Genomic DNA, 281,116 nt, shown 5'->3' with positions numbered 1-281,116 from the left:
AAAAAAAAAAAAAAAAAAGATGTCCACGCTGTAACTTCTGGAGCCCGTGAGCACCATGTTATGCGGCAAGGGGAACGAAGGCTGTGAATCTTCTCATTTTGAGAGAAGGAGGCTGTCCTAGATGACCCAGGTGACCCTCATGTAATCACTGGGGCCTTTCCAAGCAGCTGGGGGCCTGCTGGGTGAGAAGAGGCAGCCCCACCCATGATGGTTCACAGCTGGGTGGCCAAGGCTGCACCCAGCCCCAGAATAACACCCCAGACCGACGAGACCCCTGGTCCTGGAGTGTGATGGGTCCTGAGTCCTGGGTCCTGGAGTGTGATGGGACCTGGAGTCCTGGGTCCTGGAGTGTGGTGTGCCCAAGCACCGCCCTTCAGAAGTTCCTCAGGCCCCACTGAGGGTGGTGGGAGGTCACATGGATGGTCATTCCCCAGGGAACTGGCCCCAGTGCTGGCCTTGGCCAGCAGCAGACCCAGCTGCATCGCAGGCAGTGAGTGTGTGTGTGTGTGTGTGTGTGTGTGTGTGTGCGTGCGCGCGCGCGCGCAGAGGTCAGCGGCAGGGCCTCCTGCACATGCAAGGAGGGTGGGGGTGAGCAGGGCCTCCCAGAGCCCTGAGGCCAGGGCTGGGGCCAGGCTTTCCCCGGAACACAGAGATGTAAAGGCGCAAGGCATTGAGGCTGGGACCATGCCAGCTCCGCTGTGGGCCACTGCACCTGGCTTTGTGCCCAAGCTCAGCCTGGGGCTGCTGCACCAGCCTGTCACTTTCTGGCCCAGCTCAGCTTCCCACACTTTGTGTGGGGAATGCCTTTTCTGGCTGCCTTCTTTAGGAATGTGTCCCCCGCCACCAGGTGACCATTGCCTCCTGTGGGAGCTGCTGCCACTTGTGGCTCCTGACTGGTCAATCACATTCTGCCCCTGGGCACCGTCCAGGAGTGAACACCTGACCAACGGGGGCCATTCACAGCCCCGCCCCAGCTCTCCTCTTGGCCTTTCCCAGGCACTTGCTGCACCAGAGGCCTGGGTGTGTTGGGAAGCTGGTCTGAGGGAGTGGCCCTGCTGACCAGGGAGTGGCCAAAAGGATGGTGGGGAGGCAGGTGCAGGTGTCCTGTAGGTCGCCGCAGACTGGCTCTGTTGACCCCTCAGTGGTCCCCTCTCCCAGCTGGCCTGAGTCCATTTCTGCCCCTTGCTACCCATGGTCGCGGGGCTGGAGCCTGCCTCCTGTGCACCCACCGGCCTGTTTTCAGTTTCTCCCAGCTGGGGAGCAAGAGCATTTTCTCTGAGTTTCCTAGTAAAACTCGCTTCCCTTCCCAACGTCTGTTCTCACTTCTGCTGAAGGCGGGTGGGGAAGGGAACTGAAGACTGAAGGGACACAGAGATCACTGGGGGAGCTGGCTGGCTGCCCAGGCCCCGGGCTGCTGGCAGCCTCTTGCCTGGAAACCAGGGAAACTCATTTCTCTCGCCATGTGCTGTTCAGGGGAACCTTGAGTTAAGGCAGCTCATGGGGCGCTCTTCCTCTTCGCAATCTGTGGGGAAGCTGAGGTCAGAGAGCAAAGGCAGAGTCCTGGGCCATTTTCCCCAGGCCTTGGGAAACCCAAACATCTCTCCTGCACTCCTTTGCCCCCAGAAACCACTTGTGCACCCGTCTGGTTGACCAGTTCTCTGGGCAGCGCTGCCCCCCCCCCCCCGCCCCGTCCAGACTGCAGCGTAGGCCAGGACACAGCAGCCACGCCTTCGAGGTCACCCCCAGGTCACCTTGCGTGGAGCTTGGGGGCCCCCCCAAAGCTCTCTAGCCACCCGCTTCAGGCTGTTTCGTGATTTTTGCCCAGAGACCACTGTCCTCAGTAACAAATGCTCTATCCCAGCATCTCCGTGTTTCCTCCCCCATACTGTGTTCCCGGAAGGGTCCTGCGGGTGGGAGTCTGCACTGAGCTGCCGTAGCCAGGATAAGACGGTTGCAGGGGCACAGAAAGACGGGGCAGTCGCTCAGGTCGGGACAGAAGAGGGCCCAAAAGTTCCCAGTCACTGGGGGCAGCCGGGACACCCCACCTAGTGTGTCCAGAATTGGTGGGTTCTTGGTCTCACTGACTTTAAGAATAAAGCCACAGACCCTTGTGGTGAGTGTTACACTTCTTAAAGGTGGTGTGTCCGGAGTTTGTTCCTTCTGATGTCTGGATATGTTCAGCGTTTCTTCCTTCTGGTGGGTTCATGGTCTCCCTAGCTCAGGAGTGAAGCTGCAGACCTTCAGACTGAGCGTTACAGCTTTTAAAGTGGCACGTCTGGAGTTGTTTATTTCTCTTGGTGGGTTCAGGGTCTACTCTTGCTTCAGGAGCGAAATTACAGACCTTCTCAGTGATTGTTACAGCTTATAAATTTATAAAGGCAGCATGGACCCAAACAGTGAACAGTAGCAAGATTTAATCACAAACAACAAAGCTTCCACAACCTAGAAAAAGAGCCCAGCAAGTTGCTACTGCTAGCTCAGGCAGCCTGCTTTTATTGTCGTATCTGGCCCCACCCACATCCTGCTGATTGGTCCACTTTACAGAGAGCCGATTGGTCTGTTTTACAGAGCGCTGATTGGTCCATTTTGACAGGGTGCTGATTGGTCCGTTTACAATCCCTGAGCTAGACACAAAAGCTCTCCACATCCCCACTAGATTAGCTAAATACAGAGTGTCGATTGGTGCATTCACAAACCCTGAGCTAGACACAAGGTGCTGATTGGTGTGTTTACAAACCCTGAGCTAGACACAGGGTGCTGATTGGTGTGTTTACAAACCTTGAGCTAGACACAGGGTGCTGATTGGTGTGTTTACAAACCTTGAGCTAGATACAGAGTGCTGATTGGTGTATTTACAATCCCTTAGCTAGACATAAAGGTTCTCCAAGTCCCACCAGACTCAGGAGCCCAGCTGGCTTCACCCAGTGGATCTCACAGAGGGCTTCAGGTGGAGCTGCCTGCCAGTTCCCCGCAGTGCGCCTGCACTCCTCAGCCCTTGGGTGGTTGATGGGACTGGGCGTCGTGGAGCAGGGGGTGGCGCTCGTCGGGGAGGCTCGGGCTGCGCAGGAGCCCATGGTGGGAGAGGGGAGGCTCAGGCATGGCGGGCTGCAGGTCCCGCGCCCTGCCCCGCGGGGAGGCAGCTAAGGCCCGGCGAGAAGTCGAGCACAGCAGTTACTGGCCCAGGTGCTAAGTCCCTCACTGCCTGGGCCGGCTAGGCCGGCTGGCCGCTCCGACTACGGGGCCCGCCGAGCCCACGCCCACCCGGAACTTGCGCTGGCCCGCAAGCGCCGCGCGCAGCCCCGGTTCCCGCCCGCGCCTCTCCCTCCACACCTCCCGGCAAGCTGAGGGAGCCGGCTCCGGCCTTGGCCAGCCCAGAAAGGGGCTTCCACTGTGCAGCGGCGGGCTGAAGGGCTCCTCAAGCGCCGCCAGAGTGGGCGCCAAGGCCAAGGAGGTGCCGAGAGCGAGCGAGGGCTGTGAGGGCTGCCAGCATGCTGTCACCTCTCACTAGGTGGGCTCTCCCGCCTGGTGAGACCTTTACTGCATCTACTGGAATAAGCCCCAGAGAGTCCCTCCCTGCCAGGCAGGACTTCTAAGCTCCTGGCAGAGCCCCTCGTTAGGTCATGGCCCCCAGCTCCGTCATCTACAGAAAGTCATCCCAGCCCATGGCACCCGCTGCTGGAGCACCGGTTCCGTCTTCACACTGGCTGTCCCCGTGTGCCCTGCATCCCAGTCTAAAGGCCTTAGATTTCCAGCTTCCCAGCCTCCACCGTGGCCCCTTTACCACATCTTTGCTCAGGCCCCCTCTCTGCCCTCAGCTCCTGTCCAAAGCCTCCCTTTCTCCAACGCCCTGCCTGTCACTGGCTCCAAGAACCCTTCTGCTGGAAGAAGCCCATCGCTCGAGGCCCCCTGGGCTGTCTTCCTGGGTGGTCCCGATCACAGGGGCCCCGGGTCCGCTCCCCATCATCTCCCATTTGGGTCCTTCAGGCCAGTGACCACATTGTAATAGGAGCCGCCACTGCACTTCTAGGTCCCCATGGGGACACTTCAAAAGTCACTGTATGGGCCGAGTTTGGTGGCTTACACCTGGAATCTTAGCACTTTGGGAGGACGAGGCAGGTGGATCACCTGAGGTCAGGAGTTAGAGACCAGCCTGGCCAACATGGTGAAACCCCATCTCTACTAAAAATACAAAAAATTAGCCGGGTGTGGTGTCGGGCACCTGTAGTCCCAGCTACTCGGGAGGCTGAGGCAGGAGGATGGCTTGAACCTGGGAGGCGGAGGTTGCAGTGAGCCAAGATCGTGCAATTGCTCTCCAGCCTGGGCAACAAGAGCAAAACTCTGTCTCAAAAACAAAAGAAAATTAGCCAGGCATGGTGGCAGGTGCCTGTAGTCCCAGTTACTCAGGAGGCTAAGGCAGGAGGATGGCTTGAACCTGGGAGGCAGAGGTTTCAGTGAGCCAAGATCCTGCCACTGCACTCCAGCCTGGGCAACAGAAAGAGACTCTGTCTCAAAAAAAAAAAAAAAAAGTCATTGCTCATTTAATCTTGGAGGCCACTTGGAGGAGCATGGCGTCTTTGTCTCACCCTGGGTGAGCACACCGAGGCCCAGAGTTTGATGATTCCTTCAAGGTCTCAAAGCTTGTCTTCTTCACAGCGCTTGGTGATGCACGTGGTTGGTTCTCAGTATGGTTTGCCAAAGGGATGCTCTGATTCAGGAGGCTGAGGTGGGGCCTGGGAATGTGCATTTCTAACCTTTTCCCAAGTGATGCTGAGGCCGCTGGTCCAGGGGCCATCTTTGGCCCTAAGCTGCTAATTAACAACATGAGTCACTTTCATCTGGTCCAGGCTTGTTGCCCCCTCGACGGAACACAGAGCTCCCTCTTTCCCTTTTCGCCTCATCGCCAGCCCCCAGAACAGGACGCAGCACTAGCAGCACTTAATCGTGTTTGTTGGTGAACTGATGGGTCATGTGATGCTGGGTGAGACAAGGACGGCCGCAGGAGAGGTGGAAATGGCCAAGTCTTCGATGACCATGTGAAGAAGCCCCCAGCCCTGAGGGCGAGAGGCCAGAGCCTCCTGGATGCTGAATCCAAACCAGGAGTCCGGCCAGGAGCTGGTCACTGGTGGAGCTAGAGGCTTTTCAAGTGCATCCTGGGACTTCTGACCTTCCCTCCTGACAGTTCTCATCCCCAGCTGCTGGTGAGTCACTTGGGAGCTTCAAAAAGTCCCGATGCCCTGGCTGCTGGCCACACCCAGACCAACCACATCAGAGTCGCTGGGCTGTGGCCAGCTTGTAGCAGCTACTCAGGTGTTCTCCAAGGCTGAGAACCACAGATTTAGAGTCACTGCGGCATGGCAGGGGTGAGGATGGGAGAACAGGAGGCTTGGAAAAGGAACCTTGAACAAGCTCAAGAATATCAGACACATCGGCCGGGCGCGGTGGCTCACGCCTGTAATCCCAGCACTTTGGGAGGCCGAGGCGGGCGGATCACGAGGTCAGGAGATCGAGACCATCCTGGCCAACACAGTGAAACCCCGTCTCTACTAAAAAAAAAAAATACAAAAAATTAGCCGGGCGTTGTGGTGGGCGCCTGTAGTCCCAGGTACTCGGGAAGCTGACGCAGGAGAATGGCTTGAACCCGGGAGGCGGAGCTTGCAGTGAGCCGAGATTGCGCCACTGCACTCCAGCCTGGGCGACAGAGCGAGACTCCATCTCAAAAAAAAAAAAAAAAAAAAAGAATATCAGACACAGCCTTGGGAGGGGGGCCCAGCCCTGCCCTTGTGACCAGCTGCCTCACCTGCCTGGGCCCCCGCCCACTGCTCACAATGCAGGCCCATACATACCACTAAGGCCCAGGCGGTGCGGGTACTTTCACCCCACGGATCCGCAAGCTTGGCTCAACCAGGGAGCCATGAAGAAGGCTGGGAGAACAGGGCTCTGCAGGAAGCCAGGGCTCTGCTAAGTTTCCCAAGGCAGCTCTGTGGACGTGAGGCTGCTAGGTTAGAAGACTGGACGGAGAGGATTCCCGCCAGGGAGAGACTGACCCAGCACGCTCTCACCAGGCTTCAGTCAGCCCCTCAGTCAGGGCCAGGAGCAGCCTCTAAGCCCCACACTGGGGCAGTGTGGCTCTGGAGCCCGAGTGCCTGGGTTCGAATCCCAGCTCTGGCCCTGGCTGATGCTGTGGACTCGACTGTCTCAGGTGAAGGAAGAGTAACAGGAATGGATGATGCAGGCAGTTTGCAGCTGGAACACAGAGCAGGCCCCCAGGCAGGCTTGCTCTAACTGTGGCCAGCTCTTTCCTTCCTTAGGAAGCGGTCCCCAGACTCTTCTGAAGGCACTTCCATCAGTAAACAACTTCCGAGCATTCCCAATAGATGTATGTGTATAAATTGCACTCATGGCTCTAAAAGAAATCAGCAGAACACACTCTAGAAAAAAATTGCATTCACGAGATACTATACTAATAGATTATGTATATTATAAAAAACACAATAAAAATAGACATTTTAAAGGGATGAGATTAAAATATACAGAGAAAATTCCCCTATGTTCTTCCTACTGCCCCTGGGGTTGTGTGTCCGTCTTTGGGGACCCCTGAGGGAGGCCCTGGAGCCACTGAGGGGGGCGGTGGTCGCCAGGGGCCTGGAAGATGGAGTAAGGAGGCCTGGAGGGGCCCCAGGGAGGCTTCCGGGAGGCAGGAGTCCGGGTTACAGCTCCGCGCCCCTGGGGAAGCGGAATCTGCGGGCGGAGGCCGGGGTACCGTGCTGTCCAGGGCAAGGGGAACGCAGTCCCGCGGCATCCACGACGGAGGGGCCCGGCCGCGGGGCCTGGGGGCCCGGGGAGCCAGGGCATGGGAATCCGGGGCAGAAGGACCGCGGGCGCGAAGCTGGGGAGGCAGGGGACTTGGGGCCCGGAGAGTCGCTCGGGCCTGGCTCCGGCAGCAGTCGCGACAGATCCTCCACCAGGTGCCACTTCTCCTGAACCTGCTGTGAGGAGAGCAAGTGGCGAGTTGCGACAGGCGCTGCTTCCCACGAGCGGGTGTGAGGACAGCAGCGGCAGCAGCTCTGCGGCCCATGGGCCAGCCCGCACCCAAAGTAGCCAGAGGCCACGCCCCGTCCGAGACTACACACCCTCCCAGGGTCACGCCCCACCAGGGTCCCGCCCTGATGCAGCCCTAAACCACGCCCTCAAGAGGCCCGCCCACAACGCAGCCAGATGCCACTCCCTGCACGTCCCCGCCCGAGACCACGTCCTCCAAGGGCCCCGCCCCCAACGCACCCTGAGACCACGCCCCACTAGGGTCCCACCCCATGCAGCTCTAGACCACGCCCTCTAAGAGTCGGTCCCCAAGCAGCCCAAGGCCACGCCCCCGTTAGAGGCCCCACCCTGAGGCCACTCCTTAGCCATGTGACTGTTCCGCCCTCAGCTCTATTAAGCCCCTGTCCCCAAGCCTAAAGTCGTATTTTTTTTTTTTTTTTTTTGGAAACTGGGTGTCGCCCTGTTGCCCAGGCAGGAGTGCAGTAGCAAGACCACAGCCCACTGCAGCCTGGACCTCTCAGGCTCAAGCGATCTTCCCACCTCAGCCTCCGGAATAGCTGCGACCACAGGCACGCGCCACCATGCCCAGCTCATTTATTTGATTTTTAGTAAGACGAGGTCTTGCTATGTTGCTCAGCCTGGTCTCAAACTCCTGAACTCAAGCACTCTTCACGCCTTGGCGTGAGCCACTGCACTCAGCCATATTATCCTTTTTTGAGATGGAGTTTTGCTCTTGTTGCCCAGGCTGGAGTGCAATGGGGCGATCTCGGCTCACTGCAACCTCCGCCCCTCCGCCTCCTGGGTTTAAACGATTCTGCTGCCTCAGCCTCCCTAGTAGCTGGGATTACAGGCGCCCACCATCACGCCCAGCTAATTTTTTGTATTTTTAGTACAGACGGGGTTTCACAGTACAGGCTGGTTTTGAACCCCTGACCTCAGGCAATCCACTCACCTCGGCCTCCCAAAGTGCTAGGCTTACAGGCATGAGCCACCGCGCCTGGCTTTTTTTTTTTTTTTCCCCACTCTTATTGCCCAGGCTGGAGTGCAATGGCTCGATCTTGGCTTACTGCAACCTCCGCCTCCTGGGTTCAAGCAATTCTCCTGCCTCAGCCTCCCAAGTAGCTGGGATTACAGGCGCATGCCACCACGCCCAGCTACTTTGTTTTTGTTTTTGTTTTAGTAGAGACAGGGTTTCGCTATTTTGGCCAGGCTGGTCTTGAACTCCTGACCTCAGGTGATCCACCGACCTCGGCCTCTGAAAGTGCTGGGATTACAGGCGTGAGTCACCACGCCCGGCCACATTCTCTTTTCAAAAAAATTAATTGCTTATTTTTGGTGAAGACCAGCGTCTTGCTTTGTTGCCCAGGCTGGTTTTGAACTCATGGCTTCAAGTGATCCGATCCTCCTGCCTGGGCCTCCAAAGCGCTAAGGTCATGTACTTACCAGGTCTGGCTCCGGTCTCAGGAGCCGGAGCTGTTCTCTTCCTCCCCTTTCCCGTCTTTACCCTCAGCCTGAGGCCACGCCCTCCGGTAGGAAGAACCCACCTGACCCCTTCAGACATGTTCTAGGCCCTTGGCCACACACAGGGAAGGGTTTCCACTGAAGCTGCTGTCCCCTCGCCAGCCCCGAGGACACTCACCCACACCAGCTGCTTCCGGAGCCTGTGGATGGCCCTGGCATTGGCCTGGGTCTGGGAGATGCACACCGTCAGGACAAGGCTTGGGTTGGAAGGGGATTCATGGTCAGCTGCCCCTGGGGCCACAGGCGCCTCTCCCTGACTTCCTCTCTCCCCACCTCAATCTCTACAATACTTGGTACTGGGGTCTTCTCACCGCACACTGCTGTATCTGAGGATGGGACCCTCCTCTCCTTCCTCGCAGAGCCCCTCATCCCCTCACCTCTGGCACAGCAATACCAATAGCTCAGCAGCTGCGGCCACCCAGACACGGTGCTTCCCCGGTGATCCTGCAATCCCCGCGGCTGCCCAGAGGGTGGGCCCAGGAGGTTCCTACTTTTCAGGGGCCCCTGCTTCCCTTGGCTTTCTGCATCTGGCTCCTGGCTGGGGGTGAACAGGCTCACCACCCCCATGGAAGGAAGGACCGCCCCCTCCAGGTGTCCCCTCCCATGGCCCCTGCTGCCCTGAGCACCTGAGCATGATGAGGAGGGGGAAGCTGAAGGCGTGGGAGCCCAGGTAGTGGAGGGCACGCTGGCCAATGGGCGGGAGCCCAAGGGCCACCAGCTCCGGAACCACTTGCCAGGGGGCTGAGTAGTTGGTGAAGAGGCCGCAGTCCCAGGAGGAGTGGATGCTGGAGAGAGATGGCCAAGAGGGGCTGGCATCAGGGTCCTGGGTGAGAAGCTGCCCCTACCAGCCTCTGGGTGCCCCCCTCCTCTTCCCCTCACCTGCTGACCACATAGCCCAGGGGCACTGCAGCCAGAAGCAGGCCCAGGAGGAGCACCAGCTGGAAGAAGAAGGTGGAGCTGGAGGCACGGAAGGGCCGCGAAGACGCCCTGGAGTTCTTCAGGAGGGTGTACTGGGGGCGCAAGCAATAGCAACCAGGAGTCAGTGAGTTATGCAGACCCCAGGGGGCTGACACCCAGGGAAGGGGGCAGGAGCAGGAGGCGAGCCCAGCCTCAAGGCATCCACCCAGAGGCACGAACCCCATACCCGCCAGCCATGAGCCGTCACCTTCTTGATGTAGAAGGTAAGGAAGAGGAAGACGCTATTCAGCAGGGGCAGCAGGGGGCAGTAAAAGAGGCCCATCCAGGTGACCGTCTGCCCCGCCACGATGTCCAGCACGTTCTTGGGGACCAGGAACTCCTCTCGTTCCAGCCAGGCCCAGAACCGGCCTGAGAATCGGTCCACCAGCAGCCTGCAGGGTTGGGAGGGTCCAGGTACTCACCACGCCAGACAGATGCGTGGGCCGTATCGGTCATGGCCACAGCCTGCCGCTCACTCCCGGGCTCCACACTGGACCCACTCACCCTTGGCTGTAGCCACTGGCCACCCCAACATGCCCGCGGCACCCCCACCCTTCCGGAGGTGTCACCCCAGGGCTCACCTCCGAGGCAGGGTGACCAGGAAGGCGAACGCCACGGTAAGGAGGAAGTTGAAGATACTCAGCTTGTACAGCTCCTCCCCGATGGAGTTCTCCCAGCACTGGGGTGCAGGGGAAGGGGACCTGTCACCACCACCCGGCCCTCCCTTCCCTTAGCCTTCTGTGAGGGTTTCTGTGGTACAGGTGCCTTGCCTGGTGTCTGATAGAATTGTTAGGTTGAAACCCAGGCCTTGAGGATGGGATTAGAGCAGGAAGCCCCACAGCCAGGGCAGCCACACTACACCATGTGGCAGCAGTGGCGCCCCCTGGAGGTGTGCCGCAGTGCAGGCGGCCCTGCTGACAGCGTCTCTCAAAGGTGACTAAAGGGGCAGGAACAGGGCTCTGCACAGTTTGAGGTGAGCTTTTGGGGAGAAGGAAGGGAGAGACAGGCCCCGCCGGGCTGCCAGCCACCTGATAGTCACAAGCGTTGTAGCCGTAGGACTCACAGCTGGTCTTGTCTCTGCCAATGCACAGTATGGTCTGACCCAGGGAGAGGGAGAACATCCCCAAGCTGGCCAGCTTCAGCACCACGCACCTGGGGGCAGGGACCTTGTCAGGCGGAGGGGCCCAGGCACATGGGCACCGGGCTCCACCCAGGCTGCCGGCGTGGCTGATGTCTGAGTGGGATCATGTTGTATCCTGGGCCCAGCCTCCTTCCAACCTGCTCTGTCTGTGGCAATGTGGTCCCAAGTGCGTTCTCAGAGTCTGAGCCTCCAGGTGATTCATGGGAAAAAAGGGTTCTGTGTTGTTTTTGTTTTGTTTCGAGACCGAGTCTCACTCTGTCACCGAGGCAGGAGTTCAGTGGTGTGACCTCGGCTCACTGCCACCTCTGCCTCCTGGGTTCAAGCGATTTCTGACTAAATTTTGTATTTTTAGAACAGACAGGGTTTCGCCATGTTGGCCAGGCTGGTCTCGAACTCCTGACCTCAGGCGATCCACCATCTTGGCCTTCCAAAGTGCTGGGATTACAGGCGTGAGCCACCGCGCCCGGCCAAGGGTTCTATTTTTAAATCAGTTTGAGAAACGCTGCACAGTCCAGCCACGTTCCCTCACGCCTGGTGTGGAGAGGCACGTGCAGCAAGCCCTGTGGTGGAGAAGCCTGTGGCCTTTTCAGGATCCTGACTGCAGGCGAGCTCCTCCTTTCCTCCGCCGCCTATGGACATTGAAGCCCACTGACACAAGCTTGCATGTCATAAACATGTGCCACACATATGTACTGCACAATGCATGACCAGACCAAATAGGTGTGATTGTCTAAATGAAACATCATCACATGCATGTTATCTGTTTTTGCTTTTTTTTTTGAGATAGGGTCTCACTCCATTGCTTAGGCTGGAGTGCAGTGATGCGATCACAGCTCCCTGTAGCCTTGACCTCCTGGGCTTAAGTGATCCTCCCACCTCAGCTTCTCTAGTAGCTAGGACTGTGTGCCACCATGCCCAGCTAATTTTTTTGTATTTTTTGTAGAGATGGGGTCTTGCCATGTAGCCCAGGCTGGTCTCAAACTCCTGGGATCAAGTGATTCTCCCATCTTGGCCTTCCAAAGTGTTGGCCTTACAGGCGTGAGTCACTGTGCCTGGTTGCGTGTTATCTCTAAGGGTGAACATTCCCACTGCTGATACGGGGCTAGAGAGTGGCTGGGAACAGTGGTTCTCCTGTTGAGGGAGCTAGGGGTAGGTGAGAGGTTTTGTTTTTTTGTTTTTTTTTGAGATGAAGTCATACTCTGTCACCCAGGCTGGAGTGTAGTGGCACAATCTCTGCTCACTGCAACCTCTGCCTCCCAGGTTCAAGTGATTCTCCTGCCTCAGCCTTCCGATTAGCTGGGATTACAGGTGCGCACCACCACACCTGGCTGATTTTTGTATTTTTAGTAAAGACGGGGTTTCACCACGTTGGCCAGGCTGGTCTCAAACTCCTGACCTCAGTTGATCCACCTTGGCCTCCCAAAGTTCTGGGATTACAGGTGTGAGCCACCATGCCCAGCCTCAAATAATAAAGTTTCAAAGCAAACCAAACACAGCTGACTTTGAGGAAGCAGAGGGAAAAGCAGTTAGGGCAAGTGGCGAGTGAGGGTGGCAGCAGGGAGAGAAGCCAGTGGGAGCTCAGGTGGGCTTTACACAAGAATTTCTGCAGCTGGATGAGGGGTGGAGAAGTAGGGGGTCTAGACAGGACCTAAGTGCTGAGAAAGAAGATGGCAGAGCCTGGGGGTGGTAGTCCCAGCTGCTCCGGCGGGAGGATCGCTTGAGCCCAGGAGGTCGAGGGCTTGCTTTTGAACTTGCACCTGGCAGGCACAATGAGCTTGACTTTGGCTGGGCACTTCACCCATGTGAACCTCAGTTTCCTCATCCCTCAAGGGGGATGAGGATGGTCTGGACTTCACGGGTCACGTGAGGGTTGTCCAGGTAAGGGGAGTAAACCCTCGGTGTGTAGAAGCTCTGCATGTCCCATGTTGCTGGTTTTCCTGTGTGCAAAGCCCATTCCCAGCACCCCTGGCCACAGTCCCTTGCTCCACTAAATGGCCGGAGCTTGGTCCAGACTGGCGGCTTCCTTTGGAGGTGGGGGATTGGAAAGCCTTAGACCTGGGGCCCTGAGGTCGTGTGCTGTGAGGTGTCTACCTGCCTTCCCTTGGGCCACTAGTGAATGAGGAAGCCTCTCAGCTGGGGACCCCAGGTGCCAGGTGACAAAACAGCAGCAGGATGCAGACTTGTTACGTGCCCACTTGTTCCCACCAAGGGTGGCACTCACCAGATCAGAGTGAGGTTGACCTCCGTGTTGGGAGGGTAGTTCTCCAGCTGGACCAGGAATGTGAACAGCAGAGGACCCAGGAAGTTGACCAGGGCGATGACCCCAGGGGGCAGGTACTGGAGCAGCAGAAACAGGGACTCCTGCGGGAAAAGGCAGGTCAGGGGAGCCCGCGTGCTGGGGGGCCCCTGTTGGCTCCCCGCCCCCCATAGTCCCCTAAAGTGTAACTCTGGAGCAGGCCCAGAATAGGGAAGCCTGTAAGCTATTCCCCTCGGCAGCCTGGCAGTTGGTGGGAATATCCAGTGGGAGCCCGCCTGTCTTGGCCATGACCTGTGGCCACGACCGATTGAACCTCTCTGAGCCTCGGTTTCCTCATCTGTGAAATGGGATCATCCCGTCTCCCCCCTGCAGTTCTGGCCAGGATTAAATGAATGCAGTTGCCTGGCACCTCCTTGTTGTCCTGTGAGTACTTGGTAGCCCAGAAGATGGCGCTGATGGCCCCAACCACCAGGAGCCCGATGAGTACATTGACCCGCAGGTAGGAGAGCAGGTGGCAGGCCCTCTGGGCCCGGGTCTGCCGCTGCATCAGCTGGAAGCGACGGCCCTCCTCCAGCTCCACCTGCCCAGAAGGGTGGAGACAGAGGCAGCTGCAGGTGGGGTGGGCGTGGGAGGAAAGGGTGCAGAAAACGCTCTCACACACAGTCACAACCATTCACACTCACATACACAGTCACGAACTCTCACACTGTCACACTCCCACAGACACTCAGATTCACACATTCACAGGAGTGCTCACCATCACCCATTCAGTCACATGTGCCCTCACACTTGGCCACACATGCACACACATTCACACGCTCTCCGTCGTGCTCCCACAGGCTCCCACACATGCTCACACACACTGGCACGGCTGCACTTGCTCACACACACCTGGAACACGTGAATCTCATGCACTCGCTCCCGTATATCTGGAGCTCATGGATCTCACGCGCTCGCTTGCACACACACACCTTGAACTCGTTGCTGATCTCATGCTTCTTGATGGTGGCTGCTTCCTGCACCCGGATGCAGAAGTCCCAAGAGGAGAAGACCTTGGCGCTGAGAGGTGCCTGATAGCCCTGACCCAGCAGAGTCTTCTGCGGCAGCCCCTTCACCATCCTGCGGGGAAGGAGACCAGGGGCTGCTGGGGGAGGGGCACCTCTACCATCCAGCCTCAGCCTTGGCTCGGCTCTGGATCTGGGGTGAGGAAGGCGCCTGCAGCCCCAGCTGCAGGTCCTGGTGAGTGAGGAGTCGTGGTAGGGGGCGGTGGCCCTGTTCCTAAGGTCTGCGACCAGAGCCTGGGCTGAGGAAGCACCCAGTAGCCTGCTGTGTGGGGCCATGGGCCTTCCTGCCAATGGGAGGGTACCCTGCCAAGGAAGGGGTGATCAGGGAAGGTTCCCCCGGGAAGGGGTGAAGGTGTGGGCTTCGCTCTCACCGCTGCAGAGTCCCACAGAAGCAGAGGAGCAGGCAGGCTAGCGGGCTGAGGAGGTAGGCCAGGCGGATGCTGTACACCGAGCTGCTCTCGGGCCCCACTCGGTATGCACCGTAGAAGAGATAGGTGTTGGTGAAGGCCTGGGGACAGCGACGAAGATACCCAGCCCGGGTGAGCACCAGGCTCTGCTCAAGTGCTTTCCATATGTGATCTCGTTAACCCCCGTGCAATCCCCGCATCAGGTAGGGAGTGTCCCGTCTTACAGAGGCCCACAGAGGTTCGGCAACTTGCCCAAGGTCACAGGGCTTTGAGGAATAGAGCCACGACTGGAACCCAGGAGCCCCCATCGGTGACCATTCATGGCTTCCCAGGATGAGGGTGGGGAAGTGCTTCTCCCAAAGGCCGGGGCACTTTTCCCCTTTTGTCCCTGGCACCCCCTACACCAGCTGGGCTCCGAGGACCAGGGGCATGTGTCCATGAGTCTATGTTGGGCACAGTGGCCTCAGCCTTTCTCTAACCCCACCACTGGCCAGGCCAGTCTGTCTAGGTAAGACCATCCCCTGAGGAGCGGAAACGTCCCTGGAGGAGTAGAGGTCCTCTTAGACTTGTGTCCCCTGAAGCCAGTTCCCTGGGTCTCCCAGACTCTGGACCATAGCCAGGACAGACCTCACTCACCCTGCCAGTTAAAACATGCCAAAGTTGATTGTGGAACCTCAAAACGCCAGGCTGGGACTGGCTGCTACCAGGGCACTGGAGGGCTGTTGAGGAGGAAGGGGGTCAATAGAGAGGGATCCCCAAGGCATAGGTGAGGCTCTGGGGCTACTGCTCTATAGCCCCCAACCCTGGGGAGGCCTGAGCAGGGGCCTGAGGATGTGCCAGAGGTGTATCCCACACAAGGCGACCAGGGAGAGAGAGCCCCGGGGCCGGCAGGGCACGACCACGCCCAGCGTTGTCCCCACGCTCTGGGCCCTGGGCCAGCCTCCCATGGCGCAGGTGGGCACTGGAGCACTTCCCCGGTGGGCCGCGCACTCACTCAAGTTCAGGACTGGGCCTGGGTCAGGGGGGCGCAGCCAGGCCAGGGGCAGCAGCACAAAGCTTGCGGTGAGCAGCAGGCTCAGCAGGTTGAGTAGCAGTAGAAAGCGGAGGAAGGTGAAGTAGGACCGGATTCCGGTGCCGAAGAGGCCTGCAGTGGGAGAGCAGGGTGGGTCAGGGAGGCCGGGGCAGGGGCTGGGGCCGAGCTGAGAGTCCAAGGGCGGACCCACCGGACGGGGTGGGGTGCCCGCCCGGCTCCCACCGGCCCGAGTCCGGAGGTACCGCTGACAGTCACCTGGGGGTGCTGCGTGGGCCCGAGGTTTGCGGCGCCTGCGGGCGGAAGGGGTGGGAGGGGGGAGGGGCCAATTGGTCGGGGGACCCGGGCGAAGGCAGGTGGGATGGTGCCACTCTCCTTTTTCCGATCTGGGCAGTGGGGCTCCAGAGAGGGCAAGGGGAGGTGCGGGTCGCGCGGGTCCTACCCCCGATCTCGTAGAGCGCCCCCTCCCAGAGCCCAAGGCCCCGGGCCAGCCGCTGCGCTGCCTCCCGCAGGCGCCTTTCCACCGTCTGCCGCCGGCGCTGCCACCGCTGCCAGCGCAAGGTCTGCACCCCCGCGGGCTCCCGCAGCTGCCTGGACGGGGGTGGTGACAGGGGCGCCCCTGAGTCACCCGCCCTGCCCACCCGGGCCAGGCAGACGGGGTGTTCCCACACCATCCCACAGGGCAGCCTCGCAGCACCCCCCCACCCACCGTCTGGCGCCCGCGTGGCACCCACCAGATGAGGCGCTTGTCCATCATGGCATAGGGCAGCCCGCGCACGGGCGCCCCGGAGCCGCGCAGCCGCTCCATCTCTGCCTCCCACAGCTCCTCCGGCTCCGGCACCCCAGGGGCCCGCTCCGATGGCACCGACCGCGGCAGCAGCATCTCGGCGGGCACGGGTGGAGGCTGGGGCGCCGGGCTGCCGGTGGGCGGGATATGAGGCTCCGGTTGGATGAGCCTCAAGGCCTTGGCCGTGGCCTCTGTGCCCACTGGGCTGGGGGCGGGCCCTTCCTTCCCCTCTGCGCCGGCGTCGGGGCCTGGGCTCCTGCAGCCCTAGGGTTCACTTGCCCGGGTCTGCCGCTTTGCCGCCTCCGGGGCTCAGAAATGAGAGAGAAGCCTGCTGGGGTCGAATTCGGGCCCAGTCCCGCTCCAACCCTCAGAGGGACACACAGCGACGGCCTCAGTCTCCCCATCTGTCAAATGGGGTGAAAGACCCAAAGGGCACGGAAAGTCTGGACTGTCACAGGCAAAGCCAAGACCTGTTGCACCCCGCACCCACCTGTGCCTGCGCCCACCTTCACCCTGAGGAGAGACAATTCCCGCTCTTCTCCACGTGCCAGTTTGCCCTTCGGGAAGAGCCTGTGTCCCAAACCCCACAGTTCCTGGGACTCGCATCTGCCGCATCTGACTCTGGATGTCGGGGACCCCCTTCTGTCTTCCTTCTTGTGGTCCAGCCTCCAGGCCCAGGTCTGCCCAGGTACCCTGCGAGTCCCCGATGAGGACCTGTGGCTACAGCCCCAGCCGTGGGGACAGGAGCAGGGACCCACTGCTACCCTTGCAGGGCTCTAGCTGGCCCTCCGCAGCCCCTCACCCTCTGCATTCTCCCTCCACTGGGCATCCAGCTCACCTGGGGACCTAGGGACCAAGTCCCTGGAGGAGTCCCCTTCTCAGACGACTCCTGCCAAGCCAGGCAGGGCAGTGAGGGAGCTCAGAGGAGGGGTCACGTGACAGGAAACCCAGCTTCCCTCTCCACTACCTCCCTCCTCCCCTCCCACCCCACGGTTTCCTCTGCTTTAAACTGAGGCCAAGCAGGCACTTCCTGCGGGCCCCTGAAATGCAGAGGTGAAGGTGACAGGCGTAAGCCACTTGGCCTCCCCAGGAGCTCTGTGCATGCTGGGGTGCGGGTGGCCTACCCTTCCCCTCTGCACAGGAGTCAGGGCCTGGTCTTCTGCGGCCCTAGGGTCCACTGGTCCGGGTCTGCTGCCTGGCTGCCTCCAGGGATGTCCAGCCTGCGGCTGAGGCCCTCTCCGTTCAACCCCTTCCAGCCTGGAAAGGCAGGACCTGACCTCCAGGCCTGAGCTGGGAGCCTGACATGGGTGGGGGTGGGGACAGCGGGGGCACAGGGGCCAAACTCTTTATCTGCCGGCCACAGAGCCCCTGGAGGGTGTGATAATGACAGGATGGGGGGCTCCCCCGAACCTGGCTGCTGGGTTTCCAGATACTCTTGGTGTTACTGCTAGACTTCCCGCCCCTGTCATTGGCGCTATCATTGTGCCAAGGCCCAGGCCTAGCACCTGGCCCATAGTAAGTGCTCAGGAATTGGCTCCATTCATGCTCTGCCAGGCTAGATGTTTAAGACATATCTTTGCCAATTCCCTGTCCTCAGGCCCCTGGGAAGCCCGCAGCCCTTCCTCTCTGCTCCCTCTCCACCTGCTATAGGGCCCAGTCATCTCAGGTCTGAATGTTCATAACTTTTCTGCCTCTCTGCCCACCTCCCTCCTGGTTTCCAGAGTCCTTTCTGTGTGTCAGGCCCAAGCTATGTGCTGGTGCTGGGCACACAGTGGGCTGGGGTAGGAGGGGGCACAGAACCACAAATGTACGTGTCAATAGGAAGTGGCAGGTGCTCCACCAGGGTTCAATCTGGGGAGGCTCCCCAGAGGAGGTGGCATTCATGCAAATTCAGTGTGGGTATGCAGGGAGGGGGAAGCAGTGGGAGGAGAGGCAGGGGCTGGGTCTCCATGCCAGGGTGCCACTTGCCAAGAGCCAGCTTGGGGTAGCCATCTGAGGACCACACTGGCAGCTCCAAAAGGCCCCAGCCTTGGCCCCTGCCTGGTCCTCGCTTTTGCCTGCCTGCTCTCCCCTGCAGCAGCGCCCTCTCCTGCCCTCCTGGGCCCCAGCTCACATTCACCCTGCCTGCTTCATGGCCTCTCTCCACCAGAGAGAGGCTCTCCCTTCCAAATGGGCTTGGGGTGGGGGGGTACCATCTCAAAGCCAGTTTCCTCCACAGAGTTCCCAGGTGGACCACTAAGTCTCCTGCTTTGGCTGGGGGCACCCTAAAGGGTGATTAACCTCTCTCAGCCTCAGTTTCCTCATCTGTGAAATGGGAATATCAGTGCATACCTTCCTGGCTCATGGGGAATAACAGAAAACAGGGCAACGGGTACAGCACCTGGGGACAGTCATGTTAAATGTCAGCGTGTCCTCCTTTTCATCCCCTCCTCTCCACACAGCACACAGGAAGTGAGCCAGAACTCTTGCTAGATAAACAGTGAACCCCGCCCAGGTGTCAGGAGTGAGAGATAACCAGGCTCCCCGAGCCGGGGTCGGGGAGAGTCAGCAGGAGGCTTGCGGTGGTGGGGGGCTGCCCAATCTGGCGTGAGATACTCTGTGTTCCTGGGGCTTTCAGCGGCATCTTACTTGGACGATACCTAAACATGGGAAGCAGATGGGTCTGGAAATATTGCCCATTTTTGGAACTTGGGGAAACTGAGCCTCAGAAAAATTGGGGACTTCAACCAGGGGCTGGAATGAATCCAGCCCAGCTCAGCCCTCAAGAGGAGGGGTCGGAAGTTGGCAGGGGAGGAAGGCATAGTAGCCGCGGGGCACCCGGAGGAGGGCGGGGGCGCCGCGGGCCGGGCCGGGTCACGTGATAGCCGAGGCCCGCCCCCCCTCCGCCCACCCCACGTGGGCCGGGAGGTGCAGCTACTCCCCCGGCCCAGCCAGACTGGCCCAGTCGCCCCCTGGGGCCCTTTGCCACTCCCTCGGGAAGGAGAGCCGAGACCTTAGTTCCCGGCGGCCCTCGCGGGGCACAGGTGAGCCCTGCCTGAGCACGCGGCCCCTCCTCCCCGGCGCCTTCCAGGTGAGCGGCCGCGATCCCGGTCCCGGGTCCTGCCAGCCCCGGCTGCTTCTCCCATGCGGGGACAGCGGCAACCCCCCCTGAATTCCTTTCGGCCTCTGGGGCCATTTGGCAGCCGAGTTGCCTCCCCGGGTGCTCCTGGAGCTCCCAGGGCTTGACCCTCCGGCTCAGACAGAGCCGGGAGCGGCAGGGGCGGGGAGGGCAGTGTGGGGAGCAAAATCCGCATCCCCCACCCAGATCCCCCAGCCGAGCCCCGGGGCACTGGGAGGGGAGGGGGTGTGGCCGGGATGGGAAGGGGCGGGGAGGCCACTGGCCGCGAGGGGCGAGGGACAGGGAGGCCGGCTGGGTGGGTTCGGTGGCCCCCGAGTTGCAGCCGCTCTGGACTCCGGGGCCAGGTTGCGGTTCTCCCTGGGTAGCAGCTGCTCCCGGGGGGCTCGCTACCGGCTATGGTGGGGGGTTCTTGGAAACGCGCGCCACCCAGCGCCTCCCCACCTGGCTCAGGAATGGTGCGCCTGGAAACTCCGCTGGACTTGCCTGGGCCTCGGGGCGGGGTGCTGGGGTGCTGGGTCCCCGGGTTCCCTGAGCTTAGAAGGGCCTGTCTGGAGGAAGAGATTCCAGCTTTAGGGACTGGGTGGGGCGTCCTCAGCCCCTCCTTCGGCAGCTGTCCCGTGTTAGGCTGGGTGGGGCCGCCTCGGACCAAGCTCTGGGCTGGTTTTCCCACGTCTTTGCTCCTGCTGGAGGGAGGGGGTGGTGTGGGGCCTGGGCCCGAAGATGGCACCCAGGACACTGAGGGAGGGCACCGTCTGGTCCTGTGACTGGCACCCCTGCAAGGAGCTGCTCTATCGGGGCACCCGGGGTTTGCCTGTCCGAGGAAGCGCCCTTCAACCCGGCCGACTTTGAGCCCTGAGTTCCTGAGGGTGAGCGCAGGAGGAGCCCAGCGCAGAGGCCGGCAGGACTTGCTGGTGGCTGGGAGCTGAGTCCTGGCTCCACTCACAGAGTGAACAGGCCCCGAGCCCAGGGCCCCAGGCAAGGCTGCTCTGGTTCCAGTTGTGCTGGGTGACAGCAGAGCCAGGACAAAGGAGGCCTGTTGAGGTCCTGGCCACTCCTCCCCAGTCGGCCGCTCTGGGATGATGGAATGCAGGGCAATGGGTCTTCTGAGAACATGAGGACCTTGGCGCCCTGACGGGGGTGGCATGGAGTGACCTCTGTGTGTGGGGGAGGAGCCTCCTGTGCTGCTTCCGCCTGGGGCTGGTGGGGGGTGAGGGCTCCAGCAGCTCATTTCCTGCTAGAGGAAGTGCTTTGGGGTCACAGGGCAGACGCAGAGAAGGCCTCCAGCCTGCTCTGACCTTTCTCTCCAAAAAGGAGGTGTCTCTGTGCCAGAACCCTGGGCATGGAGGTCCTGAAAGGGGCTGTGTCTACAGGCACCCTAGCTCTTCCCCATTTCCCAGGGACTGGCGACATCGAGGAAACACATGGGGAACTACAGACCCCACACCCTTCCTTCCTCTCTCCCCTCCCCAGACACTGGAGGGGGCCCCCCATTCCATTCTGGCATGAGGCTTATTCAGTGCCTGACCATGTGTTTACCTGAGGTGATAGGGGGGCGGGCAGGACTGTCTGGGCTGTGAGTGGCACCTCCCGTGGTCCCCCCGGGAATGGGTGGTGTGGACGCCTGCCAGGCATTGAAGGCCACCCCTGGCTCTGTGCCCCTCTCATCAGATGGGCAGCAGGAGGCTCCGGAGGTGGCGCCCAGGTTCTGAACTGCCCTAGGTCTGCAGACTAGCGGACATTGGCCAGAGACATGGCCCAGCCCCTGGCCTTCATCCTCGATGTCCCTGAGACCCCAGGGGACCAGGGGTAAGCGCTCTGGGACTGGGGGCTGGAGGCTGGAATGTTCCACCCCCCACGGAGAGGTCACCTGAGCAGGGGCTGCTGGAAGGAGAGAGGTGGCTGGAGCCTGACCGCCCCCCAACCCCCTCTGCAGCCAGGACCCCAGCCCGTATGATGAAAGCGAAGTGCATGACTCCTTCCAGCAGCTCATCCAGGAGCAGAGCCAGTGCGAGGCCCAGGAGGGGCTGGAGCTGCAGCAGAGAGAGCGGGAGGCCACAGGTGAGCTCAGGCCTGGATGTTGGGTGGTGTGGACTAAGACTGGGGTGCCCCAGCCCCTCAGGATGGGCCTCCCAGCTCTGCAGGCCTGGGATGGGGTGGGAGATACTGTGGCCAACGGCATCTCCAGGACCCCTGGTGAGTCTTTCCTGCTTTGTAGGAAGTGGCCAGCAGACACTCTGGCGGCCCGAGGGCACCCAGAACGCGGCCACACTCCGCATCCTGGCCAGCATGCCCAGCCGCACCATTGGTGAGTGGGACCCTCGGCCTCGGCCCCGAGTTGACCCCAGCCCCAGGGGCTGGGCTGGGGGGCTTCCTGCCAGGCATCTCCCTGGGTAGTGGCTGCTCCCGTAGCTCAGAGCCAGGCCGAGGGGGGGCTCCTACCCCATCCCGTCTGCTGCCTGGAGGCCCAGCACAGCCCCACGTGGCCCTCCCTGGGCTCCAAAAATGACTCCAGAGTTGTCACCGGGTAAAAATAGGCTTTCGGAACGCAGTGGTGCCTGGAATCTTTGTTGAAAGGATTTTCCTGGGTCCTGGGAAGGGGTGAGGGACGCCGAGGCCTGTGGTGAGCCCATCCTGAGGGGAGGGAGGCCTGGCCCTGCCCGGCCCGGCCCTGCCCAGCTGCCTCCATAGGCCGCAGCCGAGGTGCCATCATCTCGCAGTACTACAACCGCACGGTGCAGCTTCGGCGCAGGAGCAGCCGGCCCCTGCTTGGGAACTTTGTCCGCTCCGCCCGACCCAGCCTCCGCCTGTACGACCTGGAGCTGGACCCCATGGCCCGGGAGGAGGAGGGTGAGTGAGTGGGCACTGGAGCCCCAGTGGCGGACACCTGCCTGGGGTGGGGTGCAAGAGGCCAGCCTGGCCTAGGCGGTGGCTGGGGTGCCGCAGAGCCAGAGGCCCCTCTCCTATCCCTTAGCAGGCTGCCTGAAGGCTCCCCCGTCCCTCTGCAGGGACCCACGGGGACAGGGAAGTGGGGGTCTTACTTCACAAGCGCCTTGGAGTGCTTGGAGGGCTGTGGCCCTGGGCCCCGAGTTGGGGACTGTGCGTGGGAAACAGGCCCCTGTGCTCTGTGAGCTTCCTGCTTGTCGCGGCGGCTGACTGAAGCAAACATATGGCTGATCGGCGATTCAAGCTCAAATAAGGGCACCGAGGTGTCTCGGGACGGTGCCGCAGGGACGCACAGGCCTGTCCAGGGTCCTGGCTGCGGGCTGCAGGGAGGGGCACTTGGGGATGGGCAGGACCTCCCTCTCCCTCTCCCTCTCGCAGAGAAGCAGAGCCTCCTGGTGAAGGAGCTCCAGAGCCTGGCGGTGACACAGCGGGACCACATGCTTCGAGGGATGCCCTTAAGCCTGGCTGAGAAACGCAGCCTGCGGTGAGCAGTCCCGCCCCTGCCCCCGCCCCCGCTGCTGCGCCCCCAGACCCACTTCCTCAGCTGGGCTAGGTGGTGGGGGAGAAGGGGCTGAGCCCGTGGGTGGCTGGTCTCCAGGAAGGAGAGAGTCAGGCCCCTCATTGGTCCAGGCACCTATGGCTGCCTCTGTCCCCAGAGAGAAGAGCAGGACCCTGAGGGGGAAGTGGAGGGGCCAGCTGGGCAGCGGCGGGGTCTGCTCCTGCTGTGGTCGGCTCAGATATGCCTGCGTGCTGGTATGGGTCCCCCTGGTCTGCCCTGGGGCTGGGGTGGCTGGGTAGGGCTGGGGTGGCCTCGGTGCCTCCCCCAGCCTCACCCTCAGGGCCTCTCTGCCTGTGCCCGCAGGCCTTGCACAGCCTGGGGCTGGCGCTGCTCTCCGCCCTGCAGGCCCTGATGCCATGGCGCTACGCCCTGAAGCGCATCGGGGGCCAGTTTGGCTCCAGCGTGCTCTCCTACTTCCTCTTTCTCAAGACCCTGCTGGCTTTCAACGCCCTCCTGCTGCTGCTGCTGGTAGCCTTCATCATGGGCCCGCAGGTCGCCTTCCCACCCACCCTGCCGGGCCCTGCCCCCGTCTGTACAGGCCTGGAGCTCCTCACAGGCGCGGTGAGGAAGCCCTAGGACTGGGGGACAGGGGGTGCCTGTCTTCTGCTGCCCTGGTACCGTGTCCCCTTCTTGTCCCATCTCCTCTGGGGCCCCCAACCCTTGCCCCGCTGTGACTCCAGGTGGCCACAGCCAGCTCCCCGCCTCCCCCTCAATGCCCCTGGATGCCCATCGTGCTGGGGTTCCCATGGGGCTGGGAGGCCCAAGATTGCTGTGGCCATGACCCCTCCCTGTTTCCCTCGCTGCCCCTGCCTGGCCTCCTCCTGCTCTGCCCCTGTGGCTGTCAGGCCTGAGGGTCGGGGTGGGGCGTGGGGAGAGTCCCTGACTTGGCTGGATCTCCCTGCGGCAGGGTTGCTTCACCCACACCGTCATGTACTACGGCCACTACAGTAATGCCACGCTGAACCAGCCGTGTGGCAGCCCCCTGGATGGCAGCCAGTGCACACCCAGGGCGGGCGGCCTGCCCTACAACATGCCCCTGGCCTACCTCTCCACTGTGGGCGTGAGCTTCTTTATCACCTGCATCACCCTGGTGTACAGGTAACGCCTCCACCTCATGACCCAGGCTCCAAGCTCCACTCATCCATCCATTCATCTTTCGACCCATTTATTGATTCTTCCCTCTTCCTTTCTTCCTTCTGTCCATCTACTGTCTGCTCTCATCCACTCACCTATCCAACTGTCCACTTATCCACCCATCTACCCATCCATCTACCTACCCACCCATCCACCCATTCATCCATCCACCTACCTATCTACCCACTCACTTCACCCACCCATCCACCCATTCATCCATCTACCTACCTATCTACCCACTCAATTCACCCACCCATCTACCCATTCATCCATCCACCCACCCATCCACCCACTCAATTCACCCACCCATCCACCCACTCATTCACCTACCCATCTACCCATTCATCCATCCACCTACCATTCATCCACCCATCCGTTCATCCATCCACCCATCCACCCACACATTTATTCATCCATCCACCCACCCACCCACTTATTCATCCACCCACACATTTATTCATGCATGCATCCACCCACCCACCTACTTATTCTTCCACCCACCCACCCGTGCATCTACGTATTCCACAAACATTCTCTGTGCTCAGCTCAGGGCAGGATGGTAAATGTCCTAGGGGGGGCTTGCTGTCTCTGGGAGAAGATGGACCACTGAATGGGCTGGGACAATCCAGGAGGCTTAGTGGTGTTCCCCCGGTGTTATGGGAGCAATGGGGAAGGAGTCAGGCTGCTTCCCAGGGGAGGCGGCACTTGCCCTGAGAGGGGAAGGTTAGATAAGAGTGGGGATGGATAAGGAAGCAGGGAAGATGTTTTGGTTGTTGGGACCAGCAGTGCAAAGGCCCTGAGGTGAGCCCAGCATCTTCTGGTCCATGTCTCGCTGGGAGGCAGCCAGCCAAGTCCGTGGTGAATGCAGCCCTGCCCCCTCTTCTAGGCAGATGTGGCTGGTGGGTGCTATGTTGGATGAGACTGGTGTAGAGGGCTGGTGGTGGGGCAGGGGCGTGGCTGGAGGCCCGGTCAGGGCCCAGATGGCTCCCGAGTGGGTGGTGGGGTCTGGCTGCCGAGAGCATCCGGTCTGCCTTCTCCCGTTGGCCTCTGCCCGTCAGCTTGTCGGTTGCCACGTCTGTGTCTACTCCCCAGCATGGCTCACTCTTTCGGGGAGAGCTACCGGGTGGGCAGCACCTCTGGCATCCACGCCATCACCGTCTTCTGCTCCTGGGACTATAAGGTGACGCAGAAGCGGGCCTCCCGCCTCCAGCAGGACAATATTCGCACCCGGCTGAAGGTGAGTGGCCCCGGAGCACCAAGCTGGCCTGCCCAGCTCCCTGCAGGCCTGGCCCTGGGTCCACTTAGGACCATGTGGCCAGAACCATGGTCTAGAGGGAGGGCCATCTGTCCGTGAGCTGAACTCGGGGCGCTGGGCAGGCGTGGTCTTTTCTGCTTGCAGTGACGGGCAGGTCCTGAGTTTTTCTCTGGTACCCACCCCTCAGTTAGGGGCTGCCTCTGTTGTCTGCTAGCGGGTAGTAGTGCCATGGCCCAGTGAGCACCCGGGAGCCAGCCCTGAGGCCTCAGGCCCCAGCTGGCACATGCTCCCTGGCTGGCGTTAGCTTGGTTGGTGGCCACAGGAGCCCAGTGGGTGAGGACTGTCATCTTTTGTGTGCCTCAGTGAGGAGACTGAGGCATAGAGGCAGAGGCCCTTGTAGAGGTTGCAGGGCCGGGAGGCTGCAGAGCTGGGCCTCATGGAACATTCTCTGCCTTTCTAGGGTTCTGTGCTTCAGGGAGCTCAGAGCTGTGACCTGTCATGAGCCATTTCATGGGGGGGCTTCTGGTCACTGGGGGCCACCCACATCCACAGGGAACAGGAAAGGATCTCTGAGCAAGGTCCCTGCCCTAGCGGGCAGGGCTGGGGAGGCGGGTGGAGAGGGGTTGAGGCAGGCCTCGGGAGTGAACGCCAGCCCAGGCACAGGGGCCTCCTGGCAAGGGACTGGGTCCTCTCTGTACCTGGAGGGAGGGCCCTCAGCAGATGAAAGGGCAGGTGGGGCATGGGGGACTGGCCCTCTGTCCTGGTTCAAGCCTCCTGGTGTGTCTCATGTGTGTTGTGTGTGTTGTGCTGTGTCCGCACATCTGCACGTGTCCGTGCTCTGATGTGGGTGACGGGGACACGGTGCCGCCTGCAGGAGCTGCTGGCCGAGTGGCAGCTGCGGCAGAGCCCCAGGAGCGTGTGCGGGAGGCTGCGGCAGGCGGCTGTGCTGGGGCTTGTGTGGCTGCTGTGTCTGGGGACCGCGCTGGGCTGCGCTGTGGCCATCCACGTCTTCTCGGAGTTCATGATCCAGGTGCGGGGATGGGGGAACCTGTCCCCAGGGACTCTGGGCACCTGCTCCCCGGGGAGGCAGCCTTGTCTCTCCTCCTCCACCCGGCCAGCCCAGGGTGCCATGTACGCTGTGCCCCGTGCTGGGGCTCCCTCCCAGCCCCCCTTCTCACCCCTTGTCCTATCTCACGGTTTTATTTTTTGGTTTCTGGTTTCTTTTCCACTACTTGTGCCCCTCCCCGCTTCCTGTGTGGTTTGAACTTGAGGCCTGGGGAGGGCCGAATCTTGGAGGAGGGAGGTGCTACCTGCTAGTTCCACCTCGGGCCCTTCCCTGTAGCTGCCCCCTCCCACCATGGATTGAGGGGCTTCCATGACACCACTCCCTGCACCCCTGCAGAGTCCAGAGGCTGCTGGCCAGGAGGCTGCGCTGCTGGTCCTGCCCCTGGTGGTTGGCCTCCTCAACCTGGGGGCCCCATACCTGTGCCGTGTCCTGGCCGCCCTGGAGCCGCATGACTCCCCGGTACTGGAGGTGTACGTGGCCATCTGCAGGTGTGTGGCCGCACATGAAAACATCGTTTGGTGCTGGAGCTGATACTGGTTGTTTAGCTCTGGGTGTATCCAAACCTACTTAGGATGAGGCTGGTGTGACCAAGCCCCTGGTGGGGGCCCTGGGGTGCATCTTCTGTCCCCTGCACCCGCCCCTCAGCCTTTGCACCCCGCCTTCCGCAGGAACCTCATCCTCAAGCTGGCCATCTTGGGGACACTGTGCTACCACTGGCTGGGCCGCAGGGTGGGCGTCCTGCAGGGCCAGTGCTGGGAGGACTTCGTGGGCCAGGAGCTGTACCGGTTCCTGGTGATGGACTTCATCCTCATGTTGCTGGACACGCTTTTTGGGGAACTGGTGTGGAGGTGAGGGGGCCCTGGGCGGGCTGGGTGGGGGGCATTCTCCCCTTAGCGGCTGGGATGCGTGGCCGGGAGGTTCTCAGGCCTGGACCTTTCACATCAGGGCCCTGTGTCTCCACCCTTCAGAGGAAGACTCAGGAAATAGAAGCGAACTCATTTTTAGATTGGAAAGGAAAATAGGTTTCAAAGTGATGTGTATGGCCAGGCGTGCTGGCTCATGCCTGTAATCTCAGCACTTTGGGGGGCTGAGGTGAGTGGATCACCTGAGGTCAGGAGTTTGAGACCAGCCTGGCCAACATGGCAAAACCCCGTCTCTACTAAAAATACAAAAATTAGCAGGGCGTGGTGGCATGCACCAGTAGTCCCAGCTACTCGGGAGGCAGAGGCAGGAGAATCGCTTGAACCCGGGAAGCGGAGGTTGTAGTGAGCTGAGATCGCGCCTCTGCACTCCAGCCTGGGCGACAGAGCAAGACTGTATCTCCAAAAAAAAAAAAAAAGTGACGTGTGTATCATACAACCTCAGTCTAGGATACAAAGGAAAAACACACAGCAGGGGACAGACAGCGGAGGAATATTTTAAAAATGTTCCAGGTATTCCGCTGTGGGTTCTGGCACCTCAGCTGTTTTTTCTTCTTGGTGTTTTCTTCGAGAATATATGAATTTAATAATAATAAAAAATAAGATTAAAAAAATCAGTAGGAGGCCTGGTGTGGTGGCTCACGCCTGTAATCCCAGCACTTTGGGAGGCTGAGGTGGGAGGATCACTTCAGCCCAGGAGTTTGAGACCAGCCTCGGCGACAGAGTGAGACCTCGTCTCTAAAGAAATAAAAACAAAAATAAATAAAAATTAGCTGGGCCTGGTGGTGGGTGCCTGTAGTCCCAGCTACTCGGGAGGCTGAGGTGGGAGGATTGCTTGAGCCCAGGAGGTCAAGGCTGCAGTGAGCCACGGTTGCGCCACTGCGCTCCAGCCTGGACAGCAGAGCCAGACCCTTTCAAAAAAGAAAAAATCATTTGGTGCTGGAGCTGATACTGCTTGTTTCACTCTGGTGTATCCGAACCTACTTAGGATGAGGCTGGTGTGACCAAGCCCCTGGTGGGGGCCCTCAGGCTGGTGGCTGTCTCTCCTTGGCATTATCTGTGGAAGGGCCAGGATGTCCCCTGGCTGGGGGCGGGTGCCTCCGGGTGTGGGGACTCAGGCCGGCCTGCCTGGGCGTGTCTTTCCCATCTCATGACCCGGGGTCCTCCTCGGAGGCAGGATTATCTCTGAGAAGAAGCTGAAGAGGAGGCGGAAGCCGGAGTTTGACATTGCCCGGAACGTCCTGGAGCTGATTTATGGGCAGACTCTGACCTGGTGAGGGTCCTCTGCTTGCCTCCTGCTGTCTGGCCCCTCGGTCAGTGCCACTTTCCCCCGGGGGTCCTGCACCTGCCTCCCCCTGGGGCCACAGCCAGGCCCGGCCATGGACCCTGGAATGATGCAGACCTTAACCCCGGGGACTCAGTTTTGGCCACTCTCACATGCCCTGTCCATGGTCTGGAACCAGCCTGGTCTCGGGGAGGGGAGGGCACTGGAGCAGCCCCTGAACTGCCACCTCCTCCCCAGGCTGGGGGTGCTCTTCTCGCCCCTCCTCCCTGCCGTGCAGATCATCAAGCTGCTGCTTGTCTTCTATATCAAGAAGGTGAGGCTGTCAAGGCCTGGGGAGGGCTGGGCTGGCAGGGTGGCCGGCAGTGGGGGCAGGACTCAGCTGGGCAGAGCCTGGGACACTAGAACCCTCCCCACCCGAGTGGAGTGGGGCTGGCGGCCCGGGGCTGCCCTGGCCTGTCCCTCAGCCGAAGGGACGGATGACCCCTCTTGGCATCACTGTCTTTGGCAGGCCGGGAAGCATCGCTGGGTTCAGAGGTCGTCACCAGGTGCCTGTGTGCACCTGGCTAGGGGTAGGGCCAGGGCTCTGGGAGACACTAAGCCTTGGGATCTCTGGGTCCCTGGAAAAGTGACCCTGGTCCTCTCTCTGCAACTGGGTCATGCCCAGTGGCTGAGAACTGGGACCTTCCTTCCCATCCTGGCTCCTGTCTTTTTATTTTATTTTATTTTTTGAGACAGAGTCTTGCTTTGTCGCCCAGGCTGGAGTGTGGTGGCGCGCTCTCTGCTCACTGCAAGCTCTGCCTCCCAGGTTCGCGCCATTCTCCTGCTTCAGCTTCCTGAGTAGCTGGGACTACAGGCGCCCGCCACCACACCCGGCTAATTTTTTTGTATTTTTAGTAGAGACGGGGTTTCACTATGTTGGCCAGGATGGTCTCGATCTCCTGACCTCGTGATCCGCCCACCTGGGCCTCCCAAAGTGCTGGGATTACAGGCGTGAGCCACCGCACCCAACCATCCTGGCTCCTGTCTCGTCTGGCCTTTTGTTTCCTCATCCGTGCAATGGGGACCATGTTCCAGTAGGGACTGAGGGAGGTGGCGTGTACAGTGTTGTGTGCAGAGCCTGGCATGGCAGCGACCTTCAGCGGATGGAGGTGCTGTTGGCATCACCCCTTTGCGTGCGAGTGACCGGCAGGCTTCTGTCTTCCTCTGTAAATGAGGAGGCTGCAGGGAGCGGGGTCCAGGCTCTGCCTGGACGCACAGCCCAGGTCGCCCTTCCCTCTTGAGCTCCCCCAGGCCTTGGAGGGGTGCTGAGGGGTAGCAGGACGGTGGCAGAGCGCAGCCTTTCCCCGCAGACCAGCCTTCTGGCCAACTGCCAGGCGCCGCGCCGGCCCTGGCTGGCCTCACATATGAGCACCGTCTTCCTCACGCTGCTCTGCTTCCCCGCCTTCCTGGGCGCCGCTGTCTTCCTCTGCTACGCCGTCTGGCAGTGAGTAGGGGCGGGTGGAGGGAGACCCTTCTGTGTCATCTGGGGGTTGGGTGGTGGTGCCTGGGGGGCCCAAGGCTTAGGGGTGCAGAGGACGGACTGGGAGGGAGCCGGGTGGGCTATTGCCAGGGCTGAGGGTTCCTGGTCGGCCTCTTCCCCAGGGTGAAGCCCTCAAGCACTTGCGGCCCCTTCCGGACCCTGGACACCATGTACGAGGCCGGCAGGGTGTGGGTGCGCCACCTGGAGGCGGCAGGCCCCAGGGTCTCCTGGCTGCCCTGGGTGCACCGGTACCTTGTGGAAAACACCTTCTTTGTCTTCCTGGTGTCAGCCCTGCTGCTGTGAGTCCCACAGGTGGGGGCGGTCCTGGGGAGATGGCCCTCGCTGGGCCTGCACTGTGTGGGGACTGGCCGCTCCTGGGCTGTGGCCCTGGGCCCTGCCCGACAGCCCTTCTCCTGCAGGGCCGTGATCTACCTCAACATCCAGGTGGTGCGGGGCCAGCGGAAGGTCATCTGCCTGCTCAAGGAGCAGATCAGCAATGTGAGTGCCCCTCCTGGGCTCTCACCCCCCACCCTCTCAGGTCACCTGGGGGTGACACTCCCCTCCACTCCCCTGTACATCTTCTCCTGTGGGCCTTGGCGGGTGAAAGGGTTTGTTTGCCAAACAAGTGACCCTGATCTATACGTGCACTTCAGATCGAGTGACGAAGTAGCTGTGAGACAGAGCCAGGCTTCTGATCCCCAGGGCCCCGCAGGGCCCCACTGGGACCAGGGCTCCGGGGGGTGGGGTGTGATTTCAGCCCCTGGGTATGGCCCCGCTGAGGGTTCAGACAGTCTCTGTGAGGATTTTTGGGTCCCTATGGACTCTTCACTCATTTTACAAACAGGTGGATTAAGGTTGAGGGAGGGTCAGGACTTAAAACTTTTTTTTTTTTTTTTTTTTTGGAGATGGAGTCTCGCTCTGTCGCCCAGGCTGGAGTGTAGTGGCACAGTCTCGGCTGACTGCAACCTCTGCCTCCTGGGTTCAAGCAATTGTCCTGCCTCAGCCTCCTGAGTAGCTGGGACTACAGGGCCTGCCGCCACTCCGGCTAATTTTGTGTGTTTTTAGTAGAGATGCGGTTTCACTGTGTTGCCCAGGCTGGTCTCGAGCTCCCGAGGCAGTCTGCCCACCTCGGCCTCCCAAAGTGCTAGGATTATAGGCATGAGCCACCGCGCCTGGCCAAAACATTTTTATGAATAAAACAATGTTTGGCCGGGCACGGTGGCTCACGCCTATAGTCCCAACACTTTGGGAGGCCAAGGTGGGAGAATGGCTGGAGCCCAGGAGTTTGAGACCAGCTTGGGCAACAGAGCAAAACCTTGTCTCTACAAAAATTTTAAAAGTTAGCTGGGTGTGGTGGCGTGCACCTGTAGTCCCAGCTACTTGGGAGGCTGAGGTAGGAGATTGCTTGAGCCCAGGTTGAGGCTGTAGTGAGCTGTGATTGTGCCACTGCACTCCAGCCTGGGTGAAAGCGAAACTGTCTCATTAAAAAAAAAAAAAAAAAAAAAAAGCCCGGGCACGGTGGCTCAGGCCTCTAATCCCAGCACTTTGGGAGGCTGAGGTGAGCAGATCACTTGAGGTCAAGAGGTCGAGACCAGCCTGACCATCATGGCAAAGCCCTGTCTCTACTAAAAATACAAAAATTAGCTGGGCGTGGTGGCGTCCACCTATACCAGCTACTCAGGAGGCTGAGGCAGGAGAATCAGCTGAGATTGCACCACTGTACTCCAGCCTGGGTGACACAGCGAGTTGCCGAGGCCCTCATGCTGTGTCATGGGAGTGAGTTGCAGAAGGGGGTCAGACCCCATACCCCAGGGGCAGCTCCCAGGAGGACTGTCCACAGCAGCAGGCCCCCGTGCCCACTCCCTTCGCTCCTCTCTGCCCAGGAGGACCTCCTTGCCCACTGGGCAGCCACCAAGTTGGAGACAAGGCACTTCCCCCACCGGGCTACCCAGCCTGGCCTCCTCCCCGAGGCCTCTCCCCTGGGGAACGGGCCCCTGTGAAGCAGGTCCTGTGGCTTTTCCAGGCTTGCTTCCTGCTGCTGGGCTCTGCCCTCCCCCCAGGGCTCCCTGTCCCCTCCCATTGCCATTTGTCCTCCTGCAGGTTGTCACTCTGGGGCTGGTGAGTGCCAGTGTCCTTAGGCGTGCTCCACACCAAGGCTAGAGGGGAGCTTGTCGGGATCGGCGGCTGGTGTCTGCCAAGGCGAGGGCAGGGCGGGGTGCAGCCAGTGGGCCTCGGCAGCCATGTGACCCTGCTGCTGGCTAGTTGGTGCCAGGATCCAGGGCTCCAGGCAGCTCGTCCCAGTTCGTCCCAAGCACTCATGGGACGGCTCCCACATTGCTTGGGTTGTGAACACTGTAGTACACACTGTCCCATCTCCTGCCTTTCCTGTTTCACCACACAGAGCTGAAAGCCAGGCATCTCGGCGGCGGTGGTTGTCTGGCCATAGATATTGGGAGTGGGAAATGGCTCCTGCTCTACTGGGTGGCATTTCAGAGCCCCCAGGGGCCAGGTAGGGCCAGGTAGGGCCAGGTGGGTCCAGGCGGGGGATGCAGAGTGGTGCTGGGAGAATCCCAGCTCTACCGACTGTTGCTCTGGGATGGGAAGGACCTTTCTCCAGGGGGATGCTGGCTGTGGTGTCTACCCAAGGCCGAGCTCTGACCCATCTTTGAGGCTGTCGGTCTGAGCTTTCCCCGTGCAGGTCGGCATGGCTCAAGCGCACAGCCCCTCCATACTCATCAGCAACTCGGTAGAAGCAACTTAGGTTGTTGCTTAAGGGGCCCATGGTCTCTCCTTGAAAGTATTCTTTTTTTTTTTTTTTTTTGAGACGGAGTCTCGCTCTGTCGCCCAGGCTGGAGTGCAATGGCGTGATCTCGGCTCACTGCAAGCTCCGCCTCCCGGGTTCACGCCATTCTCCTGCCTCAGCCTCTCCGAGTAGCTGGGACTACAGGCGCCTGCTACCACGCCCGGCTAATTTTTTTTGTATTTTTAGTAGAGTCGAGATTTCACCGTGGTCTCGATCTCCTGACCTCGTGATCCGCCCGCCTCGGCCTCCCAAAGTGCTGGGATTACAAGCGTGAGCCACCGCGCCCGGCTCCTTGAACGTATTCTAAGTGGTCCTCCTAGACTGAGCCAGGTTGCCAGGTGCCCAGAGCCAATCCGCGTGTTCTCTTTGTGAAGGTTCCCGGCAGGGAGTCCCGGCCTGACCCAGGCATTGATGATCAGTGTTTCTGTGCACCAGGTCCTTTGCTAAGTGCCCCCTCTGCTTGTCACATTTCATTGTCGAAAGAGCCCTGGGTCAGTCCAGTACTGGCCCCAAAGATGTCCCCGTCCTAAGACTGGATGGAGCCTGTGAATATGTTATGTTGCGTGGCTGGGGGACTTAAGGTTGCAGGTAGAATTAAAGTTGCCAGTCAGCTGACTTTGGATAGGAGATGGCCCTAGATTATTGTGGTGGCCCAGCGTGATCTCAGGGTCCTTAGAGGTGAAAAACGGAGGCCGGAGTGTCAGGGTCAGAGTAGTGCCATGTGAGCAGGACTTGAGCAGCCACTGCTGGCTTTGAAGTGGAGGAAAGTGCTGAGAAGCCAAGGAGTCCAGGGGCCTCTAGAAGTTGGAAAAGGCGAGGAAGAGGATTCTCCCCCGGAGCCTCCGGGAGGAACGTAGCCCTGACGACGCTTGACTGGAGCCCGGTGAGACTCATTTTGGACTTCTCACTTCCAGAACTGAAAGTTGAGAAACTGGTGGTGTTTTAAGCCACGAAGTTGATGACAGTTCGTTACGACAGCAGCGGGAAACTAATGTAAACCCTGTGCCTTGTGTTATTATCCCCGTTTACAGATGCTGCCACTGAGGTCAGAGAGTTAGTAACCCAAGGCAGAGCCAGTAGGTGGCAGGGCTGGTTTTAAATTGAATCAGGCTGGCTCTGGGCTGCTGATTACATTTCCCTTTTCACTTTGGCCACTAGGAAGCTTAGGTCCACACACATGCCCACTTCCTCGCTCCTGGTTTTTCCTTGTCCTTGTTTGGTGGCCCTTTCACCTTTTCTTTTACGTTTTTGCTACTTGCAATGTTGAATACACCTCATGAGTTTTCCCTCAATTGCAGTTTGGAACAGGATGGCTCTGGATGGGCTGATGGATGATTTCTCCTCCCCTTTGTGTTCTGGCCTTTCTAGGAGGGGGAGGACAAAATCTTCTTAATCAACAAGCTTCACTCCATCTACGAGAGGAAGGAGAGGGAGGAAAGGAGCAGGTGAGGGTCCGTGGAGGGATTGGGGACACTCTGAGCCTGGAGGGGAGAGGGGCCGGGGCTGAACAGTAGGGCTGCCACTGGGGCTACACCATGATATTGCTGACACTTGACCACTTTTGACCTACAAAAATCCTCCCCGGCGCCCACCTTCACTCTCTCTAGAGCCTTCTCTGGCCTCCGGAGCCGGCCATTTTGACAGGGACTTAAAATACATCTCAGGAGAAAGGCTGTGGGGCGTCTGGCCTGTCCCTCGCCGGGCCTTGGCTGTGCCCAGCCAGGTTGCAGGGATGTTGATGTTTATGGGGTCCCCTTAGTGACATCTCTTTCTAGCAGGGTTGGGACAACCGAGGAGGCTGCTCACAGATGAACGGGATGCCTAGGGGGACGGCGATGGGCCTCACGGGCCCGCCCAGCACCCTGAGACCACACTGGTGCCTCCCAGTGACCCTGCTGGGACACCAGGACAAGGAAGACACTTTCGCCTCTCAAAAGCCGCAGCTGCGCCTAGGCTGGAGCTGGAAGGGTGGGTGAATCCGGCTTGGGCATCCCCAGTGAACTCTGCCCTGCCTGGGACTCTATTTATTCTGATTAAAGGGGTTTTGCAGATGGGCTTGTCCCTTGGGGCTCTGTGCCTGTGACCAGAGCCTGTGCCTGAGCACCAGACCCAGGGCCTGCTTCCCGCTGCCCTGGGGCCACCTCCAGGCGCAGGTCTGGGTCCTGGGAACCTCAGCTGGAGTGGGGGCGCCCTCTGCTGGCCAAGCCCCAGATGGCAGGGGCTGGACCGCACCAGGGCTTGATCCGCTCGCTGCCTTTGACCAGCCTGAACCTGCGCCCAGGAGGGGCTTACACCTGCAGAAGTGAGCCGAGCAGGCATGGATTGTGACCAGAGCGATGCGTCAACCATTGGGTGGATGCTGTAGCATCTACTGGAGCAGGAGGCAAATTTAGAGAGGGACTTGGAGGGGAGACATCAGTTGCAAATGAGTTGTGGGGACAGTTGCCTCCCAGGCATAGGTAACCAGCACCTGGGCTTGGAGGCGAACAGGGCTTGGTGAGGCGGGGCTGGCCCCCTGCTTCTGGCTGCCAGCAGCTGGCTGGGGGTTGGTGATCCTGGGTCTGACTGGGCTGAGTTTGAGGAGCCCGTGGGATACTGAAAACCGTAGGCTGTAGGGGGTGGGCACAGGGATTCAGGGACCAGCCTGTCATGACCCCAGTGCTCCAGGCTTGCAGGGACCAGCCCATCACGACCCCAGGGCTCCAGGCCTGAGGGGACCAGCCCGTCACGACCCAGGGCTCCAGGTCTGTGGGGACCAGCCCGTCACGGCCCAGGGCTCCAGGCCTGCAGGAGCTGCGCTTGGGACTGGGGGATTTAACCCGGGTGGGGAAATGGTCAAAGAGCGATGGGCCCAGAAAAGGGTCAGACCCAGGTGGAGATGCCACTGGCTGCTAGCAGACCCCCGCGCTGGGTCTAGCCCACCCAATCCCATGGGGATGCTCCTATGCTCTGCAGACATCCGGGTGCTGCCACCAGGGCCCGACAGAGTTGGCATCTGGGTGGATCTGAGCCAGGTGGTGCTTCTGGGCCTCAGCAAGTAGCTGGTGCTGATTCTGGGCAGCCAACTGTGGCAGCATCTTCAGGTGCGAGCGCTGCTGGGTGAAGCTGCGTGGGCAGTCCAGAAAGTGACTGACAGTCCACAGGGACAGACCTAGGGTTTCCGGCCCCTATCTGTGCAGACGCTGTCCTCCAAACCATCACGGTCCCTCTCTGGCTGGGGACGTACGCCTGCCACTGCTGGCTTGACAGCATGATCATTGGCTATGACCTGTTGAGCCCATCTTGCCAGCCTCACAAAGGACAGTACCAGCTGCTTATGACAGGAAAGTGGAAGAACTTGGCCTGGATATTTCTGGAGAATTACCTTGTGTGCTAGTCAGTCTTTTGTGTCAACCAGGCCAGGCTGTGGGGCCCAGTGATCTCATCAAGAGGAGCCAAGGTGTTGCTGTGATCACGTGCTGCTGGAATGTGGTGAACACCTACAGTCGATTTCACCTGAAGATCTTCCTTGAGAATGTGGGTGGGCCTCATCCTATCAGCTGAGAGCTTTAAGAGCAAAACCCGAGGTTTCCCAGAGAGGGAATTCTGCCTTGAGACGGCGGCTTCCACTCCTACTGGATGTCTAGCCTGTGGCCCCATGGCTGGGTGAGCCCGTCCTCTCCTCGTTTCTATCTCCTATTGGTTTTGTCTCCGGACCCACTGTGTGGCCCCAGACCCTCCAGCGAGGACCTCTTCAGAGCAGCCCTTGTGTGCTGGAGGCCTGGGCTTCAGCGTGTCCCTGGGTGCCCTGGGGCGTGTTCTGTGACCTCCCAGCTCCTTGCCTCATGGGGCCGTTGTATGAAGTGACACAGTTTGTGTGCTGCACACCATGCCTGGCACCCATCTGAGATGTTGCAAGGCCGCCATGTTTGCCCGATGAGAGCAGCCTAAGATCTGCAAACTGTTGTTTGAGTGAATGGGAACTTGATGCTATTTCAGGCTGAATGACAAGACTCCGCGATGCCGCTGCTTCTCGGCCTGGGCTGCACAACGGAATCTACCAGGGGGGTTTTAAAGACGTTGGTACTTGCTGGAAGTGGTGGCGCGTGTCTAATTGCAGCTGCTCCAGAGGCTGAGGCAGAGGATTGCTTGAGCCCAAGAGTTTCGGTTTATTTGCTTTTTGAGAGAGTCTTGCTCTGTTGCCCAGGCTGGAGTAAAGTTCCATGATCTCGGCCCACTGCCTCAGCCTCCCAGGTAGCTGGGATTACAGGTGCATGCAACCACGCCTGGCTGATCTTTGTATTTTTAGTAGAGATGGGGTTTCACCGTGATGGTCAGGCTGGCCTCGATCTCCTGACCTCAAGTGATCTGCCCGCCTCGGCCTCCCAAAGTGCTGGGATTACAGACATGAACCACCACACCTGCCGAGCCCAGGTGTTTTGAATCCAGCATGGGCAACAGCAAGACCCTGTCTCAAAAACAAACAAAAAAACACTGGTGCCTGAGGCCCACCCCGAGATTCTGATTGAGTTGATTTGGATGTGAATTATCTGCAAAATTTTGGACGTGAATTTTTTTTTTCCTTTTTTTGGGATGGAGTTTCACTCTTGTTCCCCAGGCTGGAGTGCAACGGGACAATCTTGGCTCACCGCAACCTCCGCCTACTGGGTTCAAGCGATTCTCCTGCCTCAGCTTCCCAAGTAGCTGGGATTACAGGCATGTGCTACCACGCCCAGCTAATTTTGTATTTTTAGTAGAGACAGGGTTTCTCCATGTTGGTCAGGCTGGTCTTGAACTCCTGACTTCAGGTGATCCGCCCGCCTCGGACTCCCAAAGTGCTGGGATTATAGGTGTGAGCCACCATGCCCGGCCGGATGTGAATTATCTTAAAAATTTTCAGATAATTCTAATGGACCAAGGTTGAGAACCCCTGCTCTGGGCCCATCCAAAGCACCAGGCTGTCACAAACGCACATGCACTCACGCCCGTGGGCTTGGGGGGCTTCCGAAATGTGCTTCTGCTTTTTTGAGATGGGGTCTTTCTGTTGCCCATCCTGGAGTGCAGTGGCACGATCACAGCTCACTGCAGCCTCAACCTCCTGGGCTCAGGTGATCCTCCCGCTTCAGCCTCCCGAGTCTGCTTCTGGTTTTCATGATGACCTGGGGCCCAGGCATACTACGCTTGCACTGTTTGGGAGCCAGTCCTGCACTAGGAGCCCATCAGCCACAACTCCGCCGAGAAGCACTGATGTGCAGAGCTATGCAGCTTTGTTTCCACATGGATCCTGCGTAGGTTCTCTTGGTCCATCTGTAGACACCGCACTCCTGCAGAGGATCTTCTCGGGATGCCCCACTGTCTCCGTTTTCCCTCTTCTCTGAACACTCAGTTGGGGCTCGCCATGATGCTTCTGTGTCTGCTGGCTTCTCCCCCATTGGAACAGCCTTCTTGGCATGCCAGACTGCTAGCCATTGGGCACCCTGCTTTCTGCCTTTACCGTTCTGCCGTGATGTTGCCAAAATAGTAACAAAACAAACAAACAAAAAAAATGAGGCTGGGCACAGTAGCTCATGCCTGTATTCCCAGCAGTTCGAGACCAGCCTGGGCAACATGGTGAGACCCCATCTCTATAAAAATAAAAACTGAAATGAGCTGGGTGGGGTGGTGCATGCACGCCTGTGGTGCCAGCTGCTTGGGAGGCTGAGGTGGGAAGATTGCTTGAGCTCAATCTTGAGGTCAAGATTGCGGTGAGCTGAGATTACATCACTGCACTCCAGCCTGGGAGACAGAGACCCTGTATTAACAAACACACAAACTACAAAGGGCAGGTCTGAACCTGTCGTTTAAAAAAAATTTTAATAAACTTAAAAAAAAAATATCCACAGATGCAGGTGAAGAACCTGTTGTCTCCCTCAAGCCTCCTTTTCACCCATGGATGGAAATGGTGCCCTGGACGCCCAGGCCCACGAGGTCTTTGCGTGGGTCCCTATGTGGGGCTTTAGCTTACACTGTGCTCCCCTCCTGTCCCCCGAGTTCCCAGTCTGTCAAAATCCAACCTGGTCTCCCAGGCCCAGGGCAAATGCCACCTCCTCCATGAAGCCTGCCACATCCTTTGCACACCCTTGGGCGCTGGCCTTGTTCTCCCAGCGCACAGGCACGGGTACAGTTTGCCCCTGTAGTAACTCAGGCACAAAATGAACTCTTGCTGAGGCTTGGCCGCGCAGAGCTGAGGGTTGCCGCTTCCAGGTTCAAGTGCATTTTGTTTCATTCCCAGCTTCCTTCTTTTTCTGGTCTTTAATTTCTTCTCCGGATTAGGTCCCACTCAATGCTTTCCTTCTCAATTTCCAAAAGAGGATGGTCAGAGCCAGCAGCACCCCACCTTCCCCATGGTTGGGGGGGGCCAGCCTGTGGCAGGGGTGCGGGCCCCATCTTTTTGAAGGAATTGACCCACAGTAGGCGGGTCCACCTTTGACCTTGCCCCAGGGAGTGCAGACAGAAAAAAGACCCTCGCTTAGTTTGAGTGAGGGGCCACCGGGGTGCTCGGTTTGTCTTCAGATGCCTGTCTGTAACACCAGTGCCACTCTGGTGGCACTGACTGGTCACCCTGAAGGCCACGGCCAGTGTCCTAGGAAGGGACTCAATTTCTAGCTGTGCCACCTGAGATTCTGGGGTTAGGCTGGTGCTGCTTCCGAAGTTCCAATGTGGTCAAAGTGCTTGGTGAAAGTTAGCGAAGGTGATTTTACAAAAATAAATGCATAAAATGTCTAGGAAACATAAAACATCCTCATTACTCTTCTCTCTGAATATTTTTTAGGCCCCAACTGGACCCTAGGCAAGAGTGAGTGGCACTCCTCTGCCAGGACTCCAGGCGAGCCCCGGCCTCTTCTTGTTGCCGTCCCAAACAACAGAAGTTACCAGATGAACAGACTTGGATGGGCCACGGGGGTGGAGAGCTAGAAAGCTTGGTTGTGCCTCTCAATGATTATTAAGATTTCAATATTTACAGCAAAACCACAAAGCAGATGATAGAATAAAACAAAACAATGGAAAGTCTGAGTTCACTCATGAGAGAGGTACGTATGTGAGCTCTGAGGAAATTATAGAGGGAACGCATGCAGCAGGACAGCTCTCCCAATTGCAGCATGCGAAGTAGACATCCATAGTATCTTTTGAAAAATGAAAAACACATTACTTTGAACAGCCAAGAAAAAAAATTGCAATTTATTAAGATTCAATAAAGCGTTGTACTTTCGAAAGCAACTTTCGATGCATGTTCTTCAAGAATCACATTCTATGAGGAAAACATTAAGAGCCACAAACTTGTTTTTTAATCTCAGAGTTACAGACATACTAAGTTCAAAATAAAAGGTAAAAACAAAAAAACAAACAAAACCTCAAACAAACCCAACAAAACCCAAAAACAAACAAACATATTCTTGACTTCCATCCCCAATTTTAAAACAACAGTTTTTCTACAACTCAATGCTCGCCGGCAGCACAGGAAGTGGTATGTCGGGCGCACATACGCACACGCACGCTCACACGCACACATATTGGATATACATACGCAGGTGTATGTCCATCGAATATATAGAACGCATGTAATGGCAATGAGATGCAGTCACTCTGAGGAAGGTTGGTTTTGCTAAATATCCTACTAAACTTGAGAAAAAAAGTCTTGAACCCAGTTTGTGCATAGTTCATGATCCTCTATAAAACCAGCTTTTGTGGATCTGCAATCTTGCAGGACTTTTTTTTTTTGTATTTTTTTTGTTTTGATAAAACCATTAAAAAGCTAATTAAAAAAAATGTAATGCACAAGTTTCCTGATCAAGCAGGCAGGGAGCACAATGTTCATATATATATATTTTTAAAACATACTTGAGGGTATGTTATTCCATTGTCTTTCTTCCTTGCAAAACAATCAAAACATTGATCATTTTTAAAACATAAAGCAATTTTTAATATATAAAGCACTCTTCAAACATCTATTTCTTTTGAGTCCATTATTTGGTAAATATGTAACTGCTACACATTAGAGATTAGGTATTTTTCTTCTTTGTGTTTTTTTTTCCTCTTTTTCTTTTTTTTTCATTTTTTTTGTTTTGTTTTGTTTTGTTTTAAATAACATCTTCAGTGCTAGGAGTTGGGTTTAAAAATACATGAAATGGTGTGGAGCTGCCCTCGGGAGCCCTGGCTTTCCTGAGAGCGCGTCCGGCTGTGCAAGACAGTGGCCACGACGCCTGTCACCTTGACGAAGGGGCGAAAGCAATCGACAGAGTCCACGACGATGGCTGAGGGAACAACACTGTCCCGTCCCAGAGCTCTGAAGGAGCGCATCTGCATTCTGAAAATAGGTTTCTTTACGACAGAAGTCTTTTTTTTCTTAATTCCTTTTTAAATTTTTAAAATTTTAAAGTCTGAAGGAGAAAAAAAGGTCTGTAAACAGGTGGGAGCCCAAACCCCAGGCTCCCCCAAAAGCAGTCACAACCCACGCCCAAGTGCTTGTTTCTGTTCCTTCCGCAGAACCATCCATTCTTTACAAGTATCTATGGCCACAGTTCAACAACAGTTTTTTTTTTTCTCTTTAACTTTATATTCCAAATGGAAAAATGGTGCAATACTCTGGTAATAATTTTCTTGCATTAGTCCACAATAAAAAGCTGCTAAAGGTAGGTATACATATTATTTCTCCAGAGATATACACTGTACTTTTTAAACGCAGTCACAGAGTCCTTGAGTAAACATTTACACATGAATTGTCGCCAGCCCTGTCCTAGGAATTCTCTGTAATGTATAGGATTAGCTAAAGGAAGGGCGAGGACACTCAGTGCAAAGTTAGAAGCTAATAATAACAAACGTTTGACCAATGCGCCAAAAAAAAAAGCATATACTGAATACAAGGGAAAACCCACAGTTAAATCCTCACACGCTTTCAAACACACAAACACAGAAAACTGCACGCCGTGCAGGAGCACGCGCCACACACGCACACACACACTTCTGTTTCAACACGCACACATACACACACACATAGGCTATGAACTTAGAAATTTTTCCTAGAGCCTGTTTCTGTGTACTGATGTCAACCTGGAAGTGTAGAATTAGAAAGTGTTCACATTTCACTATTGGCCTGCTGGATTCAAGTATTTGCATGTTTGATATGTCTTTTTTAACTTTTAAAAAATATTTTTTGGGATAAAAAAATGACATGAAAAAGTAATGAAACAAGGGTAATGTGCATAGGCGGATCCAGGGGAACAGAGAGCAGATCGCAGCCCGCGCCTTCCGCTCAGCTCCCGCTGTGGAGCCGCTCTGCGCCCGGCGGTCCACACCAGACTCTGCCCTGATTACCGGCCGCCTCTGGTAATGTGCATAATCGTCACAGGCTCATTTTAAATAGGCTTCACGTCTCCCTCCCTCCCCCACAGATAAAATAACCCTTTCCAGCCCACAATCTGAAAAGTGCCCTTCATGATAGAACTATTCTAAGCAGCTTTTATACTTTAAAAAAAAAAAAAATCAAAATGACAACACACTATACAAACATGACACACAAAATAAAAAGCTACGAGGAACATCCTGTCATTAGCATGTGACGCTGACCCACCGCAGCCCGCACTGCTTTGCGAACAGTTCGCAAGGACTGCGGCCAAGGTTCGTCTTCAGTCCTGGACAGAGGTACTCAAAAGGGCGGCCGCTGCTGGGTTCCAGCAGGTCTGTGGGGCCACCCAGCCGGGAGGGGTCGGCTCTCCTGGTGCTGATGATGGCAGCTCCTACAGGGACTCCCCGCTGAGCAGGTCCCCAGGCAGCAAGGTGGTCAGCGGGGTGGGGCTGCCGATCACCCTGCTGTCGTCGGCACTGGGTGGGCCCCACAGGCTGCTGGAGTACTGGGGCACCCCGCCCCACAGCAGTTCACTGCTCCCCTTGCCACCCAGGCACGGGGCGTTCCAGTGGCCAGCGTCGCTGCGCACCAGGCCATGGGAGCTGCTGGCTGCGCTGAGCCGCGGCTGGCTGGACGCGCTGCTGGACTGCCAGCTGGAAGTGGGTGGCAGCGCCTGGCCTTGGGCTAAGAAGCGATTCACTTCTTCTTCGCCAGCAAACTCAGCCAGGATGGTAGTGTTTCCCAGGACGCACCTGCAACAGCAAGATGGGGCACGTGAGCAGGGCCAACTCAAGTCCTGCTGAGTTTGTGGCACTGGCTTTCTCTGTATTGGGAAAGGCCACCTGGAAGCCATCCTGTGGCGTCTGTTTTGCCACTGCTATTTCCAAACCCAGACTGAATGTTTTGCTCAGTTCAGACTTCTAGCAGCAACATCGTACTGGTACAGAGAGTACATCTTCAAGTGCATGAACAGACCATTAAATGTGGGCTCATTTAGGGTCAGTGTCATTTGTATCCTGGGCTAAAAACAGGAATGACTAATTTCTAGGTTCCATGTCTCAAGTGATGTTACTGATCAGGTCTACTCATACTTCTATCAAAAGCAACCTTTCACTAGAGTGAAGGGTTGGCTGTAAGGACCACTGCTGGGCCCTGTGTAGGAATGTGTCACAGGGAGGGAGTAGACGCAGCAACTCAGCAGCAGAAAAAAACCAATAATAAGTCCCAAGATACCTGTGAGGAACTGACCGTGTCGCCTTTCCCCAATTCCTTTAAGTCCTAACGCCTAGTACTTCCCCATGTGACTGTGTTTGGAGATGGGGTCTTTAAAGCGGTAATTAAGTTAGTTAGATGAGGTCACATGGGTAGGCCCTAGTCCAACAGGATTAGTGTCCTTATAAGGAGAGATTACAGCACAGACATGTACAAAGAGACAACCATATAAGAACAGAGGGAGAAGGCAGCTGTCTACAGCCAAGGAGAGAGGCCTCAGGAGAAACCAGCCCTGCCCACACCTTCAACTTGGGTGTCAGACTTCCAGCCTCCAGAAGTGGGACGGTGGCCAGCCTGTGGGATTCTGCTATGGTGGCTCAGGACACCCCTGCAACACCCCTAACCTAATGCTCTAGGGGATGGGGAGCTACTTGGAGCGCCGAGGTGGCTGTGAGAAAACATACATGTGCAGAGACTTCTGGGCCTTGGCAGCCTCCTCCTTGGAGCTGTACCGGACCACGGCATTGCCTTGAGTCAGATTCAGGTGGAATGTGATAAGAGGCCCATGTTGCAAACATAATGTCCGCAGTGTAGAACCATCAATCTGATAGAGGAAGCACAGGGGCATGAATGAGCTTTCTTCTGATTTATTTCACTACAGCGTTCCAAAGAAAAAACATATGAAATTGGATACACTAAACACTAGGAAAATGTTTTTCTTTAAAAGGCCTCATAATATGTGGTTTTACAACATTAACATTTTATATCTCTGTGGCCAAACGTGTAACTAAAATCTTGGATGATTCAGTTATATTTTATAAGTTAGGCTAATCAGAGGAAGGAGAAAAACCCCATTTTGAATTCTGCTCTCCTTTCACCAGAGCACATCACACAGAGCCTCTGGTTTGCAAAAGGCACCTGGGTCCAGCTGCTGACAACAGACTTGAGAGACGTGCAGGTGGGTGTGGCCTGGGTCCTGGAAAGGGACTGGCTAACCCCACAGTCTGATGTGGCCAAACGACTCTTTTAAAAAATGTTATAAAAATACACACATGGGGTCTTGCTATGTTGTCCAGGCTGGTCTCCAACTCTTGGGCTCAGGTGATCCCTGACCTTGGCCTCCCAAAGTGCTGGGATTACAGGCATGAGCTACTGTGCCCAGCCAGGCCCAACCACTCTTGAATGGGTAGTTGTAGGATAAACAATTCTATTTACAGAGCACACTTTTCCAGCCTCTAGTGGGTAAACAAACAATTCACCAGGAACATGGTTAAAAGAGGCCCCTGGGCCCCATCTGCTGCCGCTGCTGGAGCCAATCCTGGCACTTGCTCATCTCCTCCCGTGCAGCGTCACCTCTGGACCCTGACCAAGAACCCCCAACTATCCTGCCCCACCAGACAGCCTCATCTGCATTGGCGGCCAAGCGGGAACCCTCCCTGGATCATGCTCAACGATGCAGAAGCACCATATTGCACCTGGGGAGTGAGGTTTCGAAGAACGAGCCAGCTGCTGGTTCTTCCTGAGGTGTCGGTGCTCCAGGCAGAACCTGCAACAAGAGGGGAGAACCCGGTTGACAAGGCCCCGTGCCAGTGGATAGTGTGGCCCTCCCCACTTCTTATTGTGCTGAAGTGTGGGATAGCACAGGCCATCACTGCGTGCTCTAGGAGAGACTTTCTCAGCCTGGGAGGCCCATGCTTTCTTTGGTAAACCAAAACCTCACAGTGCCTGCAGACCCCCTTCCCACTTCCCCGTGGTGACTCTGACTTCTTGGATCTTCTCACCAGCCCAGGAGGCCTGAGAATCTCCAGGGAAGCTCTGCTCTCCACCTCTGCCTGTCCCCAGACCCGGTGTGGAATCAGTGCTCCCAGGTTCTTCTGGTTAATACAACAGAGCAAATCCCTAAAGGCTGCTGCTAAATGGCAGAAACTGTTACTTTCAAACTATCTGATATGGTTTGGCTGTGTCCCCATCCAAATCTCATCTTGAATTGTAACTCCCATGATTCCCACGTTTTATGGGAGGAACATGGCGGGAGGTAATTGAATCATTGGGGCAGGTCTTTCCTGTGCTGTTCTCATGATAGTCTCACAAGATCTGATGGTTTAAAAAACGAGAGTTTCCCTGCACAAGCTCTCTTCTGTTCTCTTGTCTGCCACCACGTGAAATGTGCCTTTCATTTTCTGTCATGATTATGAGGCCTCCCCAGCCACGTGGAACTGTAAGTCCAATAAACCTCTTTCTTTTGTAAATTGCCTTGTCTTGGGTATGTTTTTACCAGCAGCATGAAAATGGACTAATAAAGTAAACTGGTACCAGTGGAGTGGGGTGCTGCTGAAAAGATACCCGAAAATGTGGAAGCAACTTTGGAACTGGGTAACAGGCAGAGGTTGGAACTCAAGCCTCAGAAAATGACAGGAATATGTGGGAAAGTTTGGAACTTTCTACAGACTTGTGAAATGGCTTTGACAAAAATGCTGATAGGGATACGCAGAACAGGCAGAGGTGCTGCACGATTCCTATGGAATCATTATTAATTGGTCCCCTAAGGGGATGATGTTTAGCTTGAATTGCACCTCTCAGTCTGCGTGCCATGGCCACACTATGTTCAGCTGATCTGAACAAAATGGTCAGATGGTAGAAATAAGAAGTATGGCAAAAGTTCCTATTATCTGGAACCATGGTGGTGTAGTGGCACCTCAACCTCAAATGATATGGCCTGTTGTAGGAGTTAAACATAAGGATCTGTGGAAACTATTAATAGCTCTTAATAAGATCAAAATTTGGGAAAGAATAAAAAAGCATCTAGAAGGACACTCTACAAACTTGTTTTTGGATATTGCAAAATTAAAAGAACAAATATTTAAAGTATCCCAGGCACACCTGACCTTAATGCCAGGAATTGGAGTGCTTGAAGGAGCTGCAGACAGATTAGCAGCTAGAAACCCCTTAAAATGGATAAAAACACTTGGAAGCTCTGAGATTTCAATGATGATTGTGCTTTTAATCTGTGTTGTCTTTGTATAGTCTGCAGATGCAGATCCTGACTCCTGTGAGAAGTAGCTCACTGTGACAAAGCTGCCCTTGCTTTTATCACTTTGGAAATCAAAGAAGGGGGACATGTTGGGAACAGGCCCCCCCCCACCCCAAAATCTGGCCATTAAACTGGCCCCAAAACCGGCCATAAAAAAACTCTCTGCAGCACTGTGACATGTTCATGATGGCCATAACGCCCACGCTGGAAGGCTGTGGGTTTACCGGAATGAGGGCAAGGAACACCTGGCCCACCGAGGGTGAAAACTGCTTAAAGGCATTCTTAAACCACAAACGATAGCATGAGCGATCGGTGCCTTAAAGATATGCTCCTGTTGTAGATAATAGCCCAACCCATCCCTTTATTTTGGCCCATCCCTTTGTTTCCCATAAGGGATACTTTTAGTTAATCTAATATCTATAGAAACAATGCTAATGACTGGCTTGCTGTTAATAAATACGTGGGTAAATCTCTGTTTGGGGCTCTCAGCTCTGAAGGCTGTGAGACCCCCGATTTCCCACTTCACACCTCTATATTTCTGTGTGTGTGTCCTTAATTCCTCTAGTGCCACTGGGTTAGGGTCTCCCCAATCAAGCTGGTCTTGGTACGGAAGCAACTTTGGAACTGGGTAACAGGCAGAGGTTGGAACTCAAGGCTCAGAAAAAGATGGGAAAATGTGGGAAAGTTTGGAACTTCCTAGAGACTTGTGAAATGGCTTTGACAAAAATGCTGATAGGGATATGGACAATAAAGTCCAAGCTGCAGCGGTCTCAGATGGAAATGAGCAACTTGTTGGGAACTGGGGCAAAGGTGACTCTTGTTGTTTTAGCAAACAGGCTGGTGACATTTTGCCCCTGCCCTAGAGATTTGTGGAACTTTCAACTTGAGAGAGATGATTCAGGGTATCTGGCAGAAGAAATTTCTAAGCAGCAAAGCATTCAAGAGGTGACTTGGGTGCTGTTAAAAGCATTCCGTTTTATAAGGGAAGTGGAACATAAAAGTTCAGAAAATTGGCCGGGCATGGTGGCTTATGCCTGTAATCCCAGCACTTTGGGAGGCTGAGATGGATGCATTACCTGACGTCAGGAGTTTGAGACCAGCCTGAGACCAACATGGGGAAACCCCATCTCTACTAAAAATGCAAATATTAGCTGGGCATGGTGGCAGGCACCTGTAATCCCAGCTACTCGGGAGGCTGAGACAGGAGAATCACTTGAACCCGGGAGGTAGAGGTTGCAGTGAGCCAAGATCACGCCACTGTACTCCAGCCTGGCTGACAAGAGTGATACTCCATCTCAAAAAAAAAAAAAAAAAAAGGAAATCCCATTTTCTGAGGAAAAATTCAAGCTGGGTGCAGAAATTTACGAATGTTAATCCCCAAGACAATGGAGAAAATGGACGAAAATGGACACTGTCTCTAGAGCATGTCAGAGGTCTTCAGAGAAGCCCCTCCCATCACAAGCCCAGAGGCCTACGAGGAAAAAATGGCTTCATGGGCCAGGCCCAGGGTCCACATGCTGTGTGCAGTTTAGGAATTTGGTGCCCTGTGTCCCAGCCGCTCTGGCTGTGACTAAAAGCGGCCAAGGTACAGTTTGGGCCATGGCTTCAGAGGGTGCAATCTCCAAGCCTTGGCAGCTTCCACATGGTGTCGAGACTCTGGGTGCACAGAAGTGAAGAACTGAGGTTTGGGAACCTCTACCTAGATTTCAGAGGATGTACGGAAATGCCTGGATGTTCAGACAATACTTTGCTGCGAGGCAGGGCTCTCATGGACAACCTCTGCTAGGACAGTGTGGAAGGGAAACGTAGGTTGGAGCTCCTACTGGGGCACCACCTAGTAGAGCTGTGAGAAGAAGGTCACCGTCCTCTAGAGCCCAGAATGGTAGATCCACTGACAGCTTGCACCGTGTGCCTGGAAAAGCCACAGACAATACCAGCCCGTGAAGGCAGCCAAGAGGGAGGCTGACCCTGCAGAGCTGCCCAAGACCATGGAAGCCAACCTCTTGCCTAAGCGTGACCCAGATGTGAGATATGGAGTCAAAAATCATTTTGGAGCTTTAAGATTTGACTGCCCTGCTGGATTTCGGTCTTGCATGGGGCCTGCAGCCCCTTTGTTTTGGCCAATTTCTCCCATTTGGAATGACTGTTTCTACCCAATGCCTGTACCCCCATTGTATCTAGGAAGTAACTAACTTGCTTTTGATTTTACAGGCTTGTAGGTGGAAGGGACTTGCCTTATCTCAGATAGACTTTGGACTGCAGACTTCTGAGTTAATGCTGAAATGAGTTAAGACTTTGGGGGACTGCTGGGAAGGCATGATTTGTTTTGAAATGTGAGGACATGAGATTTGGAAGGGGTCAGGGGCAGAATGATATGGTTTGGCTGTGTCCCCACCCAAATCTCATCTTGAATTGTAACTCCCACAATTCCCATGTTTCGTGGAGGGAACCCAGTGGGAGGTTAACTGAATCATGGGGGCAGGTCTTTTCCATGCTGTTCTCGTGATAGTGAGTAAGTCTCATGAGATCTGATGGTTTTAAAAATGGGAATTTCCCTGCACAAGCTCTCTCTCTTCTTGTCTGTCACCATGTGAGACATGCCTTTCACCTTCTGCCAGGATTGTGAGGCCTCCTCCCCAGCCATGTGGAACTGTAAGTCCAATAAATCTCTTTCTTTTGTAAATTGCCCAGTCTCGGGTATGTCTTCATCAGCAGTGTGAAAATGGACTAATACACTATCAGTAGCTGATTTTTAAAATTTTGTTATTTATTATTATTATTATTTTAGAGACAGGGTCTCACTCTGTCACCCAGACTGGAGTGCAGTGGCTCAAGCATAGCTCACTGTAGCCTCAATCTCCTGGACTTGAGCCATCCTCCTGTCTCAGCCTCCCCAGCAGTTGAGATCACAGGTATGTGCCACTATGCTTTTTTAATTTTTTGTGGAGATGGGGTCTCGCTTTGTTGCCCATGCTGGTTTAAATCTTCAGTTTCTTAAATTCCCAGTACATTTCTTTCATCTCTGAGGTTCGACATGCAGCACCTAAGACAAGCTGCAATATTATGAGAGTTGTGTTTTCAAACTGGTGGGGTTTGTTTTGTTTTGGGCCTGGAAAAGCCTTATGTCCCAGTGACATCTTGTGGAGAGGCAAATATAAAAAGCAGAAATCCAGATCCCTGTGTGAAGGGGAGTCATGGGGGCAGAGAGCCTAAAGGGCTGTGCAGGCCTCTGATGGCCCAGTGTGGGGCAGCCGCACTCCTGAGGATGGAGTTGGCCAGTGTGGGCCCTCAATGGGTGCTGGAACTGCCTGGGACCTCTTGGCCCAGAGCAAACCTGCTGCGTGCCAGCACACCTAGGCTGATGCTAAAAACACCAGGCTCACCCAGCTAATGCCCTGGACATCTAGGGAGGCCCTGGTGCCCTCCTAGGCCCTCCCAGGCTCCAGAGTTAGAGGCAGGGGTCCTTACAAAGGAGGTATAGGACAAAGTGGTAAGCACATCCCCTAAAGGGTAAGGCCCCCATTGGAACACGAGGAGCATGGAGCTTACCCGAGGAGTAGGAGCTGGTCCAGCCGAGGGGGCTGGCACCCCAGGTGGAGGAGGGCTTGGGATTGGTTAACCCTGGAGGTGGCCTCGTGGGTGCAGTAGTGTTTCTGGGCACCTTCCACAGTTCATGAGACAGAGAGGCTTGCGTGTGGGAGGCAGGGCCAGAGGACCACGTCGATTTAATGTCTGACAGTTTACCTAGAAAGGCAGAGAGATGGAGCATATGCAGTCTTGAGACGAAGAAAACTCACTGCTGTGTTTGGGGAGCCACACAGAGTGCTCTCAAACACAAGCAGACTGTGTGTGATAGGCAAAGAAACACCAAGTCAAGCCCCTGGCAAACGCCAGTAACCACAAATTCCCAGAAGTGTCTTGCCTCTAAGTTTTCAAAACCTTGCATAGCCCTTGTCTCGTGGCCATGGGGCAAAGGAAGATAGATGGCAGTGGGCCCACACACTTGTATGGAGAAAACGTTACCACTTCCATGTGCGTGCAAGCTGATGTGCCCAATGTGCCCACTGTGCCTGGGCAAGGCCCCCACCCATCCTCCATCATGCCACACGGCCTCCCAGCTCAGGGAGTGAGTAAAGAGCCAATAGGAAAAGCTGGGGCCTGTCAAAGTTTTGTTTGGGGAAAGAAAGAAAATGCTACCTGCAAGTCTAGAGGCCAGGCGCGTACCTGCAACACTAGGTGCGGATGCAATGCTGCTGAAAGAGCTACTGTAGCCGGAGGCACTGAGCGGCCAGGCACTCGAGGAAGGCAGCGTGGCATTCTGAGATGATGGCGGGGAGGACCCTGCAGAACCAAACACGGCACTGAGCAAGGTGGTGGCGGTGTCCGGGTTCGTGACTCTAACTGTGGGGTGTGAGAACCATCAAGAATCAACCTCTTCCTAGGCTGCCATTTTTAATAGAAGCCTGAACATGAAAGCGTCATGTGGGAAGGAAGAAACAGGGCATGCCTCCTACCTGGGTCCCTGTACCCACTCAGGGAGGCCTGGGGTGTTGCTGAAGGCGGAGCAATCAAAGGGCAAGAAGCAGCACGAGCTTCTCTGAGAATTCCCACCAGAATGCTTAAAATACCATGTCAGAGTTTTAAAGGACCACACTGATTTCCTCTCCCAAATAAGATAAAATAAAAATCCAGGGCAATCTACATCCTTTCACAGTTCAAACAATGGCCACAAAATAGAAGAACAAAACTCTAAGCCTTTTATTACAAAATTTGCCATAAAAATTTGAGTATTTCTTCTGACTGGGGTGTCCCATCAGCTTCCACTCATGTTTTGCTTTAAAAAAAAAATTTTTTTTTAAAGAGATGGGGCTGTTGCAATGTCACCCAGGCTGCAGCATAGTGGCTGTTCACAGGCGTGATCACAGTGCACAGCAGCCTCAACCTCCTGGGCTCAGTGATCCTCTTGCCTCAGCCTCCTGAGTCGCAGGGACCATAGGTGCATGCCACCACACCCGGCTCATGATTCCCTGTTTATTTTTATTTATTTATTTATTTGAGATGGAGTCTCGCCCTGTTGCCCAGGCTGGAGTGCAGTGGCGCAATCTCAGCTCACTGCAAGCTCTGTCTCCTGGGTTCACGCCATTCTCCTGCCTCAGCCTCCCATGTAGCTGGGACTACAGGTGCCCACCACCACGCTCAGCTAATTTTTCGTATTTTTAGTGGAGACGGGGTTTCACTGTGTTAGCCAGGATGGCCTCGATCTCCTGACCTCATGATCCGCCCATCTTGGCCTCCCAAAGTGCTGGGATTACAGGCATGAGCCACCGTGCCCGGCCATGATTCCCTTTTTAAATACAGGAATAATTAAGAGACATCTGTCCTAATAACTGTGTATATGGACTTGAGTTATTCTATCCCTAGGACTGTAATTTTTTGAGGAAAGCTTGTCCCTGTGCCTGAAAGGTAGACGTGGGATAAATGGGCCATCCTTAAGGGCCTCAATCCCTTGTGTAAAAGCTCAGCTCCTCGCTGCCTGGTTTTATTTTATATTTTCTAATGTGGCTCTCCCTTTCAATTCTGTGAAGAAAGCAAGAAGCTGGAGAAGAAGAGCGAGGATGGAATAATGGTGACAGTTGGGGTGAACGCAGGATGGAAAGAGCTCTAACTGGGACAATGACTCTGCCAGTGCATGGATCCTGGCTAGCAGAGGGAACATGAGCACAGTCTGGCTGCTAAACTGATGACCACAAACAGAATCGATGGTTTCTGAAAAGCCATGGCATCTCAGCTGTAGGCCCACATGGCGTTGTACAGTGAATGACCAGGTGTGTGGCACCTCCTGGACACGCGCAGTGTCCACCTGCACAGCTGTTTATAGCTGCCCTGCTGCAAGGGACCAGAGTTGAGGAAAGTTAACATTTATGGGTAATCTGCAGGTCTTCACTTTTATTTTTTCCGATTTTTATTTTGGGTTCAGGGAGTCCATGTGCAGGTTTGTCACACAGGTGAATTGTGTGTCGTGGGGGTGTGGTGTAGAGATCATTCCATCACCTAAGTAGTGAGCATAGTACCCAACAGGGAGTTTCTCAATCCTCTCCTTCCTCCCACCCTCTACCCTACAGGCCCCGGTGTCTGCTGCTCCCTTCTTTGTGTTATGTAAACTCAGTGTTTGGCTCCCATTTGTAAGTGGGAACATGAGCTGTCTGTCTTCTGTTCCTGTGTTAATTCACTCAAGAAAGTCTTTACTTTAAAAAGGCGTCAGCTTGGCCGGGCGCAGTGGCTCACGCATGTAATCCCAGCACTTTGGGAGGCCTTTCCTTTTTTTTTTTTTTTTTTTTTTGAGACAAAGTCTTGCTCTGTCACCCAGGCTAGAGGCCCAATCACAGCTCACTGCAGCCTTGACCTCCCAAGGTCAAGTGATTCTCCTGTCTCAGCCTCCTGAGTAGCTGGGACCACTGATGTGTGCCACCACACCCAGCTAATTTTTTCATTTTTAATTTTTTGTAGAGCCAGGGTCTCATTATATTGCCCAGGCTGGTTTCAAATTCCTGGCCTCAAGTGATTCTCCCACCTTGGCCTCCCAAAGTGCTGGGATTACAGGTGTAAGCCACTGTGCTTGGCCTGCTAGTGCTTTCTGGCTAGCAACTTCTACGTGAAGAGATGTTCACTGTACTCCCCTTTCTTTCAATAACAAACTCTAACGTATCCCTAAATACAACCGAGAGAGGTACCAGAGTGGAGCAACAAGGTTCCTAGTGCTGGTCATGAGCTGAAGGGGAGGCCTGGCATAAGCCACCTGAGCTGGCTGCTGCTGAATACTGATGTCTGTGTACAAGTGCCAGGGCAGGCTCAAGACCCAAACATCGAGCACCCGGAAAGTCAAACGATGTTCACTTAGAGCTACAAGTCACCCCGGTTGGCAGGTTGGCTGGCTGGCTGGTTCTTAGGCTCAGGGCTGGAGATGCCATTTCCTTGCCTTATCTCAAAGGCCAATGCATTTCTTAGGCTTGGATTCTCTTCTGCCGTCCCCGCAAGTTGATCCCCTTAACTGGGCAGGCTATGGAGCTGCAGGACAGCTGCATGTGGAGCTGGAGGACAGCTGTCACGTGTTTCTCAGGCCATCTTCATCACACCATGGCACACTCAGGCGATGGCAGAGGCCACTCCCAGTGGCCCTGGTTCTGCCTGGAGGCTAAGCGGCCACTTGATGCTTCATCTGGGCACCACTCAGGAAGCTCTGCCATGCAACTTCGATTCTTTCCAACTTCCCTTATGACTTGGATCTGTACAACCTGCATCCCACTTCTCCACATCCTTCAAAATATGCTAATTTTCCTGTCTGGCACAACCCTGGTGCCTCACCAGGTGTGACAAGCAGGGAGGGCTGGGTCTCTGATTCTGGCTGGCGCCTCACCTGTCCTCTGCCATCTTACATGGCTCCCTTTCCTGCACCACTTGGCTGTGTCTGACAGCAGGGACACCCATAACACCCCTGCTCCGAAAAGCAGCTGCATCCAAAAACCAGCTGTGTAACCCCAAGGAATACACAGCATTAAACAGAAAGGGCAATCTGTACTCATGTTGGCTTTCCAGCCAAACCACAGACACACTTAGAAGCCTATCACTTTAAAGAACCACAGAAGCAGGCAGGCACACTGGCTCACGCCTGTAATCCCAGCACTTTCGCAGGCGGATCACTTGAGGTCAGGAGTTCGAGATCAGCCTAGCCAACATGGTGAAACCCCATCTCTACTAAAAATAGAAAAAGTTAGCTGGGTGTGGTGGTGCACGCCTGTAGTCCCAGCTAATCGGGAGGCTGAGGCATGAGAATCACTTGAGCCTGGGAGGCAGAGGTTGCAGTGAGCCAAGATCATGCCACTATACTCCAGCCTGGGCAACAGAGCAAGAATCTGTCTCAAAAAAAAAGAAAGAAAAGCAGCAAACACAAAACACATGGCTCCAATGGGTCATATTTGAAGTGGGAAATTCAATGTTTTGGGAACTACCTAAGTGGCCTTATTAGTGTACCTATGGCAATCTAGCTCTTTCTTCCACAAGATAGCATGCTGTGATAAAACTTTATCAGAGATGGCACTTCTATGATAAGACATTACTTATCAATAAATCCAGCAGCATGGGTGACACCTGAGGTCAGGAGTTCGAGACCAGCCTGGCCAACATGGCAAAACCCTGTCTCTACTAAAAAATACAAAAATTAGCCCGGTATGGTGGCACACATGCCTGTAATTCCAGCTACTTGGGAGGCTGAGGCAGGAGAGTCGCTTGAACCCAGGAGGTGGAGATTGCAGAAAGCTGAGATTGTGCCACTGCACTCCATCCTGGGCGACAGAGTGAGACTTCATCTCAAAAATAAATAAATAAATAAATAATCCAGCAGAAACTCAAATTGATTTCCATTTCCCCATAAGCACTACCTGCTGTCTTTTCATGCTGCTTTAGGTGACTAGAAAAGGTGCCCGCTAACTGTGCCTTGTATCATCCCTGCCCTACAGCCCAACCTGTCACCCCTGATATCTCCAAACGGGTCTAGAGAGACCATCCATGCAGAGGCAGGCAGAGCAGCACCCTTACCTCCACTCTTGAGGAGGTAGCGGTTGACATCCTGGATGGTGGTATTGATGGTAGGCCCAGTGGGGACACTGCCAGGAGTGACGTCAGGGTCATTCTCAGGGTCAATATTCTGCAGTCCTTTCCATGGAACTCCCGGATGGAATTCTGTTTAAGAAACCAAAATGAGAAGCCACAGATCAGAACACCTGCACATTGATTCATGACGTTTTAAAAGATGTTTTGTCCTGTTTGTAGAAGTTTTTATAATCTGCTAATTAAATTAGAGGTACACTTTATACTCTCTTTCATTAAAGCAATCAATCCTTTGGAACAAACTAGAACCAGGTATTATAGCTATCATATTAAGATAGTTTTCACATAGGGTTGGAATAGTTTTACCGGATGGTGCGCAGTATGCTTCCTCCCTGCCACCCCTTCCACTCCTCATGTTGAACTAAGGGATTACAGAAAAATGCCTGATGCTAACCATACCCAAAATTGATCTGACAAATGGATTTCCAAGGAAAATGCCAAAGCTCTGGGCTTAACGCTTCCAGATCTTTAGCTTAGATTCTGGGTCCTCTCAGCCTAATCACTCTCTGCAGGCTTGGAGCACGTTCTGACCTGCTGCTGTTGCACAGAAGTGTTGCATGGTCTTACCTGGGGGCCAGTTGATGCTAGAGCCATTTGAGATTTTATCACTGTCAGATTTGGCACGTGACCAGCTATGGGGAACAGCTACAGGAGGACTGGCTGGTGACTCACTGTTCTGGATTAAATCGTACCGGCCATAGGAGTCATCAATGGAGGACTTACCTGGAGGCCCAATGCTTAGACCTCCAGGGATAGCACCTATGGGGACAATAGGAAACAAAGAAGCGAGTGAATACCTTCCACTTGAGAGACACCAGAAGATACCCTAAGCCTCCCTATGCACCTTCTGTTCTAGGTCCAATGCCTTGCCCTATTCAGTTACATGAATTGTAAGACTTGGTCTGTCTAGGATTCTGTAAGAATCAATGACTTTTTTATCTATTTATTTATTTTTTTGAGACAACGTCTCACTCTGTTGCCCAGGCTGGAGTGTAGTGATGTGATCAGGGCTCACTGCAGCCTCAACCTCCTGGGCTCAAGCGATCCTCCCACCTTGGCCTCCCAAGTAGCTGGGACTACAGGTGTAAGCCACCATGCCTGGCCAGTGACTGTTTCAGTTAGCTACAATTTCAGCCCTGAAAGATTGAAACCCTTGAAGAACAATTTCAGTTTGTCCAGTAAGAAGTCTTTATAAAATACATATCCATACCATGGGAAGCTGCCCTTAATAAACCTTTTTGGGGACAACTTATGAGTCTTTGTGATTAGCTATCAAATTTGCTGTTCTCTCTTCCCTCCTTTTAGTCTGAAACCTTCACTATGGAAGAACACAGTGGATGTTAAAAATTCATACAGAACCAAATCAACCAGCCACAGGCAGCAGAGCCCTCCTGCTAAGAAAGGTGCCAGCAGTGTGTGATGATTTTCCCTAAGTTAACCGTGAGACAGTTTCCTTTTTCTTTTTAGAATGCTTCGTATCAAGAGAGAACTACGTAACCTACTGAATTTCCTTTGCTGTTTATTCTACCAAGAAGTTCAGAGCTAAATTTAATGCTTGAGAGTGAGATTACCTCCTATGGTTATCATTTTTGCTTCCACCTTACTGGTGTGTCCATCAGTAAATAGTTCTCGATGGGGACGCCAGTTTGGAGTAAGACAGACTGCTTGGATGGAGGGGAATAACCAACAGAAACGCACCCTAGTATTTACAGCTGCAGTTCCCATACATACTGTATATTTGATTTTCTATTTATGTTTTACCATTTTATTGAAAACATTTCAGCAGACTCAAGTTTTGTTGATGAATATAGACATATAAAAAAAGTACACAGGCTATGACCTAGATTCTTTGTTGTTCTGGGGTTTTCAAATTATTTCTAAGTTTGTAGCTAAGATCTAATGGTTGGGTTTTAAGAAGTCTGATCACTGACTAGCTGAGATCTTATATGCACTATAATGGAATGGGTTATTTTAAATCCAACTTTCAGTGCTCAATTCTTAGAAAAGTATAGAATGGGCACGCTATACAACAGGATGATCGATTAATAAGCCAGCAGTGATCCCACCACAGGCATCCTAGCTCAGACGTACCATGCTTGCTAGGGTTCTGCTCCAGGGGGGAAGCGGCACTGGGCAAGTTATCCATGGAGTTGGGGTGCGTCCACTGGGGGAGGCGTGACTGGGACTGGGATGGGTCCTTCACCGACAAGCCACTGGTCATGTCCATGCTGTTGACATTCATGTTTGGGTTCAGTCCAGCTAAAGAGAGAGATGCGATTAGGATTCGCCTGCTCCTTTAAATGACTTCATTCTAAAGCTCTCCTATAGAAGCTATTTCAGTCTTCACTTACAGTAATTTTTTTTTTTTTTTTTTTTGAGATGGAGTCTTGCTCTTGTTGCCCAGGCTGGAGTGCAACAGCACGATCTTGGCTCATTGCAACCTCCGCCTCCCAGGTTCAAGCGATTCTCCTGCCTCAGCCTCCCAAGTAGCTGGGATACAACAAAACATTTTAACTATAACTTTTAGTGCTGGTGAAAAAATACTTTTTATCGTCATAACAACATGTATTTCTAGGAATATTATTCCTAAATTAAGATGAAAATATGAATAGTCTTTGATTAAGTGAGGCCCACAATTCTCTTCATTTTACTTGTTTCAGTGCTGGATAAACATGGTCCTGAGGCTTCTCAGAGTCCACAGGAAAACAGAAAAAGTCCAAACTATCAGGAAAATCTTTCTTTGTTTTGGGATATGTTACGGAAACTCATCGGGTCAAAAACACTTTTCCAGAACTCTAAAGTACCACCTATGAAACAGACTGATAGGATAATTCAGTTCTATCTTTAGTGAGTCTTCTTTACAAAAGTCTGCTCTGAAAGAGTCTGTGAATTAAATATCAAACTACTTTTAAGGAACTGAACTATTTGACACCGGGGGTGCTGCCATCTGCCCCCAGCTGGGATGGTGAGCTGAGGCTTCTGGGCTCATTTCTTATAGCTAAAAGCAGGTACCTGGTTATCTGTCCAGGACCTGCACTAAGCTAGGTTAATAAAGAAAGATAATGAAGAGGACAATGATAAAAAGGTTGAAGTAAAGAGTTTCTGATGAGGGCACCAGTTTGGGGCAGGATAGACTGCTTGTTTGGAAGGGAATAACCAGCAGAAGCGCACCCCTTCCCTTGTATTTCCAGCTGCAGTTCCCATTACCACATACACATACCCCATAGATCCTTACTATATGTACTACGCCACAGGGTACATAAGCACAGTGAGCCTCTACTACTAAGCCAGGTGCTGAACATTCTGGTTCTTACCTTTATTTCAGAGGCTGCAAATTCAAATGCCCATAGGAGCCAAGTGGGCCATGCACATGAAGAAGTGGGCTTCATGGGGACTGTGGCAAACCAGAGACTGTCTGTCTTGTCTAAATAGACAGGTGCTACTGGGGCCAACCACCTATTGCTACATGGTACATAGACCCACTATAGCCACTTTTAAGAGAAGCCAGTAGCCACTTTCTCCAGTTTTTGAATGTTGGCATTAACACACGCCTATGCACATGCACACACACACTTCGCAGACCTAACAAAATGCCTTTGCAAGCCCATCAGTGCCACGGGGCTGCCTACTTGCAATCTCTGCTGTGTGGGTTCTCTTCATTTCAGCTTGTACAGATCTAGTCAGGTAAAGTGGCAACAATGTCAGGGCTTCAACCTGGCCTTCAGAATGCTCCAAATTCCACAATTTGGCACCAACCCAACTCTCCCAACTTTCCCCTCTGGGAAAGTCAGCTAGACTGGCCTGGCCCTTGCAAAATGGGCCCCTGAAACAGGCCAGGCCTCTTTCTTCTGTGCTATGTGAGGCTTCCCCTTTATTTGGAAAGGCTTCCTATTTACTGTAATCCTATCCAATCATTTGAGGTTCAAGCTTAATCCTATTCTCTGATTTTTCTTTCACCACTCAAAGTGAAAGTGAACTTTTCCTTCTCTAGAGCCCTTTAAGAATCACGTGACACTGCTATCAAGGTTATTTTTTCCGGTTTATATGCCTGCTCTTCCCATCTAGATGGCGAACTCCAGGTGGCAAAAGACTGAGAGTAACAAGGACAGGCTGAACATGAGGGAAAGAAGGTAGCTGGTAGCCCCCACTACTGACCATGGGCTGCTGGTTTCTTTACATGAATTGTTTGTTGAATGTCTAATAGGCTCTTCAACATAGGTGCTGCTGCAGAAAAATGCTGAGAGCCAACAAGAAAGGCAATTTTACAACCAAAGTTTCCTATACTTTATTAGTTATTTGTTTTTAATACATTTATAACTTTACTGTGAATATTATAAAATATTATCCAAATTATTTTTCAACTAATTTCAAAGATTCACTGCATGAATTCTTTAACTTGTACCAAGAGAAAAAATCCTTAAGAGTAAAGATAAGTGGCCGGGCATAGTGGCTCATGCCTGTAATCCCAACACTTTGGGAGGCTTAGGTGAGTGGATCATTTGAGGTCAGGAGTTTGAGACCAGCCTTGACAACATGGTGAAACCCAGTCTCTACTAAAGATACAAAAATTAGCCAGGTGTGGTGATGCATGCCTGTAATCCCATCAACTTGGGAGGCTGAGGCAGGAGAATAGCTTGAATCCAGAAGGTGGAGGTTGCAGTGAGCCGAGACTGCACCACTGCACTCCAGCCTGGGCAACAGAGCAAGACTCCATCTCAAAAAAAAAAAAAAAAAAAAAAAAAAAGTAATGATAAGTGTGCTTTATCCTCGAAATATAGGTTAAGAAGACAGGTGAATAATAGAAAGCTGAAGCTAATGCATTTTAGGATAATAGGTGAAATGAAATTTGTTTCTCAAACAAAAGCATTTACATAAGTAGGTGACATTTTACAAAGTGTTTGCCATGTGCTAGGCACTATTTAAGAACTTTACGTACTAGGCCGGGTGTGATGGCTCATGCCTGTAATCACAGCACTTTGGGAAGCTGAGACCAGGATGATCACTTGAGGCCAGGAGTTTGAGGCTGCAATGAGCTATGATCACGCCACTGCACTCCAGCCAAAAAAAAAAGAGAGAAAAAAAAAAGAACTTTACATATTAGCTCATTTAATCTTTAAAACAAACCTAGGAGTTCAGTATTTCCACATTACAGATGAAGAAATTAAGGTATGGCTCGGTATGGTGTCTCAGGCCTATAATCCTAACACTTAGGGAGGATCACCTGAGGCCAGGAGTTTGAGACTTGCCTGGGCAACACAGAAAGACCCTGTCTCTACCAAAAAAAAAAGAAAGAAAGAAAAATAAAGAAATTGAGAAATTGAAGCAAACAGCAGCTAGGCAAGTTGCCCAAGTTAGTAGTGAGCCTGTTGGTGGTGAGTTGGGACTCAAACCTAGGGAGTCTAATTCCTAAGTCAGGTCTTAACTACTTAGACACAAAGGGTTCTAATGGATAAGACAATAATTAAGGAACGAGATCATCTAGTCTAGTATTTCTCAATCTCATATTAAAGATATACTACATTTATAATATGTCAAGTAAAAAGGGTTCATACGATTACAATATACTGCTCTTTTCAGAGACACTGAATAGAATTAGATAAATGAATATTATTTGCTGGTAGCAAATTCACTACCACTCAACTGGCCTTTGCCCCTTTACGGATGTATTTTCCAAGTTACTGATACCCTTTGTCCTGTATCTACAGACTCTAATAGCAATCAACAGACAAGCCTAAAGTGCTTTCACTAATTTCTGAATTCTTACAGCAAATTAGTCCATGCAGAATCAATTTACTAATTTATACCCTCTGGTGTCTTCAGGTATGTGAGCTGTGTCTCTCCTGGCTGGCCTGACCTTGAGGCCTGGCACCATGTCTTATACTGACCTGCGGGTTTCAAGTGCTGAGTGTGCTTCTACAAGTTAGATTTCAACATATATGTTGATTTGGTCGATTATACAAATCACATTTCATACAAAATGAGTTGTATCAACAACCACTGCTTTTTAAGAAGTGCTTTTAATGTAAATCTGAATACTTTTACTGACCAAACCATTATAGAGTCTTCTCTGCGGTTTAGGCTGGAGGACAGTGGCTGGTAAAGTACAGTTCAGAGTAGACCAGGAATAGAACAAACTTTGGAGATTTGACAATGGAAATGAGATTTTGGGGGCTCTGGCTGATACTACCTTTAAAGGTTTTATACTGAGAGTATTACGGCGGCAGCAAAACTCCTGCTCTATAGAACGCGGTTAGTGTTGTTCCCTTATTACAAATCCTTGAGGCTGGGCATGGTGGCTCACATCTGTAAACCCAGCACTTTAGGAGGCTGAGGTGGGAGGACTGCTTGAGCCGAGGAGTTCGAGACCAGCCTGGGCAACATGGTGAGACCCCCATCTCTCAAAAAAATAATTAAAAAAAGTTTTTAAAATTAAAAAGCCTTAAGATACCTGCTCTCTGATTTTGTCTGGGGCTGCATTTCCAACAGGCTATGGTTTCAGCGCTGGCCAGTCCTCCTAACCACTGAAATGCTGCCCTGGCTACCACATATGGACTCCAGATACCCTCTCTACCTGATGTGGCTGTTGAAGACCATGGGACACTCACCGAGAGAGTAAGGAGCAAAGGTGTTGGGTGAAGACTGCTGCTCTTTGGTCTGCAGGTCAGGTAGGCCGGGAGTCTGAGGGTGTGAGGGGAAGCTGTCCATGGCCGATTTGCCTGCAGAGGGGTGCAGAGACAGGTGCGGCGGGGGCGGTGGTGGTGGTGGCTGCTTCACGAGCAGGGCCTGGGCCAGCTGGCGCTGGTGCTGCTGGATCTGCTGCTGCAGATTAGTGATTGTGCGCGCAACCTGGCAGGCAGAGACACAGGTGCGTTAACCAGGTGGGAAGGGACACTCATGGCTTGTCTAGGGACCAAGTGCATTCTTCATTGTCTTTATGCTGAGGCCACTACGGCTAGGCCAACCTTCTCCCAAACCTAGCTGAACCCAGGAATTTTCAAAGGAAAGCTTGGCTAGAGAAAAATCAACGATCATCTAATAGTTCATCAATTAGTGTCTCTTCTATCAGGGAACATTATAGCTCATGACAAAAATCAATCTGGGTAGCACCTACTTGCTGCTCCTGTTGTCTCATGGATCCGGACACATTACGCTGGGCCTGTATCATCTGCTGCTGGATTTGTAAACGTTGGTATGCCTGGTGACAGAACAAAGAGTTAAAATAGTATAATAATTAAGTATAAGTTGAACTAATGGTTCAACTTTCTGACATTAGTTAAAAAATAAAAAAAGAGAACCTAGCCACTCTTCTTGGCCCATACTGTGGCTGACACATACTCTTTTTTTTTTTTTTTTTTTTTTAGATGGAGTCTCGCTCTGTCACCCAGGCTGGAGTGCAAGGGCGCGATCTCGGCTCACTGCCACCTCTGCCCCCCGGGTTCAAGCGATCCTCCTGCCTCAGCCTCCCGAGTAGCCGGGACTACAGTCGCGTGCCACCACGCCCGGCTAATTTTTGTATTTTTAGTAGAGACGGGGTTTCATTATGTTGGCCAGGCTGGTCTCAAACTACTGACCTCGTGATCTGCCCGCCTCGGCCTCCCAAAGTGCTGGGATTACAGGCATGAGCCACCGCGCTCAGCCGTGGCTGACACATATTCTGGAGGCACAGAGCACTTTTAAAAGATTAATGTCTTATCCACTTTTTTGGTGCGCAGAATTAGAAAAAACCACAGAGTCAATACCCGTTTAGTGTTGGTGATGATGTTGGTCAGCAAATATTTTTCATTTAATGAAGAGATCAAAATTCTTCTGCTTGATTCATACAAACTGAAACTTAAAAAACAAAAAAACAACCTATTCTATAATGATGGAGACTGAAGTCCAGTACAGCCCAGACAATGTGGCAAAACACTGGCAGTAACTGTCCCAAATCATTCAAGAATAATGTGTGTTAAACAACGCGGTTATCTCCATAACATCATGGGAATGAAAGCTAAGAGAGAACCTGAAATGCAGATTTTTGGGCACTTCTGTCACATAAACTTGTCATCTACAAAGTTGGTTAAAGTTATGATGATATTCTTCAGTACACTGACATAGAAGCTTTGGTCATTTGACTGTTTTGAAATGTTGGTTGAATATCATGATTTTTTTTCTTACAACATGAATTTTACGGACATTTTTGGCAAGACTCATCAAAGTAGAATCCAAATAAAGGTGGAGATTATACTACTAGAAATGCCTCCTTAATCTGTAATCATGGAGGAATAAAATACCCCACTTAAGTGAATCCTTATAGGCCCTAAAACTTAACCTTATGGAAGCACTGAAACTTTACTTTTCCAATTTTTCTGGAAAAAATTTAAGAACAGAATACATTGTTTTAAAATTAGAACACCCTATTGGTAATTCAACATTTTCTTGATGTCTTTCACACCATAGGGGTCAATAAAAACTTACTGTATAACTAAAAGATTTTAGCACATCAGTAAGATAATCAGCTCTGTGTCAGGGCTGCAGCAATGCCTGCAGCATCATCAAGTGGCAGAAAGCAATCTTCCTCTACAGTAACAGTTCTAAACCTGCATGCTGTTTCTATGAGTGCCTGTTTTCAGAGCTGTCTCCTTTCCTTTGGAGGTCAGTGGTCTCCAGCCGGCAGGACTGAAAGCAATAGGACTGCACACGTGCACTGCCTCCCCACAGTGATTCCTTACTACAGCATCGCCTCCCTTCTCATAGACGGAAAAATAGTCTCTGGCCAGGCGCAGTGGCTCACGCCTGTAATCCCAGCACTTTGGGAGGCTGAGGCAGGAGGATCACCTGAGGTCAGGAGTTGGAGACCAGCCTGACCAACATGGTGAAACCCCGTCTCTACTAAAAATACAAAAATTAGCCGGGGGTGATGGCGGGTGCCTGTAATCCCAGCTACTCGGGAGGCTGAGACAGGAGAATTGCTTGAATCCACAAGGCGGAGGCTGCAGTGAGCCATGATCGCACCACTGCACTCCAGCCTGGGCGACACAGCAAGACTAGCAAGACTCCATCTCCAAAAAAGAAAAAAAAAAAAAGAAAAAGAAAAAACAGTCTCTGAGGGCCAAGCCTTGGTCCTGACCTCATGTCTAGAGCTCTGTGCTTTCCATTAAAGCGAGGACACATAGCACCTGTCTCTGGGACACGTCCTTCCCTCCTTCCTTCTATCCTCCCCTGCTGCTTATAGAAAAGCCAGACCTCAAACTTGTTGGACATGTGTCTACAAAACAGCAAAGGGGAAAGACTGAGGGCTTAAGTACTCTCTTATTAGCAAAGATTTTATGCCAATGGTTCTGTCTTTTGGAGTTCCCATTCTTTTTTTTTTTTTTTCTCCTTCATGATTCCTGGTCATTTTCTTTTTCTTTTTTTTTTTTTCTTGAGATGGAGTCTTGCTCTGTCGCCCAGGCTGGATGAGATGGAGTCTTGCTCTGTCGCCCAGGCTGGAGTGCAATGGTGTGAGGCTCACCGCAACCTCCGCCTTCCAGGTTCAAGCGATTCTCCTGCCTCAGCCTCCCGAGTAGCTGGGATTGCAGACATGCACCACCATGCCCGGCTAATTTTTGTATTTTTAGTAGAGACGGGGTTTCACCATGTTGGCCAGGCTAATCTCGAACTCCTGACCTCAGGTGATCCACCTGCCTGGGCCTCCCAAAATGCTGGGATTACAGGCATGAGCCACTGTGCCCGGCCGATTCCTGATCATTTTCTAGGTGATGAAGTTGCTGGCTAAGATTGCTAAATAAATCAGATACTCACATTAAAGAATGAAATAATTCACTGGGTCTTTTAGTGTATATAATTTCAGTAAGCATCTAGGTATACAATGACATGGCAATTTATGGTAAAATCAGTAAGACTGTTTGAAAATTAAAAAAAAAAAATCAAGATTATGTGAAGTTATAAAACTTTCAAGAATTATTAGGTCACAACAGCCATTCTTGACTGGGGTTTCAAGAGAGAATTAAGTTCTAATGCTCTAAGGCATCTACTATATGTACTAAAGCAATTTTTCTCCTGTGCTTCTAGAATAGTATTTATGTAGACCATCCTTAGAATAACTGAGAAAATAGTCACTCAAATGATTTTTTGTGTTCTGTGGTTTTCAGAAACTCTGGCTGAGAGCTCAAATGAAAAGACATGCCTAATTATAAAATCTGGTAGATTTTCTGAACACAAAGAGGCCAAGCCATGTGCAGTGGTGCACACCCGTGGTCTCAGCTACTCAGGAGGCTGAGATGGGAGGATCCCTTGAGTCCAGGAGTTCCAGACCAGCCTGGCAACATAGTGAGATGCTGCCTCTAAACAAAAACAAAAAGGCCAAAACATTTACAAAACCTAGTAGGACACCTTTGAATGAGAACTTCCTAACTCATGAAGAGTTTAAATACTTCATGAGAGTCTCAATGACATCCCTGACCTGAAGACAAACATTATCACAACGGCTGCTCTCAGCAGGTGCCGTGCACGTGCACGGGCACCAGGAGAGCACTCGGCCTGCGCACTCTAACTTGCATGGGTCTATCCACTCACCAGCTGCAGCTGATAGAGCTGGTTCAACATCGTCATATGTTGAGGATTAATTGGCGAGGTTAATAGTGCAGGGTTGAGACCAATGTTTTTTGCTGCAAACTGCAAAAGCTGTGCTTGAACCTGTTTAACATAAAATATACTATTAGCCGTTGTATCTCTGTTAAAATCGTTACTTGTCCATGTAGTTTTTCAAAATTCAAAAATGATTAAATGATAATTTGTAGGGAGACCCCCAGAAACTACTGCTATGGAATAAAAGATGAAATGCTCCTGATTATTGTAAATACAAAATTGCATGCAGGATTGTGTAAAGACAATGCAAGGTTGGGCTGCCAGAATGAGCCAACAGCGCGTGATGTGCTTCCCCCTGCAGAGAGCCTATAAACGGACGTGCAGTCAGGGAGGTTTCACATCACCAAGATTCCTATCCCAGAAAAGCAGATGTTCATAGCTCTGGGAATGGAATGCGACCCTTGGGGAGAGCCTATAAACGGATGCATGAGGGGCGCCTGTTCATATGGATAAGACAGGGCTATAAACGCCCTTATCTTGCCATGGTTCTTCTAGGTCTCTTTAGGGTTAAGGCATACTCCCTTCTGAGAATTTGTGGTCTAAATAGTTACCTAGTTTCATGTCCTGTTTCTATTGATTGTTTTCAACCAGCTTTTGCTCCAATTATTACTACTGATTAGTATCTTACTAAACATAGGTTATGGACAGACTGTGTTTCTGTTTTAAAGCTCTGTTAGAAATTGCTGATGCACACACTATATTGTAAATTCTTGTCTCTGCATACTGTACTTCTGCATACCGATGTTATGTTAAAGAATTACTTCATCCCCATATGATCATCTCACCTCATAATCAAATGACCCTAAATCCCTCACTAACCTACCCCCACCCTCACTAAACTTAATAATAAATGCTGGTACATCCAGTGCATTGGCGGCATCGCAGGATCAGAAGGCAGTGACCCACCCTGGACCCAGCTTTCACTATCTCGTGTGTGTCTTTTATTTCTCGACCTGCCGATCTGCCTGGGAACAAAGAAAGAGCCCTGTTGCACTGTGGGCTGCTGGCCAGATCCTGCAATAATAATTATATTTGTCTCATGGGTGAAATGTCAAAGGCCATTAAAAAATGTATGGACATTTTAACATTAGTAGTTAGCATGTAAAGAATAAGAAAGAAAGGAAAAAGAAAGGAGGGAAGGAAGAAGGAAAGTCTTCAGAGATCTCATCCTCCAAATATTTTAATTATAAATGAACTTTCCAAGGTTCTCTGTCCTTCCTATCAGTACTTACAGGTAACAGGGAGATATGGAAGAAACAGTGAGATGGCACACAGATGCCTTGCCACTTGGGACATGCTGGTTTGCTTTGTGTGGGGAAGACTAACTGCTTCTTCTGCTACTGCCTCTCAGACTGGGTGCAGCTGCGGCCTAGGTTTTGGCAGTGGGATGTGACTGGAAGTGGTGTGTGCAATTTCAAGGCCACCTGCACAGTAGTGCTGCCTTTTCCCGTTCCTGGGAAGTGGCTGTGGCAGAGCTGCCCCCAATCCCTGCACTGCTTCTTTCTGCACTGTAACCTGAGAGAGATCAATGTCTACCTAGTTTAAGCTACTGTTTTTTGAGGCCTCTTTGTTACAGTGGCTTATCCTATATCGTAATGAATACATTTAACTATTATCTAATAACTTTTATCTTATTATTACATGATAATAGTTACATGTATTAGTTATATTGATAACTGTGCACTTTCAACTCAGTGCACAAACCTGGGTTTGAACAATTATAGAGTGAGAACTGCCCTCAGTGCAGTGCCCCAGCATCCTGCTCTTTTTCGTATGCTAGCATTGCCTTCCCATATGCTATGGTCTGAATGTCTGTGTCCCCCCAGAATTCCTATGTTGAAACCTAAACCCTAATTGTGGTGGTATTAAGAGCTGGGGCCTTTGGGAGGTGATCAGGAGCCCCCATGAATGGGATTAGCACCCTAATGACAGAGGCCTGAGGAAGACTGTTCGCCCCTTCCACCACATGAGGATGCCATCTATGAGAAACAGGCCCTCACCAGACACTGAATCTTCTGGCACCTTGATCCTGGACTTCTCAGCCTCCAGAACTGCAAGCGATACATTCATGCTGTTGTAAATGACCCAGTCTGAGGTATTTTGTTACAGCAGCCCAAATGGACTAAGACACCACATTCCAACAAACTCAACACATTTAAATTAAATTTTATGAATAATAGAAAATTGATGAATTAACACGTTCTCTTTTGGAAAAGGTTGAAAATAAGATCCCTCAGAAATCTTAAATATCTTCTTGATGTCAGAGGTCTCTTGGGGAAGAAAGCAGTTTTTTCCCTCTCTGCTAGAATGCCAGAATGTGGTAAGTACTTCAAGATGCTGCTGCTCTCTCAGGGCAGGGCTCTAGCCAACCTTCACACCAGAATTACATATCAACTAGAGTCCTGAGTTACCCCACGCAGCAAAAATGTTATCAATACCATTGATTATCAAATACCTTATAAGGGGTAAGAACTAACACTGTAATTAAAAACTTGGTCCAAAGCCTAAAATTGTAAAATGTGCTAAAAATAAACAATATTAACAAGAACAATTGATATATATTAGGCCTCAGAGCCATGAAAAACAGCAATATCCTTTTCCTTAATTCGATTTGACCTTTTTTCCTTTCTTTTTTTCAGAAGGAGTTTCCGCTCTTGTTGCCCAGGCTGGAGTGCAATGGCGTGATCTTGGCTCACTGCAATCTCCACCTCCCGGGGTCAAGCGATTCTCCTGCCTCAGCCTCCCAAGTAGCTGGAATCGCAGGCATGTGCCACCACACCTGGCTAATTTTGCATTTTTAGTAGAGATGGGGTTTCACCATGTTGGCCAGGCTGATCTCGAACTCCTGACCTCAGGTGATCCACCCACCTCAGCCTCCCAAAGTGCTGGGATTACAGGCGTGAGCCGCCGCACCCGGCAACCATTTTTCTTAACAATCTCTATGGTTCACTCCTGAAAAGGGATGAAAGAAAGAAAAAAAACCGAACTCTATTGGCAAAAATGATCTAATGCTGAATATTAAACATAACTGAAAATCTGTAATATACACACTATTATATAAGATCACATTTAGTTTCTCATTAAAGCATGATTCAGTCCTTGGCTGCTTTTTTTTTTTCTGAGACAGAGTCTCACTGTCGCCCAGGTTGGAGCGCAGTGGCGTGATCTCGGCTCACTGCAGGCTCCGCCCCCCGGGGTTCACGCCATTCTCCTGCCTCAGCCTCCCGAGTAGCTGGGACTACAGGCGCCCGCCACCTCACCCAGCTAATTTTTTGTATTTTTAGTAGAGATGGGGTTTCACCATGTTAGCCAGGATGGTCTTGATCTGCTGACCTTGTGATCTGCCCGCCTCAGCCTCCCAAAGTGCTGGGATTACAGGCGTGAGCCACTGTGCCCGGCTCCTTGGCTGCTTCTAAGGGTTTCTTTTACATCCTCAGCAATACTACAGCGTGTCACTTTCCTCTCCCACCAGTCTAGGACAGTTCACTCAGTTCACCTGAATAATTTTCTCGAGAAAGACTGGGACAAAAGCACATCAATGGGAGTGTGTTGGGCAGGTCCTTCCCCCTCAATATTGCTTCTGACCAGTACGATGCCAAATGCTAGTTTGGGTGGCTGAGGCATTCCAAGGAGCAAGCTCTGAAAATGTCTCCTGGGTCAGGAGAATCCATTTACTACTTTATAGTCTAAAATTAATTTATAGGTTAAAAACCAGAAGGCCTTCTCTTAAACATGGATTAACTCAGCTCTCAGTTTAAAATAGTGACTTCCAGGTAACACAGGACCCCACAAAACACCGGCATCTACATCCTGTTGCTCAGTCCTGCTTGGATGTGGGTCTGACCTGAGGGGATAGAAACTGAGGCACTTGAGCACGGAGACTGGGCTGGGAAGAGTTAAGAGGCTGCACTGGTGGCTGTGGCGGCTGCTGCATGGTCCTGGCTTGTGCTGCTCCACTATTGCCAAACATACCCAGATTGCCACTCGGTATCTGCACAGGGACAGAATTGGACACGTTACCAACGCAGGCATTAGAGTAACATTGTTTGGAGGTAGGGTGAAATGATCTATTTTAAGTGAATGCAAAATTGTTTCTACTTCCTACCACTGTCAACTTGTACCCAAGAGAATTTTTTTGAGAGAGGGTCTTGCTCTGTCACCCAGACTGGAGTGCAGTAGCGTGATCTTGGCTCGCTGTAGCCTCTGCCTCCTGGGTCCAAGTGATTCTCCTGCCTCAGCCTCCTGAGTACCCGAGTAGCTGGGATTACAGATGCCTGCCACTATGCCTGGCTTTTTTTTTTTTTTAGATGGAGTTTTGCTCTGTCACCCAGGCTGGAATGCAGTGGTGCAATCTCGGCCCACTGCAACCTCTGCCCCCGGGTTCAAGCAATTCTCTGCCTCAGCCTCCCGACGAGCTGGGATTACAGTCGTCTGCCACCACACCTGGCTAAATTTTTTGTATTTTTAGTAGAGACGGGGTTTCACCATGTTGGCCAGGCTGGTCTTGAACTCCTGACCTCGTGATCCACCCACCTCGGCCTCCCAAAGTGCTGGGAATACAGGCGTGAGCCACCATGCCTGGCCCAAATTTTTGTATTTTTAGTAGAGACGGGGTTTTGCTATGTTGTCCAGGCTGGTCTCGAACTCCTGACCTCAGGGGATCCACTCACCTCAGCCTCCCAAAGTGCTAGGATTACAGGCGTGAGCCACCTTGTTCGGCCCCAAGTGAATTTTAAATGAGTGTTGTTTATACAACAAGAAGGCTACTCCATTCAAAGAAACTACCAGCATATAATGTTTCACACACGATAGCAACATGAATATGGTTATTTGAAAAATATACATTTCCGAAAGGATGTGATAAAAATTAAAGGGTAATAATGTGTGGGGATTACTAATCTGAGAGGATAGCAACATTTCAAACAGGAAATATAGTTATTATTTCAACAAACCTTGAAATGGAATGAACTGACAAATTCAGGTAGTTAATTTTGTGTTAACTGTGATAAAGATATTGTAGCTGTAGTTTTCACTCTTGTGTAATGAGTTACCTGACAAATAGGTGAGGTAAGGTATTGCACAGCTTCACTTGGGAACAGCCGCCTGAGAGGCACTGGGAGAGAACCCCTTCTGCGAACCTAACAGCTGTGAACCCAACCCCAGTGCACACCCTAGCTGGGCTGCTGACTTGAAGCTGGCAGAACAACGGAAAACTGCACCACCACCAGGGGGGCAATGTTAGATCGCCAGGATCACACAGTTGGGTGCTGGTGAGTGGAAGGGGCACTACTGGTAACAACACTGGGACAATGCGCACACCGAGGCTGTCTGGCCACCCACACCTCACAGTGTCTACTTAGAGACGTGTCTCCAAGCGGTGTGTGTGTGTGTCAACCTCATCCCTAAGAAAATCAGAGAAGGGATATCCTAGGGATGGGAAAGGATGATAAGTTTTTTGGTACAACATTTCATGTTAAGAGTCTATATGAGAAAAGTGAGATGAAGTGGCAAACAACACACTCAGGTCCTTCCTTTAGTAACTGATTTAGAAAGGTGATCTCCACCTGTACCCAAAGACTTTTGAAGCCTGGAAAAAAAGGCCAGCGTGACTCCTGAGAACCACCTTGCAAGAGATGTCATCTTTATTTCTGGGAAAAAGGGGGAGAACGTGGTGCTTTCTCGCAGATCAACAGATGTAACGTCGTTTTGGTTGCCAGGAGGAAAGAGGCTGGGCACTACCTGGACCTCTGGATGGATCCAGCAGCCGAAGACCACTGTGCAACACATCATCACTTTAGCCAGTCCCAAGTTAGCACCAAGGGTGCTGAGAGCTCAAACATGTTTTAGTTAAGTGTAAGAATAAATATAACGAAAGCATTTCCTACTTCAACTCTTGACTCCAGTAAATCACCTGAAGGGGAAATCCTGGTAGTATTTCAACTACTTTTCCAGTCATATTTAAAAATAGAGGTATTAACTATAAATAAGAAAGTTTATGTCTCAAACACATTTTTTAGAAGGCAGGTAAAACAAAGGCCACGTTTTGCTCTCTCCCAACAGCCTTACCTGTCTAGAAGAATTCAAGTTTTGCATGCCCAGCCCGGAGGCAATCCCACCCAGGGCCTGACTGGGGAGTGCACTGTGTGAAAGGGGGAGCTTCAGGCTTGGGGAAGGCAAGAACGGTGAAGGCGTGGGCTCTTCCACGAGGCCGCCATCCTGATTGGAGAAAGAAAGGGTGAGCTGTGTGCAGTGTCCATCAGCAGACAAAGCACCAAACAGTTTCCCAAGGAAACAGAGGAGGCATGGATGGATAAATAATTAACAGATCAAAAAAGTGTGGACAAGGGAATGGAGAACATGTGCAAAAGGAAGAGGGGAAAAAGAAAAAGAAATAGGATTAAGATGCTGTTTTCAGTTTAGAAGTATTTTACAAACACATATATTAGCTGCTACTATTCTCCTAACTACTGGTCCTGCCTCAGGTAGGAGCAAGGAGGAAGGATGGAGTCACCGGCAACAAGCACTTTACAACCATTTTCAAATAAACAGATTCTTTTTGAGAAGTTATTACCAAAGCTCTAGGTATACATTGGGTTGAATTCCATGACATTTGTTTTTGACCTACAAACACAGCAGTTTCATAGGGTGTATCTAAGAAGAGGGTGAGTTATAAAACTAATAAAAAACAGAACCTTATTTTTTTTTTTAACATCTATTGAGGTCATGCTATGTGCCAGGTCTTTTGCAAATTTATGTCGTCTAACATCACAACGAGCCTGTGCGTTATTCCATATTTTAAATGTCAGGGTCCCAATTTAGGGTTGCCAGATCTAGCAAATAAAAACATAAGATGCTGAGTTACATTGGAATTTCAGTTAACAATAATTTTTTAGTATGATTTCAAAAATTATTTATCTGTAATTTCAATTTCACTGGGCATCCTGAGTTTGAACTCAGTCCCCACTGGTGAGGGGCAGGACGAGGACGTGAGCCTCACTCTGGGCTACCCCACAGCTGCAGCTGAGGCAGATCATGTGCTGGAGGACTCTGAGAATCAGATCAAGTCCCATCTCTGATATTCTTTGCTTGTGAGCCTTTCTTTTCATTGTTTTTTTCTTTTTCTCTTTTTTTTTTTTTTTTTTTGAGACAGAGTATTGCTCTCTCATCCAGGCTGGAGTGCAATGGCACGATCTCAGCTTACTGCAACCTCTGCCTCCCGGGTTCAAGCAATTCTCCTGCCTCAGCCTCCCCAGTAGCTGAGACTACAGGTGTGTGCCACCATGGTCACTAATTTTTGTATTTTTAGTAGAGATGGGGTTTCACCATGTTGGCCAGGCTGGTCTCGAACTCCTGACCTCAGGTGATCCACCCACCTCAGCCTCCCAAAGTGCTGGGATTACAGGAGTGAGCCACCACACCCAGCCTCCTTTCATTGTTGATTTTTTTTTTCTAATGTGTCCTTCCTTACTTCAATTTTATTTTCAAGGCTCAACATTTGCATTGAATTTAGTGCAATGCTTTTCTCCGCTTTGTAGTCACACCAATCTGGAGTGGGGACATCATTACGTGACAACACTGGGGACTGAGCTGTGACCGGACTGGCTAAACATTCAGGGAGTTTTCCACAGATGCCAGCTGTGGTCACTCATGTGGCCAACTGACAAGGGCCAGCCAGAGCTAGGTGCCCGAGCCCCACCACTTCCAATCCCTTTTCCTGAGGATAAACATCTAACACATAATTTCCAAAGGGAAGATCTGTGTTTTTAAAATGAGATAGTAAGATGGAAATTTGATGACCCTTGCCCATTGGACAAACTGAAGCAGATAACCAGCCAATTTCACACAATAAAAATGAAAATCAGTTTTCAATCCCAGTCTTTTTCGTTCTCAGTAACATCTTATGAAATACGACATTCCCTTCTTTGAGTTAACTGTTCATAATGTTAGAAAAAAACGGATAAAAGTCACTTAAGTATTATAGTCCAGCAAGTTTTTAATCTGGCTTGTATTAGGGACACAGTTGAAATGAAAAACTCCTCTTGTTAAAAAAGCAAAAACAATAAACCACCTATATTCATACCTTGTCAAGAAAGGTGGGGCGGTCCACGGAAGACTCTTTGGAGATTGGCGGGCGGCAGCCGAGGGGCTTGGCGGCCATTCCATTATGGTCGGTCACTCCCAGCCCACGCTTGTCCACGTCCACCTTCTTTTCCAGCAGAGCGCCTGGAGCACAACAAACAGAAACAACGCTGTAAACAAAACAAGTGAGTGCTGAGCACAAGACAGGCACCAGCTAAGGCCTCAAGGAGGGATGAAGACCCTCCATCCCTTCAAACACAGGGAAGCCAGGGGCAGAGAGAGCCCTTGCTTTGCTAGGGCTGAGCCCGACAAGGGGCTGCCAAGGATTCACGGCGAGGGGATGGGGGTTGGCCCCATGCATCCTTCCGTGGCTCCTGCAGTCTGGTCTGGCCCTGCCGCCCTCTGCCCTCTCCGCAGCAGCCACACCAGCCACTGCTGGCCCTCAGGGGCTCAGCATGTCCTCTCCCCTGGGATGCACCCCCTCCCCTAGTTTTCAACAAGGCTTGCTTCCTCATTTTGGGTGGGCTCAACGGTTGCTTTCTGGCAGGGGCCTTTCCGATTATTCTGTTTGCAAAAGATCCTCTCCTACTTCATGGCCATGCCTCTCCATTCACCGAGTCCTGTATCTGCAAGGATTCTTCCAGATGTGGGGGATACAATACTGTGCAAAACAGACACTGTTTCTGTTCTCACGGCTCTGTTGACTTAATGACTAGTGGGTTTGGCCCACCCTAACTCTGTCCTACTCCACAGTTAGAATTCACCTCTCGCAGCACACGCTGCTCTGTCCCGCCCTGGCAGTTTGCACCACACGTTGTCGCACGTGCACGATTAGACAGTCTGCAGTCTATCCTCATTATTCATGAATTCTGTACACGTAAAACTGGCCTACTTGCTAAAATTTGTAACCCCCAAATCGGTAACTGTGGCACTTTTGTGGTTATTTGTGGACATGTGCAGATTGGCAAAAAAATGTGAGTTGCCCAAGTTCCCAGTTCAGGTTGAGCCTCAGATATCAGGTTGTAAAGAAGTGTCCTTTTTGTGGTCCATTTACTGCCAGGCTTTTCGTATTTCTGTGCTTTCTGTAGTGATTCTGGTGTTTAAAATGGTCCCCCTGTGTGGTGCTGAGGTGTTGTCTCGTGTTCTTAAGCTCAAGAAGGCAGTAAAGCGCCTTAACGGAGGAAATATGTGTGTCAAGTAAGCTTCATGTAGGCATGAATTAAAGCACTGTTGGCCCTGAGTTCAATGATCATGAATCAATGATATGGTACATCTGAAAAAATTCACTGACCTGTATGTGCGGCTGCTCAGAAAGTACTCAAATAACATCTGGGCATGTGATAGAGCTATGGAAAAGAGGCTAAATTTGTGGATTCATGAGATGATGACTAGGAAGTGTAGTGCACGGCATTGTTATGAGTCTGAAAGCCAAATAAACTTATGGTCACATTATCCAGGGTCAGAAAAATGTTACACCCTTCTTGGCTAATGTATCAATATTAAATAAGGTGTCTTGAAACAGAAAAACATATAAAACAAGGTTATATATTGACTGGTTGACAAAAATGTTGTGAGCAGAGGCTCATAGGAACCCAACCCTGTATGTCTCCTAGGAGCACTGGTTCAGTATTTGTTAATTCAGTGTTTGTGGTGACTTTACAGAACATAACTACCAAGAAAATAAGAATCGACTATATTTAAATGTAAATATTTAACATTATTATTAAAGCAGCTCCAGAACTAGGGTTGCTTGTTCCTTGACAGAAAACCTTATTTCTCAACAACCGTTGGTGCTCAGCCAGCAAGGCGACGCTTCTGCTGGCCCCTAGGCAAGTCCATTCTGGGACAAGGCATGAGGAACGCACTCAGTGTCCATTGAAGTCTAGTGTGTGGTTCCAGTGTCTCTCAGAGTGTCATTATTACCTTCCCTCAAAACATATGGGAAGATATGAGAAAAGCCAACATGCTTCAAATATGGCGTTGGCGATTCAGCTCCAAAGTCCGCTAGTCCCAAGAGCCTCCCTCTGTGGTTCCAGCTTGTTGTGAGGTTGCCCCTTCACTGTGGCCTGGTCCTGTCTACCCAGGACATATTAACCATTAAACCATGACTACAATCAAATGCTTCTGCAAAGTAAAACTTCACAGCTGGGTACCTTTTTAAAAAGGATGTTGTATGACTTACTCATGGCCTGATCAAGATTCATATTGTTACTCTTCAAGGCCTCCTCAGCTGGCTCTCTCTGTGTAGGAAAACAGAGTTTCCATTAGTGCACATTAATTAACAAAAGGAAAGCTTACAGTTTAATCACTATCAACTTAAAGACATAGTTATTAGGTTTTGGAACTGGAAATACATTTCTTCACTGTTGAGGTTAGAGACAATGTCTTTTGAATTAAAAATACTTGTAATAAAATGTATTGACTTGATTTTCAAAGTAAAGCCCTTGTATTTAACACTTTGGAAACAAAAATGCAGTGACAGTAAAACCTTGTAAGTACTCCTAAAATCATTTTCATTTTTTTAAAAATGTAACTATTAGTATTATTTTTGTAGAGACAGGTTCTCTCCATGTTGCCCTGGCTGGTCTCAAACTCCTGGGCTCAAGTGGTTCTCCTGCCTCGGGCTCCCAAAGTGTTGGGATTACAGGTGTGAGCCACCGTGTCTGGTCCTAAAATCATTCCGTACAACAGTGAGTAGCACTGATTCCATAAAGATGCAATCTATGCCAAGACAGCAGGGCCACAGACAAGGACACCTGCCAAGAGGACAGGATGCTCTCCTAGGACAGGATTCCCGTCCCAGTGAGGCCCATCTCCATGCCTCTCTCTAGTCCCAGCAACTATGTCAGTCACTGTCGGAGTACAGAGCTGCATTTTTCGCTTCATCAACTCTAGGCTCCATCATCAACAACTTTTCTCTAAGAAACAGAAAAACAAAACAAGTAGATTCATTTTGATAATTTATGACTGGAACACAGTAATCTCAGGGGATGATTGAAGCCACTAGGGTGCCATGGTAACTGAGACAGTATAAATCAGGACATGGTGAGGCCACCGTCAACCTCTCTTGCCCACTCACACAGGCAGAGCCTGGGCCACCAACACAGTGCCCTGCCCAATGCAGAGGGCCTGTGCCCGGTGTGAACGATGGGGTTCCTCTGATACATGGAGGCCATTCAGGACTCATTCTTTTAGAAGCATCTACGGTAATTGAAAGATAAACACTAATTTGAATAAGGATTTTGAAAGAAGGCATATGAAGGGAATACACAGCTAATATGGGCAATATCCCTTGTCATGTGAACTGCCATCCAATCTCAGGAATTGAACAGACTGTGGTATTTTCAGGGGAACGCCCTACAATATGAATTCTCCCTACATATGACTGGAAACTTAGGAACTAAGTAGGTCTGGTTAGTATACTTTTTCTGGATATGAAACCTTAGTACTTTACATCAAGTTTTCTTTTGTGATCTCTGTCAATATACTCTATACACTAATGAAATTCACATTTAATTATAAATTAAAAGTAAACATAAAACTGTATAAACCAATGAAAATTAAAAATCACACAGCATTTTCTGGCTGGGCATAGTGACTCATGCCTATAATCCCAGCACTTTGGGAGGCCGAGGCGGGCAGATTGCTTGAGCCCAGGAGTTCGAGACCAGCCTGGCCCACACAGTAAAGCCTCGTCTCTACCAAAAATACAAAAATTATCCAAGCATGGTGGCTCACGCCTGTAGTCCCAGCTACTCGGGAGGCTGAGACAGGAGGACTTGCTTGATCGCACCACTGCACTCCAGCCTAGGTGCCAGAGCAAGACCCTGTCTCCAAAAAAAAAAAGCATTTTCTATTCTAGGAAAAGGCTCTCACACCCTTTTTGATAGAAATTATGGGGGTCTTTGCTGTAGTTCAAAGCAATGATCTCTAACCCAAACTACCCAGGTAAAAGGGAGATTTAAGAGTTAGATGAGGTCAATATCTCATTCCTCAAATAATCTTGGTGCCTTCTGACACATGTAACAAACATGGAGAGGAAACAATGAGGGCATTTCATTTCGGGAAGCATGGTGGATAGCAGTAAAATACGACGCTAGTTACCGGGAAGCCCATGTCTGTGAGTTGTTTGATCAGCCGGCTCATGATCCAGGCCTCATCCTGCTTGCCAGACGTCTTCATGCCCTGGAACAAAGTGTGGGAAAGGGGGAAGTCCATGAGCTACATTTTAATGCATTTCTTCCAGAAATGGGAGACAGCCTAAATTCAGGGTCATTTAAAAGTCACAGGATCTTTTTGTATTAACGTTGAATAATGCTATATTCCAGAAACTCCCTAACAGTATTTCGTGGCTACTGCTATGGAAAGCATCAAGGTACATTTGCAGGTTGGTATATATGTGCAATTTATGAACTTAAAGAAAGCAAGATAATTATTTCTCTTTCCCAGATAATTAATTTAGTTTATCACAAATATACACTACTTTTACTATCCAATAATCCTAAGTGCTCCCTTGAACAAAGCCCTATGTGAAGTTTACTCAAAATTATACAGTTTTTGCCCTTTTCTAAGCTTTATTCTGAAAAATGATAAAATGAGGGGGTTTATTCCAATGAATAAAGAGGCAGCAAGAAGAAAGGATGAAACGACCTGCTAATTTTATTAACTATTTGTTACTTATAGCTCATAGGGTAGAGAAAAGGAATAAGGAGGAAAACGTCAGTGAAGGAGAGGATGAGGAAAAAGGTCAGCTACAGAAAGAGCAGTGGGGGTGGGGGAGGGCACGGCACCACAGAAGAGCCAGGAGGCTTCTCAATAACTTCCCTCAGCCTATAAATGCAAAGGTTCTAATGATGCATTATTACAATATGAAAAAAATCCCCTTCTAAAAATATTCTTCATAGTGTTTTTCACAGTTGAGTCTGCCACAGCTATATCATGGAGCACATGGAGCTCTATAAACAAACAGGCTTTCTTTCCTCAAGGAACTAGCTTATTTTGGGGCTATTTTAATCATTACTACGCTGCCAGAGCCAGATTAGTCAAGATTTTAATTTACAAATTTGGTATTTTTGGTCCCATCATTAACTGGATTATTTGCCAGCCCAACTGTAAAAAGGATTCTTTTTGATGTCTGTAATCACTTCTACTCCTCATGAGCGGAGAGCTCTGATTTTAGTTTCTGGTTTCTGCTGATTATTAACTGAATGCTTTTTTAAACTACATTTTTTTGAACATGAATACATTCACATGATTCGAAAGTACAAACAAGGTATAAAGAAAGTTTTCATCTCATGCCACCCCATTTGCTTAGTTCCTGTTCTCTCCGAGAGGAGACTACTCATAGTAGTTTCTTAATTGCCCTTCCAGAGAATTTAGAACATTCTGTAGAAGCTGATACACTACGTGTGCATGCATACACACACTCACATACACACACACATACTTGTTTTCTTCCTCCTACCCCATAAAATATGGTGTGTGCTGTACGTGTTTTTCTGCACCTTGCTTTTCATTTAACAATGTACTTTAGTGATCTTTTCATATCAATACATAGATAGAATTTCCTTTTAGTTTTGTACAATGTAGAAGTGACATAATTGTTACTCCATCAATGTAAACTATTTTTATCTTTTTACTACAAAAATGCTGCAATACAAAACTGTATAAATGCCACAAAGTGAGACTCTGTCTCTACAGAAAAAATAAAAAATACAATTAGTTGGGCAGAGTGGTATGCACCTGTAGACCCAGCTACTCAGGAGGCTGAGGCAGGAGGACAGTTCGAACCCAGGATTTCAAGGCTGTACTCCAGCCTAGGTGACACAGCACGACTCTGTCTCTAAAAAATTTTTTTTAAATAAAAAAAATCAAAATGTTGGCTTTCTGTGGGTCTGAGAGATGAAAAATGGCAGGCATCTCTGAGTGCTGTCTGGAACTGCACTGCCTTCCTGTGAGTCCGTGTCTAGGAGCCACTGGTGCTCCTTCTCTGTGGACCAGCTACTCTTCACATTCTGTGCTCCTTTTTCTACTGGGTTTCTTGCTGGTTTTTTTTTTTTACATCAGTTTCTAGGACTTTATGTATCAGGGGATTGGCCCTCTCCATGAATTATAAACATATTTTTCCAGTTTGCTATTTTTCTTTTGACTTCGATTATGGTATTTTGTGTCATGTACAGTTTTTACATTTATCTACTGACACAAAAGACATTTTACTTTATGGCTTTTAGATTTTGGTCATAGTTAGGCCTCTCTGACTCCAAAATTGTTTTTAATGGTCTTTCACATTTTCATATTTTTAATATTTGAATTTGTGACCTACTTGAAATTCAGTCATGCTGAATGTGGACTGAATGGGGCGGTCATCTAGAAAAAAATGAGATACACGTCTCATGTAGCTCATGTATATATGAGATGTGTATCTCAGTTTTTTCTAGATGACCGCCCATTTGTGTCTTTTTTTTTTTTTTTTTGAGAGGGAGTCTCGCTCTGTCGCCCAAGCTGGAGTGCAGTGAGGTGATCTTGGCTCACTGCAACTGCAACCTCTGCCTCCCAGGTTTAAGCAATTCTCTTGCCTCAGCCTCCTGAGTAGCTGGGATTACAGGCGCCCACCACCACACCCAGCTAATTTTTGTATTTTTAGTAGAGATGGGGTTTCACCATGTTGGCCAGGCTGGACTCGAACTCCTGACCTCAAGTGATCCACCCACTTTGGCCTCCCAAAGTGCCGGGATTACGGGTGTGAGCCACTGTGCCCGGCCTGCCCATCTGTTTTAAGACTTCTTAACCACCTGTCTCAAACTTTTTGGTCTCAGGACCCTATAATACTCTCTTAAGAGACTAAAGATCCCAAAGAACTTCTGTTTATATGAGTTGTGTCTATTGCTATTTACTGTATTAGAAATTAAAACTGAGAAAATTTAAAAATATAATTTTGTTTAAAAATAATAAAGTCATTACACATTAACCTAACATTTTAAAATAAAAAGTAATTAATTTTTCATGAGAAGGGTGGCATTGTTTTGCCTTTTGGCAAATCTCTATGTCTGGCTTAAGAGAAATGGCTGGATTTTCATGTCTGTTTCTGCACATTCTCTGCTACAATAAAGATCTCTGGACACCTCTACCCTATACTGGAGAGAGACTTCAAATGAAAAAGACAGTCTTAGTACTGGCATGATAATAGTTGTGACCTTGCTTACTCCCCTGAAAGGGTCTCTGGGACCTCCAAGGGTCCTAAGACTACTTTGAGAACCTCAGGTCTATCTTTTTGTCTGATTAAATGGATACTGAATGTGTTTGAAGTACCTTTGGTTTTCAGGGTATACCGTTGTTAAGAGTGTTGTACTTACCTTTTGAAGTCCTTTTTTGGGGGCGTTCCCCCAGGAGCTGCAGGAGGAGGTGCTTTCTTGGGAAGCAGCATTATTCCACACGTCCCCTTCTTCATCCTCCCACTGGCTGGTACTGAGGTTCATTTCATCCCCACCACTGCCCCAGCCTTCTTGCATAGATTTTGAAGCTAGAAATAGAGCAAACATGAATTTATCAAATTCATGTCCCTAACGCAGACAATGCTTCCACTGTAACATAATTTAGGGGTCGTGGGCCAAATGATGCATTGTAATCTACCTTTTTATGCCTTCATTTCTCCCAGATCTCAGAATTGAATTTCTCCTGCTACATATGTAAATAAACATGTATATATACATAATTTTTCCTTCAAACATCAGCTATTTGTACTCTGTGCTGTTCTAAACTTCCTTAACCAACTACAGATCATTCTGAAACATAAACATGCTAAGAACAAATCCTGGGGCCTCCAGGGAAGGTGGCAATCTCTACATGGTATGAAAAGGCTACAGAAATGTAGATTCCTAAAACATTTCATTGTCCTGTGTGGTTTTTAAAATTTGTATGCTTTTTTTCTTTTTTTTTGAAACAGGGTCTTGCTCTGTTGCCTGGATTAGAGTACAGTAGCGCAATCACAGCTCACTGCAACCTCAAACTCCTGGGCTCAAGTGATCCTCCTGCCTCAGCCTTTCAAGTAGCTAGGACTACAGGCATGTGCCACCATATCCAGCTAATTTTTTTTCTTTTTAATAGAGATGGGGTCTCACTATGTTGCCCAGGCTGGTCTCAAACTCTTGGGCTCAGGTAGTCCTCCTGCCTCGGCATCCCAAAGTGTTGGGATTACAGGCATGAGCCATCACAAGTGGCAGGAAAATTTGTATATGGGATGCTTCATAAATCTGTATCTCATCCTTGCATAGGAACCACGCTAATCTTCTCTGTATTGTTCCAATTTTAGTACATGTGCTGCTGAAATGAGCACCTCTGTCTGATTCTTAATCACTGCTTGATCTAAACCTGTGAGCATTAAGTCACACAGATCAGAGCTTCTCAAACCTGTCCACTCGTGACAGTCAGCTGGATCATGTGAAGTCTGGCAGGCCTGAGGTTGGGCCCGACAGGCTGCATTTCTAACAAGCCCGCAGGAGATGCTTACAGACTAGCAGGATGGAGGCCTTAGGCAGATGGAGCTACAAAGTGACTATTGAGTTTCCACTTCAGATATTGTGTTTTTCTCCTATCTTAAAATACAAAGTGATTTTCAGTATCAAAATTACCCCAAATTTTCACTTCTTGGAAGAATGTGAAGAACGGCAAAGACTAGGTAATAGCAGTTAGCTGGGTCTTTAATGAAGATACAAGACTGATAAACATATAGAATAGGCACATAACTGTGCCTCCAAGGACAAATTCTCAAAATAGAATACACTGCCTCAAAATGGCACATGAATCTAAATACTCAGAAATTCCCTTATCCTTTAGGTTTGTAACAAAAAGTAATATAAATGCAATACTTTGAGCAGAGTGGTGGCTATATGGAACATACTATCGAGTATTAGGAAAACAAAAAAAAAAACCAAAACAAACAAAAAAATACAAAACCAACAAAGTTGCATTTTAAGATCTAGGACATATAATAATGTCCAAAGAACAGATGAAGCTTCTGTAGTTATGTGAACAACAAATTTTTTTTTTTTTTTTTGAGATGGCGTCTCTCTCTCTCCCAGGCTAGAGTGCAGTGGCCTGATCTTGGCTCACTGCAACCTCTGCCTCCTGGGTTCAAGCGATTCTCCTGCCTCAGCCTCCTGAGTAGCTGGGATTAGAGGCACTCATCACTATGTCCGGCTAATTTTTGCATTTTTAGTAGAGATGGGGTTTCACCTTGTTGGCCAGGCTGGTTTCGAACTCCTGACTTCAGGTGGTCCACCCACCTCGGCCTCCCAAAGTGCTGAGATTACAAGAGTGAGCTACCATGCCCAGCCAGAATTAATTTTACTATCAGATTTAAATCAGTAATCTTATACTCATGTTAATATTACAAATATCACATTACAAAACACCCATATAAGAATTCCACTAGGTATACATAATCTGGACATTTATAAGGATACTTATTACCTGCATATTTGCTACACTTTCAGAAAATGGGAGGAAAATGTACCATTTTTTAAATTTTTTCAAGTTGTTTAGGCATAAACAACTTGAAAACAAACATGGCAAATTCCACCCACAGTGGAATTCTGTTGACAAGATGAAAGCAGGGCAATACGGCAAGATGCATTAGGCTGCTGTGAGGCAATACATATTTTCAAAAACTAATCTCAAGAAGATGACATGCTTTATCTATCTTGCTCAGTGAAATAGCAGGTTTAAATTACTTAATGTGGCAGGTACAAGAATACTGCTGAAGTAGTGTAGGTATTACCAGGAGAATCAAACATAACATGCTGGGTTGCTTTGACTCTTGCATTTATTTGTATTATTATAAAAGGAGGGTATGGACATCTCTTAAAAGCTCCTTCGTGTTCATGTATCAGGCATGGCAAATATTTTATAATCTTGGCTTTTTTTTTTTCCTTTTTTAAGAGATGGGGTCTTGCTCTATTGCCCAGGCTGGATGCAGTGGTACAATCATGGCTCACTGCAGTCTTAACCTCCCGGGCTCAAGCAATTCTCCCACCATAGCCTCCCGAATAGCTGGGATTACAGGTATGTGCCACCATGCCTGGCTAATTTTTCAATTTTTTTTTGTAGTGACAAGGTCTCACTATGCTGCCCAGGCTGGTCTCAAACTCCTGGGCTCAAGCGATCCTCCTGCCCTGGCCTCCCAAAGTGCTGAGATTATAGGTGTGAGGCACTGTGCTTGGCCAAGATTCTTGGTTTGTAGTTAAATTGTAAATATAATGAGGAAAGTATCCTAAAACTCTAATCTTTAAAATTCAATACTTTGAGTCATTTCCAAATTGCCAGATCAGGGCAAGCAGGATGCTAGGCTTACCTGGTTTGCACAGGGCTGAGGCAGCAACAGGTGCGCCAGCTCTTCCAAATGCCACTGGCGGCTCGGCAGGGTGGTCTCCCCACCCGCTGCCACTGCTGGGTGGCTTCCCCCATGCTGCTGTGCCATTATCCACCAGGGCAGAAGGGGAGGATGGTTCTCCCCAAGAGTTTTCAGTCTTTGAGTGAACATTAGGCATTTCTCCCCAGCCTGATGAAACTGAAAAAGGTTCCAAGGGGTAGAGAAAATAATGAAAGTGCATCAGAGAAAAGTAAAAATATAATTCAGTTTTCAATTTCAAAATAATTTCAAGATAATCTATCCTTAGAATAGCCTTTAGTAGAAAACTTAAAGGAGGCAGATGTATTACATGTAATCAGATTTGTTTAGCTTTGTATTTTAAAATTTTTATTCATTTATTTTTGTTTAGAGATGTGGACTCGCTGTGTTGCCCAGGCTGGCCTCAACTCCTGGGCTCACTCAATCCTCCTGAGTAGCTGGGACTACTGGGGTGTGTCACTGCACATGGCTTGTTTAGCTTCTTAAAACTGGTCAGATGCGGTGGCTCATGCCTCTAATTCCAGCACTTTGGGAGTCGGGTGGATTACTTAAGGTTAGGAGTTCGAGACCAGCCTGGCCAACATGGTGAAACCCTGTCAATACTAAAAATACAAAAATTTAGCTGGGTGTGGTGGCGTGCACTTGTAATCCGAGCTACTGGGGAGGCTGAGGCAGGAGAATCTCTTGAACCCGGGAAACAAGTAGTTAAGTTTTGCGAAGTCCTAAGTTATACTTTGGTAACCCAGGAGGCAGAGGTTGCAGTGAGCCAAGATTGTGCCACTGCACTCCAGCCTGGGCGACAGAGCAAGAATCTGTCTCAAAAAATGAAAAAATAAAAAATTGCCATTTTCTAACTCCTGACCTCTACCTATTTACAACTTTAAAAGTCCATTAAACATTAAAGCCTATTCAATTGTCAGCATCTGCAACACAGTAGGGTTTAAAAGAATAGTTTAAAACTATGGTTAAATAGCTTGTTTACATCTTGTATTATATGTAATGACAAAAAAGAAATCATTCTAAGAAAAATTTGTGAGTTGCAAATATATACTGAAATATTATTCTTGTTTATCTTTTGACCATCATAGACACAGATCACCTTATGTGGGCAAAGAAATGAGAAGATGGCAGATTAAAAACATAAAGGTAAAGTCATAACTGGAAAATGCAGGTAGTTCCCATGGTATCACCCACAAGCTGAGAGAGATCTGAGGTATCTGTCTTAGAAGGCAGAAGAGAGTTGAATTATGGATCAGAGTAGTTCCTACAGGTACTCTGGGAGGGTTTTTCAGGAACCCTTTCATTCCTTTGCCAAGTCCTGTTGCAACAGCATCCTCAGGGATTGGTCCCTTGTGGAAACAGGTTAGAGATGCATATAGGAGCCTGTGGTATCACAGGTGACCCTTGACAACACAAGTGTGAACTTCAGTGATCCATTTATACACAAATTTTCTTCCACCTCCACCACCCCAGAGATAGCAAGACCAAGCCCTCCCCTTCCTCCTCAGCCTCCTCCTCAACATGAAGATGATGATGAAGACCTTTATGATGATCCACTTCCACTTAATGAATAGTAAATATACTTTCTCCTTACAATTAAAAAATATGTATTTTATATGTATATTTTTTGGAGAGTCTTGCTCTGTTGCCCAGGCTGGAGTGCAGTACCACAATCTTGGCTCGCTGCAACCACCGCCTCCCAGGTTAAGGGGTTCTCATGCCTCAGTCTCCCGAGTAGCTGGTACTACAGGCATGCAACAACATGCCCGGCTAATTTTTGAATTTTTACTAAGGACGGGGTTTCACCATGTTGGCCAGGCTGGTCTCGAACTCCTGACCTCAAGTCATCCCCCCACTTCGGCCTCCCAAAGTGCTGGGATTACAGGCGTGAGCTACCGCACCCAGCCTTTACAATTTTCTTAATAATGTCTTCTGTTCTCTAGCTTATCTTATTGTATAAAACTCTGAAGACATAAAAAGTATGTGTTAATTGACTGCTATCAATAAGGCTTCTGGTCAAGTAGTTAAGTTTTTGGGAAGTCCTAAGTTATACTTTTGGTAACCCTAATCCCAAACTGTTCAAGGGCCAACTGCATTATCTACAGGCACAGAAGAGGTTATGAAACCAGGCAATTAGAAGGATTTCCCTACGCCCTTCACACTTCAGTACAAAAAACATTTTATATTGCATAGGCCAATTTTATTTTTCCAAATAAACTCAAATTCTAATCTTTTGCTTCTGCCATAAGCTCACCTGACACTGTTGATAAGTTGACAGCTTGTATCAGTTGTAATTTTCATATAGATATATTTTGCTCAGAGACAGAAATGTAAATATTTTAAGTCATAACTGTAGAAAGCATGTGACTGTGCAAGAGAAAAACTTACAGTATAAAATGCAAATAGTTAACCATCAATTTTACATTGTTTGGCCTCAACATGGACATTACAATATCAATTATGAAATGTATTAATTTTCTGACTAAAAATAGCATGGAATCAGTTCCCTTGATACTCTTTATTCTAAGAAAATGCAGTAATAATGATTAATAACAAAAGGACACGCAACCTAGAAATTATTTTAAATTACAAGCTCTATGCTGAGGAATATATTATGCAAATAGTTACCAATAACAGGGGAGTTAGCCCTAACCAGTTATCACTGGCAATTGCCAGCTATAATATTCCTTTCATTACACAAAAGACAATAATATATATTGGGAGAAGTAGTTTTACAAATTGAAAGGACAAAACTAAATCAGAGACGTTAACATAGCTAATACAAATTATCAAGGTTTTGGGAAGCTAAAATAACTTATGTAAGACCAATTAGCTATAAAAATACTAATTTACTGTAGGTAAATAATTAACTCACCTAGAATTTGTTTATCATCTCTAGACCTCCATCTCTTTGAGGAGGCAATATGTATTACAAATTATTTAATTAAGTCAAAGCTAAGATTGTGGTAAACATAGTTCATTGATTTTTATAAAGAATTTTAAATTCCTCTTAAAGGCAGAAGAAATGTCTAGTGAGTATTTTCATGGAGAAGGCAATCGACTTGCAAGCATCACGCTTCAAAATCTTAGAAATGGAAGAACACTTGCTTACTCAAAAATTTAAAAACCAAGTATTTCCATTTTTATATTTATTTAAGAGATAGGGTCTTGTTATGTTGCCTAGGCTGAGGTGCAGTGGCTATTCTTCAGTGTGATCATAGCGCACCACACCTGGCCCAGTATTTTCATTTTCAGTTGAATCTGGCAAGACTATAATTTACCTACAACGCCATCCTAACAGAAACACTAGGATGTACCATCTGACACTCTAAAGGTTCTAGAATAGATGCTAAAAACTGAAATGCAATAGAAGATTTTGATGAAAACAAGTATTTTCAGCACACAGAAAATGATTTTAAGTACATAGAATTAAAATAATCTCCACTGTTAAGTTTTTATCATCAGAGTGAATTTGGTATCTTTTTGTTAATAATTTATAGGGATTCTTTTAAAGTTAGAATTGATGAGGTAGAACAAATTTCTTACATTTAAAATACTGATATTAAACTTTTAAAAATGATCCTTCAAATACTACTGCTTTTTGTAGAATATTTCTGTACTATGGGGTCTTAGAATCGTTACCTCCCTTCGATTTCTTCAAATTAACAAATAGAGATTGGGATAATAAAACCCGGCCAGGATATGTAGTTTTCGTTCAATTTTAAAATACACATTCTTCATCTTTCCTTCAGAATGGAGAAAACATAGCGTGCACCTGGAAGCTGGGTATAAAAATGAGCAGCAGACAGAGAAAAGGCCAAGAAATAGGACCAAGAAACAGAGAATCTTTCTCTCACTGAACATTGTTAAGCACATCACATCTTAAGCACTACAGATAATTAAGTCAGTGGATGAAATTCTTTCCTCTATGAAATAAGAAATTAATTCTAGCTTGTTCCACAGATGCCAATTACATAGCTTTGTAAGTGTGATGGGCAGTCCTTTTTGGGAGAAAAGGTTTAGTTAAAAAGTGGCCAATTGTAATTAATTAAGAGTATATGATAAAGGACTAGGCCAGGCATGGTGGCTCACTTGAGGTGGATCACTTGAGGCCAGGAGTTCGAGACCAGCCTGGCCAACATGGTGGCACACACCTGTAGTACCTGCGACTCAGGAGGCTGAGGCACGAGAATTGCTTGACCTTGGGAGGCGGAGGTTGCAGTGAGCTGAGATCGCGCCACTGCATTCCAGCCTGGGCGACAGAGTGACAGTTAAGACTGTCTCAAAAAAAAAAAAAAAAAAAAGATAAAGGATTAAAAATGCAATCGATCAGGCATTTATTGAGTGCTTGCTATATGCTTGGCTTTTTAAGGTGCTGACCTAAATATTAATGAGATGAGATTTTTTACTCATACCAATGGCCTTTAAACTTAATGTAAATTTACTATGATGGCTGGTTGGGTACTTGCTTATGGAGGAATAGAGCAGAATTGATAGCTGCAAGATCAAGAAAACTTTCTTATCTGAAATCAAGATGGGTCTTTATACAGTGAAACTTCATATAGAAGAGTTTGAAAGTATCCTACTTTTCTGAAAGCCTTTGTGGTGGGCATTTTACACTTCCATTCCAAATTCAGGGGACTCTATTTGAGGGCTACAGATTCAGGGTCCTTTCTAGAAGCTGACCATGGGCCTCGAGCTGCACAGTAACTTTCCTTAGAACAGCTTCTTCTGCCTGCCTTATTGAGTCATCATGTGAAGTATTAGAAAAGGAAAATCATCTTATTTAGTTTTGATTTCACGATACTAATACAGATTTTAACGTGCTAACTCTTTCCTGCTGCTATCAGGGGCAGGGGGGCACACTATATTTTCTTTTTCTTCTTCTTCTTTTTTTTTTAGACAGGGTCTCCTGTTGTCCAGGCTGGAGTGTGGTGGTGCAACCACAGCTCACTGCAGCCTTCACCTCCCTGGGCTCAGGTGATCCTCCTGCCTCAGCCTCCTGAGTAGCTGGGACTAGAGGCGCGTGCCACTATGCCCAGCTAATTTTTGTATCTTTTGTAGAGACGTGGGTCTCACCAGGTTGCCCAGGCTGTTCTCAAACTCCTGGGTTCAAGCAACGCACCTGGCTCAGCCTCCCAAAGTGCTGGGATTACAGGCGTGAGTCACTGTGTCCGGCCTCATACTGTATTTTCAACTGTCTTCATCATTTATATATTTTGAATTGAAGGTACCTAAGGCTAAGGCCTTTGCATGTGGGGTTCACGTGTCTCACACCATTGACTTGCACTGAGAAGCATCTCTTCCTACTTCCATAGCAGGCTCCCAACTCCCCAGTCCTTGCTCAAGTCCAGCCCCACTTACCAAACCCCTGAAACACAGGAAAGCAAAAACAACCCAGCCAAATCTAAACCCAAGAAAAATCCCACATCCACAAAAAGCATAGATCACTCAGATCATTCCTCTTCTAGTAACTACTGCATAGTGCTTAAAATAGAATTACTTCTGGCTGGAGAGGTCAATGGGATCTATTTCTGAAGTTACGTGAAAACAGCTGAGCTGTAACAGGATCTTGCTGATTCATTCCATCTGCAGGTGACTGTCTTTTGGTGTAGTTTTTATACTAAAGAATGATAAACTTCCTAGGACAGGAGTCTGGAAGGAAGGCCACTGCTCTCTGGCTTCTGCTGCTAATGAGATTTATAGAAACAATACACGTCTCATCTTCGTAGGTAGAAGCTTCCTAAATCTAATTTTTTTCCAAGTTTTAGTTTAGTGAATTGGAGATATGCCTCTTCCATTATTAATGCACACAACCTCTGCTTTTATATTTTATAAGATGATAATTGTTTCAGAAAACTAAGTTTTAAAGCAAATATCACCAGATTAAGTACCCACATGCAAAGTAAAGTGTGCCTCTGGCTAGAGCCTTTGCCGACTAGTAGGAGCCCACAGTGGTCACCACCAGCACAGCTGGAATACCTGCTACGGCTGAGATACATCTCTGAAGAGCTGCAAATAGGCACCAAAATGAACACAAGAAATTCTAGACTAAGATCAGTATTAGCAGTATACTCCCTGCCAGTTTTCTGATTGGCATATGTAACGATATTTTACTTCTAGCCATTGTTGGAAGACACAGTAAGATGTCACTACCCCACTGCTGCTGGTTTAGCTTGGATCAACTGTATAATGGCCTTCATATTTAACTCTAAAATTATCTACATTTCAGTGAAATTTGAGTTCAGAGATGAAACCCCTGGAAGTTCTTCTTCAATCTCATTGTTAGATTCAGAGCCAACTATGAGGCTCTGTTACTCACTCAATGGTTTTATTAATTAATATTCAATGTTCTCTTGTGTGTCTGCAAGTTGGTTTTTAAGTGTCCCAGAATATTTATGTCTGAGTATGCGAGGTAACCATGTTGCTGAGTATTTCTGGGATCTGCTTTCATTCCCTTAGAACACACATAAATGCTATGTTTGCACTTTCTCCTTTCTGCCACATCCCACTAACTGCTAAAACAGCAGACTGATTTTATGACGACTTAATAGCTTCGTATGCACAGCAGAGCACAAGGTAGCAGGTCCTGCAATTCTGGCTCGCACCAGAGACTGAGTAATTGAGGCAATGTTCGAGGAGGAGGATGTGTGCGAGTCAGTGTAGACAACTTCACATCCTGTGTCAAGTGCGGCCTCTGGAGCCCTTCTCAGGCAGCCTACAATTTCTGATAAAAAGACAGGCACAGGGATATTTCTCTGGACTAATACTGTTGTTTTATCTCCAGAATGAACCTGAACCAGGTCCAGACAATCCAGTTTAGGAAGCTATACTGCATTTCCTAAAATACTATCAGTTTTCCTCAGGCTCACAGAAAACTAATTAATATCAACAAGCATAGGACAAAAATGATTGTACCGTAGCATTCGCTCCTTTAAAACAACACACAAAAAATGTAATTCAGAAATCCTATTTTATAAGATAGGAGAGATCAATACCCTTAAGTGGTAATGATCAACAACTTAAAACTCAAACTCTGACATAAGTGAAAAGTCTATAAATTCAGCATAGGTCAATAGCAAAACTGTATAAAACCTAAAAACACCAACTTTAAAAATAGCAGAAACTTCATGAAGTAGTCACAAGGGGAAGGCTTTTGTCTGGGAATCCCAGTAGCTATGGAAAGCTGCGCGGGCATTCAAGCCAGTAGGCAGCACGGCCCAGCGGGTGCTGAGACTGCTGCTGCCCTTGCTGACCCTGACTGCCCAGATGGCACAGTCCCCAGAGAGGAGGGCAAGGGGCTGCCATCGGGGGTAATGCCACTCCTGCATGCTGTCACCTCTATGAAGGGAACTGGTGTGGAACTGTTACTTCTACATGCTCGAATAATAGCTTGGTCTAACAAGTTTGGAGAGTGAAAGGCTATGATTACTTGTAATTCTTAAGGGTGATGAACTTTGCTCTCACTGCAAAAGAAGGCTTGGTTCATGTCTGAGAGTTGAACATCACAGGTAATACAGGGCAGGAATAATACTCAGTGTAGCCACTTTACGCCAGTGGTAGAAAAAGAGATTAATGTTATAAACGAAAAAAATGAACAAATAACCCCATATGTTGTGCAATATACTAAACTTAACATACTTTCAGCATGTGAGCGCACTTCCACATGGAAAAAAATTTGTGTAACTTTTTATTTGTCTCTGTTAATTGGTAAACTAGATTTGCAACTGCTCCTATAATATTGCTACAACTACAAAGAGCACACGCATGCACAGACTGCAAGAGTCGCAGGGGAGAATAGAGTACAGAAACACTCTGTTAAGGTGTAGCAGTTACAGCACATTTTTCTTCTTTATATTTGGTGATACTACGTGCAATTTGTTAAAAAAAAATCTATAAATATTTTTCATATAAAAGAGCAGTATTTTGGCCCTTTTAACTGAACAAGAATGCCTTTCTCAGAGTGAAGCTCCCATGTTTTGGCTACTAAAAACGAGTTAAAAGTAGTTTCTGGGCCAGGCGCGGTGGCTCACGCCTGTAATCCCAGCACTTTGCAGGGTCGAGGCTGGCTGATCACCAGGTCAGGAGATCGAGACCATCCTGGCTAACAGGTGAAATCCCGTCTCTACTAAAAATACAAAAAAAAATTAGCCGAGCATGGTGGCGGGCACTTGTAGTCCTGGCTACTCGGGAAGCTGAGGCAGGAGAATGGCGTGAACCTGGGAGGTGGAGCTTGCAGTGAGCTGAGATCGCGTCACTGCACTCTAGCCTGGGCTACAGAGCAAGACTCTGTCTCAAAAAAAAAAAAAAAAAAAAAAAAAGTAGTTTCTGGGCTGGCCATGGTGGTTCAAGACTGTAATCCCAGCACTTTGGGAGGCCGAGGCGGGCAGATCACTTGAGGTCAAGAGTTCCAAACCAGCCTGGCCAACATGGTGAAACCCCATCTCTACTAAAAATACAAAAATTAGCCAGGCATGGTGGTGCTCGCCTGTAATCCCAGCTACTTGGGAGGCTGAGGCAGGAGAATCGCTTGAACCTGGGAGATAGAGGTTGCAGTGAGACGAGATCATGTCACTGCATTCTAGCCCAGGCAATAGAGTGAGACTCTGCCTCAAGAAAAAAAAAAAAGTAGTTTCTGGCCAGGCATAGTGGCTCACACCTATGATCCCAACACTTTGGGAGGCCAAAGTGAGAGGATGGCTTGAGGCCAGGAGTTTGAGACCAGCCTGGGCAACACAGCAAGACTCTGTCTCTAAAAGAAAAAGTTTCTAAGGATAACGTATCAAAGGGGAGAGATCCCCCAACAAATGCAATGTGGTTCTAACCTCTGTAGGGTGTCATGGATGTAATATTTTAGAAATGTCAGCAGGTCATGGTATACATTACACACCTGAGACTTCACCATCTCCCTCCCACATATGTACCCTTGGAGAGCTACTTAATCTCCTAGGTCTCATTTGTAAAATGAGGCCCAAGGAGCTGTAAAAACTCAACGAGATGATCCATAAAAATGCTCCATACGTGACTGCCAACCATGGCCAGACCACATTTATTGCAAGACTCCAGTGCCAGGCGCAGGGCCCTCTGTAGCTTGAGCTCTTCCACGAGTTGGCACTCAAATTGGGACTATCCACTAAGGGTGGATGGGGCACGCAAGCCAATTTAAAATAGTCATGGGCTGCATAATGACGTTTTGGTCAACTGACTGCATACAGGACAATGGTCCCCTAAGATTATATATAATGGAGCTGAAAAATTCCCATCACCTAGTGACGCTGTACCCATCACAATGTAGCGGAATGCATTCCCCATGTGTTTGTGGTGATGCTCGTGTAAACAAACCTACTGTGCGGCCAGTCACAGCAAGGTCTAGCACACACAACTGATGATGCTAATTAAAGACTATGTTACCAGTTTATGTCTTTACCGTATTTCCTGTTGTTGGATCTCCAATGGGACAACGTGTGGAGGTGGACAACAGTGATATTGAAGATCCCAGCCCTGTGTAGGCCTAGGCTAACGTGTGCGTTTGTATCTTAGTTAACAAAAAAGTTTAAAAGGTACAAAAAAAAGCTCATAGAATAAGAATATAAAAAATACTTCTGTAAAGCTGCACAATGTGTGTTTTAAGCTAAGTGTTACTGAAGAAAGAAAAGTATCTTTTAATCTTTTAATAAATGTAGTGTGGCCTAAGTGTACAGTGTTCATCAAGTCTACAGTAGTCTCCAGTGGTGCGCAGTAGTCTCCAGTGGTGCGCAGTAGTCTGCAGTGGTGTGCAGTAGTCTGCAGTGGTGTACAGTAATCTACAGTAATCTGCAGTGGTGTACAGTAGTCTGCAGTACTCTGCAGTGGTGTACAGTAGTCTCCAGTGTTGTGCAGTAGTCTGCAGTGTTGTGCAGTAGTCTGCAGTGGTGTACGGTAATCTACAGTAATCTGCAGTGGTGTACAGTAGTCCGCAGTGGTGTGCAGTAGTCTGCAGTGGTGTATAGTAGTGTACAGTAGTCTCCAGTGTTGTGCAGTAGTCTGCAGTGTTGTGCAGTAGTCTGCAGTGGTGTACGGTAATCTACAGTAATCTGCAGTGGTGTACAGTAGTCCGCAGTGGTGTGCAGTAGTCTGCAGTGGTGTTTAGTAGTGTACAGTAGTCTCCAGTAGTGCGCAGTAGTCTGCAGTGGTGTACAGTAATCTACAGTAATCTGCAGTGGTGTACAGTAGTCTACAGTAGTCTGCAGTGGTGTATAGTAGTGTACAGTAGTCTCCAGTAGTGCGCAGTAGTCTGCAGTGGTGTGCAGTGATCTCCAGTGGTGTGCAATACTCTGCAGTGGTGTACAGTGCTGAACTCTACTTTGCAGTGGTGTACAGTAGTCTTCAGTGGTGTACAGTAGTGTACAGTACTCTGCAGTAGTCTCCAGTAGTGTACAGTAGTCTGCAGTGCTGTGCGTAGTCTGCAGTAGTGTCCCAAGCCTTCACATTCACTCACCACTAACTCACTGACTCACCCACAGCCACTTCCAGTCCTGCAAGCTCCACTCATGGTAAGTGCCCTATACAGGTGCACCATTTTTAATATTTTATACCATATTTTAATGTCCCCTTTTCATGTTTAGATATATAAATACTTACCATAGTCCTACAACTGCCTACAGTATTCAGTACAGTAATACACTGTGCAGGTTTGTAGCCTAGGAGCAACAGGCTGTACCATATAGCCTAGGTGAGTAGGAGACTATGCCATCTAGGTTTATGTAACTATACTTTATAATGTTAATACAATGCTGAAATTGTCTGATGACACATTTCATAGAATGTATCACCATTGTTAAGCGATGCATGACTGTATTAATTCTGTTCCTGGAGCTTTTTTTTTTTGTTTAAAGAAATGGGGTCTCATTATGTTGCCCAGGCAGGCTTCGAACTCGTGGCTTCAAGCCATCCTTCCACCTCAGCCTCCCAAGTAGCTGGGATTACAGGTGGGGGCTCTCAGATCACTTTCTGCATACCTTTACTATAATGCTAATTAAACTCTATTAAATTTGATATTACTAGCCTGTCCCACTAGACTATTCCTTACTTAAGAATAATCTTCTTCTTCTTTTCTTTTTTTTTTTTTTTGAGACAGAGTTTCCCTCGGTCGCCCAGGCTGGAGTGCAATGGCCCCATCTCAGCTCACTGCAATCTCCACCTCCCAGGTTCAAACGATTCTCCTGCCTCCACCTCCTGAGTAGCTGGGATTAGAGACATGCGCCACCATGCCCGGCTAATTTTGTATTTTTAGTAGAGATGGGGTTTCACCTTGTTGGTCAGGCTGGTCTCGAACTCCTGACCTCAGATGATCTGCCCGCCTTGGCCTCCCAAAGTACTGGGATTACGGGCATGAGCCACCACGCCCGACCTAATCTTATTTTTCAAATCCCTTCATTTTCCTTCTTCCTGCTTCTCCTTATCCCCCCAAGTACTTTATAAAATGTAAGGGCCTAGAAATATTAGTCATATATTAGTAAAAAATTGGAATCACAAATTCAAGTACTCCAAGGAACCAGTCAGTTAACGTAAACAGGCCCAGTGTAAGAACAGCAGCACAAGCTTGATGATGCTCAATGGCTACTGATCAAAAGCCTCAGTGCTGGGAACCGTCAGGGGTCGGGGGGCAACGTGACACGGTATGGAGAGAATGCACAGGCCCTTATGAAGGCAAGTGGCTCTGACTGACTGCTGCCATGTGAATCCAGTGTCAGACTTTTCAGGTTTCCAAAGGAAGCCAGAAATCTGGAATTTAATATAAAACATTTGCATTAAAAAAATGCCAATTCACAGAAAAAATGTGGGCCAAAAAGGCACATTTGTGGGACTAGGTGCAGCCAATGGACCACTGATTTTTGACCTCTGGTTTAGTGACACTGATGTGTTAGCTGGAGGCTAAAACTGTCTTGAGGATCCATAAAGGACTCCTGATGTGGCAGCCTCAGAGAGGTACAAGTGAACCACCAAGGAGTCTACGAGGAGGCTGGAGGGCCCAGCTGGTGGGCCAGGGGAGGTCCTGTAGGGCAGTCATAATTGAATTAATGCAGCAAGCAGGACATTCTCCTGTTGAATGCTTATGACAAAAACCAAAAAGGTGCCCAAATGGCCAGGCTGCCCTACACAAGATGGTGATTGCCCAACTCCACTGGCTCCCCGCGTGCAGACCTTCTGGGCTTACTGTTTCCTCCCTGCACCATCACTGCCCAACACTATGTATATACTTTAATTCATGTGTTGTTTGCCACCCTCACTAGATCTAGACCCCACCATGGCAGGGTTTTGACTGTTTTGCTCCCTGCAGTTTCCCCAGCTACTAGAGCACAGCCTAGTACATGGCAGGTCCCAATAAATTCACTGTGTATGGTGATCTCTGGGCCCTGACATTGCCCAGCAACCCTCCAGGGGCCCCAGTCAAGTCAGTTCTCTGTTCCTGTCCTCCACATGGGCTAATGCATGCTCCCCCTCTACTCATGCTGCTGCTCCTAGCCAGCCCTCCTCCACTCTGGGCTAGTATCCACACTCCCAGAGAGAAAAGAACCCCAGAAGGTGGCCACCTGTGCTGCGCTCCTTCCTGCTCCTTGCTTCACGAGATGGATGAAGTGCCCTTGTCCTGCTCGACGCAGGGATCTCTTCCCTCTTCATTCATTCTCATCTCCACTTTTTCCTTTCTAACAGCTCTGAAACATGCTCATGACTTTGACACCTTAAAATCTCTCTACTCTGGACCGTGCCCCTCTGGCTGAGAACTGGTCTTCCATATCTGGGACCTTTTATTGTCCTCACTGGACACATGGAGCTCTGTGCCTCCTGCTGTGCTCATGGGCATGTCAGTGAACTGACAACAGTCATCTGCCAACTTGCCTAAGTTCTGAACCATGTCTATCCTATCTTCTTTCCTCCTGCATCCAAACGGTTACGAAATCTTGGAATCATGCACTGTCGTTGCTTTCAAATCCATCGTCTCCACCCCAGGCCACCACCGCCACCACCAAAACATTCGCTTGATGTTCTACTGAGTGTGCTTAATATATTTTTTTCTTGAATAGAAAACCACCAGAGGATCCTGCTTTGCTCTCATTGGATAATCTTTAGATACAATATTGCAGGGTGACAGGGAACTTAAATTATTTTAATGCTATTTGTTATAAAAAACAATACTCGGGGTACTCATGAATATATAATGAGAATAAGCTATTTTTTTTTTTTTTTTTTACTTGTAAAGAAACATGAAATACCTTTCCTACCTGGACCAAGCAACGGTGATCGATTCAGCTGAGTACTGGCCTGGTGCGGTGGCGGCGTCTCGACCCTGTGTGTGGTGTTGCTCGTGGTAGTGGTGGTGGTGGTGGTATTGGTCGTGGTACTGCTCTGGATGACCGGGTTGTTTCTATCCCACATGTTTACAGTTTTATTGTTATAGTTGCTTGGGTCCCCCCAAGCTGAGGTACCATCATCAATTTCCATTTTGCGGCGAATGGACGGTGGAGAGGGTTCTTCCCAGCCAGTTGCCTCACTGCTGTCCTTCTGTTTGACTGGTACCGGCCCCCCGATCCACCCTGTTCCTGTCTGTTTCACAGAAGCAGCTCCTCCCCAGTTACTCACATTGTTGTCTTGGGGTTTGCTAGCCCAGTTCTGTTGGGGGCCAGGTTTTAAAGTCTCCCCCCAGTTTGTACCTGGATTGGCCTTTGTATTTGTGCTGTTGCCCCAGCCGCTGCTCCCAGATCTCGTGGTGTCATTCCAACCAGACCCTGACCTATTACTGTCAGCATCCCATCCAGATCCATTTTTTTTCCCATCCCCCAAGTGTCCAAGGACAGATGATGAATCTGCCCAATCTCCTCCTCCTGCACTCCAGGTTGGATTTGATCTTTGTCCATCTCCCCAGTGTTGGGATTTGGGCTTTGGAGGCTCACCCCAGGTGGGTGACTTGTCCTCCTGATTTGCGGCCCCACTCCAAGCATGGCCACTCTTGGCAGCAGCAGCAGTACTAACAGCAGTAGAGCTTATCGAGTCCCCCCAAACCCCCGGGCCACTTGGCGCTTTGTTGTTGCTGTCTCCCCAACCTGTGTTTGCTGGCACAGCGGCAGGTGGCGCGTTGACCCACCCAGATACTGAAGAGGTATTTGTACTGTTCATGATGGACCCATCGTTCTTCCCCCCTGAGTTTGAAGGCTGAGTAGCTGCACAACCCCAGGCCTCTGTCCCATTGTCATTTTTCCTTTCAGACCTAGGGGATTCTTCAAATTCCCAGGCAGTGTTCTGCTTTACAGGAGTCTGTCCCCAACCAGTATTAGACAGAACTCTTGGGTCAAGATCATTCCTTGGCAACTGGATGTGCCCTTGGTCTATAATCCCTTTATCTCGCCTTCGGCCTTCTCCCGTTCCTTCCCTCCCAGTGCTTCCTTCATTGTGGTTGCCAGAACCATCACTACTTCCTTCACTTGCTGTAGTTCCAGAAGATGCCGCTTTGGCCCAGGAGTTCATGTGTTCACCACCAGGCTGCACGGTAGGGTTCTGGATGGTGACACCAGGACTCTCCCACCCTGCTGATCCTTTCCCATTGATGTCACTGTTGGAATGCTGGTTTGGGGGCTTTCCCCATTCCCCATTCACACTGTTAGAGGTGCTTCGGCTGGGGTGGCCCCAAGCTCCCGAATGGATATTACCAACGCCATTGTTGCCACTGCCCCTTCCCCAGGCGAGTATTCCAGGACCAGCGGGAGGTCCTGAATCCCAAGCATTTCCTCCATTTCCTTCCTTTTGCACAGCACTGCTGGATCCGTTTTGTTTAGCACTTAATGCTGAGTTCACAGTGTCTCCATTCCCCTGACTGAACCCAGAATTGCTATTTCCTGTGGCAGGGTTACCTGGGGACAGTCCCCACACAGAATTGCTTATTCCTTCAGCACTGCCCCCACTGACTTGAGAAACTGATGATCCATTAGCACCAGGAAGGCCTTGCAGGTGGGGCGGGATGATGGCTCCCATACCAACAGCCATGCCCCAGTTTGGCAGTCCATTTGTCTGCATTGCATTGATAGGGTTGGGTGAAGAGTTCATGGGGTTAGTGTTATTTGGTCCATCAGTGTTAAGGTTCTGAGGTTGTGCGCTGAAAGACACATTCTGAGAAGTGGACGTTTGTGGTTCTGTGCTCTCTTGCGGCAGCAAGTTTCCCCAAGCACCTAAAGTGCCTGTTGGGTTCCCGTTCTGGTTGCCCATATTTTGACCTATGGCACTGACTGGACTGCAAATACTGGAAGGGTTGCCTGTCGCCACGGTGCCTTCATGTCCAAGTACAGGCCAGGCAGCTGGGTTGGCATTAGGATTAAGGTTAAGATTAATGCCACCATTGGAGTTGGAAGCACCCCAGCAATTCTGACTTCTCCCATCTCCAATCATAGTATCCATTTTTCCATCCCCACCACTGATAGAGCAGTGAGCCAGGCCAGAGCTGGAGCCTGTGGCTACACCCCACACTCTGGCCGCACTTCCATTACTGTTCGCTCCCCCTGCTCCAAGGGCACTCTGATTAGAAGGGCTTTGGACGAGTGCGCCATTGGTGCCATTATTGCCATTTGTCTTCTTGGTATGTCCAGTGAAGTTGCCTTGGGCACTCCCTGTAGCCATGCTACTGTTCTCTGAGCCACAGTTGGAGGCAGAGTCAGTGTCTGTAGTACATTCTGAGGCAGATTCAGTCTCTGTTCCTGTGATGGAAGGCCACGCCTCCTTGTCAGTCCTATCTATTATCACTTTATCCCAGCTGCAGTTGGCTTCGCTTCTGTAAGTAGGCTGCTGTCCCCAGTGGGAATTTTCATAATGATCTGCCAATCCACTATGACTGAGATCTGAAAAAGATGAAACAAAATTCAAAATTAGATTTTCTACTCATTTGTCAATGAATCAACTGTTAACTAGTCTTTGGGGAAGCTCTTTATTTCAAGTCTTCAAATCTGAATGACGAACACTAAAAAATGACTTAAAGAAAAAAGCTATTTGTCTTCTTAATAGATCCCATTTTAAAAAGCGTTAATGTTTTTAAAATTATATCAATTCTTACTACTACACTGTCCTATTATTCCCCCTGGAGAATACTCACAATGCACGTTAGCACATCAGCATCTCTGAAAGCATCTGTAGTAAAGGCAGCTTTGAAAGATAAGTGACTTTGCAACTCCTATAAATAGAGACTGAGAAATGCTGGCAATGACAGTAAGTAAAACTTGTAGTTCTCTTTAAGACCTCTAATTAGATTACAGTATTATAGAGGCGAAACATGGCTTTTAGTAGAAAAAAATTGTAAACTGCATTGCAGAATCATAACAGAACCAATATTTGGGGTGGGGGAAGTGGTGATGGAAGGAAAGAGAGAAAAGACATATGAGACAATGCTATCTTATTTTATCAAAAATACTAAGGATTAGAAACGTTTAATGAGCTGTATACTACTTTATCTGACCTTATCTGCAATTTGGTTTATCACTGTCTCCTGCACATTCATAATAAAAAAAAAATCTGTAGCTCAAGGACATCACCAAAAAAAGAAAAAAGAAGAAAAAGAAGGAAAAAGAATCTCAGCCCCACAAGTGCTATCTTTTTGGATCTCTAAAGATTCCTTGAATCCTTGTTTTCTATTTCTTTAGATCCTTTTCTTTGGAGATCCCTAGAATAACTTTATATGCCATCTTCTTATAGTATTTAACTCTTCGGGTCCTTTTAAAGAATCCCCTGTTTAGATCTGCATTTTATTTCCTATGACTTTAATAATTATTTGAGTATTTCCAACATCGCAGTCAAACTTATATCCAATCAACTTTTTGGCAGACTTTATTCCAAGTATGTATCACTCAAAAATAAAGTAAAAGAAATGTTAAAAAAAATCATTTAACCTAAATATACAACAAACTCACATATGTGATTTAGAAATCCTTGGTCAGTTTCTCTAAATACTACAATATACAAATAAACTGCAATAAAATATTTTCTTCTCTTTTAGAACCTTTAATTATGTTCTCTTCAAATTTATTTTAACAAGAAAAATCTTATGGACAGTTAAAACATGAATTTCCCAAATAAATTCTCTTTTAAAGTTTGATGGAGCTAAAGGAAAAAAAGGAAGTGTGTAAAAAATTATCATTAGAAAGACCATACTAAAGTTAATATCAACCTAAAAGAGATTTTTATTGCCTGATTTAAGAGCAATGTAATGATTTTAGAATTATGCTCTAGGTGATTTCAAAGTAGGTACATAATTCCAGGTGAAAACTACAAAGGAAAAATGAAGACAGGCAACAGAAAACTTTAAATGTTGAAACTGCTATAAAATGACTAGGTTCTTTTCACTGCCAAATATTAGGGGTTGGCTCTATAACCCTGGTTTATGACAATTTGGTTTCGCACATACTCTAAAAACTATCTAATATAATAACTAACTAAAGAGATAAATGAGCCATTCCTCATTTAACACAGAAAATAAGACCAAGTTAACACACAGAGATTATGGCTTGTTGCCAGCAAATATTACCACATTTCATTTTACCATCAGTTTGGGTTCCCTCAGAGACAGGTTGTGCCATAAGGCAGGCTGCCTCTTGACTAGGACAGCACTCACTGCAACCAACACCCAGAAAGCAGGGGGTTAACAACCTGGCTGACCAATGCATTCTTTTCCATATGTGAGGTGCCATTCGAATACACAGTATTATTGGTTCCATTCCACAACAGGCACACTGTAAAATGGTCTGCCCTTTGTTAATGGTCTACTTTGAGGACTTGAGGATTGCTCAGCCCCCAATTTGACAGGTTTATACTCAGTTATACGACACGTTTGAAAGAAGGATAGCATTATAAGCTAGTGGCTAATAAATGCTGTTGGACAACTGTCTAGCCACATGAAATGAAAGTAGATCCCTTATATCGTATACATTCTAGATAAAGTAAAGAGCGAATTAGGAAAAGCAAAACTTCTTAAAGCTTATTAAGGAAACAAAGGAGACCATCTCTATGACCTTGGACATTGTATCTTCTTATAGAAGACATGAAATACATAAGACATAAACAGGTGATAAATTTGACTCTGCTAATATTAAAAACATCTATATAACAAAAGATATCATATAATGAAAGCTAAAAAAAACAAGCCACAGGCAGGGAGAAGATATAACAGATACTGTACGGTTATCAGATTAAATAATTCCCAGCCAGGCACAGTGGCTCTCGCCTGTAATCCCAGCACTTTGGGAGGCTGAGGCAGGTGGATCACCTGAGGTCAAGAGTTCGAGACCAGCCTGGCCAACATGGTGAAACCTTGTCTCTACTTATACAAAAATTAGCCGGGTGTGGTGGTGCATGCCTGTAGTTCCAGCTACTTGGGAGGTTGAGGCAGGAGAATCACTTGAACCTGGGAGGTGGAGGTTGCAGTAAGCCGAGATTGTGCCACTGCACTCCAGCCTGGGCAACACAGTGAGACTCCATCTCCAAAAAAAAAAAAAAAAAATCCTAAAAATCAGTAAGAAAAAGGCCAACAACCCAACCAGAAATGTGAAAAGGATAGGAACAGGTAATTTAGAAAAGAGAAAACTCACAAGCCATTAACATATGGAACAATAATCAACCTCATTAATAATCAAGAAATGCACTTTAATGTCACACTCTAGATGAAAGTGACACAACACTACAATTTTTGAATTGTGGTTCCCTCTGGGGGTGGGATGGGGACCAGAATGGGGTTGGAGGGTGATACCTATAACATTTTAAAAATAGAGAGCCCTGAAGCAAATATGGCATGATATTATGTTAAATCTCTATTGTGAATACAGTTATATTATTTTCTGTATACTTTATTGAAAAAATATTTTCAAAATTTTTAATTTTTATGTTTAAATGTGATATGAGTCAGGCGGCAGAGCAGTCTGATTAAAAACCCATCTGATCCCTGAATTAAGTGTCTAATTTCTGAAGGTGAGTTCCTTGAGGGCATGGCAAATATCTTTTTAGTTTTCCATTCAAAATGCTTGCCACATATAGGCAAACAATATATGTTTCCTGGGCAAACAAAACCATAAATGCATAGCGCTACAATCTGAGTTCTAGCTGAAGTCACACCAATCAGCTGCACTTGTACAGCCCAGACTGCTTTGAACAAGCACATCCATCTTCTGAGGGAACCAATTCCACTACAATGACGCCGCCTACTCAGACCTTCCCGGGCTTTGAGGTGTAGAGCTCAACTACGCCACAGCAAAACAACCACCAATGGGGCAATACTGGCAGGAAGCAAAGTCACTTCTAGAAAGGCCAATATCCATCTCCAATAGCTGAAGTGCCATAAGGATGGCCATACAGGATGCCATAAGGATGAAGTCATGCCTGTTGAGTTTACATACTGGGTATTTCTAGAATCTTTTCCATTAAAACAAGAAATAAAACTTCCCTCTGACTGCCCCTGTTCCAAGCACCCTATGTCTTGACTGGATTACTGTAAATAACTTTCCAACAGGTCTCTTCCCATGCCCCCTGCCGCTCCACCCCCAGTAACGTGCTCAACACTGCATACAGTGCTCTTTTCCAAATGAATGCCCAGTGGGTCACCAATGGTTGGGTCTCTTTTGAGGCCATTCATATCATTCTTTCTCTTGCTCTGTGCTCCAGACAGTTCCTCAAGGTGCCATCTGTGTCCTGCCCTCCCAAAGACAGGGCTGTTAAAGGTGCCATCCCCTGCCTGGGCTCAATGTTTATTCTTTTTTCCTATCTCAAATCCAAGGACATTTAATTTGGGACGTTTTTGTTCCCTAGTTAGGACTCCCTCATACATTCATTGTAACAGTCTTCCTTTCAAGTCACTTAGACCAACCAGGGTGGCAAACAATTTCTGTAAAGGGCCTAATAGCCAAAATGCTTTAGGCTTTGTGGGCCATATAGTCTCTGTCACAACTACTCAATTCTGCTGCCATGGCACAAAAGCAGAATGAGTGTGGCTGTGTGCCAACAAAACTTTATTTCCAAAAATAGGTGATGGGCCAGATGTGGCTCATGGGCCCAGAGCTTGCCAACTCAATTGAAACAATAACTATTATTGAGTGCCTCCTATATGCAGCTACTGTGCTGGGGACACAGCCATAAACAAGATGGATGATTTCTTTCTCTCATGGAGCACACATTCGAGTGTGAGTCATCGTGTGACTGGCTGGTTCTCCCTCTAGGCTGTAAACACCATGAAGGCAACAGGTGCCTATTTTGGCCCTATTTTTACTGCCAGTGTTCAGCAGAGTATCTGATAGAGAAGAAGCAGTAAGTAAACATCCACTGAATGAATGAATGAATGAGTAATTCTTATCAATACTTGAAAGCAGTTTGCTAGTAATATAAATGATGCTTAAATTTTCAGTCTTGAAGGTAAAGTTAAGTTTAGGTTGCCATGTTGACTAGCAACCAACTTAACTGAAGTTATTTGCAAAAATACTGGGTTATCTATTCAGAAAAGTTAGTATAAGAGGAACCGACAGCTCAAAATGTTTTTTAGTTAAAAAAAATTACAACTGAGACTATGAATCTATGTGGAAAACATAGATAGGGTTTGATAATAAGTTATACTACCTCACTCCTAGGTATATACCCAAAAGAAAGGAGATCAGTATATTGAAGAGAGAGCTTCGATGTTTGCTGCAGCACTACTCACACCAACCAAGATTTGGAAGCAACCTACGTGTCCATAAACAGATAAATAAAGAAAATACGGCACATATACACAATGGAATACTGCTCAGCCATAAAAAAAATAAGATCCTGTCATTTGCAACAACATGGATGGAACTGGAGGTCACTATTTTAATTAAAATAAGCCAGGCACACGAAGACAAGCTTTGCATGTTCTCACTTATTTGTGGGAGTTAAAAATGAACATAATTGAACTCACGAAGATCGAGGCTAGGAAGGGTAGTGGAAGAGTGAGGGGTGGGGAGAAGTGGAGATGGGTTAATGGGTACAAAAAATAATTAGAAAGAATAAATAAGACCTAGCAATTACTAGCGTAACAGGCTTACTATAGCTAAAAATAATTTCACTGTCCATTTAAAAATACATAAAAGAGTATAATAGGATTATTTGTAACACAATGGATAAATACTTGAGATGACCGATACCCCATTTATCCTGTGATTATTACACATTGCATGCCTGTATCAAAATATCTCATGTAACCCATAAATACATATACCTTCTATGTACGCACAAAAATAAAAAAAATTATAAAAAATATAAGTTTTACTATAGAAGTCAATTTGGAACAATGCTATTTTACTTAAGAAGGAACCAATCAACCAACCAACCATCTCTTTTCTCCCACCTCTATAGCCTCCTTGTGCTTCTTGGGATAGGATGCAGCCTCGGGGCCACGCTGTGGCCTGGTACATCTTCTGTCACAGGAGAGGAGCAGGGAGTGTGCCCAGCCTAGCCCAGCCCACTGAAGTTTCAGGCTGCAGCTGCTGACATTCCATGTTTGGCTACCATTATGAGACATACTGCTATTCTTTTTTCCTTTTTTTCCATACTTTAGCTGCTCTCTTGTTCCTTCTTGGTTCTTCCACCTCATCAAATCATCTGGCTCTTCACAAATTAATTTTACTGAAAATTCAATGCAGGTTCATGGAGAAAGAGAAAAGTACCTACTACTTATAAGCTCTTTTTTGAAGGGTAGGCTTAGGGATCTCTCTGAAAATTATAAATACAAAACCCCCAAACCGGGGACTATATTGCATACTGAGCTAATTAAAGTATGCTTTTAGTTCTATCAAATCTCTGAATGTCTCCTCTTCCTCATCATCGCCACCACCACCATCACCATTGTTACCACCATCACCAACACCACCACCAGCATCAACACCACCACCATGATCACCACTACCATCATTACCTCCACCATCATCACCAACTCCATCATCACCATCACCAATAGCACCACCATCATCACCACCATCACCACACATTCTTTTAATCAGAATACCAGGATTTATTCCAAAAATGAAAATGTAGTCTAAAAGGTTAAGCTTTGTTAAAAAAAAAAAAATCTGTGGAATGACTGAATTTTAAGAGCAGCCATTTTGTAATGAATGAAAACTCTGAAATGAACCAAGACATCACATACTTTATACCATTTCGGAGTTTGAAGTATTTCCATACACATCGGCTTAACTGAACCTTACAAACAATGTCAGTTTTACAGATGAAGAAACAGGCTCAGAGAGGCCAAGTCGCCAGGGTTTGTAACTAATAAGCAGTAAGGAATGAACTGAAATCTGGGTTTTCAGAATACAATCTAGTGCTCTTCCCACCACAATATTCTATTATCAAATAACTTTTCCCCTAAAAAAAAGCCTTAAAAAGAAAAAAGAATTGAAGCTCATGTACAATGTTAAATTCTCTTTTCTTCTGCTGTTAAGTGGTTTACACAGTCTATAAATAGGTGTCTATAAAAATCTAAGCAACATAACTGTCTTAAGTGATTAAATTAAAAAGGATTACATAACAGCATGGTTGAAAGAGAAAAGCTTTCCTTTGTCTTTAAATTCCAAAATGTTAGCGTATAAAGATAAAATTTTCCTGGAAAAGTATTTAATGAAGAGCTTCCAAAAGCCATGGTAAGCAAAATTTTAATTAGGTATCAGATTTAATCTGATAGGAAAGTGTGGACAAGATTTACTTAGAGGTGTGCAGAATGCTGTACTGGTACTAACACTGACAAATAGTAAATGCGTTCATTCTTTATCATCACAGTCCTTTTAATTGAAATAATACATTATGTATTACAAACACTAGTTTGCAACGCTTTCAACAGTTGACAATATATGTTTACTAAGGCTTACTGATGCCACAAACCCTTCGCTGCTTGCTTTTCAGGGGCAGGATAAATGCTACAACAGCTTTCAGCTTTTGAAAACCAAAGATGCCTCCCCCTCTACTGCATTTACTGGGTGTACAGATCTCAGGGAGAAAGTACTTTGAATTAAAAATTCCATTGCTGGACAGATTCCCAAACATTTCATCTGTCAACTACTATAAATACAAGGAATTATGAAATGCAGAACACAGTACATGATTTATTGGAAACACAAAAAGTGTCCAAAAGAGTAAGTTTGTTGCCTTGTGTTTTTCTTCAAAACGGCAGTAAAATGAGATTGCTTCCTCAAGGTTAAGAGTCCATTAAATGAAGAAGGAAACTGGGGGCAAAGGAGGCTTGCTTCCTAATTTGGGAAGGCCTGCCCATGCCAGCCCAGCAGAGAGAAACCACAGTAGGGAAAGCCATGGGTAAGTCTCTGCTCAGGGCGGCAGATCTTTAGCAAGCAGCTCTTTTCCAAGACGCCATTTTATCCAATCTGAATTGCAGCCAAGAGCTTAGGGATACGAAGCTACACTCACACACTGGAATGTTATGTCACGAACGGACTGGCGAGAAGCAGCCACTATTTGTTCCGTGTTTGTTCCACTTCTCCTGCTCTACGAGGGGCTGACGGGTGAGGAAATACCTGCAGACGGTGCCGCCCAACCCTCCTAGGAGACGCCACCTCGCGTGCACAGCTGCCTCTACGCCTGCATCTAGGCTCGCCTGGCCTCTCGCTACAACATGTTGGCTGGGTACAGCGAGAGCCGCCTCCTGTAGAGCTGCCAGGGAGCTGCCAGGAAGCTCCCGGGGCCAGCCTGCGTCCGGGCCACCCGCGGGCGCCCGTGGCCGCAAGCCGGGCAGGGCTGGGCAATGCCCTTTCTACTCCAGGAGGCACCCGAATCATCCCCTTCAACTAGGGGTGGAGGCATGGACGGATGGGATTTTACAGCTTTGATTATCTAATTGCAGCTGACACTAAACCGATCTTCCTTCCTCTTTAAATTCTTTCGATTGTCACAAACATTTTCACTTCAGGACCCAGTTACAATTAGCATCACAGCCACTTTTCTTCTGTGTTTTTGAAAGTCAGCCAAAAGAATAACAGCATTTTGCCTATTGGCTGCAGGCGAATAAACTGCGGCTCTCTCATCCTGCCTTTGTTTTCCGCTCCTTCTTTCTGTCTTTTTCTAAACAACTCCTAAACATTTGGCATGCCAACACTAGCTGTAATATTCTAAATGAGCCCCACATGTAAACTGGCAAGTGTCCAGCTTCTTAATGACCTTCCTGCCTCTATCTAAAAAAGATCTAAGTAGCAAACACTGCCGTATATTAATCAAAGCCTCTGTTTATAAATGTACAAAGCAGCCACCAAAACAATACATTGTTCTGCCTTTGGCAAAAGAAGTTATTATTATTATTTTTTAAAGATAAAAGCTCTCAAGTGTTTCAAGCTGGAGCTATCCTGCAGACTTGCAAAAACATAATCTGCACTGAACATGACATGATCAGGTGGCATTCTTTGGAATCTCTGGAAATCACTGTACTTACTAATACTCATCTTTGCAGTTAAGATCTGTTGCTATTTGGCTAAATATACTCCCATCCAAATCAATACATGAATTTACAAATCTCCTTTCCCCTGTATTATTTTATGAGAAGGCCAATGCTTCATTTGCTGGTAACAGTCTTTATCTAAAGAGAACCTGGAACCAGGGCTGGGAGGCACCCTGGCCTATCTGTCTCGCAGAAGCCCTTCCACCATTGGCAAGAACTGTCTCTCTTTGGCTATTGCCAGTGAAGGGGGAAGGAATAAAAGTTCTTCCAGAAATCTGAAAACCCTGCCCACCACCCTATATTTCCGCCATTCTTGTTCCACCTCTGTCCTCTGGGGCTGCCCAGGGGCAGCGGACTCTCAGGACAGCCCTTTGACAGCTGAAATGCCCACAGGCCCTCCTCCTCTGGGGCTTGTTGTAGGCTCCTCTCTGTTGTTCTCCCAGTCCTTAGGGGGCATTTCTAGGCCTTTATTGCCCTGTCTGCTCTGGATGCCCTTGTGTGCAAGCCTGTGTTTCCCATGAGGGATGGCAGCCACAGGATGCTGCCTGAGAACAGTCACAGCATTAACCACTGGCAGAAGGGTCAGCTGGACGCTGGAAAGCTCCATTTAGAATTGTCAGTCCATTACAAAATTGGTTTCACTTGACTGAATTTCACTTCAACATCAGCATTATCGAATATTAAAAGCATCTAGGACTTATTTTTGCATGCAAGTCTTGGTTACCTTCTAAAATGGGATACTTGTTGAGATCAATAATGCTACAAAACCAACGAAGCTTCTGCCCAATGCCCGGGCCAACGTGGGTGACAGCAAGAAGTTGACACCAAGAACAGAGGGGATGGCTGACCCGATAAGAGGTAGGGAGTGGGGGAGCAAGATTTGAAATTGCTGTTCTGTGGGGACCTGCAGCCTAGCAAAAGTTCAACTGGTTCTCAAACACAGGCTGCTCTTTATCATCACAGGATAAAGTGAGATTGCTGGTCACTGGAAGACTAATGCTATCTACACCTGTGCCTGTTCTGTAAAGAATACAGTCAACTCTGTTTTTGTCCCTACTACCTCTCGACATGTTCCAACTTGCCTGTTATTAATTCATGCCACTGGGCAGAGGACAACCGCAGAGCATTCAGTCGTCAGTAAAGAGCTGTGCTCTAGGTGTCTGCAGGATGTATTCCTGTATCTGAACAGCTACGTCATATTACCCAACATTTTGATAAATCCTGCCACATGCCTCCTTACATTCCAACCAACAGCACACCAGCGTCTCCTTTTCCCACACTCTCGCTGATCGCCTGCGGTGGTTACAGGGTCTTGAGAAGATTAAATGAGTTAATACGTGTAAAGCAATTGGATCTTGCAAATGATAAGCACTCAATCCATAGTACTGTGTTATTACAATAAAGGAGTATTAACAAGATTTAAAGTTTTGACAATTTGGTAAGTGAAAAGTGATCTATCAGTGCTGTTTCCATTTATCTTTTCCTTGATTACAAGGAAATACATTTTTTTTTTTTTTGAGACGGAGTCTTGCTCTGTCGCCCAGGCTGGAGTGCAGTGGCGCCATCTCGGCTCACTGCAAGCTCCGCCTCCCGGGTTCACATCATTCTCCTGCCTCAGCCTCCCGAGCAGCTGGGACTACAGGCACCCGCCACCATGACCGGCTAATTTTTTGTATTTTTTTTTTAGTAGAGACGGGGTTTCACTGTGTTAGCCAGGATGGTCTCGATCTCCTGAACTCGTGATCCACCTGCCTCAGCCTCCCAAAGTGCTAGGATTACAGGTGTGAGCCACCATGCCCAGCCACAAGGGAATACTTTCAACATACTTAGGACTCATTTGTGGTAGTTCTATGATCTTCCCGTTCACATTCTTTGCCCATTCTTCTATTGGACTGTTTTTCTTTTGATTTGTAGGAACACTTGGTATTTTTGAGATATTTACCTTTTGCTATTTACACTGTAAACATGTCCTCTCAGATTTTATTCATATTCGCGTACAAAACTTTTAAATTTTTATACATTCAAACTTGTCAGTCTTTCTTTTCATGGCTTATGATTAAAATTTTTTCCCAAGATTTAGAAAATACTCTTACGTCATCTTTCTGTAGTTCTTATATTTGTCTTGCATATGGCTTTGTAGCATGATACTGATCTGAACCAGTATTTTCTCAGTGACCTGAAACTCTCCATATATACATCTGTTTTCCCCCTGCTCTCTTTATATCGTAGTTCCTGGATCTGCGTTTACTCCTGCCCTGGAAACACGCTGTTAAAATCACTAGAGGATCACAGCTCCAAGTGATAGCTCATTATGCTTTTTCAGTTTCTTGGCTCTTCTATTCACGTACATTCGCTCTTCTAGATGAAGTTCAGAATTAGTCTATCAAGTTCCAAAAGCAACTTGTTGGAAGAGCTTTAAATCTGAATTTAATTTGGCTCAATTACCAAAAGAAGTTTTTATGCTGGTTTATTACTACTACTTAGTAATACCAACAGCCAACTTTTGTAGCCTTAGATCTTCCCACTGTCCCCCTGCCACAATGAGCCTGCAGCAGTTACTGAGAGGCTTTACAACTGCGAGTTTGCGCTTTTCGTGCATGAAGGTCACTCCATCTACGACACCCTTTCACCTTCTTTGCCCAGCACAGCTAACTTGAAACTCAGCTCGTATCACCTCCACCAGAAAGGCTTCCTTGCAGTCCCCTATCCGCAGTTTGGGTTAGTTGTCCTTTCCATGTGGCACTCTATGCTTATCTCTGTTACAATACCTTGAAGTGGCTGACTTACTTATTGGTTATTCCAAAACACTTCACTCATGAATTGTCCATCCCCAGTGCAGGGTACGTGATGTTCGGTAGGCATTCAACAAATGTTCTGCTCAATGAACAAATGAAGACACACATGACAAAACCACAGTTCTGAAAGGCTAGCATCTTCCTCCCTTCTCAGAGCTGTGCAAGCTGAGTGTGGCACTGCTGCCTGAACATTCTCATACAGGAAGAAAAGGAAAAAGAGTGAAAAAGTGTGAAGCTAGTACACTAGTTTGTCTAAGAAATGGCAAAATGTGTGGTTGCAATTTTCTATAGAAACAAGCTTGCAGATTAATGTAAATCAAAAGGTGAATTATGACAAAATGTTGTAAGAGCCAGATGAATCTACTGATTTACATCCTGTTAGGAAGCATGTGCTATATAAAGAAAAAGAATAATGAAATAAATAACTGTCAGACTAAGTCTCTTTTCTTTTTCTTTTTTTTTTTTTTTTATATGGAATCTTGCTCTGTCACCCAGGCTGGAGTACAGTGGTGTGATCTCAGCTCACTGCAACCTCTGCCTCCCGGATTCAAGTGATTCTCTTGCCTCAGCCTCCCGGGTAGCTGGGGTTACAGGTGCCTACCATCACACCCAGCTAATTTTTGTATTTTTAGTAGAAATGGGGTTTCGCTATGCTGGCCAGGCTGGTCTTAAACTCCTGACCTCAGGTGATCCACCTGCCTCGGCCTCTCAAACTGCTAGGATTACAGGTGTGAGCCAACACGCCCGGCCTATGTAAGTCTGTTTTCTAATTTCACCAGTTGCCTTGTACCGTAACAGTATGTAAATATAAATTTTATCTATACTTACACAGCTAAAAATGCTATAAATTCCATTTTTAACTCTTTAAAAACTTTCCCATTTCTGCTCCTCTATTGTTTAATTTTATCCATAAATCCTCTCTATTTACTGGAATGGACACGTAAGTTTTCCATTAGCACAGTACAGGACTATAACATTTACTTCCACGGGAAAGCAGCAGGCAACTGGTCAAATACTCAGTTATGGGGAAACAAGGATGCCCACAAATCTTCACTGTGCAACTTTTTAAAGCTATGACAAAGGTAACTCAAACTCCATCAATTCCTTCCACGAATACTTCACCTTCTTTAGTTTTTGCTAAGCACACTAAAACTTGGGGGGAGGGCACAAAGAGTTTACATACTAATACACCTAGAAAAACACAGAAATTCATGTGCTAAGCTGAAAGAACTCCCAGTTTCACTTTGCTTTTCATTAGAAATGGTGTGCTGTTAAATTCCTAAGGATACCTCCCTCACCTGCCCCCTGCTTGGTTAATTCAATCTTAGTTCTACTGACCCAGCATTTGTACTTCTTTTTAATTGAACCTTACAAGTTAGGGAAATGTAATCATGAATAAAACTCTATTTTTTTGTTTTAATGTAGAAGTGACTGTAGGAGTCACTTCTACATTAAAGTGACAGATTCAAGTACAATGAAAATCTATGTATTACTTTTAAGAAAGCTGTAAGAGCTTTTATTTCAAACTGTATCTAAAAATACTTTCACTGCAACCAGAAATCTGGTTACTCCTCAGGAATACACTAACAGAATTTCACCTGGATATGAATTCATTAAACAACTATAATATGAAAAAGAGAACTCTAGAAAGGACAAGTGAAACTTCAAAATATATACAAATCACAGAGTGATGAGAAAGCTTTACTGCACTGTTTTAGAATTTAGTCAGTTAAAAATTTTGAGTATTTTTTTGAAACAGGTCTTGCTATGTTGTCCATGCTGGTCTTGAATTCCTGGGCTCAAGCAATCCTTCTCCCTCAGCCTGTCAGGTGGCTGGGATTTGTGAACACTCTGCTTCACAATGGTGTTTCAAAGATGGGTACATATTTGTTGTATATTTCAAAGTCTCACAAGTCTCACATTAACAACTATCACCTGCATTACTCAACACTTACTATAAGCAAGGCCTTGTGCTGCATATGAAATAAATACCTCATCTTCAAGATTAGGAATCTCTTCATTTCAAAGATGAGTCAAAAGTGCAGCAAGTGAAGGTGATTTGGTTAAGGTCACACAGGAGGTGGTGGGTCTGGTAAGTGGATTGGGCCTGTCTCTTGACCACTTTGCCATATTGCCTCCACGCATGGTGATGCTCACCTACAATCCCGGTGCCGACACCATAACAACACGGGACAGTGTTCCTGAAAGTCCTTCCACTGACAAAAATCAAAAAAGTCATTGGAATAGTGTCTGAGTCAGAAATTTAAGGAAAGGACCTTAGAGATCATGAGAGGTTCAAATCTCTCATTTTAGATGAGAAATGGAAGTACTAGTTGGTGGCATAACAAGTTCTAGTTTCCAAGTCCTCGCCTATGGTTCAGAGATTTTCCCATTCTGCTTAGTCATAGAAAGCTCAGAGACGTTATTTATTTATTTTTTCCTGTTGCCCAGGCTGGAATGCAGTGACTTGATCTTGGCTCACTGCATCCTCCACCTCCCAGGCTCAAGCGATTGTCCCACCTCAGCCTCTTGAGTAGCTGGGACCACAGGCACATGCCACCATGTCTGGCTAATTTTTGTACTTTTTGTAGAAACGGGGTTTTGCTGAGAACTCCTGAGCTCAAGCAATTCACCTGCCCAGGGCTTCAAAGTACTGGGATTACAGGCGTCAGCCACCGTGCCCGACCTCAAACATTTTCTTCATAGGATATTTCCAACTTAGTTGAAAGGCAAGACTCTTATGACATAATCAGCAAAAAATGCAGGATATATAGTACACGGTAAGCACAAAGGTGTATGTTACAAACTGGGCATATTACACCTGTGAGAACAGAATGGAGACAGAGCTGCTTGGGGAAGCCTCATGGGAGCGGGGGGACAATGAACTGAAGTAAAGCGGGGGTGGGGGGGCAATTAAGCATGTGTACATGGGCGGGACTTGACAGTGAGCATGGCACACTTGTGAGACAGTAAGAAAGCAATCCCAATCATAATAGACAGTAGGCCATGGAGGCTGGGGGCGGTGGCTCATGCCTGGAATCACAGCGATTTGGGAGGCTGAGGCAGGCGGATCACCTGAAGTCAGGAGTTTGAGAACATCCTGACCAACATGGTGAAATGCCTTCTCTACTAAAAATACAAAATTAGTCAGGCATGGTGGCAGTAGCCTGTAATCCCAGCTACTCAGGAGGCTGAGGCAGGCAGGAGAATCACTTGAACCCGGGAGGCAGAGGTTGCGGTGAGCCAAGACTGTGCCATTGCATTTCAGCCTGGGCAACAAGAGAGAAACTCAGTCTCAGAAAAGAAAGAAAAGAAAAGAAAAGAGAAAAGAAGGCCATGGAGAGTGGGGGGAAAAATGTTGGGGAGACTCAGCTATGAAGGGCCTTCACAGCCAGACAGAAAAACGGAGAGTTTGTGCATTAGTAACTAGGTGACCAGGGCAGGTTTGTGAGGGAACCCCTCGTCAGTGAAGGGTGGTGAGTGAGAAAGATGCATCTGGCTGTGATACCAGAGACTACTGAGGAAGAGATGAAATCGGTATAAAATGAAGATTTTTGTTTGGGAGTCAAGAATGAATTTCTTATTATGCTCACGACAGATTGATCAATTTTTTGAGATGTTTTTAATCCATAAAATGATTTATGTTCTTTGACGTGTGTGTGTGTGTGTGCATATATATATATATTTAATATTTATATACATACACTCACACACTTTTTTTGTTTTGTTTTGAAACGGAGTTTCGCTCTTGTCGCCCAGGCTGGAGTGCAATGGTGTGATCTCGGCTCACCGCAACCTCCACATCCCAGGTTCAAGCGATTCTCCTGCCTCAGCCTCCCAAGTAGCTGGGATTACAGGCACGTGCCAACACGCCCAGCTAATTTTGTATTTTTAGTACAGACTGGGTTTCTCCATGTTGGTCAGGCTGGTCTCGAACTCTCGACCTCAGGTGATCCGCCCACCTTAGCTTCGCGAAGTGCTGGGATTACAGGTGTAAGCCACTGTGCCCAGCCTACAATATATATTTTAGAAGGACTATGAAGTAGGAGTATTTTCTTGGATAATGTTATATTTACAGAGACAAATACTTAATGAAGGAATATTATCATAGCAAGATTTTATTGACTTAATTGCTTATTTTCTACTTATCTAAGAAGATACCAGTAACATTCTATACCAGCAGCATTTGATGAGAAAACTGACGCAATACTGTCGACCAATCACATCACAACCAGATACAACCAGAACAGGCAGGGCTGTTATATTTCCTATTCAGTTTTTCAAAATAAGACCCTTAAATTAAAACACCAAGCTATTTATGTCTAACTATAGAATCCTTGTCTCTGTTAAGATTTTCCTAAAGACCATATTGGGAAAGTAGCATGTTTGATTGTAAACTGCTGGCAACTAAACAGATGAGACTATATTCTTGATCAGTGAATATATTTTATCTTTTCTGCCTTGCTTTTTGGTGACAATCATTGACCTACATCCCCTCTACCAAGTGGTTAGCAGATGAAAGCCAAGACTATTTGAAGAGACTTGGTAAAGTTGTCTATAAATATTAGTTGTGACTATACTACAAAGTCACACTTTTGAAAAACATTGCTATAAATACTTTTAGGTCATGCTAGAATTATTATCCATATTAAAAAGCAGCACATGAAAGAAAACAAGAATATGACTTGTGCCGTGTTTCTTTTAAATTCCAATCTAAGAAGCCTCCTTGCACATCTAATTACAGACCTTAATTTCACAACTATGAGCAGGTAAGTTTCCATTCTAGAAACAGCACTAATTATTAGTTGTTACTTGAAACCGAAAAATTGAAGAATCTAACAGAGAACATGGCAGCTGACCACAAATACTTTGTTCTCTTCCAAAAATTCCTTAAAACTACAGTACATGAATTTTTCAAAAGTACAAATCCATCAAGTCAAGGAGATTGGAAAAGAAGCTGACAGGAAATGAGAGACATCTACATTTTGGCAGCTGGAAAGCAAATAAACAAGTGGTGATTTTTCTTAGGACCCAAAAGAAAGCTATCAACTAGTTACAAGAAAGGAAGCAACAAGAAGTGGGGCTTAGGATGAGGAGGTATCAGATAGGCTTGGCTCAATGTGTATGACTAAGTTACAGTTAGAAACGCCTAGTGGAAGGATCTGTACCTCCTTGCAAAAAATGCTTGTGTGCACTCATAAAACAGACTAGGAAATTGAGAGAAAAGGGTTTTACTGAAAAGTTTTCACTGCTGCGTTCTGAAGTATCTGCCTTGATGGGTTCGTATGGACCAATGTACAGACCTTTAGTTTCTGATGAAAAATAAGCTCAGCTGAAGTAGCTCATGCCATCTGCAAACTCATGAGCAATAATGTAAATAAATAGAGGGAAAACACAATTAAATTTTAAAACCCACTTAAAATGAAATGAATTTGTCTGTCTCTGTGTATGCAGTGAGTATGGACCAAAATATGTCTATTTCTATTGCTCAGCAGCAAAGTTGAAAATAGCAAACAGTTTTCAGATCAAAACAATGTCTCATCCTATGTAGTTTTTACCTGGTTGGAGCTTACTGGGATGATGCTGTGTTCCGGCTCCAGGTAGGGGAGGTGGGCTTACCCCTGCAGGCCCAGCACCCTGGGTTGGGCTCACACTGGTTAGAGTCCCCGTAGGCAATGGCTGGCCTCTCTTTAATAGCTGCTTCTGTTCTTGCTGGCGGAAGCGTGGAGGCACCTCACGAGGCAGGTAACGGGATGCAGCTGGCTGCTGGCCACTGGCAGATGCACGTTTGCCATTGTTGCTGCTTGAGATAGTGCTGGTGGAAGTACTGGTACTGGTACCGGCAGGTTGGGGCTGGCTTGAACAGGTCTTAGTAGGTTCTGGCACTGAAATGAACAAAAGGCAAAAGAACCCAAAACTTTAGCTAGACCCCTTTAAAACCCAACCCAAACCAAGGAAACCATAACCAAAAACTGAGAAAAAATGACAATGTAGTGCTTTGGAAACAGAACTGGACTAAAGTCTAGAGTTCCAAGTTTGAGACCTAGTTTTGCTACACACAAACTAATCTTGAGAGTCTGAGCCAGCTATTCCTGGGCCTTGGTTTCCTCATCTGTAAAATCAAGGTGATACATTAAGACTGGAGCAGCAGTTCTCACACTTGGTTTGCATCACAATCACCTAGAGGGCTTATCAGAGCCCAGACACCTGGTGCCCACCTCCAGACTTTGATTCAGTGTCAAAAAGCAAGGAGAAACTGGGAATTTGCATTTCTTTTTTTTTTTTTTTTTTTAGTGTGAGACAGTGTCTCATTCTGTCACCCAGGCTGGAGGGCAGTGTGGCGCCATCTTAGCTTACTGCAACCTCCACCTCCCGGATTCAAGTGATTCTCCTGCCTCAGCCTCCAGAGTAGCTGAGATTACAGGCGCAGGCCACTAAGCCCAGCTACTTTTTATATTTTTAGTAGAGATGGGGTTTCACCATGTTGGCCAGGCTGGTCTCAAACTCCTGACCTCAAGTGATCCACTCGCCTCAGCCTCCTAAAGTGCTGGGATTACGGGTGTGAGCCACCATGCCCAGCCAGAATTTGCATTTCTAACAATTACTGGGACAATGTTGATGCTGCTGGTTCCAGCACCTCTCTATGAGAACCACTGCTCTTGTTCAATATTTATAAAACGAAGGAATCTTCAGGTGTCCATGAATTTATATGTATTTTTGTTTTAATTCTGAGGATAATGTATAAAACATATATTGGTGCATTCTGGGTTATCTGAATAATTAAAGCTAAATAATGACGTTTTAGTCAACAACTGACTTCATATATGACAGTGGTCCCATAAGATTATAATGGAATTGAAAAATTCCTATCGTCTGGTGACACAGCCGTTGCAATGTCACAACACATTACTCGTGTTTGTGGTGATGCTGGTGGTAACAAACCCACCATCCTGCCAGTCATATAAAAAGTCTAGGGAGGCCAAGGTGGGCGGATCACCTGAGGTCAAGAGTTCGAGACCAGCCTGGCCAAAATGGTGAAACCCTGTCTCTACTACCTACACACACACACACACACACACACACACACACACACACACACACACACGCGCGCCAGGTGTGGTGGCTGGTACGAGTAATCCTAGCTATTCAGGTGGCTGAGGCAGGAGAATTGCTTGAAACCGGGAGGTGGAGGTTGCAATGAGCCGAGACTGCGCCACCGCACTCCAGCCTGGGCGACAGAGTGAGACTCTGTCTCAAAGAAAAGAAAAAAAAAAAAAGTCTAGCACATGCATTATGTATAGTAGTAATTATGTACAGTAGTACATAATGGTTCATAATAACTATATTACTGGTTTATGTATTTACTATGCTTTTTGTCATTATTTTAGAGTGTATTGCTTCTACATTTAAAAAAAGCCAAAAACAACAGTTAACTGTAAAACAGCCTAAGGCAGGTCCTTCAGGAGATATCCAGAAGTCATTGTTATCACAGGAGATGAAACCTCCATGCATGTTATCTTCCAGTGGGACAAGATGTGGAGGTGGAAGACAGTGATACTGATGATCCTGACCTCGTGTAGGCTTTGGCTTGTGTGTGTGTTTGTGTCTAGGGTTTTAACAAGTTTAAAAGTTAAAAAAAAAAAAAAATTAAACACAGAAAAGAGCTTACAGAATAAGGATATAAAGAAAGAAAAATATTTTTTGTACAGCCGTGCAATGTGTCTTTTAAGCTAAGTGTTATTATGAAAGAGTGAAAAATCTTAAAAAAATTAAAAAGCTTTATTACTGAAAAAAAATTTTTTAAGTAAGTTTAGTGTGGCCTAAGTGTATAGTCATGTCCTAGGCTTTCACATTCACTCACCACTCACTGATTCCTCAGAGTAACTTCCAGTCCTGCAAGCTCCATTCATAGTTAAGTGCCCTATACAGGTGTACCTTTTAAAAATTCTTTATAGCGTATTTTTCTTGTCCCTTTCTTATGTTTAGAGAACACGAATACTTACCATTGTGCTGCAACTGCCTACAGTATTCAGTATAGTAATATGCTGTAAAGGCTTGCAGCCTAGGAGCAAAAGGTTCTACCACATAGCGTAGGTGAGTAGCAACCTATACCATCTGGGTATGCACAATGACAAAACAGCCTAACGGTGCATTTTTCAGAACGTATCTCTCTGTTAAGCAAGGTATGATTGTACTACTGAATTTTAGTGTCAGCAACTGTGGTTTGGCATCTGTAGCACTGCCACACTCTGCCAGATTTACTGGGAAAGAATGCAGTTGGGCCTACTGTGCGAATAATGAATTTGCAGTAATTAAAGGTCCAAAATCATATTAGAGTAAGTTGCATAAACAAAGATCTCATAGTAATTTAAATTTTAAAAAAGGGGCAGAAGAGTTGGGTAATAATCTAATAATAGGGTTTACTAATAAGCATGCCAAATGCAAACAGTGATTCCAGTAGTAACTCCGCATGCCGACATGTAAAGTGCAAGAGTCTGCACCTCGATAGTCAGTCCCATCTCATCTTGTACACAAAACATCATTATCCAGGACATTACATTTATCTTGTTATTTGAAAACACTTTTGGTTTTCTACTCAATTTGCAAACATCACTGGTTTGATAGTTGAAACAGCTATGTACAAAATGAGTTTATACCTAGTTCTGTACATATCTTTTATGTAGAAGAAACATTTAAAAATATTTTAAGTCAACATTGGGGGGTGGTTCATGATACGGTACTGTTTCCCTTTACATTGTCAGCTCCAGTTTACCTGCAGTTTTTGTCTCTCAACATGGACTTGGCCATCTACCATGTGAACACTACATTGTCCACACTGCCAGTATCCTCCAGGTCTTTGCCTCACTGTCTATCTGTCACTAGTGCCTGGCAAGTCCTTAGTCCTAGATGAGCCCACTGTCTACTCTCCCTACTTCCTGACTCAGGTTGCTAAGTATCTCTCAAGAAAATCATGTGACATGCAGTTTGGTACCACTACGAATGCATGGTCCTGGTCTCAGAATGCCCTCACTGCTTCCTGTCAATCCTGCAACTTCCTGGGTCTGCCTTGTTCCAGTGCTGTCAACAATTCACTTAGAGATCTTCCACTCCTGAGCTCCTAATGCCTTTACCTCCTTGTTCCCACTTCTCCCTATCCCCAGAAAACGAACTTGACTACTCTGCAGAAGAAATAAAAGCCATCAAGTAAAAACTCCAAGTTTTGGCTGGGCGCGATGGCTCACGCCTGTAATCCCAGCACTTTGGGAGGCCAAGGCGGGCAGATCACAAGGTCAGATCGAGACCATCCTGGCTAACACGGTGAAACCCTGTCTCTACTAAAAATACAAAAAAAAAATTAGCCGGGCATGGTGGCAGGCGCCTGCAGTCCCAGCTACTCGGGAGGCTGAGGCAGGAGAATGGCGTGAACCTGGGAGGCGGAGCTTGCAGTCAGCCGAGATCGCGCCACTGCACTCCAGCCTGGGCGAGAGTGCGAGACTCCGTCTCAAAAAAACAAACAAACAAACAAACAAAAAAAACTCCAAGTTTCTGTCACTACAGACATATGAGTGTCACCCTGTTCTTCGTCCCACATCTGTTATTCCTATCTAAGGCTAATACTGTATTCCATCAACTCAAAGACACACATCCCTTCACAGGTTACCATCACTTACATTGGGATGTGTCTTATGATGACATGTCAGTGCACAGGCAGCATATTTTCCTTTCTTAATGGTATGTGCAATACCGATATGTCTCACAATCAATGGGGTCAGAGAGGCAATGCAAGGGGCACCCTCCAAACCTCTGGATCCTATCTTAGGGACTTCGCGTGTCCTGGGTCTTCAACTCACAACTCTCTCCAAAGTAGATATGAAGGCCCAAAACATAAGATTGGGTCTTGGATCAATTCCTTGCTTTACAAATATTTCCCTATTTTTTTCTAGCCAATGTTTCAATATGATGGAACTGAATATAAAAAAGAAGAGGGTTGCTGTGTTTGCGTGCAGAGTGAAAGAAATTGCATTTCCAACCTCTAACTGGCCCAAGACCTGTCTGGCTACTGTAATTAGCTCCTTCTCATCATCACTTGAACATGTTCAAATATCTAATCTCTTCACAAATGGCAACAATCACCTCTCCTGGACTCCACATTCTCCTCCAGCTCCTCCCACTCTCTCCTCTCCTCCTGCCAAACCTTTATGAAACTGACTACCCAAGGCCATAATTTCTTCCTTGCTGCTAAAATCCAAGGCCATGTTATCTTTTGACCCCTCAGTCTTTAGACCAAAAGACCCCTCAAGTTGTCTTTATCAGCGATGGCCACTCCTGCCTTCTTGCCTGTCTACTCCTCCATGCTACTATTTCCCATCCCCCTTGGCAGGTTTCCTTTTCTTTTATGGCTTTGTTGTCCACTCTTTTATACTTGATACACTTCAAAATCAACACGTCCCATATACTCATCAGCTTTCTTGCCTCGCCCTTCTTAGTATTTCAATCTCTCCTACATCTAATCAATCAGCAAACCTTGTCATTTCTATTAATAGCTCCTAAATGCCCTCCACCCTCAAATATCCCTCAATTTCACCCATCTATTTTCATTCCAACTGTCACCATCAGAACCTGGGCACCCTCATCTCTTAGCTGGAGTACCGTAAGAGACTCTTTCTAATCCACCACCTATACTGCAGCCAGTGTGATCCTTCTGAAATGCAGATCTCCTCCCTGGCTGAAAACTCTGAGGTCTTGTAATGCTCTCAGAATAAAATCCAAACTCTCTGCAAGGTCCACGTGGTCCTGAGCAGTAGGACTCCCAGTTCCCCAGACTTAGCTTTGAGGTTCAGCAAGTGCTAAACTCCCCTGTGAGCTGCCTGCTTCTTCATCTAACCACCACATTTCATCAGTTCTAGGGCACATTTCCAAATATTTCAACATTTCTGAAATTGGGATGCATGTTATAACTGACAATGAATATATCAGTTTAACTGGCAATTTTTTTCTTAGTGGTACATAAAATAGTGCATAATGCAATTGATAATGTCAGAGTCAAAACACATGGTAATTCCTATCTATTCTTTAACATCAGACTAAATGTCACCTCCTCTCCAAACCTCCTGTGACTCGCCTAAGCCAGTCTAGGTGCTTCTGACTGAACAGCCACAGTACCCGGTATTTGGTACAGCACTCAGCATTGTGTATGTTACTTTTTAAAATGACTGTCTTCTTCTCTAGGCTGTAAATTATGGCAGCATAGTACCAGACAACAGTGAGTGCTAAATACATTTTTTTTTTTTTTTTTTTTTTTGAGACGGAGTCTCGCTGTCGCCCAGGCTGGAGTGCAGTGGCAGGATCTCGGCTCACTGCAGGCTCCGCCCCCCGGGGGTCACGCCATTCTCCTGCCTCAGCCTCCCGAGTAGCTGGGACGACAGGTGCCTGCCACCTCGCTTGGCTAATTTTTTGTAGTTTTGTAGAGACGAGGTTTCACTGTGTTAGCCAGGATGGTCTCGATCTCCTGACCTCGTGATCCGCCTGCCTCAGCCTCCCAAAGTGCTGGGATTATAGGCGTGAGCCACCATGCCCGGCCGCTAAATAAATGTTGAAGGAGTGATTGTTTTTCTCAAACATATAAATTTAAAAAAATGCAGAGACAGCAACATCATGTAAAGAAATTAGTTGATGAAATAAAAAAATACTAAGGCTAGAGACCTCAAAAACTTGGATTCACTTCCACTAATAATATATACGACCTGGATCAAGTAATTTTCATATCCTTAGACCTCAGTTTTATCATCTGGAAATGAAAGGTTTAGACTAGCTGACACTCTAAGGCTCCTTCTAATTCTGAAAGCCTATGGTTTAAGTGAAGCCCAGAGAACATGACATGCAGTTTTAATTTTGTGATGGCTAGCATTTCAGAGTCCACGGATTTCCTCTTCCCTATGTCCAGCCTGTCTCTGCTCCTATTTCCTTGGCCTTGATGTAGACATAAAATACTTTATGTAATTACTTTAGATTTTAAAGTTCTTTACCTTTATATGGAATGAACATCCATTATATCTTTTCTTTTTAAAGAAAAGTGCAGAACCTATTTGTTATAAGTTGAAGTTGATTTTTTTTTTTTTTTTTTTTTTTTTTGAGACAGAGTCTCGCTCTGTCACCCAATCTCGGCTCACTGCAAGCTCCGCCTCCCAGGTTCACGCCATTCTCCTGCCTCAGCCTCTCCGAGTAGCTGGGACTACAGGCGCCCGCCACCACGCCTGGTCAATCTCCTGACCTCATGATCCGCCCACCTCGGCCTCCCAAAGTGCTGGGATTACAAGCGTGAGCCACCGCGCCCGGCCGAAGTTGATTCTTAAATATAAATATATATGTATTTTCCTGACAGTGACCTTCAGCTAATTATAATAACAGAAAAGCTAATAGGTATTTACCCAAATGAGTTGAAAACTTTATGTTCATACAAAAACCTGCACACAAATGTTTATAGCAGCTTTATTCATAACTGTCAAAAACTGGAAGCAACCAAGATGTTTTTTAGTATGTGAATGGATAAACTGGCACATTCAGACAACGAAACATTACGTGATTTAAAAAAATTAGTTATCAAGTCATGAAAACATAGAGGAACTATAAATGCATATTGTTAAGTGAAAGAAGCCAATCAGAAAACTACAGTATGTAGAAAATCCACAGTATGTAGATACTGTATGATTCCAACTACGGGACATTTTAGAGAAGGCAAAACTACAGGGATGGTGAAAAGATAAGTGGTTGCCAGGGCAGTGGGGGATGACTATGCGGAGCACAGGGGATTTTTAGGGCAGGGAAACTGCAATGACGGATACACAATATTGTGCATGTCAAAACCCACAGATATGTATAACACAAAGAGTGAACCCTAATGTAAACCGTGGAATTTAGTTAATAATAATGTATTGGCTGGGTGCGGTGGCCCATGCCTGTAATCCCAACACTTTGGGAGGCTGCGGTGGGTGGATCACCTGTCAGGAGTTTGAGACCAGACTGGCTAACATGGTGAAACCTCGTCTCTGCTAAAAATACAAAAATTAGCTGGGCGTCATGGCGCACACCTGTAATCCCAGCTACTCGGGAGGCTGAGGCAGGAGAGTTGCTTGTACCTGGGAGGCAGAGGCTGCAGTGTGCTGAGATCGCACCATTGTACTCCAGCCTGTGCAACAGAGCAAGACTCTGCCTTAAAAAAAAAAAAAAAGTATCAATACTAGAACATCAGTTGTATCAAAGGTTCCACACAAATATGGGAAGCTAGTGGTGGTGAGGAGAGGGAATACATGGGAACTTTATACTTTCAGCTCAATTGTTTTGTAAACTTAAAATTGTGTGGTGGCTCATGCCTGTAATCCCAGCACTTTGGGAGGCCAAGGCGGGCGGATCACGAGGTCAGGAGATCGAGACCATCCTGGCTAACACGGTGAAACCCCGTCTCTACTAAAATACAAAAAATTAGCCGGGCGTGGTGGTGGGTGCCTGTAGTCCCAACTACTTGGGAGGCTGAGGCAGAAGAATGGTGTGAACCTGGGAGGTGGAGCTTGCAGTGAGCTGAGATCGCACCACTACACTCCAGCCTGGGAGACAGAGCGAGACTCCGTCTCCAAAAACAAACAAACCAAAAAAACTGCTCTAAATAATACAGCCTATTAATAAAAAACGTTAATACAACCCACAACAGAGAAGAAAACTTGCTGTCTCTCACAATAGCAACTTTCCAAATAAAACTGAGAGCACAATACAGAGACATTTGTCTGGTAAACTTAAAACCACTCAATGTATTTTAAAATTACAATTAGCATACTAGCAATTATTTTTTCACACTTTATTGCATCTGCCTCAAAAGGTTTTTTTGTTTTTGCTTTTTTTTTGAGACGGAGTTTTTTTTGCTCTTGACGCTCAGGCTGTAGTGCAATGGCACAATCTCTGCCCCCGGGTTCAAGTGATTCTCCTGCCTCAGCCTCCCAAGTAGCTGGGATTACAGGTGCCCGCAACCATGCCTGGCTAATTTTTGTATTTTTAGTAGAGATGGGTTTTCACCATGTTGGCCAGGCTGGTCTTGAACTTCTGACCACAACTGATCCACCCACCTTGGCCTTTCAAAGTGCCGGGATTACCGTCATGAGCCACAGTGCCCGGCCAGGCTTTTTTGTTTGTTTTTTGAGACAGGGTCTCACTTCCGTTGCCCAAGCTGAAGTGTAATGGCATGATCACGGCTCACTGCAGCCTTGGCTTCCCGGGCTGAGGTGATCCTACCACCTCAGCCTCCCAAGTGGCTAGGACGACAGATGTGTATCACCATGCCCAACTAATTTTTTGTATCTTTAGTAGATACAACCCCTGGACTCAAGCAATCTATCCACCTCAGCCTCTCAAAGTGCTGGAATTACAGGCATGAGCCACTGTGCCCAGCTCAAAAGTTTTATTCTAGACTCAACAAGTGCTTCTTGGGAAGCTAGGAATATTGGTTCTTTTACTACGAAATTCAAAAGCATCAGCAGAAGAAGAGGAGGAGGAGGAGGAGGAGGAGCAGGAGAAGGAAGGAATAAAAAAAGAGAACTATTAGCAAGCTACAGAAATTTTTGTGGTGAAAAACCCAGTTTCTCTTTTGTAAATAACTGACATTGGATGGCTAGCTACTATAAAAGTCAAAGTACAGTCATCCTTCAGTATCCAAGAGGGATTGGTTCCAGAAACCCCCTTGGATGCCAAAATCCACAGATGCTCAAATCCCTGATATAAAACAGGTTATTATTTGTGTATAACCTACACATATCCTCCCGCATACTTTTTGTTGTTGTTTTTAATTTTTAATTTTTTTTTTTTAGAGACGGGGTCTCACTGTGTTGCCCAGGGTGGGCTGGACTTGAATTCCTGGGCTTAAGTGTTCCTCCCACCTCAGCCTCCCAAATAGCTGGGACAATAGGTGCATACCACCATGCCCAGCTCTCCTATATATTTAAATAATCTCTAGATTACTTATAATACCTAATGTAATTTACATGCTATATAAATAGCTGTTATACTGTATTGTTTACAGAATAATGACAAGAAAAAAGGTCTGTACATGTACAGTACATGTACTGCATCAGTACAGATGCAACTGTCCATTTATATTTCAAATATTTTTGATTGACAGTTGGTTAAATCCATGGATGCGGAAGCCACAGATAAGGAGTGCCAACTACACTTGTACTTCTACCTGTCATTTTGCCTTTTAAAAGACTGGAAATGAAGAAAATGCACCAGAACCCAAAACCTGACGGAAACAATTAGGTAAGGACTCAGGAGCAAAGAATTTGAGCTGACGGGAACCTTAGAAATCATCCAGTCCCACCCTTGTCTGCACAGGCTCAGTTAGCCGAGATGATCTGGCTGAGATGGCTGACCCAGCTACCACTGGGACTAGAAGTCACATCTCTGACCATGCTTTTCCACCATGCTGCTGTTAATCGTTCTTAAATGACTGAAGGACAAATTCAGGGTTGTTTTTCTTCAAAACCTTCAGAGGAAAAGGAATTCATGCTACAGAAAGGAAGAAGTAAGCAAATCATAAATGAATGTTATCAGTCCTTTTTTCAATATAAACAACCAAATTCTAAGACATTTGGATATGGAATATGGTTTCCTGTGTGCTATCTGCCTGATGCATTATGTGTAGTCAATCTTATATCTAAGACAGCCTCATTTTTTTTAAGAGTCAAAGTATTCCTAACCAGTCTTCCCTTTCCACCTTGAATAACTGTTATGTGAGTAGGGCAGGACTGGCAGGTGAACTAAGAATGCCCCTTACATTTTCAAAGGATGGGGAAAAACTCAAAGACAAATATATGACAGAGACCATATATGGCCAGCAAAGTCTAAAATTCTGGGAATGACCTTGGTGAGAGTCTCAAGGCATCTTTTTGGCCCAAAGACTAGACCTACAGGAAAAGGGCCAGATACTAATAGAGGGAACAGAAACTACTTGTAATAGTAGACTATCAGACATAGAAACCTTCCAGAGGAAAAATCCTGGTAATATATCCCGACGTCTTATGTAGGTATTGTTTTATTTTAATTAAAAAAATTATAAATAAATAGGCCAGGCGTGGTGGCTCACGCCTTTAATCCTAGCACTTTGGGAGGCCAAGGCAGGCAGATCACCTGAAGTCAGGAGTTCAAGACCAGCCTGGCCAACATGGTGAAACCCCATCTCTACGAAAAATACAAAAATTAGCTGGGCATGGTGGCATACCCCTGTAATTCCAGCTACTTGGGAGGCTGAGGCAGAATAATCACTTGAGCCAGGGAGGCAGAGGTCGCAGTGAGCCAAGATTGCGCCATTGCACTCCAGCCTGGGTGACAGAGCGAGACTCCATCTCAAGAAAATAAAAATTAAAAAAAAAAAACCTATTCCATGTCTCCTCTCCAACTGTAAAAATAATCTTTTTTATGATTACTGAATGAAAAGTTAAAATGATGCTATTAATCAAGAAGAAACAGGAACATATTAAGTGTGGAGAAATGAAATTACTCTCTTAGAAACGCAGGTGCTTTTACTCTGTAACAGCCTTGCGCTACAAGCACAACAGGCTCAGTGGATGAGTACAAGTACATCAGCCTTGTCTGAATGCGTGGCCCACGCCCCTCCTGTGTCCCTCAGAGACGCCTCTGTGCTCTGCTGGCCCTCTCACCGCTAATGGACTTCAAGTCTTTGTACTCGTTCTCCAGCCCTGGACTCTCTGGAGAGGTTGTCCATGCTCACCATTCTGACCATCATTTCTGTGCTACTGATGCCTGAGTACTGTCCCAGTGTTGCCCTCGAGCTCCAAGTCCAGCCTCCTTCTTCAGCTACCTACTGGACAGTGCTGCTTGAAGGAAGCTTTCTTTCATACTGAACACATCCAAAAGTCAAACAAGAATTTCCTGGTCTGAGTCCAGGACTGTGTTGGTTGCTGTAGGAAGGCAATGGAGCACTTAGGTGTCTCACTTAAGTGGATCAACAATGAACTGGGGAAATAAAGAAGACACACAGAGTATTTAAAGCTTGTGCAATTGACTGGAAATCTCAGACAAGTGTAGAGAGGAAGGATGACCATGTGCTGCCCAGTACAGCAGCCACTGGCCAAGTGTGGCTATTGAGCCTTGATGTCTAAATTGAGATGTACTTAGTATTAAAACATACACTGGATTCTAAAGACTTAGTACCAAAAAAAGAGAAATACCTCATTAACAATTTTTCTGTTGATTTCACATTGAAATGGTGATATTTTGGATAGATCAAGTTAAACATACATTATTAAAAGTAATTCCACCTGTTACTTTTTAAATGATGCAACTAGGCTATTTAAAATGATTTATGTGGCTCACATTTGTGGCTTCCATTATTTCTATTGACCGGTGCTGGTCTAGAAATGGCATTGTATTACTGAAAAGGATAAAGTTTAAGCTAGTTTCTCAGAAACTGTTAAATAATTACTTGTTTTCATAAAGACTGAAAGTGAAACAGAGATTGAGAAACTACAAGTTGTGACAGATCACAAGCTTTTTCAGGTGGGAGAATTTCTCTTACAACTATTTACTCTACACTAAAGTACTAGCACATTATTTCACAAACAGAAAAAAATGCCACAAAGTATGTATTCAATTAATAAAAAGACCAAGAGCCCTGGAGTATAATGCAAGCATGGCACACTCAGTTTACCCACGTACTTGTTCTCACAGTGATATTTCCAGCTTGCAATGCTAATGCTATGGCTGGTAGTCTACAGGTCATCCTGGACCCTAAGAAAAGGGAAGAGAAGCCTCACTCAGCAAAGCAACAGACAGAGGAACGGGGAATTCTGACCCAGTTGAGCTGTACACCTCTGGGTCTCTTTTATATTATGCATATGCAGTGATAAACCTTCTGACTTAAGCCAGTACTTTTTGGATCTTTGAATCAAGCAGCCACTTAATAATCTCAAGTGATAAGTGGAAGATCTCAAAATCTGGATCTATTCTTGTAACACAGATAAATTAAATGGGCATTTTCTTTTTTTGTCTAGCCATAAACTCTTTTCAGATCCTCATTTATGGGTCTATTGCTGTCTAAAAAACCAGGGCATCAATGACATTCCCCTTCTTCAAAAAGACCTGACTCAAGGGCCATACCTTAAAGATAAGGACTCACATGGGAACCTACCCTTCTAAACATCAGCATTTTCATGCAGCAAGAGAATACAGGAAGGCAATGGGAACTTTAGCTTCTTTATGATTTTTCAACAAATCATGTTTTATTTAAGAAATATTAAGATAGCAATCATTTAATAACTACATATATAATTTTAAAAAACTTTCAGCAAGCTGGAAATTCTGGTTACTCTTTGCCTAGTAAGTTTTTGCCTTTTGTTTTTTAAATGAGGGCGACATCTGCTGGTGAAAAGGTAGATGGTAACTCTTTATATAAGAAAGCAAGTCTTTTAAAACAATTTTCTTTCCAAGAATTTTCTGCTTTCAGCTAAAATTTTCAGGTAGTATTGTCATAACAGGGCCAAATAGATAGATTCCCACATTTTGCTTTTTCTAAAATGACAGGCTACAGTATGGACACGAAGTTCAGGCCGCTGTCCCTTCAGACTTTGGAGAACTTGATTTTGAAGGAGCTCCTTTTCAGACTTTTCTACTACATTGTCATCTCTAAGATACCAAGAGAGAAGGAACTTGCCTTGCTGACCCAGCCTCCTTAGCCTCCAGTCTACCCTTGCTAGGGTCTGAGCCTTTTCAAGTCCTGGCTGCAACCCCATTCTCTCTGCTTCTTTCCTAGCCATTTTAATTGGCTTGAGTCTCATCGTGCTCAGTCACTTCAGTATCGTCATCTGTAACGGCCGAGGCCCCCGACCTTCCTTCCTTTCACTATGCTTGCTATCCATACTTCTGTAACATCCCAACCTTCAGTCATTTCCAGACCGCCTGACACTGCCACATGTAGTCTCAGAAACAGCAATGAGCTCTGTTACCTACTAACACTAGCATAAGCATCCCCTGCCACCAAGAATTCCTCTTACTAACCTAACATGGACTGCCAAAACCCCCTCTTGTAACTGCTTAAAACTTTTCCTGCACTCTGGAATCCTGATGCCATCCAGCTTCTCTCAATCTATGGCCTGGATTTCTAGTTTATAGAGATAGAAAGTACTCACTCATTCAATAAACACAGAGGTTTTCTACAGCTCAGCCTCTTCTAGGCTGAGGCTGTATCAAGGAACAGAAAAGAGATTCCTGGCCCTGTGGAGCTCACATCTTAGTAGAGAAAAAAGATCAATAATAAACTTGATGTGTAAGCAAGACACATGGTTCACCAGGTGTTAAGTGCTGCAAAAAAAGGAAAGCAGGGTAAATAAGGGCTCAAACTCACTGTGTTCCCATGCAATCTGCCTATCATTCACTCCACCCCCCAAAACATGTCAATATCCCCACCTATCCTCTCCTTATTTAGAAAATATTTAATGGGTTCCTATTCTGTGCCAGGCACTGTGAATACTGAGTATTATATAAAAAAATATGGTTCCGGCTGGGCCTGGTGGCTCACGCCCGTAATCCCAGCACTTTGGGAGGCCGAGGCGGGAGGATCACGAGGTCAGGAGTTCGAGACCAGCCTGGCCAATATGGTGAAACCCCACCTCTACTTAAAAAAATACAAAAGTTAGCCGGGCGTGCTGATGCACACCTGTAGTCCCAGCTACTCTGGAGGCTAAGGCAGAAGAATCACTTGAGCCCGGGAGGTGGAGGTTGCAGTGAGCCGAGATTGCACCACTGCACTCCAGCCTGGCGATAGAGCAAGACTCCATCTCAAAAAAAACAAAACAAAAACCAAAAACCAAAAAACATACACACACACACACGGTTCCTGTCTTTATAGTTTATCATATAGTAGAAGAAACATTATCTTTAAAATTATTTCCCAAATAGAAAATTACACATTGTTCTAAGCATGATAAAAGGAACAGTGGGACAAGATAACCTAATTTAGGGATTCAGAAAGCTCCTTTGAGAAAGTGACAATTAAGCAGAGCCTGAAAAAGTATGTCAGGGTTAGCGAGGTAGAGTATGTCTGTGTGTATGTGAGCGCACCTCGTACCTACAAACTCACTCCCACCAGCCTAGACAGTGCACGAGAAGGCCCTGAAATGGAAAAGAGCTTCTCGCCTTCGGGGGTTGAAGCCTAGCGGGGTTGTTTCACAGGAGGCTGGAGAGGTAGGCAGAGACCCTGGAAGGATTTTGGATTCTATCACTTGACCTGTAGCTGGGAGAGCACTGGGTGGTTCCACGGATATCCGGATACTCCTCAGTGTTCCTGCCTGGCTGCCACACTAGGAGAAGCCTGGACCTTCCAGTTTCAGAGAGAAACTCCAGAGACAGGCTGCTACAATTGTTAACCCATGGTGAGCTGAACAGCTGTGCAGTCATGGGTTGTCTAAGCTCAACAAGCACTTCAAGCTGTCGAGGTCTCTGAGACCCCGTGCAGACTCTAGAGCCATGTGGTTGGGAGAGGAGGCAGCGGTGCCCTCCTTGTTCAGCTCTGCCACCTGAGCAGGAATGCAACATGGGAAAAGAAGTTCCCTATGATCCACCTTACATTCCTCACCCTGGTCTGAACAGAGCAGGGGAGCAGGGAGTGGGAGCACGCTGAGGTGCTTCTATCTTATTCAATTACCTAAGTCATAACTACCGACACAGTCTTTTCTTTAAAAATTTATTTAGAAATATTTAAGACATTTAAAAAAAGGCATAAAGACCAAATAATCAACAAATCTCCATGAAGCCAATCTCCAGCTTAAGAAATAAAATGTCACCATTCCACCAAAGCCCCACCTATCTTTCCCTCCCTGACTGTACACTCCACCTTCCCCCAGCAAAGATCATCACCATTCAGAACTGGGATTTATCAATTCCATACACTTCTCCTGAGAGGGAGTGCAGTGGCTAAAAGTATGGACTTGGGGTTGAAACTTCAGCTCTGCCACTTCCTTGCTGGGGATCCTGGATAAGTTTCTTAGCTTCTCCATCCTTCAGTCATGCCATCCATAACATGCGGGCAAGGGCGGGGGGATAAAAGGGAGCTAAGAATCCCTTACTGAGAGAGTTCCTTGATGAGTGAATGCTAATCTACGTAAAGAATGATTTAGAACAGTGACTGGCACTTAGTACACAGTAAGCGTTTATATTATAATAATCCTCCTCCTCTCAGAAGCAATGGAAGCCACAGAAGTTAAATAATCATGTTAAAGGAGGAACCACAGAGAATGACCTAAAGAAGGGAAGGCAAGCAGAGACTGCAGTAATTTAGAAGAGGTAATGACAGCTGTACTCAGGAATGGAGGATTAGATCTTACTCTGGTTCTAAACCTCCCCCCTTAATTTAGTTCTCATATCTCCAACAGTTTGGAAAGTGTTACGTGCTAGATGAATGTTAATGAACAGCCATCCCATTATTTTTTAAAGGTTTACAAAGCAAGTAGTCAAAGTGGTCTCTCCCACCCACCACCACAGGCACACCTGGTGCAGGACTGACAAGCCTGGCACACAGCTTATGCAGCCTCCCTGCAAGGAGAGCTGAGGCTAGGGATCCAGTTCCCCCAGTTACATGTGAGTGCATGTGACCTGGCAGGTACTGGCTGTGGGTACCTGTAAGCACAGTACTGGAGATGGTGGCAGTTTCTGTGCAGGGGCCACATTCCCAATCACTCCTTTTGTGGCTGTGAGTGACAGTGTTGGTGCCGCTTCCTGACCCCTGGTCTGCAGCAGTGGCACTGTGCTCTGGAAGTCAAGAGAGCCAATGGGGCCTCTCAATTATTCCTGGAGGTAGCAGCTCTTCAGGGAACTCTTGGGGGAGTCATTTCTGAAGGCCCAGCCTGGAGTTTACCCCCTTCAGCCCTTTCAGTGATTTTATACGCACCCAGTCCTCCATATTTTAAACCCATTTCTGCTTATAACAGCTAGAGTTGTTTCTATATTCTTCAGCCAAAATCTGGTTAAGAGCACAGACTTTTTTAGCAAGGAGTTTTACTTATTTATTATTGAGATGGAGTCTTGCTCTGTTGCCCAGGCTGGAGTGCAATGGCATGGTCTCGGCTTACTGCAACCTCTGATTCCTGGGTTCAAGAGATTTCTCCTGCCTTGGCCTCCCGAGTAGCTGGGATTACAGGCGCCTGCCACCACACCCAGCTAATTTTTGTATTTTTAGTAGAGATAGGGTTCTGCCATCTTGGCCAGGCTGGTCTGGAACTCCTGACCTCAGGTGATCCGCCCACCTCGGCCTCCCAAAGTGCTGGGATTACAGGCTGAGCCACTGTGCCTGGCCCAAGTAGTACATTTAAATCTTCCATCTACCTAGACAACATCCCAGTATGTGGTATGAGCTAGGTATACCACTGTTTCTCTGTAATGGCATTTACTGTTAAAAGGATCCTCAATTAGAATCCCGTGGGCTGCCACCATTAGCCTGAAGTATAATTAACAAGTAGGTGTGAAATGGATGAAAGCGGTATATTTTAAAACTAACTTTTTATAGGTAAATGCTAACTGGGAGGGACATTTTTAACCCACACATTTTAACACATCTTCTTTCTGAAATTTGGATGCACCTTACAATTGATGTATAAATACAACAAGGTTTCCTCATTCATGCTCCACCTCTGTCAACAGGACGTTATTGAATCGATGATATGTCCTATGACTGATGTCATCTCGGAACTTAAGAAACAAGCTTTTGTAAGATAAAGCATAGAACTTCTCTTATGCATGGACACCCCACACAATGAAAAAAATTGTCAAAAATCAAGCAGTAATTCTAGTCATTTCAGAATAAATATTCAAAGATTCAGTTTCTTAACATTTTAAATTTAAATTTACTCAAATATAAGATTGTTTGCAAATGTCACTATGTAAGAGAACTATTCTCTTGTGCCAACATAATCAGTGATTCCAAGGAATATTTTTGTTATTACAATTTCTTCTGCAGCCTGTAAAGCAGCAAACATTGTGGCGAGAAGTTGCCTTAGAACAATGAGATGCGAGCAGAAGACAGTTCTGAGTACCGAGGGTCCATCTGCTGTGCTCATCAGCAGTCCCGGAGGGATACAGAGTGGTGCCTTCTGTTTGTTCAGTGGATGCTTCTGGCTGATCTATCACCGTGGCAACGCTTGCAGCCCAACTCAAAATGAGCACAGACTCATTAACTACAAACTACATTAACTTAGTGTCTGTTGCTAATGAGAAATGCCGTTCAGAGGTATTTTCTACTCTAGCATATTACAGTTACCTCTCTAAAAGGTACCAAATGCCACTCTCAATACATCACATACTAGATAACATAAATGTTAAAAGAAAGCAAAATTATTTTAATAATGACTACAAACAGTAAGAATCATTTCATTAAAAGGTTACTTTGTTCTGGCCCTTGGATACTCCTGCTGTAAGAAAATGTACTATGTATCATATATGCAAGTATATCTAAGTTCTTTTTAAAAACAGGCTTATTTAGAATATCAATTTAGAAAATGTCGCTAACAGCATATGTTAAAGCTGAGCAATCAAGACAGCATTAATGCCTACTGGCTCTCCTATAATCTTCTCATATGTAACATTGATCATAACTCTCTCCAAGTGAGGCAACACACTGGACAAAACATTAAAGGCAAAGAAAGTCCACTGGGTGTAGAGCTTGTCAGTTCCCTTAACTCCTTCTTGACCACATCTCTTTTCATGCTAAATCATCCTGAACTGAATAAGCTCTCAGAACAAACGGCAAATCCTAAATCTCATGAAACACAGAAGATTTAAGTGGAATTATGTCTCAAATGTGTTCTCCCAGGACTGATAAATTGGGAGATAGCAGTAATCTTAGAATATTTTCCCTCCGAAAGTACAGAATCCTACAACCCGCCAGAAGGGGGAGCCAAAGTTAAACTACAACATTTAGTAAGACAAGGCTGGTGTAGGAGAAAAATTGGTCTTATTTCAACTGATTTGGAAAAGCCTTCTTATTCTCTTAGGCAAAAGAGTACAACTCCTCTTTGATGCCTCGCATAGTGGACCAATCCCCATCTCTCACTTTGGCCTCACCTCATACCCTGCTATTGCACAGCTTCTTGTTTGTTTAGTTCATGGAAAATGTCATACTCCATCCGGCCACAGGCTCTTTACAAATGCTGTTCCCTCTCTATGTAGGAGTGTCCCCTGGCCTAGTTGGGTCCTGTTCACCCTTCAGATTCAGTGATGCCTTCCACAACTCCTGCCAAGTTCAGGCTCCTTTGCTGATGCTGTCACACAGTCACCATCCCAGTTAGTAAGGATACATGTATCACTGTGGTTGAGATTTATGTCCATTCCTCATAAGACTCAGCTCCGTGAGTGGGAAGTATATCTCTATTTTAACATTTTCTTCCCATGGCAATCAGCACAGTACCAGGTAAATAGTAGGTGCTCAATAAATATCTGCTGGATCAAATGATTAGTTAGCCCAGTTAGTTTCTAAGTTCTGCCTATTCTATCAATCATCACTACCCTTCCCTGTCTATCCCCGCCACTTAGCTAGTCAGCTGGAGTCTGAACTATGCACTGGTCCAACTGCACCTGCTGCCTCCAGCCCTCTCTCCTCCTCTGTTTAATTCATCTTCAATTCTGCAGGTTCAGTGATCTTTCTAAAGCACAAATCTCATGATGTCACTCTCCTACTTAAAACTCTCCAATGGCTTCCGCTCTGGTCTAGAAGATCTAAAGTCCTTAGGAAGGTGTTCAAGGACTCTATGAACTAGCTTCCCACCTTCCACCTCTCTCAAAAGAGCTGAAAAACAGTTTCAACTCTTTTTTGGGTAGAATAGCTTGGTAAGGGTGCTCAGTTTTAATGACCTGATGGATGGGTTTAAGATGACTGGGATAAGGCAACCCCTCCTTGTCCTTGCTTTCATAGCAAACTTAGGGCACAACTGGGAGTGGCCCAGCTTTGGTATGCACTTACCTCATTCATATCAGTATTTTCCTTTCCCAATTCTCTCATTTACTTTTAAAAACGGGTTATCTTTTCTTATAGATACAAACATTTGATGAAAAGATGACCAAACCTAAATCCTTTCAGGTAGAAAGTGTGAGATAGATAAACCACAATCAACTTCACTGACCATCTGCTGGGTCCTCCCTGCACCGGCCGCCACCTCACTCAGCAGCTCCTCTGCTGCCAACATTGTAAAATTTCTTTTTTGTACTTTCCTTAGAGCCTGACTTCTCAGACTGGAAGCATTGGCTCCCTACCTGCCCCTGGCCATGAAATGCTTATACTGACCTACTGATACCTGGCTGAGATAAAGAAGTTACAATGCCCAGAACATTTTATTGCATTCATTTGCATATACATATATTTGCTTATCTGCCTGGCTCTTCCCACTAAAATATCTCTTTGAGAACAGGGAACTTTTTTAAAAAAGCTTTTATTTTAGGTTAGGAGGTACGTATGAAGGTTTGTTACACAGGTAAACTCATGTCATGGGGGCTTGATGTACAGATTATTTCATCACCCAGGTATTAAACCCAGTGCCCAACAGTGATCTTTTCTGCTCCTCTCCCTCCTTCCACCCTCCACCCTCAAGTAGAACCCCGTGTCTGTAGTTTCCTTCTTTGAGAACAGGGAACTGATCTCTGCCATCTAACAGGTATTTATTAACTGTTTAAGTTAATTAATGAATTAACTAGCCACCTCTAGGTAGCAAAATGTGACTAATATTTAGCTCATTTATTAATGTAATCTTTAGTTATGCTAAAAGCTAGATAAAATCTGATTCTATTTGAAAGAGCATATTTTCTGATATTACTATTTACAAGTAACTACACACATAGAAAGAAGGGAAATGACTGAGGCATGCAGACAACTAAGTTGTAGTGTTGAGTCTTTCTGCCCAACTCTAGAGGCCAATTTAGTATCAGAAACCAATCTGGAAAAAGAAAATAAATAACAATGAAAAATGGACAAAAGGCTTTAAAAGACGCTTCACCAAGATGACAAATAAGCACATGAAAATAAGGTGCAACATTAGTCATTAGGTTAATGCCAATTAAAAGTGTAATGAGATACCACTACATACCTATTAGAATGGCTAAAATTATGAAGATGACCATACCATGCATTGGTGAAGATGTAGAACTGTGAAATAGTATAAACACATTGGGAAAGAGCTGTGTGCAATTTCTTGAAAAAATGAAACATACACCTATCATATGCCATAGCCATTTTACTATTATGCATTTACCCAAGATAAATGAAAGTATATAGCCATATAAGACTTGTACATAAATGTTCAAAGAAGCTTTACTCAATAGCTCAAAACTAGAAAAACACAGATGTCCATGAACAGGAGAATGAAGAGGATAAATAGCTGTGATACACCTACACAATGGAACACTGCTCAGCAATAAAAAGGAATGAACTACTGATACACACTACAGCATGGATGAATTTCAAAAGCAATAAGACACTGAGTGAAAGGAGCCAAAGCGCACAGTGTAGGAGTCCCTCAATACAATGTTCTAGAAATAAAAACTCTTTATAGTGGCAGAAAGCAGATCAGTGTTTGCCTAGAGACAGATGGGGGTAGGGTGGGGGCAGAAGAGATGGATCAGAAAAGGTCACAAGGACACTTTCAGGGATGATGGGTGTCATCTTGATCATGGTGATGGTTTCACAGGTGAATACATGCCAACACTTATCTAATTGTTCTCTTTAAATATAATGTCCACGATAACTCAATAAAGCTGTTTTTAAAAAACACAGAAAAGAAACTGATCTGGGTAAACTATTTCTTAGAAAGCAGACTGTCAGCATCCTTTAGAGTTATAAACTGTAACTTTGTCTAAACTTAGAAACTGCCTTTATGTTTAAAGTTTTAGTGAAAAGTTACATGAAACAGAGATGTGAACTTTCACTTTATCTGAGACTCAGGAGAAGTGCCCTCAGGAGGCGCCCCCGGAGCACAGTGCCCCGCTTCCTTGCCGCTAGGCTCACTTCCTTTCTTTCACAATTTGTTCAAGAACTTACACGTTCATGTACCTACTAAGAGGTTCTGGCAATACATTTTTACCCTTTTGAATAACCTATATATTTTTAAAATGTCTCATCTTAATACATTTTTTGTTTCCATGGAAAAAAATTAATGTTTATTTTATTTCCCCCCGGAATTTAACAGTAAAATAAACACTTTAAATATAAAGCAACATAGCTAAAGAAAGACATATCTAATATTTCAAAACCTAAAAGATGCCATCCCCTGAAGATAACTCATACAATCAATTTCTTAGGAATTTCCTTCAGCCTTATTTGAAAACATCCTAAGTGTCTAAGTTCCTTCCTAAAATTAATAATTATACTGACAACAAATACGGAATACTCATGTCTCCAGCCCCCTATACGGTTGTAGAAAAAACACATGAAAAACATATATTTCTATGTGTGACTATAAAATTGGGAAGATATGCTATAAACCTCAATTCTCACTACTTTTCATTCTGATTGATACTAAACTTTAGATGTTTAGAATGAGCCTAAGCACACTGCCAATACTTTGTGACTCTAAAACCTCCATCACTCAACTGAAGACTACTGGAAGACTACGGCTTCAACTGACTTACATTATTAACAAAAGCACCTAGAGGTTTTGTTTACCAATTACAAACTGAATGCACGGTCAAGTTTAATACCTCACTGCAAAACTGCAATTATACTCGTTATAAACAAGATTAGGATACTAATTAAATGTACGAATTTAGGCTGAGCTGGTGGCTCAAACCTGTAATCCCAGCACTTTGGGAGGCCAAAGTGGGTGGACTGCTTGAGTGTGAGACCAACCTGGGCAACACGGCAAAACCCTGTCTGTATAAAAAAATACAAAAATTAGCCAGGCACTGTGGCATGCACCTGTAGTCAGCTACTTGGGAAGCTGAGGCGGGGGGACCACTTGAGCCTCGGAGGTGGTGGCTGCAGTGAGCTGTGTTCGTGCCACTACACTCCAGCCTGGGCAACAGAGTTAGACCCTCTCTCTCAAAAAAAGTATAAATTCAAATGAATATGACTTAAAAATCATAATTCAGGCCAGGCACAGTGGCTCACGCCTGTAATCCCAGCACTTTGGGAGGCCGAAGCAGGCGGGATCACAAGGTCAGGAGTTTGAGACCCTCCTGGCCAACATGGTGAAACCTTGTCTCTATGAAAAATACAAAAATTAGCTGGGCGTGGTGGTGCGCACCTGTAGTCCCAGCTACTCTGGAGGCTGAGGCAGCAGAATCGCTTGAACCTGGGAGGCAGAGGTTCCAGTGAGCCGAGATTGTGCCACTGCGCTCCAGCTGGGCAACAAGAGCAAAACTCCATCTCAAAAAAAAAAAAGAAAAAAAAATCATAATTCATTAATGATATGGACCATGAACCATAATGGGTCATGAAGGTATTCACTTTCATACATGGTAAGATTAACTTTGAGCTTTTTGTATGAAAACATCCACTTTATCAACTTAAACAAATCTGGCTAAAAGCACTGAATTAAATTTTCACATTTATGAAAATTATCATAGTTAATCATTAAAAAAACCCTCACTCAATCCATGAAAACACCCAGAAAACAATACTGAAAACTTAGGCTCCTGAGGTCATCATATCACAAATAAAGCTATTATTATCTGTGCCTCAATTAAGGGCAGTGCCAAAAATAAAGAAAACTGATTACTCATTATGGTCATAAAACCTATGCCAGTCTGAAGTGACACTTGGACCCCAGTTACTCCACAGAGAGCTACAATGCAAGTTAATGGCAACAGGATTATATCTGATTCCCTTTTCCCCCAGTATGAGAGCATCTAGGGTCTCACTAAGGGTAACAGGTAATTGTGTTCGGCTGTCTCTTTGGTCACCAACGCAAAGACAATATTCAGCAGAATTTACAAAGGTCTAGTTTGTTTATGAATAGGCTTCCACAGAGGTTTTCAAATTGCTTGGTGCAGCTCCTTGAAGGGATAGGGATCCAGGAGTGCTAACTGCGGGGGAGCAGTGGAGAGTCCATATAAATATATATTTATGTATATGAATTCATAGAGAGATGCATTCAAGGATGGCTAACAAACTGTTAATGGGTAAATATCTCAGGACAGAGAAATTCCGAGTGAACTTTAATTTCTTTTTAGATAATCTCAAATTATTTTCAATGAGAATATATAACTTTTGTTTTTCATCACAGGAGAGAAAAATCAGAAAAAGTTGACTACGACAACAACCCAAGAGTCCGAGACAACCAAGGAAAAGGCCTCCAGGTATAGAAACACACCCAGATTCCTTAGGAGTGCAGGACACCAACCCCACTGGAGGGTTTGCAGACTTAGAGGCATAGAGGAAAATCAAGGGGGAGTCAAGAGGAAGAAACTGATGAAAGCCAAATTGAATCAACTATTTGAGTGAAAACCCCCAGGGCTGAATAAAAGTGTATCTCCCAGCTGCAGAGAAAACATGGTTCCCATGATCACATCAGGGTAGGATGGGGGTATGAATGTTGGCAGCATAGTGTTTCACACAAACGTACTCACTTGGCCTGAATCTTAAAAAGAAAATGACCCAAACAAAGACATCACAGGTCAGAATTTGAAAAGATAACCAGGAACAAAATTTCTGTTTAGTGGTAATTTTAAAAAGCAGACTTTCTAGAAATCTAATTTTCAAATCTGGGGCGGGGAGGGTAGGAAAGCATGCTACATAATAGATTAAGTTATTCAAAAAAGATATATTTCTAGTTAGCTTCAGTTCGGCATTAGTCTTTTAAATAAAAATTCATAGTTCAAGTTTGATGGTTATAGCCAGATGCAAACTTTTTTTAAGTATAATTAATGCTATAATGAAGACTCATCTATTAAGAAGGGATTAGACTAGTTAATATTCTCCAGGAGAAGGTAGAGGGGTATCATAGATGAGCATGTCATATATTCTAAAAAGTTCCTTGAAAATGTTTAAAACAAATCCAAATTTAAAGCATTTCTATTATTGAGAAAATTAAGTCAAATATAATGCTAAATAATTGGGGCACGGCTTTACTAATGCTACCAGTTGAGTGGTGTGTAATATTGCAGAGCAAGGGAATTTCTAATTGATTTGGTCTAGCTTGAGCTAATTATCAAAACCAAAATTATTCAAACTTCTACAATGTTGATTGATTCAGTATATTATGCAACCTAATTTATAACTGTAGCTTCTCTCTTAAGAGTATCCAACTCTCGGACTCTCTCAAATTGCTAAACACTTTCCTATATTCAAACAACTCAGGGCCTTGAGACTTCTGGGTGCTGCCTTGTGGCAAATGTGGCCCCTGCCCTCATGGACACACAATCTGGAGCAGGGGAGGGAAGTCAAAATGCTAGAATGTTAGGAAAGCATCAATTTTATGTGTGAACACTAATACTAGTACTATAACACGTATCATTGGTACAGTCAGGCCAACCTGTGTCACCCGACATAAGTGTCCAGTCAGAAAGTTGGAACCAATATTTCTCAGGCAATGAATTTTGGTTTGAACCAGTAATAATGAAGAGTCTGAGAAAAATATAAACCTTGACGCTGCTAATATTCATCAATGAATTACCTAGCAGTAACTGTTAGATTATTTATAATTCAAAAAGCATTTTTTGTTTGGAAAGACATTAATCATTACTACAACCCATTCTAAGGCTAGTTAGTAGTTACTGATAAACTGTACCCAAAGGAACAGTATTTTAGAGGATATAGAAGGAGAAGAGAAAAATCCAGTAGCGTTTGGAGTTAGCAATGAAAATTCTCAACAGAGGCCTGGTGCAGTGGCTCATGCCTGTAATCCCAGCACTTTGGCAGGCCGAGGGGGGGAATCATTTCAGGTCAGGAGTTCGAGACCAACCTGGCCAACATGGTGAAACCCTATCTCTACTAAAAATACAAAAAATTAGCCGGGTGTGGCCGTGTGTGCCTGTAATCCCAGCTTACAGGGCAGGGGTGGGGTGATGCTGAGGCAGGAGAATCACTTGAACCTGAAGGGTGGAGGCTGCAGTGAGCCGAGATCATGCCACCGTACTCCACCCAGCCTGGGAGACAGAGCAAGACTCCGTCTCTCAAAAAAAAAAAAAAAAAAAGTAAAAGAAAATTCTCATCAGAACAGTAACAGAAAATAATAGCTCTGTGTAAAGTGGTGGGACAATGTAATTCACAATCACTGTTCAGTAATAAGCAATTTGTTACTACTTGAGGAGAAAACAGTGACAACGACGAAGAATATACCTGGTACTAGATCAGATTGAAAAATTCAAAATGTTAAAAAAAAAAAAAGAAGAAGAAATGGATAATCCAGAACAGTTAACTCTGTATTTTGAAATGACAATAGTAAGAAACCATTGTTTTTCTTTCAAGATCATAAATTCATACACAACTATGTACCATAACCCTTTTGGACCCTTCTGGAAAAGTGTTATGTAAATTCACAGTGCTTCTAAGAGTATAACAAAGAAAAATGTCCTTTTTGCTATGCTGCTTTTTAATATTCATTGAGCATTAACTCCCTCTCTTCATGTGACTCTAGAGGTTCAGAGACCTGGGCTCCCTCAAGTCTTGTCTTTACCATTAACTGGTTCTTAACCAAGAACCAGCTTCTTAATTCACACTAGGAGATTATCTGTAAACGAATTCCTTTCCTGTTCAGCTATGAAGTTCAAATGAGATAATATACATAAACTTAACTTTGAAAATTATAAAATGTCTCACAAAAGCATAGCATTAGCTATGAGTGCATGTGTCTACATGTACAGTTGTGTACATGTGATGGTCCAGTGGAAAAAAACTTCAGAATAACAGTTATAGTAAACCTTTACTGAGCACCAATTATATGCTAGATACTAAGCCATTTTCCTGCACGATCTCAATTAGTCTTTTTTTCTTTTACATTCTATTTTTAATTGACAAATAATCGTATTAAGTCTTTGTAACAGCTTTATGAGGTAGGAACCATTCACTAACTTTCTCATTTTAAATATGAGATACTGAAGCCTAAAGAAGTGAAGTAACTTGTCCCAAATTAAACAGAGCTAGTGTATGTGACTCCTGAGTGTGTGCTCTTAACCACTGGGAAATAACTAAACATACAGGTATAAAATGAAGAGGCTTGGAGTGTGGTTTTCAGTTTGTTCATTCTGAATCTCTAGCACATCATAGGAGTTCCTGAGTAACAGCGAGAAATGCGTGTTTCCACCAACACCTTTCATGATAACCAGCAAATTCTGGACTTGGAGGAGAAAAAGAGAAATCTTTTACATATCAATAAGCAAAGAGGGAATCCAGAAAGAATATATCTTTTTTATTATAAAGGATAGTTGGCAATCCTTAAAAAAATGCAGATATCCTTTGGTTGTTCTTATTCAAACTGAATCAACTTTATCAGTTCAATCCTGTTTGGTGGAAATCAAACCAAAAGAAAATTTAAAAGCACTGTTTGGAAAGCTAATATAACATTCTTCAGGCATTTTTAGATTAACCAAATACCAATGAGATGCAGATGTAAAACCAGTGATAAATGAGGAATTTCACAATGAATAACAAAAAATAGCTTCAAAGGCAGGCTTAGATTCTCATTTTTTAACCATCAATTAAAAAAAAAAAGTCATCCTGGTCATAAAAATTCTGGTACCGCCATAAATGTACCCCCCTAAATATAAATAAACTTACCTTTGGTTTTTTGATCAGCAGCCTGAAAAAAAAAAAAAGAAAGAAAGAAAGAAAGAAAGAAACTCTTTAGGAATAATGTGTAGAATGTACACATCTATGAAAGTTTATAAGCAAACTTTTAGTATTGAAAATTTTAAAAATGAGTTTTTGCCCAGTTAACTTATTACAATTTATTAGTGGGAAAAATGTGTACATGCCATTGATTACATACCAATACTAACCTAAAGGCAAAAAATTCTATCTGGAGCTCATTTAAACTCTATAATTTTAACAGGCTCTAATAGGTATACAGTTTAAACTACAAGATACATTAAACTAGGTAAGAACAAAGACAAATGGCATAACTTGGTATTTTAAATGCCATAAAATTCAAGCTTGACTATAAAGTTTACAGTAGGGCTTTTATTTTTAATCTTTACTAATAGGATTCGTAAAAGAACATTTGCCAAAGCTGCAAAAAAAAAAAAGTATTTCTAGCTTTTCTAATAAGATCAGTTGAATGGCCCTTCTTCATTTATTAGACATGGTTGTTCAGGATAGTTCATTTTAAGTAGAACAACATGGACACACTTTACCACCAGCAACTAAAACACAGCTTCCTTAAAACACAGCTCTAACACTTCCAGTTCCAATTTAGACATTTACGGCTGTCACCTGTATTTATTTCACCAGTAGGATATCTATTATTCGCTAATTATAGACTTGGCATATTGATTTAAAAAGTAACAGAATGAAACCTTGTCATGTAATGGCTATGATGATGCAAATGAGACACACAATGATACAAAGACAATGAAGTAGGAACTTCAGTCAAACCTTTTTCTGAGCACCTTCCTTCTTTTTCTTTTCTTCCTGCTTTTTCTTTTTCTTTTCTTCCATCAAACGTTCCTCTTCTTGTGTTTCTTGCTCTTTCTCCCTATTAAATACAAAGAAAACTAGTATAAGTTTGATGATCATGTTAAGTCAAACAATGAAAAAGCACTAGCTGCTCCAAATCTTAAGACAGAATTTCGCATATGGTATAGAGGAGGACCCTCTGAGAAGGCACTAGAAAGGGACACTTCCCTAACAGCACTGCCGGTTGCCCTGACTTCTTCAGTAGCCGGCTGTCTCATTCATTCAGCCCACATTGTTGAACACCAACCCATCATCCGGCATTGCTAGGGATAAGGGTATGATATGGAGTAAGATATAGCTCCTACAGTCCAGCCCCTAGTCTGGTCTCGAATTCCTGGGCTCAAGCAATCTCCTGCCCTGGCCTCCCAAAGTGCTGGGATTACCAGTGTGAGGCACCAAGCCTGGCCATGCTTTATTTTTTCCACTTGATCCTAGGGTTCTGAAATTTCAGGGTGATGTATCTTTTCTCCCCCATTATTTGTGCTTGGCATTTGGCTGATGCTTTCAGCTCATACCTTTCAGTCTTCTATTTTCTTGAAAACACCTTCCTTCTGTTTCTAAATAACAACATATTGAACCTCTTGGATTGATCACCTGTAACTTGTTGTTTCTCTTACATTTTCTACTCTTTTTTTATTGGTGCTTCTATTTTGAGGGTGCTTGATTCAACTTGATCTTCTAATCCTTCTACTGAGTTTTTTATTGTGATGTTTAAAACTGTTAACTTTCTTGTGCTCTTGAATGCTCCTTTTCCACAACACCCTGTTCTTGTTTTAGGTATGCAAAATAATCTCTATTCTTTTCTCTGAAAATCTTCTAAGTTTTCTGCATATCTTTGTTCCTTCTCTGGATGCCTCTTCGCTTAGACTCTCTCTGATCTGAAAGCCTTTCCTCAACTCTGTAGTAATCCTTGGTTGTCTGTTCAGGCACTGAAATACCAATTAGGGGCTTTGTATGTATGGGATGGATTTCCTTCACAGTGGGTTTTGCTTTAGGGATACTAGGTAGGGAACTGGCTGTTTTACTAGTGCAGCCTCAAATGCCAAAACACGTAGTTTCCCCCACCTGATCACCAGGGTGCTTTATCTATAGTATTAGCTACTAGACCCTAACCACCCAGAATTGCTCCACTGCTGAAATTTTAGATGCCACTATCCCGCATTCTGACCATAACTTCTATTCTTATCACTATTTACACGGCACCTGTTCTTTGTCCTCACTGAATCTTCCCATTTCCTGACTCTTCCTTTTTCTTCTAAGCTATTTTAATCACTTCTTTTCATAGACAGTCTACACCTCAAGCCCATCTCATATGTTCACTAATTCAGTCACTGAAGAACTATACAACTAACATGTGCTATTTATTGTAGTAAGCACCAGGGACGAAAAGAAGGATGGAGGGAGGTGGGGACTGATTCATTTAGTAAGTATTTTCTGAATAAAAGCTTTGTTTATTTTTGTAAACAGAGATGGCGTTGTACTATGTTGTCCAGGCTAGTCTTGAACTCCTGGCCTCAAGTGATCCTCCCACCTCAGCCTCCCAAAGTGCTGGGATTACAGGTGTGGGCCACCGCACCCAGCCTGAACTGGGATTATAGCAGAGAATTTATAAGTGCTCTGGGATTATAGCAGGAAGCAAGATAAGAATACATATACTTTCAAGGATATTTACATAAATACTTTCAAGGATATTTACATAAATGAGTAAAACAAATTATCGCTATTACAACAGCAACAAGTATAAAATGCAGTGAGAATGTGACAAGATGAACATCTGCATCTGCCTGGGCGCTGGCCTCCTGCAAAGGCTATTTTTCTGTTACAGTTGGGAGCCACATGTCCTGGCTTTAAACGAGATTATGAGCTTCCTCTGTCCTCTGGGCTGTAAGTGCCTTGGTAGGAGGACTCTTTCTCTGTGGCCCTGAGAAGAATCTGTTACCCTTCAGGGCATTTCTGGTACCAATTTCTGGTATATAATCTCAGCTGAAATTTACAGTGGAGAAAATCTGGAAGTTTTCCTTTCAAGGAAAACTTTATTTTTTGATATGATCAAGTAGTATTTAAAAAGTTACTGTCTACCTTGCACAGTGAGATTATAAACTTGGATTTGAAAAGTGTTTTCACCTATTAAAAGAAAAAAAAACAAATGTATCAATTAAATGGAGAGTCAATTTGTATTTTTTCTAAGTTGTAAAATAAATTTGTAAGTCAAGAAGCAAGGAGAATAAAGAAAAGGAATGGCCAGGCTGGGAGAATTTTACTTTTTAATCACAGAATTTTTTCTTTTTAAAATTAAGTTTAAATATATATGATCAACATACATTTGTAAATATAATCTTATCATGCTTTTCCCCCCAGGACGATATTTGCTTTCCTGTTTCTGATATGCTTGGCATCCCTTATCTACTCTTTCTCCCCTTTCCATATCCATGTCAAATATCTCCCCCCCCATGACCCACGTTAAAACCACCTAGGTTCATATCTTTCTGTTTTTGTCCCTGCTCGTGTAACTGTATAAAAACATATATACTTATACATTTTTACAAAGATTTTATTGGATCACTGTTGGTATAACTGGGATTATGTTATAGAAACTTTTTTGCATCTTGCTTTCCTCATTCAATACTTGCAGGGAAGGAGGATCTCCCTTCTCTCTCCCTCCCCCTACTGAGATGTCCAATCTGTTATTTCTAATGGCTCCATAGATACCATGGTGTGAATGTTGTCATATTATTCAGTCATTCTTCCATTCATACATATTCACTTCCTTTCCAGTTTACTGCCACTGCAAAGAACTCCAGCTGTCCTATCCAGCTCTGCTGAAGAGAAGAGCATCCCTTCGATTGGTGTTTCAGCTTATGTTTCAGTAGCAATGGGAATTAGGTAAGGAGGAAATCTGATATGGGCTCAACTGCTGGGCCCAGAGCAAGTCTGAAGGGCCAAATTGGATATAAATTACCTATACCTCATATGGTGAGGCATACTATAGTGGATCCCTCTGTACTGAGTTTTATTAGGAAGAAAACATTTTTTAATAACCTGGGTTTTCCCTTTGTTTCTTTTATTCTCAAATAATTTAGCAATCACAAGATTAGGAGGCTCTGGGTAGCAAAAGGAGCAATACTCGTATTTTGGAGGCAGCTAGGAGGAGGCAGGGGTGAAAAGAAGATTTCCTACAAATGGGCCTCTGTGGGTATCATTTCGGTGTTCCTAGTTAAACTATAGATTTTCCCAGAGAAACAATGATTTATTTTTGTTTCAGAGGTTCTGATGGAGAAAGAGAAATAATGATTCAAAAGGTGAAATTATGTAGGTAGACTGGGAATCCAGCCACCTCATGCAAAACAATCCTGGATGAAAAATGTTACAAATTACCAGTCTTTTTGTTAGTTGATTACTTCTCATATTTGTAAAAGAAGAAAATTCAATAAAGGAGGGCAGGGGCCTGTTTTTGTCTTTGAGGTTTAATTATTAGAAATTGTAAATGTTTCTCATCCTTAGTTTCACCTACAAAGAACACCAGAGCCTATACTGTGAAGTTATGCTGGTTGGACTCCAACGTCATGTCATCAAAATATTCACTAATTTGTTGGGGGGGGAGGCGGGGGGGGCAGAAGGAGAAGGAGAGAGAGTGTGTGTGTTACATGCCACTATTTTGAAACTAACTAATTCAATTAGAATTTCCTTTCAGTGTTTATGTTAGGAAGGGCTGGTAAAATGTTATCAACAAAATTAAAAAGAGAAGGGGATGGAAATGGTATGCTATGCAGTTGTCATAGAAATAGTTATGGTCTTAACTTATTCAACATGTATTTGACTACCTGCTATGTGCAGGAAGTATTTGCTAGACTTTTGTGGGCAGTATGAGAAGGATAAGACAAAATAGTCTCACCCTTGAGCATAAAATCTAAAAGGAAAGACAAGGTAAAATTTTAATTATATTTAATACTCTATATAGACTATGGAAAGAAACAGAATAGAGAGTATGCTTGAGATTTAGAGTCATAAGGACTGGGTTCTAAAGTGAAATAAAGTCGCTGGTATAGAGAAGGTCCAAAGCCTTTGTAAGCCAGCATATCGGATGGACTGCCTGGAAGAATGCTTAAGTCACTCAGCATGACACCTGGACTTGGGCTGGAAAAGGCGACTCATTGCCAAATGGCTCTGACCAACAGGACCAGAAGTTGCGAAGAAGACCTGTGCTTGACAGACTCTACGGTCTTCTAATTTCCACACTTTTGTATAATCCCTTCCCGTGGAGTATGAGAGAGATCAGTGACTTGCTTCTAGCCATTCAAATATGGCAAAGGTGTATGTTGTCACTCCCTGGCTGTGTTACGTAAGACTCCGACTTTCTAGCAGACTGGCTTTAGAGTCTCCCTCTTCCCCGCTGGGTTTGAAGAAACAAGCTGTCATGAATCCTACTGCTGCAAGGAACAGCATTCAGCCAGCAGCCTGAGGAAGAATGGATACCAATCGCTCCCCAGCAGAGCCTCCAGATGAAAACAGCTCCTGGCCTTGACTGCACAGCTTTGCAGAGGGCCAAGGTGAGTACAGCCTCCTGAACCCACAGAAACCATGCAATGGATGTGTACTGCTTTAAGCCAATACATTTAGTGGTATTTGTTACGCAGCATAGCAAACTAAACCAGGTAGTGATGGAGTCAGGCCTTCTGGGTCTGGGCAAGATGGATTATGCCAGCTACAGCCTCTCTCCTGCCAATTACAACAACAACAACAACAACAACAAAAACTGGACGAAGTACAATATAAACACAAACACATAAATAATGAAAAGTAACAAAAGTAGGTGGTTTGGGGATAGGAGTTAAAATGTAGGGAAGGCAATCTGTGTGGGGGTGACTTTCTCATTTCCTTCTCTCAAAGCTTTGCCCAGGGAGTGGGCCCCAATCACAGCCATGCTGTAGCAGGCATGGCACTGACACCTACAACCAAGAGAAACCCCATCTTTCTCAGCAGAGGACTAAAAAAAGGAGCACCCGTGAGCTGGACGTATCCCAGGAGAGTCAGGGATCCCAGAAAGAAATCAGCTGGAAAAGGGAATCCTCCAATTCTGTGTACAAACCTTCACCATTTTGGGCTCACCTTTGAGTTATGCATTTATGGGGCAGACCCAAAACAGCAGAACAAATGCTGTGAGATCTGAACACCCCCCTGCCCCAAGCCTCAGACTAACTCCTACATGTGGGCCAGGCCCAAAGCAGCATAGTGAGAGCCTAGTACTGAGCTGACACTGGAAGCCTTGAACCTACCCAGGCTGATTGCCTGCTAAAACAAAAACAAAACAACAAACCAGCGTTTTCTAGAGGGGTCTGATAGTACTAAGAGTCTATATGACATATTCAAAACATCTAGGATAAAGTCCAAAATATCTCCTTATACAGAGAACCAGACTTTGTGGCCAACTGTCAGGGCGAAAGACAACAGACATCAATGGCCAGATGACTCAAGTTTTGGAATTATCAGACAATGGCTTTAAAGCAGTTATTATAACTATGCTCCAGGAGGCAAATAAAAATACACCTGAGTAAACAAATAAAAATTTAGGACTAAAAAACTAAAACATCTGAATTTAAAACTTCATTGGATAGGCTCAAGAGAAGAATGGACACGAAAGAGGAAAGAGTATGTGAACTTAACAGAGAAATAAAAATTACTGAATCTGGAAAACAAAGAGACTGAAAAAAATGAACAGAGCCTCAGAGACCTGAGGGATATTACTAAAAGACCCAACATTCATGTACTGGAGGCCCAGAGGTGGAGAAGGAAGATCAGTGAAAAAAAAATATTTGAAGAAATAGTGGTGAAAAACTTCCCATATTTGGTGATACACATATATTTATAAGTCAAAAAGCTCTGTGAATACCAAACAAGATAAACTCAAAGAAAACTATACTTGGATATAACGTATACTAAATGTAAGCAGCCGAACTCAAAAGGCTATGTTGTGTAGGGTCCATTTATATAACAGTCTGGAAAAGGCAAAATTGTAGAAACTGAAAATAGACCAGCAACTGTCGGGGGGAGAAAGGGACTGGCTACAAAGGGGCAGTGCAAGGGAGCTGTTTTGTTGGGTGACAGAATTATTCTGCATCTTCACGTGATGACGGTTATATGGTTGTATGCGTTCGTTAAAACTCACGTAACTGTACACCACAGAGTGAATGGTACTACAAGTAAACTTTAAAAAAAAGTGAATAAAAGGAATAACAGAAAACAAAATTTAAAAAAATTATAAACGGTTGTCGGCCGGGCGCAGTGGCTCACGCCTGTAATCCCAGCACTTTGGGAGGCCGAGGTGGGCGAATCACAAGGTCAGGAGATCGAGACCATCCTGGCTAACACGGTGAAACCCCGTCTCTCCTAAAAATACAAAAAGTAGCCGGGCGTGGTGGCGGGTGCCTGTAGTCCCAGCTACTTGGGAGGCTGAGGCAGGAAAATGGCATGAACCCAGGAGCCGGAGCTTGCAGTGAGCCGAGATGGTGCCACTGCACTCCAGCCTGGGCGACAGAGCGAGACTCCGTCTCAAAAAAAAAAAAAAAAAATTATAAATGGTTATGGTGGAAAGGGTTCAGGAGAATGTAGAATCCTTCCCTCATGTCTCCCCTCCACCCTGATTCCTGGCCTGATGAGAAGTGGTTTCAATGAAGTGAAGACAGTACGTGTTGGGGGCATTGAGGAGGGTGCAGGGCGAAAGATAAAGGTCTTTGTTAACCAGAGGACCATGCACCACAAGGCACGGGGGAAAGATCTGGAGAAAAGGATGAGGAAACTTCAGAGCCGCACTGGGATTTGATTACTAGTTAGGAAGAGATGACAGCAGGGACCTATACTTTGGAAGGGCGGTGAAGAATCACAGAGATCGTAAGAGAGGTATGACAAAATCAGCTGGTCTCAGGTATTTCAAAGGAACCCTGACATTATTTTCATTTTAGAGTTAATACAGACTTCAGCCCCAGGATTTAATTCTCAAGACTCACTATCATGGCTAAAATGAAACAAGACAAAGCCCCGCAGCCCAGTATGGAGTTACCGCAGCCTGAACTGACCACGCTTCTTAAGAAACGTATCTCTTGCCTCTCCCCTTTTAAACATCTTATGGTGCTTCTTGTCTAGCCACTGACATAGGTATTCCACCTCCTTGTTTCACCAATGTCTTTCTATATTATCTTCTTCCATTTGGCTTTTTATCACAGAACAAGTAATGCTTCTCATTTTGGCTGGCTGTCTCTGTGAAGTAAGGTTGATGAACTGTCTGTTACTTTGCCACTCAGCTTCCTTTCCTCCTCCCATTGGTATCTGTAATCTGATTTCCCTCTCACCCACAAGCTGTGGACTTTTAGGGCAGTGGCTCCAGGGATGCATTTTGTGTCTGACTAATCGAAGGGCACAGCATCCTCTGGGCCACAGTGCTCAGATTCAGGGATGCCACTGGATGTGAACCAAACCGAATCAGAGGGCTGGAAGTTACTGCAACCATCTTTCAACCAGAGAGAGCCAAAAAATGAAGCCAACACCAAAGGGAACTAAGAAATGGAGAAAAAAACTAATTGTCTGTGAGGTATGCCTTTTGAGTCCAGGAATAAGTGGTTTTTGCAGCCTGGTATCTCAGTGTCTTGCCGTCCCCTGACCAAGGGGTGAGCATGAGACTCACAGTAGGCCAATCAAGACACATCTTGGAATAGGAACTCTGAATTGAAGTGGCAGACAGCTGGAGCGGATTCACTGCACTGACTGTGCCCTACAAAACCTGCCATCAGTGCCTGGTACCTGGATTCTCTAGGCTGCACAGGTTGTGTCCTAGTTTTTCAGCTTGTCCTTCAATTTTGTCATCTACCTCACATCCTTCCAAATGTTCCTCATTTTTTCCCCCTTAAATTTGTACAGTTGCTTCCCACTGTCTGTAACCAAGGAATCTTGATAATGCAGTTTATCAACAATCTATTTATTTAAACCTAGGCTTACTCAGTAAGCACTGACTGGCTGCAGCATTATTTGATTACGATTTGTCTTAACTAAGCAGGTTCAGTAAACACTTTTACCACTATAAAAATTACTTTAGTATTGCTATATTAACATGTCCATTACAAATATGGGAGGATTGTTGTTTGTTTTTGAGACAGGGTCTCACTCTTTCTCCTAGGTTAAAGTCCAGTGGTGTGATCATAGCTCACAGCAGCCTCGAACTCCTGGGCTCAAGCAACCCTCCCACCTCAGAATCTTGTGTAGCTGGGACTACAGGCACACATCACCACGCCTGGCTAGTTTTTGAATTTTTTGTGGAGACAGTGTCTTGCTGTGTTGCCCATGCTAGAAGTATGGGAATTTTAAGTACCATGTTGTGAAAACCTTTTCTTCACTTCTGAGTTTAAAGTCACCTCAGATTAAGTCAGAAAATGACAGTGTAATTTTAATAGCACTCCACTTTCACAGTCAATTATATAATGACACGTGTGTGTGTGTGTGTGTGTGTGTGTGTGTGTGTGTGTACTTTAAATGTGCTGAAATAATAGAAGAAAATCTCCAATCAGTCTCTCATAGTAGTCCTTGCTGGTATATCCTGGCCTATGTGTACAGAGTGGTTATTAATAATGCTTGGGATTTCATTGTTTGCAAGAAATCTTAGGAATATGTATTCTGTAACCACTGATAAGCATATTGCTTTTCCCAAAAAACTTCTAAGGAGTTTGGAGGTGGGGATTTGTTGCCTCTCTGTGCCAAACTCTGCTTTTTGCCTGCTCTGTGAAAATGGATCTGTGACCTTTAACTATTTTTCCTTTGCCAGCTGGCATGATGTTCAGCTTTTTCAGTATAGGGCACTAGAGACATAGCAGGAGAAGAGTTCTGCCCCCTGGCTAGAGGGCTCCCTGGCAGGATTCTGCAGGCACACTCCAGCCATGTCACCACACCTGCACAGACGGTTTTGTAGCACAGTGCCTTTGCTGAGATGCCTTCCCACGAACTGCTTTCAAGTTCCGTCAACACAGTATCACAGTGGCTTCTCTGCCACCCCGTGAGCCATGGCTGTGACCTCTCACTGGATGTTCCACCTCAGGCTGGGGGCAGGGGGTTTCCTCCTTATATCTGCTATTCCTGAATCCTCTAAGGCTTTCTTTATTCTGACTAGCCAATCCCTCATTATTCTAATCCCGTTACAGTTAACAATTCTTGACAGTCACCTTTCCCTGTTCACATAACTGTATGGTTTCTCTCCCTTGGCTGATAGAGGAGCCCATAGAGCTTATTTCAATCCTTTCAATAAACTGGAGACTTTTAAATACTGTCAAACCAATCAATAAATAAAATTCACAGATGTGCCTAAATGAAAAAATTACATCAAAATATAAAGCAACAAGCTGTATTTAATTAATAGCACAAAGACCTGAAATATCAACCTGACAGATGGAGTGAAATAATTATTTTTGCTTGAATTTGGCACTTGCCTGTTTTTTTTGTTGTTGTTGTTGTTTTAAACTTCATGGTATTTCTGTGTTCTGAAACTTGTGGCATATTTGGGCAAGTTTAGAAAAGGTTCTCCTTCATAATTACAAAAAAGAAAGGACAAAGTCCCAGCACCATATAAGCGCTGGTCAGTCACTGAAGTGATGAAACGGACCCTGGGGCAGTTATCAATATGAGAACTATATGAGAACTGACTGCAGATGATCCCCAGGGTGGCTTTCTATTCAAAGGTTTTGCAATTTTGTGAACTAAAAGGACTGTTAACTGTGTGGATTCAGTTTCAGGAGCCATTAAACTAACTTGTGTTCAAAGTTGGATTTTAATTTGGGACAGCAGGTGAGCATACAAGACCTGGGCAGAAATAGTTTGATGATAATCTGCACAAGAGAAAAATCAAATATAAAAAGAGAGGATATCACCATCCACCCAGTCCCTTGATCCAGAAACATCTGTGAAGCCCAGGGTTTGCATGTGAGGATAACAGGAGTTTCAGGGGTTTACATTGGAGTAATAAGCTGATAAAGGACATGAATGTCTGCCTAAATAGTTTCTTTTTTTTTTTTTTTTGAGACAGTCTCAATCTGTCACCCAGGCTGGAGTGCAATGGCACAATCCTGACTCACTGCAACCTTCGCCTCCTGGGTTCAAGCGATTCTCCTGCCTCAGCTTCCTGAGTAGCTGGGATTACAGGCATGCACCACAATGCCTGGCTAATTTTTGTATTTTCAATAGAGACAGGGTTTCACCATGTTGGCCAGGCTGGGCTCAAACGCCTGACCTCAGGTGATCTGCCCACCTCAGCCTCCTCAAGTGCTGGAATTACAGGCACAAGACACAGTGCCCAGCCAATAGTTTCTATAATGAAACAAAGTAGAAAAAAAAGTGACTGATTATACTGCTGCAGGAAAAAACCCCCACAGGTACTAAGAAGCTTGTCAATATTTCACACTAAAAATGTGAAATGTAAAAACTTAAATTTCATAAAATGAAGAAAATTTACCTGAAAAATATCAATTAACAGAAAAACATTTTAATTTTCTGTTTTCAAACACACAACAGGTTCAGATGCTGCCCACATCTGGCAAAAGTTTAGACAGAGATCCTAACGGAACTACCTCATAAGAAAAAAAAGTGTTCTAATTAAGTTTAGTCTTTAGTCGTTCATTAAACAAACACAAAGCAGTATACTGATTACTGGAGCAAATTGAGATCACATTTGAGACTGTGAGCTGCATAGTCCCATACTTTGTATACTAACAAGTATTTATTAGTTATAGCTCGTTGTTTCTGTCCCTTAAACAACTTCCTGGAAATTACTATCTTACATTAAAAACTAAAATTCAAAGCATAAAATTGGTATCAACTGTAAATCTATGTTCCTATACCAATCTCAAGAAGCAAATGTTTCCTATTACTCTCATAAAGTCAATGTACTGCTAATTGCCACCTTTTGGCTTTCTGGTTTCTTTTTTTTCTTTTTTTTTTTTTTTTTGAGAAGGAGTCTCGCTCTGTCGCCCAGGCTGGAGTGCAATGGCGCGATCTCGGCTCACTGCAAGCTCCGCCTCCCGGGTTCACGCCATTCTCCTGCCTCAGCCTCTCCGAGCAGCCGGGACTACAGGCGCCCGCCACCACGCCCGGCTAATTTTTTGTATTTTTAGTAGAGAAGGGGTTTCATCGTGGTCTCGATCTCCTGACCTCGTGATCCGCCCGCCTCGGCCTCCCAAAAGTGCTGGGATTACAAGCGTGAGCCACCGCCCCCGGCCTACTGGTTTCTTTTAAAATAAAAAAAAGTGATAGGGCCGGGCAGGGCTCACGCCTGTAATCCCAGCACTTTGGGAGGCCGAGGCGGGCGGATCACCTGAGGTCAGGAATTCGAGATCAGCCTGGCCATCATGGTAAAACCCCGTCTCTACTAAAAATACAAAAATTAGCTGGGCATGATGGCGGGTGTAATCCCAGCTACTCAGGAAGCTGAGGCAGGAGAATCGCTTGAACCCAGGAGGCAGAGGTTGCAGTAAGCCAAGATCACACCACTGCACTCCAGCCTGGGCAACAGAGTGAGACTCCATCTCAAAAAAATAAAAATAAAAATAAAGTAAGTGTATAGTTTACCTCCTCCAAGATTTTAATGGAACCACATCTACTAATGGATTAACACGTACTCAGAGGTAACCTAAAATTTGTCATATTATTTTACTATTTGATTCAATTTCTCTCTCTGTCCTTTATGGATTCTCATGAACCCTAAGAACATCTACCTGTTCTATAAGGGAAGAAAAAGTTTCCCTAGCATTCAGGTCTAAAAGTAAGTTATTTTAGTGGGTACCTCACACAGGCAACGTAGTCATGCACTAGAGACAGCTTCTTTTTTGCGCTAGCATGTGTGTGCAAGGGTAGGCTTTATTAAATCATCTTTTGCAGCCTCTCGATAGCCAAAAAACATGATGGGAAAACTCAGGGAATTTGCAAAAAGTCAGCAATTCTCTGGGGGCCAAGGCAACACAGTCCAAGTATGAAAGTTTCCAATGGTTTTGCTTAATCTTAAGATAAAACTTAGAAAATCAAACAATCCTCCATAAATGCCGAGTTCAACTGCAAAGATACTAGGGCAGCAGACAGTGTGAAGTGATAGTCTTTGGAAAAACTAATGGTAGCAAGAGCTGTCATTTACTCAGCACTGGGCTCGGAAAGTCTTTCAAAGAGATGACTTCATTCGCTCCTCAAATCGATCTTGCTGAGATTGGTATCACCTGCATCTTCAAGGAGAGGATCAGAGGATGAAGCTCAGAGGATCTCTGTGTACAGACACAGACAGTAAGTGACAGAGCCACAGAGCTGTCGTCATTCAACTGAGGTCAGACTGAGTTTCAAGCATACACTGCATCCATTATACCACACTGTATCCCTAAAGAGCACATATTCTTCATTGTGGTCCAAAAGTGACAGCCGTATGCTTCAAACTTACAATGAACTGATAGTAAGGTTGACCTCATTTTGTGGAAATTGAAGAGCATAATCAAAACAATTTCTTAGATATATATTAGTTAGAGTAAAAGTGAAGCTGCTATAACAAAGAGACCCCAAAATACAGCAAGCTCAAGATGTTTCTCCCCCGCAGTCCAGAGAGGCTGGCCAAGCATCCTTGTACCAAGTTTGTTTTATTCACTAGAGGAAGGAAAAGAGGAATTGAAGAGCAAATTATTTCCTTTTTGGTTCATGCCCTGGAAGTTTACGTATTATTTCTGTTCACATTCAAGTGACCAGAACTTGCCCATATCTAGACACAAGGAAGGCTGGGGAAAATGTCTCTAAATGTGCCCATCTAAAACTGCTTTCAAAATGAAGATGGGGGGAGAACGCATTCAGGGGGTTAGTTAACCATCTCTGGAACCAGTAGATGGTCTGCCCACCTCTACACATAGATAAAAAATAATTTTTCTAAAACAAAAGAGATACACATACAAATTTGGGTTTGTGTGTGACTTGAACAAATAATACATAAATGAAGCCCAAGATTTGACTTTACAGGAATATGATGAAAATGATTTTAGCCAGAATTTCTTCAAGGGATCAAGATATCATCAGTTACCTGCTATAGCTACAGAAAAATCCTATTAACACTTCTACAGAATAAAGAGCAACATACATCCCTGGTAACCCTTACAGAATGAATTTCTTATAAAATACCAACTTTTATACCTAATCTACCTTTGAATATAAGATGCACCATTATTTTATGCATCACTAAGAAACAAAAATGCTGCCAATTATACCATGATATATATGCCATTGACTGTAAGATGCACGTCAATTTCAGAGATGTTAAAAATGGGAAAAATGTACTTCTTAGAACAAATGAAATACAGCGTGCCCCTGAAGTAACAAATCAAACTGATCGACCCTATGAAATTACTGAGTAAAAACCAATTAGATAATGGAAGACAAATTGTTATAGTTGCTAGTAGGCCATTCTTTATGGTGATAATATAAACATTACATTGGGGCCATACCTACACTTAATGAATTTTTAAAAACTTAATTCTATGGGAAAGACAGACAATTCCCTTCATAATAAATTAATTACAGCACACTAATAAGAAGTGCAGGGTGCTATGAGAGCACTTAAGAGGAAGGATTCTGGCTGGTCAGGAGGTCAGAGAAGATTTCCTATGAAAGTGAGCCAAGTTCTGAAGGAGACCTGGTGGCACAGCAGAGGACAACATGCACGAAAGCTCTACGGTGGGAAGACACACAGGATGTTTGAGAAATGGCAAGATGACGGGGGGCCTAAAGGCTGCAGAGCAATGAAAGAAATGGCTACACCCAGTCTATTGGGGAAGACTTAGGTTAAATTCTTTTGTCTTTATCTTCAGAGCAACGAGAAGCCAATGAAGAATTTTAAGCACGGGAGTAACAATCAGTTATTGATGAGATCGTTCTGGCTCCTATGTGGAATAGATTACAAGAAGGTAAGAGTGGACCGGTGGAAACCAATGCGTAGGCTACTGCAGTCAATCTAAGAGTTTAGACTTGGTAGTTTAGATCTGGGGATGCAAAGCAGGCTTGAACACTATTTAGAAGATAAAATGAACAGAACTGGGTGATGAATTGGATACGGGCATAAGGGAGAGGGAGACGTCAAGAACAATCCATAGGCTTCTCACCAGTGTGACTAAGTGTATGGTGGTCCGTTCACTAAGATAAACACTGGAGAAGGACACCTAGCATTTGAGATGCTTGAAACATTAAACTGGGGAAGGGAGCTGAATGTAAAATTCCAGAGTTCACAGGAAAGATCCAGACTGGAGAAAAATTTCAGGAGATGTTAATGCAGAATTATAAATCAAAGTGAGGGTTATAGCTGAGATCAGGTAGGAAGGGAGCTTGAGAGTAAACAAGAAAGAGGGCCTGAAATGGGGGCTTAAGGAACAACAGCATTTAAAGATCAGGCCCAAGGGGATGATTCACTCATTCAAACATATGTTCATTATTTGGGCATCATTTATTAATAACTGGCCACAGAATGTGCCAGACTTGATTTTAGGTGTAAGGATATCCACTGACAAGATACATAAGATCCCTATTATCAAGAGCTTACAGTTAGTGGGTAAACAAATACAAACACAGGTAAATAAAGTAATTTCAGCTTTTCATAAGTAATTTCCTAAGAACTATGAAGAAAATAAAGTTGGTATTGCAACTCAAATTCCACGACTGGCACTGATTAGCAGGTGAAGAGATTTCCCAAATGATGAGTTAACTACTGAGCAAGTCCCAGACAAAGTACAACCTTCCCTGAATGTATATGACAGTTGCTTTCCTGAGTTTCCAGAAACTCAGCATATATTACAACAGCACAAAAACTTCTATGTATGTAAAATAGGTTCTGAGCTTAAGTAAATTTTTCACCTACATAATATCCAGAGCGAAATTCAGAAGTCATAACAGATGTACTAACAGTCTTTCTTGCGTGGAAGTAGGTCTAGGCACAGAATACCTAGGATCTCTGGCTCCTACCCACTAAATGCCATTGTACCCAACTTGAATCACATGACATCCCTAAACAAAAGTGCATCCTTCCAAAGGCCTGCCAAGGGGCTGGTCCCTCCCTTCTTCAGAACTGCCACTTTAAGGCAACAAAGTAATATTGTGTTAAGTGACACAAATTCCAAGAAATTCAGATGCTCTGAGGTCTACATACTCATGACTTCTAGTTGTAGATACTCCCACCCCAGGTGAAAATTCAATCTTTCATTCAATACATATTTATTAAGAGTGTACTATATGTGCCACATGATGTTCTAGGTCCCTGCTTTCATGGAGCTTACATTTTAGAAAATGGCAGTAAACACAACTACTTCAAATGAAGATGATTCAGAATGTGGCTCTTACATTTTAAATCTATACACCCTTGCATCTCTCAGGTAAAAGTATTAAAAGTCTCCTTGAATATTAACGTTATTTTCCCCACTAACTGTTCTTCATTTCTAGACATATGCACCATAACACAGAATGTAAACATTCTGCACCCAAAGAATGATGTTCAACACTGAAAGAACAACTGCATTGTTTCAAATGCCACTGAAGCAGTTTTAAAATTTGAAAAACTGTTTGAAATACAAATAATAGCCCCTGGTGGTAAAAATGCTAATTATAACCAAACTTTTGTGGACTCTAACTATGCTCAGATAAAAGAAGAGAAAAGCAAAAATGGAAGCTGTGAGTTTTTAACGGAAGGAATCATTAAAGTACAGGAACAATCTTCTGTGAGAACAGATTCACAGATGGGCAGACAAAGAGAAGAAATTCTGATGCTGGGAAGAAGATGAAATGGAAGAATAAATAGCTGGAAAATGTGTGTGTGTGTGTGTGTGTGTGTGTGTGTGTAAAGAGATAGGGTCTCACTCTGCCACCCAGGCTGGAGTGCAGTGGTGCTATCAGAGTTCACTCGACCTCCTAGGCTCAAGTGACTCTCCCACCTCAGCCTCCTGAGTAGCTGGGACCACAGGCTACACCACACCCAGCTAAGTTCTTTAGTTTTTTAATTTTTTGTAGAGACAAGGTCTCATTTTTTTTTGAGATGGAGTCTCACCCTGTTGCCCAGGCTGGTCTCAAACTTCTGGCCTAAAGCAATCCTCCTGCCTTGGCCTCCCAAAGTGCTGGAATTACAGGCATGAGCCACTGTGCCTGGCCATAGCTGATAAATATTTCTAACTGGCACAGTAGTGCTGGCACACAGTTGACCACTATCTTAATTTATACTCTTAAAAAATGCTTACTTCAGGCTGGGCACGGTGGCTCATTATCTATAATCCCAGCACTTTGAGAAGCCAAGGCGGGCGGATAACTTGAGGTCAGGAGTTCGAGACCAGCCTGACCAACACGGTGAAACCCCGTCTCTACTAAAAATATAAAAATTAGCCAGGCATGGTGGTATGTGCCTGTAATCCCAGCTACTGGGGAGGGTGAAGCAGGAGAACCGCTTGAACCCGGGAGGCGGAGGTTGCAGTGAGCTGAGATGGCGCTCGCGCCACTGCACTCCAGCCTGGGCGACAGAGCGAGACTCTGTCTCCAAAAAACAAACAAACAACAAAAAATCTCCACAAATATAATTTGTAATGACAACAAAATATTTTGTTGATGGACCATAATTTACTTAATTCCCCCGTTGCTTATTGAGGTGTTTCCATTTGACACTGTTTTATCATTAACCCCCTTTGTTTATATTTGTTCTGTATTGGTGATTATTCCAGTTTGTTCTGTATTTGTGATTGTCTTAGGAGAGATTTCCAGAAACAGACTTCCTAAAACAAAAGGGTATAATTAAGGGTTTCATTATGAAACTGCTTCCAAAAGCATTTTAATAATCTGTAGTTTTATTAGCTGAATACAAGTGTGCTTATTTCCCAACGCTCTCATAGCACTGAGTATTATAATTCTTAATCTTCGCTAATCTGATAGAAAAAGCATTTCAATGGCCTTAATTTACAATTCTTTGACTATTAATGAACATATTTCCCCATATTTGTTATCCCACATGAACTTCATTTTCTGTACATTGCCTGTCTATATATCCTGGCCTGCCTCTTCAGTTCTTAGTGGGCTTCTTCATAATAAATTTATTCAGCTTATACATGTTAAATACATTAACCTTTAATCATGTTGCTGTAAACATTTCCCCCAGTTTTTGTCTGCCTTTTGTTTTTGGCATTCACCAAGTTTTAAACGCTAATCAAATTCTACCAAAACTTTTCATGAGATTTTACTTGTATTAATAGGAACTATTCAAATTAGCTATTTTTATTCTCTAGATTTCTTAACATTTTTTCTATTATACAGATGATACTTCATTTAAAGTTTATTTTGGTGTGTGGTAGACACTAGGATCTACCTTCTTTTCTGTAACTAACAGTGCCTGGGAGTCATTTAGTGCACCAGGACTAAATGATTCTTCCTGTCTCTGCTCATTTGTGACAATGGCTCTTCATACATCAAATTCACGTATAACAGATGGGCCTGAAGACCATTCTGCTCCATTAATAACTGCACGCTTCTGCCACAATGACACTATTTAAATTATTCCAGTTTCATAAAATTTTGGTTATCTGCTAACACTAGGTTCCTTTCATTTTTTTTAAAGTATTTATTCTTTTATCCTTCCAGATAAAATTTACAATCATATTGTCACGCTCCAAAAGAAATATATATCTTTTTAAAAAATTAGAATTGCTTTAAACATACAAATTAATTGAACTGAAAGCTCTGTAAGAATTAATTTTCCTATTTGAGAACATCTCTCCATTTATTTTTTTCCCTCTTTCAATGAAATTGTCATTTCTTCTTCTTTTTTTTTTTTTGAGATGGAGTTTCACTCTTGCTGTCCAGGCTGGAGGGCAATGGCGCGATCTCGGCTCACCGCAACCTGTCTCCCGGGTTCAAGCGATTCTCCTGCCTCAGCCTCCCAAATGGCTGGGATTACAGGCATATGCCACCATGCCCGGCTAATTTTGTATTTTTAGTAGAGACAGGGTTTCTCCATGTTGGTCAGGATGGTCTCAAACTCCCGACCTCGGGTGATCCGCCCACCTCAGCCTTCCAAGTGCTGGGATTACAGGTGTGAGCCACCGCGCCCAGCCCATTTCTTCATATTTATTTCCTGTACATGTTAAGCTCATTTCTAGGTATTTTATAATTTTTTAAAAAACTGATTTTTATGTATTAGATCAAATATCCTGTGGATTGCCTGAATGGTTACTGATGGTAAGTATCTAGTCCAGTTACTGACTTATCTATACTGCATCAAATAATTTTTTAGCTTATCATCTTGGGTTTTCTGAGTATACAATCTGTAAATAACAACCATTTTTTCATGGCTTAATTTCTATTTCCTGTTTTGGTAGTCAGAATTCTAAGATTCCTCCTAAGATTCCTGGCCCCTGGGGTACACGTACCTTCCCCTAGTTATTCAATCAAACACGAACATAGGTACTATTTGCAGAGACTGCAGACGTAATTCAAATCCCAAATCAGCTGACCTTAAGACAGAGCGACTATCCATCCAAGTGGGCCTGATTAACCCTTTAAATTTGGGTTTAGAGGTCAGACAGAGGATGTCAGAAGTTCAAAGTATGAGACAGATTCAACACAGTTGCTATTTTTTTGTTTTTTGTTTTTTTTGAGACGGAGTCTCGCTCTGTCACCCAGGCTGGAGTGCAGTGGCATGATCTCGGCTCACTGCAACCTCTGCCTCTAGGGTTCACGCCATTCTCCTGCCTCAGCCTCCCAAGTAGCTGGGACTACAGGCGCCCGCCACCACACCCGGCTAATTTTTGTGTGTGTGTATTTTTAGTAGAGACGGGGTTTCACCGTGTTAGGCAGATGGTCTCGATCTCCTGACCTCATGATCTGCCTGCCTCGGCCTTCCAAAGTGCTGGGATTACAGGCGTGAGCCTCTGCGCCTGGCCTTGTTTCTCTTATTCTATGTTCCTTTTTTCTCTTTTGTCTTTTTTTGGACAGTAAGTGGTTTTTATTATTTCCTTTCTCCTCGATTAGCTTGGTAGCTATAAATTCTCTTTCTATCCTTTTAGTGGTTACTCTCGAGTTAACTTTCCTCAAGTTCTATGAAAGAATTATGTCCTGCAGAAAATATTCTCAGTGACTATTTTTTTTTTTTTTCAGTTTTTGCATTCTAAATGCAAAGAAATTAATTCATAATATATAATAGATGCCTTAGCACAGATGTCTTAGTTCTGGCTGCTACTAACAAAAATACCATAGACCGGGTGGCTCACACAAGAAACATGTATTTCTCATAGTTCTAGAGGCTGGGTTCTACAGACCCTCCAAGACCAGGGTGCCATCATGGTCAAGTTCTGGCGAAGACCCTCTTCCTGGCTTGCAGATGGCATTCTTCTTGCTGTGTCCCCATATGGCAGAGAGTAGAGAGAAAGAAGCAAGACCTCTCTGTCTCTATTCCCATTTGTGAGGGTTCCACCTTCATGAACTAAATACCTCCCAAAGGCCCCACTTCCTAACACCATCACACTGGAGGTTAGAATTTCAACATACAAATCTTTGGGGAACACATACACTCAGTCCACAACACCTAGGGGTTGTCAAATCTCTTCTATCAAGGGCTAGACAATAAATTTAAGCTTTGTGGACCACAATGTCTCTGTAGCAGCTACTCAATTCTGGTGGTGCAGCATGAATCCAGCCATCCAGCCATAGACAGTATGTAAACTTAACAGGCATGGTGGTGTTCCACCAATAAAACATTATTTACTAAAATAGTTGGCAGGCCAGATTTGACCCACAGGTTTAAGTTTGCTGTCTTTGAACATTATGATGTGATTCTCTCACCAAATGTGATTGAGAAGGACTACCCTAGATACTACTATCTCTGGCTCATTAAAATCTAATATAAATTACAAAGACCTGAGGACATTTAAACTATATTTATCTTTGTAATATTGTGAAATATATATTTGGTCTTCGATCCTGCTTCCTGGCATATAATTCCTAAAATCCTTCCAAACTCCAAAGTAACGTCTTTTTGTATGCTGATGAGTTGGCTGATAGCTGGCAGCCTCTTGGTAACTTCAGGATGGGGGCTGGTCTCCATAAACACCAAGGCAGCATTAGAAGGTTAGGACTTTCAGCCCTACCCTCCAATCTCCAGGGAGGGTAGAGGGGCTGAAGGTTAAGTTGATCACCAGTGGCCAATGGCTAAATCAATGATGCCTTCATAATGAAGTTCTCATAAAAACCCAAAAGGGGCTAGGAGCAGTGGCTCCCAAAGTGTAATCCCAGCACTTTGGGAGGCCAAGGTGGGACTAGTTTGGCCAACACAGTAGCACCCCACCTCTACAGAATTTTTTTTTAAAAATTAGCCTAGCATGATGGTACGTGCCTTGAGTCCCAGCTACTCAGGAGGCTGAGGTGGGAGGATGGCTTGAGTCCAGGAGGTTGAGGCTGCAGTGAGCCATAACTGCACCACTGCACTCCAGCCTGGGCAATAGATTGAGACTCTGCCTCCAAAACCAAAAAACCAAAAAACAAAACAAAACAAAACAAACCCAAAAGGATTGGGATTGGGTTTGGAGAGCTTCCAAATGCCCAAGCAAATGGAGATGCCGGGAGGGCAGTGCACCAGAGAGGGCATGGAAGCACCCACTCCCCATACCTTGTTCTAGGCATTTCTTCATCTGTTTCCTTCATAATATCCTTTGTAATAACCTGGTAAACGTAATTATTTCCCTGAGTTCTGTGAGCCACTCTAGCAAATTAACTGAACCCAAAGAGGAGTGGTGGGAATCCCAACTTGAAGCTAGTGGGTCAGAAGTTCTGGAGGCCCAGACTTGCAACTGGTGTCTCAAGGAGGGACAGTCTTGGAGATTGAGTCTTCAACCTGTGAGATCTGAGTTATCTCCAGGTAGATAATGTTAAAATGGAATTGGAGGGTACCCACCTGATATCCACAGAACTCCTTGCTTGTTTGATGTGTGCGAAGAAACCCTCACACATTTGCTCACAGAAGTCTTCTGTGTTGAGAGAGATCCAGCTGGTGTCCACTGCAGAACTGACTGCTTGCTTGGCACGTGGGGAGAAATCCACACATCTGGTCAAAGAAGTCCTCTATGATGATCACTGTTGTAGAAAGAGCCGAGGAAAAATAACCTGTGTTTTTCCCCCATCAGCACTCTCTTCCAGCTTTCTGTGCCGCTGTTGCCATTTATTATTTTTACTTTAAAAATTTTTAAGTTCCAGGTACATGTGCAGGATGTGCAGGTTTGTTACATAGGTAAACGTGTGCCATGGTGGTTTGCTGCACCTATCAATATTTTTACTGTTTTACACAGTTCACATTACTTTAGATGTATTCGTCTATCTATCCTTTCCAGTGCTCTTTACTCCTTCCTGCATCTCCATGCTTCCAGCTGGGATAATTTTCCTTTCACCTGAAGAACTTTCTTTATAGTACCTCTAGTGTAGATCTGCTGGTGATGAACTCTAATTTTTGTCTGTCTGAAGATGTCTATATTCTCACTTCATTTTTGAAAGATATTTTTGCTTCATACAGATTTCTAGGTTGGCAGTTATTTTCTTACAACACTTTGAAGATACTGTTCCACTGTATTTTGATTTCCATTTCTTCGCAAAGTAGACTGTCAGTCTTTATTGTCGCTCCTTTGAAGGTAATGTATCTTTTTCCTCCCTTGGCTGATTTTAAGATTTTCTTTGTTTTGGCAATTTTTCCTCTCTTTTCCCTTTATTTTTGTTTTTTGGTATTGATTCTGCTTAGAGCTACAGTGATTCTCAAATATGCAAGTTTGTATTAAGTTTTGGAAGATTCTCAAGTCATTATGTCTTTTACTATTGCTTCTGATCTATTCTTTCACCTCTCCTTCCAAGATTCCAATTGTAAGTATTTTAGACTTTTAACAGTGTCCCATTTGTCTCTTACATATTTTTCTTTTTCTTTTCATTTTCCATCCTTTTGTCTCTCTGTGCTTTGGTATGGATATTGTCTTCTGATCTATCTTCTAGTTTACTAATTTTTTCTTCAGCTAAGAATACTATTAAACCCTCCTGTTTAATTCCTAATTTGAGTTACTGCACTTTTAAAAGTTCTTTTAACTTTTAATTGATGCATAACAGATATACACATTTTCAGGATTTATGTGATAATTTAGTACATTCACATGATTTGTAAGGATCAAATCAGTGTAATTGGGATATCCGTCACCTTAAATGTCTTTATGTTAAAAAATTCAAATTCTTCTCTTCTAGCTATTTTAAAATATACAAAAGATTATTGTAAACTATTGTCACCCTATATTGCACTTTTCAATTCCAGAATTTCCATTTAACTTTTTTAATAGTGTCCAGTTCTTTCTGAAATCCTCCATTTGTCACTTAATTTACTAAACATATTTATCAACGTTACCTTAAGGTCCATGTCTGACAACCCTAATATCTAGATCTCCTGTGCGTAACCTTATCTATCGCCTGTCTTTTTATATGCCTAGTTTTTGACTGAATGTTAATCTTGCATGCACAAAATTGTGGAGATAAGCTGAGGCTGTGAATGTTACCTTCCTCTAGAGAGGATTTAGTTTTACTTCTGACAAGCATTTAAGAGCAAGGGTGAATCACTTTAATCTATTTCAGCCAATTCAAAACTAAGTTTTTGTGTTTTGTGAGGGCTGGATTTCAGGAAAATTTTTAGGTTCACCATACACCTATGGTAAAAAGTTGGGGTTTTTAGGGGATAAGAGGGGTGGTTCCAACCAAAAGCCTGGGATGTTTACCAGGGTCTGTCATCCCTGAACTCCCGTTTTTGTGACCCCAGCCTCCGACATCTATTGAAAACTCCACTTAGCTGCTCAACCTCAGCTTTTTGTTCAGGTTTTCAGTCCTAGCACTGAAGCTGGCAAATGCTTCTGAGGGGTCATGTGGCACCAAATGTTTATTCTGCCTCTTTAAACCTCCCTTCTCTCTGGGATCTTGGCCTCGAAGTCTTCAATGTCCTAGTAGCTTCTAATACCTTCAAATAGTTGCTTTTTATTATTTACCTAAGCATTTTAGTTTCTGGCAGCAGGGTTGGTCTGACACTGGCTAGTCTGTCCTAGCCAGAAGCAGACGTCCAAAAGAATACTGAGTTTTACTATATGACCTTCCAGGTAGCAAGTGAGATAATCTTACGAATTTACTTCCTTGATCTACCACTGTGGAGGAATATTAGTAGAGTTCTTTGCATTCTAAAGATAAGCCTTACTTTTACTATTCTATTGTTTTAATATGCTGTTGCATTTGTCTCAAATTCTCTTTAGAAAGAGGTTTTAGGCCAGGCGCCGTGGCTCAGGCCTGTAATCCCAGCACTTTGGGAGGCTGAGGCAGGCGGATCACAAGGTCAGGAGATCGAGACCATCCTGGCTAACACGGTGAAACCCTATCTCTACTAAAAAAATACAAAAAATTAGCCGGGCGTGGTGGCGGGCGCCTGTAGTCCCAGCTACTCGGGAGGCTGAGGCAGAAGAATGGTGTGAACCCGGGAGGCAGAGCTTGCAGTGAGCCGAGATCGCACCACTGCACTCCAGCCTGGGCGACAGAGCAAGACTCTGTCTCAAAAAAAAAAAAAAAAAAGAAAGAGGTTTTAAAGAAAAAATACAGATACTGATGAATTACTTTCTGGTAAATTATTTTAAGAGTCTCACATACACTTATGTGACAAAAAATCTAAAGTTAGATATTTGCCTATCATTTTTTGTGTCTTTGGTATGTTAGCTTCATGAAATAAACTGGAAAGCTGTCCCTCTTTTTTAAGTTCTTAGGCAATTTACATAGTAAATATTAAAAGCATGAAAGGTTGAAAAGGAGAAACTTTTTGGAGATAATTCTTTTATAATTAAAATTTCTTTCTTGTTTTATTTAGGTTTTCTGAATTCTCAAAGGGATCTGGGACTACTTAAAAGATCCTATCCTAGCACATAGCTAGGGCTTAATAAATGCTGGTTTCTTTCTGAACTAAAAAGTTGTCTTTTTGTTTTGCAACATACCATAAAAAATATCTATCACTTCAGAGACAAGGAGTTCCTTTTCATAACCCAAAGCTTTAAAACTACTGAGATTAGGGGTCTAGCAAAGATACTAGTGGAAGTGAAAATGATACATTAATGCTCTTCATATTTTCCCCATCACTCCTATCTCATCAAACTTTGAAAAGAAAATTGATACCAGCAGAAGTCAATATAGAAATCTACTACATATGAAGATTTATTCAATTAATCAAGCTATATTTACTAAATGCATATGTATAAATCAATATACATAGCTAAGTTTTATGAAAAGATAAACTAAACATGAATCCTGCCTTCAAGGAGTTTATAATCTAGTAGGAGAAAGAAAATGTATATATAGTAATGATTATAAAGGTTAGAAAGTCTAAGTACCATAAAATAGATACCATCTGGAAACATTTATCATAGAATGATTAATACAATTTGTACACAAGTAGGAACATGTTAAGCATTCTATTTTCTTCCTCTTTAACGTACATGTAAAATGAAGGGGAAACCAAGTTTTTTTGTTTTGTTTCGTTTTGTTTTTTTCTGAGATGGAGTCTTGCTCTTGTCGCCTGAGCTGGAGTGCAATGGTGCGATCTTGGCTCACTGCAACCTCCACCACCTGGATTCAAGCAATTCTCCTGCCTCAGCCTCCTGAGTAGCTGGGATTATTAGCACCTGCCACCACGCCCAGCTAATTTTTGTATTTTTAGTAGAGATGGGGTTTCACCATATTGGTTAGGCTGATCTTGAACTCCTGACCTCAGTTGATCCACCTGCCTTGGCGTCCCAAAGTGCTGGGATTACAGGCATTAGCCACCGTATCCGGCCCCAAGTTTTATATATGAAGTGACTTAGTGACTATATATTGCTTAGGTATCTGATCTTACCAAATAAAGTTTTACCTGAATAGCTGACTTCAGCGATGAAGAATCCAACATCACATTAAGATAATACCACAGGAGACAAATTTATAAGCATTTCTGGAACCCTAACTGGGGCTACTGTGTGTGAAATACAGTAAACTGAACTGACAATCTGATCATCACAAGAACAAATCCTAATAGTCTTCACAAAAAATATGAATTCAATCTCTATTCCACATCTTTTGCTCAATTTTATATGCTAGCATTTGTAGATGTTTTCAGGGCAAAACAACCTCCCTCACCCACCTTATAAAACATACCAAAGTGATTACTATAGTCATGTCTATGATAGGGTTAAATTTGACTCACTTCTTTGAAATTACAGAAACATACACACAAATATGAAATTACAGAGCAAATGTGTGATAGTGAGAAATAGACTATGCAGGGCTGAATATAAGGAAGATAACATGAGCCTACAATGTGAGAAACTTACATACTATCTCATTTAATTCTTACAATAATCCTGTAATAGTATATATTATTATTCATTTCTTCTAGCTGAGCAAACAAAGACTCAGAGAAAGTAAAAACTAAACTCAAAGTCACCTAGCTAATAAGTGGCATTCCTAGAAATCTAGCCCAGAGTTGACAACTCACTCTTAAGATCATGATCAGTTGAGAAAGTTTTATAACACCACGGAATGAGAAAAATAAAGACAAACTACATTTTTCATTATGATGCATTTATTCAATTTATAGAATTCTCCTATAAGATGGTATCCTTTCCACTTCTTTGCATGAGAATGTCCTTTATTTTATAAAGTAATGATAAAAGTATATCGTGGTGGTTTTTATTCAAGTCTTATGTGGCAAGAGTAAAAGATGGCAACCGTAAATTGGTTTCCATTTTTGTTGTTGAAACTTTACTCTTAAGTGATGTCCAAAAGTCTCATAATCACAATGCTATTTCATATTTTCAAAAGACCCGATTTTACCCAAAAAAGAAAAAGGTTTGATTAAATAATATTTAAGAAATGATTACCTTCCTACAAGAATGACAAATATTTTTAAAACTGCTATGTGTAGCTGCCTTTACAGGCAAAATTATAAGGGAGGTCCCCCCATTCCCTCCACCACCATATTTCCACTGGTTGCCCAGTTTTAACAATTTGGCTTCTTTCTCCCTCCAGCACACTGCATCTGCCCTCCCACCAGCACATTTCAACATTCAGCCTCAGTGGATATGCTCATTATCTTGACTGCGGCTGTAGTTTCACAGATATATAGGTATACCAACATTTATTGAATGTTATACTTTAAATATGTGCAGTTTAATGTATATCTGAAAAAAACCTTAATACAGACACTAAAAAAAAACCTCCCAAGGTAATAATGTATTTGATTCTTTTGATGTACATTATTATTTTCACCACCTGAAAGTATTTACACCTGTTTTCACGGCCACCAGCAAAAGATGCATGGAAGAACTTTTTTTTCCCATATATGAGACTTAAAGAAATTTCTTTTCTCATCCTCCTCAGTATCATATTTAAGTTTTCTCAACTGAATGTTTCTTTTTTAATCTGGTTTATTTAATTTCTTTCTTTGATTACTAGAAAGATACATTTTAAAGATGTTTGTTTAAAAATTTGTTTCGCAAATTGTTTTTTCCCTTGCTCATTTACCTATGGCAAAAGGTATGGAATTAGTTTTCTACAAAACCTGGGTTTGAACCCAGGACTACCTGATCTTGGGCAAGTCACACTGCCTCTTTAGGTCTCTGTTTTCTCCTCGGTAAACTCTACAGAACTGTGAATTTTGAACAGACTCAATGAGTTAAGATTTGTCCTTGGAAACATAGCAGAGAAACAAGACATAATACCTGTTAATATCACTGTTGTTGCTAATCTGTTACCACCCTGACTACACATAACACTGAATAATAATGGTAATATAAACCCAAAACGAAATGAACCAAAAACATACACAAGCAGGGTGCAGTGGCACGTGCCTGCAGTCCCAGCTGCTCTTGAGGTTAAGGTGGGAGGATCTCTCAAGCCCAGGAGTTCAAGGGCAGCCTGGGCAACACAGCAAGACTCCATCTCTCCCTCTTACTTTTGTTGGGGGGGGGGGAGGTAATGAAAGAAGGGACATGACTGCTGATTTTACAGCAACTGAGGCAGGTACCATAAACAACTTTATGCTAACAAAAGATGATTTAGATGAAAGTACAAATTCCTAGGAATAGACAAATTAACAAAATCAATGCAGGAAAAATGGAAAATTTGAATGGACATATAGCAAGAAATCTCATGTGTTTATCAGCTATTTGTATATCTCTTTTGGTGACGTGTGTATTGAAATTCTTCGCCCATTTTAAAATTGGGTACTTTGTCTTATTAAGTTATGAGAGCTCTTCATATACTCTGAATACAAGTCCCTTACAAGCTTTATGATATGCAAATATTTTCCTTCAGCCTGTTTTATCTTTTCATGTTCTCTGTTTTACCTCCATTCTCTCTTTCTCTCTCTCTCTCTCTCTCCCCTCCCCCTCCCTCCCTTCCTCTCTCCAGGTCTTTTTGCATTTCTGCATAAATTTTAGAATTGGCCTGTCAATTTACAAAACAAAACAACAACAACAAAAGCCTTCTGGGGTTTTGATAGAGATGTATCAAATCTACAGATCAATCTAGGTCGAGTGCCAGATTAACAATATTGTGTTTTCCCATCCCTCAACACGGAATGCCTCTCCAATTATTTGGATCCTCTTTAATTTCTCTCAGAAATGTTTTTGCAGTTTCGGTGTAAACATCTTCACTTCTTTTGTAAATTTATTCCCCAGGATTTAGCTGCTTTTGATGTTATAGTGAATGAGTTTTCTTAATTTCATTTTCAAATTGTTTACTGCTAGCATCAAGAAACATAAACGATTTTCAAACACTGGTCTTGTAAGCTGTGACCTTACTAAACTTATTTACTAGTTCAAGTAACCTTTCTTGGATTGGTAAGGATTTTCTATACACAGGATTGTGTCATCTGTGGATAAGGACAGTTTCACTTCTTCCTTTCTAATCCAGGTGCCTTTTATTACTTTCCCTCACTGACTACATAGGCTAGAAGCTCTAGATCAATGCTGAATAGAATTGAACTGATATTCTTTTTTTCCCAGTTTTGGAGAGAAAGCATTCAGTCATTCACTCTTCCGTATAATATTACTGTGTTTTGTATGGTTTTTCACACACGCGCTTTTTATCAAGTTGAAGCAGCTCTCTTTTATACCTAATTTGCTTAAAGTTTTTCTCATGAAAGAATGTTAAATTTTGTCAAATGCTTTTTCTGCACTTACTGAGATGATCATGTGGTTTTGTTCTTCATCTATTAATATGGTGTACTGGCCAGGTGTAGTGGCTCACGCCTGTAATCCCAGCACTTTAGGAGTCCAGGCCGGCGGATCACCTGAAGTCAGGAGTTCAAGACCAGCCTGGCCAACATAGTGAAACCCCATCTCTACTAAAAATACAAAAAATTAGCTGGGTGTGATGGCGGGCGCCTGTAATCCCAGCTGCTTGGGAGGCTGAGGCAGGAGAATCGCTTGAACCTAGGAGGCGGAGGTTGTGGTGAGCCGAGATCGTGCCATTGCACTCCAGCCTGAGAGACAGTGCAAGACTCCGTCTCAAAAAATAAATAAATAATTTATGATGTTATTATTTACGATGTTATTGGCTCTGGCATTGTGGTAACACTGCCCTCACTGGATCAGCTGATAAATGTACCTTCCTCTTTTAATTTCTGGAAATGTTTGTGAAGGCTTGGTATTAGTTCTATGTTTGACAGAATTCACCAGTGAAGACAAAATAACCTGGATTTTCTTTGTGAGAAGATTTTAAATTACTAATCCAATTTCTTGCTATATGTCCATTCAAATTTTCCATTTTTCCTGCATCAATTTTTGTTAATTTGTCTGTTCCTAGGAATTTGTACTTTCACCGAAATCATCTTTTGTTGGCATAAAGTTGTTTATGGTACCTACCTCAATTGCTGTAAAATCAGCCGTCATGTCCCCTCTTTCATTCTTTTTTTTTTTTTTTTTTTTTGAGACGGAGTCTTGCTCTGTCTTCCAGGCTGGAGTGCAGTGGCACCGTCTGGGCTCACTGCAACCTCCACCTCCCAAGTTCAAGTGATTCTCCTGCCTCAGCCTCCAGAGTAGCTGGGATTACAGGTACCTGCCATCATGCCCAGCTGATTTTTATATTTTTGTAGAGATGGGGTTTCACCATGTTGGCCAGGCTGGTCTTGAACTCCTGACTTCAGGTGATCCTCCCACCTCGGCCTCCCAAAGTGATAGATTTCAGGAGTGAGACACCGTGCCTGGCCCTCTCTTTCATTCTTGATTTTAGTAACTTGTGCCTCCTCTAGTTTTCTCTTGGTTACTCTAGCTATGGGTTTGTCAATTTTGTTGATCTTTGCAATTATTCAGCTTCTGGTTTTACTGATCTTCTCTATTGTTTTTATGTTTCTATTTCCTTGGTTTCCACTCTAATCTCTACTTTTTTTTGTTTGTTTGCCATCAGTTTAGTTTGTTCTCTCTAGATTCAGAAGGTAGAAGCTTAAGTGACTGATCTGTGATCTTTCTCCTTTTCTAATACATATTTAATACATTCAAAGCTATACATTTCTCTCCTAGTACAGTTTAGTTGCATCACATCAATTTTGACATTTTTTTTTTTTTGAGACGGAGTCTCACTCTGTCGCCCAGGCTGGAGTGCAGTGGTGCAATCTTGGCTCACTGCAAGCTCTGCCTCCCGGGTTCACGCCATCATTTAAAAATATCTTCTAATTTTACCTTGTGAGCTCTTCTTTAACCTATGGGTTATTCAGAAATCTCTTACTTAATTTCTGATAGACCATACATGGAGTGAAAGAGGGAAGTCAATGGGGACGCCAAAGTTTTTAAATGGAGCAACTGGAAGGATGGCAGTGCTTTTCAGTGAGTGGGAAGGAATGCAAGCAGAGCAGATTTTAATCTCTGGAAATGTTTGTGAAGGCTTGATATTAGTTCTATGTTTGACAGAATTCACCAGTGAAGACAAAATAACCTCCTGAGGTTATTTTGGGGCAAGAACAGGGGTGCAGTTCTGGATCTGTTCAGTGAAAATGCCCATTAAAAAGCCATCGAGATGTGGGACAGGCAATTGGATATGCAAATATTGAGTCTGGGGAGCAGTCTAGGCTGGTGTCTTCAGTGTATATGTGGTATTTAATGTCACAGGACTGAATGAGATGACCAAAGGAGTGAATAGAGAAGAGAAAGTTTATCATGAGAGAAGTCAGAGAAGGGTTCATAAAGGAGACTGGTTTGATGTTAGCTATCTTAGGAAATTTAGAATTTGATCTGGCAAAGACAGAAACCAATTCAAGCACTTTTATCACCCAAAGTGTGAAATAAATGTTATTACAAGACACCTGTAACTAATGGATGTGTTAATGATACCACTAATAGATTAATTTAGAGAACAAATTCCAGAGACTTGGGTCTCAGATAGACATTTTACAATATGGATATGTGAGGCTTATTTCATACACCTTTACTAAAATTATAACATCTTTAAATTGCCCATGTTACTAAAACAAGAATTTTATACACCCCACCTACATTTTTCTTTTCTTTTCTTTTCTTTTTTTTGAGACAAGGTCTCACTATCACCCATGCTGAAGTATAGTGGCAGGATCGTAGCTCACTGTAACCTTGAACTCCACAGCTCAAGTGATCCTCCCACCTCAGCCTCCTGAGTAGCTAGGACTACAGGTATGTGCCACCATGCTCAGCTAATTTTTTCATGTTTTAAAAGACAAGGGTCTTGCTGTGTTGCCCAGGCTGGGCCAACTACCTGCTTTTATCTATACCAGGGGCGTCCAATCTTTTGACTTCCCTGAGCCACACTGGACGAAGAAGAATTGTCTTGGGCCACACATAAAATACACTAACATTAATAACTGATGAGCTTAAACACACACATACACACACACAAACACACACACACAAATCTCATAGTATTTTAAGAAAGTTTATGAATTTGTTTTGGGCCGCATTCAAAGCTATCCCAGGCTGCAGGTTGGGCAAGCGTGGTCTATACCCATATGACTCTATACCAATCTCAATCATTTAACATATATCTCTCCTGAAAATTGTGATATCAAAGTAAAGCAGCAGCCAGGTGAGGTCGCTCACACTTGCAATCCCAGCAACATAGGAAGACTCTGTCTTTATAAAAACAATTTTAAAAATTAGCCAGGCATGATAGTGCATGCCTGTGGTCCCAGCTACTTAGGAAGCTGAAGTGGGAGGACTGCTTGAGCCTGAGAGGTTGAGGCTGCAATGAGCTGTGACTGTACCACTGCACTCCAGCCTGGGCAACAGAGCAAGAACCTGTCTCAAAAAGAACCAAGAAACAAAACAAAATGTAAAGAAGTAAAATTGTTATCCTTCCAACTAGAAAGCCAAATAATGAAATAGCTTATCCCAAACCAGGTGTCTGAATCTGCTTACAAGTCTTTAAGGGTTTACAATACTCCATTCCTTCAAACTTTTTGTGTTGAAAAACCAGAAGAAAGATATAATGCAGAAGAAAAATGGGTCAAGTGAGGGAAATTGCTTTCCAACTGAGATTTGAGACTGAATAGGAAGTAGCTGAATTAAATGGAAGAAAGACAGTTATCATCCATTCATATGCTGCTATTACATGAGTTATCAAAGGCAGCTTACTTCTAGCTTACCCCGTTAACTAAAGCATTCTAGTTTCAAGGTGACACATTTTTTTCAGAACTGTCTTCTCACCTTTTATAATTTAGATAAAAACTAGAGTCCCTTTAAGTGGGCTTAATTTTTTCAGTAATGTTAATTTTCAAATAGTGCTTCAAGGAAAATTTGCTGCTATGGCAGGAAAAATAAAGGAATCCGTGAGATCTCTGCTTGTCTCCTAGGCACACTCCTGCCTAAACTGCATTCTAGATGCCAGAGTTAGAAATCAGGGAGAAAAGAACATCAGGCTTTTCAAATATAAATAACAATTCTTATAAACACATAAACGTTAGTTTTCTCTTAATAGGTCAGATGCCACAGATCAAATTTGAGGTCCCAAAGATCTCTCAGATTTTTAAAGGTAATGGAAATTGCCAGGCGTGGTGGCTCACGCCCGTAATCCCAGCACTTTGGGTGGCTGAGGCGGGTGGATCACCTGAGATCAGGAGTTCGAGACCACCCTGGCCAAGATGGTGAAACCCTGTCTCTACTAAAAATACAAAAATTAGCCGGGCATGGTGGCGGGCACCTGTAATCCCAGATACTTGGGAGGCTGAGGCAGGAGAATCACTTGAACCCAGGAGGCAGAGGTTGCAGTGAGCCGAGATTGCGCCACTGCACTCCAGCCTGGTGACAGCGAGACTCCGCCTCCAAAAAAAAAATTTATTAAAGATAATGGAAATTGTACTACCTCAGTCAGTCTGAATGAGGTAGTACAATAGAGCAGCGAGGAGCACAGCCACTGGAATTAGGTGACCTGGCTTCTTCAGAGTGCCTCAGTGTTCTCCTCTTATTAAGGAGAATAAATGAAATAACATACTAAGCGCTCTGTACTTGGCACATGATAAGCACTCAATAAACTGCTAGTATGAAGTTTGGAATCCTTTCACCAGCTGTGGACTGGTATCTCAACGCTAACAGGCTTAGCATCACAACAATACACAGAATGAAAGAACGCTGTGTTCACTTTATTGCCTCAAACCAGGTCTCTCTCTACTCCCAGCTCTGAAGTGCAGTTTCAGGAGGGCAAGTGGAAAAACAGCGGGGAAAGGTTGTGGGAAAGACAAATAAAAAGTAAGAGAAACTAAGGAGAACTTTTGTGAGTGTTCCTAAAGGCTGAATTTTGAAACTCATGTTCACTAATTTAAGATTTAGTTGGAAAATCACAAGTTAAAGAGAATAAACCATTTTCTGAAGACTTAAGATCTACCTAATCAAAATTCTGCCATCCAAGGCTAAATAGGCATGTGTATAAGCTATTTAAATAACTACACCTCAGGCCGGGCACGGTGGCTCATGCCTGTAATTCCAGCACTTTGAGAGGCCGAGGTGGGCGGATCACCTGAGGTCAGGAGATAAGAGACCATCCTGGCCAACATGGTGAAACCCTGTCTCTACTAAAAATACAAAAATTAGCCAGGTGTGGTGGCGTGCGCCTGTAGTCCCAGTTACTTGGGAGGCTGAGGCAGAAGAATCACTTGAACCCGGGAGGCGGAGGTTGCAGTCAGCTGAGATCACGCTACTGCACTCTAGTCTGGGCGACAGAACAAGACTACGTCTCAAACAACAACAACCCACTACATCTCAGCCAGGCACGGTGGCTCACACCTGTAATCCCAGCGCTTTGGGCGGCCCAGGTGGGCGAATCACGAGGTCAGGAGTTTGAGACCAGCCTGGCCAACATGGTGAAACCCCATCTCTGCTAAAAATACAAAAAATTAGCCGGGCGCGGTGGCAAGCACCTGTAATCCTGGCTACTCGGGAGGCTGAGGGAGGAGAATCGCTTGAACCTGGGAGGCAGAGGTTGCAGTGAGCTGAGACCGTGCCACTGCACTCCAGCCTCGGCAACGGAGCAAGGCTCCATCTCAAAAAAAAATAATAATAATAATAACTACATCTCAAATTTTTATAAAGTAACCTTTAAAGAAGTACTGAAATTATGAGTAAACATAAATTGATTTCAAGAAAAAGAATGCTGACAATCTCTTTTTAAAAATCCTCTTATTTCCAGAGAGTTTTCCCTAAAGGAGGGCAGGATATAAGTCTATCCAGAATAATGCTAACCAGACATTCTGGCTTGGCTAGAATAATCTCATTAGTCATAACACTCATTTTTCCAATGGGCTAGTATCTAAAGACCATCATCCAATCTGTGAAAGACAAGCCAGGAATTATTTTGTAATTGATCTATCATACCTACAATTTTAATGTCCATAAGAAACGTCACACATTGTTTTTTCATGATTTGGTCAGTGGCACTTACTGGCAGTGCCCAGAGGCCTCAGGAAAAGGAACTGGCCACTCCTTCAGGTACCCTACAGAAAACAGTAGTGCAGGGAGCCCCTATGATGACTGTTCCTCACCTGTCAGCTTCCCAACTCCCCTCAAATCTGCAGATACAGCCCCACGTACCAGGCTTACTAGTTTAAAACACAGTTGATCATTATCCTAAAAGATTAAAAACCGAAGAAAAGTGTTCAATTACCAATCTTCTCTCTCCCCCCCCATGACTTGTGGAAGCAGTATCTCTGAAGAAACAGATGACTCAAAAATTGTTATCTAATTATCTTCAAAATACTATAGACGATGTAGGGATTACAAAGATGAACATGTTATTACCCCTGCTAATAAGTAACTCAAATCTAAAGAAATTATCATAATAATGAATTTTTTTGCAAAGCATTAATCTGCAAGGAACTGTGCTGAAATTTAAAGTCTAAAGTTGACAGAAAAGAATAAATAACAATGCTCAATTAAATGCAATACTACATATACACAAAAGCCCAACAGTGGCTAAGATCCTCATTCACCACCTGACTGGTAAAATAAAAAATATTTTTATCTGTTTTAAAGTTTCGCCACTCGACAGGAGTAAAAAAGAATCTATTATTCCTTAAGTTTAAGGAATCTCTTAAGTTTACCTAAAATTTAAAAATTCTAGCAACTTCAACACAATTACTAATGCTGCTATTCTATTTATGTAATAATTTGATCTTATGTTTCCTTGAAACATTAAAGATTTTTGTTTTTTCTTCTTTCCTGTCAACATTCCATATGCATAAAATTTACTATATACCTAGGACTGTTACATAAGATCTAGGTCAAGAATTCTTTTATGGGTATGGCACTAAGAAAATCTGATTTCATTGAGAGTATTCACCATAATTAACAGCAGAACCCTATTATTACATGGCTCATTACATACTTGGATTTATGCTGTGAGTCAAATCTCTACTGCAGAACACATTTCTCATACAATAAACTTGCCTAAAACTACTACCTTGTGTGTCATCTTTCCCCATCAGCATCTAAAAAGAATGTACTATGTGTATTTAACCAAATATCTTAATATTAGCCTCTTTATTAATTTAAAGCCTCTGTGGCACATTCTAGGAAGAGCAGTAAGTACCATATGCCTCTTAGAACTCATTCTTTCCAACAACCCACGTCAATCATTTCGTATTATTTTATCCTGCTGATTCTTTGTAACACCTTTTCAGTTTGACCCTACCAGTATGTAGGCATCACCTTGCACAGACAGCTACAACAGCCAGTTTTAACACCATATCTCTGCTCAAGGAAGATTCTAATCCAACACCTGATTCATGTCATGCCCACCAACAGCCACCAACGGTTCCTAAGAAGCTAACAACTAGAGGTTCTACCTGATAGAGCCCCTTCTAAACCTTACTGCCAACACAGAACCTCCATTTACAGCTAGGCCTCTGCACTCATCTAGTCAATAACTATATCCCGTCCCTATTATGTCTCAGCCATTATGTTACGTGCTTTACAAAATATTCCCAGACATGGCTTGCCCATTCCTCTCCTTGTAGAATATCCCTTTCATCCAACCAAGCTCTGCCAGCCTTTCAGAACTCATTTCAAGTGAAGTCTTGTCTAACCACTCCAGCCCACAGGCCCTCTCTGGGGATGACCAGGCACTCTTTCTTTCCGAATTTGTTAAAGTCAGTCCCACTGAACTAAAAAGTGGTATGAAGGGAAAACAATGTTCAATGGCCACATAAGTTTGGGAAATACTAGGCCAATAAAGGTAAACATATTTCTTTCACTGCTGGACTTCTCAGAGCATCCAAAATTTTGGCATGCATCCTTAAGAGAGGAGATACAGTATGCAGCTATATAATGATACATTACTTTAGGTTTTTGTCAACTTTTTAAATATGTGTACGTGGCTTTCTTCACATGTATTGCTTTCTCTCTTTTTTTAACAACTTGTTTGGTGCCCATTTCTCTCACTATACTAGTAAGACAGCTCCAGGAGGGCAGGAAGAAGTTGATGTCCTTCCCCTATGGCCGCTGCACAGAGAAGGCATAAAGGTTTTGTGGAAGGAATGATGTAACCAGGCTCAGGCTTCACAAGGCAGCACAGCGGAATGATAAAGAGCTCAGGCTCTGGCTTCCAAGGACCTAGACACATTTATTAAGGCTCTGATTTGGGGCAAATTATTCAACTTCCATCCGCTTCAGCTTCCACGTATAAAGTGAATATAATCACAGTTCCTAACTTATAAGCTGCTGAAGAGGAATGAATGAGATCATACACACAAAGTGCTCAGAAGGCAGTCAGTTAACATTGGCAGCTGGACAGTAGGACACAGAGCAGAGGAAGAGACTAATTAAGAAGCTATTAAAATAATCCAAGCTTTTTCTGTATGTGAGGGCTTTGAGGTGTACTGAGTTTAAATTCTGGCTTCATCTCCTATAAGCTATAGGATCTTGTGGAAATTACTCCCTTTGCTCATCTGTAAAATGGGAATGTTAAAAGCAACCCCTTCACAGGAGTATTGTGAAGATTAAATAAGATAAACTCACATCCTTGGCACATAATCACATTGTAAATGCTCAGATTAGTTTTAAATGGAGATCTGGTTACCTAAGGATGCTTCCTAACCTCATCCGCTCCTACTTCACAATTCCCAATTGTCCTCAGTGACTCAAATGTACTTGTTCCCACAAATCCATCACCTTCTTCCCTTACTGTGCCTCCCTACCAAAAAAGACCTTAAGACATCAGCCATAGCCTCCTGAAGAACAAAGCCTGTTAAATGCCCTCCCTACACTCTGGGCCCCTCACTCTGCACTTCATATTTCACATGGAGTATGAGAAAAAATACTTGTGCATCTCCCTCCTCCCCCCACTGTAATTTCTGAACAACCGTTGTCCACATCATCTCAACAACAGTTGGAAAGGTGACACCTGTGCCTGCGTTGCCATTTCCCAGTTTCAGATCTTAGTTTAATTCCCAGTTGCTATTTTAACTTAGATTTTCCCTGCTTCCTAAAAGAGTAATTAAAAAGAAATGATCTTTGGGAATAAAAAAGTAAACAATATCTTTGCCAGGCTCAAACCAAGCACTTGATTTAAGCCGTGAGAGATCTTATTCTTAATAAGCTAGAAGGCACACATAAAATGAATCAAACAAAGCACATATTCTCAATAACCACCTGGGTACCAACTTGCATCTGGTATTAGCCACGTCAAAAGACAGTCTGCACATTAGTAAAGGACTCAACCACAGACAAGAGTTTTCCAACTGCTGAGAATAATTTGACTTGACATTGTGATACTATAGGTTTGCAGTTCAATCCTTCAGAGAAGGATGTTATAAAGATACAACAGAGTATTAATTTCTAAAATGGTCTGAAGAAGAAAAAAAAAGAGGGTCTTCAGAGTAAACCATTTGGATTTATACAAATAGATGCCAGTCACACTCTTCTTCATTTTTGTGCAAAAAAATTAAAAATTTGTTATGCCAAAAAGGTTCATGAGAAAGTGGAAACTGGGCCACGTTAGACCAATCCATCCCACAAAATATCTGGAAGATTCCAGATGACTCTTTGGGCCATGTGCACTGTGTGTGGCCCAGTGATCATATGGGTCTTAGGGCAGTGGTTCTCCAACAGAAAAGAAGTATTGCAACAAAGAGGCAAATAAAGAGGAAGATGGTGGGACAGACAACTCTCATTTCCTAGACACCCCTTATTTCCTAGAGCAAACATTTAAATCCACTGGCTTACAAGAGGCATATACTTAAGAAGCTATATTATTGCTCATCCTTAATCACTACTATATTTTAGAAAACCAAAGTTCCAATGCATAGCTGGAACTCAGAGAGACACAGAGAATATTAAGAGTTCAAAGTAACAGTGAGCGTTGCTTTCCCAAGACCATTCCTTCTGTTGTGGTTTGCAGCCACAGAGGGCTCAGGAGAGTGCGAACAACTATCTGTGCTACAGCAGTGAGATGTTTTATGGCTGGATGCCCAGATTGTCTAGCTCTGCACACAGCTCTATAGTCTTTTGAGGGCTACAGAGGAGGAATGCATTCTTAACAAACAGCTTTCCATTCCTGCAATAGCTTCTTCATTCTCTGAAAACATCTAAGGCTAAGAAAAGAATTCATTTTTAGTAAAACTCCAAAAATGGAACAAACGATATGGATTTTCAGCATGTTTTAAACATGTAAAACCTTGTTATATATATCCCAGGTGGAGATTTTTAAAAATTACATAATTTACTTTTCATTAAATAAATTAACATTTCAAATGCACGATCTGTACAATAGGAAACTGTACCATTATTTTAATCGGATTATTCAAACAAGTTCACTGGCTAAGATTATACATTTCTCAGTTTCAATTTCAGATATACGCTTTCTGCACAAGGTTACATAGTTATTTCTGACAAGTAACCTTTATATTTTTAAGTAATTACATTCCTAAAAAGTTATGTATAAGCTGAAAATTTATAAATGGACTCCATTGCATTAAAGTCTATTTAAAGAAAGCTTATTGTATATCATTTTGTAAAGAATGCTCTCCTCGTGACCACACAATTTTTTAAAAACTCATTTGTATAAATTTGGATAGCCGCAGACTGAGTAAAAGCAAGAAAACCTGTACAATCTACCCCCCACAAAATAGGAGCCACTTCTCACCTGACATTTTGCTGTCCCTACTCAAATCTATGAAATCTTCAAACAAAATATTAAGATGTTAAGTATCTAAAGTAACTAAAATCCAGTCACCTTCACTGTGACCAGTTGTCATGCAAGAGAGACCAACGACTGTGTCACCAACACTTCAAAATATTTCCTTACTTCTCACCTAAAATATTTGAAGACCCTCTGAGATACAGCTGGAGAAAAGGTAAAAACCCATTTGTCTTAAAATTTTGAGAAAGAAGCCAAAACAATTTCAACGAAAGATAACAAAAACAAAACAAATATAAAGTTACCTGGTTCTTCCCGGCTTATATAGACCCTTTCACGCTCAGTCTCTTCAGGACTCCGCCTCCTGCTCCCTCAACCTATCCTTCTCCCAGCTCCAAGGACGTTTATAAATCTGTCCCTGTCTCCTTCTCTCCATTTCTTGTGCCTTCTCCACCAGCTTCAGTTGCTCTTGGTAATCTTTGCTTGCTCTATCCCCAAATCTTAATTGTCCCATATGTTTTACTTTGGTATATGGGACAGCCTAGAGTTCATAGCCAAACGATTTTCTTTCTTATAAAATCTCAAGTATCACCTTTGCACAATAAACCCTGACTGAAAGATAAACAGTCATCCAAAGCATAAGCATGCAATTGAATGCTCCAATTCCTACTGGAGAAGGCCAAAAAGACCCCCAAATAGTCTTTTAAATGTTTTTCAATCTTAAAAGGTTGTTGGTGAACTTCTACGATGCCAAAGATATTCTATATACTCAAATCAAACAATAAACTAACTTTCATCAGTAGTCTTTTTTAAAAAATGTCAAGTTAGCATCACTTTCCTGGGTCAAGCAAGACTAAATTACAATCAAGACCTCATCCCCTTCACTTGGGGTTGGAGAGGTAATGTAAATACCTCATTCCCAGACAGTACTGCAGGAACTGTGTCTTCCATTTCTTTCCAAACTGAAAGCTCCTTTCACCAAGGAGAAAGGCTGTCCTACTCCAGCCCTGACCCTCCTCTGACTTGGTTTTGGAAGTAAGCCAGATGACAGCATTTGGAAAAGCACAAATGTATCTCAGGAAAGCCAGCTGTTTTAACAAAAAGGTGGCAGTGGCGGTAGCGGTGATGAAAAATACTGTATTTAGTTTCATATATCCTCTGTATGACTTAGTTATTTTTTAACCACTGAATGTCAAATGAAACAGTTCATTCCACTCCACCTTCACAATCAGCATTCTAAAGGCAACTATTTACTCCAAAGTTCCTAAGCCAACTAAATATAAATGTAAACCTGTTACGAAATAATATGTTAGTGTTAAGACATATGCTACTTGAAACCCACCCCCGCCCCCCGCAATAAACACGAAATAAGGACGAAAATCTAAAATCAACACTTACATATACTCCAGGTTACTACCAGAATGTTTAAATGGTAGAATCCAAAATGAAATTGTTAAGATTAAACCTTATGACAGTCTCAGTATCAACTGTATTTAATTTCGTACCTTAAAAGTAAAACCAGCCGAGCGCGGTGGCTCACGCCTGTAATCCCAGCACTTTGGGAGGCCGAGACAGGCAGATCACCTGAGGTCAGGAGTTCGAGACCAGCCTGGCCAACATGGCATAACCCCGTCTCTACTAAAAATACAAAAATTAGCCGGGCGTGGCGGCGGGCGCCTGTAATCCTTGCTACTCGGGAGGCTGAGGCAGGAGAATCGCTTGAACCCGGGAGGCAGAGGTTGCAGTGAGCCGAGATCGTATTGCACTCCAGCCTGGGCAACAAGAACGAAACTGTCTCAAAAAAAAGTAAAACCTAGGTAAGGTCAGCAGGTCTTTGTTTTAGACAAGAAGCACAGAAGAGTTACAAACAAGCTTTTAAAATCAGATCCTTATAATAAAAACGAATGTGTGTGTGTGTTTACTGTTACCATTTTCTGAGCTATCAATTTCTCACGGCCTGACTATGCCTATCGTTAGGTCATGAGAAATCTGTACGAAAAACAGCTTCCAAGAATGTCTATTCTTATGAAAATAAATATTAAAAACTTTCTGTAGAAAAAAACCTTTCAGTATAGGTAAATAAAGTTACAACTGTTCACATCATTACTTTGTTCTATTAATACACACAAATTAATTCCGACAATATAACTGAACTAGTCATTTTAAAAACCCTGTTTTGCATTATTTTCCCCAACAAAGCATCCTAGGGGTGCTACAGTGAAAAATGTTCAAAGACCATTGCCACCTCTGTTGTTCTGGAACAATGTAAATTTCTTCAAGGTGCCCTCTACTAACCAAGTTCATCTGGCCTGGGGCTAAGTTTTATCATTTATTCTTTCACACAGTACTGAAGGAAATCTGGAATCTATGAATATGATTGCCAACACCCCCTACACATTTCAAACCAGCTACCACTGTCCTCTGAAATCACTCAAGCCAGGTTTCCAGGGTCTCAACTCATTCGCATAGTTATTCAATTCTAACTGTAGGAAATCACTTGCATAAAGTAAGCCTTACGCAGGCTCAAATTACATTTGAGGGACGTACGAGGCTCTCACAGCGATCACCATAAATTGGCTACCCTGTACTGGCCGAAGTACGTCAACGTGAACACCAGACACTCGAGAAAAACCGGACCTCGGCTACACAATGGATTAACCCAGTCAGAAGGCTCCAACTTGCGACTCCTTAAAGACGCTGAAGTTGGACATCTACAGAGCACCATTTTGAGTTTAGAATCCGCAGTTCACGACTAGAAATAACCGGACGGACCACTCAAATGGAGGTTTCATTTGGCGGAGGCAAAGGTTTGAGACAACTCCACTAATTACGTGCAGAATCACCAATACCGTCAAATGCCTTCGAATGCAATAGGTGCAGCCACGATCTAGCGGCTCTCCTCCCCTACCTCCCAGCACACATGCAAGCAGCAAGCCTTCATTTTTGCTAAGATCCCCAAAGCTCCGTGTAACATGCATGCCAGTTATTTCTTCCTCAGTTTAACAGGCAGGGAACCCCCACATCCACATCTGCACATTTTCATAGCTACGAATCAATTAATTAAATCTCGTCCTCAAGGTAAAGGTGCAAAGGAGGCACCGCTTAAAGCAGAGGTGGCAACGACGCGCTCGGGTTACGTTATCTGATAACACGACAGATGTTGTACGGCTCGTTTTCCTCATACGCATTACTCCGCAGTCCGCAGCACCGTTAGAAAATCCACCTGATTTCAGACCCGCAGAGCGCCCAGGGGTCCTTCTCCGCCCACCCGCAGCACGCCCCGGGTTTTTCTCTTCCCCCAAACAACCGCACCGGGCTCCTACCCCAAAACACGGCGGGTTCGCGCCTGCCATCACCAACGCAAAATCTGCGGGGGGCTGCCCGGAGAGGACCGAATTTCACCGCTGCATGAGTTTTAAAAGGGAGGGGGCACATCCCTCTTCAGACCTCCATTCCACTCCCGTTTGATTGTGATGCACACGGGGCGTCTGCACAGCCCTGTCTCACACTCGCACACACGCGCCCCGGCCCCGGCCGCTTCCCGCCGCTCCCCTCAAACCCGGCCGGCCCGGGGCCAGCGCCCGCCCCGGCTCGGCTCGCCCGAACAAAGGGCCCGCGAACCTCCCGGCAAAGTTGCGGCGGCGGCGAGGAGCGGGCGGACGGCCGCGCTCACCTGGGCTCCGTCCCCGGCGGCGGCTGCGGCTCCGCGGGGCTCCGGTGGCGCGGGCCTGGCGGCGACGGCGACACGAACAACCGCCCAGGGGCCTCGGGAGTGCGCGGGCGGCGGGGGCCCGCTCAGCGCCGGCGCCGCGGACTCAGGTCCCGGCGCGGGCGGCGGCGCGTCCCGGCCGGGCGGGTGGGCGGTGGCCCGCCAGGTACAGGTCCGGCCGGCCAACCGGAGTCCTCTCCCACCCCGGCGGGACCGGCTCGGCCGGCCCGGTCCAAGGCGGCGGGCGGTGGTGGCAGACGGGTGGCCGGGGCCTCGCCCTCCCGCGACTGCGACGGTGACGGTGGCGGGAGCGCGGCGGGCGCTGGGACTGCCCTGTCGGGGCGGCCCGGGCGGCGCTCAAGGCTGCGCGGCGGCGGGGCCGGCGGCGGCGGCTGCGGCTCCCGGGGCCGTCGCGCTGAGGTGCGGAGCTGCCACCGCGGCCATCTTGTTGCTCTAACTGACAAGAACCCCCCTCCCCCCGCTTCAGCCAGACGGGGCGCTCGCGCCCCCTTCCCCGCCCCGCGTTGGCCTCCAACAGGAAGTCGTCCCGGCCCCTGGCACGTGACTCCCACCGTATCTGCATACCGGAGGGCGAACTGGCCAATCGGCACTCTGCACCTGAGCTCCTCCCCCGCGCGACCCTCCCCGGCCCATTGGCTCCTCGGCCAGGCCACGCCTCCTCCTTTCCCCTTAATACCCGCCCGCGCTGTGGTTCCCTACACCGCGCGGGGAGCGCGCCGGGGTGCGGGTGGTGCACGCGGTGCGCGCTCCGACTGGGCAGGACGCGCGCCGGTCCTGGGAGCTTGCGCTGCTTGAGGGGGTTACGTGGAGTCTTGCGTGGTGCCCTTTACCGCCGCCGCCGCCGCCTGCCCTCCGGTCCCTGGGTGCTGTGGCTCCGCGTTAGGGTGCTGGCGGGAGAGGTGCCGACCCGGGTCTGCGCGTCCGATGGGTTCTCCGGGCCAGCGCCCCACGGCGCCCGGGCTTTATGCTGTAATTGCGTCCGGCGGCGCCCGGCGCCCGCACCGGCGCGCGTCCCGCCCGTGCCTTGCACACGCCCTGCACCGCCCCACCTTGCACACACACGCACACGAGTCCTTGGGGCCCTGGAGCATCGTGCTCGCCCGGCGCCTCCCGGCCCACCCTTGCGCGCAGTCGCTCCCCAGGGAGCGCCCAGCTGCGAGCAAAACAAGCCTCGCTGCGAAACAGTCCCCCGGGGAGACAGCCCTTTCCCCGGAGCGCAGACACCACACCTCCACCGCGCAAGCCTTCGGTCCAGGCCGAACCCGGGCGCTCCGGCTACTACGCACCCCACGATTCCTCCCCGGTGCTCCGTACGCCGCCGTAATCCTCCATTCCACGGCTCCTCGATATCCATTATTCATTAGTGGTAGGTAAGGTCAGGCGCAATGTGCAATTGGAAAAGTCCCTTTTTAACTTTCGGTTCAAGCCAGGGGAAGATTTTGAAACCAAGAATTTTCTTCCATTTTCATGCAAGGTCGCAGAAGCAGGCTAGCTTTTCCCCCATCGTTCAGTGGAGGATCAGCAGTGCTACTTGGAAGTTGGTATTGGAAGAGGCCATTCCCTGTCTACGTGTCCCCGTCTTGAAGAGGAGATAATAACACACTAGTACTTTCGCAATGCAATTTTGTTACCGCAAGTGTCATGCTTTGAAACGTCTGTGGATGAAAGAGGCAAATTCCCCGCTCTCGTTTCCCTTCAGGGTCCCATGAGCTCCTTTCTTCTTACTGCCATATTTTAAGCCCTCCGGTAGTCAGATTCACAACCACCCTCTAAAGGGTCGTCAAATGTCTGTTGTATTGTGTTGTGTATTTCACCTCCCGAGAACCCACATCCCTTAGAAGGATCTGAAGGCAGAGGGAGCTGACAAGGCTTCTGCCTTGTCTATTCATTTTATTTACATTCATTTAATTCTCGACTGCAGAGAACCTACATCTTTTGTATTTCTCAAAGGTAGAGGTATTATCACATGCTCCAGAAGGGAGTGCAAAACGACATCTTCAAAATAGGCAGCGCTCACGAAGTAGACTGCTGCTACATAAGTGAGGAATCCAGCTATCTGGGTGGATCAGGGTGGACCAATCATTGTGATAAGCAGGGCTTCACTTTTTGGAAAATTGAACCAAAATACATTTTTTATCATTGTCTTTGACGTTGGATTTGTGGCTCTCACCTCTGAGTTCTTCTCTGGTTCCCTTTCTTATCCCCCTCCCTCAGTTTAATCAGGCAAAAATCGTCCTCTTCTCCAATGATATTAGATTCTGAGCACCGAGAAAAGGCAGAACTATAGAGACTATATGTTCTGAACCTCAAACTGGACTCATAGTTTGGCATGTGGACCTGTGACAGTAGAGATAATGTTTGAAACTAAAGGTGACCCAGAAACATTGAGGCATATGGTGGCCATGAATGTTAAGACTGCAGAGCAGTGTCGCTTATTAGTGATTGTTTGAACTGATAAAGTATGAGTAGGAACCCCAGGCACAACTGTAAAAATGGGTACGTTCATGTTTGGGGTTGGTCATCCTCTTACCAGCCCTGCCGCCACCACCTTATAACTAAGGTATAAGTTGATCATCTATAGGGCTGGGCATGGTGGCTCACGCCTGTAATCCCAGCACTTTGGGAGGCCAAGGCAGACGGATCAGGAGGTCAGGAGATGGAGACCATGCTGGCTAACATGGTGACGTCTCTACTAAAAATACAAAAAATTAGCCAGAAATGGTGGCAGGCGCCTGTAGTCCCAGCTACCTGGGAGGTTGAGGCAGAAGAATCGCTTGAACCTGGGAGGCGGAGGTTGCAGTGAGCAGAGAAGGCGCCACTGCACTCCAGTCTGGATGACAGCGCTAGATTCTGTCTCAAAAAAAAAAAAAAAAAAAAAGGGCAAAACCAACAAGATCACGTTTAAGAGGACTAAATGTTAAATGTATCTCTTAAATTAAAATGTCAACTAGTTGAGGACAAATGAAGAAGACTTAGCTGGATACAGGGTAATGTAAAAAATTCTAGTTATAGATGACCACATGCTCAACAAGGCTAAATGTGTGAACTGGTTTAAGACAACAACAACAACACTACATTAAAATAGTGTCCAGTTTAAGAGATTGCACTCTGAGCTGGTCAGATCCCAAATGGAGTGTTTTGGCCAGTTCTGGGCACTAGGGTGCAAGAAAGAAATCGACAAAGTTAGAGACTGACTCAGAATACAGCCAGTCGTTGATGGAAATCCTCCAGTCTGACCAACAGCTGAAGAAGCAGAAGAGATTGGTGCAGGGAAGAAGAGACAAGCACAGCAGGATGGCCGTCTTCAGATATTTTTTAAACTCCCGTGTGCAAATAGCCACAGATATATTCTTTGAGATCCTAAGAGGCCAACCTGACATCAGCGGGTGGTAGATATTAGGCAAATTTTGGTTCTGTTCAAATATACACTGCACCCTACAAAATGGAGTTTCTATCAAATGGAGTTATTAATAGAAACTCCATTTTGTAGGGTTCAGTGTATACTGCTCAGGTGATGTGTGCGCCAAAATCTCACAAATCACCACTAAAGAACTTACTCATGTAACCAAATACCACCTATACCCCAACAAGCTATGGGAAGAAAAAGAAACTCCATTTTGAAAGGTAGCAAGATCCACATCTATGCAGGGGTTTAAGTGGAAAGACAGGATGATCATGTCCCTATCTCCATGGCTATTGCAAAACAGATCACTGTGTTGACTAGCTCAGGGTTTCCCAAAGTATATTCCCTAGACCAGCGGCATTGGCTTTACCTAGGAGCTTGTTAGAAGGGCAACTTCTCAGACCCCATTGCCAGACCCAGTGAATCCAAACCTCTGGGGATGGGGCCCAGGTATCCCCATCTTAGCCAGCCCTCCAGGTGATTCTGAGGCGATGAAAATTGGAGGAGAGTAATAAAGGCACCTTTTTGGGGGCTGTATTTGCGTATAATACCCCTCTCCATGCCCAGTCACTTCCTACCACACACTGGTGCCTGAATTACTCCATCCTCCTATTTCTGTTGATTTTACACGTATAATTTGCATCCTAATGATGGACTCTTAAAGGGAAAAGCTTCAGGACTCCAACAAATGATTGCTTTTCAATGAAAATGTAAGAAAGCCGGGCTCAGCTCTCCCTGCTTGTCACTGATAGATAACAACTGAACTTCCTTAGAGAAATGTGATAAATTTACAAAGGCCTTTCAGACAAGCAGCAAGGCGCAGGGCGTCGGTTCTCAAACTTTCTGTTGATGAGAATCGCCAGGGTAGCTTGTTTGAATTACAAATTCACCTTAGGTCCAGATGAGGCCCATGAATCTGCATGTCTAATCAGCTCCCCAAGTGATTCTGATGCCCTCGTCCTCCCACTACGCTGATAATAATACTGGAATAGAGACCAGAACCCTAAAATAAGAGTAAGGGTGAGTCTCAACTCCACTGCTCACTAGTCGTTTGACCTTAGGCAAGTTTCTGGGCCTCTGACTTCTCCTTTGTACTCCTCACTGAGTTAGAGATACTGGCTGAATTGCCGTGTATTACGTGCCAGGCAGCGAACTAGGTGCCAGGGATTTAACGCTGCAAGACGTGCTTGAGCTATGATTACAATGCATAGAGGTGCTGCAGGAGACAGAAGAGACTCAGGTCATTCTGAAGGGCTCAGGAAGACTTCTCCAAGGGCCTCAGATCTGAGTCTTGAAAGATTCAAGGGAAAGCAGTAATAAGTCAGAAGCTGATGGAAGGGCACTGAAGAAAGAGGGAAAGGTCAGTGTAAAGGAAACCAAAGAGAGCTTGCAGCTCAGCACTTTCAGGAGGCTGGAAGACATCAGTGCGGCTGCAACAGCCCAGGTAAGAGGAGGTGGGAGAGATGAGCAGAGGCCAGATTATTATTATTCTCTTTTTTTTTTTTCTGGAGATGGAGTATCGCTCTGTCACTCAGGCTGGAGTGCAATGGCACAATCTTGGCTCACTGCAACCTCTGCCTCCCGGGTTCAAGCAATTCTCCTGCCTCAGCCTACCAAGTAGCTGGGGCTACAGGCGCGCACCGCGACACCCATCTAATTTTTTGTATTTTAGTAGAGGTGGGGTTTCACCATGTTGCCCAGGCTCATCTCGAACTCCTGAGCTCAGGCAATCCGCCCGCCTCGGCTTCCCAAAGTGCTAGGATTACAATTGTGAGCCACCACACCCAAGGCCAGATTATGAATACAAGGAGCATCTCATGTGACCTTAAGGAGTTGGGACTTTATCCTTAAGGCAATGTGGAGCTCTTAGATGATTCCAGACATTATTACACTTGACTGTTAGAAAGAGCTCTCTGGAAACATTGTAGCAGATGACCTGGAGGAGGAAGGGCCAGGGAGGAGGTGATGGCAGGGGGTAGGCGGCCTGCACAGTTCTGCAGCCAGGAAACTAGAATTTATGGAATCTCATAGAGTAGCAATAGAAACGGAGAAGACCTGCTTGAAAGATAACTTTAACTTCAGCTCTGGGGGACTTGGGGTCTGACATATCTGGCATACCTGGAGGGTAAGAAGATGGTAAAAGATGTTGCCTCATTGTCTTTCTCAGTGAGAAAGGATGGATGGTGAGGAAGGGGCTGCGGAAAGAGGAGTGGGCTGAGCTCGAGTCTTTGGGTGGGACCCTGAGGAAGAAGTGGTGAGCCTGGTTTGGTACATTTGGAGTTGCAGGCACCTGGGGCACGTCAAGTGGTGACGGTCAGACGTGGGGTGTCTGGGCTGGATAAGTCTCCTGGGGACAGTCTGCACAGGGTTGGAAGTTGGAGGCAGGATCATAGATGTTGAGCTTGGGGGATAGGGATGAGGAGAGATGGTGAGAAGGTTGAGTGCTGAGCCTGAGGAGCACCGAAGAGAGAAGAAAACCCTAAAGGAGGCTGAGAAGGGACAGCCAGAGATGCTGAATCCCACAGGATGCCCCATGGAACTAGAAGGGCCACAGGGAACGGGTTTGAGAAAGGAGGAGGTGGTCAACAGTATCCATGCAGTAAGAACAGGAGTGCACCGATGGAATCAGGCAGCCTCGAGGTCATTTTGTCCTCAGGAAGGCAGAGCAGGGGCCGGCAGCAGGCTGCAAGGTGAGAGGAAGGCTGGAGACAGAGACTGAGAGTGAGGAGGAACCATGCTTTTAAGTTGAGCCATTGTGATGGATTGAAATGTGTCCCCCAAAAAGATATGTTGAAGTCCTCACTCCCCACACCTCAGAAAGTGACGTTATTTGGGAATAGTCTTTGCAGACAGAATTAAGTCAAAGCAAAGTCATTAGCGTGCTTCCTAATCTAGTACGACTGTGTCCTTTCTAGAAAGGGGACATTTGGGCCAGGCGTGGTGGCTCACACGTGTAATCCCAGCACTTTGGAAGGCCGAGGCGGGTGGATCACGAGGTCAGGAGATCGAGACCATCCTGGCTAACACCGTGAAACCCCGTCTCTACTAAAAATACAGAAAATTCTCCGGGCGAGGTGGCGGGCGCCTGTAGTCCCAGCTACTTGGGAGGCTGAGGCAGGAGAATGACGTGAACCCGGGAGGCGGAGCTTGCAGTGAGCGGAGATCGCAACACTACACTCCAGCCTGGGTTAGGGGGACATTTGGACACAGAGATGCACACATAAGGAGGAGCCCAAGTGAGGATGAAGGCAGAGATTGGGGTGATGCTTCTATAAGCCAAGGAACACCAAAGATTGCCAGCAAGCCATGAGAAGCTAGGGAAAAGGCCTGGGACGGGTTCTCCCTCCGAGCCTTTAGAAGAACCAGCCCTGCTGACACCTTCATCTTGGACTTCTGGCCTCCAGAAATAGGAGAGAAGAAGTTTCTGTTGCTTAAGCCACCCGGTGTGTGATACTTCTTACGGCAACCCCAGGACGCTCACACTATGAAAGGAAGGAATAGGACTAAAGGTCAATGTGAGACCAAGAAAGTGGTTTTGGTTCTGTGTTTTGTTTTGTTTGTAAAGGGAGCGACTCAAGCAGTGGATGTGCTGAGAAGAGTGAGCCACAGGAGAGAACCCAGGTGGGGAAGATGTTCTAAAGGGGTTGAGTATGGAATAAGAAAGGTCTTTGGGCACATGGTGGAGGCGGGACCCTGTCAACGGTGCAGGGAGAGAGAAGATCACTTCTGTCACTGAGACCAGAAGAGGCAATGGAGACAGCTGCAGAGGCAGATAAGTCTACATGCATGTGTGCGTGTATGTGTGCATGAGTACACGCCTGTGCTTACATGTGAGTGTGTGTGCATAAGTGTTTGTGTGGGTGCATGCGAGTGCTTGTGTTTGTGTGTGTGTATGTGTGTAAGCTTGTGTGTGTGCATGCATGCATGTGTTGGGGAGTGGTCTGTGAAAAATGGAGGACATTACACCCAGTCTCCTTTATTTATTTGGTGAAGTTGAAAGTGACCTAAGATTTCTTCTAGATCTGAAGTTCTGCTTCTAGGTATTGAGTACAAGTTATTGTTTTCTTTTATATTAATAGCATTGCTGTGAAATTTACTGTTTGTGGTGTATTAAACCTGATAGAAAAACATATAGCTTGTATCTTAGCCTATTATTAAAGCAAATTCCAGCCTCCAAACTATATAGGACTACATATGTAAACTGTGGAAGGCATATTTCATTTGCCTTTGTGTCTTTGGGTCTGAATCATAAAGTGACACTTTCGATGTTTTGGAGGCCAGCCTTGGTCAGCATTTGGACATTGCAAAGGCCTCTCTTTCCGTTGACTGTATCCCTAGAAGACTCAGGGGTGGAAATCTGTGGAGAGCATCTGGGTATGGAACAGGAGATGACTGATGAAGTTGCGATGAGGATGTCACCTGTTCAGGGGGTCACAGGCACTGAAAACAGCCTCATTTATCTGGGCCCTGTGATCCTGGGCAGATGGTTTTGGGGGCGCTGCAGTTGCTTTGATCCGGTTCTGTGAAACTGGCAGCCTGGTGTACCAGGGAGAGAGAGAAGGTGGTTCAGGCTGCGGACTCTCGTGGAAAGGAGGATTGCTCATGAGCTATTACCTAGATGGGCTTCTCTGGCCCCACTTCGGGTGATAGATCTGGTGATAAACTAGAAGCAGGGCTTTGTGTCAACAGCCAGTAACTTTTGGATTTACCCTCTGAGTGAACTCCTCATTCCAGGGCTAGCTCCTTCACTCTTACATTAATTGAGCAAATATTTGCAAGCACCTGGCATCGGCAAAGCCCTGCAGACTTTCCAAGGTAACCTGGCCACCCCCTGTGTCCTCCCTCCAGAGCCACTGATGGTTGGAGCAAGGATGTGAAAAAGGGAGACACAATTTTACCTCCCCGTTCTCCTTGTTCTCTTTTCTGTAACATCACCTTCCATAATCTATCATTTGCTTCTTACTGTGTTTCTGGTTTATCGTGAGATTGTCAGCTTCACCAGTACAAGATCCTTGTGCGTTTTGTTCACTAATGTATTTCAAGCACCTAGAACAGAGCCGGCACTGGGTGCTCCATAAATATTTTTGCTAAATTAATGAATTTAGATAAATGGATTAATGTCATAAGAAAGTTAACATCAATGTGCTGTAGGAGAAATCACATCTAGGTATTAGGTGTGAGAGTGGGTCAGGGGAGATCCCTGAGGGATATGGGATCCAAGATGGCTTTAAAGGGATAGATAGGGTTCCTTCTTTCCTTCCTTCCCTCTTCCTGTCCTTTCCTTTCCTCCCTCCCTCCTCTCCTTTCTTCCCTCCTTTTTTTCCTTTCTGTCTACCTTCCCTCCCTCCCTCCTTCCTTCCATCCATCATTTTCTCTTCCTTCCTCCTTTCCTTCCTCTTTCTCTTTTTCTTTTATCTTAGTAGTGTACCAATTATTCAGAGACTCAGGACAACACACAGAAGAAATAACAGCAATTTGACATTTATTTATTTATTATTAATTTTTGAGATGGAGTCTCTCTCTGCCACCCAGGCTGGAGTGTAGTGGCTCAATCTTGGCTCACTGCAACCTCCACCTCCGAGGTTCAAGCGATTCTTCTGCCTCAGCCTCCTGAGTAGCTGGGACTACAGGCATGCGCCACTGCGCTTCGCTCATTTTTTTGTGTTTTTAGTGGAAACGGGGTTTCACCATGTTGACCAGGCTGGTCTCAAACTCCTGACCTCAAGTGATCCGCCCGCCTCGGCCTCCCAAAGTGCTGGGATTACAGGTGGAAGCCACTGCGCCCAAACCAGAAATTTGACGTTTATGACAGATATTTCCTGAGACCTTTGTAGAACCCAATTAAAAACAATCTTTATTATATAATTTTAATTTTTTCCCTCTCCCAAGTAAACCAAAATGCACGCTTGATTGTGAGTAGACAATGAGAAGGAATTTTAGTTATCTGTTGCTGAGAAACAAATTATTCCAACATTTAGCAGCTTAAGACAACAAACGTGTGTGCCTCACACCGTTTCTGAGAATCCAGAATCCAGGAGTAGTCTTGCAGAGCGAGTCTTTCATGAGGTTGCAGTCAAGCTGTCAACCTGGTCTGTAATCTCCAGAGATGTTCTCTGGGCTGGAGTGTCTTCTCCGGGGGCACTCACATGTCCGTGGGAAGGAGGCTTCAGTCCCTTGCCACAGGGACCGTTCCACAGGGCCACTCATGACACAGCTCACCCCAAAGTGAGGAGTGCAAGAGAGAGAGTACCATGGCTGAAGCCAAAGTCCTTCCTAATCGAATATCAGAAGCACACCACTTCTGCCTGATGCCATTGGTCACCCAGACCAACCATGGCACAGTGTTGAAGGGGACCACACCAGGTGTGAGTGCCAGGAGGTGGAAGTCCTTGGGGCCATTTTGGAGACTGGCTCCCATGCAACAAATCCACACTGAAACCGAATGCCATGAGGTCAGCTGGGCTCGTTCGCATCACAAACAATTGAAACTCATGGCGTCATGACCTGTCATGGCTTTTTAGGTTCTGGCTGGATTCTTGGCAAGGTAGGGGCATTGGTTTACTGGGAATGCCATGTTTTTGGGATTTCCTTCATCTTCCTCGGCGAATTCCCTTTTTCTTATACCAATGGGATTGGACTCTATGACTAAGGTCCCATCTAACTCTCAAACTCTGTTCAGTTCCAGTAATTCGATCAGTGGATGGCTACAAAAAAGAGAAAGTCTTCAAGGAGGAGACGGCATTTGCACTTGAAAAGCTCCACCATGTTGAGACGGATGGAATGCGTCCCATCAAACGTACAGAACTTAGAGATGACATCAAGATCCGGTTATGGTAACTACAGAAGGCTCCTGTTAGGAGGCAGAATCCAAACAGTTTGGCTAAGAAAGTGAGCCACTGGGCTGAGCTAAGAGTTCGGATGTGATTCTGCAGATGGTGAATGTGGAAGAGATGGCTCCACCCAAATCCATACTATACTTCCCCAGTGTGTGTTCCCACTGAGAAGGGGGCATCTGTATCCAGCCAGGACTACATTTCCCAGAACTCCTTCTCTTCTGGGCAGGGCCATGTGACCAGTTCTGGACAAAGGAATGTGAGCCGAAGTGATGTGATTCATGTCCACGCTAAGGCAATTGAGAGGCAGTTGTACTGTCTCTTCCAGGGCAATTGAGAGGCAGCTGTGCCCTCTCCTGCCTGGATGCAGAGGACCCAGTAGATGGAAGAGCCTCAAAAGGAAAAGGGCCCATGTCCTTAAACTTTAAGAGGGGAAACATCTCCTAAAACCCAGGAACACCAGATGGGTGAAAAGTGCACATGTATTAGGTAAGTCCACTGAGAGTCTAGGTTTGTTTGTTATAGCAGCTACCACTCTCCTAACACACAGTAGGAAATCTTTGTAGTCTTTCAACAGGGATTGCAAAATAAAAATAGTCTTAGGAAGATGAATATGCCATGGACAGGCAGGGTGGTGTGATACGGGGAGAGAAATGCTGAAGGCTAAGAGATGATGAGTTAGGAAGCTGTCACAGGGTTGTGACGTGGTAAAACCTGAACAAGCCTAGCATGCAACAGAATTTATAGAAAAGACAAAAGTAATGATAACCTTATTTTTCTTTGCTTATTACAAGCCAGACATTAGCTGTGCACTTTATACACATTACCTCTTTTAATATTTTTAGTTCTTATTTAAATGTTTCTCTTGCTATATTGTATGCATTAAAAATAGTTTAGTTGTTTGGGATGGAGTCTCACTCTATCACCCAGGCTGGAGTGCAGTAGCATGATCATAGCTCACTGCAATGTTGACCTCCCAGGCTCAGGTGATCCACCTGCCTCAGTTTCCCGAGTAGCTAGGACTACAGGCATGTGCCATCACGCCCAGTTAATTTTTTGACTTTTTGTAGAGATGGGGGTCTCATTTTGTTGCCCAGGCTTGTCTCCAACTCCTAGGCTCAAGTGATCCTCCCGCCTCAGCCTCCCAAAGTGTTGGGATTACAGACATGAGCCACCACACCCGACCTTAAAAACAGTTTTAAAATGCAAAGTAATTAGTGTATATAGTTTTATTTTATTTTATTTATTTATTTATTTTGAGACGGAGTCTCGCTCTGTCACCCAGGCTGGAGTGCAGTGGCGCGATCTCGGCTCACTGCAAGCTCCGCCTCTGGGGTTCACGCCATTCTCCTGCCTCAGCCTCTCCGAGTAGCTGGGACTACAGGCGCCCGCCACCACGCCCGGCTAATTTTTTGTATTTTTAGTAGAGATGGGGTTTCACCGTGGTCTCGATCTCCTGACCTCGTGATCCACCCGCCTCGGCCTCCCAAAGTGCTGGGATTACAAGCGTGAGCCACCACGCCTGGCCTTAGTTTTATATTATTATTATTATTATTATTTGGAGACAGAGTCTCACTCTGTTGCCCAGGCTGGAGTGCAGTGGTATGATCTTGGCTCACTGCAACCTCTGCCGCCTGCGTTCAAGTGATTCTCCTGCCTCAGCCTCCTGAGTAGCTGGGATTACAGTGTGTACCACCATAACCCGCTATTTTTTTTGTATTTTTAGTAGAGATGTGATTTCACCATGTTGGCCAGGCTGGTCTTGATCTCCTGGCCTCAAGCAATCCACCTGCCTCTGCCTCCCAAAGTACTGGGATTACAGGCACGAGCCACCGTGCCCGTGTATATAGTTTTAAAAGACAACTACATATTACTAATTTTGAAACAAAACAAGCAAAACAACAACAACAACAACAACAACAAATCCCAGTGTTATGCCCTGCAAGCCTCCTCACTCTGAATTGCTACCCCTGGAGTCAACTACTTTCAAATCCTTTTTTGTTTCTTCTGCCATTTACCTTAATGTTTCTAAATAATATGCTCATTCTCTTCCTTCTTGATTTTCCTATTTTAACGTCATGACTTCCTACTCTAGAGGATGAGGATGTGGCTCTTGTACACCACCTCCCATCATCCTATATACTTCCCCTCCCTCAGAAGGGTAAGATTTCAACATCAGAATTGGGAGTACATTTTCTGGACAGGCAAACCAAACAAATACAGCAATAGTTAGATTAGTATGTAGGTCATCCCTAGAAGGTTAGAAGGAAACAAAACTAGAAGAGAGGTTGGACCCAGAACATGGACAGCCACCAGGCTAGGGAATTAGAACTTAATCTAGTGTGTTGTAGGGAGCCATTGAAGGTTTAAGGCAGGAAGTGGCAAGAGCAAAGCTGTAGTAGGGGATGGCTATCCCAGCAGCATCTGTAGGGTGGATCAGAGCGGGGGTCATGTGACAGTGCAAACAACGGGTCATTCACTCATTCATCCATGTGTTTATTCTATCAACTTTATCATCTCCATTTACACGGGAGCCTTAGTTAATGCCCATCTCTCCCACTGGACTGTGGGTTCTGCACTTGCCCTTTTTGTTCTTACCGTGTCTTAGCACTGGCATAGCAGCTGGCACATGTTAGGTGTTTAATAAATGTTTGTTGAGGCCGGGCGCGGTGGCTCATGCCTGTAATCCCTGCACTTTGGGAGGCCGAGGGGGGCGGATCATGAGGTCAGGAGATCGAGACCATCCTGGCTAACATGGTGAAACTCTGTCTCTACTAAAAATGCAAAAAAAAATTAGCCGGGCGTAGTGGCGGGTGCCTGTAGTCCCAGCTAGTCGGGAGGCTGAGGCAGGAGAATGGTGTGAACCCAGGAGGCGGAGCTTGCAGTGAGCCGAGATTGCACCACTGCACTCCAGCCTGGGCGACAGAGTGAGACTCCGTCTCAAAAAATAATAATAATAATAATAAATAAATAAATAAATAAATAAATAAATATTTGTTGAAGGAAGGAAAGACAGCCGTTGGTAATATGGAGATAAATAGGGTAGTGGCCATGATGAGAGAGCTGGAGCCATTTTAGAGAGAGACATGAACTTGGCTGTTAACTGAAGGGCAGGAGACTTGGGGTGTCAAACTGACTCCAGATAGGAGCCCAGGTGAGTGACAGTTTCAAGAGCAGGGTTAGGAGGGCTGAGGGGAGTTGGTGAACAGTCAGATGATAGTTTGCCTTTAGGAATATTTGATTAAACAAATCGCACACCACTTCAGCTTGTTATTCAAGTCAACCCAAGGGAGCCTCAATCCGGTCTCAACCAAGATACTTCCGCACTCTGTTATCCCAGATATTGTGACGTTCAGCTCAGCTGCCTGCTGCACTCCGACAGTGGGGCTGGATTCCCACTCATTTCCTTTTGGCCGCTTTGTTAAGTGCCCAGCTGATTCGGCCTGAGCAGACCGTGTCAGTTGGCTCACTGTTGCGTCCCCCAGTGTGCGGTGTGTAACAGGTGCTCAATAAATACTTACTGGGTGAATGTTTGACTTTCTTTTTGTATTATTATTTTTTATTTCCATAGTTTTGGGGGTACAGGTAGTTTTTGGTGACATGGATGAATTCTATAGTGGTAGAGTCTGAGATTTAGTGCACCTGTCACTAGGACAGTATGCACTGTACCCAACCTCCCCAACTCCAAGTCCCCAAAGTTACATCACTCTATGTCTTTGCATCCGCATGGCTTAGCTCCCACTTCTAAGAACATATGGCATTTGGTTTTCCATTCCTGAGTTACTTCACTTAGAATAGTGGCCTCCAGGCCGGGCGCGGTGGCTCGCGCCTGTAATCCCAGCACTTTGGGAGTACAAGGTGGGTGGATCACAAGGTCAGGAGATCAAGACCATCCTGGCTAACACAGTGAAACCCCGTGTCTACTAAAAATACAAAAAATTAGCCAGGCCTGGTGGCGGGCGCCTGTAGTCCCAGCTACTCGGGAGGCTGAGGCAAGAGAATGTTGTGAACCTGGGAGGTGGAGCTTGCAGTGAGCCGAGATCACGCCACTACACTCCAGCCTGGGCAACAGAACGAGACTCCGTCTCAAAAAAAAAACAACAAAAAAAAACGGCCTCCAGCTCCATCCAAGTTGCTGCAAAAGACGTGATTTCATTCCTTTATGTGACTGAGTACTTTTCCATGGTGTATTTTCTTTATCTACTCGATGCTCAGTGGGCACTTATATTGGTCCCATAGCTTTGCAATTGCGAATTGTGCTGCTGTAAACATGCATGTGCATGTGTCTTTTTCATATAATGACTTCTGATCCTTTGGGTAGATACCCAGTAGTGGGATTGCTGGATTGAATGGTAGATCTACTTTAATTCTTTGAGAACTCTCCTTACTGTTTTCCATAGAGGTTGTACTAATTTAGAATGCGTGACTTTCTGTACCAGACATTACTGGGTTCCCTCTGCGTGTGGATGTCAGGGGAGGTGCCATGAAGATGGCACTAGTACTGAAGAGGAGGGTGTGTATCGGGGAACAAGGGAGGGGCCAATGCTTCAGGCTCAGGGTTCTGTATACACAAGGGTGAAGGAGCCGGTTTGGGCAATGGAAGCAGATTCTTTTTATTGGTCATTTGGGAAAGAGTCTAATCTCAGACACTCAGCTGCAATTCTTGTTACAAGCAACAGGTTGAAAAGTTGGAGGAGCAGGGCCAAGGAGAGAAATTCACTGGCTTAATGCAACTGCCCAAGCCCCAGATATCAGTCAGTTGATGCACTGGGAATGAGGGCAGCTTTACCCGGAGCCAGTCACAGTGTTGCCAGTCTCCTGGGACCTGAGGGTGCTCCCCTTCACCTGGAGACAGGTTCTGCCCTTGGACTAACAGGAAGAATCTCCTGGGAGGTGCCTTGTACTGGTGCTCACAGTCGCCCCTGGAACAAAGGCTTTATTTTGGAAAGCATGACTCAGGGGATTATCACCAAAACTTGTCTCATCAGCAGCTAGGCTTCCAGGGCCAGTGTCCCTCGGAGATTTGGGATTACAGCATCTACCAAGGAGTCCAGTTTCCTTCAAGCGGACTGTGCAAGGTGCCACGTGGCCTGTTCCTACAGGGCGCCTCTCGTGTTGAGATGTGTAGATGCGTAGATTCGTGTGTGTGTGTGTGTGTGTGTGTACCTCCCTAGCCAGAAGTCGGGGGAAAACTCCAAACCCAAACTAGTGAAATTCAGAGGTTGCCAAACCTCTAAACTTGGCATATGGTATAACCTGGAATTGGCCAAGAGGTCCTGGGTGTTCACCTCTCGTAACCTGGGCAGGGTCTCCAGCTGCCAATTGTCAGACCAGGGGCATAGCCTGCCACTGGAGCGAGGGAGAGGCTAGAAAATGACTTCCTGCCCTGTCGTCTCATCTCAGCCACCTCTTGTTTGTTTATTTTTATTTTATTCTTTCCAACTATAAAATAATACACACACTCGCTATGAAACAATGCAGAAAATACAGAAGGATAGTAAGAAAAATATTACATTGCCCCTCAAAGAAGCTTATGTTAACATTTAAAAATGTTTCCTTCCAGACTCATATCTTAGCATAATTTTTAAAAATCTATAGATGTGCTCATGCTCTACAAGATGTTTTGAATTACTCTGTGAGGAAAAGAGAAACATGTTTAGTCTAGGAGTAAGAAACTTTTTCCCGTTATAATCTTCCGTGTTATTTAGTAAGCTCTTTATAGCAATCATTTTCATAGCCGGCATATTGTTTTATCAAATGAATTTGCCATAATTTACTTAAGGAAACTTCTATTAGACATTAGATCCAAGGTGCTGGATCCAAGTCCTCCTCTCTGATGGGACTGGGAGTGTGGATGTGGTTTAGTGATGCCAGGGACAGTGATGGAAATGGTGCATTTGAAGAGCTCAGCATGGTTTTGCCACAAGTGTCTTTTAGAAAATTTGCCTCCGCCGGGCGCGGTGGCTCACGCTTGTAATCCCAGCACTTTGGGAGGCCGAGGCAGGCGGATCACAAGGTCAGGAGATCGAGACCACGGTGAAACCCCGTCTCTACTAAAAATACAAAAAATTAGCCGGGCATGGTGGCGGGCGCCTGTAGTCCCAGCTACTCGGAGAGGCTGAGGCAGGAGAATGGCATGAACCCGGGAGGCGGAGCTTGCAGTGAGCCAAAATCGCGCCACTGCACTCCAGCCTGGGTGACAGAGCAAGACTCCGTCTCAAAAAAAAAAAGAAAATTTCCCTCCTCAGGCTGGATGCAGTGGCTCACACTTGTAATCGCAGCACTCTGGGAGGCCAGTGTGGGCAGATGACCTGAGGTCAGGAGTTCGAGACCAGCCTGGCCAACATGGCAAAACCTTGTCTCTACTAAAAATACAAAAATTAGCCAGGCGTGGTGGCTGGCGCCTGTAATCCCAGCTACATGGGAGGCTGAGGCAGGATAATCGCTTGAACCCGGGAGGCAGAGGTTGCAGTGAGCCGTGTTCATACCACTGCACTCCAGCCTGCGTGACGGAGTGAGACTCCATCTCAAAAATAAAAAGAAAGAAAGAAAATTTGCCTCCCTTTCAGTTAAGTGCCTTCACCCACTTAACAATTGAAATTTGCCCCTGAAGAGCAGGTTGTAGTAACTGTTGCATTTTTTTTGGCGGGGGTACATCTTATTTCTATTAATCTTTACTTTTAAAACAGGCCAAGTTAGTGGGCCACCTTTCTTGAGAGAAGTCAAACTAAAGCGGTTTTGATGTTGTATTTGGGGGGCCTCTGCCACTGGGCAGAGCTTCTTTCTGGAGCACAGGGACACCGATTGCATTGCTCATAAAGGTCTGTGTTGCCTCTGTGACCGGCCTATGGATTCCTGTTGATGGGGAGCATGCAAACATTTCCCTGCCCAGCCAGGAAGGCTTTCACAGGCTCAGTTTACCTGCTGCTTCTTCCAAGCCCAACTTCCTTCTCCAGCTCTGCAGGAGGAGATCTGCAGGACCTCAAGGATAGCACACCCCAGGGTGGCAGCCCCTGGAAAGCCCGGCAGGCGAGCTGTCAATGGAGGGATGTCATGGGAGCCGGCGGCATCCCTAGCAACCTGCACCCTCCCAGGTCCCAGCCAGATCGCCAGCTCGGCCAAGCAGGAGAAAATGGCTCCCTGGAACCCTGTAAGTGACTAGCCCAGGCTCCTCTGCCCAAAGACCTGTGTCGAAAGATCCAAGACACTTCTCTCCGCTGTCTGAACACAACTGGGCCTTTGTGTGTCGGGGCCAAACACGGTTCCTAATTGGCAGCATAAACAATGGGCCTCTGTGTTTGTTCCCAGAAGACAACACAGTTCTGCAGCAATGACACGTGTTTCAATGTACAAAAAAAAAAAAAAGTGTCAGAGCCTGACATTTCAGCAAAAGTCTCTTTGGAGAATCCTGTGCTCATCACCAAAAGACCTTGTTACACATCATCCCAATGGCTGCGGCAATCGCCCCCCACCACTCGGCAGGCCACAGTCCCTTTGTAGAGATGCTGTGAGCACTGAAGACCGCTGGGTGCAGAGTGTCACACAGTGCAGTGATTAGCAGCATGAAAGGTTTTATTGGGCTTGATTTAAGGGCATTAACTGCCACCAAGTGCCTCCACCCTGGGGTCCAACTCAAACCAAATACAATAGCAGTCAGAAAGAAAGCAGACCTCTCTTTCTACACTATGTCCCAGCAGCAGACTTTGGTGAGATGCAGTGTGCAGGGATTTCACACCACAGGGTCCTTGAAAGAGGCAAATGAGAAGGTACCTGCAGCCAGCCCATGGGCACAAGTAGGGCCAGCTCCCATGGCTGCTTGTGGTGGGAACTTGGAGAAGCAGAGTCTTCAGATGCATCCCAGGCTCAGTAGCCCCATCCCCTTGCATCCTGACTCTGACAGCTGGCCCAGGTAGGGAGCAGGGAGGATGGCAGAGCGTGCCTTATACACTGCTGTATCCATCAGAGCATGCCTTATACACTGCTGTATCCATCAGGGTTCTGCAGAGAAGCAGAATCAATAGGAGACACAGAGAGGTAGAGATAGAGGTAGATAGACAGACAGATAGATAGATAGGCAAGCAGGTAGGTAGGTAGATAGACAGGCAGATATACAGGTAGATAGAGAGATAGACAGACGAATGGGGCCAGGCACGGTAGCTCACGCCTGTAATCCCAGCACTTTGGGAGGCCGAGGTGGGTGTCTGGTTTGGGAGGCTGAGGTCAGGAGTCTGAGACCAGCCTGGACAACATGGCAAAACCCCGTCTCTACTAAATACAAAAAATTAGCTGGGCGTGGTAGTGCACACCTATAATCTCAGCTACTCAGGAGACTGAGGTGGGAGAATTGCTTGGACCCGAGAGGCAGAGGTTGTGGTAAGGCAAGATCGTGCCACTGCACTCTAGCCTGGGCAACAGAGTGAGACTCTGTCTCAAAAAAAAAAAAAAAAAAGGGAGTTTATTAGGGAGAATTGGCTCACACGATCACAAGGTGAAGAGTCCCGTGATAGGCCATCTGCAAGCTAGGGAAGAAAGCAGCCAGTAGTGGCTTAGTCCCAGTCCAAAAGCCTCAAAAGTGGAGAAACCGACAGTGCAGCCTTCAGTGTGAGGCCAAAGGCCTGAGAGCCCCCGGCAAACCACTGGTGTAAGTCCCAGAGTCCAAAGGCCGAAGAATCTGGAGTTTGAGGTCCAAGGGCAGGAGGAGCAATGCCAATCTCCTCTGGCAACACCCTCTTAGACACACCCAGAAACAATACATTTCTGGAAATGTATTGAAGGAAATGCATCCTTCAATCCAATCAAGTTGACATCCGCTATCGACTATCATGGGTAATAAAACCCACCAGCAGGGACTGTAAACTGGTTCAACCATTGTGGAAGTCAGTGTGGCGATTCCTCAGGGATCTCGAACTAGAAATACCATTTGACCCAGCCATCCCATTACTGGGTATATACCCAAAGGACTATAAATCATGCTGCTATAAAGACACATGCACACGTATGTTTATTGCGGCACTATTCACAATAGCAAAGAGTTGGAACCAACCCAAATGTCCAACAACGATAGACTGGATTAAGAAAATGTGGCACATATACACCATGGAATATTATGCAGCCATAAAAAATGATGAGTTCGTGTCCTTTGTAGGGACATGGATGAAACTGGAAAACATCATTCTCAGTAAACTATCGCAAGGACAAAAAACCAAACACTGCATGTTCTCACTCATAGGTGGGAATTGAACAATGAGAACTCATGGACACAGGAAGGGGAACATCACACTCCGGGGACTGTTGTGGGGTGGGGGGAGGGGGGAGGGATAGCATTAGGAGATATACCTAATGCTGAATGACGAGTTAATGGGTGCAGGAAATCAACACGGCACATGGATACATATGTAATAAACCTGCACATTGTGCACATGTACCCTAAAACCCTTAAGTATAATTAAAAAACAAAACAAAACAAAAAAAAACCCACCAGCCGAACATTAAACCAAGCATGAAGTCTCTCCACCTGCAGGCCCTGTGGCATGACACAGGTCACACGCCAACACATGAAGTCGGCCCTGCAAGTTGGCCCTGCCAGTTTACATGTCTTTAACGGCACTTTTATCACTAAGGCCATTGCCAGACTGTAGCTATTTCCTCCCACAATGAGGCTGTGAGACCCTGGAAGCCCAGGACCGTTCCGGTTATATTGATTTCCCGATGCCTGGCACCATGCTTGGCACAGACCAGCTGGCTCAGTGTATTGCTAAGTGACTGGATGCACCGATTGACACCTTAATGTATGATTCCTCACTACCCTCTGCATTCTTGATGGCCTCCAAGTTGCCATTTCACCCTTTGCTCTTTATCCCTACCCGCAAGGAGCAAATATAATTTGATGGCGCCATTCAGCCATTCAGGGGAGGCTGAAGTCATCTGGCCCCTCCAGAGTCATGTCTAATGCATACTTCTGCCAGTTATACTCACCCTCCTGAGCCTGGGGGCGAGGCAGCCCCGTTAATCAAGTGGTCGGGACCTCTAGTGATTTTGAAGGATTTATAGACACCCATCCACCATTCGCAGAACCTTATAACAATCCAGATCCATTAGCCAATCATTTAGAGAGAGATTAAAATAATGAAGGTGAGAATAAAGTGAGGACCTTGTCCTATTGGAACTCCATTAATCATCACCTGTGGCTTAAAGAAAGAGTTATCATCCCAGCCATTACAGAAAGTTGTCAATTAGGCACCACGTGAAACCTCAGAGAATTGTTCCCCGATGAGAATTTTAGGAGGGCAGTCACATCCCTGTGATGAATTCGTCACCAGAGAGCCCCGTATGAGTCCCTAGTTGAAGCTGGAGGCATTCAGAATGCCAGGCGAAATGTCCTCTATTTCTCACAGTTCTAAGGGGAGGCGAGAGAAGCTAGACTCAGGAAGTCTCTGGAAATCCAGATCACAGTGATGGTTGTCTGAGGTCAAATTTATCATGCACTTCAAAATATATTTTATGCCCAATTCAAACTTTTAAAATACTTCGGGTTGCATTTGTATAATAGCACATATTTAAAAGCAGCCTATTATAAAGTGCTTAAATAGATTAATACATATCATCTCAATGTATTATTACACAGCTATTAAATGTTTACAAAAGCTGTTAACTAACTGATAAAAGTAAAGCATTCAGAGAGGAAAAAGCGAGACATCAAACATACAGATAATATGACCACTGCTCCACAAAAATCTGCATCATCTACATCTAGAAAAAGACTGGAAGCGCTGGGCGCAGTGGCTCACGCTTGTAATCCCAACACTTTGGGTGGCTGAGGTGGGTGGATCACAAGGTCAGGAGTTTGAGACCAGCCTGGCCAACATGGTGAAATTCCGTCTCTACTAAAAATACAAAAATTAGCCGGGCATGGTGGTGGATGCCTGTAATCCCAGCTACTCGGAATGCTGAGGCAGGAGAATTGCTTGAACCTGTGAGGCGGAGGTTGCAGTGAGCTGAGGTGGCACCACCACACTCTAGCCTGGGCGACGGAGTGAGACTTTGTCTCAAAAAAAAAAAAAAAAAAAAAAAAAAAGAAAGAAAGAAAGAAAAGAAACAGACTGGAAGAAAAAAGTACCCCCCAAAATGTTATTAGTTGTTGTTTTTGGGTGGTGAGATTATTGGTAACTGTTTTTATGTTTTACAATTTCTTTTTATTTTCTAATTTTTAGTTCGAGGTACACGTGCAGGATGTGCAGGTTTGTTACACAGGTAAACGTGTGAGTTGCTGCACCTATCAACCCATCAGCTACGTATTCAGCCCAGCATGCGTTAGCTATTTTTCGTGATGCTCTCCCTCCATCCTGCCCCCCACCCAGGCCATGTGTGTTGTTCCCCTCCCTGTGTCTTCATGTTCACGTGTTCAGCTCCCATTAGAAGTGAGAACATGCAGTGTTTGGTTTTCTATTCCTGCATTAGTTTGCTGAGGATAATGGCTTCCAACTCCATCCATGTCCCTGCAAAGGACATGATCTTGTTCCTTTTTATGGGTGCATATTTTTCATAATTTCTTTCTTTTTTTTGTTTTGTATTGTTTTGTTTTGTTTTGTTTTGAATCAGTCTCCCTCTGTCGCCCAGCCTGGAGCGCAGTGGCTCCATCACTGCTTACTGCAGTCTCAACATCGCAGGCTCAGGTGATCCTCCCACCTCAGCCTCCTGAGGAGCTGGTACCACAGGTGTGTGCCACCACACCCAGCTAATTTTTGTATTTTTTGTAGAGACAGGGTTTCACTATGTTGCCCAGGCCGATCTCGGATTCCTGAACTCAAGTGATCCATTTGCCTCAGCCTCCCCAAGTGCTGGGATTACAGGCGTGAGCCACCATCCCCTGCCATAATTTCTTATATTCTCAATACGTTCCATACCAAGCGAGCATTGCTTTTACAGTATAGCTGATACGCTGTATCCTGGTTTTCATTTAGTGAAGTATAAACTTTAACAGCAGGCATTTTAATTAGTAGTTGGTAGAGTTGATGAAAGTGGCTAATAACAGCATTGGAGTATCTTCTTCGTTCCAGCTTAAGATTTAATAACTCACTCAGAAAATCCAGGTGGCCTTCAAGGAAGTTGTTCCCAGGGAGTTGGGGGGCCGGGAACGGGGACCAGCTGCCTCCTGCAGCATTCTCCTTGTTTCCTTTTCAGGGGGTGACATGTGTCCCTGACTGGTGGGCAGTTGGGGCTTTCAGCAAAGCTTTCTCTAGACACACATGAGGATGAGTTACCTGAGGTTATGAAAGGGCGTAGAAGTCTACAGCTGCCTGGCATGCTGCATGGGTGTCAGAGGGCTCCCAGGAACTTGCCTCAGTGGTTGCCTTGCTGCTTCCCTCCTTTCAGCTCAGCTCAGCAAGTGTGCATTGGGTGCGAAGTCTGTATCAGTACCCTAGGCCTGCACCCCGACGAGATGGTTAAGCGCAGTGCCTCCAGCAGCTGGCTTTGGTGATTTTGTGGCTCAGTTCTACTGCACCTTCTTATGATAATAGTTCCCTCAAGTTTTGTTTAAGGACCCACTCTCTACTTTAGATGACTAATAATTAGCTATTATTATTATTATTATTATTATTATATGGTTCCAGTGAACTCCCGGATTCAATTAACCCATTGCATCCTCCCAGCCACAGGCTTGGTTTTGAGATAGATATCTGATGCAAGCCAAGCCACCCAGGCCCAACCAGACTCTCTCCTATTATTTTACTTGAACTATGAAGAAACTAGACTCTCTTCCCTACTGTGTATGTTTTGTTGTTGTTGTTGTTGTTGTTGTTTTGAGAGATTGTTGCTCTGTTGCCCAGGCTGGAGTGCAATGGTGCAATCTCGGCTCACTGCAACCTCTGCCTCCCAGGTTCAAGTGATTCTCTTGCCTCAGCCTCCCGAGTAGCTGGGGCTGCAGGTGCGTGCCACCATGCCCGGCTAATTTTTACATTTTTAGTGGAGACGGGGTTTCGCCATGTTGGTCAGGCTGGTTCCCTACTGTATATGAAGCTGAGAGCACCTGCCTGGGAATGACGCCGATGAAGCTAAGCAAAGAGGCGACAGAAGCAAGTCCTGAGGATGTGGCTGGAGCCCCAGCATCAAGCCCCATTGGAAGCCAGTCCAACCTTCAGCCTCTGAAGCCAACACATTTTTCTCATGCTTAATCCCATTGGGTTGGGTTTATGTCACTTGTAACTGAAGGAGTCTTTTCCAATACACTACCTTTGGAGAGCCTTCTGTCTTGTCAGGGGCACAGATAGACAAACAGGTAACTTCAGATCAGTGTGGGGTGGGTACTGGGGCCTCCAGGGGGACCAGGAGCTGAGCCTGGACCCTGGGAGGTTTCCTGGAGGAAGAAATGCCTGAGCTAAGCCTTGCACGAGTGGAGTGGGTCAAAGGCAGGAAGCTGTGAGCCTCTCGCTGCACGCAGGGGATTCGGTGTGAAGTAAGGAGCAACTCAGGTGAGGCCGGCATGGCAGGCAGGACCAGGCCATGGATGGGCAGGTGGGCCAGAGTGAACTCCGCCCACCTCCTCACCTGAAAAGCTATCCTGTCCTGGTGCAGAATGCCTCAGAGCTGTGGGCAGCTAGGCCCTGCATCCTTGATGTGCTTCTTGGTACCCAAGACCGTGTGCCCACAGAGATCTGGGTGGGACATGCTGGCAAGTGGGAAGGAGGAAGCACTGAAGGCAGGATCGTGGCTATCCAGAAATGCCCAGGCTTCCTGGGGACCAGGGTGGAACATTTTATGGTCCATCGGAAGAGAATTCTGCCAGAAGGAAGATTGCATTTGACACAGCCGCTGTCGCTGTTCTGGGCTACCAGGAGGTGAGACTTCAAGGAGGGAAATCTGGGGACAAAAAACAAACCTGGAACCCACAGTACCTGGAAAGAAAACATGCCAGTGCGTTTGGGCTGTTTCAGGTTCAAAGCGTATATCCTGCGTATGTCAGAGTTGGGCAGGGGAGGGGAGTTTGGGGTGAGGAGCTGGCATATATATTTTTTTCTACTTCTTCTACTTTCTACTTTTTCTACTTCTACAATCAAACGTATTTGATTGAAGGAAATAATAAACAAACCATCAGATACTGCTTTGGATTCCCACTGAGGGTGAGAAAGAAGCAAGCTCAAGCAAATCATCAGTAATAATGATAAGGGCGGTGCCAACCAAGGGAGAAAGAAGCCTCCACACTTGGCTGATATTGCTGAGGACTAAACTCTGATTTTTTTTTTTTTATCTTGCCCAAATTCCTATCTAAGGGGTCTGGGGAGTCATGCCCTACAAACCATAAATTCTCATCAGATGGGTTTTATTTGACCCTGTATATTGTGACTTACTTTCCAATCTGACTGTGGCATAACAAGGAAGAAAATCAAAATGTTTTACCCCAAAATATATTTCCTTGCTGTACCTTAAAATTGCCCTGCAAAGTCTCTTGTGGGAAAAACCCACATCCTATAGAGAATCTCTTTTCCCCTTTGTTTTGTTCTCTCCTTTCCAGATCCAGGAGATAATCAACTAGCCTGATAAGAAACATTTTACAACCTGCTCTCTCTCTAAAGTCTGCTGAGAGATTCCTCTGCACAATAAAACTTGGTCTCCACAATCCTTTATCTTAACCTGAGCATTTCCTTTAATCCCAGGTCTTCAGATAAACTCAACCAATTGTCAACCAGGAAATGTTTACATTTACCAATGGCCTGAACGCCCCCGGCCCCCACCAGCCCCCCAACCCCCCCACCCCCCCCACCTCCCCACCCCCCCCACCACCTCCCCGTCCTCCGCCCCACCCCACCCCGCTTTGAGTTGTCCCACCTCTCTGAACCAAACCAATGTATTTCTTAATTGCATTTGATTGATGTCTCATGCCTTCCTAAGATATATAAAACCAAGCTGCACCCTGATCACCCTGGGCACATGTTCTCAGGACCTCCTGAGGGCTGTGTCACGGGCCATGGTCACTCATATTTGGCTCAGAATGAATCTCTTCAAATATTTTACAGAGTTTGACTCTCTTTTGTCAACAATGCCACCGGGCACGGAGGCCTGGGCCCTGGAAACGTCCCTGGGTAAATACCGAAGCGGGAAGAGGGATGGCTGGTTTGACGCAAACGGATCAGAAGGGAGGACTTTAGACAGAATAACCCCCTGGAAGATCGAGGGATTATGGACTCGCAGGCGATTTCCTAAGGGACCGTGCTGAAGTGTCTCTTTTTATTGAAAATTGGACCGTGTGAAACAGGGTTAAATTAAGGGACCTTTCTCAGCAGTTACCTGAGGGGCCTCTTCTCTCTAATTACTAGGATTGCACCAGACGACTCCCTTTGTTCTGCCTGGCTTCTGAAATAACAGCTTCCTCTCCGAAGGTGCAGGCATGCAAAACATGGTGTTGATCTGGTATTCTCTGAAGTGGTTAATCTACATGCAGAACGATGAAAAGGTGGTTTATTAGGTTAATTGTTACTGCAAAAAAAAATTTTTTTTTTTTGCTGAGAGCATACATCTGAAAATTGATACATAAAGCTGTGCAAATAGAAATAAAATTGTGGTCCCAGAGCATCTTTCCCCATAAATCAGTGTGGTTAAAAGTATAGTAACCAGATTATGTTGAGACCTTCGTGTAGCAAACAAGAAAAATCCACACACACCTTCGAGCCACACTGGGAAGTTCAGGCTGCGCCAGTAACTTTCACCTTGGGAGCCTCAGGGATGATCAACTACTTTTTTTTCCCTCCATTCCAATTTACCCTGTTGTAAGATGTATCATTAGCTGACAAGTTTCTTTCGACATTGATTATAAGATGCACTTCAATTTCTGGAAAGTTAGTGAAAAAACATGTTTCTTTTTTTTTTTTTTGAGTCAGAGTCTCTCTTTGTCACCCAGGCTGGAGTGCAGTGGTGTGATCTAGACTCACTGCAACCTCTGCCTCCTAAGTTCAAGCAATTCTCGTGCCTCAGCCTCCCAAGCAGCTGGGATTACAGGCATGCACCACCACGCCCGGCTAATTTTTGTATTTTTAGTAGAGATGGGGTTTCACCATGTTAGCCAGGCTGGTCTTGAACTCCTGGCCTCAAGAGATCCACCCATTTTGGCCTCCCTAAATGCTGGGATTACAGGCGTGAGCCACCACACCCAGCCAAAAATGTTTATTTTCAAATGGAGAAAATGTATTAAAAGGTATGACTTTTTTCTTTATCCATTTTTGCCTCTGTCTTACTCTTTTTCTCTTTCTCACCATTTTTCTGTTTTCTTCCCTTCATCCCTTCTTCCTTTCCTTCCTCTCCACCCTTCCCATTTTTGGTTCTAGGGCACACTAAGAACAGTTGGCCTCAGCTTGGAAATTTACAGCCGGGTGGGAGGGTTGTGTGGGAAGCTTTAGGAAAGACTGGTTCACGTTCATTTAGCAAAACAATCCCCGTTTGCCCGAAGACCTGTTCTGCCATCTGATCACCCCCCCAGGGAAGCATTCTCCCTAACAGAAAAAAACTTAACTTTGTTATGCTCAGGCCAAAGCGTAATTCTCCTCACTCTCCACCCAACTCCATGCCATAGATGCCCCTAAGCCTTAGGTAACTCACTTCCCTTTTCTGAGTCGTAATAAGGTCCTGTTTTGTAAGGTTTTGAGTTTTTTTTTTCCTCTGAGACAGGGTTGCACTTTGTCGCCTAGGCTGAAGTGCAGTGGCATGATCATGGCTTACTGCAGCCTCAGACTCCTGGGCTCAAGTGATCCTCCTGCCTCAGCCTCCCCTGTAGCTGGGGCCACAGGCGTGCGCCACCATGCCCAGCTAATTTTTAAAATTTTTTGTAGAGATAGGAAGTCTCAGTATGTTGCCCAGGCTGGTCTTGAACTGCTGGGCTCAAGCAATCCTCTGGCCTTGGCCTCCGAAAGTGCTGAGATCATAGGCATGAGCCACTGTGTCCTGGCTTTCATAAGGTTCTCCAGAGCAGTGAAAAAGATAATGTCCACTAGAACCCCAAGGAGAGTGCTGGGTGTATAGTAACTGCTCAATAAGCACTCAGCTCCTGTCTTTCCTGAAAAACCCTTTCTACAAATTGAGACTGTCTCTTTGCTGGCTAGAACTAGGACAGTTGAATGTCAAGTTGAGCTTCAGACATGCAGCTGGATTCTTCATATTGAAAGAAGTTAAATTTCTTTCCTGTGAGCTCTCAGAGTGGTGGAGACTCAGGTCATCTTCTCTGAATAATGAGGCTTTTCAAGAGTTTGGAAAACTGGAAGGAAACTGCGAGGAAGGAGATGGACAGAAGGAACTTAGTGGAGCCAGGACAGAAGGTGAGCAGGAGAGGAGGCCAGAAGAAAGGATGGCGTGGCAGTCAAAGCTAAGGTAAGATACTCTCTTCCATGTGTGTTTTGGGTGGTGAAAAAGGAAAGATAAAACCAGCCCTGGAAGGTTTCTTTTTCTTTTCTTTTCTTTCTTTCTTTCTTTCTTTTTTTTTTTTTTTTTTTGAGACGGAGTCTTGCTCTTGCTGCTCAGGCTGGAGCTCTTGCTGCCCAGGCTGGAGTGCAGTGGCGTGATCCCAGCTCACTGCAACCTCCGCCCCCCGGGTTCAAGTGATTCTCCTGCCTCAGCCTCACAAGTAGCTGGGATTACAGGTGCCCACCACCACGCCCAGCTAATGTTTGTGTTTTTGGTAGAGGCAGGGTTTTACCATGTTGGCCAGGCTGGTCTCAAACTCCTGACCTCAGGTGATCTGCCCGCCTTGGCCTCCCAAAGTGCTGGGATTACAGGCATGAGCCACCTGGCCCGACCAGTCCTGGAAGTTTTCTGAGAGCAGAGCTGGCACCTGGGCCTAGAGAGCTTTCTGAAGCCTGCGTCACAGAGGAGCAGGAGCTGTGTTTTTCAAACTGCAGAAGGACTCCCACCAGTGGGTGAAATCCAGGTTGTTGGTTGTGAAAACTAGAAATAGAATAGAGTAGAAACGATAACGTTGGCCAGGGTCAGTGGCTCACGCCTGTAATCCCAGCACTTTGGGAGGCTGAGATGGAGGATCACTTGAGCCCGGAAGTTCAAGACCAACCTGAGCAACACAGTGAGACTCTATCTACAAAAAAATTTAAAAAGTAGCCAGGCGTGGTGATGTATGCTTGATGTCCCAGCTACTTGGAAGGCTGAGGTGGGAGGATCACTTGAGGCTGAGAGATTGAGGCTATATTGACCCATGATCTTGCCACTGCACTCCAGCCTGGGTGACAGAGCAAAACTCTGTCTCAAAAAAAAAAAAAAAAAGGAAATAAAAGAAAAATAGAATAGAAAATACTAGTGCACAAGGCTGTGTCAAGGTATGCTCTTTTGTGACCTTCAATGCACACTGCTTGTGCGATTCACTTTCTCTCTGCCACGTGCTGTGCATGGGCTGCAGGCCCTGCCTTCACCCAAGTATTTTGGGGACAGGCCCCAGAAGAGGTGCAGGTGGAAGACTTTGGCCAGAGGGGCCCTTCAAACCTCTCAGCACCCAGCCCACCCCTCAGGGCCCGGCTCCGCCTCTTCCCTGCTGCCTTTGACCTGGGAAAACAGTGCCTGCCCAAGTAGAAAAGCGGCTCCACATTCCACATTCCCGGGGAGAAGCGGGGAGTCTGGCCCAAAGCGGGGTGTGTCTATCTCTAACTTTTTTAGTGAAACAAGGAAGGATTTGGGGCAGCAAGTCTCCGCGGATATGCCTCTTGTATCTGAGCATGGGTCTGTGCGTGTGTCCGCTGAGAAGCCGCTGGTGCTTCCTGAAGCCCCTGGGGCAGGATGTCCTCTGGGCCTTCGAGGAAACTTCCCAAGGAGGGGAAATTTGATTCTTCCACAGCTGCCTTGGTGGATACCCACTCCTTTGCAGCCAAGACCTATCCAGGCCAGCGCCACTGAGTGTGTGTGTGTGAGAGAACGGAGGGTGTGTGTACAGAGTGTGGATGTGTGTGGATGTGAGAGAGACTCAGAAAGAGAGGAGGGGATGGATGGGGGTGTGTTGTGTGTGTGCGTGGGCATGTGCGCGTTCACAAACGTGTCTGAAGAAAGCCTTTGCCAGGCAAAAGCAAGCAGGAAGAGAGCAAGAACCTCTCCGTGTACTATATTCTCCAATGACCCTTTTAAATATATGACAAACAGTTAAAACAAAAGCCCATTTAGCTTTTATGCCTGTGATTCGTGGTATCCATTCCAGTTAATTACAGTGATTTAAAAACATCTGCATTTAATAGTAGCGGGAGGCTTGAGGTAGAGCTGGGTTGCGGGGAGGTTTTGGGGAGCTGAGTCAGGCCTTCTCGCTAGCAGAGGAATCCTAGATTGGGAGGATTCAAATCCGGAGACTAGGAAATGGATATATTCAAAGCCCTTTATTCATTCTGTGTCATAGGATTGTTTATTTCACAAAAGGGAGACTGAGGCAAGGCAAGGGTCTTCACTCTTCACCCTGGGGCCCTCCCTTTGCTTCAGGAAGGAGGCTGGGAGTGGTAAAGAGAAGGGCAGGAGACCGAGAACAGAGAGGAGAGTGGAAAAGCCTCCAAACCGAGAAGCCAGTCCTAGGGCCGGAACCTTCTTTTTAAAAATGTGATGCGCTGGCCTCCGGCTCCCTCCTGCTGCCCTGGTGATGTGTTTGTGGCCCATGCTTGGGGCTGTGCCTGTCACTGGTCACATGGACTCCTCGGTGGACATCAGGAGGCTCAGTGGCCTCCTGGACACACAGCCTCGCGTGAGTCCCAGCCTGCCACGGACAAGCAGAAAGGATCCTGGCCTGGCCCCAGGGAAGGGAGTGTGGGCCACAGCCCTGCAGGGAGTCTGGCCTCGGCCAAGGGGCAGGTGGGCCTGGGGGTCTGGCTGAGGACTGCAAGGTGCCAGCCCTTTGCTCAGGAATCCCCGCTCCCACAGCCGCCGATCACGGTGCAGCGCACTGCCCACTGCCTCCCCGGCAGGTCTCTCACCTTGCTCAAAACACCACCTTCGGTGCAGGAGTAGCTGCTGGCTGCCTGATTTCAGTGGAGGAGAAAAACTGAACACCTGATTCTACACAGCAGTTCAGGGCTTTGGGAGATATGGGAGATTTGGGGACCCTGGGAGAGGAAGAAGGATGGGCACAGCAAGGAAGAAGGAGGAGAAACCAGCCTTAGGGTCTGGAGAAGGAAGGCAAGGTCCTGGTGGCCCTGTGTGGGGGTCTTGGGGAATGACATATTCTCAAGTTCAAGTGCAAGACCTCCACTCTCAGAAAGAGGGGTGTGGGGGCCAAGGAGGAAGGAGGGAGACTGGCACTTGGGCATTACCCAGGGCTGGCGTCCTTCTGGCCTCAATACCTGCAGCCAGGAAGTGACTCCTCCCTGTAACCCTGCCCGCAGCCCCCATTTCCTGATCCCAGGGATAGAGACTCCTGGCGCTGGAGGGCAGGCAGTAGGCCCCTAAAAAACCCATAAAGCTGCTTCTGGATGAGAGAAGCCTGTAGGTGGACTCTCACACAGGAAAGGGGATGTTGATGGCGAAGAAAGAAATGACTGCACCCTGCAGTGTTGGAAGCAGGCTTTGGAGGCCAGCAGCCCGTCTGAGGACCAGCTGGGATCATGGTGGTGGTGTCCGACTGGAGAGGAGCTGTGTCAGGCTGGGGCGTGCTGTTCCCAGAGGGAGAACTGTGGGGTCTCTGTGTCTCTCCCAGGTTGGAACTGAGAATGAACTTTGCTTCCTGAGGTTGCCTTTTTCCAAAGCTTCAATCTTGCTTCAACTTCTGTTCTCCACAGCCAAGAAAGACAAGATCAGAGAATGCATTCTCAGTGGGGTTCAGGTGGCCCTGCTGGGCCCCACGGCCACCTGCTGGGACTAGGCTCAGATAAAACCCAGAGGATCAGACCACAGGAACACCATCAAAGCCAGCTACTCCCTCATGGTCCTTCGAGAGCAGCCTGGGGGAGGGGGGATGGGTGGGGTGCACCTGCTGGAGTGCACATTCCCAGGGAGGGTGAAAGGAGACTCAAAAAAGCCAGCCTGTCAGGGGTTACTCCTTCCAGGAGAAAATAAACCTTGTTCCCTTTCTTTTATGTTCTTTCTTTCTTTTTCTTTTTTCTTTCTTTCTTTCTTTTTTTCTTTTCTTTCTTTTTTTTTTTTTTGAGACAGGGTCAGTGGTGCCATCATCACAGCTCACTGTAGCCTCAGCTTCCCAGGCTCAAGCTATCCTACCACCTTAGCCTCCCAAGTGGCTGGGGCTGCAGCTGCATGCCACCACCACGCCTGGCTAATTTTAAAAATATGTTTTATAGAGATGAGGTTTCACCATGTTGCTCAGGCTGGTCTCAAACTCCTGGGCTCAAGCAGTCTGCCCACCTTGGCCTCCTAAAGTGCTGGGATTGCAGGCGTGAGCCATCTTGCTCAGCTAGAAGGATATCTTTCTTCAGTTCCTTGAATGTAGGTTCGTATCCCATCCTCCTCTCTGCGCACCCTTCCCACTACCTTCCCCACACCCTGCTTCCTTTTCTTCATTCAGCATGTCCATTTGCTTGTTGTTTCTCTCCCCAAGTGGAACATGAGCTCTGAGAGGGCAGGGAATGTACACTGGCTGGGTCTGCAGCAAACGCATGACTGGGGATGTGTCACAGATGCACACAGGGGCACTTGGCAACAGACGCAGCAAACTCACATTGCCCCCACACCGCAGGCTCTGCAGAGGCGTTGTGTGACGCCTAGGCAGCAGATGCGGCTCTCTGGTTTTGATTCTGAGATCCCCTTGCCCGCTGTCCATCTTAGTCCTCTTCCACCCTCCCCATCCAGGCCTCCTGCCTGCCCCTTTCTAAGCCCTTTCCTTCTGAGCAGACAGGCTTCTGCCACATCCTTCAGTTTCCCCTGCAGAGTGCCATGGATCCTCTTCTTGGAATGAATTTGGATCCCCTGCAACGTCTGCCACACCTCCCTCAGGGGCGGCGTCGCACGGCTTCACCTGTGTCTCTGCTCCTCTGGCCCATTCACGGATGGGAAGAGATGCCCTGAGCTTCCTCCCTTGGGGGATTCCCAACTGACACTGTTCCCTGTCGCCTCCCCAGGTTCCAGCTCCCCTTCTTCTTCTTTTTTTTTTTGAAACGAAGTTTCACTCTTGTTGCCCTGGCTGGAGTGCAGTGGCGTGGTCTCGGCTCACTGCAATTTTCGCCTCCCTGGTTCAAGCAGTTCTCCTGCCTTAGCCTCCCGAGTAGCTGGCACTACAGTCACACACCACCACCCCTGGATAGTTTTTTGTATTTTTACTAGAGACGGGGTTTCACCATGTTGGCCAGGCTGGTCTTGAACTCCTGACCTCAGATGATCCACCTGCCTTGGCCTCCCAAAGTGCTGGGATTACAGGCATAAGACACCATGCCCAGCCCAGCCCCCTTCTTTTGAGGAAGCTGCTACGCCATCACTGTCACCTGCTGACCCTGCCTCCCAGTGGCTGAGCAGACCTGGCTCACCTCTCACCAGCATCACATCCCCTGTGACCTCATTTTCTTGTGGGCTGCAACCCTTGACCTCCTTCTTACATTATAGCTACTTGTGTTTGTGTCTCTCTTCTCTAGGTCATCAGTATCTGAATAAAAGAGACTGGGTCTTTTTCCTCCTGGTAAGTTTGAACATAATGAGGTAGGAGGTGGAACTTGACTCCAGAGGTGGGGCTCAGACACTGGAACAGATTGAGGACTAGCTAAAACCAGACCAGTGCAGAAGCAGCTTTCCAGTCAGACATGGCCACCAGTGTGCTATGTCAGGTTCCCATTGCCATGGCAACAGCTGGGAATTACCACCTCTTTCTATGACAATGTTGATGACCCAAAAGTTACTGCTCATTCCCTAGACATTTCTGCATAAACTGCCCCTTAATCTGCATGCAATTAAAAGTGGGTATAAATATGTCTGCCAACCTGCCCTGAGTGGCAGCTCTCAGCACACTGCCTATGGGGCAGCCCTGCTCTGCAGGGGCAGTCACGGAGCTGTCACGCAGCTGTAACACTGCTGCTTCAACAAGGCCATTTTCTTCTACCCCCTGCTTGCCTTTGAATTATTTCCTGGGCAAGACCAAGAACCCTCACGGACTAAGCCCCATCTTAGAGCTCGCTTGCCCTGCGTTAGTAGGACCTTGTGCGTAGTAGGTACCAAACAATGTGTTGTTGAAGTGAGTTGAATCAAATCTGCCTTTCTGGAGTTTTCCCAAGTTTTGGTGGTGGGAGGCTGTAGGTGGAGTTGACCTCAGAGTGTTCTGATGGGGACCTCAAGTGAGAGATGACAGTCCTGTCCAGCCCCTCACCATCAAGAAAGAGAAGGAAGAACCCTCCCGAGGAGGCAGCCTGGGTAGTGCTGTGTTTTGGCCAAGACTGTCCGTCTGCTGGAAAGGCAATGGAAAGCTTCAAACCGCTTTCTTTTGGCTTCTGAACTCACCAGCTAATTGACAAATGTGCGTCCTGTGCATGAGCTGCTAAGATTTTCCATGATATCAGCAGAGCCTGGTGGATATCTGGGGTTCACCAAGAGCTGTGGGGCCCTTTGTGTCTGGGAACTCCTGGCCATTGTTAGCGGAGAGGCCCCTGGTCGCTGTTAAGGGTCCTGCTCGTTGGCAACCCATGACATACTGAGAGTCATCATTGTCCAATGCTGAGCACATAGTGAGTCCTCAAGAAATGGTTCTTGAATGAGTGAGTGAGTGAGTGAGTGAAAGAACAAAAGAATAAAAGAACAAAGTGAGATCGTATGCTTTTTACACCAAGGTTGTAAGTTCAATCCCTAACTGTGCCAAAAAGCTTTAACTCTTTCCAGAATTAAGGCCATGCCATGTGGTCCTACGAGGGCCTTCTCTGGTTGTTTGTTAGTTCATCAGCAAATATTTATTGGGCCCCTACTAAGGCCAGGTTCTGAGCTCTAGCAAAGGGCAGGACGCACCAGCCCGGCCACTGCCACGGTGGGAAACCGTCTCTAAGCACTGGAAGCTTATCAGCGTGGGTGGGACAGCAGCCCTGGCTGTGAGGAAGGGCAGCCCATTTCTTTCTTTCTTTTTTTTTTTTGAGACGGAGTTTTGCTCTTGTTGCCCAGGCTGGAGTGCAATGGCGCGATCTCGGCTCACTGCAACCTCCACCTCCCAGGTTCAAGCAATTCTCTCGCCTCAGCCTCCTGAGTAGCTGGGATTACAGGCACCCGCCACCATGCCTGGCTATCTTTTTTTTTTTTTTTTTTTTTGTATTTTTAGTAGAGACGGGGTTTCTCCATGTTGGTCAGGCTGGTCTTGAACTCCTGACCTCAGGTGATCCGCCCACCTCGGCCTCCCAAAGTGCTGGGATTACAGGCATGAGCCACTGAGCCCGGCCCGGGCAGCCCATTTCTCTCTTGGTAAATCACTACTGCCTGGCATCTGTTCCCCGACATTCTGAGTCCTTCCTAGTGTGATGTTCTCAAGCCTTTGCTCTCAAGACCAGGAGCCCAAATAGGAAAGAGCAGGATGGTTGGATTGGATTTCTGGCAAATTCAAGATCTCCAGGATTGATTGATTCATCTGTCCCTTCATCAATCATTTACACACGAGCCCATGGGGTCCAAACATGACGCAAATTCTTGCTGGAACACAACCTGGCCTGACCCTTCCCTGCTCTGTGCCAGGCCCGCCCTGTGAATCCCAGATATGGTTGGGCTCTGCTGATGTCATGAAAAATCTTAGCAATGTACGCCTTGTCAATTAGCCAGATAGCTGACTGCCAAGATAGGGAGGTTTGTGGTTTGACATCGTCCTTCCAGGAGACAAAGGGCCCACTCTCTGGCCACCAAGGAGTGTTCTCCCATGCTCAGCACTGGGAGAACCCACGTCCAGGACTGTGCCAGGCAGGCCCCTCTCCAGACTCGGGGAGGCGGAGGTCTGGGAGATGCCTCTTGTCCCGGGCACCTGGGGCTTGGCTGAGCTACCTGTGTCACGGGGAGGCATGGGGGAGGCTCTCACTCTTTCACTCACACATCAGGAGTAGAAATGACAAATGGCTCCCGCTGGGAACCCTGCCTGCCATCCTGCCGGATCATTTATCTCAGCAGCAAGTGATTTGCATACCGACGGGGTGGGAACTGCCTCTCTGCTCACCCTCCATTCCTTCTCCTATCCTGTTCCCACTCCAGCTCAACTCAAAACGGGGCTGCCTGCCCCAGCAGCCACCTTGGGTGTCACCCTAAAAGTCCTTGAATGCCTCCTCCACTGAGACTGCTGAAAATGATTGCCATCTCTCCTAAAGTCTCCTATTAAATGGTGGAAGCTAACTCTAGGGAGCAAGTCAACCCCTTCCTGGTTGTGGGGCCAGGGAAGAGGGGCTCAGGGCAAATGACACTGTGCCCTACTATTTGGATGTGCCCATGAACATTTGCCCAGAAGGAGGGGAGTGGGAGGTGAAGGCTGACTGCCCACCCTTGCACCAGGTATCCTCACAGGCACCATTACTCTGCTCAGCCTTCCAGCCTTGCTTTTCTTTCTTTCTTTTTTTGTTTTTTTGAGATGAGGTCTTATTCTGTTGCCCAGGCTGGAGTGCAGTGGTGCGATCATGGCTCACTGCAGCTTTGACTTCCTGGACTCAAGTGATTCTCCCACCTCAGCTTCCTGAGTAGCTGGGACTACAGGAACGTGCTAGCATGGCTGGCTAATTTTTACATATACTTTTTGTAGAGACGATGTTTCACCATGTTGCCCAGGCTGGTCTCAAATTCCTGGGATCAAGCAATCCACCCACTTTGTCCTTCCAAAATGCTGAGATTACAGGCGTGAGCCATTGCGCCCAACTCCAGTCTCATTTTTCGGGGGTGGAATGTTGTCCGAGGGCAAGCAGTGGACAGGCAGGGTTTGAATCCCTTTCTCCTGACTCCAAAGCGCATCAGTACCTCCAAGTCTTCTTGTCACCAAGAGGCCGCCTGCAGCCTGGGGCACTCAGGGGAGAAAGGCCGCATGCTTAGGAAGCAGTGACCAGGTGCAGGTGCAGGTGCAGGGTGGTTGGAGGGTGTGGGCCGGGTGGCCTCTGTTTTCTTGCTTTCTTGTTCCCACTGCCTCTCTGTTTACTGGTGACTTCATTCCTTCACCGGCCTGGCACCGCCACATGCCAGGAGACATCCAGATCCCCTCAATTTGCAGGGCCAGCCACTCGGGGTGGCACCTGGCTGGTCTCCAGCTGAGCGATGAGTTCCAGGTTGGGGGGTGTGTCCCTGGGGATGAGGGGGTAAGGCCAGTGTAGGGAGTTCCAAAGGCTGGGAGGGAGGGCAAGTCTCTCTAGCAGGCCAGGCTCAGGGGGCTGGGGTACCCCAAGGGAGAAGGGGCTGCACAGGCGACCCACTTGGGGTCTGTGCTGGTTTTGTCTAGGCCGGCCTTGCCCTCAAATCCCTTGCAAGCTGCCCTGCCTTAGAATGAAGGGAAGCCTCCTTCGACTTTACACCCAGTTAGAGCTTCAGGGGCCTTTGTGGAATTCCCCCCTCCCCAGGTCCTCTGCCCACCAGCTCTCTGAGCACTGCGCTCAGAGACCAGGCAAAGCCCTGGAGGTTTCACTCAGCCTCTAGGCACAGTGGGGCCCAAGGAAGGCTTAGCATCTAAACCAAGATAACAGTCTTCATTTTTCCTGCACCATGAGAAATCAGTGTGGTACCCAGGGCAGGCAGTGAGGACGTGGAGTATCCGTAGGAAATTTACAAGCAATAATAAAACTGGCTAAAAGTTCGTCTGCTTTTTATTAACACCGTGCATCCGCAGTTCTAAACAATGTCCCTGAAAATTTTTTTGGTTGGCCTCTGTTCTAAACAATTTCTGCTTACTGTTGAGTTCTAGTAATATATATGTAAGCTTCAAATTGGCACATTTTTATTACTTACTCTGATAAACATTGCATTCTTTGTGACAGTTAATTTGGAAAATGCCAGTTGCACAGTCAGCTCCCAGCACAAGGATGGCCACTGGTGTTCATTTAGAGAGCACGTTTCTAAAGTGTGGAATCATTTGAGGCCCCTCAGGTGTAGTCTATGTATCTAACCCCAGCAGAATTAAATTCTTCTTCATTAAACAGATTAGAAATGCACAATGACAGCACAGGGATTGCAACAATGAAGCAACAGAGCTGGACTTCTTTCAGCTCCGTCATTACCACAGATCCTCTTTATCTGTGATTCAAATTTAAAACAGTGAAAGAGGCCATGTGTGGTGGCTCATGCCTGTAATCCCAGCACTTTGGGAGGCTGAGGCAGGCAGATCACCTGAGGTCAGGAGTTCGAAAGCAGCCTGGGCAACATGGTGAAACCCCCGTCTCTACTAAAAATACAAACATTAGCCAGGCGTGGTGGCACACGCCTGTAATCCCAGCTACTCAGGAGGCTGAGGCAGGAGAATCACTTGAACCCAGGTGGAGGTGGAGGTTGCAGTGAGCTGAGATTGCACCACTGCACTCCAGCCTGGATGACAAGAGTAAAACTTCATCACAAACAAACAAAGAGTAAAACAGTGTGAACTGCAAGGAGAAGTGTTTGGTAAATACAAATTTTAGTTCATACATGAAATATTTTACTGAATTTGAATAATTTTTTAACATGAAAATTTATTCTTCTATGAAAATAGTTTTAAATCATAAACCAAAAAAGAATGTCTGTTACTTTATAGTTGTATTAGTATCCTACGGCTGCTGTAACAAATTGTACCACAAACTTGGTGGCTGCAAGCAACAAAAATGTATTTATGTATTTAATACAAGGTCTTGCTCTATAGCCCAGGCTGGAGTGCAGGGGTAAGATCTTGGCTCTCTTGGGCTCAAGCGATCCTCCAGCTTCAGCCTCCCAAGTAGCTGGGACTACATGCATGCACCACCATGCCTGGCTATTTTTAAGTTTTTTGTAGAGTTGGGGTCTTACTATGTTGCCCAGGCTTGTCTTGAGCTCCTGGCCTCAAGCATTCCTCCTACCTCGGCCACAGCATAAATGTCTTATCTTACAATTCTGGAGGCCAGAAGTCTTAAATGGGTTTCATCAGGGTGTTGGCAGGCCTGCGCTCCCTCTGCAGGCTCTTGCTAGGCATTCCTTGCCTTGTCTTTTCCAGCTTGTAGAGGCTGCACTGGGGACTTACGTGGAGTCTGTGCTGGTTTTGAGCCTGCATTCCTTGGCTCAGGGCCCCTTCCTAAATTCTCAGAGCCCTTCACTCCAATCTCTGCCTTTGTGGTTACACAGTCTCCTCTGCTCTCAAGTCTCCCTCTGTCTCCCTCTGATTAGGATCCATTTGATGACTCTTAAAGCCCACCCAGATAAACCAGGATAATCTCCCTATTTCAAGATGCTTAATTTAATCACATTTGCAAAGTCCCTCTTTCCATATAAGGTCACATTGAAAGGTTCTAGGGATTAGGACCTGGATTTTTGGGACCTCATTATTCAGCCCACCACAATTACCAAAAATCCTTTTGTTGTATGGGGAGTGGGTTAAAAATGACCTACATTGGGTGTGAAATGAGGCCTGAGGCGTGGCACTGCAGAAAATGCCTGTGGACAGCAGGTTCTGTTGTAGATGAGATGACATGTGTGCCTGTGCATGTGGGGTGTGTGTGTGTGTGTGTGGTCAGTGGGCTTGATTGTGAGGTGTGCAAAGGGTGAGTGTGGGGCTATTTTGAGGGCTATAAAATGCAGTCCTCCTTCAGGGTCAAGGCTATTTACACTCATCGCCTGCAGGGCCTTTATGTTTTGTGCTTATGAAGACTTTTCCCGGCATGCACATCACTTGTTATTACCTGACATACGCCATGATACAGACTCAGTCTGGTTCATAATTCACTGAGGGCCTGCACTCTTCTTCTTTTTTTTCTTCTCGAGACAGAGTTTCGCTCTTGTTACCCAGGCTGGAGTGCAGTGGCGCAATCTCGGCTCACTGCAACCTCTGCCTCCCGGGTTCAAGCGATTCTCCTGCCTTAGCCTCTTGAGTAGCCAGGATTACAGGTGTGTGCCACCACTCTACTTTTTGGATTTTTATTTTTTATTTTTATTTTATTTTATTTTATTTTTTTGAGATGGAGTCTCGCTCTGTCACCCAGGCTGGAGTGCAGTGGCGTGATCTCTGCTCACTGCAAACGCCGTCTCCTGGGTTCACGCCATTCTGCCTCAGCCTCCCAAGTAGCTGGGACTACAGGCGCCCACCATCACGCCCAGCTAATTTTTTTTTTTTGTATATTTAGTAGAGATGGGGTTTCACCATGTTAGCCAGGATGGTCTCGATCTCCTGACCTCGTGATCTGCCCGTCTCAGCCCCTCAAAGTGCTGGGATTACAGGCGTGAGCCACCGCACCTGGCCTACTTTTTGTATTTTTAGTAGAGACGGGGGTTTCACCATGTTGGCTAGGCTGGTCTCGAACCCCTGACCTCAGGTGATCCACCTGCCTCGGCCTCCCAAAGTGCTGGGCTTACAGGTGTGAGCCACCTCACCCAGCCTCTTCTTTTTTTTTTTATGTTAGAAAAAAAAAAAACCCCAGAGGGGAAAGTGCAAACACAGTCCACCCCACCGATTATGCAGTTGAATTTCCTGCATTTGGGGAAATTGCAGGGGTCAGTACACCTGGAATGTGAGCCTAACTCTGGGAAAAGCACCTTTGTGATCACGGTGTCTCCTCTGCCAGGTAAGTATGCAGGGTGCTCTTCTAAACATGGGGACTCAGCAATGAACATGCAGACAAAATCCTTGTGCTGCGGCGTCCGTGCCACATCTGTGTCTATTTGTCTCACTCATCGAATGTATGCGCCTCGAGGGCAGGCACTTTTTCTAATTAATTAGGAGTTATCTCCCTGGAAGATTGTCGACACTTGGCAGAACTCAGTGACATTTACTAAACAGGTCCCATCGGGTCCCTCTCTGCGAGGTAAGAATTTAGAGTTAGGGTTCTCCAAGCAAAAATGTCCCAACAGGGCACATAGAGGGAGCTTCTTGTTTCTGTCTCACATGTCCGTGTGAAGAGACCACCAAACAGGCTTTGTGTGAGCAACAAGGCCGTTTATTTCACCTGGGTGCAGGTGGGCTGAGTCCGAAAAGAGAGTCAGCAAAGGGTGGTGGGATTATCATTAGATCTTTTAGGTTTTGGGATAGGCAGTGGAGTTAGGAGCAATGTTTTGGGGGCAGGGGGTGGATCTCACAAAATACATTCTCAAGGGTGGGGAGAATTACAAAGAACCTTCTTAAGGGTGGAGGAGAAACAAATCACAATGGTGGAATGTCATCGGCTAAGGCTATTTTCACTTCTTTTGTGGATCTTCAGTTGCTTCAGGCCATCTGGATGTATACGTGGAAGTCACAGGGGATATGATGGCTTAGCTTGGGCTCAGAGGCCTGACAGTTTCCACAGTTTTTTGTGGCAGTGCTATTGTTCTTCCCTAGAGTTTTCTGAGAGTCTTGCATTCTAGTGTCTATCGTGGGTCCAGGTTGAGTTTTGAACGATTAAACGTGAAAGGCTGACAGATAATTTAGTTAAAATGTCTCGACCTAATAAAGGAGCTGGGCAGGTGGGGATAACTAAAAAGGAGTACATAAAAGAATGTTGTCCAATTTGGCACTAGAGTTGGGGAGTTTTAAGGGTTTAGAAGCCTGGCCGTCAATACCCACAAAGTTTTGGAGGCAAGGGAAACAGGCCCTTGAAAAGAAGGTAATGCTGATCCTTGGATGGCTCAGTTGCTGTTTTGCCGAGATACATACTAGGTGTCATGAAATCCACTGGGCTGAAAACATGGCCTCGGAAGAAGTAATTTTCCTCAAATCATTGGATCAGAAAGACTTCCATTTGCACTTCCTTCTAATGTTCCCCTTTTCTCAAACAACACTTGCAGCCCCAGCACCCTTGGATCGCTCCCCAGCGATGATACTTGTAGGGAGGCAAAGGAACAAGGGAATGAATATCTCCACCTTCAGGCACGTGTTGGTCTCCAGGCAAACTCAGCCTGCTGCCTTAGCTTCGTTTGGGGGTCCTTCTGATTCTATTCTAGTCCTGCAGAAAGGAGGGCTTCAGATTTCACTCCAGCTTTCAGGATTCAATTCAGAATCTTACTAATTCAGGGTAAAAACAAAACAAAACAAAATGGGGAGAATTTACAGAGAAGTGTTACAAGCAACTCAAAGCCCAGACACAGCTCCTTTAGTGATGCCCCTTTAGAGATGTAAATAATCTAGATTTTCAGAGGGCAGAACGCTCTGTCCTTCCCTGGGGTGGAGCGGGAAGGAAGAGAGGCCCCCCGAGGAACACTTGACCTATCAAAGAACAAGCCCAAGGCGATAAGAGGCAGAACAAAGGAAGTGCGATTCAACAACATCCACCCCTGAAATGGACATCAATTGAGATGAGATTCCATCCTGGGGTTCTGACGACGCAAACCATGAGAACGAAGCTAAAGGAGATTTCTAAACGTCATCACCGGGCTTCTCTGTGGAGTTACAGCCTTGTTATTTATCATGCACCGTTGGGAACATTGGAGTCCTGTGTTCGGCAGAGCTGGAGTACTTTCAGGAGGGTTTCCTGCTGGGTTTCTCACCGCATACATGTGAGCGGTTCTTCGTAGAGTTGCCAGAAATGGCAGGGGAATTTCTTCTTTCTTCTTGCAATTCTTCTCGTAATTCTTCTAATAATTCTTCTAATCCTCCTCCTCCTCCTCCTTCTCTTCCTCCTCCTTCTCCTCCTCCTCCTTCTCCTCCTCCTTCTCCTCCTCCTCCTTCTCCTCCTCCTTCTCCTCCTCCTCCTCCTCCTCCTTCTCCTCCTCCTCCTTCTTACCCTTCTCCTCCTCCTTCCTTCTCCCTTCTTTATTCTCCTCTCCTCCTCCTCCTCCCTCCTCCTTCTCCTCCTCCCTCCTCCTTCTCCTCCTCCTCCTTCTCCTTCTTCCTTCTTTTCCCTTCTTCTTCATTCTCCTCTCCTCCTCCTCTCTCACTTCCTCCCTCCTCCTCCTCCTCCTCTTCCTTCTCCTTCTTCTCTTTCTTCTTCATGCCTGTCTTCCAGGATCATACCAAACCAGGAGGAACATGGCAACAGGAGGGAAGCACAGTGAATCAGGGATGGTGTCAGCCCCCGCTGGCTCAGGACTGTGATTTGGGGCACTGCAGCATGCCTGCAAGGGTCACTCTGCATAAACCTGGCACTGTGGGAAAGGCTTACCTACCTATGACCTGAAAAGCTCCATGTGTAATGGCCCATGGGCCTGAGGTCCAGGCCACAGCCCCTCCCCACCATTGTTCCGAAGCCTGAACCCCACGTCTCCGCTCCTGCAGCTCTCTCCTCTACAGCTTAGAGGAGAGAGCTGCATGTACGCCACGGCAAATCTGGACAGCCACAGCCTGGCTGTATTTCACCTTTATGCCTGCTGAGCTTCCTTCTGCTTTCAGAATGGGGAAATTCAGACATCAATCTGAGCTTTCCAAGAAGTTTCAGTTCCGTTTTTTAGACCGAGAGGAGGCACACGGATAGATTTTGCCCACATGATGATGTGTAGGCAATAGGCAGGTCAGGTGCCCCACACCGCTGCTCCCCAGCAAGGCTGCGGCCGCGATGCTCTCTGCTTTCTCTGGAGTCGGTCCTGTCTCCCTCTAATTTGACCCATTCGTATTGCTATGCATGAACTTTTAACCAAGGCTTTGCCACCTCTTCATTATAACGCGGCTCTTACAGAAAAATTGCATTAAAAATGTGAAACTGCACACCAACGACACGGCTGTGCAAACTCAATTCTGTAAAAAATATTCTGTTTAATTGATTTTCTAAAAAAATCTATTATGTTTCCGTGAGCCTATTGATCTGCAGCTCCACAGAAGTAATGAAGAAGCTTTGTAATCAATAAGCCCAAAGCGTATCTTACCCAGTATCTGTTCTGCGGTTCGCCAAGGGTGTGACCAGCCGATTCCCCAGACGGCATCGTGAGTGTGAGCAGCCTTCTCTGTGTCTGTGGAGATTGATTTCTCTTGGCATAAACATAACAAATGAAACCCTGACGACTTTTCTTGCTCTGAAAGCCAAGGATATATCATATCAGTCATCATGAAACACACAAGAACACAATTTGCAAAAAGAAAAAAAAAAAGAAAAGAAAAACGATGTATTTTTAACCTCAGTGCATCAACTCCTCCCCCATACTTAATCAGGATAATATTTTACTCCTTAGCTCTTACGATGGTCTTCTTTCTTTTATATCCACTCCTACCCTCCAATTCAGGTTGATTTCACAAGTCTTAGAAGGTTTTTCTGTTTTGGTGGTGAATATAAAGTACAGGTAGCTGCAATCATGGGCTGATATTTCTGAGTTGAGCAAACATTGCTATCTTATCCTCTAGAAAATAATAATGTCGAATGAGATAAGACGCCTGCAACACACACAACTGGTGGTCGGGAAATATGGCAGACCCCATAGGGTAGCATTTGCTGGGGAAAGAAGAGCTCTTTGCCCCAGATAAGTAATCTCGCTTGCTGATTATTTCGAAATGTATCATTTGCATTTTGCCCTTAAACCAGAGGACACTGCCTAGGGTGAATAGTGATCCGACGCTGTGCAAACTCATCCTGCCACATTAACAGATTCAAAGCAAGCCTTTTTCAGGGCTAGCCCTGTGCTGACCAATCACCACCTGGTCCAGAGAAGCTGTTTGCTGCAGCTGGCTGGGTGAGGGTGTGTGGTGCAAAATGAGATTGCCAGATCAGCAGGGCTCAGCTCTTGAAGGACTTTGCCTGAGGGCACTGGGGAGCCATGGAGGGATTTTTATGAGAGGAGGGAAGTGGCCAACTGAGCAACTTTGTAGCCATCACTTGCTACCGTGTAGAACTGCAGTCCTCAGGCCCTTTTTCGTGCACACCTAAAAATAATAATGGTGGCGATAATAATAATGTTAACACACTGGACCGGGCTGTGTTCCTAGTTTTGCATGTAGCAACTCATTTAATCTTCACAACAATTCTGTCAGGGAGCTCCTGTAATTCTCCCATTTTACAGATGAGGAAACTGAGGCACACAGAGAGGTCCCTTGAGACAGGTGCCCATCCCAGGAACCACACTCCCTTGGTCTGGCATGGGATTCTACCCCTCTGTTCTCGGCTCTCAGGAATGCGTGCCGGATCGGAAGCACCCAGCGAGGATGTCTTTCATGGAGGAAAAATGACCTTGACTCGGTTCAAGTATGTGTTCTAAAAAGCAAATCACTTGGGTAAAGTGGAATGGTTAGTAAGTAATTTCATGTGTATATCTTCCAGTGGGCAAAGACCAACCTGATTTGGAGAGTGGAGTGGAAGTGGGGCAGCTGCAGAGAAAAGGGCAGGAGGATGGTGCAGTCTTAGGATGGTGGGGCGGGGGGGTTGGTGCCAGCCTCAGGATGGTGAGGGGGAGGGAGTAGTGAGGGGCTGGGCCCAGGTGTCCACCTGGAGTGGCCGGAGGATGGTGGTGCCAGCTGATGGTGGTGCCTTTCAGATATACCTGCCGCTCAGGGCTAACCTGTATTTATCCCATCATTCCAGCCATTCACTGAGCGCCACCTCTGGGCAGCACTCTGCTGTGCCAGGTGCTGGGCTGAGGCAGTAACACTGGGGATATTCTGGGAGCAGAGAAAGAGGAATTGAAGATGGATTGAAGAGCTAAACTGTTGAAATGTGTGCAAAAGAGAAATTCTGAGAGCTACATACACGGTTCTATGAAGCACGTGTATACGCCATGCACATGTAAAAAAATGTAAAACATTTTACATTTAATATCTCACTTCATCCTTACAACTAGCACAGAGGGAGGTCCTACTGGAAGATGGCCAGTCCCCACTTGCCTGCTAAGACAACTCCCTGAGTTGGCCCCCTTCGGAGAGCTGGGTTTCAGAGAATTGACTTTGAGCCTGGAGCCCAGCTTGGAATCTGAGAGGGGGAGGGGGAGGACCCAGGGAATGGGAGTGGGAGGTAGAAGCGCACGTTTCTTGTGTTGGGTCAAAGCCTGTCTTGGGGTGTGGGATGGCTTCTCAAGTTGGAGCCCCCACCCTCAAGTATCATGTGGTTCTGCTCGAAATCACTCAAAGCCCTGGAGCTTCATTCTGTCCAGATGACAATACTGGGAGGCAATTTGTTAACACAGTGGTCCCACGGGGGTGCCTCTTTGGCCTTTGGCACCAGAGGTTCTCAACTGAACGGCACACTAGAATTCTCAGGGGACCCTTTAAAACCTTCGATGCCTGGGCCCCACCTTGACCTGTTGGATCAGGGTCTCTGGGGTGAGGCCTGGGCACCCCCAACTTTTTTTTTGAGTTTCACTCTTGTTGCCCAGGCTGGAGTGCAATGGTGCGATCTTGGCTCCCTGCAACCTCTGCCTCCTGGGTTCAAGTGATTCTCCTGCCTCAGCCTCCCAAGTAGCTGGGATTACAGGCGGGCGCCACCATGCCCGGCTGATTTTTGTATTTTTAGTAGAGACAGAGTTTCACTATGTTGGTCAGGCTGGTCTCGAACTCCTGACCTCAGGTGAGGAGCCCACCTCGGCCTCCCAAAGTGCTGGGATTACAGACGTGAGCCACCATGTCCGGGCTTTTTTTAAATTATGAATTTTACTTATTTATTTATTTATTTATATTATTATTATTTTTATTATTACACTTTAAGTTCTAGAGTACATGTGCACAGTGTGCAGGTTTGATATACAGGTATACATGTACTATGTTGGTTTGCTGCACCCATCAACTCATCATGTACATTAGGTATTTCTCCTAATGCCATCCCTCCCCCGGCCCCCCAGCCCCCCGACAGGCCCCGGTGTGTGATGTTCCCCACCCTGTGTCCAAGTGATCTCATTGTTCAGTTCCCACCTGTGAGTGAGAACATGCGGTGTCTGGTTTTCTGTCCTTGTGATAGTTTGCTGAGAATGATGGTTTCCAGCTTCATCCATGTCCCTGCAAAGGACATGAACTCATCCTTTTTTATGGCTGCATAGTATTCCCATGGTGTATATGTGTCACATTTTCTTAATCCAGTCTATCGTTGATGGACATTTGGGTTGGTTCCAAGTCTTTGCTATTGTGAATAGTGCCGCAATAAACATACGTGTGCATGTGTCTTTTTTTTTTTTTTTTTTGAGACGGAGTCTTGCTCTGTCACCCAGGCTGGAGTGCAGTGGCGCAGTCTCGGCTCACTGCAAGTTCAGCCTCCCAGGTTCACGTCATTCTCCTGCCTCAGCCTCTCCGAGTAGCTGGGACTACAGGTGCCCGCCACCACGCCCAGCTAATTTTTTGTATTTTTAGTAGAGATGGGGTTTCACCGTGGTCTCGATCTCCTGACCTCGTGATCCGCCCGCCTCGGCCTCCCAAAGTGCTGGGATTACAAGCGTGAGCCACCGCGCCTGGCCTTTTTTTTAAGGCATGTGTCTTTATAGCAGCATGATTTAGAATCCTTTGGGTATATACCCAGTAATGGGATTGCTGGGTCAAATGGTATTTCTAGTTCTAGATCCTTGAGGGATCGCCACACTGTCTTCCACAATGGTTGAACTAATTTACACTCCCACCAACAGTGTAAAAGCGTTCCTATTTCTCCACTTCCTCTCCAGCATATGTTGTTTCCTGACTTTTTAATGATCGCCATTCTAACTGGCGTGAGATGGTATCTCATTGTGGTTTTGATTTGCATTTCTCTGATCACCAGTGATGATGAGCATTTCTTCATGTGTCTGTTGGCTGCATAGATGTCTTCTTTTGAGAAGCGTCTGTTCATATCCTTTGCTAACTTGTTGATGGGGCTGTTTGTTTTTTTCTTGTAAATTTGTTTGAGTTCTTTGTAGATTCTGGATTAGCCCGTTGTCAGATGGGTAAATTGCAAAAATTTTCTCCCATTCTGTAGCTGCCTGTTCACTCTGATGGTGGTTTCTTTTGCCATTCAGAAGCTCTTTAGTTTAATTAGATCCCATTTGTCTATTTTGGCTTTTGTTGCTGTTACTTTTGGTATTTTAGCCGTGAACTCCTTGCCCATGCCTATGTCCTGAATGGTATTGCCTAGGTTTTCTTCTAGGGTTTCTATGGTTTTAGGTCTAGCATTTAAGTCTTTAATCCATCTTGAATGAATTTTTGTAAAAGGCATAAGGAAGGGATCCAGTTTCAGCTTTCTACATATGGCTAGCCAGTTTTCCCAGCAACATTTATTAAATAGGGAATCCTTTCCCCATTTCTTGTTTTTTGTCAGGTTTGTCAAAGATCAGGTGGTTACAGATGTATGGTGTTATTTCTGAGGCCTCTGTTCTGTTCCATTAGTCTACATATCTGTTTTGGTACAAATACCATGCTGTTTTGGTTACTGTAGCCTTATAGTATAGTTTGAAGTCAGGTAGTGTGATGCCTCTAGCTTTGTTCTTTTTGCTTAGGATTGTCTTGGCAATGCGGGCTCTTTTTTGGTTCCATATGAACTTTAAAGTAATTTTTTCCAATTCTGTGAAGAAAGTCATTGGTAGCTTGATGGGGATGGCATTGAATCTACAAATTACCTTGGGCAGTATGGCCATTTTCATGATATTGATTCTTCCTATCCATGAGCATGGAATGTTCTTCCATTTGTTTGTGTCCTCTTTTATTTCGTTGAGCAGTGGTTTGTAGTTCTCCTTGAAGAGGTCCTTCATATCCCTTGTAAGTTGGAATTCCTAAGTATTTTATTCTCTTGTGAATTGTGAATGGGAGTTCATTCATGATGTGGCTCTCTGTCTGTTATTGGTGTATAGGAATGCTTGTGATTTTTGCACATTGATTTTGTATCTTGAGACTTTGCTGAAGTTGCTTATCAGCTTAAGGAGATTTTGGGCTGAGATGATGGGGTTTTCTAAATATACAATCATGTCATCTGCAAACAGGGACAATTTGACTTCCTCTTTTCCTAACTGAATACCCTTTATTTCTTTCTCTTGCCTGATTGCTCTGGCCAGAACTTCCAACACTATGTTGAATAGGAGTGGTGAGAGAGGGCATCCTTGTCTTGTGCCAGTTTTCAAAGAGAAGGCTTCCAGTTTTTGCCCATTCAGTATGATATTGGCTGTGGGTTTGTCATAAACAGCTCTTATTATTTTGAGATATGTTCCATCAATACCTAATTTATTGAGAGTTTTTAGCATGAAGCGCTGTTGAATTTTGTCGAAGCCCTTTTCTACATCTATTGAGATAATCGTGTGGTTTTTGTCGTTGGTTCTGTTTATGTGATGGATTATGTTTATTGATTTGCATATGTTGAACCATCCTTGCATCCCAGGGATGGAACTGACTTGATTGTGGTGTATAAGCTTTTTGATGTGCTGCTGGATTCGGTTTGCCAGTACTTTATTGAGGATTTTTGTATCGATGTTCATCAGGGATATTGGTCTAAAATTCTTTTTTTTTTGTTGTGTCTGCCAGCCTTTGGTATCAGGGTGATGTTGGCCTCATAAAATGAGTTAGGGAGGATTCCCTCTTTTTCTATTGATTGGAATAGTTTCAGAAGGAATGGTACAAGCTCCTTTTTGTGCCTCCAGTAGAATTCGGCTGTGAATCTGTCTGGTCCTGGACTCTTTTTGGCCAGTAGGCTATTAATTATTGCCTCAATTTCAGAGCCTGGTATTGGTCTATTCAGAGATTCAACTTCTTCCTGGTTTAGTCTTGGGAGGGTGTATGTGTCCAGGAATTTATCCATTTCTTCTGGATTTTCTAGTTTATTCACTTAGAAGTGTTTATAGAATTCTCGGATGATCGTTTGTATTTCTGTGGGATCGGTGGTGATATCCTCTTTATCATTTTTTATTGCATCTATTTGATTCTTCTCTCTTTTCTTCTTTATCAGTCTTGCTAGCAGTCTCTCAATTTTGTTGATCTTTTCAAAAAACCAGCTCCTGAATTCACTGATTTTTTGAATGGTTTTTGTGTCTCTATCTCTTTCAGTTCTGCTCTGATCTTAGTTATTTCTTGCCTTCAGCTAGCTTTTCAATTTGTTTGCTGTTGCCTCTTTAGTTCTTTTAATGTGATGTTAGGGTGTCCATTTTACATCTTTCATGCTTTCTCTTGCGGGCATTTAGTGCTATAAATTTCCCTCTACACATTGCTTTAAATGTGTCCCAGAGATTCTGGTACGTTGAAGCACCCCCAATTTTTATAGCCCCCTCCAGTGATTCTCACCAGGTTGCAGCCAGAGCCAAGGCCCCCTGGGATTAGCCATCGATCACACTTAAACTTCTTCAACACCCCAGATAGAACCACAGGAGATGCAGTGTGAAGGACAGGGAGAGGGGACCTGGGGGAGAAGGGGAAGGGGCAGGAAAGCCTCCAAGACCAATCCCCGTTACTCCCCACATGGCCCAGTAAGGGAAGGCCCACAGGCCAGTCGCTTTGGTGGAGGAGAATTGCGTGTATGCCTGGCATGGAAAAGGCACTCCCCTCTTGTGTGCCAGGTGTGTGGCTGGATGGGGTGTGGGACGTAGAGGTGGAGCGGAGGATGGGGGTGGCTGTGGGGTGGCTGGCTGGCTGCCCAGGCTTTCTAGCTGATGTTTGCAGGGCCCCATCCACAGGCTGCGGGTGTGGCAGGTGGGATGGGGAGGTGGCCAAGGAAGTTAGGGGGTCTCCCGTTAGCCTTGAGAGGGTAGGTAGCCCCTCCTCACCCTTGGTTCCTGCTTATCAGCCTGACCACTACGTTCTTGAGCTTCACAGGAAACGACGGTGGAAAATGAGAACCACGTTCGTGTAAAATTAGAGACTGGGTGGAGATCCAGCCTGGAACACAGTTTGCCACCCGCTCTCGAACTGAGAAGCTGAAAGGCTCTCGGGGTCCAGAGGGAGTCTTTAGGACTTGCAGTTCTTCGCTCAGCTCTCCAGGAGAATCCCTGCTCCCAGCCTGGCTGGCGTCCCAGCTCTGGACTCCGGCTCCCCAGTGGGGCGGGCGTTCTTGGTCAGGACCCCGGGCACCTCCTCTACATCTGCAATCCTCTGACTGGGAGTCACCTCCCTCTCACGCTGCTTCTGGCTTCCTGGCCTGGCTCCTTTCCCCGTTGGCACCACTGGCTGTCTTCCCGGACAGGAGCTTCCTAAACACTGCTTCGGCATCTGATGCGGGTCTGTGGTTGGAGACAAGATGAAAAGAACCAGGACAGAGTGGCGAGTTTCTCACAAAGCTGGGCGCGGTCCTTTCTAGGACAGCTCTGTCTCCTGAGAGTACATCCCTTCTACCTTTTGGTGTTAGAAAGTGCTTCATTTTGTAAAATAATAGTGATATTCGACGGCAAATGCTTTGAAAATGATACCTACTCAGAAAATGAGCGGGCCATCCGTGTTCATTCCCTACGTTTCTGTTTTGAAATTATCGCCTAGAGGAAGCCAGGTGATGTCTGAGTTGGGCGTTTCATCTTGGGGTGAGGTGTGGGGAGGGCAGGGCTTCCAGGCAGGTGGGACAGTGTTGAAGTGGGAGGGGAGAAAGGGCGGTGCTGTGGGGACCCCAAGTTACCCTTTCTATACCTTGATTCCTACCAACCTATGCTTTGTGGGGATTTCATCCAATAGGTGCTACATGGGTACCTACTGTATGAAAGGCACCAGGCTAGGTCCTAGGGACGGACACCAAGATATAGGAGCCATGGTCCCTGCTCTCAGGTCAGTGAGCCAGGACAAAAGGCAGGCCCAAAGTGTCACTTATCAGGAAACAAAGCGCCAGGAGGCTTCAGAGAGGGGAGCACTGCCAGCATCTCCGGGCCCTCCAGCTCAGTCACGGTGTTCCCTGGGGTAACTGATGGGGCCTCAAATCCCTTTCTGTTAAATGGGATAAAAATCTCTATACTTCAAGGGCAACACCTGGGTAATTTCATGGCCCGAGGCAGATACATGCATATGGGTGTGTGTGTATGTGTGTGTGTTCATGTTTTACATGTAAAACCCACAACACCCACATTTGACAACTGTTTTGTTGGGTTTATATGTTAGTTTTTTTTTTTTTTTAAATCACTCTTTGGTGGTGAAGACCATGGTAGGTTAATGTTGCACAGGTGTGGAAATAGCTGTGTTATTGTGAATCTTTAGGGTTCGCTGTAGCCCTTGTTTTGACTTATGGCTGGCCTGTGTGTGTGTGTATGTGTGTGTGTGTGTGTGTGTGTGTAAGGAGAGAGAGAAAGGCAGAGAGAGACAGAGAGAGAGAGAGGCAGAGAGAGAGAGAGAGACAGAGAGGATATGAATGGTCTGGAATAGAATATGGTTCCTAGCTTCTTGTATGATGTGTTTTCTCTTGGCCTGAGTTTCTAGTGAGATCAGCCAAAAGAGAAATCAGAATAAAATAGGATTCCCTGGTAGAAGGGAAAACAGCATTCAGGACATGTGATATTGTTTAAGATTTAGTGCCTGGGTCCTAGGGTGGGATGGGATCTGGGTACGTTTGTGGGTTCTCTGTGCCCGGCCATTCCTGGGCTCCATATGTAGATTTCTCAGTGGAAAGCTTCCTTGGGGCAGGAGACGAAGCTCCTTTGGGAAGCCCTCCTGATGGGAAAGGGCATGGTCATCGGCAGGCACCCTTGCTGCAGGGCCTGCCACCCCACAATGATGGAGCACGAGCCCTGTGCCTGCATGGCGCACCCTGCTCACCACTGTCCGAGCCCACTGACCACTTTCAATTCTTTCAACACACTGAGCCCTTCCCCACTCAGGGCCAACACACCCCCTTCTGCCTGGGTCTCCCATCCTCACCTGGCTGGCTCATGTCATCCCTTAGCCCTTGGCCCAAGCACCAGGCCTGCACTGACCCCCGGCCGGTCCCTGCTGTTTTCATGACGGCACCTCCTCCTTCTCCTCTGCAGCGCTCCCTGCCATCGATCCTGCCGTGCTTGTTGTCTTCCTGGTGTATTATCTGCGTCCTCAGCTAGCTCCTGTGCCATATGGGGCCAGGGACCTGTATTCCCAGTGTAGCTGCTCAAGAAATACTTGTGGAATGAGGCCAGGCGCAGTGGCTCACACCTGTAATCCCAGCACTTTGGGAGGCCGAGGCGGGTGGATCACGAGGTCAGGAGATCAAGACCGTCCTGGCCGGGCGCGGTGGCTCACGCTTGTAATCCCAGCACTTTGGGAGGCCGAGGCGGGCGGATCACGAGGTCAGGAGATCGAGACCACGGTGAAACCCCGTCTCTACTAAAAATACAAAAAATTAGCCGGGCATGGTGGCGGGCGCCTGTAGTCCCAGCTACTCGGAGAGGCTGAGGCAGGAGAATGGCGTGGACCCGGGAAGTGGAGCTTGCAGTGAGCTGAGATCTTGCCACTGCACTCCAGCCTGCGCGACAGAGCAAGACTCTGTCTCACAAAAAAAAAAAAAGAAATACTTGCGGAATGACTGGCACTATTTTATCTTTATTTAATTGTCATTTAATCTCATTTAATCCTTTAGCAATCCTAGAAGTAGTGACAATCTTAGCTGCATTTTGCAAGGGAAGAAACAGTTTTCTGGAGGGTGTGTCACTTGCTCAAGGCCACCCATGTCGGATGTGGCAGAGCCAACACTTGGACCTATGTCTACCTGACTGCAAAACCCAAGCTGCAAATGATACTCCTCTCTGTCCCTCAGGTTCCTGTGCCAGCAACTTCCCAACCCCGTTTGCTGCCATCCTCCCTCTGTAAGACGTGGGGACACAGACAGGTCCTGCAGAACAAACCAGAAGCCCTTCTGCTTATCCCCCAATCTTGCCAATGCAGCAGAGAAGCCAGAGATTCCCAGGCATCAGACGCGCTGTAGCCAACACCCCCCAGCCAATCCCCCGCACGGCTGGTGGAAGGGCAGCGTCCAGCTTGCTGGGCATGGTGCACACGGTTTGGGCTTCCTGGGGAGCAGGCCACAGGCAGGAGGGAACCAGCTGGGTCTCGCCCTGGAGACTCTTGTGGCCACCTGCTGTCCCTTCCTCCTTGGGCAGACCAGGTGACCCTTTCCTGGTAGCCTGGGGTGGAGGAATCTCCTTATTTTGTGATTAATTAAGACTCAGATGGTCCTTGGGCAGTGCTGGCCCAGAGGCCCTGTATTCCCAGCTCGGGGGGCCTGCACATTTCCGGACGCTGTCATTGTGTGAACACAGAGCCTCTTCGCCAATCACTGAGCCCTTCCTGGGCCCTGTCGGTGCCTAAAACCCTCCCCAGTTGCAGCCGGCGTGCCCCAGGTGGCAATCTCAGGGACCAGAGGCCACAGTCAGAGGGGGTCTCTCAGTCGTCTCTTTCTGCTGCCCCGAAGCCCAGCTCCATCATTCCTGCGCTTGCATGGAGCCTCAGAGTTGCAGAGTGAGTAGGAGGGGAGGGGGTAGGAGGGAAGGCAAGTCAGGGAGCTCTGCTTGAAAAGTGGCTGCTGGGTCCCAGACACTTGTATTAGAAGAAAAAAGACACTGGAGACCAGAAATGGAGCAGGAGGGGTAAAAGTGTCAATGCCCAGCCAGGAACCCGACCCAGCACAGTGTCTATTTAGACTCCAGCGGTGAGGTTCAGGAGAGGAGAAACCGGGTCTTTTCGAGCCAGAAGATGAGACTATCTCCATCCCGTCTCTGAGTGGTGCCGGCTGGCAGGACCCAGATTTGTGTGTTGGCCGGGGTCTGCTGAGGATGTGGGGTGCCTGCCCTGGTTTTATGGGGTTCAACTGTCTTGCGATGCCCCCAGTCAGGGCTGCACCTGTGTGAGCAGCTAGTGGACAGACCAGGGTTTATTGCTTTACACATTTTATCTCATTTCATCTTCTTTTCTCCACAGGGTGGACATCATCACTTCATCGACGGGAGACTCAGAGGGGTAAAGATGCTTGTGTGGAGGCACAGAGCTGGCTTGGACCCAGGTCTGTCACCTCCTAGACTCCTGACCCCCAGGCAGAATATTACCAACCAAACATGGATGCTGGCGACCCCCCTGGCCGTGCTTCAAGTTTTGCCTCCACCACTTGTGGGTTCTGTGACTTATGAACTCTGAGAATCAATTTCCCTCTTTGCAAAATGACAGAAATAGTAGTTAACTCTTCACAAGGTTGTAGAGAGGATTAAATGACATAATGTCTGTGAGGCTCCTGGTAGGGTGTTCAGCTGCTTAGGTTTGGAAATTAGTTTTCCATTGAAATTTTCTTTAAAGAGAGGGGAGAATCCAGATAAAATATAAGCATCATCACTTACTACACACGTGACACACATATGTAGTCATTATCTACATATATACATCTATGCATATATTCAGATATACACACACATCATCTATACACATACACACATCTATTCATATCTATTTATATATTCATATGTGCATATTCATATCCAACTCCACATATATACATATATTCATATCTAGGTACATATATACATATATTCATATCTATCTACAGATAAATACATATACTCATATATTCATATTTATCTACACACATATACATATATTTATATCCATCTACACACACATATACATATATTCATATCTACGCACACACATATACAGATATTCATTTCTATGCATATACATTATATTTCTCTATCTCTAAACACACATTTGTACATCTATATTCATGTCTATCTATCTATACACAAACATGCACATGCACACACACAGTCCTCCTTTTGTGTTTCTTTTCTTGGCTGGAAAGCTGGAGGTTTATTTTTTTCTCCCTAGGAGTGGTGACATCACAATAACTTTTGAAGCTAAATTTTCCTTGTGAGGAGAAAGCAACATGCTGGTGTGAACGGTGGCCTCTCTCCTCAGCGGTTGGATCGCTGACATGTCAAACCTGCAGATTACTGGGAGAATTGGGAGAACGATGAATCTGACCCGAACCCGTGAGGCTTAAAAATATGGTAATGCAATTAGCAGCTTTCGGCAGCCTAATGAAGCTTCTCTAAAATGCTGATAAAATACCACTAAAGGAAAATGCTGAAGAGCCTCTTCAAACTTCCCAAAATGTGAAGTGTGTCCTTACGGAGAAAATGGCAATCTAGTCGCCTTTCTCCAAGGTTCAAGATTAATTAGGGGCTTATTTAGTGCATGAATGAGGAAACAAATGAACTCTTGGATGGCAAAGCATTGAAACCAATTTTTTAATCTTTTTTTTTTTTTTTTTTACAATTACATCCCTATCATAAACGTCTTCATTAGACGTTGTCACCAGCACGCATTGTGTTAGGGAAGTGTTACCACCGGGCTTTTGATGAGACTGCATTTCTTTCCTTTTAAAGAGGACTCTCATCACAAAGCCTTTTCTTTCTTCCTAAAGGTGAAGGGCTGTGGCTTGGAAGGGTAGTCCTGGCTCTAGGGGGAAAATCATCTCCCTACTTGCCCTATGCAACCCGAGGTTACCTGTGTTTTCTGTAGATACATGATCCCCTTTGAAACTAGCACAGGCCAACGAGGTGGTTGGAAGATTTCTCTGGCTCCTTGGATAGGTTATTTCTTTGTTCACCATTTTTGTTTGTTTGTTTGTTTGTTTTTGTTTTTTTGAGACGGTGTCTCATTCTGTTGCCCAGGCTGGAGTGTAGTGGCACGGTCTTGGCTCGCTACAACTTCTGCCTCCTGGGTTCAAGTGATTCTTGTGCCTCAACCTCCTGAGTAGCTGGGATTACAGGCGCATGCCAGGACACCTGGCTAATTTTTGTATTTTTAGCAGAGACGGGGTTTCACCCTGTTGGCCAGGCTGGCCTCGAACTCCTGACCTCAGGTGATCCACCTGCCTCGGCCTCCCAAAGTGCTGGGATTACAGGCGTGAGGCACTGTGTTTACTCACCGTTTATGATGAGAAGACAGGCACGGAGGAGGAGTAAGTGCTGCATGCTACCTGTCCCATGCCTGACTATCTACCCCACGCCTCCTCTCCTGCTTTCTCCCCCTCCTCACAAATGATCCTCTGGGTGGAAGCCCAGTCCTGATTGCTGCCATCAACGGAACCATTCATTTCACCCAGCAGCTATTGGCTGGACAGGAAGTAGTCCTATGCACTCCTAGGTGCCGGGATGCAGCAGTGATTAAAATGTATATTCTCCTGGCTCATGGGGCTCACAGTCTAGGGTTGATTGCCTCGATATTTGCAAATTACCTTGATCATTTCTGGCCCTGGTCTGCCTATGCCAGGACTCCATAGCAACATCGTCTTTATCTATTGGATGTGTCTATGTGGCTGGGCAACATCACAGGAGTTGGTGGGAATCTGAAATGTGAACACCAATGCGAAGCTGGCCTTGGGCAAGTCCTTCACTTGCCCTTGCCTCTCCGCCTGCATTCTGTGAATCCGGGACGTGATCCTTCCCCAGGCAGGCTTCAGATGATGTTGCAGCCCCAACCTCAATGGCAGCTTTGTGAGAGCCTGGGAAGCCAGCCAAGTTGTGCTGGGAACCCCGGGCCATGAAACTGTGCAATAATAAATGTGCGTTGTCTTAAGCCACTACGTTTTGGCATAATTGTTATGCAGCCCTAACTAATAAGCTAATTAATAAAACCATGCAGAGACCTATGTGGGAGCTTAGGTTAGATTTACACAAGAGGCCATGGTACAATAGTAAGGATGGGGTGAGAGGGTAGCCACCATTTACTGACAGCCTTCCATGCACTGGATGCTGTTCCAGGTGTTGTCACAGCAAGGATGGCCCCAGCAGGCAGTGATGAAGATGCAGGGTCTGGAGTCAGAACGTCTGGGTGTGAATCCAGCTTGACCGCTTCTTAGTTGCGTGGTGCTGGATGTGTTATCTGACCTCCACGAGCCTGAGTTTTCTCATATATAAAATGGAGGTAGAGATAGTGTATTCGTTCATTTTCACACTGCTAGAAAGAAATACTCAAGACTGGGTAATTTATAAAGGAAAGAGGTTTAATTGACTCACAGTTCCACATGTTTCGGGAGGCCTCAGGAAACTTACAATCATGGTGGAAGGTGAAGGGGAAGCAAGCACCTTCATCACGTGACGGCAGGAGTGACAAGAACAAAGGAAGAACTTCTAAACACTTACAAAGCCATCAGATCTCCTGAGAACTCACTCATTATCATAAGAACAGCAGGGGGGAAACTGCCCCTATGATCCAATCACCTCCCTCCCTCCACATGTGGGACACGTGGGGATTACAATTCGAGATGAGATTTGGGTGGGGACACAGAGCCAAACCATACCAGCTAGTATCTCCCCTTCCCTCACAGAATAGACACATGAAATATTGTATGTGAGTAACAAAATGCTTGTTCTGTAGAAAGTTCTCAATAAAGCACAGCATTAGTTAGATAACTAGGAGTGTGACCTACATAATAAAGCTGTAAGGGATGATTTTAATCAGAGGACCAGCTGGACTAAAACCCCACTTCCCCATCACTAACAGGTATGTGCCCCCCAGCCCACTCCAGCACCTAGGATGCTTATAATGGCAGCAATCGTGGTCCCTCAACCAACATGTAGACTTGGTGGGATTTCCAGGAGCTGCCCAGGTGGAGTGTGCACTTGGGACACGGTGACTGTAGCTCAAACTCCCTCTGTTGGTTCTTCATCCCACTCATCCAGCTCAGAGCTGGCCAGGGCTGGAAAGCCCCACAAGGCAGGCCAAGGACATGCATCTGGGGTTGTGCACCCAGCGGGCTGGCTGGCAGCTGCTAGTCCCATAGATCACAGCAAAGCCAGCTGTGGACACACAGGAGGGTGGCAGGGAAAGTGTGTAATCCAGGCAGCATCCAGATGGCTCCCATCCTGGCATCTGGGACAGAGAAGACTCTTGTTTCCATGTTTTGTTTCTAGAGAGTTATTTGTGGTCTCTAAAGCAAACCTTATTCCATGCCTGTTAATCAGCTCTAAAAAGTACACTTAGGAATGCAATACCATAAACTTGGGGGCTTAAATAACGGAAATTTATTTTCTTGCCGTTCTGGAGGGTGGAAGGCCGATATCAATGAGCAGTATAGTTGGTTCCGATGAGGGCTCTCTTCCTGGCTTGCAGATAGCCACCTTCTTGCTGTGTGCTCACATGGCAGAGAGGGAATGATCCTTCTGGTATCTCTTCATCAAGGCACTAATCCCATCAGGGGGTCCCACCCTCATTACCTCATCTAATGTTAATCACATCCCCAAAAGCCCCATCCCCAAATACCACCACATTGTTAGGTTTGGGGGTTAGGGCTTTAACATATGAATTTGGAGGGAACACAATTCAGTCCATAGCACTCTGCTGCCACCAACATTAACCAGAGGGGCTGCCTAATGATCAGGGGAGATGCCAGCACCCTCTCAGTATGGCGGAGTACCTTCAGTGTCAAGATTTGGCTTTCCATTTATTTTTATTTATTTATTTTTTTTGAGACAGAGTTTTGCTCTTGTTGCCCAGGCTGGAGAGCAATGGCGCGATCTCGGCTCACTGCAACCTCCGCCTCCCAGGTTCAAGCAATTCTTCTGCCTCAGCCTCCCGAGTAGCTGGGATTACAGGCATGCGCCACCATGCCCAGCTAATTTTGTAATTTTAATAGAGACGGGGTTTCTCCATGTTGGTCAGGCTGGTCTCGAACTCCTGACCTCAGGTGATCTGCCTGCCTCGGCCTCCCAAAGTGTTGGGATTACAGGCGTGAGCCACTGCGCCCGGCCGGCTTTCCGTTTAGTTTGGTGAATTATCTTGTTCTTTCTCAGGGCTTTGCTTGTGCCCTGGGTCATGTTCACCATGGAGGAGCAATGGGGAGCCCCAATTTTGAAATAATTGCAGAAGGCACAGAGCCAGCGTGGGCATGGATGGGAAGGGAAAAGGGGATGTGCTAGAGAGAATTTCCCCTGCCAGCTATCCCTGAACCCTGGGGCCAGCACAGAGCCTAGCGTGCAGCTGAAGCTCAGCGTGTGCTCATGGTCTGGAGAAGCATATCATGTTCTCATATACAGCCCTGTGGGCATAAAGAGTGTTCATATCCACCGATTGGAGGGTGATTTATGAAATAGCTCACTCTGCCGGGTGTGGTGGCTCACGCCTGTAATCCCAGCACTTTGGGAGGCCGAGGCGGGCGGATCACGAGGTCAGGAGATCGAGACCATCCTGGCTAACATGGTGAAACCCTGTCTCTACTAAAAATACAAAAAAATTAGCCGGGCGTGGTGGCAGGCACCTGTAGTCCCAGCTGCTGGGGAGGCTGAGACAGGAGAATGGCGTGAACCTGGGAGGCGGAGCTTGCAGTGAGCCGAGATCGGGCCACTGCACTCCAGCCTGGGTGACAGAGCAAGACTCCATCTCAAAAAAAAAAAAAAAAAGAAATAGCTCTCTCTTCCTCTGGAGAGTGGGGCAGATGACAGGACCAACAGGGCTTCGTTCAGGGCAAGAAGGTGCCCGCCTTTGATGGCACCTCCCGCCCCAGGCACTAGCCCAGTAGCATAGGGTTCAGAAGGCCATGCCCTGACCGAGATATAAAGGGGGACACCACCTGGGCTTCCACCTTTTCACCTCCACCCCGAATGTTCTTCTCATCTCAGACGCGGAGGTATTGGAGGGGCAAGGCAGAGTAGAGAAAAGCCAGAGGCCTTGCCCAGGTATCTGAGCCTGCTGAGGGCCGCAGCCTTGCAGAGAAACCTTGGGCCTTCATGAGATCTGTGGACATGGCGGCTAGACCTCAGGCAGGGCTGGAGGGTGGGGCTGGGCGGTGTTTGTCTTTGGGGCCCACCCTTAACCCTGCGACCCTTTTTGAAGTTTTCTTGCACTGTCTGCTTTTTCTTTGCCTCCAGAGCCCCTTCCCTTCTCAGCTCTCACCTTCCCAGTCCTGTAATTGGCTGCTCCAAGGCCAGCCCCTCTGCTCTTGGCCTCTTTGTCACCATGGTTATGAATTTGGGCTCCTTCTCTAGTTCAGAGCCCTGCAGCTCTTACATGCCACAGGGAGCACTTTCTAAGCAGGTTCTAAGTGCTCCCAGCCTGGGAACAGGTGCCAGATGGGGGCTGAGAGGGAGCCCTGAGCTCTTGAACTCCCGAGCACACTGAAGTGCATTTTCAGAGGCAGATCCTGGCTGAGCAGGCAGGGCGCGCTCCCCCGCTCGGCTTTCTTCTTTCATATGGAAAACAGCCCAAGAGGTCTCCAAGCTTGAGAATCCTGGTGGAGAATCCCACTTCAGTGGTTCCAAGGTTTAACAACTACCTCTTGCAGCCAAATAGGTGAGGGGTGTGTGTGGCATCTGCATTCCCGAAGTCGCTGTGCATTCAACCTGGAGGTGCCTTCGGCTGGGGCATTCCCTTGGGGCTTTGAGGTGCATGTCTTGGGGCATCTCTCTGAAGCCAAAAAGGAAGGCTGCAGAGAAGGAAGTGGCAACCACTGAGCCCCAGGAAACTCGGCACTGGGTCGGGCACGCCAAGGGATTGTCAGGTCTGCAGGGGGGTCAGCAACCATCCTGCCCCTGCCATCTACAAAGCTCTGCTCGCCTTCCCCCATCGCCCCATCGCCAGAGCTCCCTGTCCTTGATATGCACGAGGCTGGAAGGACACAGCGGCCTTCAGAGCACTGGGAGGGCTCAGCCACCAGATGACAACTTGAGGTTCAGAAAGAGAAGCTTGGATTTGCATATCACTTTGCATCTCATTTGCATGGACTCACAGCCTGGCAGAGCCTGCATCTCTCTCTAGCAACCCCTAGGTGCCTGGGGCTCCTGGTGCCTCCTTGGTTGCAGAAGCTTGGCTCTACGCTAGGCGAGGAGGGAGACAGGACTCATACCCAGGGCTGGGGTGGCACACTGGCTTCTCTGGCAGCATGGGATCTCCAGAGGCCCAACTTTCCCTGGAAAACCCGTCAGTGGGCAGGGAGACTCTTCCTTGGGAGTAGTTTTCTCTGTTATGCCAAGAGCTCACCGTGATTTCAAAGTGCCTGTGTGGCTTCGTTTGGGTCACTTGGTTCTCTGTGGCTGCCAGTAGCACAGTGGTCCCTGAGTGCGGTCCAGGGGCTCTGGAAGGGGGAGAATGCATCATTGTGTGTTTGAATGAACCACAAAACTTCTTTCATCAAGCTCACTTCAAGTGACCAGAGGCTCAGCTGGCCCCTTCCTGTCCTGAGCTGGCCGGCTGCAAAGTCCCCTTCCCTATGGCAGGCCAGGCCAATCTGAGGTGCTAGGGCTTCCAGTGAGCCCCCGAAGGACCTACCCTGGCCCTTCTGATGAAGGTAATTCATCTCTTTACCAAGGAAGGGTTGGGGTGTAACTGGGAGAGGATTTGGGGTGTGCAGGATTGCAGGTGTGGCTTGACTCTGCCACTCCTGGGGCTCTCCTTCTTCAGAAAGCAGACAATGACCATGGAGGTCATAGCCACAAGCTTTCCCCTCCTCTTTCCTCCTTTGAAAATGGGCAATAATTGGCCAGGCTCACTGGCTTTTACATCCAGCACACAGGAATCCAGACTTGGGAGCTTCTTGGAGGCAGCTGGTCCTGTGTCGAGTGCCTGAGATCCAATTCCAGCTCTGACACTTATAGCTGTGTGACCCTGGGCAAGTTCCAAATCTCTCTGAGCCTGAGCTTCCTGCTGCCTCTTGACCACAATGCTGTCTTAGAATTGGCAATCATTGGCAAATCTGAGGTGCAGGGGTCAGCGGCATCTGTCCTTTGTGAAGGGGATTCTTAGTGCAGACATCTCCCTACTCCCCTGCATCACCTTCTGGCCAGTTTTGGCGGCTTTGCTTTTAGGGCAAGAATCAAGCCTCACTCCCCAGGATCTAGCAGAGGCGGGTCCTGGATCAGTCAGTAGCAGCATCATTCTGCCCCTGCTCTGACAAAGGGAGGCCAGCCTGTGGCCTCAGGAGTGCCAGGCATAGGATCCTTTCCTGGAAAGAGCAGGAAGCTGTGTTTGCCACTGAGGTACTGACAATTTCAGAGAAACCCGTGACACCCAGGCCCCTCCTCAGGCTCTGAAAAAGGGAAGGGGGGTGGTGGGGGGAGGGGAGCAGAGGCGAAAGAGAGACTGGGATCTGAGAAATACTAAGCAATAAAGGGCTTTAAAATAGATTTACTTTAATTATATACTTCGGTAACTTGCTGTAGTTTCCCATCCCATTATTAAATTACAACAGTAACTCATCTAATGGATTTTCGTGGAGAAAACATTCATTTTATTTTATTGTGTTTTTGTGCTATAGTCTATAATGAAGGCAACCAAGTCGCCCTCGTACCCAGAATGGGCCAGGGTGTGGGGAGGGGTCTGAGGAGCAAGGCGGGATTCAGGATGCCGCCTGCTAATTGCCGGAGCCGCCAGGGGCTGTCAGCCGTGAGGACCTGAAGGTGGAGGACCGGGGAGGGAGGAGATGTCTCAGCGAGAAGGACAGGCTGAGGTAGGGTCTCGGGGGGTGAGAGGGGTACACATGGGGTCTGCTGGGGACAGATAAGCCACCCTCTACCCGTAGATAGACAGATCCGGGCATGACATCCCCCTGGGTCTGAGCAGGCCCTGGGAGCAAGGAGGAGCTGGAGCGGTTCTTTTGAGCTTCTGCTTGGCTGCTCTTCGGAGGTGAGATGGGAAACATTAGGGGTGAAAAGGCAGCAGGAGTTGGCTGGGCACGGTGGCTCATGCCTGTAATCCTAGCACTTCAGGAGGCCAAGGCGGGCGGATCACATGAGGTCAGCAGTTCCAAACCAGCCTGGTCAACATGGCGAAACCCTGGCTGTACTGAAAATACAAAAAAATTAGCCAGGTATGGGGCAGGTACCTGTAATCCCAGCTACTAGGGAGGCTGAGGCAGGAGAATCGCTTGAACACAGGAGGTGGAGGCCGCAGTGAGTTGAGATTGTGCCATTGCACTCCAGCCTGGGCAATAAGAGCGAAACTCCACCTCAAAAAAAAAAAAAAAAATAGGCAGCAGGAGCATCAGAAGATGGCCCTGAACAGTTTTCATTTTCTTTCTTTCTTTCCTTTTTTTTTTTGAGACAGGGTCTCACTCCATCACCCAGGCTGGAGTGCAGTGGTGCAATCTTGGCTCACTGCAATCTCCACCTCCCAGGTTCAAGCGCTTCTCCTGCCTCAGTCTCCTGAGTAGCTGGGATCACAGGTGCATGCCACCATGCCCGGCTTATTTTGAGGTTCTGGGCTTGGTGGAATGATTCCTGTGTCTTCATCTCTTTTTTTCCACAGCTCTTTTAAGCTGGAGTCATTGGCCACCTCTGAACCTCCAAATGTCACTCTGCCAGAGGATCAGACAAAATAGAGAGAAAAAGAACGTACTGGGGTTGTCCCCACAGCTCTCTGTGGTGGGGACCGAAGTTATCACTGGTAATAATAATAATAATAGTTTTAAAAAGAGTGTTTTGAGCATTTAGAGTTTGCTTGGCCTTGTGCTAAGCATCTTTTAAGTATATTGTTTAAAAAGTTATTATAGGACCGGGCGCACAGGCTCATGCCTGTATTCCCAGCACTTTGGGAGGCCGAGGTGGGTGGATCACTTGAGGCCAGGAGTTCAAGACCAGCCTGGCCAACACAGCAAAACCCCATCTCTATTAAAAATACAAAAATTAGCCAGGTGTGGTGGTGCGTGCCTGTAATCCCAGATACTCAGTAGGCTGAGGCAGGAGGATCGCTTGAATCTGGGAGGTGGAGGTTGCAGTGAGCCGAGATGGCGACACTGCACTCCAGCCTGGGCGACAGAGCAAGACTCCATCTCAAGAAAAAAAAAAAGTTATCATACCAAAGATCAAAACAATTGAACTCATGAACGTAGAGAGTGAAAGGATGGTTACCAGAGGCCAGGAAGGGTAGTTGGAAGCTGGAGGGGCGGTGGGGATGGTTAATGGGTACAAAACATAGTTAAAAAAAGAATAAGACCTACTATTTGATAGCACAATATGGTGACTATAGTCAATAATAACTTAATTGTACATTTTAAAGTAACTTAAAGAGTGTCATTGGATTGTTTGTAACTCAAAGGATAAATGCTTGAGGGGATGGATACCCCACTCTCCACGATGAGCTTATTTCACATTGCATGCCTGTATCAAACATTTCATGTACCCCATAAATATATATATATATATATATATATGTACACCTACCATGTACCCACAGAAATTTTAAACAAAGAGTACAAAAAATAAAATTATCACATCAATCTTATGAGGTAGCTATTAATAATTGTTATTTGTCATTTACATACAAGGAAACTGAGGCTCAGGTTCGCTTATAAGATGAACCACTACTAAGTGCCTGATGGAGGATCTTGAACCCAGACAACACGACCTGAAGCTCATGCCAGTCCCCACGGGTGCTCTCTTTTTGTTTTTTTGAGACAGGGTGTCACTCTGTCACCCAGGCTGGAGTGCAGTGGCACGATCGTGGCTCACTGTAGCCCTTGACCACCCGGGCTCAGGTGATCCTCCCGCCTCAGCGCCCCCAGCTAATTTTTGTATTTTTAGTACAGACAGACTTTTGCCATGTTGCCCAGGCTAGTCTCAAATTCCTGGGCTCAAGCGATCCTCCTGCCTCAGCCTCCCAAAGTGCTGGGGTTACAGGCATGAGCTACCACGCCCAGTCCGCATGGGTTCTCAGAGGTTAGTGGGCAGGCCCACCTGGGCAGACCCCATTTCAGAGTTTAGGGGAGACAGGGGCAGGCGTGCCCGGGAAGGGCCCTTTATGAAGCATCTCAGATAAGAAGCTGTGCTGAGCTGCAGGCCTCAGAGACCTGAGCTGTGGCCAAGGTAGCTATGCTCCAGGGTTGCTCCCCAGAGAGGCTTGTGGAGGCTGTGTCCTGCTCTTCCTCCCCCCTGCTCCTGGGGCAGCCACAGCGCTGCTCCCTGGAATGGAAGTCGCCTGGCTCCTGCTCTGCCTATCTGGCCTTTTGTTGGCCCTGCCTGGCCCTGAGTCCTCAGGGATGGAGCCTGGCCCGTTGGGGCTGATGGGTGGGCCTGGAAGCTCAGCACCTGGCTGAGGCCATGTTGCCAGGGCCCTGCCTTGGTTCTGCTTGTTGTTCTATTGCTCTTGCCTGCCCACACCTGCGTGTGTCCTTTCTGGCGCTGCCCACACCTGCAGCTCACACGAAGGGCCTCAGGGGCCTGCTATCCCTGTCCTATCCCACGCTGTGCTTCCCTGCGACCCCAGGCCCAGCCCTTCTGCCTTGTCCCCAGCAACTCCCCAGGCTTCTACCTGGCGATGCTCTTGGGATTCAAGGTGACCAGCTTGCTACTTGAGGCCACGTTTGGTAAGACCCCTTCAGCACCCTCTGGCTCAGGGCTGTCCCTGGGGGGGCTCACACCTGCCTCACCCCAGCCACAAGGGCCACTGTGTGCTGCATACCCCAAGCCCACTCTGTGCCCAGGTCACTTCCTCCATCTCACCTGTGGGGCAAGTCTCCACCTGGTTCTAGTTCAGGCCTCCTCCATCCCCCACCCTGAGACTCCTCATGCTCCCAGCCTTTAACCCCCTGAGGTCTGACAAGGAGGAGGAGAGAGGGGGAAATGCCTGCTCACCTGCACATTGTCACGGGAACAAACCATCCCCACAGGGACTGGCATTTGTAAGCCAATGTCATACATGCTTGGCACGTTAGAAATCCAGGGGGCAGAATGCCTCCCTCTCTCCACTACAAATAAAGGTAGCCAGGCAGGTCAGAGGTAATGAACAACATACCACAGTGTCGTCTTTTTTTTTTTTTTTTTTTTTTTTTTGAGACGGAGTCTTGCTCTGTCGCCCAGGCTGGAGTGCAGTGGTGCAATCTCGGCTCACTGCAACCTCTGCCTCCCGGGTTCACGCCATTCTCCTGCCTCAGCCTCTCCGAGTAGCTGGGACTACAGGCGCCCGCCACCACGTGCGGCTAATTTTTTGTATTTTTAGTAGAGACGGGGCTTCACCGTGGTCTCGATCTCCTGACCTCGTGATCTTCCCGCCTCGGCCTCCCAAAGTGCTGGGATTACAAGCGTGAGCCACCACGCCCGGCCCACGGTGTCTTCTTTAACAAATCCTGGCAACTAAGCTTCCTTACCACAGACAAATGAACAAGTGCCATTCAGCAGCCACTCCAAGCTGGTGTTAGGTCAGTGCCCGGCCAGAGGTTCACGATATTTATGGAAAGCAGGTTGCAATGGCTCAGACGGGAGAGCATAACTGATGGACAAACTCAAGCACTCAAAGGCCATCCATTTGCTTCCAACCTCGAATCTCTCAGCCAGGGATACAGAGAGAAGAAGAGGAGGAAGAGGTGAGTTCTGTCTGTTACCTCTTGATTTCCCTCTCTGAGAGCAGGTTTCTTCACCTGCTGCCCCGGAAACTCAGCCGGCCCCTTTTGCTGGAGCAGGCCACGCACGGTGGGTAAGCAAGCCATCCGTGGGCACTCTGTGGCTTCCAGCATCTCTGGTGTGATGCAGGCATGGCTCTGAGATATTCTGAGCACCGGTGTCTGGGTGCCCTTACTCCGCATCCTGGGACACTGGCTTTTGCATCTTCGGTGACACTTAAGCTGTAGTGCGTTCTTTTATGCCAGGCAATCCCATGTCTGACGTGACAGTGTTTCTTTAGGACAAACCCCCTCTACCCTACGGTGGCGTCCCGGGTGTGCGGTGTCCTGGTTTAGGGGTTTAGGAACCTCAAGGACATGGGAGACAGAATCTCGAACGGCTCCCTGGGAAGCCTTGATCTCTGTGGTCCTCCATAGTGGGCATTTGGAGGGAGTGAACCTCGGTTGTGAAATTGGAATGAGTTTGGGTTTCCAGCTGATGAGGAGCTTTTATTTCTGATCTGGTTTACTGCCCATTGGTTTCTAAATTACAGCTTTACCATCACCCTCTGTGTGTTTCGGATTTGGTTTCCCAGGCAGCGGGCTAAGTCTGCAGGATGGTTATTGAAGAACAATGGAGGCGGACGCTGGAGCGGCTGCGGGACAGCCTGGCCAGGGCAGCCCTCAGAGCTGTCCTGAGTGGGCGAGGCAGCCAGCCCTGCCCTCCAGCACAGGTCTTTGGCTGTGGCCCCTCAGGGGAGGGTGTCGCCGTGGGCAGGGCTCTCTGCAGCTGAGGAGTCCTGGAGCGAGCTGCCAGCAGCAGGTAACGCGTCCACTATGAGAACCCTGCATCCACCGCGTGGTCGTGGTGCTCGGGGCTGCCTCACTGACCCTCCAGGGTGGCCGGGACCTGAACCTTGGCCTCCACATCCTCACCACCCAGGTCCTAGCCAGTACCTTCAAGTTCCCTCTGTCTGTTCAGAGAACTCTTACTCGTACTGTAAGACCCAGGTCAAATGTCATCTTTGCTGAGCTGCCCATCTCTGAGAGCCACCTCTCCAGCACCGGAGCTCCATTCCCCTCTCAGGGCAGCACAGCACCTCCTTCCTACCCATCCTGGAATTTACATTCATCCTATGGAAAGAATGTCTCGCAAGCCTGCTCCCCACCCCGCACCCACCAGGAGTCCCCTGGGGTCAGACACTGTCTTTTCTTTCTCCTTTCATCCTTGGTTCCCAGGTTCCATGCCTGGAACCTGGAATCGGCTCCTGATTTTGCTGAATGAATGTAGGAGGGAGGCAAAGGGAAGGGGTGGTCGGGCACCCTCCTCCAGCCAAGCAGACCCCCAGGTGTCAGGCACCAGGCAGAGCCCCTTCTCCCAGCCTGGGACCCTCACTGCTTCTTGCTCCTGTGGACAGGAAAGGCCCCGTCCTCAGAGGCCACGGTGGCAGAGGCCCCTGGGGAAGCGATGACAGACAGGCGCAGCCACTCCCGCTGACATCTCTTCTTGACCGTCGTCCTCCTTGGAGAACCTCCCCTGGATTCTCAGTGGCCGGAGCTCTGTCAGCTTGGCGGGTGGAGCAAGGGTTACCGGGAGCCCTTCCTTCTTGTTTTAAACTCTCTCCTCTTCCTTGACCAGGGGCGTCTGAGAGCAGAGGAGGGAGGCGGGCTCATCCCCGGGGTGTGGACGTTGAGCTCTCCCTCCCTGGGGCCGCCACCCGACCCTTTAAAGGTTAAGTGTGTTTGTGCAGCATCCTCAGGAGGCTGCCGGGTCTGACAAAATGGAGAGAAGAGTGATTACTGGCTGGTGTCCCTGCTGCCGCCACCACAGGGAAGGAGGCGTCCGTGGCTGCCCAGGAGCCACTCCTGTGACTCCAGGCTTCAGTCTTTCAGCTTCGGGACAAGTATTTCTGGACCAAGAGGAGGCTTTGATTCTGTAACGGGGCCTGGAGGGAGGCTGGGGCGCTGCTCTCTTGGGAAAAGGAGAGTTTGCTCCAGGCCAGAGCGGATCCTGCAGGATTGCAGGCAGAAGGGAACAGAAGTTTGTGAACCACTGAGGCTTGTTGTAGAAACTCATGACTTTTACGTCGTGCCCTGTAATACGGTCCTATGTGTCTTAGTAGAACAATTATGTTTTAGGTTGTGCAACAATCAAATTATTTAAGTTAACATCGGCCAGGCGCAGTGGCTTGTGTCTAAAATCCCAGCACTTTGGGAGGCCAGGGCAGGAGGAACACTTGAGCCCAGGAGTTGGAGACCAGCCTGGGCAACATAAGGAGACTCCATCTCTACAAAATTTTTAAAAGTTATCTGAGTGTGGTGGCACCCAAGACTTGGGAGGCTGAGGTGGGAGGATCGCTTGAGCCCAGGGGTTAGAGGCTATAGTGCATCATTGCACGCAGACCCGGGCGACAGAGCGAGACCCTGTCTCGAAACAACAATGACAACAACATTTACTCCTCCCACCCCAATCTACTTAAGTAAAATGATTACTCCAGCAAGACGCGCTGATGAGCGTGTCCTGAGCCCCTCACCTGGAGCTCCTGAGGGCCCCAGTTGGAGAAACCTGGGCTTACAGGCAACCCTGGGAGGTGGCAGGGGAGAAGGTGGGGATGGGGAGCTTGGGGGAAGCCAATATGGCCTCAGGTTTCTCCCACTGCCCCAAGGCCTGGACCTCTGCTGGAGGTGTGCTGGGCTTGTCTCCTGAAGTCAGGGCTCCACTTTGCAGCATGGCATCGGGCACAGCCTGGGTGCTTAGAGTGGGCTTTTTGAGTGAATGATGAATGCACGAAAGGTGACTCTCAGAGCAGAGTTCAGAGGAAGCCAGGTGTCAGGGGGACGACCAGACCCTTGCCCAGGAGGGAGGAGTCTCAACTGCCGGGGGTGGGCGGGGGAGAGTGGATGGGAGGGTGGGGGGCATGCAGCCCTGAAACCTGGCACTCCAGCCAGCCTTGGGCCTCTGCCGCCCTGTTTGAGGTCTTTGATACAAGCATTCCTGCAAGAGCTCCTTGCAGGCCGCCACCTTCCTATGGGGAGAGGCTGGAAGCATGGTGGTTGCCTGCTGTGCCCCAGCTATTGTGGGTGCTTCTTCATGGTCAGTTCCTCTGACCTGGGACGGCCAGACTTGTCTTGAAGGGTGAGAAGTAATATCTCCGAAGGCCCAGCAGGGTGCCTGGAAGGGCTGCTGCTCTGTTATTATTATTATCATTAACATTGGGAGATGGGCATTGAACTCACCTCTTGAGAGTTGAGGAGCCCCTGGTGAGGGACACTAAGCACCTGCCCCCACCAAGGGGACAAGCTGGGGTTGGCACAGAGCTCTCTCCCGCTCCAAGTCCTGCCTTCCCCGCCGGGCCACAGCTGCTCCAATCACGATGCTTCCCAAAGGACTTTCTGCAGTGCCCCTGGCCTCATCTCTTTCTGAGGACTGTAGATGCCTCAGGGAGAGGGCCACTGTGTCGGTTTCCTGTGGCTGCTGTAACAAGTCCGCACAGACTGAGAGCCTTCGAACAGCAGGCATGGATGCTCCCACCGCTCTGGAGGCCAGAAGCCCCAGATCAAGGTGTCAGCGAGGTGGGTTCCTTCTGACAGCTCCAGGGGAGAAGCCACCCTGCGCCTCTCTCCTTGCTTCCGGCGCTTGCCTGCAGGCCTCAGCGTTCCTTGGCTTGTAGACACATCGCTCCAGTCTCTGCCTTGGTGGTCTCATGTGTGTGTCTCTGTGTCCAAATTTCCCTTTCTGGCCAGGCGTGGCGACTCACTCCTGTAATCCCAGCACTTTGGGAGGCCGAGGCGGGCGGATCACTGAGGTCAGGAGTTAGAGACCAGCCCGGCCAACATGGTGAAACCCGATCTCTACTAAAAATACAAAAATTAGCTGGGCATGCTGGCAGGTGCCTGTAATCCCAGCTACTCGGGAGGCTGAGGCATGAGAATCACTTGAATCAGAAAGGTGGAGATTTCAGTGAGCTGAGATTGAGCCACTGCACTCCAGCCTGGGCGACAGAGCGAGACTGTGTCTCAAAAAAAAAAAAAAATAAATAAATAAATAAATTCTCTTTATTTTAAGGATGCCAGTCTTTGGACTTAAGTCCTATCCTACGACCTCACCTTAACTTGATTACTTCTGCAAAGACGCTATTCCCGAACAAGGTCACATTTACAGATGCTGGGGGTATGATCGCTTGGAGAACACAGTTCAACCCCCTACAGCCACAACTTCATGCCTGCCCACCAGCTCGAGCCCCAGATGCTGCTTTCAGGGGAGCCCACGCCAAGGCAGCAGGTGGGTGTCTGTCTGTCTGGAGGATCTGTGGGGAGAGTAGGTCACTTTGGGGTTTGTATAGGGAGGCAGGATGGTGGCTGTGCAGAGGGAGAGAAGGGAGATGCAAAAAGACCCCAGGGAAATGTGGAACAGATGGGGATGGGATACAGGCCTCTGGAGGGAGGTGGGATCCTTAAGTCTCAGGGGTTGGGGAAAGAAAGCTGAAGGCATTTTGAGGGAAGCAGTGCACAGCCCAGTGATCTGGCAGTGGTGAGAGTTCTAGACGGAAGAAGAGCAGGCTGTGGGGTCTGATCCCTCTACGCACCATCACCCAGTAGGCGAGTGGCCTGATCCTTTTTGATCCCTGCTTTCCCTTCCCTTCCCCTTTCTTCCCTTGCTCTTCTCTTTCCACTTCCCCTTCCCCTTCTCTCTCTCTTTCTCTTTCTTTCTTTCTCTTTCTTTCTTTCTTCTTTCTTCTTTCCTCTCTCTCTCTCTTTCTTGCTTCTTTCTTTCTCTCAGAGTCTTGCTCTGTCACCCAGCCTGGAGTGCAATGGTGCCAGCTTGACTCACTGCAACCTCCCCCTCTCGGGTTCAAGCAATTCTCCTGCCTCAGCCTCCTGAGTAGCTGGGATTACAGGTGCATGCCACCATACCCAACTTTTTTTTTTTTTTGTATTTTTAGTAGAGATGGGGTTTCATCATGTTGACCAGGCTGGTCTCAAATTCCTGATCTCAGGTGATCCTCCTGCCTCAGCCTCCCAAAGTGTTGGGATTACAGGCACAAGCCATCATGCCTGGCCTTGATCCCTGTTTTCTGATTGTTCTAATTGGGACAGTAACTCCTCCCCTATGAGAAAACAGATGAGAAAGTGCTTGGAAAATAAAAGCAATGTTCACCATTAAAGATTGTAACATGTAGAGTGCTGCATGACTGCATTGTCAAACATGAATAACTCAGCTCTTTTCAGACTCACAATCACGATCAATGCCTCTGGGACTATGAAAACAGCATCATGAATGTTTACATTATTCTCTTGGGTGAGCGGAGCTTTGGAAAGGAAAAAAAGGAAAGTCTAAACTGACAAACTTCTGAAAACACTCGGGTCTGGCAGGAGTTCTCTTCTCTCCCCGAGAGCAGAATTGGGGTTGAGAGGCACCTGGTAGGCGTGGAGCGCGCTTCAGTCTCGGGCCAGTACCCCAGGGGTTTTCTCATCTGACACCCACAGCAGCCCTCAGGTAGGCAGACTCGGTGTATTTACTCCTTTGAATTGAGTTCCTTTGGGGGAGCAGGAGGGAGGGAAGGTGTGAGTGTGTGTGTGCACACCCGTGCATGGGGGAGGCGGGACCTTTCGATTCCGATGCCAGTTACACACACACCCTCACATCCTCGGATATACCGCCACCGAGCCCGAAGTGCTGGCAATATCCCCATTTTCCTCTATCCTGACAGCTCTTGAGATGCCAGGCCAGCTTCCCTTCCTAATCGGTCATGTTCTGATGGGGGGCAGCTCGGGCGGTTGTTAGAGCAGAACGCACGGCTTCAATCCCTCTGTGGGGTGGGCCTTGTTGCACAAGGGTCCCTGTGTCCGGCACGTCATCCCCCTCTATGAGAATGAGCTCTCCTTATGGTCACTGCGCGGTGGTCGCAGCAGAGGGGACGTGGCATTAACAGCACACGGTTGCTCCACTCACCCCTGGCTTTGTAGCCTACAGCAGCTTGAAACACATGACGCCGTAACAACCTCTACTCTGCCAGGGATGCATTCTTTTTTATTGTTTCCATTTTCTAGTTTGTGGCAGATTGGATTCCTGTTTCTAATTCTTCCCTCCCTCTCTGGTGTAGAATTTCACATTTGCCTCTTTCGCCAGGTGGCTTCGCAGTGCGTTCCCGCCCTCCCCCTACAAGAGTGGGTGCGGAATTTTTCCGTGCTCTGCGTCAATGCTGGGTGTGGCCATGTGCCCTGAAATTACACATGGAGCCCAGCCTCTGCTGACCCGTAACCACCAATAAGAAAAAATGTTGATCTTTGTTACTGTAGGTCATTGAGATTTCTGGGGTTGTCTGTTATGTAGCATTATTGTAGTGACTAGTTCTCAGGTCATTCATTCACTCAACAAACACTGTGTGGCTGCCTTGGGTTAGGAATGCTGCTAGGAGCTGGAGATAAAAAGACAGGACATAGTCCCTAGCCTCAGGGGTCTCACAATATAATAGAGTTGTAGCTGTCAGGCTGTGAGGAGACAAGACAAAGCCAGTTCCCTGTCACACAGGGGTTTTCAGAGTTCGGGGTGGAGAGGGTGGAAACGGGAGCCCGAGCAGGCAGGGTGCCAGGCGGGGTGGCCCACCTCTCACCCAGAACGACATGCTTCCTTTTTAATCTGTGTCATATTTTGGGGTCCTGAGTAAGGTGCTATTTCCCAGAAGGATCACACTGCCAAAACAGTTTGCAAAGCTCTGTGGGAGGATGCCGCAGGTCACAGGAGGGGAAACTGAGATCACACAGACTCAATAAGGAAGACCGGGGCTGCCCCCAAACCTCAGGCATGATTCACTGGGATCCATCAGCAATGTCTTTTTCCTCTTTATTATTTCTTCCCAATACCAGCCCTGGGAGACATGTTAGAACCCATCTAGCTACATGTAACACCTCTTCACATCTCTGTAGGAATATAGACAGGCCCGAGGCAGGGGGCTGGCTCGGGGTTCCACAGTGGCAGAGGAAGAGCCTCCACAGACCCCGCCTTGCCCTCCGTGGCCAGCTTCTCCTCTCTGCCTCCATGATCTGGAACCTTCAGCTGGTCAACTGAGCCACGCCTGGTGCTGTGGTGCTTCCCCAAGCTGCACACGCCGATGGCCGTGAGGAATGACTGCGCCCATTGTATCACCTCCTCGCTGTCGGTGAGCCAGTGAGCACCTGCGGCTGCTTTGAGGGGAACTACAATAAAACTTCCAAGACAGTCCACTTTTTAGGAGGTATAAGCAAAGAGCAAACACAACCTGTCGATCGTGCCGAATGCTGTTGATGCTGTTTTCTCATCCTAAAACAGACGATGAAAATGCTAAGCTCTGTAAAGAAGGACTTAGTCATACTCAAAATTCTCCAATAAACACCTTACTGTTGTGTTTCGCCAGTTCTGCGTTACAGGCAAGTCTCAATGGCCCGTGGTTCAGTGTCCTGCTCCGTGAAACGACGGAATCGGACACAGCTCACGGCTCACTCTGGAGTTAACTGAAGCCCTTGAAGGAAAACCACCAGGTTTTCTAGGAGTTTACGGCATTATTTATTTTTATTATCCTCACCAAAAATTTATGTTCAGCCACTTTTTTTTCCTCTAAATTTTCTGGAACTTTTCTCCTTAGTGTGCTGCATTCATGAAGCACACAAAAGTCTCTTTGACCTTATCTCTCTCTCTCTCTCTTTGTAAGGCTCTTCTTGGTATTATTGAATTTTATTCATAGCAAGACCCATCTGAGGCAATCCTGGTGCAATCTTCCTCACTTTGTCTGCCTTCCTTCCTTCCTTCGTTCCTTCGTTCCTTCCTTCCTTCCTTCCTTCCTTCCTTCCTTTTTTCCTTCCTTCCTTCTTTCCTTCCTTCCTTCCTTTCTCCCTTCTTTCTTTCTGTCTCTTTCTTTCTTTCTCTCTCTCTCCTTCCTTCCTTCCCTCTCCTTCTTTCCTCCTTTCCCCTTTCTTTCTTTCTTTCTTTCTTTCTTTCTTTCTTTCTTTCTTTCTTTCTTTCTTTCTTTCTTCTTTCCTTTCTTTCTTTTCTTTCTCTCTTTCTTTCCTTCTTTTCCTTCATTTATTTTTGAGACAGAATCTCACTCTGTCACCCAGGCTGGAGTGCAGTTGCTCACTGCAACCTCCGCCTCCCAGGTGCAAGTGATTCTCCTGCCTCAACCTCCTGAGTAGCTGGGATTACAGGCCCACACCACCACACCTGGCTAATTTTTTGTCTTTTTAGTAGAGACAGGGTTTCACTGTGTTGGCCAGGCTGGCCTCGAACTCCTGACCTCTGTGGGCCTTTACACCAAGAATGACTCTTGTATTCCTTCCTTTCCTCCCTTCCTTCTAGCCACCCACCCACCCACCCATGCATCCGCTCATCTATCCATCTACCCATCCAATCATCCACCCACCCACCTATCCATCCACCCACAAGCCCATCCATCCATCCATCCATCCACCTACCCACCCACCCATCCATTCATCCACCCACCCATCCACTCATCCATTCTTTCACCTAGTCATCCACCCATTCAACCACCCATCCACCCATCCAGTTATCCACCCACCCACCCATTCACCACCCACCCACCCATCCATCCACCCATCCATCTAATCATCCACCCATCCATCCATCCACCCACCCACCCACCCTTTCACCTATCCACCCATCTATTTATCCATCCATCCATCCATCCATCCATCCATCCATCCATCCATCCTCCATCCATCCATCCATCCATCCATCCATTTAACAAAAGAGACAATTTCCTGTCCCATTTGGGAACACTGCCAAGTTTTCTCTGCCTTGCAGCTGGGTCGAGCTGACATTTGGCAGAAGGAGGTGGGTGGTACATTTTGCATCAGGGCCTGGGCCTGCCTCAGGCACAGGTGTTCAGCTCCATGCCAGGACTAATGCTGGGCATGGAAAGCTGGAGAGGTGGCTTTGTGCCCAGGGCTGGTTGTAGCATCTTGGCATGTTTCTGTCCCCAAAGTCCCCAGTGGGCTCAGGGACATTCAGCCATCTTCAGAGATTGCTACCATTTAAAGCAACAAGGAGACAGGACAACCATCACTTTCCCTGACTCCAGTGAGACCTGGAGGCTGTCCTGCAAGTGAGATGCCACCTTCAGCTCTTCGTGAGCAGAGTTGCCCATAGCCCTTAGCTCATTGCAGGAAGCAACCGATGTGGCCCCCACATTAGTAGCCCTCAGGGCCAGACCAAGTTCAAAATTTGGTTAACAAACCTGTAGCCTTCTTCTTTGTTTTCAAATGTCACAGAAAATCTTTTTATGCTATCGTAGGAATGGAGTCTCTCCTTCCTTCTTCCTTCAGCCTCATCTGAGTTGAGGTGGGGAGAGTTGGACACAAAGGTCAAGGGGAGAGAAACACTCACAACAGCCCCCAGAAAGCCAAGGCAAGGGTTGGCACACCAAAATGACATGGAGACAGCCCCACACCCTAATGGGTCGATCCCATCCCTCGATAACAGTGTGTGGCTGGGATCTTCTGCATTTCACGGGAGGCTCAGGGAGATGAAGCAACTTGCCTGAGGTGTCACAGGTGTAGGAAGGAGAGTAGGGGCAGATGGGGCCGAACTCCAGGTTTGCCTGGATGTAGAGCCACGCGTTCCCCCCGCTTCCTCCTTGATGGGTTCTCTTCGCACGCTTCAGGGTGCCCCCATGCTCTGCTCGGCCCCTGCAGCAGGAGGGCACAGAGCTCACTGCTGGCTGGTCTCCATGGCAACAGCTGACGAGTCTGTATCAGATGATGGCAGAGCTGCCTTGGAGCGCGAGCTTGGCTGTGATGGCAGGGACTTGGGAGGAGAGGAGCTGGAGGAGTGGGGGATGGGGCATGAGCTGGGGTGCCGGATGGGCTGCTCTCCCAGCAGCCATTTGGAAGATGCTTCCAGTCAGGTCTCAATCTCAATCGGTCACTTGTCCATGTATATTTCATGGACATTTACCCTGTGCTGGGCACTGGGCATACAACAGTCTACTGGACCCAGTCTCACTCTCAAGGGGAGTGTAGCCCAAGAGAGAGGCAGGTAGATTATCAGGTAATTATAGCTCACCATGATTGATGGGAAGATACGGAAAGTTTGGGACACATGCAAGCCCCTAGAAGAGGCACCCCACCGGGGCTTGGAGGCAGGAAAATTTTCCAGGAGAGAGGAATATCTATGTGACATTCTGAGACAGAGAGAGAGGGGGGGAGAGAGGGAGAGAGAGAGAGAGGGAGAGAGAGAGAAAGGGAGAGAGAGAGAGGGAGGGGGGAGGGAGAGAGACAGAGGGGGTAGGGAGAGAGAGAGAGGGAGAGAGGGAGAGACAGAGGAGGCGGCGGGGGGGGGGAGAGAGAGAGAGATGAATGAGATCTGCCAGTCCTCAGTGCCTGGAGCTCCAAGGGAGGAAGGCTAGAGAGGGAAGCCACGCTTGTCCTGGGGCCGAGATGAAGAGGAAGGGGGAGGGTCTGCTCCAGGCCAGCCCTGGACGAGGGGATAAATTTTGTCTTCACCAGACACTGAATTGGGCATCCTCACCTCCCACCTTACAGATGAGGAAACTGAGGCTCAAAGAGCCTCAGCAGGACGTAGGAGGAGGTGGACCCGGCTCTGATGCAGGTGGCTGGTTCAACGACAGACTCCCCTGTGCCTCGACTCCCAGACCAAATCCGGAGGTCCTGGAGTAGAGTGGGTGGGTCTGCCAGGGCATGGCCAGGCTGCCTGTCTCTGGAGACTCCCCCAAGGAAGTTTCTTGACCTTGAGGATGATAATGCAGGGCAGGCTCTTGAGGGCTGTGCAGGGACTCCCTGGAGAGCCCTGGGAAAAGCAGGCCCCCACCTGCCTGGGCCTCTGCCTCTGCTGCAGGGGCCAGCACAGGTGTCAGGTCTCCACACATTTCATGTCCAGGCCATTTTCCCACTTTAGGGCCAAGGCCTGGCACTTCCCAGTCAGTGGCACAGCTGGTGCTGTGGGGTCTCTCGCTCTCCAAAGGTTGGTTTCAATCCCAAGTGTCACTGCTGGAAACACTGGCCACCCCGGGACATGTGGTCTTGCCAGTCCTTCTGCAGGGCTCTGTTTCTTAGGTCCCAAGCATCTGCAGGGAGCACTAGTCTGAGATCTTCCAAGATGCTGGGCAGGAACAAGCCTGCTATGCTCATTCCCAAAGGGCTCCACATCTAGATAAATGAAGGCCTGGAAGGCTCTTTGGCTCCACACTAGCAAAACAGTTGACGTCACCCTGCCTAAAGAGACAGTCAGGAAATCCCCTCGTTCCTGGGCGAGGAGAAGCTGGCCCACAGGGAGTGACGGCGTTGAGCAGATACTACCCTTGGCTCCCTCTTGGATGGGGTGGGGCCTGCTGACCTTGACAGCAATCAGGGGAGGGGGCTTGGAGGGAAGAGGTTAGCTGGTGAAGGTGAGGGAAAGGACTGGAGTTAGGACAGGGCGCAGCGACCACATCCTGTGACGAGGAGACATCTGTGACCTGTGTGATCTGCCAGGCAGGCAACACAAGTCGTTGTACTGCTACTATGCCCGCTACTGAGACAGGAACAAAGAGAGGCTGTTTCTGTCTCTTGGTGCTCTCCGTTGGACACGTCTGCTGGGCAGTACTGGCTTTTACTGTAGGTATTTTTCTGCTTTTCCTTCTCTCCTCCTCTCACTCTCTCTTTTCCAGGGCACTCACACACACACTCGCACACATGTGCACAGTGTCACACACATGCATTGAACACATGTGCACATATATACGTTGGCATACACTTGCACACCCACACACCTGTGCACTAGCACCCATTTGCACGCATGCCACACACTTGCACACATGTGCATTTGCAGAAATACGCCCTTGCACGTGTCTGACACACCTGCACACTAGCACACACCCATTTGCACACAGACACAGACACACGCATTTACACACACAGCCACCGACTCGCACAAGCAGCACTTGTACACTGACACACATCCGTTTGTGCCTCTATAGTGCACACTTATGCATTTGCACACAGCTACGCCTGCTCACATATTTGCACACAGCTACGCCTGCTCACATATTTGCACACACCCACCTACACACTTGCACACATACTACACACTTGAGCGTGCAGCACACATACGCATGTGCACACATGCACATTTGCACATGCACACAGCAGTGGCACACACTTCTCTATCACTCTCCCTAGTCACCGTTCTCCCCTGTGATTCCCACTCCTCTAACCGCCGCTGCTCAATTGCTGCCCCCTCCACTGGAAGGGGCCTGGCCTGGTGCCCTGTCTCTGTCTGTCTGCACCGTGCAGGGAGGTTTCACAAGGACTGGCTGATGTCTCGCCTCGAGCTGGCCTGGCTGCAGCTGCTGCTGAGCGGAAGTCTCTGAGGGGCGAGGCTGAGAGGAAACCACACTCCGGCTGGGGTTCCCACAGCTCTGGCCTCTGGGGAGGGGTGCGGAGATGTGTGGGCGTGAGATGGCTTTGAGGGACGGACAGCATGAAGCTTTTCTCTGGGTCTCTTCAGTCTCCAGGACAAAACTAGGCCACTGTGCTCCAGGAGAAGGGGAAACCCATGTCCCCCCAGGCCGGGCCCACCGGCAAATCGGGCTCCCAGGCCCTACTCAGCCCATGCTTCTGTCTCTGCCTTGTCAGGCTTATTCTTCAGACCTTTGAAGCAGCCTTTGGTGGGCAAACGGCATCTCGGGGAACCCTGGCCTGTCTCCTCCAGAGCTTGTGTCTTGGCCCTGGGCAGGGGCCACCATGGGCTGTTGATGTAAATGGCATCCCCAGAGTTGTGCAGTGCGGGGCAACCCTGAGGTATCCGCCCAGCCCCCCATCTGCAGCTTTTGCTACCCAGCCCCGCTCCAGCTCTGTCTCTGTCACTGGGGGTGGTGGGGGAGGCCAGAGCTCAGGGACAGGGGCACCCCTGGCAGATTCTCCCTGCCCCAGGTGGAAGGGGACGGGTGAAGTGCCCGTCCTCCATCCTCCTATCCTGCCAGCGGGGTGGGCGCTACTATGCAGGGGAGGGTCTGGCTGAATAATGACGCCGAGCTCGGGACACCAGTCTTCTCCGTGCACCTACTGTGTGCCAAGTAACATCCCAAGTGCATTATGGGTGGTAACTTGTACAATGACTCAGAGAGGCGCCGCTATAATCACCCCCAGTTTCTATCTGGTTCTAGTCCTGGCCACACAGCTAATAAGCAGCAAATGGATTTGATCTGATTTTATCTGAACCCTGGGCAGGCTGGCCCAGAGTCCACTGTCTAACCATTGGGCCGTCCAGCCTGCCCAGACTCCAGGCTCGCTGGCGTCGCACGCCTCTGTCATTTCCCAGGGAAACAAGCTCTGGCAGCCCCTGCCCTGTGGGCACTTTGGCCCAGACTCGCTGCCTCCCTGCCTTTCATGATAGGAGCCTGCGGGCGCTGTCTCACATGTGGGTCCTGAGCTTTCTCATTGAGTAAGGGGAGGGGGCAGCAGGGTCAGTCTACGCAGAGTGGATGGAGGCCGGTTGAGGCTTTCTTGAAACCCTAAGCCCAGCTGGGATCCTCGGGGAAGGATCCTTAGCTGGGACCTGACTGGCTCTTCCAGAGGTCAGTAGGGCACGTGACTGGAGCCCAAGTAGGAGGGAGGGTGCGATGGTGGCCCGAGTCCCGGAGTGACCAGGCCCTGAATCTGCTCTGCTGGGACCCCATTCCCTGGCTCTAGGCCCCCTTTCCCCACCACGCAGGACGCCAGGCTCTTGCCTTAAGACAGGACAGGAAATGCCTTATGGTGAACAATTCTCCAGGTCCCTAGTGTGGCTCCAACAGATGCCAGAGGAACATGGCAGGTGACCCTGGTCTCCTATGACCCTGACTTTACTTGCTGTCACGAGGCCAATCTCTTACCTTGACCCACCTCCTGCCTCTGCTTTCAGAAGGGCAGAAGAGAGGCCTCCTCTAGCTTCCCAGCCGCCTCCCACCTCCTGCCGCCCGGCAGCGCTGGGCCCCCCAGCAGCGAGGTTCAGGAGGGGAAGAACCTCTCACAGGTGAACAAATTGCTGCACATCAGACACATTCTTTTCAAGCCTCATTTTCTCTCCTTTTCATGCTAACTTTCGCACTATTAAAGAGCATTTTAAAAAAGAAGATGAAAAAAGGGAGAGAGAAAAGAAGGATGAAAGTGTGAGTGGGTACCCGGAAGTCCTTTTCAATTGCCTGCTGCTGTGCAGGGTCTGAGCTAAGAGCAAGAAATTGGAGGATGCTGGAGGGGCGAGGTTTCGTTTCAGTCCTGCCTGTTGGGCTGAGTCCGGGGCGGGGAAGGAGAGGTGATGGAGGTGGGCCTGGCTGGGCCCTGCGGCCCTGGAGGCTGCCCCTCTGCCTGCCACCCAGCCCCTGGCCTGTGCCTGGCACAGAAAGCCCCTCAATAATTTCTTGTTGAATGAATGAAAGAAAAGAAATGAGTGGATGGAGAAGGGCTGGATTCTTTTGTGGGGACCTTCCACGCCACCTTCTCTGTGGGGCTCTAGGGCTGAGAAAGAAAGGACAGATTTGACAAAGGTCAGGTAGGGGCTGGGAAAGCATTAGGTGGACCAGGCATGCTGCAGCAAGGCCACACCTGCACTGTTGTCCCACTGGTGACATCCATGGGTGCAGCCATGGCGGGTGGGCGCAGTTTCACATGGGATAGGGGGTGAGCCTGGGTTGGGTGGGCGACCCCCATCCCTTCCCTACCCCTCTCCCCACCAGCTGGTACTATTGGGTCTGAGTGAAGAAAAAAGCTCAGGAACATGCCAGGAAGGCGTGACCATGATGATACTTCTGAGATGAACCCAAGAAGAAACAGCAGAGTATTGTACAGGGGAACAGGACTCAGGGTGGACTTCAAGTATCATTAAACATAATCAAATATTTAAAAAGTTATTATTGGCTGGGTGCAGTGGCTCATGCCTTTAATCCCAGCACTTAGAGAGGCCAAGGTAGGAAGATCGCTTTAGCCTAGGAGTTTGAGACCAGCATGGGCAACATAGTGAGACCCCATCTGTAAAAAAAAAAAAAAAAAAACCAAGAAATAAAAATAAAATACAAGAAATAAAAAAAATTAGCTGGGCATTGGTGGTGCACACCTGTAGTCCCAGCTACTTGGGAGGCTGAAACAAGAGGATTGCTCGAGTCTAGGAGGTCGAGGCTGCAGTGAGCTATGATCAGGCCACTGCACTCCAGTCTGGGCAACAGAGCAATACCCTGTCTCACACACACACACCCACACCCACACACACACACACACAAGAAAGTTACTGTTTAATCCGAAGGATGGGATGCTATCCAGCAGGGAAAAGGAAGGAGCTACTGGTACATGCAGCAACGTGGGTGAGCCTTGAAAGTATCGTGCGAAGCGAAGGAAGCCGGACAGAGGCCTCTGTGTGTATGACATTCTGGAAAAGGCAGAGCTTTAGGGACAGAAAACCCATCAGTGGTTGCTTGGGGCCAAGATGGGGGGAGACGGTTGACTGCAGAGGGCCAGGAGGGACTTTTTTGCATCATAGAAACATTCTCTATCTTGATTGGGCGGTGGTTCCATGACTATATATACACGTTAAAACTCATCAAATGGTATACTTCAAATTAGTGAGTTTTATTGCATGTAAATTGTACTTCAATGAAATGGGTATATTAAAAATCTACAGCTTTCTGCAATCCTTCTATGTCCTAGGCATGAGCTGGGAGCATCTAAATATAGGATTTTCAATACTCAGAACAACCCAGTATCTTTTCAGAGAGATGAGCACAGGCTTTGCGAGGTCACACAGCGAATACAGGCCACACAGCTCATATGCCAGCATGGAGATAAAGGCTGAACTTTCTGCCAGGGGCCTGGAGGGCAGTGAGCACAATAAGACCTGACCGTGGTGGCCGTGGAGCCTGGTCCCTCAGTGTTCTGTGTTCCCAGGGACCTGCTGTATAAGACCGGACCATCTGCACACAGGAGTTCAGATCACCTTTCTCTCCAAACCCTTTGGGTATTTGAATCCCTGGATTTTTCTAAATCAGAGTTTGGTTAGGCCTGTTCCCCCAGAAATGCCCTCAGAGCCCCAGGCAGGGACCCCAGCCACTTGCCCTGGAGGAAGCCCCTGGGCTTGCCTCCCTCCTCTCCCCACCTTCTCTTTCTCTCTGGATATCAGCATATTTGTCACACTTACTTCATTTCTCCTCCAGCTTGGTGACGCAAGGTGAGCTGAAGGAGAGCCGCTTGGGTGAGGATTATGAAGGCACGGGTGCCATGGAAACCACTCTGAAGGCCCCCTAAAGCTGCAGCTGTCAGGAGGGGCTGCTCTGCTGCCATTGGTCGGCCACGTGGACCCTCTCCCTAATGCGATGCGTGACTTTTATTTATTTTACTCTGTTTTGCATCTTATGCCTGCTTTCGGCTTCTCTTGGCTTCCTCACAGTCCTGGTGCAGGATGCTTCCTGCGGGTCAGTAGGATAAAGGTGCTAATGTTTTCTGGTTCTCTTTTTTGAACTTCTGACTTTTTTAGGCTCATTTTCTGGTGCTCTCTCCTCTATGCCATAAGGCAGCACAGATTTCAAGCCACAGATGTTGGAGGCAGAAAATGGGATTATGTTAGACAGAGAGGGAAGCCAGCTCTTCTAGCAGGTGCTATAGAAATGGCTTCTGATTTTGGTCACAGAAGCAGTCCCTAACTTTCCCTGCAAATCCAAGACGCCCTCAAAGGGGCCAAAGGCAGGCTCTTTAGCACAATGTCAATCTGAGCAGAATGGAATGGTTTCCAGAGGTTGCTAGTGAGATTCAGAGCCCTGTGGGTGCCTTGATCTTCCTAAGCTTGCTTTTAGAGAAGTGTGCTGTTAAAGCTTCAGGAGGCCGCCAGCTTCTGGTTGGACCTCAACCTCCTCCTCCTTCAACCTCCTCCTCCCTTTGAATAGGAATCAGAAGAATCTTTTACATTAGCCTTTGCCTTGATAATTTTTATATCCTTCGCTTTATTTCTTTCTAGCAATGGCCCTGAGAAATTGGCAGGTGAAGTGCCATTAACCCCGCATTGTAGAGCAGGAAATTGAGACCCAATTTTTTTTTTTTTTTGAGACAGAGTCTCACTTTGTCACCCAGGCTGGAGTGCAGTGGTGCAATCTCAGCTCACTGAAATCTCCACCTTTCTGGTTCAAGTGATTCTCATGCCTCAGCCTTCCGAGTAGCTGGGATTACAGGCATGTGCCACCATGCCTGGCTAATTTTTGTATTTTTAGTAGAGACAGGGTTTCACCATGTTGACCAGGCTGGACTTGAACTCCTGACCTCAAGCGACCCACCTGCCTTGGCCTCCCAAAGTGCTGGGATTACAGTCGTGAGCCACTGCACCCGGCTGAGACCCAATAATTTAAGTAGAAGGGCTGGGACTGGGGCCTGAGGCTGCTGCTCCCTGCCTGAGGCTCTGAGACTGCTTGATCACAGGGTCAAGATCTTTGATGAAGCCACTTGCTCAAGCTGTGGGTGGGCTTTTCCTGGTAGGAAATTTGCCTGAGACCTGGCAAAGATGGGACCTTTTAAATAGTGAAGGGAAATGAGCAGTCCTTCCAAAGTCAAGTTCCTCAACGAAGCCCTTCTAAGCACTGTCTCTCCTCCCTGCACACATGCCTATGTGCACACAATACACATGCTTGTTCATGCTTTATCCCTCTTGGTTAGGGGTCTATCCCCATCAAGCCATTAAAGTTGTTCTCATGGAATCTCTGATGACACTTTTTTTTTGGCTTGTGAAAACCAACCATTTTGTTATTTCTTGAGATTATGAGTTGACTGGGCTCAGCTGGGAGGTTCTTCTGGATGGGGCTTCAGTCATAAACAAACATGACTAAGTCAGAGTCCCCAGGATGTATCACTCACAGGACTGGCATTTGATGCTGACTCTGGGCTGGCCACTCCACCAGGGCTGTTGATTGGAGAGGCTATGCATATCCTAGGCTGGGATTCTCACAGCATGGGTGCTTGGGTCTGAGAGGGAGGGCCCCAAGAAAGCTCATTTTAAGAAAGAGGAAGTGAAATGTGCCAGTCTTCAAGACTGGACCCAGAACTGGCATAATGTCACTTTTGCTATGTTCTCCTGGTCGCCTGATGACATCTCTAGTACCACATCCAGTGGACCATTTGGGGCCTCATCTGAACTGAGCTCTCTGGCCACATGACACAGCTGACCTGCCACTTCTTGAAGCCCCCTCCTCCCTGGCTTCACTGCATCCCTCTGTCTTGGTCTCGTCCCCTCTCTGTGTTCCTGCCACACTTTGATGATTTCTCTTCTCCAGGTTTTCTCTTCCTTATTTCATTCTTGGCCTTTTCCTCTCTCAGCTCCACACACTGTCTCAGAGACCCCATCCAAGCCCATGATGTGATGTCGTATCTGTGCCAAGGAACTCCAAGTCTGCCACTCTAGCCCACACCTGAGAGCCGGCCTTGGGCATCCAACTCTCCCAGACGTTCCTGCCCAGAGGCAGATTCAAGGATTCCAAAGTGCCTCTTGCTCAACCCATCCAGAGAGGAGCTTGCCATCATTCCCCCAAACTTGTCTCTCTTTGCAAGGTCCCCAGCTTGGTCCCCCAGACTTCTGACCCCAACCAGCCCCTCTACCATGTTCCTGGGCAACAGAAAAGGCACTACTTGGGTCATCAGAAAAAATAACTGGAAGTGTTTTAGAAAAATAAAAAGGAGTGCCTACTGCTCTAGGATTTTTCTTACTTTACAAGGAAAACAGATAGAGATCTGGGAGCAGCCCCAGCTTAATTGGAAAGCCACATTTGTACAGGCTGGAGGGGCCTCAGGAATGGCAAACAGCTTCTCTTTGCTCAAAGGAATTTTCTGGAAACCATAATGGCTGCCCTTGCTAACCACAGGCTGGTCTTTCTGGCAGAATTAGCACGAGTATGTGGTCAGAATGGCCGGGCTGGAGCCAGCCTGGATGTTTCTGCAGTCTGAGCTCCCTCAGTGCCCACAAGTGGGGGCTGAGATTCAGGGGAGCATGTGGGTGCCCCAAGGAGCTGGGGGTCACATGGGAACCTGGAGATTGGTGAAGTGCAGTTTGGCCTGAATGGGGAGTAGGGCCCTCCATCCCCTCTCCCTGCACCCTCCCTTCTCCTGGCGCCCTCCCCTCTCCCTACACCCTTCCTCTCTCCGCTGAGCAGCCTTCTCTTTCCAAGGAGCCGAGGGGCACAGGAGTAAGCAGGGGAGCTAGTGTGTGCCGAGTGCCCACTCTCTGCCAGGCATTTTCACACCATCTATCACATCACACTCACCCCGAGGGCAGGTTCCATGATCACCTCCATTCTTCCGAAGAGGAAACAGGTTCAGGATGGTTCAGAAGTTGCCCAAAGTCGCAAAGAGGAGACGCTGGGGTTTAGTCCAGCCCTGTCTGACTCCACACCCAGCTTCTGGGCACTGCTTGTCTTGCACTGAGGGTCCACACTCTGCTGCAGGAAGGCGAGGCAGTGCAGAAACCCGGCTTCTGAGGGGCTGTAGACGTACTGGGTCCAGGCAGCTGCTGGATACTATAGGGACTACCAGTGTGGCTGAACCGGGCCTCCCCCAACATCTCGCCCCACCCCCCCATCATGTAACAGGACACTGTTGGGACAAGAAAGAAGATATAAGCTCTGATCTGTGTTTGGTGATGGTGCAGGGAGGGAGGGGGGTGGCTGTCCATCTGTGGAGACCAGGGAGGGTTTCAGAGGCAGGTTGATTCTTTCTGGGCGTGCCACCCGCATTTTAAGGGGAGGCCATTAGACAGGTGACCTACTGGGCTAGACCCTTCCCTGGATATCAAAACAGGTGTAAGCCTCAGTCCAGCCATGTGTCTGGGGAGGGATGGGGGGAGCAGGGCCCCCTCGAGAATGAGAACATATTATTTGAACATGGGCTTTGCAGGCTTGGTCTGCAAGGCTGGACTCTGCAGGCTTGGCCTGGGGCAAGGGGCACAGAGACCTTGAAAGGGACCCCAGTTTTGGGTTTGAGCAGAGTGGAGGGGCTACTGGTGCAGGAAGGGGCTGCTTCGAGTGGAGTCAGCCAGCTGACGCTGAGGCAAAGGGCTTCCCACGTGAGCATCTTTTCCAGGATGGCTTTTAAAACAGCCAGGATGAAATGGACACATCCTTGGACGCATTCAGCGAGGAGACGGGACTCCTGTGAGGCAGTGGCCGTGGGAGGCGTGGGACGAGAAGATGGGCTCATTTTTATTGCTTGGTGCCCTTTGTTTCTGACTCAAACAGACCGGGTCCTGATGTCTGCTTCAGTTGCAGGAGCAGAGCCAGTATGCTTGGCACCTCCGCACGCATCCTCTCCCCTCCTCTCCCCCCTGTCACTATCTCAGATCTCTTTCATCCACCTGCAAAATGATTAAGGCTTGGGGCAGCCTGAGCCAGGACTGACAAATCAGGTGCAGGCTTTCAGAGACTAAATCCTGTTTTGAAGTCTGTTTACTCTAAAAAAAAAATTAATCTCTTTGATGCCTGGAGAAGAAAGATGCATATTAAACAAAGACCCAACTCTGAATTCCAAATGCATGGTCGTCGTTATCAATCTCTCCAGGTCCAAACTCGGGAAAGCATGCATCCTCCGTATGCACCCTTTTCGCCAGGCGTGTGGACACGTAATTCATTAGAGTTAATTAGTTAGTCACATGCATCCCCCAGATGCTGGATCAGAGCCTTAGTGGGGGCCTGTGCAGCTGCTGGATTGAGAGGGAGATACAGTGGAGATGGCAAGGGCAAGGGAGCTGAGGCTGAGCAGTCTTGATCTCTGAAACAAACGGTGTGCACGTGTGTGTGCGCGCGTGTGTCTGCGTGTGTGCGTGTGTCTGTGTGCATGTGTGTGCGTGTGCATACGTGTGTGCGTGTTTGTGTGTGTGCATGTTCGTGTTTGTATGTGTGCATGTGTGCGTGCATGTGCATGTGTGTGTGCGTGTTTGTGTGCACATGTTTGTGCGTGTGTGCATGTGTTTGTGTGGGCGTGTGTTTGTGTGTGCATGTGTGTGTGCATGTGTGTTTGTGTGTATGCGTGTGCGTGTGTGTGCATGTGTGTGCGTGCATGTGTTTGTGTGTATGTGTGTTTGTGTGTGCATGTGTTTGTGGGCGTGTGTGTCTGTGTGCTTCGTGTTTGCGTGTGTGTGTGCGTATTTGTGTGTGTGCGTGTGTATTTGTGTGTTTGTGTGCGTGTGTATTTGTGTGTGTATTTGTGTCTGTGTGCTTTGTGTTTGCATGTGTGTGCGTGTGTAGTTGTGTGTGTGTTTGTGTGTATGTGTGTGTATTTGTGTGTTTGTGTGTGTGCGTGTGTATTTGTGTGTGTTTGTGTGTTTGTGTGTGTATTTGTGTATGTGTTTGTGTTTGTGTGTGTATTTGTGTGTGTGTTTGTGTGTATGTGTATTTGTGTGTTTGTGTGTGTTTGTGTGTATGTGTTTGTGTTTGTGTGTGTATTTGTGTGTGTGTTTGTGTGTGTGTGTGTGTGTGTGTATGGTCATTCACACCCCTGGGTGCAGCAGTAGGTGTGGAGGAGCATGTTTGAGGGGAGCTCTGAGCCCCTGGGCTCTTGGCCGGCGCTGCTCCCACCACCTCTGTGGCTTGAGCTGCCTTCTGCATGTCCCTCATCAAGTCAGCTGGGACATCGTTGGGGGCCAGATTGTGTCCTCTCTCAGCGAAATTTATGTGCTAAAGCCCAAGCCCCCAGTGCCCCAGAACGTGACTGTACAGTATTTGGAGATGAGGCCTTTCAAAGGTGATTAAGTTGAAATGAGGCCGTTAGGATGGGTCCTCATCCAACCCGACTGGTGTCCTCACAAGATTTTGGACATAGAGACACCAGGGATGTGTGAGCACCCAGAGACCGTGTGAGGACACAGTGGGAAGACAGACACCTGCAAGCCAAGGAGAGAGGCCCGAGGAGAAGCCAAACCTGCTGACACCTTGATCTTGAGCTTCTAACCTCCAACATTGTGAGACGATACATTTCTGCTGTTGAGGCCAGCCCCAGTCTGTGGTTCTTCGTGATGGCAGCCCCAGGAAACGAATGCAGATACCATCACCTTCCCACTGGCAGTCCAAGGTCACCGAGCAGACCCAAGGACACACTGCAGGCGAAAGTACCGTGGAGATTAGCAGGCAATATGCAATTCTCATTTATTCTTCTCTTATTGCATTAAGGAGAAAATCTCATTTGGTGAAGGTATGTCTCTAACACCTTGCTAACACTTGGAAATCTCCCATTTGAAAAAAAATTTAGATAAAATTCACTGAACATAAAATTAACCACTAGCCACTTTAAAGTGTGCACTTCTGTGACATTTAGTGTGTTCGCAATGTTGTGGAACTGTAGCTTCTATCTAGTTCTAGGACAGTTTTCATCACCCCAAAAGGAAACCCCATACTCATTAAGCAACCACTCCTTCTTCCTCCTTCCCACACCCCGTCTCCGCACCCGCTTCCCCACCCCCTGGCATTCAGCACCTTGCTTTCTGTCTCTGTGGATTTACCTATTCTGGATAGTTCATAGAAATGTAATTATTTTACACGTGACCTTTTGTGTGTGGTGTCTTTCACTGAGCATGATGTTTTAGAGGTTCCTTTGTGCTGCAGCCTGAATCGGTGCTTCCCTCCTTTTTGTGGGCCTTCTTTTTTTTTTTTTTTTTTTGAGACGAAGTTTCACTTTGTCACTCAGACTGTTGGAGTACAGTGAGTGGTGCGATCTCGGCTCACTGCCACCTCTGCCTCCTGGGTTCAAGCAATTCTCCTGCCTCAGCCTCCGGAGTAGCTGGGATTACAGGTGCCCACCACCCCACCTGGCTAATTTTTGTATTTTTAGTAAAGGTGGGGTTTCACCATGTTGGCTAGGCTGGTCTCGAACTCCTGACCTCAGGTGATCTGCTCACCTGGGGCTCCCAAAGTGCTGGGATTACAGGCATGAGTCACTGCGCCTGGCCATGGGCCGTCCTTTTGTGATACTCCACTGTGCGGATCAATCACATTTTGTGAATTCATTCAGCCCTGGGTGGACATTTGGGTTGTTTCTACCTTTCTGCTCCTGTGAGATGAACTGTGCTCCTGTGAACGTTCGTGTGCAAGTATTTGGATATCTGTTTTCAATTCCTTTGGGTGTATACTAAGAGTGGAATTCCTGGGTCATAGGATAATTCCATGTTTAAACATTTTTGAAGATTGGAAATCTCCTTTTTAAGCAAACAAGAGCATTCTTCAGGATTCAAGCCTTCAGCAGACAAGAACACTCAGCTAGACTTTGCTGACCTTGATTTCTAATGTTATTTATGTTTACAGGATTAGAAAATCCAATACTGGATTTTCATTTGTAGTAGCGACATGAACTTGTCTTTTAAAAATCAATGTTACTTTTTTTTTTTTTATTCTTTTGAGACAGAGTCTCCCTTTGTCACCCAGGCTGGAGGGCAGTGGCAGGATCTCAGCTCACTTCAACCTCCACCTCCCAGGTTCAAGTGATTCTCGTGGCTCAGCCTCCCAAGTAGCTGGGACTACAGGCGAGCACCACCACACCTGGCTAATTTTTGTATTTTTGGTAGAGAAGGGGTTTGGTCATATTAACCAAGCTGGTCTTGAACCCCTGACCTCAAGCGATCTACCTGCCTTGGCCTCCCAAAGTGCTGGGATTATAGGTCACCACACCCAGACTGAAAATAAATGTTACTTTAACAGTGAGTAGGTTAATAGTCAGGGGTGGTGGCTCGTACCTGGAATCCCAGTACTTTGGGAGACTGAGGTAGGTGGATTGCTTTTGAGCCCAGCAGTTTGAGACCAGCCTGGGGAACATGGTGAAACTTGTCTCTACAAACAAAACAAAACAAAACAAAACAAACTAGGTGGGCATGGCGGTATGCACCCCTAGTCCCAGCTACTTTGGAGGCTGAGGTGGGAGGATCACTTGAGCTCAGAGGCAGAGGCTGCAGTGAGCTGGGATTGCACCACTGCACTCTAGCCTGGGTGTTCGCAATGTTGTGGAACTGTCGCTTCTATCTAGTTCTAGGACACTTTTCATCACCCCAAAAGGAAACCCCAGACCCTATCTCAAAAAATAAAAAGCCCTACATGGGTAGGTATTTTTGTCCATTTTGTTTACTACCTATCTCTAACCCTAGAATGGTGCCTGGCACATATATTAGGTCCTCAATAAAAATGTGTTGAATAAATGACAATATCTAATACATACAAACACAATAGTATACATCATAGTCCAGGGTGGGCACAAAGCTGGCAAAGATCACAAAGCTGGAGAGCCAGTGCCTGAGCAACCCAGCCCAGGGGCTGCCGGACAGATCCAAGGCGGAGACCCGGTCTCACTGCTCGTTCACTCTGACTTTGGCCAATTTCTTACCTTCTCTACACCTCAGCTTCCTCATCTGAAAAATGGGGTTGCTGGGAGAGTGAAATGCGCTGTTGTGCAACATACTCAACGAAGCTCAGCCACTATCATTATTACCATCCTCAGCCGCTGCAGGGAAGACCACAGAGGGGGGCTAAATGCAAATAAGGGCTTGGGAGAGCCCTGTGACGCAGCTTTTTGGGGGAGGCTGGGCACCCCGGCCTGAGGCTGGCAGGGGTGTGGCTCTGTGTTCAGCACCCATGATGGGAAGTGACGAAGTGACAGTGTCCTGCCTTTGCTCCGTGCTGTGCCGTTCACAAACTTGCTTTCACATCCCATTTTCTCACCTGATCTGCCCACAGCTTGGCGGGGCTGGCAGAGCTAAAACCGTGAATTGCATTTGACGGGGGAGAAAACCTGAGGTGGAGGAGAGGTTAAGGGGCTCGTCTGAGTTCACACAGCAGGTTAGTGCTGGAGCACGGATTGGTGAGTTGGGAATCACCGTGGCCTCGTGGTCTCAAATAAAACATCCCTTTGCTTGTCTGTGGGTTTCTGAAGCTGCCTGCCTGGTAACCTCCCCTGGGCTAGGTCTGAAGAATGAGGTTCCACTGGGGCGCTTCAGCTGCCTCATTCTGCGGAGTTCTTGCTCCAGATTCTGAAGCATCTGCAAAGGAGACACGTCGCCTGGGTCTTGAGAAGACAGAACTGTTTGCCCCACGCTGGGAACTACTGGGGAAGGATGAGGTCACATGAGGCTTGGCCAGAGTGCCTGGGGGCTGGCTTAGGGCCAGCTGCATGATCCTTGCATGAAGGAGGAGGAACAGCCCCTCTTCATATGCCATCACCCAAGGCCACCTCCCATCCTCTGCCTGGGACACTGGCTCCTGGAAAATGCCCTTTCCTCTTGGTGCCACAGCCCCAGCGAGCTCAACGCCAGCTCCCCTTCCACAGACACAGAACTCTCCAAACTCCCAGTGGTTTGGGAAGAAGAGCCACCACATCCCAAGCCCAGCACCACCTTTTGGGATGTGATATGTCAAAGTAGTAAGATGATGAAGTGTCCTGTGCGGGCCCATCAGCGCCTTAGCGACAGATATGGGCCCAGAGCTCCTCGGAGAGCCGCAGCCTCTAGAGTGACGTGGAATTTATTATACTTTCCATCCATCGCTTGGCAGCCTTCTCCCAGCTCTTCTCTCTTGAAAAATGGTTCCTGCCAATCTTGCTGTTTACTTAAGTGGTTAAGTATTTTTCCTGCTGCTGGTCTGGGTACTTCTTGATAAACATTATCTATTTAAGAAGAACTTTTAGGGGGAGCTCCACTCTGCCCCTACACACACACACGTGTATGCACACACACGCATATGCACACACACACATATGCGTGTACACACACACACACGCGTGTACACACACACACACACACACACACACGAGTCTGGGCATGAAAGTCTGGGTCCCAAACCCTCCTCCCCAAGCCGGTTGGGGTCAGGCCACCACCAAATGTATCACTTGACCTGACGTGACAGCCTGGTTTCCTCTTCGCCCCTCTGGCCAGCCTCCTCTGGGCATTGGAGGTGGCTCCAACTCTGAGCTGCACACAGCTGCCAGTTGTGCCTCCCAAGGCATCCCAGGACCACTCTGCTGAGAGCATCTGCTTGGCTCTGCCCCGCAGCAGGGGTGAGGGAGGGGAGGTGGCTCGTGTGCATCGGGGGACCCTCCTACGTGTCAGTGCGAAGATCCTATCTGCGTGTCTCGAGCCCTCCTGAACTGGAGGGCTGGGGCCCTGGGTGGCACTGAGGCCACGTGAGGCCTGGATAGGAGGACAGGACACTGAGGAACAGGAAGAAAGGTGACATGGCTGGAACACCCTTGTCATGGGTGGGCTGGGGGTCTGGGGGCTTGACTGAAATTGGGCGTCTGTGTCAGCAGTGGGTGTCCGAGCCTCACCCACCCAGGGATGGCAGAGGGTATGAGACACTGAGCTGTGCCCAGCTTCTATGGCTTCCCACACGTGCCAAGTGCAAGATGGGCTGCTAGTGAGCTTGGCTACTTTGGGTGAATCCTCCCCTCTCCGGGCCTCAGTTCATTCACCTGGGGAGTAAACGGGGTGGGCTCCATCCCTACTCCCACAGTCCAGGACTCCCAGAGAGCATGGATCTCATGGCTACTCCAGAGGCTGAAAATCCTTCCATTTAGGAGATGCTGCTGCTGCTGCCGCTGCTGCCCTGAAAACCAAGCCAAGCTCACCTTCGAAACGAGGGTCCCGGGTGGATAACTTGTCCAGCGCCTCGCCCTGTGTCCGTCCTAGGTCAGTACTGTTTAAAATGTAGGTGCTGTTGTTATTTAGGTCTGATATGGCTAAAGGACCAGGCCACGAACAAGACTCACAGCTTATTACTCACAGCCCTGAGAAAGGCCCAGACCACACCATGCAGGCCACACGGGGAAGCACCAGGGCTGGCCAGAGGCAGAAGGGAGTGGAGTCCGGCAGGAGCCTTTCCTGTGGTTTCTGTGGGAAGGACTGGGTGGGGTGAGCAGGTTTAGGATGGCTAGTTTGAATAGTTTCGGAGGACTCTGGGGATAGGGGTTGTCCCAAGATGTCTGGCACTTGGCCCTGGGGTGATCAGGGCAGGTACGTAGTGGCCCAGGGTGAGAGAGCCTGATAAAGGAAGTGGCTGGGGTGTAGGCTCTGGACTGGTTGGTTTGCATATGAAAGGCCCTTTAGAAGGTGAGCTGTTTGCTACGTTTAGGAATTACCTAACCCTGAGAGGGGCAGTCCCACCAGGGTCTGGAAGGCCCCAAGATGTCAAAGCATCAGAATGCAGAAAATAAAAGGCATGGTTAATAGACACTGTGCATTGTGTGTAATTTACTGTTATTATTTTTTGAGATGGAGTTTTGCTCCTGTTGCCCAGGCTGGAGTGCAATGGTGCGATCTTGGCTCACCACAACCTCCGCCTCCCGGGTTCAAGTGATTCTCCTGCCTCAGCCTCCTGAGTAGCTGGGATTACAGGCATGCGCCACCACGCCTGGCTAA

At 47.2% G+C, this 281,116-nt stretch overlaps 3 protein-coding genes, 1 long non-coding RNA gene, 1 other non-coding gene and 2 pseudogenes across 26 annotated transcripts; 3 read left to right on the top strand and 4 right to left on the bottom strand.

Moving 5' to 3' along the window:
* Positions 1-6,519: 6,519 nt before the first annotated feature.
* On the bottom strand, positions 6,520-17,103 carry TMC8 (transmembrane channel like 8). Of its 7 annotated transcripts, none has more exons than XM_058428990.1 (16): positions 17,041-17,103; positions 16,150-16,606; positions 15,858-16,006; positions 15,380-15,529; positions 15,022-15,104; positions 14,350-14,486; positions 13,886-14,033; positions 13,324-13,494; positions 12,879-13,018; positions 10,545-10,668; positions 10,098-10,195; positions 9,725-9,908; positions 9,447-9,569; positions 9,186-9,344; positions 8,678-8,756; positions 6,520-6,986 (listed from the first exon to the last, which is right to left on the bottom strand). In XM_058428990.1, the coding sequence occupies exons 2-16, from the start codon at positions 16,296-16,298 to the stop codon at positions 6,556-6,558; spliced, it is 2,325 nt and encodes a 774-aa protein (XP_058284973.1). In that variant the 5' UTR covers positions 16,299-16,606; positions 17,041-17,103; the 3' UTR covers positions 6,520-6,555. The 7 variants fall into 7 exon arrangements, with proteins under 7 accessions (XP_058284973.1, XP_058284971.1, XP_058284974.1 ...); XM_058428988.1 differs by having other exon boundaries at positions 16,150-16,895; positions 17,041-17,101; XM_058428991.1 differs by having other exon boundaries at positions 16,150-16,510; positions 17,041-17,096.
* A 1,992-nt stretch (positions 17,104-19,095) lies between these two features.
* TMC6 (transmembrane channel like 6) lies at positions 19,096-34,859 on the top strand. 4 transcript variants are annotated; one of them, XM_032178212.1, is made up of 20 exons: positions 19,096-19,225; positions 20,989-21,126; positions 21,254-21,378; positions 21,536-21,625; positions 22,009-22,167; positions 22,642-22,747; positions 22,920-23,016; positions 23,126-23,383; positions 23,730-23,920; positions 25,049-25,193; positions 26,086-26,241; positions 26,614-26,765; positions 26,946-27,125; positions 28,375-28,470; positions 28,720-28,795; positions 29,832-29,965; positions 30,124-30,300; positions 30,421-30,499; positions 34,173-34,249; positions 34,583-34,859. In XM_032178212.1, the coding sequence occupies exons 2-20, from the start codon at positions 21,071-21,073 to the stop codon at positions 34,614-34,616; spliced, it is 2,388 nt and encodes a 795-aa protein (XP_032034103.1). In that variant the 5' UTR covers positions 19,096-19,225; positions 20,989-21,070; the 3' UTR covers positions 34,617-34,859. The 4 variants fall into 4 exon arrangements, with proteins under 4 accessions (XP_032034103.1, XP_032034102.1, XP_032034101.1 ...); XM_032178211.2 differs by having other exon boundaries at positions 19,111-19,272; XM_032178210.2 differs by having other exon boundaries at positions 19,111-19,272; positions 34,580-34,859.
* Positions 34,860-42,540: 7,681 nt separating this feature from the next.
* TNRC6C (trinucleotide repeat containing adaptor 6C) lies at positions 42,541-187,577 on the bottom strand. 13 transcript variants are annotated; one of them, XM_032178200.2, is made up of 23 exons: positions 187,421-187,577; positions 144,994-145,093; positions 144,178-144,199; positions 116,987-117,313; positions 97,439-100,048; positions 84,129-84,344; positions 81,133-81,299; positions 77,885-77,965; positions 75,963-76,020; positions 73,782-73,924; positions 71,768-71,941; positions 69,546-69,692; positions 65,630-65,749; positions 62,184-62,267; positions 61,678-61,918; positions 57,164-57,331; positions 55,640-55,831; positions 55,001-55,144; positions 50,633-50,809; positions 49,958-50,152; positions 44,853-44,923; positions 43,842-43,981; positions 42,541-42,917 (listed from the first exon to the last, which is right to left on the bottom strand). In XM_032178200.2, exons 2-23 carry the CDS (start codon positions 145,054-145,056, stop codon positions 42,557-42,559), a joined length of 5,901 nt encoding a protein of 1,966 aa, XP_032034091.1. In that variant the 5' UTR covers positions 145,057-145,093; positions 187,421-187,577; the 3' UTR covers positions 42,541-42,556. The 13 variants fall into 13 exon arrangements, with proteins under 13 accessions (XP_032034091.1, XP_058284968.1, XP_058284970.1 ...); XM_058428985.1 differs by lacking the exon at positions 187,421-187,577 and adding an exon at positions 187,071-187,249; XM_058428987.1 differs by lacking the exon at positions 144,178-144,199.
* On the bottom strand, positions 82,006-82,112 carry LOC116484324 (U6 spliceosomal RNA). Its single transcript, XR_004252506.1, has one exon. It is a non-coding gene; the product is annotated as a U6 spliceosomal RNA (small nuclear RNA).
* Positions 92,886-105,337, top strand: LOC131381383 (uncharacterized). The gene is made up of 3 exons (XR_009210095.1): positions 92,886-93,708; positions 94,688-94,717; positions 104,807-105,337. It is a non-coding gene; the product is annotated as an uncharacterized LOC131381383 (long non-coding RNA).
* A 39,588-nt stretch (positions 187,578-227,165) lies between the features above and the next one.
* LOC116484396 (U1 spliceosomal RNA) lies at positions 227,166-227,318 on the bottom strand (annotated as a pseudogene).
* Positions 227,319-265,428: 38,110 nt separating this feature from the next.
* Positions 265,429-265,914, top strand: LOC116483484 (putative uncharacterized protein FLJ46204; annotated as a pseudogene).
* The last annotated feature ends 15,202 nt before the right edge of the window (positions 265,915-281,116 follow it).

The sequence above is a fragment of the Hylobates moloch genome, unplaced genomic scaffold (assembly GCF_009828535.3).
Source record: "Hylobates moloch isolate HMO894 unplaced genomic scaffold, HMol_V3 SCAFFOLD_15, whole genome shotgun sequence".
Taxonomy (NCBI): Eukaryota; Metazoa; Chordata; class Mammalia; order Primates; family Hylobatidae; genus Hylobates; species Hylobates moloch.
This window is presented reverse-complemented; position numbering and strand designations above follow the sequence as displayed.

What these genes read in the sequence shown, in the direction of transcription:
- TMC8 (XM_058428990.1), bottom strand. Translation starts at nt 16,298, where the DNA reads ATGCTGCTGCCGCGGTCGGTGCCATCGGAGCGGGCCCCTGGGGTGCCG. An exon ending in GGCGCTCTACGAGATCGGGG is followed by an intron (nt 15,530 to 15,857) that starts GTAGGACCCGCG and finishes CTCCCACTGCAG; the next exon opens with GCCTCTTCGGCACCGGAATC. An exon ending in TTCTGTGGGACTCTGCAGCG is followed by an intron (nt 14,034 to 14,349) that starts GTGAGAGCGAAG and finishes CCTTCCCCGCAG; the next exon opens with GATGGTGAAGGGGCTGCCGC.
- TNRC6C (XM_058428983.1), bottom strand. Translation starts at nt 187,100, where the DNA reads ATGGCAGGCGCGAACCCGCCGTGTTTTGGG. An exon ending in AGCTCTATCAGCTGCAGCTG is followed by an intron (nt 62,268 to 65,629) that starts GTGAGTGGATAG and finishes TTCTGTCACCAG; the next exon opens with GCATACCAACGTTTACAAAT. An exon ending in TTCGAAACCTCACTCCCCAG is followed by an intron (nt 43,982 to 44,852) that starts GTGCAATATGGT and finishes TTCCTCTATCAG; the next exon opens with ATTGATGGTTCTACACTGCG.
- TMC6 (XM_032178210.2), top strand. Translation starts at nt 21,071, where the DNA reads ATGGCCCAGCCCCTGGCCTTCATCCTCGATGTCCCTGAGACCCCAGGG. An exon ending in CATGGCCCGGGAGGAGGAGG is followed by an intron (nt 22,168 to 22,641) that starts GTGAGTGAGTGG and finishes TCCCTCTCGCAG; the next exon opens with AGAAGCAGAGCCTCCTGGTG. An exon ending in CTGGTGTCAGCCCTGCTGCT is followed by an intron (nt 30,301 to 30,420) that starts GTGAGTCCCACA and finishes CTTCTCCTGCAG; the next exon opens with GGCCGTGATCTACCTCAACA.